Here is a 288,358-nt window from a genome sequence, read left to right as displayed (position 1 = left end):
TCAGTTACATTTTCCCATATTATGTGAAGGAACTCTGCAGCCTGCTTAAGAAAATATTTGTCTTTCAGATTCAGGATCTTATTTCATGGCTAGAAAGGTTGCTAAATTATAGTTAGAACTCCATGCCTTGGACTTGGTTAAACACACAATAGATCATAGTTCTAGGAAGTGATATTTGTAACAAAATTGGGGCTTTGATTGTTGAGAATTTGGTTACTCCTACTACTTAAGAATTCTGTTAGTTTAATATTCCTACTTTAAAATACATGTATTTTATATATATTTATAGTTTATCATATATTTATTTATTGACAAAAACAAATTATTTTTACTTTTCCAGCTGTCCATTTGTAGCCAGCCAGAAAGCAGGACGTGTTGATGACTCTTAGTTACTGTTCCTAATTTGAACCTGCCTGTTGGTGAAAGATTTGAGAGTTGATGGCAAATATGTAGTGAGCAGTTACTATGTATCTCACATGGTGATGATGATGGATATGTAAAAATAGGAGCCCATGGAGAAATCCATTGAATTCTGCTAACAATGATATTTTGAAGTTCAGCTGCTCTGAAAGACCCTGGATTCATAAACAACCAATATTAGAGTTCCCCACATTTCTGTGCTTTATTTCTTTTTTATATAAATCTTTATGTGGAAAGTAATACATATGTCCCTTTTTTCCTCCATTGCCCCCTCTAACCTCCTCCCTACCCCAAGCCTTCACCACCGTAATGTCTGTGTCTATGGGTTATGCATATAGGCATATGAGTTCATTGGTTGATCTCTTCCCACCCTTCCATCTTCCCCTGCCTTCCCTCTGAGGTTTGACAGTCTGTCCAATGTTTCTATTACTCTGGGTCTATTTTTGTTCATCACTTTATGTTATTCATTAGAGTCCACATATGAATGAGATCATATATTACTTATCTTTCTCTGACTGGCTTATTTCGTTTAGAACAGTGGTCCACAAACTGCGGCTCACAAGCCACATGCGGCTCGCAAGCAGTGGTTTGCCGCTCTGTTGACTAATGAGTTTGCCATCCACTGGCTTAGAATAATGCTCTCTAGGTCCATACGTGCTGTTGCAAATGTTAAGAGTTCTTTCTTCTTTATAACAGCATAGTATTCCATTATGTAGTTGTGCCACAGTGTTTTAATCCACTCATCTGCTGATGGGCACTTAGGCTGTTTCCAAATCTTAGCTATTGTAAATTGTGCTGCTATAAACATAGGGGTGCATATATTCTTTCTGATGGGTGCTTCCGAGTTCTTGGGATATATTCCTTGAAGTGGGATCATTGGGTCAAATGGAAGTTCCATTTTTAATTGTTTTAGGAAAGTTCATACTGTTTTCCACAGTGGCTGCACTAGTTTTTATTCCCACAAGCAGTATATGAGGGTTTCCTTTTCTCCACATCCTTGCCAACATTTGTTTGTTGATTTGTTGATGATAGCCATTCTAACAGGTGTGAGGTGGTACCTCATTGTCGTTTTGATTTGCATCTCTCAGATGATCAGTGACTTTGAGCACTTTTTCATATGCCTGTTGGCCTTCTATATGTCCATTTTGGAGAATTGACTATTTAGGGCCTTTGCCCATTTTTAATTGGATTGCTTATCTTCATTTTGTTAAGTTGTATGAGTTTCCTGTAGATTTTGTAGGTTAACCCCTTATCAGATGTATCATTGCCAAATATGGTCTCCCATGGGATGGGCACTCTTGTTATTTTATTAATGGTTTCTTTTGCTGTGCAGAAGGTTTTTATTTTGGTGTAGTCCCATTTGTTTATTTTCTCCTTAGTTTCCTTTGCCTTAGGAGATGTATCATTAAACATATTGCTATGAGAAATGTCTGAGATTTTGCTGCCAATGGTTTCTTCTAGGATTTTTAGGTTTTGTGTCTTACAATTATGTCTTTTATCCATTTTGAGTTTATTTTTGTATATAGTGTAAGTTGGTGGTTTAATATCAATGTTTTTTGCATGTATCTGTCTAATTTTCCCAACACCATTTATTGAAGAGACTGTGTTGACTCCATTGTATGCTCTTGCCTCCTTTGTCAAATATTAATTGAGCATAATGACTTGTGTTGATTTCTGGGTTCTCTGTTCTGTTCCATTGGTCCATATGCCTATTCTTGTGCCAGTACCAGACAGATTTGAAAACAGTGACTTTTTAATATAACTTGAAATCTGGTATTGTGATTCTTCCAACTTTGTTTTTCTTTCTCAAGTTTGCTGCCCCTATTTGGGGTCTTTTTTTCATTTCATATAAATTTTTTGACTTTTTGTTCTAGGTCTGTGAAATATGCTGTTGGTATTTTAATAGGGATTGCATTGAATATATAGATTGTTTTGGGTAGTATAGACATTTTAATGATGTTGATTCTACCAATCCGTGAACATGGTATATTCTTCCATTTGTTTCCTTTTCTGAGAGTTCATTATTGGTGTATAAAAATGCTATAGATTTCTGGGTATTAATTTTATACCCTGCTACATTGCCAAATTCATTAATTAAATCTAGTAGTTTTCTGATGGAGTCTTTAGGGATTTCTATGTACAATATCATGTCATCTGTGCATAGTGACAGTATTACTTCCTCCTATCCAATTTGGATACCTTTTATTTCTTCTTGTCTGATCTCAATGGCTAGCACTTCCAATACTATGTAGAACAGAAGTGGTGAAAGTGGGCATCACTGTCTTGTTCCTATGGGAAATGGTTTTAGCTTTTGTCCATTGAGCATAATGTTGTCTGTAGGTTTGTCATATAAGGCTTTTATTATGTTGAGGTATGATCCTACTATCCCAACTTTGTTGATAGCTTTTATCAAAATAGGTGTTGGATTTTGTCCAATGCTTTTTCTGTATCTATTGATATGATCATGTGGTTTTTATCTTTCAGTTTATGTGATTTATCACATATATTGATTTATGGATATTGTACAAACCTTGCATTTCTAAAATAAATCCCACTTGGCACTGGTGTATGATCTTTCTAATATATTATTGAATCATATTTGCTAGAATTTTGTAGAGAATTTTAGCATCTATCTTCATCAAGGATATTGGCTTATAATTATTTTTTTTGTAGTGTCTTTATTTGGTTTTGGGATTAGGGTAATGCTGGCCTCATAGAAAGAGCTTGAAAGTGTGCCTTCTTTCTGAATATTTTGGAATAGTTTCAGAAGGATAGTTGTTAGTTCTTCTTTGAAAGTTTGGTAAAACTCTCCCGTGAAGCCATCAGGACCAGGGCTTTTGTTTACTGGGAGTTTTTTTTATTACTGCTTTGATTTCATCAGTAGTTATTGGTATATTCAGGTTTTCTGATTCTTCCTGACTGAGTTTTGGAAGACTGTATTTTTCTAGGAACGTGTCCATTTGGTCAGGGTTGTCCAGTTTATTTCAGTAGAGTTGTTCATAGTATTGTTTAATGATCCTTTGTATCACTATGGGGTCAGTTATTACTTCACCTGTTTTGTTTCTGATTTTTTTAATTTGAGTCCTCTCTATTTTTTGGTGCATCTGGCAAGAGGTTAATCAATCTTGTTTATTCTTTCAAAGATCCAGCTCTTGGTTTTATTGTTCTTTTGTATTGGGTTGTTTTTGTTTTTTGTTTTTTGTTTTTGTCTCTATGTCATTTCTTTCTGCTCTGAGCTTTATTTTTTTTTAAATAAATCTTTATTCAGATTATTACAATTATTTCTCCTTTTTCCCCCCATAGCTCCCCTCTACCCATTTCCCACCCCACCTTCTGCCCTTACCTACCCCCCCCCACTGTCCTCATCCATAGGTGTATGAGCTTTATTATTTCCTTCCTTTTACTTACTCTGGGCTTTTCTTGTTGCTCTCTAATTCTTTAAGTTGCAGGGTTAGATAACATATTACCAGTTTTTCTTGTTTTTTGAGGTAGGCCTGTAGTGCTATGAACTTCCCTCTCAGGATTACTTTCACAGTATCCCATAGATTTTGAGTTGTTATGCTTTCATTGACATTTGTTTCCAGGATGCTTTTTATTTCTTCTTTGATCTCTTTGGTAACGCATTCACTGTTTAATAGGATGCTATTTAGCCTCCATGTGTTTGATTGTTTATGATTGTTTTCATTGTCATTGATTTCTCATTTCATGCCATTATTAACTGAGAAGATGCTTGATATGAATTCAATATTCTTGAATTTGTAGAGACTTAGCCTGTATCCTAACATGTCCCATGTGTACATGAGAATAATGTATATTCCACAGCTTTGGGATGAAATGTTCTGAAGATGTCAATTAGTTCCATCTGATTTAGTGAGTAATTTAGGATTGCTGTTTCTTTGCTGATATTTTGTCTTGAGGATTTATCCAGCAATGTTGATGGTGTATTAAAGTGTCCTACTATGATTGTGTTGCTGTCGATGTCTCCCTTGATATATTCCAGAAGTTTTTTTTATGTATTTGGGTGCTCCTGTTTGGGTGCATATGTGTTTACTGGAGTTACATACTCTAGTGGTATCGGTCCTTTTAGTATTATGAAGTGGCTTTCCTTATCTCTTCTTATGGCCTTCACTCTGAGGTCTATTTTGTCAGATATAAAAATTGCTACCCCAGCTTTTTTTTTTTTTCATTTCTATTTGCCTGAAGAATTTTTTTTCTATCCCTTCACTTTTAGTCTGTGTGAGTTCTTTTTTTTTCTGAGGTGGGTCTATTGTAGATAGTATATACACTGAGTGGCCAGATTAGAGGCCCAGTGCATGAATTCGTTCATGGGTGGGGTCCAGCCAGCCTGGGCAGGGGGAGGAGACATGGGCGGTTGGCCAGCCTGCCTGCTGGTCGAACTCCTGGTCAAGGGGACAATTTGCATATTAGCCTTTTGTTATATAGGCTATACACTGAGTGGCCAGATTATTATGTGTTCAGAGATCATAATAATCTGGCCACTCAGTGTATATGGGCCGTATTTTCTTATTTATTCAGCTACCCTATGTCTTTTGATTGAAGCATTTAGTCCATTTATGTTTAAGGTTATTATTGATAGGTACTTGTTTGTTGCCATTTTTACTATTTATGCCTGTGTTCCTTTCTCCCTTTCTATTTCTTCAGGGTTTCTTGCATTGCTGGTTTGGTGGTAATAATCTCTCTTAGCCTTTTTTTTTTTTTTTTTTTGTCTGTGCACCTCCTGATTTTGCCTTCAATTTTTAATGATAGCCTTGCTGGATAGACTATCCTTGGATTCAGTCCCTTGCTTTGCATCATTTTGTCTACTTCATTCAATTCCCTTCTAGCCTGACATATTTCTGTTGAGAAATCAGCTGATAGTCTTATGGGAGATCCCTTGTAGATAACCTTCCATCTCTCTCTTGCAGCTTTTAAGATTCTTTCTTTTTCTTTACGTTGGCCAATTTAATTCCAGTGTGTCTTGGAGTGGGTCTTTTCAGGTTAATTTTTCTTGGAACTCTCTGTGCTTCTTGGAATTGTCTGACTTTTTTCATCCCCAAGTCTGGGAAGTTTTCTGTCATTATTTCTTCAAACAGGTTTTCTATTCCTTGCTCAGTTTACTCTCCTTCTGGAACCCCTCTAATGCGGATTTTGTTTCATTTCAAGTTGTCCCAAACTCCCTTAGACTCTCCTCCTCTTTTTATTTTTATTTTTTTAATTTCTTTATTGATTAAGGTATTACATATGTATCCTTATTTCCCCATTACCCCCCACCTCCCATTCATGCCCCCACACCCCTGTTGTCTGTGTCCATTGATTACGCTTACCTGCATGCATGTAAGTCCTTTGGTTGATCTCTTCCCCTTACCCCCACCCTCCCCTACCTTCCCTGAGGTTTGACATTCTGATTGATGTTTCTCTGTCTCTGGATCTATTTTTGTTCATCAGTTTATGTTGTTCATTATATTCCACAAATGAGTGAGATCATGTGATATTTATCTTTCTCTGCCTGGCTTATTTCACTTAGCATAATGCTCTCCATCTCCATCCATGTTGTTGCAAATGGTAAGAACTCCTTTTTTATCGCAGTGTAGTATTCCATTGTGTAGATGTACCACAGTTTTTTAATCCACTCATCTGCTGATGGGCACTTAATTCTTTTTCCAGTCGCTGCTCTGGTTGAGTGTTTTCTACTTTGTCTTTTAACTCCCTGATGAGGTCCTCAGCTTCTTCTAGTCCACTGTTGAAACATTCCATTGTGTTTTTTATTGCAGCTATGTCATTCTTCATTTCCTCTTGATTCTTTTACATGTTGCTGAAATTTTCATTCAGCTCCTTATAATTCTTTTTTTTATATATATTTTATTGATATTTTACAGAGAGGAAGGGAGAGGGATAGAGAGCTAGAAACATCGATGAGAGAGAAACATCGATCAGCTGCCTCCTGCACACCACCCACTGGGGATGTGCCCGCAACCAAGGTACATGCCCTTGACCGGAATCGAACCCGGAACCCTTCAGTCCGCAGGCCGACACTCTATCCACTGAGCCAAACCGGTTTCGGCTCAGCTCCTTATAATTCTAATTGAGTTGTGTATATTTGGCCTCCAGACGTTTGAGCATTCTTATAACTATTACTCTGAATTCTTTCTCTGACAAATTGCTTGCCTCCATTTTATTTAATTCCTTTTCTGGCAATTTCTCCTTTCCTTTACTTTTGGGGTTGTCTCTTTGTCTCCCCATTTTCTGTCCCTTTGCAATTGTTTCTATGTCTTAGATCAAACTGCTACCCATGGTTTTTTTTTGTGGGGGAGGGGTGGGAGGGTTGTCCTATGTAGTCAGTTATTTGTGTGGTCCAGTGGTGCAGTCTCTCAGATATCCTGAGCTGGGTGTTCTAGTGTAGCCCCCTACTTAAGTTATTTGTGTCTCCTGATATAGTTGTGTCTTAAATGTTAGTTTTTCATTCATGAATGTGTTCTCCTCACAGGTTGTCTGATAATGTGACTCACCTTCAGTCTCATTGTGCGTGGTTTCGGTTCTTGTGGCAGGGGTTATCTGAGGTCTCACTGGTGATCGCAGGTTCGTGGAGGTCCTGGGGCCACAGTTGAGGTAGTGTGACTCTGGCCAGTGTGGAATGACTGTTGCTAGGGTGGCATCACTCTGTGAATCCCTGTGGCGATCCTGGACTCCATGGTTAGGGAGGCTAGCATCCCGGAGTCTGTGGGTGAAGCAGTGGGACTCTGACTGGGGTGGTTTCACTCTGTAAATCACAAGGGGGTCCAAAAGCCACTGGCTGGGTCTATGGGGGTACAGGTCTGCAGCTGAAGCTGCATGACCCAGGTGTTCAGGAGCCAGAAGCTGGGGAGACAGGAGTAGCAGGATCTGCAGCTGAAGCAGAGTGGCCTTGGCCAAAGAGTCACACCCTCTGTGACTTACCAAGGGTTCCAGGAGCTGATAGCCAAGAGGTTCAAGTCAGACTTTGACAGAGAGGTACACTCTGTGTCTCACCAAGGGGTCTAGTGGCTGGCAGCTGAGGAATGTGGATGAAGTGGCATGGCCTTGGCCGGAGAAGCATGACTCACCAAGTGGCCCAAGAGCCAGAGGGTGAGGAGGCAGGAGTTTGGGATCAATGGGTTGTTGGAGGCCAGTCGTGGTGATGATGAGGTTGGGCTCCTTGTTGTGACAGCCCTCCTCTTCAAATGGTGTGGTTCTTGTGCCAGATCTGGGCTGCCCAGGGAGTGCCTCCAGCAGTAGCAGGGGTTCCTCATCCAGGAGATCCTGGTCTTCCAGCCCCCGAGCCTCCTGTAGGATCTAACTGTCCCTCTCTCACACAAACACACACACAATGCACATCCACACACTCCCCTTTCACTCCCTTACTGAATCACACTCTCCCTCACTGCTGTCCTGACAGCCACCACCTTCTCATCTCCTCAGCACCATTTATTAAAGAGACCGTCTTGACTCCATTGTATGCTCTTGCTTCCTTTGTCCAATATTAATTGAGTATAGTGGCTTGTGTTGATTTCTGACTCTCTTTTCTGTTTTAATAATCAATATGCACACTCTTGTGCCAGTACCAGAAAGTGTTATTAAATTGGTTTTGTAGTATATCCTGATATCTGGTATTGTGATCTCTACAATTTGTTCCTGTTTCTCAAGATTGCTGTAGCTATTCAGGGTCTTTTTGGTTCAATGTAAATTTTTGAAGAATTTATTCCAGATCTGTGAAATATGGCATTGGTAATTTTATAAGAATTGCATTGAATCTATAAATTGATTTGGCTAATATGGACACGTTGATGATGATTATTCTACCAATCTATGACATGGTATACTCTTCCATTTGTTTGTATCTTCCTCTATCTCTTTCTTCAAAGTCATGTAACTTTCCAAATATAGGATTTTACCTCCTTAGGTAAGTTTTTTCCTAGGTATCTTAAATATTGCTGTTGCAATGGTAAATGGGATTGTTACTTTAGTTTCCTTTTCTGAGAATTTATTATTGGTATATAAAAATGCCATGGATTTCTGGGTGTAATTTTGTATCCTGATACATTGCCAAATTTATTTATTAAATCTAGTAGGTTTTGATGGAGTTTTTAGGGTTTTCTATGTACAATACTATGTTACCTGAGAAGTAGAGGACTGGTGCACAAAATTCGTTCGTACATGGGTGGGGTCCCTAGGCCTGGCCAGAGATCAGAGCCTAACGGGGCAGTCTAGCCCAGTCCCGACTGGGGCCGGGCCAGCCGGGGCATGCCAGCTGCTGGCCACTGGCTGGGGCCTGGGGGGCTGCCAGCCACCAGACAGGACCTGCCAGACAGGGCCTGCCAGATGCAGGGAGGGACTGCAGGAGGTTTTCCAGCCAGGTGAAGGGACTGGGGGAGGTTGGCTGGCCGTGGGAGGTTGGCTGTAGGAGTGCACTGACCACCAGGGGACAGCTCCTGCATTGAGCATCTGCCCCCTGGTGGCCAGTGCACATCATAGCGACTGCTCAACTGGTCATTCTGGTTGTTCCAATTGTTCCAGTTGTTTGGTCATAATGGTTACTTAGGTTTATATATATATATAGATAATGACAATTTTACTTCCTCTTTTCCAATTTGGGTGCATTTTACGTTTTCTTCTTGTCTGATCACTATGGCTAGGACTTCCAGTAGTATGATGAATAAGAGTGGTGAAAGCTGACATCCCTGCTTTGTTCCTGTTCTTAGGAGAAATGGTTTTAGTTTTTGCTCATTCAGTATAATGTTGGCTATAGACTTGTCATATATTCATGCACCAGTGGGGTCCCTCATTCTGGCCTGCATCCCCTTGCAATCTGTGACCCTTCAGGGGATGTCAAACTGCTGTTCTTGGCCTGTTCCTCACAGGCCAGGCCAAGGGACCCCAACGGTGCATGATTCCATGCACTGGGCCTCTAGTATGCATATTAGATCTTTGGTTAATCTCTTCCCACCCTCTTCCTTCCCCTCTTCCCTCTGAGATTCATCAGTCTGTTCCATGTTTTCATGCCCAAGCATTGAGCATCTGCCCCCTGGTGGTCAGTTCGCATCATAGCTACTGGTCAAAAGGTCATCTGGTCACTTAGGCTTTTATATATATGATGGGTCCTGGATTTTTTCAAATGCTTTTTCTGCACCTATTGATATGATTATGTAATTTTTGTTTTCCAATTTGTTTATGTGATACTAGAGGCCTGGTGTACAAAATTTGTGCATGGGGGGGGTGTCCCTCAGCCCAGCCTGCACCCTCTCCAATCTGGGACCCCTTGAGGGAGGTCAGACATCCCTCTCACAATCCAGGACTGCTGGCTCCCAACTGCTTGCCTTCCTGCCTTCCCGATTGCCCCTAACCACTTCTGCCTGCCAGCTGATCACCCCCTAACCCAGGGGTGGGCAAACTTTTTGACTCGAGGGCCACAATGGGTTCTTAAACTGCACCGGAAGGCCGGAACAAAAGCAGGGATGGAGTGTTTGTGTGAACTAATATAAATTCAAAGTAAAGGAGCAGAGGGGAGAGCAAGAGAACTGGATAGAACAGCCGGATCCGGCCCGTGGGCCGTAGTTTGCCCAAGGCTGCCCTAACCACTCCACTGCCAGCCTGATTGACACCTAACTGCTCCCTGGCTGGCCCGATTGCCCCTAACTGCCCTCCCCTGCTAGCCTGGTCCCCCCAACTGCCCTCCCCTGCAGGCCTGGCCCCTCCAACTGCCCTCCCCTGCTGTCCTGGTCCCACCCAACTTCCCTCCCCTGCAGTCCTGTTCCCCCCCAACTGCCCTCCCCTGCCAGCCTGGTCACCCCTAACCGCCCTCCCTGCTTGCCTGATCACCCACAACTGCCCTCCCCTGCAGTCCTGGTCCCCCCAATTGCCCTCCCCTGCAGGCCTGGGTCCCCCCCAACTGCCATCTTTTGCTGGCCTGGTCTCCCTCAACTGCCCTCCTCTGCCCGTCTGGTCACCCCCAACTGCCCACAATTGCCCTCCTCTGCCAGCCATCTTGTGGCAGCCATCTTGTGTCCACATGGGGGCAGCCATCTTTGACCACAGGGGGGAGGCCATATTGTGTCTTGGAGTGACAGTAAAATTGCATATTACTCTTTTATTAGATAGGATATCACTTTATTGATAGGTACTTATTTATTGCCACTTTTATTCTTTATGCATATGTTTCTCTCTATTCTTTATTATTACTGCAGTCCCTTTAGTACAGGGGTCCTCAAACTTTTTAAACAGGGGGCCAGTTCACTGTCCCTCAGACCGTTGGAGGGCCAGACTATAGTTTAAAAAAAAAACTATGAACAAATTCCAATGCGCACTGCGGTCCCGGGATGAGTCGGCTGCTAAGCAGGACAGGCAGCGGCACCCGTCGGGCCGTATAAATGTCCTCAGCGGGCCACATGTGGCCTGCTGGCCGTAGTTTGAGGATGCCTGCTTTAGTATTTCTTGCAGTGCTGGTTTGGTAGTGATAAACTCCTTTATCCTTTTTTTGTGTGGGAAGCTCTTTATTTCATCATCTATTTTGAATGATAGCCTTGCTGGATATAGTAATCTTAGTTTCAGATCCTTGAGTCATTACCTTAGTTACTTCATGTCATTCCCTTCTAGCCTGTAGAGTTTCTGAGGAAAAATGAGATGACAGCCTTCTGGGAGCTCCTTTATAAATAACAAAATTCTTTTCTCTTGTTGCCTTAAAGATTCTCCCTTTGTCTTTAATTTGGGGCATTTTAATCCTGATATATCTAGACATTGACCTCTTTGGGCTCTTGTTGCTTGGGATGTTCTGTGATGCCTGAATTTGTGTGACTTTTTCCTTCACCATGTTTGGCAAGTTTTCTGCCATTATCTCTTCAAGCAAGTTCTAATCCCTTGCTTACTTTTTCCACCTTCTTTCACTCTTATGATATGAATATGGTTATGCTTCATGTTGTCCCACAGCTCCCTTAAGATGTCCTCCTAGTATTTTATTTTATTCTTGACAGTATTACAAATGCTTCCCATCCCTCACCCCCTTAACCATCCTCCACCCAGCACCTACCAGATCATCAAAGGTCTTCACCACACTATTGTTTATGTACATGTGTTATGTATATAAGTCTTTGGTTTATCTCTTCTTGTCCCCATTCCCGCACATAGGGATATGTCAGTCTGTTCCATGGCTCCATGCTAAGGGTCTTATTTTGTTGGTTAATTAATTTGTTCATTAGATTCCACAAATAGGTGAGAACATGTAATATTTGCCTTTCTCAATTTGGCTTATTAAACTTAGCATAATAGTCTCAAGGTTCATCCATGCTGTCCCAATGGTAAGAGATCCCTCTTTTTTACCTATGTGAGGTGATATCTCATTGTGGTTGTAATTTGCATTCCTCTGATGATTAACGTTCCATAGTGTAAATGTCCCACAATTTTTTATCCATTCATCCACTGATTGGCACTTGGGCTGTTTTCAAATCTTAGTCATTGTAAATAACACTGCTAAGAGCTTAGGGGTGTACATTCTTTCTGATTGGCATTTCAGGGTTTTTAGGATATATTCTCAGAAGTAGTATTGTGGGGTCAGATGGCAGTTCCACTTTTAATTTTTTGAGGAAACTCTATACTGTATTCCACACTGGTTGTACCAATCTGCATTCCAACTAGCAGCGAACTAGTGTTCCCTTTTCTCCACATCATTACCAGCACTTATTGTTTGTTGATTTATTGATGATAGCCATTCTGAAAGGTGTGAGGTGATATCTCATTATGGTTTTAATTTGCATTTCTCTGATGATTAGTGACTTTGAGCATTTTTTCATATGTCTCTTAGCTATTTGTATGTCCACTTTGGAGAAGTGTCTATTTAGGTCCTCTGCCCATTTTTTATTGGGATTATTTGTCTTCCTTTTGTTAAGTTGTTTGAGTTCTTTATATATTTTGGAGATTAAACCCTTATCAGATGCATCATTGGCAAATATATTCTCCCATACAATGTATTCCCTTTTCATTTTGATTGTGGTTTCCTTTGCTGTGCAGAAGTTTATTTTTTTATGTAGTCCCCCCTTTTTTTTTCCTTAGTTTCCTTTGCCCTAAGATAGGAGATGTATCAGCAAAATTTCTGCTACATAAAATTTCTGAGATTTTACTGCCTATGTTTTCTTCTAGGATTTTTATGGTTTCATTGTTTATATTTTAGTCTTTTATCAATTTTGAGCTTATTCTTGTTTATGGTGTAAGTTGGTGATCTAGTTTTATCTTTATATGTGTCTGTCCAGTTTTTTCACACCATTTGTTGAAGAGACTATCTTACTCCCCTGTATGTTCTTGACTTCTTTGTCAAATATTAATTTCCCATAATGGTGTAGGTAAATTTCTGGGGTCTCTGTTCTGTTCCATTGGTCTATATACCTATTCTTGTGCCAGTACCAAGATGTTTTTATTACATTGGCATTGCAGTTTAGTTTGATATCCAGTATTGTGATCCCTCCTACTTCATTCTTCTTTCTCAAGATTGCTGTAGCTATTCCAGTTCTTTTATGGTTCTTTATAAATTTTTGGAGTATTTTTTCTATTTCTGGGAAATATTCCAGTTGGTAATTTAATAGGTATTGAGTTGAATCTATAGATTGCTTTGGGTAGTATGGATATTTTAATGATGTCTATTCTTCCAATTCATGAACATTGTATACTCTTCCATTTGTTTGTATCTTCTTCTGTTTCTTTTTTCAATGTTCTATAGTTTTAAAGTATAGTTATTTTACCTCCTTGGTTATGTTTATTCCTAAGTATCTTATTTTGTTACTGTTGTTGCAATGGTGAATAGGAAGTATGATCCCTCTTATTCCCCCTTTGCTAAGAGTTTTTATCATAAAAGTGTGCTGGGTTTTGTATAAAGTTTTATCTGCATCTATTGATATAATCATGTGATTTTTATCTTTCATTTTGTTTATGTGATGTATCACATTTATTGATTTGCAATATTATACCAACCTTGAATCCAGAATAAATCATATTTGATCATGATGTATGATCTTTTTAATATATTGCTGGATCTGATTTGCTAAGATTTTGTTGAGGATTTTAACATCTGTGTTCATATAGGATACTGGCCCATAATTTTCTTTCTTTGTAGTGTCTTTATTTGATTTTGGAATTAGAATAATGCTGCTTTCATGAAAAGGGCTTGGAAGTCTTCCATCCTTTTAAATTTCTTGGAATAGTTTGAAAAGGATGGGTGTTAATTATTTGAATATTTGGTAAAATTTTCCTGGAAATCCATCTAGTCCAGGACTTTCATTTGCTGGGAGTTTTTAAATCACTGTTCCAATTTAATCTGTTGTTATTGGCTTATTTAGGTTTTCTGATTCTTTTCTGATTGAGTTTTGGAAGATTGTATGTTTCTAGAATTTGTCCATTTGACCAGTTTGTACACCCTGTTGGCATATAGTTGTTAATAGATTTGCTAACAATAATTTGCATTTCTGTGGTGACCATTGCATTATTTTCTCTTTCACTTTTGATTTATTTATAGTATCCTCTCTCTTTGTTTCTTGATGAGTCTGGCTAGGGGTTCATCAATCTTGTTTATTTTTTCAAAGATCCAGCTCTTAGATTCATTGACCTTTTGTACTATTATTTTAGTTTCTATGTGACTTACTTCTGCTCTGATCTTTATTATTTCCTTCCTTCTAATTCATCTAAGCTTTTCTTGCTATTTTCTTTCCAAATTGTTTAGTTGTAAGGTTAGATAGTTTATTTGGGCTTTTTCTTGTTTCTTGAAGTAGGATTGTAATGCTATGAAATTTCCTCTCAGGATTGCTTTTATTTTGTCCCATGGATTTTGGGTGGTTGTGCATTCATTTTCATTTGTTTCCAGGAAGACTTGTTTTTAAAAAATATGTTTTTATTGATTTCAGAGAAGAAGGTAGAGGGAGAGAGATAGAAGCATCAATGATGACAGAGAATCAATGATCAGCTGTCTCCAGCATGTCCTACATTGGAGATTGAGCCTACAACCCTAACATGCACCCTAACTGGGAATCAAACTGTATCCTCCTGGTTCATAGGTTGACACTCAACCACTGAACCACACCAGCTGGGTTTTTCCAGAAAGTTTTTAATTTCTTGCTTGATCTCATTGATAATCCACTCATTGTTTAATAACATGTTATTTAGCCTCCATGTATTTGAGTCATTTGTTATTGTAGTTGGTTTCTAACTTCATGCTATTGTGATCCAAGAAGATGCTTGGTATGATATCAATCTTCTTGAATTTGTGTTCTAACATGTGGTCTATCTTTTAGAATGTTCCATGTGCACTTGAGAAGAATGCATATTCTGTTGCTTTTGGGTGAAATGTTCTGTAAATATCAGATCTGTCTGATCTAGAGTATTACTTAAGGCCACTGTTTCCTTGTTCATTTTTTGTGTGGAAGTTCTATCCAGTGATGTCAGTGGGGTGTTAAAGTCCCCTACTATGACTGTATTGCTGTCAATCTCTCCCTTAAAGTCCATCAAGATATTTTTCTTTATATTTGGGTACATATATGTTTACAGGGGTTATATTTTCTTGTGGAATTGTTTCCTTTACTGTTATGTAGTGACCTTCTTTGTCTCTTGTTACAGCCTTTGTTTTGAAGTCTATTTTGTCAAATATGAGTATTACTACCCCAGCTTTCTTATCCTTTCATTTGAATGGAATATTTTTTCTTTATTTTTATTTTCTTCTCTCTCTCTCTCTCTCTCTCTCTCTCTCTCTCTCTCTCTCTCCTTTTCTCCTTCTTAAAGCAGTCACTTTAACATTTTTCATTGCTGGTTTAGTAATGTACTCCTTTAACCTTTATTTGTTGGGAAAACTTTTACTTTACCTTTAGTTTTAAAGGAAAGCCTTGCTGAATATAGTAATCTTGGACTCGGGCCTTTGCTTTTATTTACTTGAATACTTTATGCCTGAAATATTCCTATTGAGAAGTCAGCTGACATTTTTACTGGAACTCTTTTGTAGATAATTTTCTGTCTCTTTCTGCCTTTAAGATTCTTTCTTGGTCTTTAATGTTTGCCATTTTAATCATGATGTTTCTAGGTGTGGGTCTCTTTGGGTTCATCTTGTTTGAGGCTCTCTCTGCCTCCTGAATTTGTGTGACTTTTTTCTTCACCAGGTTGGGGAACTTTTCTGTCATTATTTCCTCAAACAGGTATTTTGTTCCTTGCTCATATTCTTCCCTTTCTGGTATTCCTATGAAGTGGATGCTGTTACATTTTGTATTGTCCCAGAGCTTCCTTAAGCTATCCTCCTAGTTTTTAATTCTTTTTCTATTTGTTGCTCTAATTAGGTATTTATTTCTATCTTATCTTTCAAATCACTGATTCAATCCTCTGCTTCATCCAATCTACTTTTAATTCCTTCTAGTGTGTCCTTCTAATGTATTCTTCATTTCTGTCTGGTTCTTGTTCATGGTTTCTTTTTCCTTTCTCATGCTGTTGTAATTTGCATTAAGTTCCTTAAGCATATTTATAACCATTGCTTTGAACTCTATGTCTGATAGGTTGCTTGCCTCCATTTTATTTCGTTCTTTTTCTGGAAACTCCTATTTTTCTTTCATTTGGGGGTTGTTTCTTTGTCTCCCAATTTTGGCTGTCTCTTTGTATTTGTTTCTATGTATTAGATAGAACTGTTATATCTCTCAGTCTTTGTGGGATACTCTTATGTAGAAAGTGTGTTGAGGAGTTCAGTGATGCAATCTCTTTGATCTCCTGAGTTGGATGCTCCAGTAATGCCCCTTGTGTGCATTATTTGGTCTCTCTTGATCTAATTGGCACTTGATTATTGAAGTTCCATTCTTGAGAGGGATCTCCCCTCTGACTTACTGACAGTGAGACTCAACACCAATCTTGTCATGCCAGCTGTTGTGTAGACAGAACAGAACAAGACACACAAAACTGAACCAAAAACACCACAAAAAATCAATCTACACAAAGCAACAACAGGAAAGAACAGGAAGGAAAAAGAAGAGAAATCAAAGCAAAGAAAAAATAAAAAGAATAATAGAAGACATGAGACCAAAGACTTGGAAGAGATCTAAAGAAAAAGGGAGAAAAAAGAAGAAGAAAAATGGCAATATGGGAGCAAGAAGGAAGCTAAAAGAACTAGTAAAGAAATGAAAAAGAAAAGAAAAAAGAAAATGAATGAAATAATAATGATAAATTTTAAATGTAGTAACAATGGATATGTTACAATATATATAGGAAAGGTTAAATGGAAAAGGAAAAGAAAAAAGTAATTAAAATGAAAAGAAAATAGTAATAAAGAGAGACAAAAGAGGGTAGACTCAAAGGACAGAGAGAAATTAGAGATATGCAAGAAAAAAGAGAAGAAAGAAGAAAGGGAGAAAGACAGACAACAACAAAAAGACACACACACACACACACACACACACACATACACACTCAAAACCACATGCACTCACTCAAAAACCTTTGGGTCCACTATTTGTGGAGCTCACTGGATTTTGCTCTGATGTTGTTGAATCTGGTCCCTTGGTGTGTCTATCCTGGGCCTCCTGGGAGCTTCTTTGGTGCAGGCCAATGTCAGTCACTGTCCCTTTCTGGCCCTGGGCAACCTGATTGAGTCCCAATAGGTTGAAGCCCCTAGTAGTCCAGTGGTCAGGGCCTCCTTAGCCCAGAGGCTGGGCCTGCTTCAAGTTTCACACCTTGAGTTTCCTTGTTCTGAGCTGTTTTCCTTTCCTCCAGGGAGCTAGCCTCTGTGGAGCTATCCTAGTCTTGGCTGGGATGGTTTGATCAGACTCAGGTTGGGATTGGTGCCAGTATCTTTTTTTTCGGGGGGAGGGGAGGGGACAGGCACTTCCTCTCCTTCCAATACCTCTACCTTGCCTGGCTTGCTGGCACCTCCCTGCTGCCACCTGCGAAGGCACAGATTTCCAGCCCTGGGATTTTCCCCCTTACCTCAGGTCACTGCAGGTTGGGTCAGAGGCAGCTGTTTTGCTGATGGCAAAAAGTGTACTGCCCCTACATTCCAGGTGGGCAGGGCTGATCCTCCTTCCTGATCCTACTGTCCAGCCCCCTTTTTGCTCACCAGCACAAGTTCCTCGAAGAAATAGAGGGCCTCCCAGGCTCAATGTTGGGTGTGTCCTTCAGACCCCTCCAATGTGTCCTTCAGGCCCTGAGCTCCACTGAGTGGCCCTTCCCACTGATCAGGAGAAACCTCCCAGGCTGCACGATGGCAGGGTGCTAATACTACTCTATCCAGGGACTTCAGCCCTAGGCTTCCACTGCTGCAACCACTCCCCACTCTCCATAGCCAATTCCCTCTAGGCCATCTCTCTCAGTCCCAGGCACTCCCATCTCATCTACACACCTGCAGCCTCTTCAGTATCCTCGGGTCCTTAGTTCTAGTAGGTCCAGGTAAAGGGAGACTACATCCACCTCCCTGGCCTTCAGCACATTTCCTGCCCCCGAGCCCTGGCAGTGTAGCAGAGCAGCTGAGCTCTAGGGTGGTGGTGGCAGCACAGTAGTGGTGGCAGGAGATGAGTCCACAGCAGGGGTGAGAGTCCTGCCAGATCAGTGGCAGTCACAAGGGTCTAGGTGGTATCCTTGGTTGTAATGCTGGTCAGGAATGTGTCCTTGGTGGGCATACAGGGTCCTGGGTGTGGTGAGCTTGGGTGTGGGCCAGATGTGGCAAGTCTGTATGGTGGCCAGGCTGGGCGCCTTGCCACTGGTGCTCCCCACGGCCTCCTTCTGAGGAGGACCTTGTAAAACTTGCAATATGGTGTGGTGTCCAAGCCAGAGCCATGCCTGGAGGGAAGCCTTGGCAGTAGCAGCGTCTGCCAGGCCAGGAGATTCTGAACCACCTGCCCCCAAGACTACCACACCTGATCTAACTGACCCTCTCTCTCTCACACACACAAACACACACACACACACACACGTGCGCGCGTCCTCTTACTCACTCCCTCACTCATATTCTCACCCTCATTTTGTCCCTGCAGCCACCATGTTGTAGTCTTCTGTCTTCCTGCTTTTTAATTGTCTTTTTTTTTTTTTTGGTTCTCTGATTGATTTTATTTTTCTAATTCACTAATCTTATTCTCAATGTCCCCTAATCTGCTGTTTATTCCTTCCAATGTATTCACTATTACTGCTATGTTATTCTTCATTTCTGACTGGTATTTTTTCATAGTTTTTATATCATTTCTCATGCTGTTAAGCATCCTCATAATCATTATACTGAACTCTATATTTGATAAATTTCTTATCACCCTTTCATTTATCTCTTTTTCTGGAAAATTATATTGTTATTTCATTTGGGGCTTGTTTTTTTTTTGTATCCGTATTTTGGCTGCCTGTTTGGGTTTGTATCTATGTATTAGGTAGATCTGATCTGCTCTGACTTCCAGTCTTTTCAGAGGGTCCCTGGTGCAAGACAATGTCAGATGCTGTTTGTGACTGGCCCTGAGTACCCTGTTTAGAGCTATCAGCAATCCATAGCTTGTGGCTCCCTCTGCTGTGGCTGGGTGCCTTGGGAAAGGACCAAGTTGTGCACCAAGGTCTGCTTTTCCTAGTCCTGTGTCCATAAACAGATCAGGCAAAGACTCAAAGCATCCAGAGATCTGACCCTGCCTGCAGGCTGATTATATTCTCAGTCTCTTAATGAGCCTCAAAATCCACAGGGTGGGGTGAGAGGTTTTTCTATTGGTGGGGCAATTGCTTTCCCCCCAGGCAAAAGCTACCCTGTTGGTAAACTTCTACCTGAGAAAGATCCTTGCTTGTATGGGGGAAAGAATCAGCATATAAAACCAGGCAGCTGCCCTGCATGCTCTGTCTGCAGAACACCAAACCTGGATTCTCCTCACACAGCTCTAATCCACTCTGCCCTCTTTCTTCCAGAGCCCAAGGTGAGTGGCTACACCAGGGGTGGGCAAACTTTTTGAATCGAGGGCCACAATGGGTTCTTAAACTGGACCGGAGGGCCAGAACAAAAGCATGGATGGAGTGTTTGTGTGAACTAATATAAATTCAAAGTAAACATCATTACATAAAAGGGTACGGTCTTTTTTTTATTTCAATAGTTTTATTCATTTCAAACATTTTAACAAGAAGAATGTAAACACTAATTATTATAATTTGAAACTTCAAAAAAATGGAGGAATCATAGCACAATAACATACCTTATATTGAAGATGGCAAAGGCAAAATAAAGTCTGGAGTTAGTTTTGTTGTGGTTATTCTCAGGATAGATCTGAGGTGTTCGTCAGTTAAGCTGGATCTGTGAGGGGCTTTGTTGATGTTCATGACGCTAAATGTCTGCTCACAAACATAGGTTGACCCAAACAGCACCAGTATCTTCTGTGCCATCCTCCGGATGTTTGGAAAAGTGGCTTCATTAAGTGAAGCATAAAAGTCTCTTAGTTCAGGAGAGCTGAATTTCTCCTTTAGGACAAAGTCAGACTGAAGATCGATGAGTTCCAGTTGCACCTCTTCTGGTGCTGTTTCAGGGTTTTGTGACAAAGGACAGGCCACCAGTTGAAGTGACTGGTCAATTTTTTCAACATCAGAAAACCGACGACAGAATTCTGCATGCAGGTCATCCAGTGATTTGCTGTATTTCTTCACGTTTTGGATGGTCTCCTTCTGTGTGGCTAGTGTGGCAAAATGAGTGAAGACTTTGTCTGAAATTTGTCTGGAAAAGAAAATCAGTTTTGATTTAAAGGCTTTCACATTAGTGTACATGTCATGTACATACTGATCTTTTCCCCGTAGCTTCACATTTAGCTCATTCAAATGTGAAAATATATCTACAGCAAATGCAAAGTCACACAGCCAATTCTTGTCACTCAGCTCAGTAAATTCGCCAGACTTCCCCTTTAATTTCAAAAATGCACCAATCTCTTCTTTGAGCTCCCACACTCGTTGGAAAACTTTGCCCAAACTCAACCAGTGGACACGAGAGTGGTAAAGTAAGTCGTGGTGATCCGCATCAGTTTCCTCCAGAAACTTAATAAACTGATGGTGCTGAAGTCCCTTTGCTCCAATGAAATTAACAAGCTTTACAACTGGATTAACAACATGATTAAGTTGTAATATAGACTTGCACAATGATTCCTGGTGAATAATACAGTGAAGAAAAATAACATCTTGGTTAGGGTTCTCCTCTTTCACTTTATCCTGAATTCTTTTTAGCAGTCCAACATTTTTTCCAGTTAAATTTGGAGATCCATCTGTCGTGACATTAGCAAGTTTACTCCATGGTAGCTTCATTTTCTCGATGACAGTAGACACCCAGTCATACAAGTCCTCTGCCCATGTTTTTCCTTTCAGTGGCTCCATGGCTAAAAACTCCTCCATAATTTCAAAATTGTCACTAATCCCTCAGATAAAAATTGAGAGCTGAGCAGTGTCCTTTACGTCATTACTTTCATCCAATGCTAGTGAATAAAACTTAAAGAACTCTGCCTTACTATTTAACTTGCTGGCCAAGTCTTCATCAATCAGTTCCACTCGACGAGTCACTGTCCTGCGCGGTAAGCTGAGTTTTTCAAACTTGCCTTTGCTCTCTGGACACAAGAGACCTGCTGTCTCTATCATACATTCTTTCAAAAACTCGCCTTCAGAGAGAGGTTTGCTAGCTTTTGCTAATTTGAATGATAGCATAAAACTTGCTTTGGTAGTTGTCTCTTGAATTGCAGTTTGTCTGTGAAAGACATTTTGCTGAGCCTGTAATTTAGCCATCAACCTCTGTGCAGTAGCCTCCCATTCTTGAGGTGACTGCTTGGTAGCATAGTTGCCATGCTTTGTGGCAAAGTGACGACTGAGATTGTACTCTTTGAAGACTGCAAGTGTTTCCTGGCATATCAGACATACCGGCATTGATCGGACTTCGGTGAAAAAATATTTTGTTGTCCACTCCCTCTTAAACACTCGGCATTCACTCTCCACTTTCCTTTTCTTTGGTCCACTCATGTTTAATATTGGGCTAAAACCAACAGTACCGTTCTCTTATTAAATTCTTTACTAAAATAAGACAGTAAAGTATAAAAACAAGTGATTAAATTTGCTCTACTATAACATTTTTGGTCTTCTAAAAAATATATATATAACAAAATAATCTGAAAAAGTTCAGACATGGGACAGAGGCACACCCTGACCATAGAGAACAACCCCTTTCCTCCATAGGAAACCTGTGTATCTTTCACACAGGCCCTTTGTTTATGGTAACACACATAGCTGCACATTGCTGTGTCTTCCAGACACACTTGTATGGGTGGTGCTAGGGCAGTGCAAAACATGGGTAACCAGTAGTTACCACTAGCACTTCCGTTACTGGCAAAAAACAGCCGCAGTGCACATAGTGTGAAAGAACCCATTATCAATGTCAGATTGCATCCACTGGACTTTATAAAAACAACCAAGTGCCACTTTTAAATGCCCATTGCAACAGTTTTTCTTATTAAAAGCTGGAAATGGCAGAATATTTATATATATACCCCTACTGTGACAGCCTGGCCGAGCATTACAAAGGAGAAAACCCAGCATCTGGTGATGTCCATAAATACAAGACTTCAGGCTGTCATTACCAGGAAAGGGTTTCATCCAAGTATTAGATATGAACATTTGATTTTCAGTTTTTCATTTGTCCAATTACTTCTGAAACCCTGAAATTAAGCGATTTTGTAATAAAATCTTTAGTTCATCACATTTCTATACAATCTTTTTGTTCAACCCACTGAATTAGGGTTCGTTCACACTAGCCGTGCTGCCATTGCAGTGTGGTGCAGTACTGCAATGCAGTGCAGCTAGGGTTAATGCAGGGTACACAGGTTTCCATCATGTTTGCGCTGATGCTAATGTGCAGTGGTGCATGTTAACACAAATGCCCTGTAGCACGCATTTTTACAGGTGCAAGGGGGAGAAGCAAACACAGCGCAAAATGCATTTGTTTTGCTGCTAACACATGCGGTTAGTGGCCACGGTAGCGTTACTGATACCGCATCCGTATCAGCAAAAAAAATGCAGCCGCAGCATGGCTAGTGTGACATGTCCTCTGTGTGTCTTTTTCCCTGTTGCGCGCGTCCGCAGTGGGAAAAAAAACTGCAGTGGATACAAGCCCTAAAAGCTGAAACTCTTTGTTGTTTTATTAACAAGTCATTGTGATGTACAGAATGTGGAAACAGGAAAAAATTGTGTTTGAGTAGAGCTCTTAATCTTACCTCAGAAAGGCTCTGATACTGTGCTCTCCAGGGGTGTGTCTCCCTACATCACCACGATAACGTGTCTACGCATTCCCAGGGTGATGTCGGGAGACGCGTCTGCGGGCATTACAAGGAGCCTCTGGAAGATTGAGAGGTTGTTCCTTCTACTGAATGGGCGGATATAAATCCGCCCACTCAGAAGAAGGAGCTGCGGCCGTGTTTCCCAACGTTGCCATGTTAACACTGCTGCTGGTGAAGGAGCGGAGGGGAGAGCAAGAGAACCCTCCGCTCTTTCGGCTCTGCGGGCGGGATAGAACAGCCGAATGGGCCGGATCCAGCCCGCGGGTGGTAGTTTGCCCACAGCTGGGCTACACACAAAATTTTGTGTATTGGCCCTTTAAGAGGGTGACTGCTTTTCCAGCTGCCTCTCCAAGACAGCAGCCCTGCTGCTTTTCACAACCAGATGTTATGTGGGGACCTTTCTCAGTTCTGATGATTTGGACAGGGGAGCCCAGCTTGGGGATTAGACCCCAGAGTTCTCAGTGGGAACCCCCCACAGCTGAGATATCTCTCCAGAACTTCAGCTGCTGCCTGTGGGAGCCTGGCCAGCCCTTTACTGCCTCCACACTTCTTATCAGTCTCTATGTGGTCTCCACTTCCATCCTTGGTTAAGAAGGTTCTCTCCAGCTAGTCTTCAGTTGGTTTTTCTATATTTTAGTTTGATTCCAATTTGGTCCTGGGAGAGTGTCAGTGTAACTTTAACTTAATGCACTGCCATTTTGGAACTCTGGTAAACTTTTCTAGCACCAAGAGAATTAGGACAAGGGAGGCTACCCCTTCCTTTAGGTTGAATATACCCAAGTGAAACCAAAATGTGGGGTGTTTGAGTCCAAGTTCGTTGTCTCTCAAAGAATGAAGTCACAGACAAAAACAGTTAGCAGAACCAAAGTTTTTTGAGAGAAGCCAGTCCTGGAAAAGGTGCAGCTGGGGTTCCAGGAGCAGGCCAGTGTCCAGAGCTTCCTTTCCATGTTACAGTTGGTTGTTAAAGTCTATTAGTCCATGTGTAGAGCCGCACATGGCCATAAGCCACGTGGGTGCAGGGGGGCATATCTCTTGCTATCAAACCAAGAATCTAGCATACCAGGGGAGGGGGAGAAACCACAGGCCTTTTAATTTAGGGGGTGGATACATGTCTTGTTAGCTCTTGATTGGTCCTTTCAAAGAATTCTGCCTTAATAGCATTCTTGGGATTGGTTATCTGCAAACTGCCTGCCTTACCAACATTCATACATTTTTAAGTGTGTGCCTCCTATGGATGCCCCTTTTTCCCTGCCCAGTTGGGGTGTCTTAGTAACTCTGCCTAGTTAGGTTCACGGTTTTACTTCCTCCCCCCACCATGGTCCCTGTCCCTGTCTATCTAGTTTCCCTCTGTCTCCTCACAAGGGCCCAGTGTTGACTCTAATTATTAAGCAGTCCTCAGTAACCTGACTAGCTTGTTGAGTGCTGTTTCCATGACCCAAACATAATGATCAGCGAGGTATGGAAGTTTATAGACCCAGGGTCTGTAACAACCTCTATTTCCAGCAGTGTATGTAGCCAGCAATTTTGTTTTAATGGTGTATGAGACCAAGAGGAGCAACTTCTTCCATCAGAAGACATTATAGGGAAATGTATGGCTATTATAAGTGTCCAGAGTCTCCAGGAGGCATAAAAGGCATTGCCAAAGCTTCTACAGTGAAGAAGTTTCTGAGGGCACTGCCAGGAATGCCTGTTGATTTTAATTTGGACATAATTTAGAGCCTTTTTTTAAAAAGAAATGACACTATTTAAGGTGGGCTGATTTTTAAGTAGTAGTATCAGTAAGATTAAATAGAATTTGTAAATGAGGAATGTATTGCCACCAGAACCCAAAGAGGAATAAAAAAATGCTGGACTTGTGTGTCCATGGGTGTGTCAAATGATTCTCCTTAGAGGATATCATACCTTTATTCCTGAATAAATGTGGATACAGTTAAGATCTTGTTGACATGATTTCAATTCTAAAGCTTTTAAGACACCCCAAGGGTGGCCTTGAAAGCTTGTCTTATGTCCCTTCAGAAGTGAAGGCTAACTGCAACTGAGAGCCTGTTGCAATAGGCACTGCATAAACTGTTAGCCAAATCTATAATAGCAAAATAGTTACCATTTGTTGTTTGGGTAGAGTTAGTAATTATATAGGACTTTTATTTTTAAATTTAAAACATATTTTTCAACTACAGTTTGCATTCAACGTTATTTTATATGTGGAATCTAAAGAAGAAAATAAGCAAACAAACAAAATAGAAACAGACTCATAGATAGAGAACGAACTGGTGGTTGCCACAGGGGAGGGCTTTGGTAGACTGGGTGAAAAAGGTGAAGTACAGATTGGTAGTTACAAAATAGTCACTAAAATGTAAAGGGAATATAGACAATAATAGTATTATAATAACTATGTATGTTGCCAGGTGGGTACTTTTAATGTCAGGGGGAACATTTTGTAAAGTATATGCTTGTCTGACCACTGTGCTGTACACCTGAAGATTTTTATTCCTTAGAGCAGTCTGAGGTTCATAACAAAAATTGACAAGAAACTACAGTGATTTCCCATATATCCCCGTCCTTACACATACATAACCTCCCCCATTGTGAACATACCCAACTGAATGGTACATTTGTTACAATTAATGAATCTGCAATGACAGACTATCATTACCCAAAGTCCATAGTTTACATTATGGATTATTCTTACTATCATACATTCTATGGGTTTATACAAATGTCATACAGAAAAATTTCACTGCTCTAACAATCTTTGGTAGTCTGTTTATTCACGCTTACCCTGCTCACAACTCCTAACAACAATTGATTATTTTACTACGTCTACAGTTTTGCCTGTTGTAGACTGTCATATAGTTGGAATCATACTAAGTAATTATCATAAGTAGTCTTTTGCTTCCTTCACTTGCTAATAAGCATGTAAGTTTTTTCTATGTCTTTTCATGGCTTCATAGCTAATTTCTTTTTTAATTAATTTTATTGGGATAGCATTGGTTAATAAGATCATATAGATTTCAAGTGAACATCTCTATGATACATTATCTGTATATTGCATTGGGTGCCCACAACCCACAGTCAAACCATCTTCCATCACCATATATTTGGCCCCATTTACCATTTAACTCTCACCTCTCACCCCTTCCCTTTAATAACCACCATAATGTTGTCTGTGTCTATGAGTTTCAGTTTGATATTCCACATATGAGTGAAATCATATGGTTCTTAGCTTTTTCTGACTGAATTATTTCAGTTAGCATAATATTCTTGAGGTCCATCCAGGTTGTCAAAAATGACAGTATTTCATCTTTTCTTATGGCTGAGTAGTATACTATATACCACATCTTTATCCAATCTTCTATGGAAGGACACTTTCGTTGTATCCATATCATAACCATTGTGAATAATGCTGCAATGAACATAGGAGTGCATATATCTTTGTGAATACATGTTTTCAAGTTTTTTGGGTAAATGCCCAGAAGAGTTGCTGCTAGGTCACATGGTAACTCTATTCTGAATTCTTTGAGGAACCACCATACTGTTTTCCATAGTGTTTGTACCATTTTACATTTCTGCCATCAGTGAATGAGGGCTCTGTTTTTTCCTCAACCTCTCCAATACTTGTCATTACCTGTCTTGTTTATTATAGCCATTCTAACAACTATGAGGTGGTATCTCATTGTAGTTTTGATTTGCTAATGAGGTTAAAAAGCTTTTCATCTATCTCTTGGCCATTTGTATGTCTTTTTAGAAAAGGTGTCTGTTCAGGTCCTCTGCCCATTTTGTAATTGGATTTTTGTCTCTTTGGTGTTGAGTTGCATGAGTTCTTTATAGTTTTTTAATATTAACGTTTTTCCAGAGCTATTGTTTGTAAATACCTTCTCTCATTCAGCTGGTTGCCTTTTTGTTGTTGGCAGATTCTTTTGCTGTGCAGAAGGTTTTAATTGAATATAGTCCCATTCATTTATTTTTGTCTTTATTTCCCTGGTCTTTGGGATCAAATTCATAAAATGTTCTCTAAGAGCAAGGTCCAAAAGTTTAGTACTTATGTTTAATTCTATGTAATTTATTGTTTCAGGTCTTATATTTAGGTCTTTGATTCATTTTGAATTAATTTTTCTACATGGATACAATCTGTATTCTAGTTTCATTCTTTTGTATGTAACTTTCCAATTTCCCCAGAACCATTTATTGAAGAGGCTTTCTTTTCTCCATTGTGTGTTTTTGGATCCTTTGTCAAAAATTATTTGCCGATATGCATGTGGTTTTCTTTCTGGGCTATCAATTCTGTTCCTTTGGTTTCTGTGTTTGTTTTTCTGCCAATACCATGCTGTTTTAATTATCATAACTCTATAGTATAATTTGAAGTCAGGTAGTGTGATACCTCTGGCTTCATCCTTTTTTCTCAGGATTGCTTTGGCTATTTCGTGGTGTGTGTGTGTGTGTGTGTGTGTGTGTGTGTGTGTGTGGTTCTATATAAGTCTGATGATTTTTTTATTCTATTTTTTTTATAAAATTGCATTAGGATTTTGGTGGGGATTGCATTAAATCTGTATATTGCTTTGGGGAATGTGATCATTTTAACTATTTGATTCTTCCAAGCCATAAACACAGGAAGTCTTTCTGTCTCATTGTGTCTTTTTCAATCTCTTTTAATAATGCTTTATTGTTTCTAATATATAAGTCCTCCACATCCTTTGTTAACTTTATTCCTAGACATTTTATTATTTTTGTTACAATGGCAAAAGGAATTGTGTGTGGGGTTTTTCATTTCTTTTCCTGAATTTCATTGTTAGTATGCAGGGAACCTGAATTTTTCTGCAGTGATTTTGTATCCTGTAAATTTACTGTATTTGTTTATTGTTTCTAACAGTTTTTTGGTAGAGTATTTAGGATTATCTATATACAGAATTATGTCATCTGCAAAGAGTGACACTTAATTCTTCCTTCCCAGTTTGAATGCCTTTTTTGTTCTCTTGCATGAGTGCTCTGGCTAGCACTTCCAGTACTGTGGTGAATAAGCATGGTGAGAGTGGGCATCCTTGTCTTTTTCCTGATTTTAGAGAAAAAGCTATCAGTTTTTCACCATTGAGTGATATTGGCTGAGGGTTTGTCAAATATGGCCTTTATTATGTTGAGGTACTTTCTTTTTATACCCATTTTATTGAGTGTTTTAATCATAAATGGATATTGTAGCTTATTAAATGCTTCTTATGCATATATTGATAAAATCATATTAATTGTATTACTTGTTTTGTTAATGTGGTGTATTATATTGATCTATTTCCATGTGTTTAATCACCCTTGTGCCCCTGGAATAAACCTCCACTTGGTCATGATGTATTATTTTTTAACATTTTGTTATATTCAATGTGCTAATATTTTGTTTAGAACTTTTACATCTGTACTCATCAGAGATATTGATCTGTATTTGTGTGTGTGTGTGTGTGTGTGTGTGTGTGTGTGTGTGTGTGTGTGTTATCTTTGCCAGGTTATATCAGGGTTATGTTGGGCTCATAAAATGTGTTAGGTAGTATTGTCTTTTCAATTTTTAGGAAGCATTTGAGAAGGATGGGTATCAAATCTTTGAATGTTTGGTAAAATTCACTAGTGAAACCATCTGGTCCTCGAATTTTATTTTTTGGAAGATTTTTGGAGGTTGTTTCAATTTCCTCCCTGTTGAATGGACTATTTAGATTTTTCAATTCTTCATGATACAGTCTAGAAAAGTTATGTATTTCTAGGAACTTGTCCATTTCTTCTAAGTTATTGAATTTGGTGACATAGAGTGTTTCATAGTACTCTAGGATGATAATTTGTATACTATGTGTCCTGTCTGTGGTAACGTCTCATCTTTCATTTCTGATTGTGTTTATATGAGTATTTTCTCTTTTTTCCTTAGTGAATCTAGCCAGGGGTTTGTCAATTTTATTAATATTTTCAAAGAACCAGCTCTTTTTATATTAATTTTTGTATTGTCCTTTTGTTCTTTATTTCATTTAATTATGCTCTAACTCTTACTATTTCCTTTCTTCTACTGACTTTGCATTTTTTTTGTTCTTCTTTTTCTATTCCTTTAAGATATAATGTTAGGTGGAACAGACTGACAGCTGTCAGATAGGAGGGGGGTTGGAGGACTGGAAAGAAGGTTAAGAGTTTATGCAAGAAACTATATACAGTATATTACACATAGATACAGATAACAGTGTGGTATTAGCCAGAGGGAAGGAAGGTGGGGTTGGGAGAAGGGAGGGAAAATGGGGACAGAAAGAGACTTTGCTTGGGGTGATGGGTGCACAATGCAGTGTGCAGATGATATTTTGTTAAGTTGTACATTTGAAATCTGTATGGTTTGGAACCAGTATCACCCCAATAAATTCAATTTAAAAAGATGTAATGTTATGTTGTTTACTTTGGATTTCTTTTGTTATTTGAGATAGGCACATGATTATATAAACTTCCCTGTTATTACTGCTTTTGCTACATCCAAGAAGTTTTGACATGTTGTATTGTCATTCTCATTTGCTCCTATATATCTTTTGATCTCACCTTTTATTTCTTTTACCCAATCAATTTTTAGTAGCATGTTATTAAATATTTACATATGTGTGGGTTTCCTTACTTTCTTTTTGCAGTTAATTTCTGATTTTAAAACATTGTACTCAGTGAATATGCTTTGAATAATTTCAATTTTCTGGAATTTGTTTTGACTAGTTTTGTGACCCTATATATTGTCTATCCTTGAGAATATTCCATGTTCACTGGAGAAGATTGTATAGTCTGAAGTTCTGGGATGAAAGGCTCTGTAAATGTCAGGTATGTCCATTTGGTCTAATGTGTCATTTAAGGCTGATCTAGATTGATTTATTGATTTTCTGTTTGGATGATCTAGAGCTGTCAATATAGTGTTAAGGAAACCAACTATAATTGTGTTTTTAATCTGTTTATCCCTTTCATTCTGTTAGTAGTTGATTTATATATTTCAGTGCTCCTTGATAACCTATGTATTCTTGATATATTGTCCCCTTTATCATTATAAAACATCCAACTTTGTGTCTTGTTACATTTGGTATCTTGAAATCTATTTTGTCAGCTATAAGTATGGCTACACCTGCTTTTCTGTGGATTCAATTTGCTTGGAAAATCATTTTCCTCCCTTTCACTTTGAGTCTAACTTTGATGTGGCAGCATGTGATTGGGTTTTGTTTTGTTTTGTTTTGTTTTGTTTTGTTTTGTTTTTATCCAGTCTGCTACTCTGTGCTTCTTTATTGGTGAATTCAGGCCATTTACTTTTAGGGTAATTATTGATATATGAGGATTTCCTATAAATACTTTTTCTCATTTTCTAGTAGCTTTGTGCCTCCATTTTTTTCTTTTCCTTTGTATTTTTGTCTGTAGTATTTTATACTTATTTCCTCTGTTTCTTTTTTTTTTCTTTTTTTAACTATGTGTCTCAGTTTGTTTATTTGTTTGTGTGTGTATGTGTGGTTACCATTAGGCTTATGAAAAAGAAACTCATATATGCAGTAGTCCTTTTTTCTTTTGAATGCATCTGATCTCCATCTTCTTCCTTTGTAAATTCAGTCTTTTACTCCTTCTTTTATTTTTTTATTGTCACGAATTATCTCTCTTTATGCTGTAAGTTCTTGGTGAGATTATCCATAGTTTATAACCTTTTGTTCTTTGTTCCAGGTAAAACAACCCTGTTGAGTATTTTTTGCAATGGAGGCCTTCTGGTAATAAATTCCCTCAGCTTCTATATGTCTGGAAAAGTCTTTATTTCTCCTTCATACTTAAAGGATAATTTTGCTGGATATATTATTCTTCGCTGGTGATTTCTCTCTTTAAGTAGTTTGAATATTTGGTTCCCATCTCTTCTTGCTTATAGGATTTCTACTGAGATGTCTGATGATAACTTAATTGGCTTTATTTTATAGGTTACTTTCTTCTTTTCCATGGCTGTTTTGAGAAATCTTTTTTTGTCATTAATTTTCAACAGTTTTAATAAAATGTGCCCTGAAGAAGGCCTTTTTGGATTAAAGTATTTAAGTGTTCTGTTTGCTTCTTGGATTCAAGGATCTAGCTCTTCCCATAGGTTTGGGAACTTCTTGTCAACTATTTGTTTGAATAGACTCTGCGGGGATTAGGACAAAACAATGTGCAGTAAACCAGATTCCGGGCCGACAGTGCCCCAGCAACAACATAACCCATGGCCAAAGGTGGAATTAAGTGGCCCTGTGAGGAATCGGCCTCCCTCCTCTCTGGTTTTGGGTGTATGACCTGAGAACCGCTGCTGCCAAGTCACTGAAGCTCGCAGCTTCTGCATTGAGCTTCTGCCCCCTAGTGGTCAGTGTGCATCATAGCTACTGGACAACCGGACACTTAGCATATTAGCCTTTTATATATAGATAGATAGATAGATAGATAGATAGATAGATAGATAGATAGATTACTCTTTCTGGTGGAGCCAGATAGTTTACACAGTTTTTTGTTTTTTGGGGTTTTTTTGTAGTTGTACATTTTTTTCCTTTTTATTAAATGTATTGAGGTGATATTGGTTAACAAAATTATACAAGTTTTGGGTTCACAATTCTACTACACATCATCTGTGCACTGTATTATGTGTTCACCACCACAGGTCAAGTCTCCGTACATCACCATTTATCCCCCCTATACCCTCCTCCACCTCCTACCCCAGTCCCACCAACAATCACTGCACTGTTTTCCATTTCCATGATCTGGAAGAGTTTTTTCATTTATTATGCTCAAGTATCTCTCTTCTTCCTCTGCATCTAGAAATCATTTTTAGATTTCTATCTTCAATATTAATAATTCTTTTATCCATATCTTTGGCTCTATTTCCTATGCTTGCTAGTTCATTCTTTATCTCTTTAATTGAATGTTTCATCTCCACAATTTCTGTTTGAATCTTTTTTCAAGTTTCAGTATTTTTGGTAAAGTGATCATTTTGTTCATTGATTTGTTTTCTGAGCTCATTACATTGCCTATTTGTATTTTCTTGCATCTCATTGAGTTTTCTTCAGAACTGCAATCTTGAAATCCCTATCATTTATATCACATATTTCCATGTATTTAAATTTATTTTCTGGAGATTATTCTTTTTGTCTCTGAGCTGCCTTACTACCTTAATTAGTTATGGTATTTGATGAATGCCTTCTCTGGTAGGCATCTATGTATGAGTGGCATTATTCTAGCAGATTAATACAAAGAGTATTTCCATTATTTTCCAAGTTGTAGTGCTGAATTACAAATGTTTAACTCTCTTGCATTTATCTGGCTTTTCAGATCTCCAGGAGGTTGTCTATCCTGGATAGATAGTTTCTCTTCCTGTGCTCTGGCTGGCCCAGTCCCAGGGTATCAAGCCTGAGGGGGAATGTGGTTGATGATGAGTTTCCAAGGATTATGTTTAGTTTTATATGAAACACCCAAGCTGTCTTATAAAGTGGCTGTATCATTAGCAATGAATTAGAGTTCTTGGTTCTTCACATTCTCACCAGCATCTGGTGCTCTCAGGGTTTTGGATTTTGTCCATTGTAATAAGTGTGCAGTGATATATCATTGCTGTTTTAATTTTAATCTTTCTGATGATGTATCATGTGGAAAATATTTTCATCTTCATTTTCCACTTGCATATCTTATTCAGTAGACTATCTGTTAAGGTTAATCAGGTTGCTCATTTTCTTATTGTTGAGTTTTAAGAGTTCTTTGTATAGTTTGAATAATAATCCTTTATCAGATAAGTCTGATAAAGGAAATATTTTCTCCCAGTCTGTGGCTTATCTTCTCATTCTCTTGACATTATCTTTTACATAGTAGAAATTTTTAATTTTAATGAAGTCCCCCTTATCAGTTATATATGTCATGGATAATGCTTTTGGTGTTATATCCTAAAAGTCATCACTATATGCAACCCTAACCTTAACCCTTCCTCTCTGTAAAAAAATCAATAAAAAAATGTATTTTAAAAAAAAAGATTTCTTCCTATGATATATTCTAGGTGTTTAAAAGTTTTGTATTTTACATTTAGATGAATATTCATTTTAAATTAATTTTTGTGAAGGATATAATGTCTGTTTGTAGATTAGTATTTTTGCATGTAGATATATGTCCACTTGCTCCAAAACCATTTCTTAAAGACTATCCTTTTCCCATTGTATTGCTCTATTGTTAAAGATCAGTTGACTATATATATTTGTGTGGATCTATTTCTGAGCTCTCTATTCTGTTACAGTGACCTATTTGGATTTTGTTTTTCTTTTGCCAATACCATACTTTTGCCAATACCATATTATCCTATATAATAAAAGCCTAATATGCTAAGTGTCAGGTCGTCCAGTAGTCTGTTCAACCAATCAAAGCATAATATGCTAATGATATGCTAAGGCCCCTCAACTGCTCCCTATGACATGCACTAACCACCAGAGGGCAGACGCTCCAACTGGTAGGTTAGCTTGCTGCTGGGGTCTGGCTGACTGGGACTGAGCAAGAAGGGCTGGACATGCCCTGAAGCCCTCCTGCAGTCCCTCCCCAGCTGGCCAACCTCCTACCATTCCTCCCTGGCCCAAATCTTGCACCAGTGGGGTCCTTTGGCCTGGCCTGCATCCTCTTGCAATCTGGGACCTCTCGGAGAATGTCAGAGAGCGAGTTTCAGCCCAATCCCACAGACCAGGCCGAGGGACCCCACTGGTGCAAATGAGGTAGTGTCATTATTCTAATTTTGTTCTTCTCTTTCTATGTTGTGTTGGATATTCTGGGTCTTTTGACTCTACAAACTTCAGAATCAGTTTGTTGATACAGGCAAAACTTGCTTGGATTTGAGGGAGGAAAGCAGACTTGCGTTGAATTCTACATAACAAGTTGGGCATAAATGAAATCTTGACACTATTGAGTCCTCTTATCCATAAACATGGAATATCCCTCCATTTATTCCTCAGAGCTTTATAGTTTTCCTTATACAGATCCTGTATATATTTTGCAAGGTTCATACCTAAGTATTTCTTTTATATGGGGTACTAATATCCTATCTAATACAGAGGGAATATGCTAATTGACCATCACACCCTCACAAAGATGGCGGCACCCACAGCCACAAGATGGCAGTGCCCAGTCCCCTCAGCCCCGCTGGGGCGGCAGGCATGGAGCATGGCCAAGCCCACCCCCAGGTGGGTCTAGCTACTCCACGCACCTGCCTCCAGAGTTCCTCAGTCCCCTCATCCCCCCAGCTGCCCAGGGCTGGCCTGAGGTTCAGGCAAGCCTTGGATGGTGGCTGCCCAGCCACCCAGGGCCTCCAGAGGCTCAGGTAACCAGGGCCAGCTGAGGCTTGAGCTGCGGGCAGTAGCAGCAGCAGGAGTGTTATTGGGGCATCGCCTTCCCCTGATCGCCAGGTCACCTCCCTCCCCAGAGGCTACTGAACTCTGAGAGGGGTAAGGCTGGGCTGAGGGACTCCCCCCTCCAGTGCATGAATTTTCATGCACTGGGCCTCTAGTAAATAATATGTTTTTCATTTCAAATTCTGATTATTCATTGCTGGTTTACAGGAATGTGGTCAACATTTGTGTATTAACCTTGTGTCCTACAGCCTTATCAGAATTGCTTATTAGTTCCAAAAGGGGTGGTTTTTTTGGTCAATTCTTTTAGATTTTCTACATGGATTATCATGTCATCTGTGAACAAAGACAGTTTGATTTCTTTGTTGCCAATCTGAATACATATTATTTCTTTTCTTGTCTTAGTCCTTAGCTAGAACTTCCAGTATGATGATGAAAATGAGTGGTGAGAGGGGAAACCTTTGCATTAAACCTGATCTTAAAAACCTTTGAGTTTTGAGTTTCTCACTATTAAACAGCCTTGTACCAGATTTTGTACCTAATATTGTATTTCATCTTAAAAAGCTTCAAGCTTATCACTATTACATTTTATTTTTTTCTAGATATTCTTTTTTATTTAAATTTTATATTGTTGACACTATTGCAGATGTCTCCCATTCTCCCACCCCTTTGCCCACCTCCACCCAGCCCCCACCCCCTCACCTTGGTTCTCACCACATTATTGTCTGTGTCTACTGGGTATGCATATGTTTTCTTGAGGTAATCAATTTACCTTCCTTTCTCCAATCCCACCACCACCCTCCCATCTGACATATGGCAATCTGTTCCATGTATCCATGCATCTAGTTCTATGTTGTTTGTCAGTTTATTTTGTTTATTAGATTCCACATATTAGTGAGGGGATTATATGGTATTTGTCTTTCTCTGACTGGCTTATTTTGCTTAGCATAATAATCTCCAGATCCATACTTGCTGTCTTAAAGGCTAATATTTCCTTATTTTTTACCACCTTGTAGTATTCCATTGTGTAAATGAACCAGAGATTTTTTATCCATTCATCTATTGATGGGCATTCAGGCTATTTCTATATCAGCACTATTGTAAAAATGTTGCTATGAACATAGGGGTGCATATATTCTCTCTGAATGATTTAAGGATTCTTAGGATATATAGTGAGAATTGAGAATACTAGATGAAAAGGAAGTTCCATTTTTAATTTTTTGAGGAAAATACATGTGGTTTTCCACAGTGTCTGCATAACTACCAACAGTGCACAAGGGTTCCTTTTGCTCCACATTCTTGCCAGAACTTGTTGTTTGTTGATTTATTTATAGTAACTACAGGTTGTAAAAACCAGTGCAGATTGGAGCTCAGTGACACAGAGGCTGCTGGAGACCCAGCTATTCCTCTTAAAACGTCAGCACCACAAATTGAACATAGAAGGTCCCGCTTCCTCTGAGCTCCAGCACAAGGGCAAGGCTCTGGAGGACACATTTCTCTGGCATCAGGGCAGAAACTTGTGGGCGGGGGGGGGGGGCTTTCTCCCAAATGGAGGTGCATGCAGGGATCATTGTTCCTGTGCCAGGACCTATCAGGTTGCAGGACTAACTGGCAACCATTTTTGTTTGCTCTTCCCTGGTGATTCCTTAGGACCCTGCCTCATCCAATTTACAACCTCACCTAAGCAGCCTGCAGCAGCTTTTGCACATGAATGCCCTGTCCTTGAAAATCTCAAACAAGCTGGAGCTCGGTCAGTGAGCCCCATCAATAAAAAGCCCAAGACCTGGCACCAGCATCAGCCTGCCTTGATTCATAGCTTGGCCTAATCTGGGTACTTCCAAACCTGATACAAAGAGGAAAATCTGCAGATCTCTGTGTAGCTCCTGCTGGGTGTCCCCAGGCAGTGACTGACTTTGAACCTCCCTGGAGACCCAAGAGCCAATGTACCTAGTGTCAGTGTCAGACCATATAAGATTACAACTCTACACATCCATAAGTGACACACTCAAGAGGCAGACTGAGCTACCACCAAAGCCTCAATGAAGCAAATCCTGCTCCATAGGGCTGTCTCCTGCATAGAAGCTTTCCCACTGTAGTCACAGATGGTCCTCACAACAAATTGGCCTTGAGGTCAATTCCTCCCAGTGACACCAACAGCAATGAAGTCTCAACTACAATGACACTGTGCTCACAGCCCACAAAGGGGTGCACCTAGAGTGTCCACCTGAGGTGACTGGGGAGGCTGAGGCACTGGACCCTTTAGGACACCTACTAAACAAGGCCACTCTACCAACTCAAGGAGACATAGCAGCTCTACCCAATACATAGAAACAAACACAAGGAAGCAGCCACAATGTGGAGACAAGGACACATGTCACAAATGAAAGAAATGAAAGAAAGCAAACTACTGGATATAGAGTTCAAAACCACAGTTATAATGTTACTCAAGAATCTTCTAGAAACCTCCAACAGACTTAATGACTGTCAAGAATCGTAGTGAGAATGCCAAACACATGGAAAAAGACCAGTCAGAAATTAAGCATACACTGACTAAAATAAAGAATAATATACAGGGGATTCAACAGTAGAGTAGAGTATTCTGAAAATCAAATTAATGATTTCAAATATGAGGAAGCAAAAAACACCCAACCAGAAGAGCAAAGAGAAATAAGAATCCAAAAATATGAAGATAGTGTAAGGAACCTCTGGGACAACTTCAAGCATACCAACATTTGTATTATGGGCATGCCAGAAGAAGAGAGAAAGCAAGATGTTGAAAACCTATTTGAAGAAATAATGGCAGAAAACTTCCCCTACCTGGTGAAAGAAATAGACTGACAAGTCCAGGAAGCACAGAGAGCCCCAAACAAGAGGAACCCAAAGAAGACTACACCAAGACACATCATAATTAAAATGCCAAGGGCTAAAGACAAAGAGAGAATCTTAAAAGCAGCAGGAGAAAGGCAGTTAGTTACCTACAAGGGAATACCCATATGACTGTCAGCTGACTTCTCAACAGAAACTATGAGGCCAGAAGGGAGTGGCAAGGAACATTCAAAGTGATGAATAGCAGGGACCTACAACCAATATTTCTCTACTCAGCAAGGCTATCATTTAGAATTGAAGATCAGATAAAGAGCTTCACAGAGAAGAAAAAAACTAACATTTATGACCACCAAACCTGTATTATATGAAAAGTTGAAGGGTATTCTTTAGAAAGAGGAAGAAGAGAAAAAAACAAAAATATGAACAACAAATGACTATATATATATATATATATATATATATATATATATATATATATATCAACAACTGGATCTAAAAATAAGTGAATAAGAAATGTAATGAACAGAATAAACTGGTGAATCAAATAGAATAATAGGCATGGAAATGGAACAGACTAACCATCATCAGAGAGAAGGGGAGTGGGAGGGGCAGGAAGAGATTAAACAAAGATCTTATATCCATATATGCATTACCTAAGGACACAGACAATAAGGTGGTAAAGGACTGAGGTGGGGTGGAAACCAGGTGGAGGGAGGCAATGGGGGGGGACATTGGAAAAGGCTCAAAAATAAAGATTTTTAAAAAAGAATATTGAAAGTAGGCATCCCTGTCTTGTTCCTGATCTTAAGGGAAATGTTTTGTTTGTTTGTTTAATTCTTTGTTGGCCAGGGGTAGGGGAGGCTGAGGGGGGTAGTCAATGGAGAAAAAAAGGAGACATATGTACTACTATTTGTAATACCTTAAACAATAAGAAAAATATATATATTACCTATAGTATTACATATGACTCTTTTTCCCCCCATTGACCTCTCCCTGGGCACCCCTATTCCCCAAAACATGCCCTCACTGCTCCAGTGTCTCTGTCCATTGGTTATGCTTATATGCATGCATACAAGTTCTTTGGTTGGTCTCTTACCCCATCCGCCTTCCCTGCCTTCCCTCTAAAGTTTAATGGTCTGATCAATGCTTCCCTGTCTCTAGATCTATTTTTGTTCATCAGTTTATGCTGTTCATTGTATTGTGAGTGAGATCATGTGATATTTATCTTTCTCTGACTGGTTTATTTCACATAGCATAATGCTCCCCATGTCCATCCATGTGGTTGTGAATGGTAAGAGTTCTTTCTTTTGTACAGGAACATAGTATTCCATTGCGTAGATGTACCACCATTTTTAATCTACTCATCTTGTTACAGAAAACCAGAGAAGAACCAAGCAATACTTAGAGAGATGGAGTTACATTTATTACGCGCAGGTCCAGAGGAAAATGTCTCTCAAATTCTGGGCCCCAACATGGAGGAATTTTCCCTATTTATGTTTTTACCTTCTTTGTCTCCCAAATATGGGGTGTTTCCAGCCCCTTTTGCAAGTTCTTAAAGAGACCCTATATGCTGGGGCCTTGAGACCTCAACCAAAGGCCTGGCCTGGTGCCAGCACTGATAATTTTGTCTGGGGAAGGTTTAATGGCCTCTCTGAAGTGGGAGTAGTCTTAATTTCCTTATTATTTAAGCAAGCAAGCATTTACAGAAGCCAAATAGCAGGGTTAAAATTTCAAACAGCAGTTTTTATATAAGATGGATGCTTCATTCCCCACTGGTTTTATGTACATGAGTCAAATCATTGACTCTTGATCATTGTCAAGGAGGGAGTTATATTTACCCCTGAGGACTATAATTTTAATTTTCTGCCCAATAAATTTAGTGGGCATGCTTATAAGATAAAGGCCTGGAATGAGGGCCAGGAGTAATTGTTAAAGAGTCCGAAAAGTCCTGGACTCCCTATTTTTCCTGGGCTGTCTTAAGCCGGGTGTGATGAAGCCATGTTGGGATTATGTTGACCTTGACTGCCGTGAAGGTGGTCCTTTCCAGGTAGGAGTCAGTCCTTAGGTGGCAAATTTCTTTACCCAAACAGAGTCACCAGGGTGGAAGGGATGAACCGGATCAGAAGTTGGTACAGGCAGAGCATCTCAGATGTGCTTCTGGATTGCTTCCTGGGTAGACTGTAAAGCCTGTAAGAACTTGAATAAAGACTGGTTATGGATTTCAGCTTTTCTAGATTGGGTAGATCAGGGTCTGGAAGAGTCACTAGAATCTGTAGAGGCCCCACTGGTTTTAGGGCAGCTTCCCGGGCAGCTTCATCTGTGGCCCGGTTCCCTCTTGCTTCTGTGGAGACCCCTTACCTTGTAAATAGCACTATGTACGTGAGCCATTGTAAATGCATACCTGCTATCTGTATAAATTGTTACTGATTTTTCTTTTGTCTACCAGAGAGCCTGAAACTGGGTGACTCGAATGTTTGACATCCAGTGCTCTAGTGTGTTTTGGAGTAAAGCCTCGACCTCATGTGGGGCAGTTAGGATTAGTTACTGCCCTAGGGTTAACTTATTTGCTTTTTCGATAAGCATAGCTGTGGCTGCTCCCACCTGGAGGCAAGTATGTCACCCAAATGCAAAGGCGTCAAGTCTTTTGGACAAATAGGCTACTGGCCTTTTCTAAGGGCTGAGACTTGGGTGAATACCTCTTTGGCTATGCCCTTTGTCTCAAATACATAGAGGTGGAAAGACTTAGTTACATCTGGTAGCACTAGTTGACCCATCGTCCTTGCTCTGCTCATGACTGTCTAACTGCCTAATATATTACCTCAAGGATCCTGGCTCTGAATTCTTGTAGGGAAAATGGACGTTGAATTTTTTCTGTAGCTGCTTCGTGCTGAGGAGGGACGGAGTTTTCCCTCAGAGCCAAGAGATCCCTGCTGTCTGTCAGAGGGATGATGAGGCCTGGGCACAGAAGGAGGTGGGCTTGTGACCTGGCAGAGACAAACTGAAACAAATGGTCCTATGGAAGGGAAAGAAAACATTTCAGTTTTAATAACCTCTATTGAAATAGAATTTTTCTCCTCAAAATTACCTCTATGTTTATTAAAAGAGCCAAATCAAGACCAATTTACCTATTGTATTTAATTTGGCCTGACTGTTTGCATAAACACAACAAGAATGGTAACTAGCTACCTTTGCCAGAATTTCATGAATGAATCTTAGTGTGCCCCATAGGGCTAGGAAGCCAAGCCATCCAGCTGCCGTCTGGCCTACCTGCAGTATCTGCTGAGTTAGGTGAATCCCTCACCTGCAGCGACTCCACCTGGGCCCACGCCCTAGGTTTTAAGGCCCATCTCAGTAGCCTCCTACTTGTCGTGGCCTAGAGTGCGTGGGGGTTCCGCAGGGACGCAGAGGTGTCCTTATTGCTCCCCTTCTACTCTGACCAGCCACCAGTGATGGTAGGGCATGGGCCTGACGCTCCAGCGCCAGCCATTTCCAGGGCTCCCAAGCAGGATACCAAGCTTTTCCTTGGCACTCTTATTAGCTTCAAGTCTTCAGAGTTCAGACAGGGCTCTTTAAAACATGATACTTCAGTCAAAGTTTCTGGTTAATAAAACCACTATTAGAAATCAGTCTTATTGAATTTATGCAAGGAAATGTATTGCCATGATTTATTAAGCATTGCCAAATTTCAGAGGAATTATATAAGGAGAAAAATATACTCACCTGCTTTAAGATCTTCTGATTTTCCCTGTCAGTGCTTTCTGTGGATTCTGCAGAGTAATATAACTGTCTTCCAATGACAAGGAGAAATTCAAAATGTGTCTATATTCAAGTAGACAATTATATCTGTCCTTGTAGTAGGGTTCCCCCTACTTGAGTTGTCCTTAAAATTTCATATGGTCTCTGGGAGGGGTGACATGCCCTCTGAGAAAGGACTAAGGGAGCTTTATTGCTTTACAGGGTCTCACATGTCACAGGACCTCACAGGGTCTGTAATTCCTGTAACAAAGGTCTGGTACTCACCACTTCCCTCTGTTCCAAACAGGCCTTCCCCAGTTTCCTAAAGTTGAGGTTTGTGCCACCCCTGACATGGGCATGGTCACACAGGCCTGCAAGACAGTAACACTGGCACTGTGGCCACCTTAGGTAGCCAAATTTTCTGCTACCATATATGACACATGATAGGGCTATATAAATATCTTAGGGAGGTGACTAAAGTCTATTCTTGACCTTTCCACACAAAGCAAAATTGTCCTTGTCTTTATGGAGTCATGTCCATGAAAACGCAGGTATCATCTAAGTCTATTATTCAGTTTTCTGCAGGCCACTGTCAGGGCTGTGCATGGTGGCCAGTTCTTCTTTCTGGCCACAAACACAGCCTGTCTAATTTCCCTAAAATTTATTCCGGCATGGGAGAAAGTTGTTTTGCTGTAAACAGGCAGCTTAACCCTACATAAATGGGCTTAGACATCTGCCTAGAAAGCCATAATTTATAAGTTTAACATGTGGCCTTAGGTCCTTCCAACCCAACAGGGTCTCTGCCATCCCTCAGTCAGACTCCTCCTCTCTTGGAGAATCTCAAAGTCCTGAAGGCTCCCCGGTCCAGGGAGAATGCCTTTCCTTTGCTCTTTGACTTTAAGCTGCCAGTCCAAAACAGCCAGAGTTGCAGTTAGAAACAGCTTTGCATATTGCAAAGTGCTTCTGTGGCAGTGACTTGGGTATTAGGCCCCTTGTCTTCCTGCCAGTCCCCTTTGTGGCAGAGCAGCGACCAGGCCTCTCCCAAGGGAGTGCACTGGAAAGGGATCTCAGCCCCTCCTCTTCCAGCAGCAACAGGTACTGAACCCTTTCAGTACATTTGCAAACAGGGAGCTTTCACTAGCTCTCTCTGCTGCTTTTACAGATCCCGGGCCTGCTGCTCTATTCCTGGGGCTGCAGGAAGGCTAGTAGCAGTCACTGGCTTCTGGTTTAACTGCTGCAGCCAACAAGCCAAAGGCCTAAGTCTTGTGTTGCTTGTTGTAAAATGCTCATTACTCACTGGGCAGCAGCGGGGCAGCTAGATTAATTATGCTTACAGAAAACTTGGTACCTTGAATCTAGTGAAGTTCTGATAAGACACCTAGAACAGACCCCTATGCCAGCAGAGCAGTCTGCAGCCAGTAAAAATCAACAAAAACCTATCTCTCCCTGCTTCATAATTAACTGCCGACACCTCCCCCCCTTTTTCTGCATTAACCATTTACTCTGTCCTGAAACAAGGCAAATGGTCTGAGATCCTATATATTTAGGCTTTTTACATTTAAAGATACTTTTTTCTTTCTGTAACCGTTGTTTTCCCTCATAGATTTTTACTCTAAGCCCCTAGACTCCTAGAGGATCTTAAATCCTCCTCCTTTACCACTCTTGATTTCTCCGACCACCCCCCACCCCGTCTCGTCCCCCAGTCCAGTTGCTTGTCTCCCTTTCTTGAGTCAGAGGAAGACAATTCCTACAGAGGGGAGAAATAGAAACAGTGGAAGTTTCAGAGAAAACTACAGAGTACCACTGTAGTAGTCCTCCCTTTTAAAGGCTGAGGTCTGACCTGTGGAGAAAAATGACTCTTAGTCAGCCTGGAAAGATAGCGGGTGAGAATAAGGGTGTGTAGGGAGATTTCTTACGAACTGAAAGCCTGGATGGCCTCCTGAAAGAAAAGATCTTTAATCCAGTTACAGATGCTATTAGAATCAGGATGAGAGAGGAAGGAAAAGACCAGGTTATGTCCTCTATGAGGATCCTAATAACTGAAAACAGCAAGTCAAACAAAACACACAACCACAAAGACAACAGACCACACAAGACACACAACCAGCATTAACAGGGTCCATAGACAGTTAATAATAACTTCAGCCTTAGTTCCGCCTCAGGTGGCTCACGTTGGACTATGATGTCACAGGCAGGAACAGGGCCTGTAAATCTCTCGGCCCTGTGGAGCTGTAAGCCCTGCCCCTGGAAGTCTCCAACCACCAAAATAGATAAGAAAGCCATAAATAAAAGTTTTTTGAAATGTCACAAATTTATACCTTTAAATTAACCCTAGAACTTCAAAATTTCAATTTAATACAGCAAATTCACAAATCAGAGCAAACTGAAATCCTTACTTATACAAAATTAGAGAGAAATTTTTATTAGCTAAGTGGGCTGATTCCCTCTCTCACAGAGAGCAAAAGACTGTGAGAAAAAGAAATCTCAGCAGCTGCTAAAGACTTTCACATTCGGTCACAGCAGGTCTGCCCTATCTTTAAACAAATTAAACAATAGAAAGAGATAACAAATACTATCCTGTGTACAGCCAGAAGGCACAAAGTGGCTTTCGCTTCACACAGACCAGTTAATGAGCAGATAATTATGCCAAGACAGACAAACATCTGTACTCATCCTCTCTCAGTAGACTAGCTCAGACTGGAGCTGAGAAGATAAATGAAACAATGCCCAACTCCCAAGATGGGCTTGGGGGCACTCTTGGCACTCATGCCCAGAACACAATTCTCCACCAATGTCTTGGTGAGAACCTACCGGAGGAGTTAAGACTGTGTCCAGTCCCCCTTCTCGGTAGCAAATTGGCTAGTCCCACATAAACAAACAGCAGAGTGAACTCATAATTCCTTAATCGAATCTGAATTCACTCACCTCCAGAGTCCCACATTTATATACTAGCTAGTCTGCGTTTTTTATTTCTACCAGATATTTACCCAGAGTTTAAACAGTTCACCTGATTCCTTGTCCTCCTAACCAAACGGGGTCTTGGCTAGTCCCCGAGGAAGTCCTTGACATCCAGGGAGGTGATCAAGCTCCCCCTTCCACTCACTCGGAGTGGGCCTAACTGATGGGGCCTCTACCTTACTGATTCTGTCGACAGGTCCAGAAGTGTCCGTCCACTCTCTCCAGATGCTGGCCGGGTCCTGGGCTGAGGTCCGAGAGCGCCCAGAGTCTCCCAGTTCAATTCTGCTAAATCAGCAGAGTGGAACCTCCTGGAGGCCTATCTGGTTCCCCCGGGCCCCAAACCCGGCCCATTCACCAGAGGCCAAAAGGCCAGGCACAGTTGTTTTCCAGCTCAGGGAACCATTAATGTTACAGAAAACCAGAGAAGACCCAAGCAATACTAAGAGAGATGGAGTTACATTTATTACGCACAGGTCCAGAGGAAAATGTCTCTCAAATTCTGGGCCCCAACATGGAGGAATTTTCCCTATTTATGTTTTTACCTTCTTTGTCTCACATATATGGGGTGTTTCCAGCCCCTTTTGCAAGTTCTTAAAGAGACCCTATATGCTGGGGCCTTGAGACCTCAACCAAAGGCCTGGCCTGGTGCCAGCACTGATAATTTTGTCTGGGGAAGGTTTAATGGCCTCTCTGAAGTGGGAGTAGTCTTATTTTCCTTATTATTTAAGCAAGCAAGCATTTACAGAAGCCAAATAGCAGGGTTAAAATTTCAAACAGCAGTTTTTATATAAGATGGATGCTTCAACTGCTGATGGGAACTTAGGCAGTTTTCAAATATTAGGTATTGTAAATTGTGCTGCTATGAACATAGGGGTGCATATGTCCTTTCTGAATGGTGTTTCTAGTTTCTTGGGATATATTCCTAGAAGTGGGATCACTGGGTCAAATGGGAGTTCCATTTTTAATTTTGTGAGGAAACTCCATACTGTTCTCCACAATGGCTGCACCAATCTGCATTCCCACCAGTAGTGCAAGAGAGTTCCTTTTTCTCCACATCCTTACAAGCATGAGTTGTTTGTTGATTTGTTGATGATAGCTATTCTGACAGGTGTGAAATGCTACCTCATTGTCATTTTGATTTGCATCTCTCAAATGATTAGTGACTTAGAGCATGTTTTCATATGCCTCTTGGCTTTCTGAGTGTCCACTTTCAAAATGTGTCTATTTAACTCCTTTGCCCATTTTTTATTGAATTGTTTATCTTCCTTGCGTTAAGATGTATGAGTTCCCTATAAAGTTTGGAAATTAGGCCATTATTGGATATAACATTGGCAAATATGTTATCCCATACAGTGGGCTTTTTTGTTGTTTTGTTAATGGTTTCTTTTCCTGTGCAGAAGTTTTTATTTTAATGTAGTCCTATTTGTTTATTTTCTCCTTAGTTTCCATTGCCCTAGGATCTGTATGGGTAAAGATATTGCTACGACATAAGTCAGATATTTTGCTGCAACGGATTCTTCTAAGATTCTTATGGTTTCCCATCTTACGTTTAAGCTCTTTCTCCATTTTGATTTATTTTGATGTATGGTGTAAGTTGTTGGTCTACTTTCATGTTTTTTTTGCATGCATCTGTCCAATTTTCCCAGCACCATTTTTTAAGAGACTGTCTTGACTCCATTGTATGCTCTTGCCTCCTTTGTCAAATATTATTTGAGCATAAAGGTTTGGGTCAATTTCTGGGTTCTCTGTTCTGTTCCATTGTTCTACCAGTATATGTCTATTCTTGTGCCAGTACCATGCAGTTTTGAGAACAGTGGCTTTGTAATATAGCTTGATATCTGGTATTGTGATTGCTCCAACTTTGTTCTTCTTTCTCAAGATTGCTGCAGCTCTTCAGGGTCTTTTTTTATTTCAGATGATTTTTTGGAGAGTTTGTTCTGGATCTGTGAAAAATGCCATTGGTATTTTAATGGGAATCGCATTAAATCTTTAGATTCCTTTGGGTAGTATGGACATTTTAATGATGTTGATTCTACCAAACCATGAACATGGTATATTCTTACATTTGTTTATTTCTTCTTCTATCTCTCTTTTTTTCAATATGATGTAGATTTATGAGTACAGGTCTTTTACCTACTAAGTTAAGTATTTTCCTATGTATCTGAATTTTTTGGTGCAATGGAAAATGGAATTTTTGTTTGTTAATTTTTCTGTGAGTTAGCTATTGGTGTATAAAAAGCCAAAGATTTCTGGGTGTTAATTTGTATCATGCTACATTGCCAAATTCACTTATTAAATCTTTTAGTTTTTTTTTTTGAAGGAGTCTTTAGGGTTTTCTTTGTACAATATGTCATCTCCGAATAATGACAGTTTTAATTCTTCTTTTCCAATTTGGATGCCTTTTATTTCTTCTTGTTGTCTAATCACAATGGCTAGTACTTCCAGTACTATGTTAATCAGGAGTGAGGAGAGTGGGCATCCCTGTCTTGTTCCTGTTCTTAGGGGAAATGGTTTTAGTTTTTGCCCATTGAGTATGATGTTGGCTGTGGGTTTGTCATATAAGGCTTTTATTTTGTTGAGGTATGATCCCTCTATTCCCACTTTGCTGAGAGTTTTTATCAAGAAAGGGTGTTGGATTTTGTCAAATGCTTTTTCTGCATCAATTGATATGACTATGTGATTTTTGTCTCTCAATTTGTTTATGTGTTGTATCACATTTATGGATTTGCAGATATTGTACCATCCTTGAGTCCCTGGATTAAATCCCACTTGGTGATGATGTATGATTTTTCTTGTGTAATGCTGGATCTGATTCACTAGAATTTTGTTGAGGATTTTAGCATCTATGTTCATCAGGGATATTGGCCTGCAATTCTCTTTCTTTGTAGTGTCTTTATCTGGTTTTTGAATTAGGGTAATCCTGGCTTCACAGAAAGAGCTTGGAAGTGTGCCTTCCTCTTGAATTTTTTTTGAATGGTCTGAGGAGGATAGGTTTTAGTTATTCTTTGAATGCTTGATAAAACTCCCCTGTAAAGCTGTCAGTACCAGGGCTTTTGTTTGCTGGAGGGTTTTTGATTACTGCTTCAATTTCATCAGTAGATATGGGCCTATTCTTCCTGATTGAGTTTTGGAAGCTTGTATTTTTTTAAGAATATGTCCATTTGATCTAGATTGTCCAATTTGTTAGAGTAAAGGTGTTCGTAGTATTTTTTTTTTACAATATTTTGTATTTCTGTGGAGGACTGTTGTTACCTCACCGCTCTCATTTCTCAGTTTGTTTATTTGGGTCCTCTCTCTTTGCTTCTTGGTGAGCCTGGCTAGTGGTTCATCAATCTTGCTTATCCTTTCAAAGAACCAGCTCCTGGTTTTATTGAACTTTGTATTGTTTTTTGGTCTCTATGTCATTTATTTCTGCTCTAATTTTATTATTTCCTTCCTTCTGTTTACACTGAGTTTTCTTGTTGCTCTCTTTCTAATTCTTTAACTTGTGGGGTTAGATTCTTTATTACCATTTTTTCTTGTTTATTGATGTAGGCCTGTAGAGCTAGGAACTTCCCTCTCAGGTGTGCTTTCACAATATCCCATAGATTTTGGATTGTTGTTTTTTCATTGTCATTTGTTACCAGAATGCTCTTTATTTCTTCTTTGATCTCCTTGGTAACCCAATCATTGTTTAATAGCATGCCATTTAGCCTCCAAGTGTTGAATTTGTTCACTGTTTTTATTGTAGTAGATTTCTAATTTTATGCTATTTTCATCTGAGAAAATGCTTGATATGATTTCTATCTTCTTGAATTTGAAGAGACTTTTCCTGTCTCCCAATATGTGGTCTATCTTTGAAAATGACCCATGTGCACCTGAGAAGAATGTATTTTCTGAAACTTTGGGGTGAAATGTTCTGAAGATGTCAATTAAGTCCCTCTGATCTAGTGAGTCATTTAGGATTGGTGTTTCTTTGCTGATTTTTTGTTTAGAAGATTTCTCCATAGTTGTCAATGGAGTATTAAATGCAACTACTATAATTGTATAGCTGTCAATCTCACCTTTGATATCTTTTAGAAGTATTTTTTACATATTCAGGTGTTCCTATATTGAGTCCATACATGTTTACCCGATTTAAATCCTCTTGTTGAATTGCTCCCTTTACTAATATGAAATGGCCCTCCTTATCTCTTGTTATGGCTTTCACTTTGAGGTTTAATTTGTCAAATATATGTATTGCTACCCAAGCTTTTTTTCATTTCCATTTGCCTGAAATATTTTTTTTTCCATCCCTTCACTATCAGTCTGCATGAGTCCTTTGTTCTGAGGTGAGTCTCTTGTAGACAGCAAACATATGGGTCATGTTTTCTTATCCATTCAGCTAGGCTGTCTTTTGATTGGAGCATTTAATCCATTTATATTTAAGGTTATTATTGACTAGAGGCCTGGTGCATGAAAATCGTGCATGGGGGGTGGTTTCCCTCAGCCCAGCTTGCACCCTCTCCAATCCAGGACCCCTTGGGGGATGTCTGTCTGCCAGTTGGTAGGACATCCCTCTCACAATCGGGGCAGCCCTTCACTGCCTCTGTGTGCCTATCTGATCACCCATAACTTCCCCCCTGCCGGCCTGATCACCCCTAACTGCCTCTGCTGCCAACCAGGTCGTCCCTAACTGCCCCTCCCTGCCAGCCTGGTCACTCCTAACTGCTGGCCTGGTCACCCCTTACTACCCCCTGCTGGCTGGGTCACCCCTTACTACCTCCCTGCTGGCCTGTTCGCCCCCGACTGCCCCACCTTCTGGCCTAGTCACTCCTCACTGCCCCCCTGCCAGCCTAATCGCCCTTAACTGTACCCCTCTGCCTGCCTGGTCACCCCTACATGTCACCCTCACCAGCCTGATTGCCTCTTACAGCCTCCCCCACCACTGGCATGGTCACCCATAACTGCCTCATTCTGCCGACCTGGTCGCCCCTAACTGCCCCCCTGCTGGCCTGGTCACCCCCAACTGACCTCCCCCTCCAGGCCTGGTCAGGCCATGCAGCCTGCTGTTTAGTCGTTTGGTCATCCCTCAATGACACCCCTGCCGGCCTGGTGGCCTCACGCAGCCTGCTGTTCAGTCAGTTGGTCATACCTAACTGACCTCCCTGCCAGCCTGATCACCCCCAGCTGGACCCCCCTGCCAGCGTGGTCACCCCTACCTGCCCCCCCACCAGCCTAGTCACCTCTTACTGCCCCCCTGCTGGCCTGGTCTACCCCAGCTGACCCCCTCTGCCAGCCTGGTTGCCCCCAACTGCCCCCCCCGAGGGCCTGGTTGCCCCACGCAGCCTACTTGTTCAATTGTTTGGTAGTCCCTCACTAACCCCCCTGCCAGCCTGGTTGCCCCAGGCAGCATGCCTGTTCAGTCATTTGGTTGTCCCTCACTAAACCCCCTACCAGGCTGGTCATAGACAGCCATCTAGTGAGGTGTGATGGTCAATTTGCATATTATCTCTTTATTATATAGGATAGATACTTGTTTACGCCATTTTAATTCTCTTTTTGCATTTTAATTTTTTTATTGATTAAGATATTACATATCTGTCCTCATTCCCCCATTACCTTCCCAAACTCTCCCATTCATGCCCTCACACCCCTGTTGTCTGTGTCCACTGGTTAGGCTTATAAGCTTGCATAGAAGTCATTTGGTTGATCTCTCCCCATACCCCCACCCTCCCCTACCATCCCTCTGAGGTTTGACAGTCTGATCAATGCTTCTCTGTCTCTGGATCTGTTTTTGTTCCTCAGTTTATATTGTTCATTATTTCCCATAGATGAGTGAGATCATGTGATATTTATCTTTCTCTGACAGGCTTATCTCACTTAGCATAATGCTCTCCAGTTCCATCCATGTTGTTGCAAATGCTAAGAATTCCTTCTTTCTTAGCGCAGCATAGTATTCCATTGTGCAGATGTACCACAGTTTTTTAATCCACTCATCTGCTGATGGGCACTTGGGCTGTTTCCAAATCTTAGCTATGGTGAATTGTGCTGCTATGACCATAGGGGTGCATATATCCTTTCAGATTGATGTTTCTAGCTTCTTGGGATATATTCCTAGAAGTGGGATCACTGGGTCAAATGGGAGTTCAATTTTTAGTTTTTTTGAGGAAACTCCATACTGTTCTCCACAATGGCTGCACCAATCTGCATTCCCACCAGCAGTGCACGAGGGTTCCTTTTTCTCCGCATCCTCAGAAACACTTGTCGTTTATTGATTTGTTGATGATAACCATTCTAACAGGTATGAGTTGGTATGGCATTGTCATTTTGATTTGAATCTCTCGGATGATTAGTGACTTTGAGCATGTTTTCATATGTCTCTTGGCCTTCCTTCTGTCTTCTTTGGAAAAGTTTCTATTTAGGTCCGTTGCCCATTTTTTTATTGCATTGTTTATCTTCCTTTTGTTAAGTTGTATGAGTTCCCTGTAAAGGTTGGAGATTAAACCCTAATCGGTGATGATATTGGCAAATATGTTTTCCCATGTAGTGAGCTTTCTTGTTGTTTTGTTGACGGTTTCTTTTGCTATGCCAAAGCTTTTTATTTTGATGTAGTCCCATTTGTTTATTTTTTCTTTAGTTTCCATTGCCTAGGAGCAGTATGAGTGAAGAAGTTCCTTCAGCATATGTCTGAGATTTTGCTGCCTGTGGATTCCTCTAGTATTTTTATGGTTTCCCTTCTTATGTTTAAGTCCTTTATCCATTTTGAGTTTATTTTTGTGTATGGTTTAAGTTAGTGGTCTAGTTTCATTTTTTTGCATGTATCTGTCCAATTTTCCCAACACCATTTATTGAAGAGACTGTCTTGACTTCATTGTATGTTCATGCCTCCTTTGTCGAATATTAATTGGGCATAGTGGTTTGGGTCGATTTCTGGGTTCTCTATTCTATTACATTGATATGTTTTTATGCCAGTACCAGGCTTTTTTGAGAACAGTGACTTTGTAATACAGCTTGATATCTGGTATTGAGATTCTACCTACTTTGTTCTTCTTTCTCAGGATTGCTGCAGCTATTCGGGGTCTTTTTTTATTCCAGATGAATTTTTGGAGAGTTTGTTCTAGGTCTGTCAAATATGCCATTGGTATTTTCATGGGGATTGCATTGAATCTATAGATTGCTTTGGGTAGTATGAAAATTTTGATAATGTTGATTCTACCAATCCATGAACATGGTATGTTCTTCCATCTGTTTATGTCTTCCTCTATCTCTTTTTTCAGTGTCCTGTAGTTTCCTGCATATAGGTCTTTTACCTCCTTAGTTAAGTTTATTCTTAGGTATCTTAATTTTTTTGGTGTGATGGTAAATGGGATTGCTTTTTCAGTCTCTATTTCTGTAAGTTCACTATTGGTGTATAGAAATGCCATAGATTTCTTGGTGTTAATTTTGTATCCTGCTACCTTGCCAAATTCATTTATTAAGTCTAATAATTTTTTGATGGAGTCTTTAGGGTTTTCTATGTACAGTATCATGTCATCTGCGAATAAGTACAGTTTTACTACTTCTCTTCCAATTTGTAAGCTTTTTATTTCTTCTTCTTGTCTGGTAGCAATGGCTAGTACTTCCAGTACTATGTCGAACAGGAGTGGTGAGAGTAGCCATCCTTGTCTTGTTCCTGTTCTTAGGGGAAATGGTTTTAGTTTTTGTCCATTGAGTATAATATTAGCTGTGGGTTTATCATATATGGCTTTTATTACGTTGAGGTATGATCCTTCAATTCCCACCTTGCTAAGAGTTTTTATCAAGAAAGGGTGTTGGATTTTGTCAAATGCTTTTTCTGCGTCAATTGATATGACTATGTGATTTTTTTCTCCCTCAATATGTTTATGTGATGTATCACGTTTATTGATTTGTGGATATTGTACCATCCTTGCATCCCTGGGATAAATCCTTCTTGGTCATGGTGTATGATCTTTCTGATGTACTGATCGATCTGATTTGCCAGCATTTTGTTGAGGATTTTGGCATGTATGTTCATGAGGTATATTGGCCTGTAATTCTCTTTCATTGTGTTGTCTTTATCTGATTTTGGTATTAAGATAATTCTGGCTTCATAGAAGGAGATTGGAAGTGTTCCTTCCTCTTTAATTTTCTGGAATAGTCTGAGGAGGATAGTTTTTAGTTCTTTAATTTTCTGGAATAGTCTGAGGAGGATACTTTTTAGTTCTTCCTTGAATGTTTGGTATAACTCCCCTGTGAAGACTTCTGGCCCTGGGCTTTTGTTTGCTGGGAGCTTTATGATGACTGCTTCAATTTCTTCCATAGTTATAGGCCTATTGAGATTTTTAGAATCTTTCTGATTGAGTTTGGAAGGTTTTATTTTTCTAGAAATATGTCCATTTCCTCCAGGTTGTACAGTTTGTTGGAATAGAGTTATTCGTAGTATTTTTTAACAATCCTTTGTATTTCTGTGGGGTCTGTTGTTATTTCTGCTCTTTCTTTTCTGATTTTGTTTATTTTGGTCCTCTCACTTTTTTTCTTGGTGAGCCTGGCTAGAGGTTCATCAATCTTTTTTATCCTTTCATAGAATCAGCTCTTGGTTTCATTGATCTTTTGTATTGTTTTTTTGGTCTCTATGTCATTTATTTCTGCTCTAATTTTTATTCCTTCCTTCTGCTCAATCTGGGCTTTTCTTGTTGCTCTCTTTCTAATTCTTTGAGTTGTTTGGTTACATGATTTACTACCATTTCTTTTTTTTTTTAAATATATTTTATTGATATTTTACAGAGAGGAAGGGAGAGGGATAGAGAGCTAGAAACATCGATGAGAGAGAAACATCGATCAGCTGCCTCCTGCACACCCCCCACTGGGGATGTGCCCGCAACCACAGTACATGCCCTTGACCGGAATCGAACCTGGGACCCTTGAGTCCGCAGGCCGACGCTCTATCCACTGAGCCAAACCGGTTTCGGCTACTACCATTTCTAATTGTTTTTTGAGGTAGGCCTGTAGAGCTATAAACTTCCCTCTCAGGACTGCTTTCATTGTATCCCATAGGTTTTGGATTGTTGTGTTTTTATTGTCATTAGTTCCAGGATATTTTTAATTTCTTCTTTGATCTCATTGGTAACCCAATCAATATTTAGTAACATGCTATTCAGCTTCCAAGTGTTTGAGTGTTTTGGATTGTTTTTATTGTAGTTTATTTCTAATATTATGCCACTGTCATCTGAGAAGATGCTTGGTATGATTTCAAACTTCTTGAATTTGGGGAGACTTTGCTTGTGACCCCATATGTGGTGTATTTTTGAAAATGTCCCATGTGCACTTGAGAAGAACCTATATTCTGCGGCTTTGGGGTGAAATGTTCTGAAGATGACAATTAAGTCCATCTGATCTAGTGAGTCATTTAGGATTGCTGCTTGTTTGCTGATTTTTTGTCTAGAGGATTTATCCAGTGATGTCACTGGTGTATTAAAGTCCCCTACTATGATTGTATTGTTGTCTATCTCTCTCTTGATATCTTCCAGGAGTTTTGTTTTTTTTATGTATTTGGATGCTCCTGCATTGGGTACATATATGTTTACCAGGGTTATATCCTCTTGTTGTATAGATCCTTTTAGAATTATGAAGTGGTCTTCCTTATCTTTTGTTATGGCCTTCACTTTGAGGTCTATTTTGTCAGATATAAGTATTGCTACCCCAGCTTTTTTTTCATTTCATTTGCCTAAAAGTTATTTTTCCATCCCTTCACTTTCAGTCTGTGTGAGTCCCTTGTTCTGAGGTGGGCCTCTTATAGACAGCATATATATGGGTCATGTTTTCTTATCCATTCAGCCACTTCATGTCTTTTGATTGTAGTATTTAGTCCGTTTACGTTTGAAGTTACTATTGAAAGGTACTTCTTTGTAGCCATTTTTATTTTTTAAGCCTGTGTTCCTTCTTACCTTTTTATTTCTTCTTTTTACAACATTCCCTTTAGCATTTTTTGCATTGCTGGCTTGGTAGTGATAAACTCCCTTAGCCTTTTTTTGTCTGTGAAGCTCCTGATTTCCCCTTCAATTTGATTGATAGTCTTACTGGATAGAGTATTCTTGTATTTAGTCCCTTGCTTTGCATCACTTTGTATATTTCCTTTCATTCCCTTCTAGCTTGATGTGTTTCTGTTGAGAAATCATTTGATAATCTGATGTGGGATCCTTTGTAAATAACTCTATGTCTCTCTCTTGCAGCCTTTAAGATTCTCTCTTTGTAGTTAACATTTGCCATTGCAATTATGGCATGTTTTGGTGTGGGTCTTTTGGGATTCATCTTGCTTGCGACTCTCTCTGTACTTGTGTAACTTTTTTTCTACCCCATATCAGGGAAGTTTTCTGTCATTATTTCTTCAAATAGATTTTCTAATCCTTGCAGCTCTTCTTGTCCTTCTGGCATCCTCATTATATGTATATTATTTTGTTTTGCATTGTCCCAAAGCTCCCTTAGGTTCTCCTCCTGCTTTTTAATTTTTTTCTCTAGTTGCTGTTCAGAATGGGCTTGTTTCTTCACTTTATCTTCTAACTCACTAATTCGGTCCTCTGCTTCTTCTAGTGTACTTTTGAAACCTTCCATGGTGCTTTTGATTGTAGCTATATCATTTTTCCTTTCTTCCTGATTTTTGCATAAGTTGTTGATTTTTTTCATCCATCCGGTGTATGAACTGTATTGTTACAGAAAACAGAAGAAGAACAAAGCAATACTTAGAGAGATGGAGTTACATTTATTATGCGCAGGTCCAGAGGAGAATGTCTCTCAAATTCTGGGCCCCAACATGTAGGAATTTTCCCTATTTATATGTTTTTACCTTCTTTGTCTCCCAAATATGGGGTGTTTCCAGCCCCTTTGCAAGTTCTTAAAGAACCCGTATGTGCTGGGGCCTTGAGACCTCAACCAGAGGCCTGGCCTGGCGCCAACACTGATAACCTTGTCTGGGAAAGGTTTAATGGCCTCTCTGAAGTGGGAGTAGTCTTAGCAAGCAAGAATTTACAGAAGCCAAATAGCAGGGCTAAAATTTCAAACAGCAGTATTTATATAAGATGGATGCTTCATTCCCCACTGGTTTTATGTACATGAGTCAAATCATTAACTCTTAGTCATTGTAGTTATATTTACCCCTGAGGACTATAATCTTAATTTTCTGCCTAATAAAGTTAGTGGGCCTGCTTATAAGATAAGGGCCCAGAATTAGGGCCAGGAGTAATCTTTAGAGAGTCCGAAGAGTCCTGGACTCTCAATTTTTCCTGGGCTGTCTTAAGCCAGTGTAATGGAGCCACGTTGGGATTCCATTGACCTTGACTGCCGTGGAGGTGGTCCTTTCCAGGTAGGAGTCAGTCCTTGGGTGGCAAATTGCTTTACCCAAACAGAGTCACCAGGGTGGAAGAGACGAACCAGATCAGAAGTTGGTACAGGCAGAGCATCTCAGATGTGCTTCTGGATTGCTTCCTGGGTAGACTGTAAAGCCTGTAAGAACTTGAATAAAGACTGGTTATGGATTTTAGCTTTTCTAGATTGGGTAGATCAGGGTCTGGAAGAGTCACTAGAATCTGTAGAGGCCCCACTGGTTTTAGGGCAGCCTCCTGGGCAGCTTCATCTGTGGCCCAGTTCCCTCTTGCTTCTGTGGAGAACCTTTACCTTGTTGTAAATGCATACCTGCTATCAGTATAAATTGTTACTGATTTTTCTTTTGTCTACTAGAGAGCCTGAAACTGGGTGACTCAAGTTTTTGACATCCAGTGCTCTAGTGTGTTCTGGAGTAAAACCTCGACGCCATGTGGGGCAGTTAGGATTAGTTACTGCCCTAGGGTTAACTTATTTGCTTTTTCAATAAGCATAGCTGTGGCTGCTACCGCCCTGAGGCAAGTAGGTCACCCAAATGCAAAGGGGTCAAGTCTTTTGGACAAATAGGCTACCAGCCTTTTCTAAGGGCTGAGACTTTGGTGAGTACCTCTTTGCCTATGCCCCTTTTCTCAAATACATAGAGGTGGAAAGACTTAGTTACATCTGGTAGCACTAGTTGACCCATCGTCCTTGCTCTGCTCATGACTGTCTAACTGCCTAATATATTACCTCAAGGATCCTGGCTCTGAATTCTTGTAGGGAAAATGGACGTTGAATTTCTTCTGTAGCTGCTTCGTGCTGAAGAGGGACGGAGTTTTCTCTCAGAGCCAAGAGATCCTTGCTATCTGTCACAGGGACAATGAGGCCTGGGCCCAGAAGGAGGTGGGCTTGTGACCTGGCAGAGACAAACTGTAACAAATGGTCCAGTGGAAGAGAAAGAAAACATTTCAGTTTTAATAACCTCTATTGAAATAGAATTTTTCTCCTCAAAATTACCTCTATGTTTATCAAAAGAGCCAGATAAAGACTAATTTACCTATTGTATTTAATTTGGCCTGATTGTTTGCATAAGCACAACAAGAATGGTAACTGACTACCTTTGCCGGAATTTCATGATTGAATCATATTGTGCCCCGTAGGGCCAGGAAGCCAAGTCAATCAGCTGCCGTCAGGCTTGCCTGTAGTATCTGCTGAGTTAGGTGAATCCCTCACCTGCAGCGACTCCACCTGGGCCCACGCCCTAGGTTTTAAGGCCCATCTCAGTAGCCCTCCTACTCGTCACAGCCTAGAGTGTGTGGGGTTCCGCAGGGACGCAGAGTCATCCTTATTGCTCCCCTTCTACTCTGACCAGCCACCAGTGATGGTAGGGCCTGGGCCTGATGCTCCAGCACCAGCCATTTTCAGGGCTCCCAAGCAGGACACCAGGCTTTTCCTTGGCACTCTTATTGGCTTCAAGTCTTCAGAGTTCAGACGGGGCTCTTTAAAACATGACACTCCAGTCAAAGTTTCTGGTCAATAAAGCCACTATTAGAAACCAGTCTTATTGAATTTATGCAAAGAAATGTGTTGCCATGATTTATTAAGCATTGCCAAGTTTCAGAGGAATTATATAAAGAGAAAAATATACTCACCTGCTTTAAGATCTTCTGATTTTCCCTGTCAGTCCTTTCGATGGATTCTTCAGAGTAATATAACTGTCTTCAAATGACAAGGAGAAATTCAAAATGTGTCTATATTCAAGTAGACAATTATAACTGTCCTTGTAGTAGGGTTCCCCCTACTTAACTTGTCCTTAAAATCTCATATGGTCTCTGGGGGGGTGACATGCCCTCTGAGAAAGGACTAAGGGAGCTTTATTCCTTTATAGGGTCTCACATATCACAGGACCTCACTGGGTTTGTAATTCCTATAACAAAAGGCTGGTACTCACTACTTCCCTCTGTTCCTTACAGGCCTTCCCCAGTTTACTAAAGTTGAGATTTGTGCCACCCCTGACATGGGCATGGTCACACAGGCCTGCAAGACAGTAACACTGGCACTGTGGCCACCTTAGGTGGAAATCTTCTGCTACCATATATGACATATGGTAGGGCTATACAAATATTTTAGGGAGGTGACTAAAGTCTATTCTTGACCTTCCTACACAAAGCAAAATTGTCCTTGTCTTTCTGGAGTCATGTCCATGAAGTTGCAGGTATCATCTAAATCTATTATACAGCTTTCTGCAGGTCACTGTCAGGGCTGTGCATGGTGTCCAGTTCTTCCTTCTAGCCACAAACGCAGCCTGTCTAATTTCCCTAAATTTTATACTGGCACGGGAGAAAGTTGTTTTGCTATAAACAGACAGCTCACCCCTACATATCTGGGCTTAGACTCTGCCTAGAAAGCCGTAATTTATAAGTTTAACATGTGACCTTAAGTCCTTCTAATCCAACAGGGTCTCTGCCATCCCTCAGTCAGACTCCTCCTCTCTTGGAGAATCTCAAAGTCCTGAAGGCTCCCCGGTCCAGGGAGAATGCCTTTCCTTTGCTCTTTGACTTTAAGCTGCCAGTCCAAAACAGCCAGAGTTGCAGTTAGAAACAGCTTTGCATATTGCAAAATGCTTCTATGGCAGTGGCTTGGGTATTAGACCCCTTGTCTTCCTGCCAGTCCCCTTTGTGGCAGAGCAGCGACCAGGCCTCTCCCAAGGGAGTGCACTGGAAGGGGATCTCAGCCCCTCCTCTTCCAGCAGCAACAGGTACTGAACCCTTTCAGTACATTTGCAAACAGGGAGCTTTCACTAGCTCTATCTGCTGCTTTTACAGATCCCGGGCCTGCTGCTCTATTTCTGGGGCTGCAGGGAGACTAGTAGCAGTCACTGGCTTCTGGTTTAACTGCTGCAGCCAGCAAGCCAAAAGCCTAAGTCTTGTATTTCTTGTTGTAAAACACTCATTACTCACTGGGCAGCAGCGGGGCAGCTCTAGTGTCAGGTAAATGTCTGCTGTCCCCTGCTTTTCTCGCTGCTGCTGAGGCTTCTTCCAGGGCCACTGCAGGCAGCTCAGGCATCCAGCCCCCTTCACCCCCTTCTTTCATCTGGCTCTTGGGGGGATGAGTCTGTGTAGCACCCAATTTTAAATCACCAGGGCAACTGCGGACTTCAGCTCCGTTTCTCCTCTGCTTGGCTCCTGGGAGTTTAGTTTTTTTTAACGTATTAATTATGCTTGTAGAAAACTTGCGACCTTGAATCTAGTAAGTTCTGATAAGACACCTGGACCACACCCCTACGCCAGCAGAGCGGTCTGCAGCCAGTAAAATCAACAAAAACCTATCTCTCCCTGCTTCATAATTAACTGCTGATCCTCCCGCCCCTTTTATCTGCATTAACCATTTACTCTGTCCTGAAACAAGGCAAATGGTCTGAGATCCTGTATATTTAGGCTTTTTACACTTAAGGATACTTTTTTCTTTTTGTAACCGTTGTTTTCCCTCATAGATTTTCCCTTTTTACTCTAAGCCCCTAGAGGATCTTAAATCCTCCTCCTTTATCATTCTTGATTTCTCCGACCATCCCCTCCCCACCCCGTTGCGTCCCCAGTCCTGTTGCTTGTCTCTCTTTCCAATTGTGAGTCAGAGGAAGACAATTCCTACAGAGGGGAGAAATAGAAACAGTGGGAGTTTCAGAGAAAACTACAGACTACCACTGTAGTAGTCCTCCCTTTCGAAGGCTGAGGTCCGACCTGTGGAGAAAAATGACTCTTAGTCAGCCTGGAAAGATAGGGAGGAGGAAGATAAGGGTGTGTAGGGAGATTTCTTGCGAACTGAAAGCCTGGATGGCCTCCTGAAAGAAAAGATCTTTAATCCAGTTACAGATGCTATTAGAATCAGGATGAGAGAGGAAGGAAAAGACCAGGTTATGTCCTCTATGAGGATCCTAATAACTGAAAACAGCAAGTCAAACAAATGTTGGACTATGATGTCACAGGCAGGGACAGGGCCTGTAAATCTCTCCGCCCTGCGGAGCTGTAAGCCCTGCCCCTGGAAGTCTCCAACCACCAAAAGAGATAAGAAAGCCATAAATAAAAGTTTTGTTTTTTGAAATGTCATAAATTTATACCTTTAAATTAACACTAGGACTTTAAAATTTCAATTTAATACAGCAATTTCACAAATCAGAACAAACTGAAACCCTTACTTACACAAAATTAGAGAGAAATTTTTATCAGCTAAGTGGGCTGATTCCCTCCCACTGTGATAGAGTGCAAACATCTCTGAGAAAAATAACTCAGCAGCAGTGCTTAAGACATTTGCAGACCATCACAGCAGGTCTGCCCTATCTTTAACAAATTAAACAATAGAAAGAGATAACAAATACTCTCCTGTGTACAGCCAGAAGGCACAAAGTGGCTTTTGCTTCACACAGACCAGTTAATGAGCAGATAATTATGCCAAGACAGACAAACATCCATACTCACACTCTCTCAGTAGACTAGCCCAGACTGGAGCTGAGGAGATGAACGAAACAATGCCCAACTTCCCAGACGGGAATGGAGGCACTCCCGGCACTCATGCCCCAGAACAGAATTCTCAACCAACATCTTGGTGAGAACCTACTGGAGGAGTTAAGACTGCGTCCAGTCCCCCTTCTCAGTAGCAAATTGGCTAGTCCCACACAAACAAACAGCAGAGTGAACTCATAATTCCTTCATTCACCTCCAGAGTCCCACATTTATATACTAGCTAGTTTGAGTTTTTGACTTCTACCAGATATTTACCCAGAGTTTAAACAATCACCTGATTCCTGACTCCTGATTAATTTGCCTGAGGAAGCTGTATGGCTTCCGGGGAGGTGATCAAGCTCCCCGTTCCACTCACTTGGAATGGGCTGATGTGGGAACCCCTTTCACCTCCCGCATGGTTCAGGGTTCCGGTTCAGGGTTCGGGTTCTGGAGAAGGCCGCACACAAATGAAAAGAGACTTGGAAAAGTATTAATTTGGGAATATTGGGGGCCAGGCGGGAGCCCAACTCTAGTGGAAGGATTACCCCTTGCTCTGGCCTTGCAATCCCTTTTATTGAGACTATGGGATATGCCCATAACCTTTAGGCAGGAAATTCCAATAACAGAAATTTACATGAAACAAACAGAGGTGGAGGCTGCTTCAGCTAACAATGTTTTTACTAAACAGTGAGTGATCAAAACATTTAAGGTTGTTGACCAGCCTTCCCAGTTTCCTGGCCACATCTTTCTATTAGTGGTAGAATGATTGGTTTCCAGCATCTCCCCCGTTTCTTTCCTTAAAAAAAATCTTACATCTGCAGACCAGAAATAAACACATAAGAACAAAAAATGTTTGAGTCCCAATTTCAATGTTCAACAGTTCTGAGTTCCAGTTTCAATGTCCAACAGTTCTGAGTATCAGTTTCAGTGTCAAACAATTCTGAGTCCCTTTCAGTGTCAAACAGTTCCTTATGTGTATACGTCAGCAATGATATCTGGATGGTGGCAATGCAGGTCCGACCCTCTCTGGTTTGGTCCTGGGCAACCTGCAGCGACGCACAGCTACTGACTGCTAGCGTGGCAAGTTGTCGTCAGCATCTTCCATCTATAGACTGTTTCTCCTCTTCTCTTCATGGCTGGAGGATTACTGCCAATTCCTCTCTGTTGCAGGAATCCACATGGTCTTGGAGTTGTTTTCTGAAAATATACAAACATATTCTAGACCAAAAGTTAATAAAGGAATCTTTTCTATAAATTTTACTTGGGATCCTTTTTATTTTTTGCCCACACGATTTTCCTTTTGGCCTATTTGATACCATATGTTTTTCATTGGTGTCTTGCTGTTAGCATTACAAATGAAAATTAAATTTTTTTAAAGTAAAAATTTTCTAGATGTAATTTACTTACAGAATATTTTTCCTTACATGCCATTTTTCCACTATCCCCCCTTTTTTTGATTAATGGAGGCTTTTGGAAAAAAATTTTTATAAATTTTGGTTAATACTTTAGGAACAGCCTCTTGTACAATTAAATTTTCTGTCCAATTTAATACTTTAACAACAATTTTAGTTTACTCTGTAAAAATTAATGGAAAGGATTATATGCATCCTTGAGAAAGCCCTGAGCACTCCTAGATTTAGGTTAGATTTAGATATAGGGCAGTCACCATTAGCCACTTCTCTGTTGCTTGGGTCTCAATATGAGCTGGGCCAAGTCTCTTGTTTGTAGCTGGATCTCAATCTGAGCTGGGCTCTGTTACCTGGGTCCCGATCTGAGCTGGGCATGGGAAGCGCGAAGCAGGAGACGTCCCTCAGAAGGGGCGAGGATTCAAGCCCCTGCAAGGCTGGGGGAGTGAGGGACTGTGCCCCACCTCTGTTGATCCCCAAGTTCTCTCCTGATGGCCCCCTGCGACTGTGCCTGTCTTAGGTTGCCCCTCCCTTGAGGAGTCTTACCCATCATTGACTAACCAGCCATCCTCCGGGGCCAAGCAGGGTGATGTGAGGTTCAATTCTGTCTCCTTGGTAGCCTATGCCCCTATGGCCTCTATGCCCAACACTTGCCTTGGGATCCTCTCGCCTGCAGGCGGGGCCCTGACATAGATCACATATCTTGGGGAACCCAGGTTTCTTCTCCAGGGAAGGCCCAGCTCATGCCATTGGGACAGAGACAGATCCATGGTACCAGCCATCACGAGGCTTTTAACCTCAGCATAAACAGAAAGGTCAGGCAACAGCTGTGGGAGGGTCCCTCTTATCAAAAAGGCCAGTATAGAATGCTCAAGTGCCTTCCCAGGGAGGCCTTAATTCCTTTCTGGAAGGGATTAAATCCTTTCATGTCCTTTTTTAAATTGCTGCCTAACATGCAAAGAATTAGTTTGTAAGTTTATTTTGGATAATTGTACAATATGCTTTTGTAAAATATCAAAAATTATGACGACATTGTAGAATAATATCATGTAAGGATATTCTTTGCTCTAGGCCATGGCAATTCAATTTCAAACTGGCTGTCAATTTTTCTTTGTATAGACAAGGTCTTAGTTAAATTTTTTGCACCTCTCCCAGGAGCAAGTAGTGATAGTCCCCTACTTTAAAGGCCAAAACCTTTATAACATCTGAAAGTAAAATATAATTATTAATTTATATTTGATCAAGCTTTCCATGCGATTTCAAGTATCAATCGGTTAAATTTCAAAAATATTTCCTTTAAGAAGAGAGAACAAATTTCCTGTATTACTCCGGGCCCTTGGAGCTTTCCAAGAATCATCTCTGTTAAAGCCTTGAAATTTTAACATGGAAAAAACGATCAAATATATATATATCCATATATGATTTAAATTACCACAACTATATAATTTCTCCCAATTTAATTTGCACTTTGAACTTTTAAAGCTGGCAAGTCAAACATTTAGCAGTTCCTAGATTAATAACAACATCCTGCTTACTTCGGGGGAAGTTTCAGCAACAGATCTGGCCAAATTTCCTTTCATGCTTAAAAGATAGACAGATCTTAAATTTTTTCTTTCTTTTTCGCTTTCCGAAGTAATAACTAGCACCCAGTTTGGCTAAGATTTGCATTTCCCTGCGAGTTCTTTTATAATTTTTAAACGAAACCTTAAGTAATCTCATTGCGGGAGAGCGGATAGCCTTGCCCTCTCCTGCCACCTTTAAATTTCTCCATACCAGAGGCGGTTTCAGCAGCGGAGTTTCATTTCTTATTACAGATTTTAAATTCCAAATACCAATTAAGATTTTAATTTGCATAAGAAACCACATTATTTTATAACCTAATTCTTCCCCATTAGCCTGGCTGAAAAAGACGTTCCCACCCTACTTACAGTTTGGGACTCTGCAGTTAGTCCGTGGGCTTTGTGTGCGGTGAACCTCCCTCACCTTTTTCTAGGTGAATTTTTTCCTTTCCTTCGCTCTTAGGCGAAAAATATCATCTCCTCCAGAAGTCCCGAGTTCAGGCGCCAGATGTGGGAACCCCTTTCACGTCCCGCGTGGTTCAGGGTTCCGGTTCAGGGTTTGGGTTCTGGAGAAGGCCTCACACAAATGAAAAGAGACTTGGAAAAGTATTAATTTGGGAATATTGGCGGCCAGGCGGGAGCCCAACTCTAGTGGAAGGATTACCCCTTGCTCTGGCCTTGCAATCCCTTTTATTGAGACTATGGGATATGCCCATAACCTTTAGGCAGGAAATTCCAATAACAGAAATTTACATGAAACAAACAGAGGTGGAGGCTGCTTCAGCTAACAATGTTTTTACTAAACAGTGAGTGATCAAAACATTTAAGGTTGTTGACCAGCCTTCCCAGTTTCCTGGCCACATCTTTCTATTAGTGGTAGAATGATTGGTTTCCGGCAGGCTGAACTGACAGGGCCCCTACCTTACAGATTCTGTTGACAGGTCCAGAAGTGTCCGTCCACTCTCTCCAGATGCCGGCCAGGTCCTGGGCTGAGGTCCGGGAGCTCCCGGAGTCCCCCGGTTCAATTCTGCTAAATCAGCAGAGCGGCACCTCCCGGAGGCCTATCCGGCTCCCCTGGCCCCAAACCCGGCCCATTCACTGGAGGCCAAAAAGGCCAAGCACAGTTGTTCTCGGTCAGGGAACCAATAATGTTACAGAAAACCAAAGAAGAACAAAGCAATACTTAGAGAGATGGAGTTACATTTATTACGTGCGGGTCCAGAGAAGAATGTCTCTCAAATTCTGGGCCCCAACATGCAGGAATTTTCCCTATTTATATGTTTTGACCTTCTTTGTCTCCCAAATATGGGGTGTTTCCAGCCCCTTTTGCAAGTTCTTAAAGAACCCGTATGTGCTGGGGCCTTGAGACCTCAACCAGAGGCCTGGCCTGGCGCCAGCACTGATAACCTTGTCTGGGGAAGGTTTAATGGCCTCTCTGAAGTGGGAGTAGTCTTAGCAAGCAAGAATTTACAGAAGCCAAATAGCAGGGCTAAAATTTCAAACAGCAGTATTTATATAAGATGGATGCTTCAGTATGACCATTACTCTCAATTCTTTTTCTATCATGTTGCATGCTTCCATTTTGCTTATTTCCTTTTTTGGTGATTCCTCCTTTTCTTTCCTCCTGGGATTGTATTGTTATCTCCCCAATCTGACTATCACTAGAAGGTTCAAATGTCGATTTGCGGGTGCCTGGGCCATGTGCAGTGGGAGTGTTGCACCCCCATGTGTCACTGAAGAGCTCTGACACCAAGAAATGTGGCTGCTGTGGGTTGGTAGGATCCACGCTAGCCCCGGGTCAGAGTCACAGGCGCTTAGTGTGGCCTTTTGTGCGCACCCAGAATCAGGGACCCTGCCTGCGCCATGTTGAAGCAGAGAAGCTGCTGTCATGTGCCAAAATCAAAGTCCCCTAGTGTGTGTCAAGAGTCAAAGGCTCCCTGTGTCATGCCAAAAATCAAGTATCAGAGTCTCTCTTGCTTGGTGCTACCTCGCACTGAGAATCAGGTTCCCTGTGTGCCCGTGCACCAAGAATTAGAGTCACTGGCTCTTAGTGTGAATGTACTGGGAATCAGGAACCCCAGGCACATGCAATGAGAAACAGTCTTGTCACTGGTGCTTATTACTGCCTCTTGCATGGTGATTCAGGGTCCCTGATCTACAACCTGGTCTCCCACTGTGTTGGCAGGAGGTCCACTCCTGCCCTGCGGAAAACAGCCTTCTGTGTGTGCTTGCCCTGAATCAAAGTCAGGTGGCACTGCCACTCAGTGTGGGTGTGGGGTCTGGTCACGTAGGTGTGCACTGCAGAAAACAAATTCCCCATGTCCATGCACCCAGGCTCAAATTCAGCGCTGCCCCCCTGTGTGGTCATGGGGTCTGGTTGTGGGGAACAAACTCCCCAAGTTCGCACGTTCAGGTTCAAATTCAGTGTAGTCTCCCTGCTTGGGTGCAGGGTCTGGTCATGGGAAATAAACTCCCTGGGTTCACGCCCCCAGGCTCAAATTCAGTGCTGTCTCCCTGCATGGGCAAGGAATTTGGTCTCAGAAAACAATCTCCCCAAGGATGCGCACATAGGCTCAAATTCAGCAGAGTCTCCCTGCCTGGGCACGGAGCCTGGTCTCAGGAAACAAACTTCCCATGTCCAACACCAAGACTCAAAGCCACTGTTGTGTGTGTGCAGAGAGCCTTATTGTGCAGCCAGAGTCTGGTAGTTCCTATGCCACTGCCACAGGACGGCAGGGGAGGGGGATTGGCTTTGTGACTCAAAGAAATCTGCAGCCGGGGTGCCTGGAGTCTTGGTGTCCGTGGGTCTGCAGCTGTGGTTGCAAGTCTTTACACCAGAGTGGCTGTAGGGTCCTGGTTTGCTACTGAGACCAGACTGGGTGGTGGTGAGGCTAGGATCCTAGTCTCAGGCAGTTTTGTTCTTCAAGATGGTGTGGTCTCTGTGCCATCAGTGTCCTCCCCAGAGTGTTTACAGTGGCAGCAGGGTTTTGCCATCTAAGACTGCTCTGATTGGCAGCCCCTTGGAAGACCTGCAGGATCAAACTGTCCCTATTTCACGCACACACACACCCACACACGTCCACACACTCCTCTATAGCTCCCTCACTCTCTCACACACTCTCCTTCCCTACCTTCTTGCCGGTTGCCATCTTTTTTTATCCTAATTCTTTATGCCTATGTTCCTTCTACCCTTCTTATTTCTGCCTTTTACAGCAGTTCCTTTAGTTTTTCTTGCATTGCTGGCCTTGTGGTAATAAACTCCCTTAGATCTTTTTTGTCTGTGAAGCTCCTGATTTCATCTTCAATTTTGAATGATAGCCTTGCTAAGTATAGTATTCTTGGATTCAGTCCCTTGCTTTGCGTCACTTTGTATATTTCATTCCATTCTTCACTGGCCTGATGTGTTTTTGTTGAGAAATCAATTGACAGTCTAATGGGAGATCCCTTATAGGTAACTTTCTGTCTCTCTCTGGCAGCTTTTAAGATTCTTACTTTGTCATTGGTGTTTGCCAATTTAATTATGATGTGTCTTGGTGTTGGTCTTTTTGGGTTCATCTTGTTTGGAACTCTGTATGCTTCTCAGACTGGGTGAGTTTTTTCTTCCCAATATCAGGGAACTTTTCTGTTATTATTTCTTCAAACAAGTTTTCTTTCCTTGCTCCATTTTCTCTCTTTCTGGCCACCCCTATTATGTGGCTGTTGTTTCATTTCATGTTATTCCAAAGCTCTCTTACACCCTCCTCCTGCTTTTCAATTTTTTTCCAGTTGCTGCTCTGCTTATTTTTTTTTTCTACCTTGTCTTCTAGCTCACGGATTTGGTCCTTAGGTTCTTCTCATCTACTGTTGATGCTTTCTATTGCGTTCTTTATTGAAGCTATGTCATTCTTAAATTCTTCTTGGTTCTTCATTTCCTCTTGATTCTTACTCATGTTGTTGAATTTGTCTTTCATCTTTTTCATTGTCCTTATGACCATTGCTGTGAATTCTTTCTCTGGCAAATTGCTTGCCTCCATTTCATTTACTTGCTTTTCTGGTGATTTCTCCTTTTCTTCATTTGGGGTTTGTTTCTTTGTCTCCCCATGTTCTGTTCCTTTGTGGTTGTTTCTATGTATTAGATGAAACTTCTATGTCACTCAGATATTTTTTTATATTTTTCTTATATAGTAGATCTTTTGTGGGACCCAGTAGTGCAGTTTCTCAGGTCGTCTGGGCTGGGTATTCTAGGGATGTGCCCTACTTGGAATGTTTGTGTTCTCTTGGAGTAGTTGGGTCTTGAGTGCTATGGTCCCATTTGTGGATGGAGTTTCCTCTCAGGGTGTCTGGTTATGTGGCTTACTCCCTTCTACATTGACTAAATAGTACAAATGACAACTTGACAAAACACGAAACAAATAAGCAAAACACGAATGTACTCACGACACTGATAACCCCAATAAAATTGTCCACTGAAGAAAAGAGAATTAGGAGAGATAACAGAGAGCAAAAATGATACTGAAAAAAAGAAAAAAAGGTAAGAGAGAAAAGAAAAATAATATACATATATGGGGAGAAAACTCCACAAAAAAACAAACAAGCACCCAGAAAAAAGGGGAGGTCAGAATCTGTAGAGGCAGAGCTTATATCCATAAAGTAAAGTAAAGGAATTTAATGAATGGTTCAGTGTAGTGGAGGTAGAAAGAGGATGAGTGGATAAGAAGAAAAATAAAAAACAAAATAATAAGTTAATAAAAATAAAAATATAAAAAATTTAAATTTATCTGTCAATATGTTCATCTATTTTTGGAAAACAAAAATAGAGGAGAGAGCAGATAGGCTTGAGTTTAGTGAGTGAAACTAATTAAGTGATTAGGGGAAGAAGAAAGCAAGAGAGTAGAGGAAAACCAAAAGCATTTTAAAAATTGGCTAGTGAAGAGAGAGAAAAAGGAAGGGTGCATGAACTTGTAGCAAGGGACAGGAAATTAGATATATGAGTAAGCCAACAAAGACTACAATAATAATAATGCATCAATAAAGCAGATAAAGAAGATCAATTTTTAACAAGGGGTAAAAAGAAAGGAGAAAGAAAAACTAAAGCTGGGACAGAAGAAAAATGGGATGAAAAAGGAAGAAGTGAGGAATAAAAGGGTGGGAAAAAAGAAAAAACTAAGATAAAATAAAATAATGATGTAAAAATAAAAATAGAATTAAGAAATATAATCCTATCTAATAAAAGAGTAATATGCAAATTGACCATGACTCCAACACACAAGATGGCCACGCCCATGTGGATACAAGATGGCCACCACAAGATGGCCGGCAGGGGAGGGCAGTTGTGGGCAATCAAACCAGCAGGGGAGGGTAGTTGGGAGGGACCAGGCCTGCAAGGGAGGGCAGTTGGGGGTGATCAGGCCAGTAGGAGAGGGCAGTTAGGGGCAATCGGGCCAGCAGGGGAGTGGTTAGGTGGTGATCAGGCTGGCAGGCAAGCGTGCAGTTGGGAGCCAGCAGTCCTGGATTGTGAGAGGGATCCCAGATTGGAGAGGGTGCAGGCTGGGCTGAGGGACCACGCCCCCCCCATGCGCGAATTTTGTGCACCAGGCCTCTAGTATAAGAAATAAAAGGTAAAAAAAAGAGAGAAAGAGAAAACATTTTTTCTCCCTTAGGTAAAATATAAAAATAAAAAAGTGAAGTGTTGTTCACTTCAGCCAAGTTTTAATGTTCCGTGGGGCCTTGTTTAAGACCCCTTTCTACTGTTCTGTCTGCCACTTCTCAGTTTCCTGTTAGATAGCACCATGTTGAAAGTTTCCAGTGATCCACCACTCCTCTGTGTCTGTCTCCACAGCCTTGAATGCAGGCAGGAGGGATCAATCTGCTCACTTTGTTTGTCTGCCTGTTTTTAGGCTTATTTACACAAGTGTCTATTTCTTACACAGACTTTAGGTGGGAGTGTTTCTGGGACCAAACAGACCCTCAAACCAGTCCCCCAGGGCTCCCTGGGGCTATTCAGAATTTTTGTTTCCTCTGCGGAGCTCGAGGCTGGGTGAGGCTGTACTAGTTGCCCTGCAGGTGGAATGACACACTGTAGGGTCCCAGAACTCATGGGAAGGGTGGTGCAACACACTGCTGGGTTCCTGAAGCACATGGCCTGGGAGGCAGGAGTCCCAATGTCTGCAGCTGGCATGGTGAGACTTTGGCCAGGGTGCACGCACATGGTGACTCACTTAGGAGGGTTCCAGAGCCAGTGGCCTGAGTGGCGTGACTGGCTGGAGGGGTGTGCACTCTGCAGCTCACTGTGCTGTCCGAGGTGGTGTCCAAGGCCAGTGTGGGTGGTGATGAGGCTGCATTCCTAACCCTGGCTTCTCTCCCCTTCAATATGGTGTGTTTTCTGTGCCAGAGCCACATAGTCTGGGGAATGCCTGCAGTGGTAGCAGGGGCTCACTTTCCAGGAAAACCTGATCTGCCAGCCTCTGAGACTTCTGTGAGATCTAACCAACCCTCCCCCCGCCCACCCACACACACACACACACACCACATGTCCGCACACTCCTCTCCGCACACTCCTCTCTCACTCCCTTACTCACACTTTCTCCCTCATTCCTGTCCTGCCGGCCACCATGTTTTTTGTTTTGTGTTTTTTTTCAAGGGTGCTTATAGTTGCCTAAAACTAATTTTTAGTGTCTGTCTCTGGCAAATAACTCATAGACCTTCTAAGTGGTTACAGGAAAAGGAGGGAGAGAGAAAAGGTTCAGTATCCTGCCTCTAGGCAGTTGTTTCTTATTTCAAGGTTTCCCAGTCCACTTGCTAGTGTTGCGATTTGAACCCAGAGAGCTACAGCAGCCTCTCTTTGGGACAGTGCAGTTAGCCCCCCTTATCTGACGTATTATTAATCCTTTGTCATTACTTTTTTGAACAAAATCTTTTAGAATAGCTTTTATCTCTAGGCAGATGAAATTTCTGTATTTCTCTCTTTTTTATTTCTGTCATTTTTTCTCTATTTTTAGCTCTTTTATTTCCTTAACTAACTTCTTTTAATCCTTTAGTTGCTTACCAGATAAACTCCTGTTATTGCTGAGGACACATTTTAATTGACCAGTCTAGAGTATCCCAATTGACATCTGATGTGTCTGGATACACTTCTAGGAAAGTGATGGTGGCACTATCAGTATTTTTGAGTCTCAGGTATTGAGCATAATAATCTAGGAATGCTGGTAAGAAGCAGTACTCAGTAAAGCATTTTATATACTCCTCAAGGGTCTTAGGTGGGGCAGTAATAAAATGTCCCCTCCCTTTTTCCTTTTTGATTATGCATTGTGCCATTTATTTCAAAGAGTGACAAGTATCTTTGTACCACACTGGGTCAGACTGAAACTGGACACAATGGGTCTGAGGCCGCCTGTCACTACTTGAGCCAAATTAAGCAGAGACAAGGTTGAATCCTATATGAGTGTTTATTCCAGTAATGCTGGCAGTATAGGGAGAATAGTCAGTCATCCTGGAAATTCTGCTCTGACCCCTCTAGCTGTAACCAGACAACCAAGGGGTCTGGGCTGCCTGTCATTACTTGAACCAATTAAGCATAGATAAGGTTGAATCATAATGAGCATTTATTCAAATAATGCTGGCCGTATGGGAGAGCAGTAGGTCATCCACATAAATCTATTCGGCCTCTCCCCATAAGCCAGCTGTTTATATTGGGTAGAAGGACAAAGATTATGTGGGAAAGTTGGAATTACAGGTATGGCAAAGTGGGAACAGGATAATCATTATAGTTTACAAGTCATTCGGACTGGGGAGGGGGAGGGGAATGGTTGAAGAGGGTGAGTGCCCCTGGGTGCCCTGGGACCAGATTACAGGCAATGGGGGCTGGGGGTTGTAAAGAGCAGGTGCCTCCAAGACTAGATTGTTTCAGCCACAAGGTTGTAAATGCTTCCATAATGATAGGCAGTTCTCGGGACAGGAGGGTGGACTGCATTCCTATGTTAGCTCCCATTGTCCCAGGGCTTACAACTCCCAGCCAGGTGAAAATGTGCTTTCTCTAATCAGAAAAGAACCATCATAGTTAACAGAGCACTGTTAATATTTCCTATAATTGTAGCTGGTCCCCAATATTCTATTTCTGCTCCTAACATAGCCAGTTGGCTTATTATTTACACACGAGGGAGAAGATAGATATGTGCAGCTGTGAGCTACAAGTATAACGTGGAAAGGGAAGGGGAGTGTCTGCAGTCGGCCTTCAGGAGCTCAAAGTCTGATAACAAAGTGGCTAATCTTCTCTGATGTTACAAACAGCTCAGCACTTTCCTGAGACCGGAGAAAAGTCAGCGTTCCTGAGAAAAACACCCGGAGGGGGTCAGGGTCTGGGCACAGCAACCAAATCAAAGCATGTCCTGTCCTTGGTCTGTTCTCAAAGTGTATTTCTTTTCTGAGTAATGGACCCATCGAAGCATCTTATATTTTTTTTAGCCTTGTTTCATCCTCCAGTTTCCCAGGGTCTTAAGAAAACTTCTTATCTATAGCTATAAGGTGAATAATTATTAAACAACTGTGGCTCTATTCTCATTACGTGCCCTTCCCCACTATCAAGATAACTAATTGCAACAGCAGCAAGGCAAGCAGCAACACAAGAGTTTATATCCAAAACAACACCTTTATTTGTGGTTTTATGCTGTAGTCCCTAAGGTAGATGTTACACTGACTCTGTTTGTGCTTCACAGCATGTGGGCACCTCTGAAGAGCACTCTCCTATTCAACAGGGAAAGCAGAAATATCTAGGAAAAAGCAACCCAGTTTGTTCCACCACTTGTCAGTGTTGACTCAACTAATCAGCTCCTTCCCACAGCATTCAGAGAAAAATCACACCTGGCTACATCCAGAAGAACTTTTCACAAGCTTAGCTAGTCAATATAAAAGGGTGCCCCCAGGAATCTAGGCAATTGACCCCTCTCAGACCATAATTTGAGGAGGACCCAGCTTTTGAATTCTGTATTTAACCTGGGACCTCATGGTGACACGCAGCAAAAGGAACAGCAGTCACAGCCATAGCTATACAAGTACATGCATCCCAGCAGGCAGAGATAGTGTCCCAAGCAGTCTGGTGGAACCAGTTAGTAAGTCAAGAACAGTCTAATGGAATATCATTTCAGACTGAAGCGAAACTACCCTGATCACTGTGCCAGTTATTTTAATAAGTTTTATTATTTAGGTACGAGAATGCCAACAGATCAGGAGATGATTGCCATTGAAAAGATAGTTTATTATACTCATAGATCCTCAGGGCAGGGAGCAACCTCCCTCTGGGAGTTCACACAAGAAATCACAAGGGTTGGTCAGGAGGCAGAGGGGTGGGGGGAAATGGGAAAGAGACTTCATTGTAGTTTCCAAAGAAGGAAACAGGCTAGGCTGGGTAAGCAGGTTTAAAATTGACTACTTTGTATAATTTCAGTGGGCTCTGGGGCATACGAGCTGACTCTAGTTGTCTGGTACCTGCCCTGGGATGATTAGGGCAAGTAGATACTGGCCCAAAGTGTGAGAGCCTGATAAAGGACTTGGTTGGAATGTGGGCTCTGAATAGGTTGGTTTGCATATGAAAGGCTAGCTCTTGGGTGAGTTACTTACTATCTCTAGGAATTGGCTAACCTTGGGAGGGACAATCCTTTCAGAGTCAACAAGTCCCCAAATGTCAATGCATCAGAATACACAAAATACAATACATGGTTTATAGAGTGAATTACATATAAATAAAAAAGACTTCTCAGAGCCTTTAATAGATTCCTGTACATTGTGAAGACAGAATATATATCATTTTCCAAATTATTAGACAAGAAATCGTGTGTGTGTGTGTGTGTGTGTGTGTGTGTGTGTGTGTGTGTGTATTAGAGCCTTTCATAAGACTAAGGTTTTAGGAAATACACTTTGGAAAATACCAGATTAGAATAATCTATTCCTTGAAGGAAAAAATAACTCTTTTCAGGATTGGTTTTGGATGAATCTGAGTGTGTTTATAGTGTCTATTGTAGTATTTTACTAGCCTCACAGCTCTAGGTTAGAATGTATAAAAAATAAGACAAGGGTATTAAATGTGTTGATGTAATGCAATGAACTGTATCTATTTTTGGATAGTGAAAAAGTTTATAATCTGCTTTTCAATACTATTTAACAATTGAATGATGTGCTTTTTACTGTATTATGTAATGTTCTGAACTTGAATTTTCTTTCAGATTGTTTCTGTGAGTCAAAAATTTCTACACAGACATAGTCAAGATGTTCCTGATGAGTTCATCTATTTTCGTCCTATCCATGCAGAAGTTCAGGAAGAGGCCAAAAGACAAAAACAACAGAAACCAACCATAGTGTCCCATCAACACACTCGAGAAGGTATTTATCATGTTGTATTGTCAATCAGTGAGCTAGATACAAGGCGCCTTAACAAGCCAATTAATTAGGAGTTGTTTATTGCGCGCAGGTTCAGAACAGAATACCTCTGTCAAATTCTGAACACCCAAAGGAGGAAGCATTCTCTTTTTATATCTTACAGGTCCTTGTGTACGTTACCTATACAGACAACTTGTAATCTTGAGTACATATCATATCTAACAAACACCTGTAACCTTGAGTACATATCATATTTATACAGACACCTGGCATGGGAGTATTATCAGTATCAGTGTATCAGCCCCTTACATTAGATGCATAGCTTGCAAGGTCAGACAGTTAAGTTTATATTTTCTATTATTCAAGCTAAAAAACAAAGTTATATTTTACAGAATAAGAGACTATCTAAAAATAACAGAGTTGACCTACAGAATAACAGACTGTCTAAGAATAACAGAGAATGCCAACAGATCAGTTCAAACAGTAGTTTCAAACAGCAGTTTTCCAAAGGAGGGACCACCATACTTCAATCAAAGGGACTTGGGGATTATAAATCAAATGGTTATGGTGACCACCCCCACCCCCACTAACCAAAGAGTTAGAGAGCACTGCTCTTATAAGACCAAAATCTTGGGCTTCTTCACCTAAAGAAAATGCCAGTTCAAGTTCCAGGGTCCCAGAATCTCAACTCCTAGAAGTTACAGGAATTGCCATTCCAGAGGAAAGGGGAAAAGGCACTGCAATATTTATTGCTGGTGTGTCTGGAAATGAGGAGCTAGATGATATAGAAATTCCAACTTCGAAAATCACCGGCCTTATACACCTGCTGGCTTTAATAAATAAATATTTTCCATCCTCAGAACACAGTCGCCCACGAACCCTACTAAATCTGTGGCTGGATTCTCCAGAAAATGCAAAGTCCCTAGGAAATGATGACTTTGAAGTAGCAAGAAGCATGTACCCTTTTAGAGAAAGAGCCATCATTCGGCGTTCCTGGGAGGAACTCTTAGAGGCACCACTAAACAATGAAGGGCTCCACATTCTCCAAACTATTCCTGCAGAAGAGAGAGAGATTGGCTACCTTCAGCTGCCACCAGAGGAGGAAAATCAAGCAACCACCTCACTTAGGAGTCACCATCTCCATGTTTTGCAAGGCCCATTCCCATTGTTACCACAACGTTCTAAGCTCCGGAGGCAGCACAGTCATAGTTCATCAAGATACAGTGATATCAGAAGCCAAAAACTTATTGCACCCATGTTAAAAGTAAACCCAGAGAAGAAACACTTCTTACCAAGTGATCATACTTTGTTTACACGAGGTAAGATTTTGAACTTGCTATAACTCCTTTTATAAATTACATATAATTTTTCAAAGAGACTTTCATCAATAAATTTATTTTCAAACTCACTACCTGTAAATTTATTTATTTCTATCCCATGAAAATTAGCTTATTCTAAGAGAATTGGTTACCATCCTACAATTTCATTCCTTGTATTTGGTAATTATGGTCTGACTTTAAGTTGTATAAATTCAATCAGACACTAGTAATAATCATGTGAAAATAAAACCTTAAAATACACAGACTTGTTATAACATCAGAAGTTTTATTTTTCTTATTTTTAATTTTTTAAAATAATTCTTTATTGTTGAAAAAATTACATATGTCACCCTTTTCTCCCATTGACACCCTCCAGCCTGCCCCTGTTCCCCCCATCCCCACCCCAGGCCTTCAGCACCCTATTGTCTGTGTCCCGGGGTTATGCATATATACACTCAAGGTCTTTGGTTGATTACCTCCCACCCACCCACCCTCCCCTTTTTTCACTCTGAGATTCCTCACTCTGTCACATACTTTCATGTCTCTGGATTCACTCCCTTTATCAGTTGATTTTGTTACTTAGATTCCACATATGAGAGAGATCATGTGATACTTGTCTTTCTCTGACTGACTTATTTCACTTAGCATGATACTCTCCAGGTCTCTCCATGCTTTCTCAAAGGGTAAGAGATACTTCTTTTTTACTGCTGCATAGTATTCCATGGTATAAATGTACCACAGCTTTTTTTCCACTCATCTACTGATGGGCACTTGGGCTGTTTCCAGATCTTAGCTATTGTAAATTGTGTTGCTATGAACAGAGGGGTGCTTACATTCTTTGTGATTGGTGCTTCAGGTTTCTTAGGGTATATTCCAGAAGTGGGATTACTGGGTCAAATGGCAGATCCATATTTAATTTTTTGAGGAAACTCCATACTGTTTTCCATAATGGCTGCACCAGTCTGCATTCCCCCCAATAGTGTACTAGGGTTTTCTTTTCTCCACATCCTCTTCAGCACTTATCATTTGTTGATTTGTTGATGGTAGCCATTCTGACAGGTGTGAAATGGTACCTCATTGTCGTTTTGATTTGCATCTCTTGAATGATTAGTAACTTTGAGCATTTTTTCATATGTCTCTTGGCCATCTGTATGTCCTCTTTGGAGAAATGTCTATTTAGGTCCTTTGCCCATTTTTTAATGGAATTGTTTGTCTTCCTTTTGTTAAGTTGTATGAGTTCTTTATATATTTTTTATATAAACCCTATATCAGATGTATCATTGCCAAATATGTACTCCCATACAGTGGGCTCTCTTTTTGTTTTGTTGGTCATTTCTTTCGCTGTGCAGAAGCTTTTTTAGTCCCATTTATTTATTTTCTCCTTAGTTTCCTTTGCCCTGGGAGATGTATCTGCAAACATATTGCTATGAGAGATGTCTGAGATTTTGTTGTCTATGGTTTGTTTTAGGATTTTTATGGTTTAATGACTTACATTTAATTATTTTATCCATTTTGAGTTTATTCTTGTGTATGGTGTAAGTTGGTGGTCTAGTTTCATTTTTTTGCATGTATCTGACCAACTTTGCCAATACCATTTATTGAAGAGAGTCTCTTGTTTCCATTGTATGCTCTTGATTCCTTTGTCAAATATTAACTGAGCATAATGGCTTGGGTCAATTTCTGTGTTCTCTGTTCTGTTCCATTGATCTATATGCTTGTTCATGTGCCAATACCAGGCTGTTTTGAGAACAGTGGCTTTGTAGTATAATTTGAAATCTGGTATTGTGATTCCTCCAACTTTGTTTTTCTTTCTCAAAAGTGCTGCAGCTATTCGGGGTCTTTTTTTATTCCATATAAATTTTTGGAGTATTTGTTCTAGATCTGTGAAATATGCTGTTAGTGTTTAAATAGGGATTGAATTGAATCTGTAGATTGCCTTGGTAGTATGGACATTTTAATGATGTTGATTCTACCAATCCATGAACATGGTATATTCTTCTACTTGTTTGTATCTTCTTCTATCTCTTTTTCAATGTCCTGTAGTTTTCTGAATACAGGTCTTTTGCATCTTTGGTTAAGTTTATCCCTAAGTATTTGTCAGAGCACAGCCAGAGCCCTGCATGAGCTCTGGTGCTTTGAGTGACTTTGAGTCCATGTATTCTTCTAAATTCTCCCATTCAACTGTGTCAAGCACAGGGCATGTTCCTTCTGGAACCCTGCCTACTGTACTAACTGTTGGGAACTTAGTCCAAGTTCCTCCTTTATCCTCTGACACCAAGTGTCAGAGACACAGCAGGCCAATTCTCAGAAGTGGGGCAGATGGAGAAGCCAGGAGAAGTTGTGAGTGTATAAGATGAGTCTTTATTGCAGAAGCCAGTGGCCACATAGCCATCAGACAAACTCCTTACAGCAAAGTACATACAGGCAGGCAGCTGGACACTGACTGGTAAATACATATCTTTCCCATAAAGCAGCATCAGTCTCTGTACCCACAGTTAGTATCTGAGCAGCAGCATGCTGCCTGTCTCATTGCATTACATCATAGCAGTATCAGCTCTCAGCTCCATCTGAGCTCTCTAGCCTCTCCTGCACACATAGGAGCTACATCCTCTATGCCTGTAGCCTCTGCTTCTCTGAGTGCTCTCTAGCTCTGCTCTGCCCAGCTGCTGTCTCTAGCAGACTTTTTCACACACTCCAGCCAACTAACTGGTCAGTAACCCACTTTTACACTATTTAGACAAAGGAGGTTTTGTGCCAATAGTTATATCAATCATATTGGCTACTGAAGGGCACAGTGTACAGTGAGAGTGCTGTGGCCTTATACTGCTCATAGTATCTTGGTCTGATTAGGATTCTCAGGATCAGAGTCTTTGGACAGAGCAGCCTTTGGCCTTTCTGGTGTATTGATAGAAGGCCTGTGTGCTCCTATTGGCCTTGACTATCAGAGGACCTGGTGTGGTTCACACAGTATCTTAATTTTTTTGTTGTTGCAATGATAAATGGGATTGTTTGTTTAGCTTCTACTTCTGAGAATTCATTATTGATGTATAAAAAAGCCATTTACTTATGGGTGTTGATTTTCTATCCTGCTACATTTCCGAATTCGTTTATTAAATCTAGCAGTTTTTTGGTAGAGTCTTTCTAGGTACAAAATCATTTCATCTGCGCATAATGAGAGTTTTACTTCCTCCTTTCCAATTTGGATGCCTTTTACTTCTTCTTCTTGTCTGATTGCTATGGCTAGGATTTCCAGCACTATGTTGAATAAGAGTGGTGAAAGCGGACATCCCTGACTTGTTCCTGTTCTTAGGGGAAATGTTTTTAGATTTTGCCCATTGAGTATGATGTTGGCTGTAGGTTTGTCATACATGGCCTTTATCATGTTGAGATATGCTCCCTCTATTCCCACTTTTTAACATCAAAAATTTTAAATACATATTTTCTTATAAAATAATTTATAGCCCTAGCAGGTTTGGCTCAGTAGATAAAGCACTGGCCCATGGACTGAAGGGTCCCAGGTTTCATTCCTGTCAAGGGCATGTACCTCAGTTGCAGGCTCGATCCCCAACCCTGGTTGGTACATGTGCAAGAGGCAACCAATTGATGTGTCTCTCTCATATCGATATTTCTTTCTTTGTCTCTCCCCTTCCATTCTACTCTCTCTAAAAATATCAATGGAAAAATATCCTCGGTGAGGATTGACAACAACAATAAAATTTACAGATAGGTTGATGATCTTGAGAAAATGACAAGTCCTCACTCTAGTACAGTTTTTACCCCATAGAACAGAAAATTTTACCCTCTAGCACATCCATCACCCAGTAGCTAAATAATAGGTGCTTAGATTAGAAAGTGAAGTGGTTAATAGATCTGACTTTGCTGATTAAGAAAAAAAAAAGAATAATTTTCTCCTATATGTGAGCTCTCTAGTGGCTAGAAAGTATTAATGAACAAATGAATGATTAATATTATAGCCTATGACTGCTTAAAATTAATGTTAATAGTATTTATAATGTATTTTATAATTTGTTTATAATGTATTTTTAAATCCTACATTGATGTTTGCTATTAATTATAAGGCATTATTTGTGTTTTCATCATTACAGCTACTTAAACATATACAAAAATGCTACTATGGATATAAAATAGTATTAGGAATTTTTAATTCTAACTCATGTTAGTAGCCTGTCCCCATAACTTCCTGAGATTGGTGTCATCAATCAGAAATCTTTTTTAGAAGTACCTCCACCAAACATCTGAAGGTAGTCTGAGATAAGTATCTGGAATCTAGCCCATACTTTGTTGGAAAATCATAATCTGGCCATTATGTAGCTTGTTTCTTTTCATACACAAATTTAGTGCTTTGATAAGTTATTTGTCAATAGCTGAAATTCAAGTATAACCTAAAGCCAGCTGAGATCACTTCATTCCTTGAAATATTTATAAAATTGGCTGAACCCCAATTATATCCAATCCCTTCCTCAAGATTTCTGAAGTTTTGGGGTACTGCCATTCTTATGGTTACCCCCTCTCTGATTTCATGTAACCACTTAATTCTTAATCTTATTAATTTATCATACTGCAAAAGAAATAACATCACTCTTCAGCCATCACCACTATAATTTCTCATTGGCTAACATCCTGTTGGAGTCTCCCTCCCACTTAATGTTTCTCATCTGCTCTCTCCCTCTCCTTTCTCCCACTTCTATATTTTTCATTATTTCCAAATTTCTGGTAATTGTGTGGGACTATTTAGTCAGATTTTTGTTTTTACTGTCTATCTTTTACACCCAAAACAGCTAATCAAGATATTTTGCCAAACAAGGTTATATATTGTGGTGCTATCACCATATGATTTTAAATAGTTAAAGTGATTGGATTGAGATCAAATTTAGACAAATTTGTGTCATTCTAATTTATAGAATTTCTTCTCAAAATAGAAGTCAATCTTCAATAATTTAAAAGCAACTTTTATTTTATTTTTGTTTTAGAAAACACAAATGAAAAAGAGAGCATCAAAGAGACTTGGCAAAATGCCATTTTGTCAGCTTCTGGAGAACATTCTGTCAATCCCAGCGTTGAGAATTCTACTTCAATGAGGGGTAAACTTGGAATTCCTGGAGACAATGGTAGACATCCCAGGGACAATATTAGAGTTCCTATAGATAATGTTATCATTCCCATGGCTAATGTTGGGGTTTCCATGGGTAATGCTGCAGTTCCCTTGGGTAATTTTGGAGTTCCCAGGGGTAATCTTGAAGTTCCTAGAGGCCTTGGTGGAGTTCCCAGGTGCCATGCTGTTAGAATACCAATGCTTAACGTTGAAACTCCCAGGAATAATGTTGGAACTTCCAGACCTGTTGTATCCTCTCCACTTATTGAGCTCTCAAAGATAGGTGAACACCGATTATAAAACTGGCACCTTATAAAAGCAGTCCTGATGATTAAATAAACATACCAAGACATTAAACATAAAAACAAAGCTGTATCAAATCTTATAATCCAAAATAGTAGATGGAAACCTAAATTCAAAAAGCATAAACGAATATATAAATACATTTATTATGGATGGTCTTATCAGAATTTTTGAAACTAGATTTTAATCTATTTGCTAGTTTATTCTGAATGGCAACCTTTCATTAATCTGTAGGATACTTTATTTTGGAAGGTGGTGGGTTGTGTAATAGTAAGATGCTTAATTCATCAAGCCTAATTTCTGTTTAGTAGAGATACACCATCTTTATGATAGATCAAAATAACAACTAATCTCCAAATAATATTGGACATCTCATAGATTAAAAAACTTCAAGTTTCCCTGGATACATTGATGGACAAATGAAAGCAATCTCATAGTTATTAAGTTAACTGGGAGAGTTCAAGTAAGTGTTCAAGAAATTTATTGATTGAAAGTTAAGGGTCCAAAAGATTGTTGAATACAGTGCTTCTCTGAAGTGTCCAGATAGGACCTCTAAAAAAAGCTCACTAACAAGAGTATTTAAAAATACATATTTATTTTTTGTGACATATATCTAACAAAATTGTAAATATTTACTGGAAGCCTTAAAAATATAAGGAGACAACAACTGTAGAACTGTAAATAGTATACATGATTGTGATGTAAATAATATGGGTAGGAAAAACTAACAGCACCACAGGATGCCTAAAATATTGCATGCTAAAACAATATTTTTCTTTAAGAAATTAATTTTGTTTATTCTTCCCAACTACTAAATTAGTTTGGCATAAAAATATACAAGACAGAATGGAGAAAATATTGAAATATTTTTACTAAATTACTGAACAGGATTCCTTTCTTAGAGAAAAGAGGACCACTTTTCATTGTCCTAAATGATTGGTATAGTATTCAAATCACACAAATATATTTATTTATAAAAATTTTTATTAAAAATTATTTCACTAATCTCTTAGGATTGATAAGGTATAACTGTATGGTAATGAGACACACTCTATAAACTACATGGGTAAATAATCTCATTACTTTATATTCATACATAATATAAATTTTCAGGGCATATGGGTCACTAATCAATTTATACAATTAAATTTGCAACTTTCTTGTTAGCTGTTGTATTTACAAAAACAAGGGCAACTTAAATGATGGATGCCACCTAACCCCTTGTTGTGTGCCTTACCACATAGGGCAAGGGGTGGTAATCTGTGGTCTGAGTGAAAACTCTTGCCCACTCACACATTCCATTTGGCCTATGAGAAAGGAGGTAAAGAGGCTAGTTGGCCTCCCTCTTTCACTCTCCTCTGGTTCAGAGTGATTACTGATCTAGAGCCTTGGCCTTCGAAGAAAAGGAAATGTAGTGACATTTCTCTTTCCTACTTCTTACCAATTCAGAAGATTGGGTACTATTTCAGACTACAGTAACATGAATCTTGTATGGGCTGGCAAAACCACAGAAGTAATGGAAAAATATAGGCTGCCATACTTCAGTTACTGCCAATCCCGGACTGAGAAAAACCAAAATGACAGTTCACCTAATTTAACAGATAGCCTACACTATATGCTCTATTGAAATACTGACTTTGTGAAACAGAACCTTTACATTTCTAACCTTCAAAGGGAATCACCTTGTGAGTACAAAAAGAGTACATTAAGGTGAAAACTGAGAGATGGCTTACTAAGAACTAATATTTACTAAAAACATCAAGGAAAGAAAAGACAACAAACAAAATTATACTCAAATATAAATAACACTGATATATAATTGAAGAAGGTTACTAAAACTAAAGAAAACACCATCATTAAGAATAACCAAAAAAAAAAAAAAACTTGCTTTGTGATTGTTATTCTTCATGCTTATGATCCTTATAAATTTTGATATTGTGTTTAGTGGCTTAAAATTTAAATATACAAATTATGTGTAAAATGGCTGACCGCTTCTTCATTGTACAACTTTAAGAAATTGAGGCTAATTTTGGTAAAAAATAAAATGTGAAGATAGTCTCAGAAAATAATGATCAATTATGTAAAGAAAGTTACTTTTACCATTGATTTTACTCTGCTAAATTTTGTTAGTTCAGAACTGGGCAATGTAAAGCTTTCAGTGATACACAGTTATTTATCTGCAAAGATTGTGCTTGTCTTAGGGTTATCTATGTCAAGTAAATTATCTGAAGTCAATCAGTAGTCATCACAATTCTACAGAAAAATGAGTAAAGAGCAGAGGATGTAATATATTGAATATGAAAATTTCATCACAAATTTCACACAAAGTGAATCTAAGGTTTTCATTAAAAGTTTTTTAAATTGAAAATCTAAATGTGTAGTGTTGAAGAAAGAAAACAATGGGCCATTTCTAACTCCCTTGCTCTTACCAAATAAAAGATTAAATTAACTTTCATATATATTCTATATATCAAAATATATCCACTATAAAATAAGATCATTACTTGCTAAAATCTATGATGGCATAAAGTTAGAGAAATAACTCTAAAGTTATCCTGCATAGTGTACTATGCAAGAAAAAAGTCACAAAACAATAGTAACATATATAATTAGCTTAACAACCCTAGACATTTTTCTTTCAAGGCTCTAGAAAACTATAAAATGTGCCATACTCAGTGTGAGTAGAGATTAATTCTTCTAACTTTACCAATTATTTTTACATTAAATCTCCTGATGAGAGATTTAAACCAAATTGATTTTCATTTTTAAATTAAATTGCAGTGTATATTCAGACAAGTCCAAATGATATTTAATTCACAAATTACTTAGCAATTTTAACTTGAAAAATTTTTTAAAGATTTTTTTAATAAATAAAGTTTTATTAACCTCTGGTTAAAATTTTAAAATTAACCAAATGAAAAAATATTTTCAATGGTTAATACGATAAGGGGAAAACTATCACAAAAACACCCCTCTAAGAACTAACAAAGATATGGTATACAAATCACATAACTGACAACTTCATTTCAATCAACATAATAAAAAAATACCTCACATTATTGAATTTAATATTTTTAAAGGATTCCTAGTAGAGAATTCATTCATCCATAAGCACAAGAAGAAACTTGGACCAAAAGAACTTAAACAGTTTATGAAATATATTTTTAAAAAATATTTGAAATGATCTGTCTATAATTAAAATTTGTAATATCCATAAAAACCAATTTTATTTTTACTGAATAAGAACAATAAATTTAAAACTCATATAAAGTAGAAATGTTCATTTATATATTGATTAACCTTCTGTTATTTAAAATTGAAGTTTACCAAAAGTGAGACATAGCACATTAGAAAATTGCTGCTGTCCAACTAACAAAGCAGAGTGACCACCTTGTGTACAAAATAAGCTGGCTGAGAAAGAAAATATATTTTATATTAAGAACAACCTAAGAAAACTGAATTTTGACTAATTATGAAACTTATGTTAAATTTTAAATTCTAACCAAATTGTGTCCATAATTAAAAAATAAAATGGAGACTTGAAGAATAAGTGGAGAAATACATGTAGTGAAAATTTTATTTCAGAAAACCAAATATCAAGAGTTATGGAATTAAAACATGCAACTATAGAAAAATTATTTAACCCAAAAAATCCAGGGAAGCTAATTCTTTTTTATGATTATTCTAATAGGAGATGAATATATAATGGTATAGCTGTTTAAGAGTGAGGAAAATATATGCAATATGCATTATTTATTCCAAATTTCATTAATTGGTTAGAGGGCTTCATTAATTACATGGGATATTCATATCTAATGATTAGATTGTAAGCATGTTTTAGAAGTGAAAATTCCAAATATAACAAAGTGCTTTTAATAGGTTATAGGTTATAAAGTACATGTGCCTTGTTCATATTTCAAGAGCAGAGAGCCTCACTGATGTGAGTGACAATCTAGTGGAAAGTGAGACATAGAAAAGAGAAGCACAAACACCAGAATTAAACTGTAGCTTTTAAAGTAAATGTTAGTTTCTTAAAAATATTATTTGAAGAAAAGTTTTCCCAACTTTCTCTTTCAAAAGTTGTCATTTTTCTTTATTAATATGAACAAATAAGCCTTCAAGTTATTTACTCATTTACTGTCCTCAATCGCCTAATTAATTTTCACCCCTTATACATGTTCTTCATCACAACCTTTATTCCAATCCATTCTTCACCTTACTCCCCGCCTCCTTCCCCCCGCCACCTCTACCCCATCCTTGACCTCTTCTCCATACCTTCATACCTTATCCCTACTTAATCCTTCCCTTGCCCTTACCTCACCCTACTTTATTCTGGATATCTTCTTCATCTCTTACCCTCACCCCATTCTCCACTTTTTTCTTTTCCCATCTCATTCTAAGCTCACACCCTATCCTTGATCTCCACCTCCTTATACAACCTACCATATTCCTTATTATCATCTTTTCACTTAGCCTATTCCTAAAACTCATTCCAACCCTCACCCCACCTTTTACCTCATGCATTCTAAGCATCACCACATCTTTACCCTTCAACTACACTCCAACACTAATCTTAAACTCTCCTTCAATCTTGACCTTCAGAGCTAAGGATAGAATAAAGACTAATGTGAGGACCATGAATGAAGTAAAGATGCCTATTAAAATAAAACCCTATAGTTGCATTTTTCCAGAATGTCAAGATATCCCAAATTATAACATTTATGATATCAACACAGGTAAATCAAAATGATTTTGTCAAAATATGGGGGCCTAATTACCATTTATCCCCCAAAGAAATTCTTAATAGGGAAAATAGACTGGTTTATGCCAGCCTTTAAAAGATTATAAAAACACATATAAATGTAATTTGAAAATCTGTTCTGCTTTATTTTTTTTAAACTTTGAATGACTTTTAAAAGACTTGTATATTTTTTCTTCTTTCATATATTATAAAGATACCTCTCATCTAAAGAAATACTCATTTTATGCTCTTTGAGTACATGAATAGATATACACTACCAATTTCTTAATCTAAATTGTAAAATATGTTAATGAAAAAAGATAAAATATGCACTTTTTGGATTTATCAAAGCATATTTTTGCTATTAAAAAGTTATATTTTAACATTTTACTTTTTAAACTCTCACCTCTAGTAAATGTTATTATCTGATGTAACCAATATCTATCTAGAAACCAAAATCTCTATTATACATACATTAGAATAAAATTAAAAAGTTATCTTTAAAATAAAATTCACTTTAAAATGCAGTGACATTCAAAATTATAGTTAATATAATACAAAACAGTGTTTGGCATATCAATAGTTAATATAACTGATTTATCTCCAAAGCCCCCAAATCTTGAAGATATTGACAAATTTTAATAATTCCTTCATATCTAGTCATTCAAAAATAATTACACACAAATTTGATGATTTTAAAGTTGCAGAATTATAATGGCCAAAGTTCATTCTTTAAACCTTCCAGTACTATGTAATGAGAGTTATTGCTAGTACATGTGCAGTACATGAAGGGATTCAAAAGTCTATGAAGAAGAAAAATTAATAAAAAGTGTTGTTAATTTTGGAAATACACATTACTGTAAAAATTTGGTAATAACACCTCTACACATTATACCTTCTCAAACCTTTAAACCCATCAAGCTCAGACCAACTGTTTCAGTTTGTTGTGACTATGTCCAGCATGTTTAAGCAAGTAACTCCATATTTCTCTTTTGCCACATTTATCACCAGTGATTAGAGAACAAATCTGTCTTTAAATGGGGAAAAAAATAACAGCCCTCAAATGTTCCAAGGAAATCAGTGAGAGCTGATGCAAAGCTTATGGTTTAAGTATTCGTTATGGATTTTAAATGTCCACATTTTGAAAATGAAGCATCTGACTTGGTTTTATTTTCAAAGAAAAGGAAGACAGTAAAGCACACTGGTATTGTGAAAGTCTTTCCATTTTATACTCATGCTGTATTTACATTTTTAAAAATGTGTATATTACCATTAATTGCTGGCCATTTTTGAATTCTGTCTCATTTGTTAAGTACCTATTGTAATATGTTTAAGCATTGTACCATTCAAGGTGAAATTTTAATGTATATGTGATATGTGTATTTTGGCCTATATTGTATCTTTAAAGTGTGGTGTAGATTGATGTGATGCATTTATTTATTCAGGGGTTGAATTATCAGAGCTCTAGTCTCTAGAATTTCTGGTTATCAGTCTATGAGATTATCCTAAACTTGCAAAGCTTACAGCAGTTATTTTAATATTTTACTAAGTTAAAATTCTAATACAGAATATTACAGAGGGGTTATGATGATTTAAAATCCTAATTACTAAATAAATTTTATTTCTGTAGCAAAGTTCACCAAACATTCATTAGGGTTGTTTTAAAAAACGGATAAAACCAAACTTAACTTCTGTACCTGCTGATTGATACACCTACCTGCTGCTTCTATTCCATGCTCATTTGTCCAAGAGTAATGCCATGATGTGGACATTTTCAATTTTTGGATTTTTCTCTGTGAGTGTGTGTGTGTGTGTGTGTGTGTGTGTGTGTGTAGACACACACATGTATGAGTCACAGAGAAACAAGGTGATTTGGAAAGAAATGTAGACATTATTATTAGCACTTTCTTTAATCATTGACAGTATTGACAGCACAGTGTGTATTTTTCTTAGCACCCCAAAAGCATTATTTTATAATTTGCAAGAGAATAATTTCCCCACATTATTGAACTTTCAACATCATTTCATCTGCATTCGTAATATAAACTTGTAGTTCTTAACTTTGCTCTGCTAAGTTGGCAAGCTGGAGAAGAGATATTTTGAATGTTGACTTTTGTGTCCTAATCAACTATGAATAAAAATAGAAAGTACAACTAATCTCCAGACTTATACATTGAAAATCTTGGTTGGTTCTGTATGTTTCATGTGTTTAATTTATATACAAAATCGCATCTAAAGTTTAGTTTTTTCTTTTTTCACAAGGTGAACTCTACTCAAACATAAATATGATTAGAAACCTTATAAACTAAAACACTAGAAATGTTTGGTACTAAGAAATAGAAATTAATTTCCTCCCCTCTTATATCTTTAAACCAAATTTCAACTCCTGGATAATATTGTTCCTCTTAAATATTTTCAGTTTTGTATTTATGCCATGTTTAGACTCATACTTTCTAGGTTATATAAACTGAATTACTCTTTTTCTTCCATCTCTTCAAGTAAATTGTGATTGATGCCACTTTCTTATCATATTTCTGCCATGTTACCTTGTTAATATTTTGTGTCTGGTAAAATTCATTGATGATAGCATCACCGTGTTGTCTTCATTAGGCATATATTTCCAATACATTACAATGATGTGTAAGGTGCACTGCAAAAATGTTAATTTTTTCTAACACATTAATTTGCTTAAAATATATATTTGGCACAATAATGAAAAGAATATATTTCTTCCTGAAATGAAATTTGCCTTTTGCTTTATGAACTTCATTTGTAAGTGTAGATTTCAATAAATGGTGTCATCTGCATTCAAATATTTGGTTTTCTTTTTTGTTTCTTTTTAGAAACACTTTCCTTAGTGTTATAAGCATCTCTAATTTAGATATCTTTAATGTAAGGCAGATAACAATAGAGTTAACTACTTGAGTGTTCTAAAACTTAAAAGCAATATCCCACACAACATAGTCCAGTCATTTAAAAAATTGTCAAGCAAGTTTGATGGTACTACTTTAAATATTGAGTACTTGATTGTTCAATCTAGTTGTTTACAAACAAAGCTTATCAAACAACCTCAGGGTTTCTGAGAAACACACACTTTATTACCTCTCAGGATTCTGTCATGAATGAGTGTCCAGCTATAACTTTTTTTTACCATCTTATTTTATTTATTTACTAGAGGCCCAGTGCACGAAATTTGTGCACGGGGGTGTGGGTCCCTCAGCCCAGCCTACACCCTCTCCAATCTGGGACCCCTCGAGGGATGTCCAACTGCCCGTTTAAGCCCGATCCCACCTCGGGCCTAAACGGGCAATCAGACATCCCTCTCACAATCCAGGACTGCTGGCTCCCAACTGCTCGCCTGTCTGCCTTCCTGATTGCCCCTAACTGCTTCTTCCTGCCAGCCTGATCACCCCCTAACCACTCCCCTGCCAGCCTGATTGATGCCTAACTGCTCCCCTGCCAGCCTGTTTTCCCCCAACTGCCCTCCCCTGCAGGCCTGGTCCCCCCCAACTACCCTCCCCTGCAGGCCTGCGTCCCTCCCAACTGCCTTTCCCCGCAGGCCTGGTTTCTCCCAACTTCCCTCCTCTGCCGGCCTGGTCACCCCTAACTGCCCACCCCTGCAGGCTTGATTGCCCCCAAGTTCCCTCCCTTGCAGGCCTGGTCCCTCCCAACTGCCCTCCCCTGCTGGCCATCTTGTGGTGGCCATCTTGTGTCCACATGGGGGCAGGATCTTTGACCACATGGGGGCAGCCATCTTGTGTGTTGGAGTGATGGTCAATCTGCATATTACTCTTTTATTAGATAGGATAGAGGCCTGGTGCATGGGTGGGGGCCAGCTGGTTTGCCCTGAAGGGTGTCCTGGATCAGGGTGGGGGTTCCCTTGGGGCGTGAGGCGGCCTGGGCGAGGGGCCTGTGGTGGTTTGCAGGCCGGCCTCGCCCCCTGGCAACCCAAGCAGAGGCCCTGGTATCTGGGGTTTATTTATCTTCTACAATTGAAACTTTGTAGCCTGGAGTGGAGCCAAGCCTTCTGCTTGCTCCGAGGTGGCAGCCATTTCTATTGGGATGTATGTATCTTCTATAACTGAAACTTTGTAGCCATAAGCGGAGGCCTGGGCCTGCCAGGGTGTGCAGAAAGCTTGGCTTCCTCCATCACCGGGGGCAACCCTAGCCTCCTGCTCTTTCCAGCTCTGTGGCTGCTGCCATTTCTGTTTGGGTTTATGTATCTTCTATCATTGAAACTTTGTAGCCTTGAGTTGAGGCCTAGGCCGGCAAGGGCAGGCGGAAAGCTTGGCTTCCTCCATTGCCGGGGAAACCCAAGCCTCCCTCCTGCTCTCTGTGGCCATAGCCATCTTGGTTGGGTTTATTTGCATATTCGCTCCTGATTGGCTGGTGAGCGTGGCTTGTGAGGGTGGCTTGTGGGTGTAGCGGAGTGATGGTTAATTTGCATATCTCTTTTATTAGATAGGATTTTTAAAATTTATCTTTATTGTTGAAAGTATTACAGATGTCCCTTCACTGCAATTGACCCCTTTCTCCCCACTCCAGCCCCCTCCCCAGGCCTTCACTGAACTATTGTCTGTGTCCATGAGTTATGTATATATGCATATAAGTTCTTTGGTTAATCTTTTCCCACACTCCCCTTTCCCTCTGAGATTCGCCAGTCTGTTTCATGCTCCCATGTCTCTGGATATATTTTGTTTGTCCTATTACATGATCTCACTTATATGTGGAATCTAGCAAACAACTATGACTTTTTAAAATTTAAATATATTTGGTGTACATTATATTAGTTTTATTTGTACAATATAGTAATTTTATGTTTATACTAGAGGCCCGATGCACAAAATTCGTGCAAGGGGCTCAGCCCTCGCAGCCATGGCATCGTCCGGAAGGTAGTTCGGCTGTCCAGTCTAATTAGCATATAACACTTTTATTATTATAGATACTTTAATGTGATCACCACACTAAGTCTAATAATCACCTGTCACTACGCAAACTTATCACATTATTGACTGTATTCCCCTTGACCTGTTTCACCAATCCCCCTGCTTTTCCCCTCAGGCAACCATCAATTTAATCTGTTTCTATGAGTCTTTTTTTGTTTTGTTTTGCTTGTTTGTTTTGTTTTTAGATTCCACATATAAGTGAAACCATTCGGTATTTGTCTTTCTCTGACTTATTTCACTTAGCTTAATACCCTCTGTCTATTCATGTTGTCTCAAGTGGCAAGATTTTATTCTTTTTATTGCTGAGTAATATTACAGTGTGTGTGTGTGTGTGTGTGTGTGTGTGTGTGTGTGTGTGTGTGTGACCTCTTCTTTATCTATTCATTTATCGATGGATGCTTAGGTTGCTTCCATACCCTAGCTATTATAAATAATGCTGCAATGAACATAAGGGTTCATATATCTTTTTGATGTTTTTGTTTCCTTTGGATAAATACCCAGAACTGAAATTGCTTGATCAGATGGTAGTTCTACTTTTGTTTTTTGATGAATCTACATATTACTTTCCATACTGGTTGCATCAACTTACACTCCCATTAGCAGTGTTCAAGGGTTCCCTTTTCTCTACATCCTCATCAACACTTGGTATTTGTTGACTTTTTGATAACAGCCATTCTGACTGGTGTGAGGTAGTAACTCATTGTAGTTTTTATTTTCATATCCATGAAGATTAGTGATGTTGAGCATCTTTCATGCCTGTTGGCCATCTGTATGTCTTCTTTGGAGAAATGTCTCTTTATGTCCTCTGCCCATTTTTTTTTATCAGATTGTTTATTTTTTGTTATTGAGTTGTATTGAGTTACAACACATTTAACTGGTAAACTGTATATGTCCTTATAAAGAGCATCTACAACTAAGTGTAAAAAATGGACTACACACTTGGATGGTGTGGTTGAGTGTCAACCCATGAACCAGGAGGCCATGGTTTGATTCCAAGTTAGGGCACATGCCCAGGTTGCAGGCTCAATTCCCAGTGAGGGGCATACAGGAGGCAACAAACCAATATATCTCTCTCATCATTGGTGTTTGTATTTCTCTCTCCCTCTCCCTTCTTCCCTGAAATCAATAAAAATATATCTTTTAAAAATGGACAACACAGTGGAAAAGGTTAACAAAAAAACTTGAGCAAATACTATATCAAATATAATATCCATATGACCAAATGAAGTATGAAATGGTGAACAATTTCATTAGACATCAAGGAAATGTAAATTAAAACTTGAATGCGATAACACTACACAGAATGGCTAAAATGAAAAGACAATGACCAGTTATTGATGAAGATGTTGAGCCTTTAAACACTACTGGTACAATTACTGGAAAATGTAATCTGGTACAATCACTTTGGAAAATTGTTGGTTGTATATATTAAAGTTGAACAAAGGCATGCATTATGATCCAGTAGTTCCACTTCTGTCTTCTTTCTTTTGGTCAATTTTTATATGCCTGCTGCTGAGGCAAAAAATAGCTGTACATAAATTTGGATTGGATTTATCAGGGGCAATCTGATGGCACCTTGCCTTATGCTCATGCTATACTCCTTGCCTTGCACTCCAGGGCTCCCCCTGCTGACATACAATGCTATAGACCCACCCAACACCTATACATGCGCAACATCAGATTTGAGGACAATAACCTTCCGTGGCACATATATTTAGTGAACAGATGCTAGGAAAGAATGAATAAATAATTTCCTTTTCTTCCCACAGCCATACTGTCCTGAGATGGTCCATGTATCCTCTCAAAGATGAGGTTAATTTTGAGATTGAGCAACATAACCTATTAGTTATGTTTGCTCCAAATGGTGGTCAGCTCAGTAACACACCCTTGTGTTTTGACTTTCCCTTCCTCTGAGATTTAGTTACCTTGGGAATATGCTCCCTAACAAAGTAATAGCACATAAGCTTTTTTCTCAGGCTAAGATTTTTTTAGGAACTCAGGCTAAGGAAATACCAAAATGAATCACATACATAGGTGCATCAAAAGACATGTGCAGGAATGTTTATAGCAACATTAGTCACAATATTTAAAAACTCAAAACAATTTAAATGCCCATCAAAGTATAACAGATTAAAAATTTGACAAAAGGCCTGAGGTGGGGTGGGAGCAAGGTGGACAGGGCAAAGGGGAGAAAATGGGAACATCTGTAATACTCTCAACAATAAAAATAATATTTTAAAAATTGACAAAGGAAGTAAAATACAAAAGAGAATCTATGGTATGCTTCCACTTATATAAAGTTCAAATGTTGGCAAAACTAATATATGGTGCTGGAAGATGGAGTAGAGGTAATCGTTGGATAGGAAGGTAAGTACTGACCTCAAGCAAGCACAAGAGACTTCCGGAATGCTAACAATGTTTTATTTGTCTGTGCCGTTACATGAATTGTTGTATTCTATAATAATTCCCATTTATACACTTTTTTTACAAATAAGTTATACTTCAATTTTAAAATCTTACATGATTGATGTAGTTCCACCTGACAATTTTTGCTTATTTTGTCTGTGCTTTGGGGTCACACAACCTATAGAATGGGAGAAAATATTTGCAAATCATATATCTAATAAAAGGATAATTTCCAAAATATATAAAACAAGTGTTGGCAAGGACACAAAATAAATTGGAAGCCCTGTACACTGCTGCTACTATGGAAAAATGTAAAAGGGTTTCTCAAAAAATTAAAAATGAACTACTGAAGAAAAGATGGCTACCGGCAAGAAAGTAGGGAGGGAGAGTGTGTGGGAGAGTGAGGGAGCGATAGCAAAGTGTATGGATGTGTGTGTGTGTGTGTGTGTGTGTGCGCGCGCATGTGTGTGTGAGCTAGGGACAGTTAGATCCTGCAGGTCTTCCAGGGGGCTGCCTAACCAGGCAGTCTTAGACAGCGAAATCCCGCTGCCACCGCAAACACTCTGGGGAGGACACCGCCAGCACAGAGACCACAAAACAATCCCCAGAGGAAAGAAAAAGAGGACTTGCCAAGAAAGGAAATAAGTGAAACAGAAGCATGCAACATGACAGAAAAAGAATTCAGAGTAATGGTCATACATTTCATAATCTGGATGGACAAGAAAACCAACAACCTATGCAAAAATCAAGAAGAAATCAAAAGTGATATAGCTACAATCAAAAACACCATGGAAGGTTTCAACAGTAGACTAGAAGAAGCAGAGGACCGAACTAGTGAGTTAGAAGATAAGGTACAGAAACAAGTCCAATCTAAACAGCAACTGGAGAAAAAAAATTAAAAAGCAGGAGGAGAGCTTAAGGGGGCTTTGGAACAACATGAAACGAAGTAACATATGTATAATAGGGGTGCCAGAAGGACAAGAAGAGCAGCAAGGGTTAGAGAATCTATTTGAAGAAATAATGACAGAAAAATTCACTGATATGGGAAAGAAAAAGTTACACAAGTACAGAGAGTCCCACGCAAGATGAATCCCAAAAGACCCACACCAAAACACTTCATAATTACAATGGCAAATATTAATGATAGAGATAATCTTAAAGGCTGCAAGAGAGACAGAGAGTTACCTACAAATTGTCCCCCATTAGATTATGAAACACATCAGATAGCAAGAAGGGAATGGAATGAAGTATACAAGCTGATGCAAAGCAAAGGTCTGAATCCAAAAATACTCTATCCATCAAGACTATCAATCAAAATTGAAATGGAAATCAGGAGCTTTGCAGACAAAAAAAAAAAAAAAAAAGACTAAGGAAGTTTATCACTACCAAGCGAGCACTAAAAGAAATGTTAAAGAGAATGCTATAAAAAGAATAAATAGAAAGGGAGAAAGGAACACAGGCATAAAGTACAGAAACTGCTACAAACAAGTACCTATCAATAATAACATTAAACATAAATGGATTAAATGTTCCAATCAAAAGACATTAAGTGACTGAATGGATAAGAAAACATGACCCATATACATGCTGTCTACAGGAAACCCACCTCAGAACAAGGGACTAACACAGACTGATAGTGAAGGGATGGAAAAATATCAATCAGGCAAATGGAAATGAAAAAAAAAAAAAGCTGTGCTAGCAATACTTATATCTGACCTCAAAATAGACCTCAAAGTGAAGACCATAAATAGAGACAAGGAAGGCCACTTCATAATTCTAATGGGATCGATACAACAAGAGGATAAAACTCTGGTAAACATTTATGTCCCCAATGCAGGAGCACCCAAATACATAAAAAAAAAACCTCTGGGAAGATATCAGGGAAGAGATTGACAACAACACAATCATAGCAGAAGACTTTAATATCCCATTAACATCACAGGATAAATCCTCAAGACAAAAAAATAGCAAAGAAACTTTAATCCTAAATGACTCACTAGATCAGATGGACTTAGTTGACATTTTCAGAACATTACACCCCAAAACTACAGAATATACATTCTTCTCAAGTGTACATGGGACATTTTCAAAGATAGACCACATATTGGGACACAGGCAGTCTATCCAAATTCAAGAGGATTGAAATCATATCAAGCATATACTCAGACCACAGTGGCATAAAATTAGAAATCAACTACAGTAAAAGTAATCACAAAAATTCAAACACTTGGAGGCTGAATAGCATACGATTAAACTATGAGTGGGTTACCAAAGAGATCAAAGAAGAAATAAAAAAAAGATCCTGGAAACAAATGACAATGAAAACACAAAAATCCAAAATTGTTGGGACACAGTGAAAGCACTCCTGAGAGGGAAGTTCATAGCATTACAGGCCTCCCTCAAAAACAAACAAACAAAAAAAAAAAACAAGAAAAACTGGTAATAAAACATCTAACTCTGCAACTTGAAGAATTGGAAAGAGAGCAACAAGAAAATCCTAGTGTGAGCAGAAGGAAGGAAATAATAAAGATCAGAGTGGAGATAAATGACATAGAGATGAAAAAAAAAACACACAATACAAGTGATCAATGAAACCAAGAACTGGTGCTTAGAAAGGATAAACAAGATTGATGAACCTCTAGCTAGGCTCACCAAGAAGCAAATAGAGAGCACTCAAACAAACAAAACCAGAAATGAAAGAGGTGAAATAACAACAGATCCTGCCGAAATACAAAGGATTGTTAAAAAATACTACGAACAACTCGATTCCAACAAACTGGAAAACCTGGAGGAAATAGACATATTCCTAGAAAAATATGACCTTCCAAAACTCAACCAGGAGGAAGCAAAACATCTAAATAGGCTAATAACTATCAAGGAAATTGAAGCATTAATCAAAAAACTTCCAACAAACAAAAGCCCAGGACTAGATGGGGCTTCACAGGGGAGTTTTATCAAACATTCAAAGAAGGAGGAGAGAGGAAGATGGCTGCCAACGGGAAGGCAGACTGCAAGATAGTGTGTGAGTGAGAAAACAAAGGGAAAGTGTATGGTCGCACAGGGAGTGTTTGTTGGTGAGTTGAGGGTCAGCTATACTCCTGGAGACTGTGGGGGGACTGCTGGATAGGGCTCCCCTGACCAGGAAGCCCCCACTGCTCCTGGGTTCCCTTGCAGAGCGACCGGCTCAGACGCAGAGACCACGCCATCTTAAAGGGGAAAGTGGATGTTATCGGTAGCCTGAAAAGGCTACAACTACGGCACCCACTGAACAGCTGAAAATCTGAGAACACTGGGCCTCAAGGGTGCAAGCATGCAGATTCAGAGGAGCTCTACACTCCCTCATGGAAAGGTCAGATTTCACCTGGGATAAGGTGAGGTCTGTGGTCCTGGCAGGAGAGAGAAACGTGAGCGGGAGCTGGAGGACTGGGGGAAGTCTGCGCCTAGAAAAATCTGTGGCTATTGGGGCTGGCGTGATCTGTGAATGTGGAAGGGGGTCCGCAGAGCTGCTAACAGAAGCAAACTCTAAAAAGCAACCCATTTTGATCTGGATGAAAAAGGAGAGCATAAAAATTTTAAAAGTGTGCCAGCTGCTTAGACCCAAGGGGAAAAAAGACTGCACAGACTTGCGTGCAGCCCTGGAATTCTCACACTTACTCTGGCTCTTTTTTTATTTATTTTCCTCTTTAAATCCTTGCTTCTGATTACTAAGCCCAATACATAGGATCACCCAATTGGGGACACTCTAAGAGACTGCAGGGGAAAGTTGTTTTTCTGGAACCTGGGGATCAGAGTGAGGAATAACCATCAGAGAACCAGCTCTGGGGCAACCCACTCCCCAAAACCGGTATTAAGTGCCACAGGGAAAACAAAATCTAAACACTAGCTAGAGAGGACATATAGACCCGGAAGTCAATCCAGAATCACTGCCACCCAGGTGTTGAATCACAAATTCACTCTTGTGTAAACACAAATAAAGGAATAGAAGAAATAAAGATGTACTGCCTGCTTAAAAATCAGGACTGGCTTACAAGACTGAGGAACAGTGGTAAGCAGGGAACTTCAATACTGTCCTGACTAGGAAACAAGCATGCCAAACAGAACAGTAGAGGAAGTGAATGACCTTCACTACTGCACATTTTTATGTTTTCCACCTTTTACTTAAGAAACTAAATTTTTTCTTTTTTCCTCACTTGGTTTTACCTTTTTAATTATTACATTTTTATTTTCAATCAGTATTATTACTACTACTATTTTACCTTTTGTTTTTAAAAACGTGTCATTTTATGTTCTCTTTATTTTACTTTGGGATTAGTGTTCTACATATTATTTTCATCTTTCCTTTAGCATCATTTTACTCTTTCTCAACTTAACCTTTATGCCATCACTCTCTTCCTCACTTTTCCCCTTTTGTTGTCCTGTTTCTCTTACCATATTCCTGTTTTAGATTTTCCCTATTCCTTCTTTTTACCCCATTAAAATTTCACCCTACTTATATATCTAATTTCCAATCCCCTGCTCCAAGTCCAAACACATCTCTCTCTTCTCTTTCTTCACTGTCCAAATGTTTTTCTCTCTGTCCTTTTGTTGTTGTTTGCTTGATTGTAGATTATATCGATTTTTATGCTTGTTTGTGAGATTGTTTTTCTTTTTCTTTTTCTTGTTCTTTAGTTTTGTTTTGTTTGTTTTTTGCTTATGTTTTCACTCGCCTCATGCAATATTAGTTGTTGTTTGTAGTTTGCATTCACCTCCAGGTACTTGTTACTGGCATGTGTTGGCATTAGTGACTGTTCTATTGGAATTTTCTCCCCATATATAGTTTTTCCCCTCTTTTTCTTATTCTCTCTCTTTTCTCTCTTACTTTTTTTTCCTTTACCCAATTTCATTTTGGCACTCCTTTTTTTTGTCTCTTCTCCTTTCTCTCCTATTCTCTAATTCGCCTCTCTCTGGTGGTCACCTTTATTTAGGGTTATTAATATCGTGAATACAATTGTGTTCAGTGCTTTGTGCATTCTACTTTCTTGCATTGTATTTTGTACCTTTAAATCAACACAGGAGAGAGAGAACTACCTGACCAGAAACCTGGAGAAGAGAGATCATGGGGAGACAAAGAAACAGCCCACATATGAAAGAAAAGCAGGCATCACCAGAAGAGGAAGTGAACAAAATGGAGACAAGCAAGCTGTCAGAGAAGGAATTCAGAGAAATGGTCACAAGGTGGCTGAAAAGAATGGAAGACAAATTCGACAATATATGTAAGAAGCAAGAGGAAATGAAGAAGAACCAAGAAGAAATGAAAAATGATATCGCTGTTGTAAAGAACTCAATAGAAAGCATTAAGACTAGAAGACAGGAGAGGACCGCATCAGTGAGCTAGAAGACAAGGTAGGAAAAAATACCCAAGTAGAGAAGCTTCTAGAAAAAAAAATTGAAAGGCAGAAGGAGAGCCTAAGGGAACTTTGGGACAACACGAAACAAAACAACGTCCACATAATAGGGGTTCCAGAAGGAGAGAAAATTGAGCAAGGAATAGAAAACCTATTTGAAGAAATATTGACAGAAAACTTCCCTGATATAGGGAAGAAAAAATCCACACAAATCCAAGAAGATCACAGAGTCCCAAACAAAATGAACCCCAAAAGACCAACATTAAGGCACATTATAATTAAATTGGCAAACACAAATGACAAAGAATCTTCAAAGTGGCCAGAGAGAGACAGAAAGTTACCTACAAAGGAACCCCCATCAGACTAGCGACTGATTTCTCAACAGAAACACATAAGGCCAGAGGGGATGGAATGAAATATACAAAGTCATGCAAAGGAAGGGTCTGAATCTAAGAATACTGTACCCAGCAAGGCTATCAATCAAAATTGAAGGTGAATCAGGAGATTCACAGACAAAAAAAGGACTAAGGGAGTTTATTACCACCAAACCAGCAATGCAAGAAATGCTAAAAGGTCTGCTGTAAAAAAAAAAAAAGAAATAGGAAGTGAAGAAGGAACACAGGGGTAAAGAATAAAAATGGCGACAAACAAGTACCTGTCAATAATAACTTTAAATGTAAATGGATTAAAGGCCCCAATCAAAAGACATAGGGTTACAGATTAGATAAGAAAACATGACCCGTATATCTGCTGTCTACAAGGAACCCACTGCAGAAAAAAAGACACACACAGACTGAGGGTGAAGAGATGGAAAGAGGTTTTTCAGGTGAAAGGAAATAAAAAAAAGCTGGGTTAGCAATTCTTATATCTGACAAATTAGATCTCAAAGTGAAGTACATAACAAGAGATAAGGAAGGCCACTTCATAATACTAAAGGGAGCAATCCAACAAGAAGAAATAACTCTGGTAAACATATACGCACCCAATACAGGAGCACCCAAATACATAAAAAAAAACTCCTGGAGGATATAAAGGGAGAGATTGACAGCAATACAATCATAGTAGGAGACTTTAATACCCCACTCTCACCATTGGACAAATCCTCTAAACAAAAAATCAGCAAAAAAACATCAATCCTAAATGACTCACTAAACTAGATGCAATTAATTGACATTTTCAGAACATTTCACCCCAAAGCCACAGAATATACATTGTTCTCAAGTGCACATGGGTCATTTTCAAAGATAGACCATATATTGGGTCACAGGCAAAGTCTCTTCAAATTCAAGAAGATAGAAATCATATCAAGCATCTTCTCAGATCACAGTAGCATAAAACTGGAAATCAACTACAATAAAAACAATCCAAAGAAATGAAACACATGGAGACTAAATAGCATGCTATTAAACAATTACTTGGTTACCAGAGAGAACAAAGAAGAAATAAAAAACATCATGACAACAAATGACAATGAAAACACAACAATACAAAATCTATGGGACAGAGCGAAACCAGTCTTCAGAGGAAAATTCATAGCTCTACAAGCCTACTGCAAAAAAACAAGAAACAATGGTAATAAATTACCTAACCCCACAACTCAAAGAGTTAGAATGAGAGCAACAAGGAAAGCCCAGTGTAAGCAGAAGGAAGGAAATAATAAAGTTCAGAGCGGCGATAAACGACATAGAGACCAAAATCAATACAAAAGATCAACAAAACCAAGAGCTGGTTCTTTGAAAGGATAAACCAGATTGATGAAACTCTAGCCAGGCTCACCAAGAAGCAAAGAGAGAGGAACCAAATAAATAAAATCAGAAATGAAAGAGGAGAAATAACAACAGACCCCACAGAAATACAAAGGATTGTTAAAAAATACTATGAACAACTCTATTCCAACAAACTGGACAACCTGGAGGAAATGGACATATTACTAGAAAAATACAACCTTCCAAAACTAATCAGGAAGAATCTAAACATCTCAATAGGCCAATAACTATGGAAGAAATTGAAGCAGTCATCAAAAAGCTTCCAGCAAAAAAAAAGCCTGGAGCCAGATGGCTTCACAGGGGAGTTTTACCGAGCATTCAAGGAAGAATTAAAACCTATCTTCCTCAGACTATTTCAAAAAATTCAAGAGGAAGGAACACTTCCAAGCTCCTTCTATGAAGCCAGCATCACCCTAATAAGAAAGCCAGATAAAGACCACACAATGAAAGAGAATTACAGGCCAATATCCCTCATGAACATAGATGCCAGAATCCTCAACAAAATTCTAGCAAATCGGATCCAGCAGTACATCAGAAAGATCATACACCATGACCAAGTAAGATTTTTCCCAGGGATGCAAGGATGGTACAATATCCACAAATCAATAAACATGATACATCACATAAATAAATTGAGAAAAAAATCACATAGTCATATCAATTGATGCAGAGAAAGCATTTAACAAAATCCACCACCCTTTCTTGATAAAAACTCTCAGCAAGGTGGGAATAGAAGGATCATAACTCAACATAATAAAAGCCATATATGACAAACCTACAGCCAACATCACACTCAGTGGGCAAAAACTAAAACCATTTCCCCTAAGAACAGGAACAAGACAGAGATGCCCACTCTCACCACTCTTGTTCGACATAGTATTGGACCTGATAACCATAGCTATCAGACTAGAAGAAGAAATAAAAGGCATCCAAATTGGAATAGAAGAAGTAAAACTGTCATTATTCACAGATGACATGATACTCTACACACTAAAAGAAAACCCGGAGGAAAGCAAACTACTTGATATAGAGTTCAAAACCACAGTTATAAGGTTACCCAAGAATCTTCTAGAAACCACCGAGAAACTTAGTGAGACCTCCGAGGAACTTAGTGAGACCTTCAAGGATCTGAATGAGAATGCCAAAAAAATGGAAATGGACCAGTCAGAAATTAAGCATACACTGTCTGAAATAAAGAATAATATATAGAAATCCAACAGTAGGCTAGAGGACCCCAAGAATCAAACCAAAGATTTAAAATATGAGGAAAAAAAAAACACCCAATCAGAAAAACAAAAAGAAAAAAGAATTCAAAAATATGAAGATAGTGTAAGGAGCCTCTGGGACAACTTCAAGCGTACCAACATCAGAATTATGGGGGTGCCAGAAGATGAGAGAGAGCAAAATATTGAAAACCTATTAGAAGAAGGCCGAAACCGGTTTGGCTCAGTGGATAGAGCGTCGGCCTGCGGACTGAGGGGTCCCAGGTTCGATTTCGGTCAAGGGCATGTACCTCGGTTGCAGGCACATCCCCAGTGGGGGGTGTGCAGGAGGCAGCTGATCGATGTTTCTCTCTCATCGATGTTTCTAGCTCTCTATCCCTCTTCCTTCCTCTCTGTAAAAAATCAATAAAATATATTTAAAAAAAAAACCTATTAGAAGAAATAATGAGAGAAAACTTTCCCTACCTGGAGAAAGATATAGACTTACAAGTCCAAGAAGCACAGAGAACCCCAAACAAAAGGAACCCAAAGAGGACCACACGTAGACACATCATAATTAAAGTACCAAGGGCAAAAGACAAAGCGAGTATCTTGAAAGCAGCAAGAGAAAAACAGTTAGTTACTACAAGGGAGTACCCATACAACTGTCAGCTGATTTCTCAACAGAAACTATGCAGGCCAGAAGGGAGTGGCAATACATATTCAAAGTGATGAACAGCAAGAACCTACAACCAAGATTACTCTACCAAGCAAAGCTATCATTTAGAATTGAAGGTCAGATAAAGAGCTTCACAGATAAGAAAAAGCTAAAGGAGTTCATCACCACCAAACCAGGATTATATGAAATGCTGAAGGGTATTCTTTAAGAAGAGGAAGAAGAAGAAAAAGGTAAAGATAAAAATTATGAACAATAAAGTAACAATAAATGCATATCTATCAACAAGTGAATCTAATAATCAAGTCAATAAAAATCTGATGAACAGAATAAACTGGTGAACATAATAGAATCAGTGGCATGGAAAGGGAGTGGACTGACAATTCTTGGGAGGAAGAGGGCGTGAGGGGTGCGTGAAGAGAGTAGACAAAAATCTTACACCTATGGATGAGGACAGTGCGGGGGGGGGGGGGCTAAGGGCATGGGGTTGGGGGGAATCAGGTGGAGGGGAAGTATGGGGAGAAAAAGAGGAACATCTGTAATAATCTGAACAATAAAGATTTATTTAAAATTTAAAAAAATAAAAATTAGTAAAATAAATAATAAAAAAAGAATGCAATCAAAAAATGGGCAAAGGACCTAAATAGACACTTTTTGAAAGGGGACATTCAGAAAGCCAAGAGACATATGAAAACATGCTCAAAGTCACTAATCATCTGAGAGATGCAAATCAAAACAACAATGAGGTACTACCTCACACCTGTCAGAATGGCTGTCATCAACAAATCAACAAATGACAAGTTTTGGAGAGGATGCAGAGAAAAAGGAACCATTGTGCACTGCTGGTGGGAATGCAGACTGGTGCAGCCACTGTGGAAAACAATATGGCGTTTCCTCAAAAAATTAAAAATGGAACTCCCATTTGACCCAGTAATACCACTTCTAGGAATATATCCCAAGAAAACAGAAACACTAATCAGAAAGAATATATGTACCCCTATGTTCATAGCAGCACAATTTACAATTGCTAAAATTTGGAAACAGCCTAAGTGCCCATCAGCAGATGAGTGGATTAAAAGACTGTGGTACATTTACACAATGGAATACTACGCTGCTATAAAAAAGGAGGAATTCTTACCATTTGTAACAGCATGGATGGAACTGGAGAGCATTATGCTAAGTGAAATAACCCAGTCAGTGAAAGAAAAATACCACATGATCTCACTCATTTATGGACAATAAAAAACATTATAAACAGATGAACAAAAATAGATACAGAGGCAGAGAAGCATTGAACAGACTGTCAAACTACAGCGGGAAAGCTGAGTAGGGTTGTGGGGGGAGGTAAGAGATCAACCAAAGGACTTGTATGCATGCATATAAGCATAACCAATAGATGCAAGGCACTGAGGGTGGGTGAGGGCATGTGTCGGGGGGGGGGGGGGCGCGGTAGGGAAGGCTGAGGGATCGTAAAAAAAAGAGACATATGTACTACTATTTGTAATTCTTTAAACAATAAAAAATAATAATAAAAATGAACTACTGTATGATCCACAAATCCTACTCCTGGGTATTCCAATCCAAAAGAATTAAAATCAGGATCTTAAAAATATATCTATACTGTCATATTTATTGAAGCATTATTCACAGTGACCAAGACATTAAAACAGCCCAATTGTTCATTGACAGACAAATAGATAAAGAACATGTGGCATTGACATGCAATGGAATGACTTTCATCCTTCAAATAGAAAAATAATATATTACCATTTTCAACAACAAGCGTGGGCCTGGAAGATATGATAAGTGAAATATCAATCACAGAAGGACAAATACTCCATGGTTGCACTTATATGAGATATCTAAAACAGTCACAGTCATAGAAGCAGAGAGTAGAATGGTTTTCCTAGGGAATGAAGGGCAGGGAATATTGTTTTTCATTGGTTATAAAGTTATTGTTATACAACATAAATAATTTCCAGAGATCTGTTGTACAATATAGTACCTAGAGTTTACAGCACAGTGTTAGACACTTAAAAATTTTTAAGAGGATCGATCTTATGTTAAGTGCTCTTACCACAAATAAAAAAAGGGACCCCCTAAAATTTTTCTGAGGCAATGGATATGATATGTTTATTATTTTGATTGTGGTTGTGCATCATATGTATATGCAAATGTCCAAACTCATAAAATGTATAAATTAAATATGCATAAATATTTGTATTTTATTAAACCTAAATTAAAGTTTAAAAACTTAAATGAAAAAGTAGGTCCTAAATAGAAGACGGTAGTTTGAAAGAATAAGGATCTCCATAACAAGTCCCTGAATCTGAGAGTACTCCAGGCCCACAGCCCATAATACTGAGTGTATATAGGTAAGAAACACAGAGGGATATTTTTGGAGTTCCCAGAACTTGTGAATTATTGCTCAGGGACATTCCAGTCTTCAAGTAAGCAAGAACTACTTACTGATCATTTACAACTAGAGACTAGGTTGCCTAACTTTCCCAGTACCATCTGCTAAGGATTTTACTTCATCAGTACTCAATGACTAACCAGCAAGAATCACATGAATCAATGACCCAAGACTTCTTTTCTTGTTGTATGATATGCTCCATGTGAGCATTTTCTTTTCAAAATTTTTGAGAATTTCCCACACACTCAAGTAGAAGACTGAAGGAGCTATAGAAGCTATGTACTTAGGAGAGTGTAAAACCTTTGAGTTGATAGATTGGTTAATGATGTCCTAGTCACTTTTTCTTTAAATCCTTTATTGTTGAAAGTTTTATGTCTCTTTTTTTCCCCATTGACTTCTCCCTGCCCGCTCCAGCCCTCCAGCACATGCCTCCACCCCCCTTTTGTCTGTGTCCATTGGTCATGCTTTTATGCATGGATACAAGGTCTTTGGTTGATATCTTATCCCATCCCTCACCCTCCCCTGCCTTCCCTCTGAGGTTTGACAGTCTGTTCGGTGCTTCTATGTCTCTGGATCTATTTTTGTTCATTAGTTTAAGTTGTTCATTATATTCAACAAATGAGTGAGATCATGTGATACTTATCTTTCTCTGACTGGCTTATTTCGCTTAGCATAATGCTCTCCAGGTCCATCCATGCTGTTGCAAATGGTAAGAGTTCTTTCTTTTCACAGAAGCATAGTATTCCATTGTATAGATGTACCACAGTCTTTTAATCCACTCATCTGCTGATGGACACTTAGGCTGTTTCCAAATTTTAGCAATTGTAAATTGTGCTGCTATGAACATAGGGGTACATATATTCTTTCTGATTAGTGTTTCTGATTTCTTGGGATATATTCCTAGAAGTGGAATTACTAGTACTGGGTCAAATGGGAGTTCCATTTTTAATTTTTTGAGGAAACTCCATACTGTTTTCCACAGTGGCTGCACCAGTCTGCATTCCCACCAGCAATGCACGAGGGTTCCTTTTTCTCCACATCATCATCAGCACTTGTTATAATCCCTTTATGATTAAAATACTCAATAGAAAGTGTATAGAAAGAAAGTAACTCAAAATAATAAAGGCCTCATGAATGACCTGGGAGCAGAATCACACAGTTAAGCTACTTCTAAATTTCTGATCCACAGCAACTGTGACAATGTTGTTGTTGGTTCTTATACTTATAAATTTTGGGTAAATTGTTATGTAGCTATAATACAGACATCAAGGCCCAGAGATCTTGATGAAACAAAAAAAAAAGTGTGTGTCAAAGAGCTTTAAGGATAATAGTTGTTGTCAGGAAAGAGAATGTTTGAGTTTAAAATTTCAGAGGTGAAAGTGATAATAAAATCAAGAGTATAGCCATTATTGTGGATGGCTGAGGTGGAGTGGGAGTAAAGTTTACTACATATGAGGATATCATGTGTCCAGAAGAATACTGATGTTACCCAGAGTCGTCAAATTCTATTAGATAAAAACCCTGATAGAATTCTATAATGCCAGTGCTAGAAGTGACATAGCATTATAAATCATCTAGTCTATCTAACTGGACTTGATTAGTTTCTCAAAGTGTGGATCAAAGAAATGCCCACATTAGAAACAACTGAGGAACTCTTTTTGCAAAATTCTGTTACATTAGAACAAGTGATGTAAAGTAATATGCAGTAATGTACATTTATGAAATTGTCCAGGTGATTCTTTTGTATACTACCTTTCAGCACCTCTGACTTAGTTCAACTCTATTTTATAAGACTTCTCTTATAAAATCTCTTATAAAATCTTATTTTGATTCTAATACTTTCCATTACACAAATCTGCTTTCTGTGCCCAAAGCAAATAGTAGCAACTGGTAAATCTATAACTATAAATTAAACAACATTTAAATAATATTTTGAATTATTTTTATAAAAAGAAAATAAAAATTCTTTACATGTGATCTGGCTCCTGCCTGACCCTTCTACCCCTCTCTTCCTCCCTCTAGGTGCTCCCACCTCAGGGTTTTTGCATTTGTTGTTCCCTCTGCCCAGACTCTTATGTTACTCAAGTCTCAGCTCAACTGTCTGTTCCTTGCGGAAGTATTCTCTGTTCTCCCAAAGTAAAATAATTCCCACTTCATCCCATTCATCTTCTATAGTATTTACCACCATTCACAATGATCGTGTTCCTTTCTTTTTTTGTTCTCTTGATAAAAAAAATTACAATTAGGCTCTACCAGACCAGAGATTATGTTTGTTTTATTCATTGCTTCATATGCAGTGCATATAACAATGACAGGCTATGGTGTCTCATGGACAGGAATGACAGTAGTCATACCTGAGTGCGGGCACTTGGAGATTATCTTTAGCTAATTTAAAATTAATTTAAAACAAAATAAAATTATTCAGCTTTTTATTCTCACCACACACTGGTAATTCTAAGCAATGTCAGTGATAAAATATTCCTCCCATAGAAAACCTTTTTCTTGATCTAAGTTCTAAACAAATTTTGTGGTACCCTTGACTTTGTTCTGTACCTTGAACGAGTGCCTGGCATACATTAGGCGCTTAGTGACATAGTTTTAGAATGTATGAACTTGAAAATCTATTGCAGAGGTAACATTTTCTTTGTGACTATATAGTTATTTATTAAGGCAACCGGATTTTAGTTTTAAATTCTTATCTAGATAAATCACATATAACTGTTACAAGGAAAACAATGAAAAGTTCTGCACCCAACAAAGTAACTTTTAACTAGATTATGGAGAATATTCTGAAAAGATTTATCAGTATTACAGACAGTCTCCCATAGGGATGAATCGCTTCTCCTGAAGACGGAGGACCAATTGTGAAGCAGCTTCCCCAAGAAGCTCTAGGAGGGCGGAGAAAGGGCGGGAACAGGCAGACAAGGGGCGTAACCAGGCGGGGCTGTAGTGAGGAGGAGCTGAGTTGAAGCGTTTTGTCCTTCTTTGCTCTCCGTCTGAAAACTTGGGTGTGACAGGGTCACAGACATGGCGGCCGTAAGGGTAAGTTAAAAAAACACAGACACACACACACAAAAACTTGCTTAGTTTCTTTAGGGGCAGACAGCATTCTGGTAACTATAGAAGGGAGCCCTCTAACTTCAGAAGGGCGCCCACAGCAAGAGGCGGGGTGGAGGTGGGGTTGTGAGAGAATTGGCAAGGTCTGGGAATCTTTTAATGTTTGAAACCTGAAGACACCCGCCTCTCCCCTTCAGAGGTTCCTCAGCCTGGGAGTAACTCTTTCCTGAATGCCCTGCGTTTAACTGTTTATACAGCGGCACAATGAAAAGTGGGGAACTGCTGGGTGAAAATGCCCCGCTGGGCGACAAGCAGCAGTAGACTTTTGGCTCTTGATCTGAAACAAAGAGGAAAGAATCCTGGGCATTTGTCGGGGTGCTCAGGATCGGGCCTCCTGACCCTTTGAAGGACTTTGTTAAACGTTATTTGGGGTGAAATAGACCAGGATAGACACATCTCAAGACTCTCTGTAGTGCACAGGTTTGTATTACTGTTGTTAACTTCCGAGTTTGAATAACAAGCCTTTTTCTTTTAAGTGCTGTTTGGGAAAAGGTGCTGCTTGGAAATCTGTGTACAGGAAGTGACTTGGCTGGCTGCTAGCTTCAGTTCCCTAAGTAGGTTTCATTAACAGTAAGGTAGTTGAGAAATACCTATATTTGAAGTGGGTTATAGTTGTTAAATGAACTGCTTTTAGTAGATACAAATATGAATAATTCACTTCAGTTAGTTTTTAAATTGGTTCAGTAATTGGCTTGATTCGGTATTCTCACTCCATTTCTGCAATTCTGGCTCATAGTTAGCTGAGTTATCAGAACATCTTTTTAACTGGACTCACTGTCTCTAGCCTGGCTCTCATGAATCAGTTTTTCCTTTCACTGGCAGAGTAGTACTAACACTAAAATGCAAATATGATTATGCCCCTCCCCTACTTAAAAACTGTTATTGGCACTCTATTACTTGCCCTCCTGGGTCAGGTCAGACTCCTATGTCCAGAATACCCTGCCTTGGTTTTAGAGCTTCACCTCCTGTCTCTCAGGAACTCTCCTAACATTTGTACTCCTAACATTTGTACTCCAGGCCTTTCCCCCTTCTCTTTCTCTGGGCCTGAAGTGCTATTCCCCATTCTCATTTAGATAGTTCCTGTTTATAGTTCATTCACTCATTTAACAGATAATTGTGTACTGCCTCCATATATGCTAAGTACAAAATGCCTTTTTCCAGATAGTGTCCTGAACCTCTCCAGTCTAATTTAAATTGATTGATTGATTGATTGATTGATTTGAGAGAGAGAGAGATATCTGTTGTTCCATTTATTTATGCATTTATTGATTGATTCTTGTAGGTGCCCTGACTGGGGATCAAACTCAAAACCTTGGTATACCTGGACAATGCTCTAACCAACTGAGCCACCCTACCAGGATCTCCAGTCTAATTTAAATAAGTCCTCATTGTGCTCCAAGAAGACCCTGGGCAACTGTTACCTTATCACATTGCAAGTAATAAACTATTTACTCACCTGTTTTACCCTTCTAAACAATAAGCTACTTGAGGACAATACTTATAACATTATTTTTTGTATCCTTAGTACATAGCACTTGTATGACTTATATTAGGTACTCAATAACTTCTACATGAATAAATAAGTGCCAGACAATGAAGATAAAAGACATTAAGTGGTGAAGATGCAACATGTAACACAAATGACTGAAGTGAAATAATTGCCTTGCCTCAGGAGCAAACCAGAATAGTACATTGTCACTGAAGCTTAGAGAAGGAGAAGGTTGAACAGTCCTTTTATTTGGCCATTAATAAGTCACTGGTAGCTACCATTTTTAAAAAAATATATTTTTTATTGATTTCAGAGAGAGAAAGGGAGACGGGGGAGAGGGGAGAGAGAGAAACATCAATGATGAGAGAGAATCATGGATCGGCTGCCTCCTGCATGCCCCCTACTGGGGATTGAGCCCACAACCCGGGCATATGCCCTGACCGAGAATCCAACTGTGACCTCCTGGTTCATAGGTTGACGCTTAACCACTGAGCTATGCCTACCGGGCTGGTAGCTACCATTTATCACATGCTTACTACCAGGCCAAACACTATGCTAAATTACTTTACATATGTTATTTAACTTAATTGTCAAGACATCTTTATGTTGTGGATATTATGATCAACAGTTTACAAATGAAAGCCTTTTTAAGGCTTAAAAAGTTAAGTTGCCCCAAATTATAATGCTAATGAGAGCTGAAATGAGATAAAGAGTTGAGTGAAATGGTAGAAAACCTAAATTGTATGCAGTTAAGGAAAGGATAAGGGATGGGAAACTGGCATTCATTTAGCACCTACTTTTGTCAGCTGCTTTACATATATTATTTCAGTTTAATTCTCTTGATGACCCTAAGAAATGGGTAACATCTCCATTTTACATATGAAAAAATTTAAGATTAGAAAAAGTGCTTGTTCTAAGTCATAGAGTTGATAAGTGGAAGAGCCAGTTTCAAACACACATATATTTGTCTCCAAAATCCATATTTCCAGTAATCCTTGCTCTTTCTGAAAGGATGGTATATGTTACTCTTTAGAGGAGTGTTGTGGTGAATGGAAAGAAATCTTGGGAAGGGGTGGCAAAATTTTTAAATGTATTTTCATTTTAAAAAGTCAGGAAACTGTATGTTAATTATATTTCAATTATATTGGGGAAAAACTCAGGAGACCTGAGCAGATTTGGAGACAAGGAGAACTGTGCCAAGAACTAGTAAAAAAAAAAAAAAAAGGAAAGATAGTAATAGTAATCCCAGCTATGTTGTTGAACATTTAATGTGCTGAGCATTATGCTAAGCATTTTATGTGAATTTTCTCACTTATGTTTCATAGTGGTCCTCTGAGTAAGTACTTTTTTTGTGAGCATTTTACAGTTAAGGAAACTGAAGCTTAGAAAGGTTGAGTAACTTGTCCACAGTCACACAGTAGTATGCAATAGAGCTGGATCTGAAACTGTATGATCTGAGTCCAGATCATGGGATTTAAGCTTGAGGAAGCACCCGTGAGGCCAAAGTACCAAAAGGGTGATCTGTGTTAATTTTGAAGACTCAGAGTTTAATACAAAGAGTAAGGTAGAGAGGATTCTGGAAGGTTGGTATAACTCTGAAAAAATTTACTAGTACATACAGCTTGAAATATAAGAGCTTGTTGAACAGATGTGATAGTGGAACATTGATGTGAAATTAGCCTTGAGGAATAAGAACTGCTAATCCCTCCTGCTGACTTCTTTTTAAAAAATTGTTGTCTTACTAGATTTTAGTAGAATTTTTCTCATTAAATTTAATAGAGTATCATTGGTTAATAACATTATATAAATTAAAGGTGTACAACTTTATAATATGACATCTGTATTGTGTGCTCACCACCTAGTTTCCTTCCTTCATCATGTATTTGACTCCCTTTTCTTTCTTCATCCTCCCTACCCACATCCCCTTTAGTAACCACCATTGTGTTGTCTGTATATATGGGTTGGTTTTCTTGTTTGTATATTTGTTTTGTTTGTTCATTTATTGCTTTTTATTTCATATCCCACATATGAGTGAAATCTCATCCTTTTCTGACTTATTTTACTTAGCATAATATTCTCAAGATCCTTCCATTCATTCATGTTGACACAAATGGCAATATTTCATCTTTTTTATGACTTAGTAGTATTACATTATATATGTGTGTGTGTTTTAAAATTTTTAAAGTAGGTGAAGCGATTAAGTTATACAAATGAGCAGTTATAAAACAGTCTTGGTAATGTAAAGTACAGCATAGGGAATATATAATATTGTAATAACTATGTATGGTGCCAGATGGGTGGGTACTAGATTTGCCAGGGTAATCATCTCGTAAATTATATAAATGTCTAACCACTATGCTATACACCTGAAACTGATATAATATTGAATGTGAAGTGTAATTGAAAACTTAAAAATAAATACATATGTTAGGAAAAATATTGGGGTGGGGGGATAAGATTCCCAGAAGAGGGATCACACATCACACCTGTTACAGTAGCTTTTATCAATAAGACAAGAAATAACAAGTGTTGGAGAGGATGTGGAGAAAAGGGAACCCTTGTATGAAATGCAGACTGGTGCAGCCGCTATGAAAAACAGTATGGAGGTTCTGTCATTTTGTTGGAATAGAGTTGTTCATAGTATTTTTTCATAATCCTTTGTATTTATATGGGGTCAGTTGTTCCTTCTCCTCTTTCATTTCTGATTTTGTTTATTTGGGTCCCCTCTGCTTCTTGGTGAGCCTGGCTAGGGGTTCATCAATCATGGTTTAATAGCTTGCTATATAGCCTCCGAGTGTTTGATTTTTTTCATTGTTTTTATTGTAGTTGATTTCTAATTTTATGCCATTGTGATCTGAGAAGATGCTTGATATCATTTCTGTCTTCTTGAATTTGAAGTGACTTTGCCTGTGTCCCAATATGTGGTCTATCTTTGAAAATGACCCGTGTGCACTTGGGAAGAATGTATATTCTGTGGCTTTGGGGTGAAATGTTCTGAAGATGTCAATTAATTCCATCTGGTCTAGTGAGTCATTTAGGATTGATGTTTCTTTGATGATTTTTTGTTTAGAGTATTTATCCAGTGGTGTTAGTGGGGTATTAAAGTCCCCTACTATGACTATATTGCTGTCGATCACTCCCTAGATATCTTTCACAAGATTTTTTATGTATTCGGGTGCTCCTGTATTGGGTCCATATATGTTTACCAGAGTTATATCTTCTTGTTGAATTGCTCCTTTTAGTATTATGAGGTGGCCTTCCTTATCTTTTGTTATGGCCTTCACTTTGAGGTCTAATTTGTCAGATACAAGTATTGCTAACCCAGGTTTTTTTTCATTTCCATTTGCCTGAAAAAAATTTTTCCATCCCTTCTCTATCAGTCTGTGTGGGTCTCCTGTATACAGCAGATATATGGGTCATGTTTTGTTATCCAGTCAGCTACCCTATGTCTTTTGATTGGGGCATTTAATCCATTTACATTTAATGTTATTATTGATAGGTACTTGTTTGTTTCCATTTTTATTCTTTGTGCCTGTGTTCCTTCTTCACTTCCTATTTCTTCTTTTTACAGCAGACCCTTTAGCATTTCTTGCATTGCTGGTTTGGTGGTAATAAACTCCCTTCGTCCTTTTTTGTCTGTGAAGCTCCTGATTTCACCTTCAATTTTGAATGATAGCCTTGCTAGGTATAGTATTTTTGGATTCAGACCCTTGCTCTTTATGACTTTGTATATTTATTCCATGCCTTTCTGGCCTGATGTGTTTCTGTTGAGAAATCAGTTGATAGTCTGATGGGAGATCCCTTATAGGTAACTTTCTGTCTCTCTAGCAGCCTTTAAGATTCTTACTTTGTCATTGGCATTTGCCAATTTAATGATAATGTGTCTTGGTGTCGGTCTTTTTGGGTTCATTTTGTTTGGAACTCTTGTGAGCTTCTTGGACTTGTGTGAATTTTTTCTTCCCAATATCAGTGAAGTTTTCTGTCTTTATATCTTCAAACAGATTTTCTATTTCTTCCTCTGTTTCCTCTCCTTTTGGGACCTTTATTATGTGGATGTTGTTTTGTGTTGTCCCACAGCTCCCTCCTGTTTTTTAATTTTTTTTCCAGTTGCTGCTCTGCTTGGGTATTTTCTCCTACATTTTCTTCTAGCCCACTGATGTGGTCCTCAGCTTCTTCTGGTCTACTGTTGATGCTTTTCATTGTATTTTTTATTGCAACAGTGTCATTCTTCATTTCTTCTTGGTTCTTCTTCGTTTCTTCTTGGTTGTTACACATGTTGTTGAATTTGTCTTCCATCCTTTTTAGTGTCCTTATGACCATTGCTCTGAATTCTTTCTCTGACATTTTGTTTACTTCCTTTTCCGGTGATTCCTCCTTTTCTTTCATATGGGAGCTGTTTTTTTGTCTCCCCATTTTCGCTCCTCTCAGGGTGTCTGGTTATGTGGCTCACTCTCTACCACATTGACTTAAAGGCACAAAATACAACTCAATAAGACACAACACAGGGGGTACAAAACACGAATGTATTCACGATACCAGTGACCCCAAATAAAGGTGACCACCACAGAAAAGAGAATTAGGGGGGAGGAGAGATTGCAAAAAATGATATTGAGAAAAGGAAAAAAGGTAAGAGAGAAAAGAAAAAGAAGAAAAAATTAGGGGAAAATATATGCATATGGGGGAAAACTTCAAATAAACCCAACAACTTATCCAAAAAATGCAAATAACAGCCAAAACCGGTTTGGCTCAGTGGATAGAGCGTCAGCCTGCAGACTGAAAGGTCCCAGGTTCGATTCCGGTCAAGGGCATGTAACTTGGTTGCGGGCACATCCCCAGTGGGAGGTGTGCAGGAGGCAGCTGGTCAATGTTTCTCTCTCATCGATGTTTCTGACTATCTATCACTCTTCCTTCCTCTCTGTAAAAAATCAATAAAATATATTAAAAAATGCAAATAACAAACAGCCAGAAAAGGAGGGAAGCTGAATCTGAAGAGGCAGAGCTTATTTCCAGAAGGTAAGGTCAATGAATTGAATGAATGGGGAAATGGCTATGCTTCAGTATAGAGGAGGAAGAAAGAGAATGAGTGTGTAAGAAGAAAAGTAAAAAAAGAAAATAATAAAAAAGTAGAAAGTAATAATTGAAAAAAAAATTTAAAAATACATATACTGAGTGGCCAGATTATTATGATCTCTGAACACATAATAATCTGGCCACTCAGTGTATATGAAAAATACATATATAAAAGGAAATTTATGTATATATGTGTATATATATAAAAATTTTCCTTTCTTTATTTATTCATCTATTTTTGGAAAAGGAGAATAGAGAGGAGAGAGGCCTGAGTTGGTGATTGAAACTAATTAAGCTATTAGTAGAAGAAGAGAACAAGCGAGGAGAGGAAAAACAAAAGCATAACATAAAAAAACAAAACAAAAAAATAAACATTTAAACGAACAAGAAGAAAAAATGAAAGAAAGAAAGAAAAATTTGGCTAGTGAAGAAAGAGAAAATATAAGTGTACATGGACTTGGAGCAGGGGAGAGGAAATTAGATATATAAGTAGTCCAAGAGAGACTACTTTAATAGTAATGCATCAATAAGGCAGATAAAGAAGATCAATTTTTAACAGGGAGTAAAAAGAAAAGATAGAGAAAAACTAAAGCAGGAACAGAAGAGAAACAGGATGAAAAATGGAAAAGTGAGGAAGAAAGTGTTGGCATAAAGGGAAAAATGAGACAGAGTAAAATAATGATAAAAAATAAAAATAAAAATAGAATCTAGAACACATCTAAAAAAATTAAAAAGAAAATGGTATAATAATAATAAATAAATAAATAAAAGATAGTAATAAAAAATAAAGTGAAAAGAAAATTTTAGTTTCTTAAGTAAAAGATAAAAAATAAAAAAGTGAAGTAGTGAAGGTTGTTCGCTTCAGCAGAACTTCAATGTCCCCTGGGGCTGGTTTAAGACTCCTCTCTACTGTTCTGCCTGTCACATCTCAGTTTCCTGTCAGATAGTTAGCAGTGTTGAAGTTCCCAACGATCCACTGCTCTTGTGTGTCATACATCACAACCTTGGTTTCAACCCAGTGGGATCCATCTGTCCACTTTGTTTTCTGCCTGCTCTCAGTCTACTTTACAAAAGCATCTATTTCTGACACAGCCCCTAGGTGGCGGTGTTGCTGTATTAATTTCTGGGACCAAATGGCCCCTCAACCTAGTCCCCCAGGGCTCCCTGGGGATATTTAGAATCTTCCTTTCCCTGCCTCACTCAAGACTGGGTGTGGCTGCGCTGTTAGGAGGAGCCTGGTCTTCAGGAGAAAAATGTCTGTTCAGGGTTGGAGGGATGGACTGTCCCATAGCTGGCTTCCTGCTTGTCTCTCCTTATTCTGCTCCCCAGTTTCCACAAAAACCACCTTCCCCTGCAGTCTCAGTGAGTGTTTTTAATTGAAAGATCCTAGTCATTGGGTTTAGCAAGTAAAAGCAAGGAAGTTATAAAGACAGAGCAACCATGCCACCTTGCATATTTCTCCCCCTGGCACTGCGCGGCCAGTATAGAACTTCAGGCTACCTTTCTGGGTGCAGTCTCCCATGGCTTAGATCTAGAGTCCCCCACTGTCAGCAGCCCTGTGGACCCCTTCCACATTTGAGGGCTACACTGACCCCACGGAACGTGGATTTGGTGCAGCGCAGTCTCCCTCTGAGACTCTAGTCCTGGCTGCGTGTGTTTCTCCCTCCAGCCCAGATCCCCAATCCCACCTCTCTTCAGCCGATCTCCTCGGATTGCCTCACCAGCTGTGTTTAATTTGCCAATTCCAGGTGGATGTTATTCAATTCAGCTGTTTCTTCTATCTGCTCTGTGAGAAGGCGCAGGACCTGTCCAACTATTCGGCCTCCACCTTGTCTCACCCTGGACAAACGTTTTAGGTGCCCATGGCTGGGGAGGCTGGAGTCTTGGTGTTCGTGGGTTCGCAGCTAAGGCAGCTGGTCCCTGGGCATTGTGGCTGTAAGGGTCCTGGGTGGTATCCAAGGTCTCCCTGGGTGAAGGTAAGGCCAGGTGTCCAATCACAGCTGCTCTCCCCTTCAAGATGGCAGAGCCAGCCACTCCAGGAGAGATTTCAGCAGTAGTAGAGGCTGCCTGGCCAGGGGAGCCTGGTCCGCCAGTCTCCGACATTCACTAACTTGCTCACTGCTGTCCTGTTGGCTGCCATTTTGGATCCCTCATTTAATTCTTTCAAAAGATTTTTAAGGTACATAATTTTTATTAGCTCAAAAAATAGGATTAGAGCCCTGATCAGGTGGCTCAGTTGGTTGGAGCATCTTCCCATACACCAAAAAGATTGCGGGTTCCATCCCTGGTTGGGGCTTGTACAAGAAGCAACCAATGGATGTTTCTTTTTCACATCGATGTTTCTCTTTCACACTCACTCTCTCCCCCTTCCTTTCTCTTTAAATAAAAACATATCCTTGGGTGAAGATTAAAAACAAGAGTAGAGCCGTGAGGAAATTAAAGTTGTAACAGGAGGTTCTAATCAGAGAAAGCTTGTTGAGTTTATGGTTTGAGCTATAACATGTTCTGAGAAATGGTAAATTCAACATGTTCTCATGGATGGGTAGCATATAAAGGTCTATGTAGGGTCAAAGAACAATGAGGTAAGGCATTTGGATGGTTCGACCACATGGACATTAAAGTCACTCAGAATTATGACAGGATTTGGAGTATAGACTAAGATTTTAACTAGGATCCTTAATCTTTAATTGTGATGAAGTGACCAGGAGGTAGGCAGATGATAGTGCTAATGATGAATAGAAGGATGGTATGAGTTTCAAAGGAGCAGAATTTCTTTATGTAAACTTTTTATTGAAATATATCATGCATATAATAAAGTACACAAATCATAAGTAGATTGGTTAATTTTCACAAAATGAACATACTTGTTCAACAAGCATCCAAATTAAAAAATAAATAGAACATTACCAGCAGCCCATAAGTCCTCCTCTTTCTTCCTCCACACAATTAGCCTCCACCATAGATTAATTCTGCCTTTTTTTTTGCCTTCATATAAATGAGATTATGCATTATTTACTTTCTTATGTCTGGCTTCTTTCAACCAATAGGTATTATGCTTCTGAGATTCAGTCATTATGCATGTAATACTAGTCCAGTGGTCAGCAAACTCATTAGTCAACAGGGCGGCAAATGGCGGCTCTGTGAGCCGCATGTGGCTCGCGAGCTGCAATTTGCCAACCACTGTACTAGTCCATTCATTATTCCTGTGTGATGTTCCAGAGAAGAATATAACATGATTTATTTATCCAGTCTACTATTGATGGACATTAGAATTATTTTCAGTTTTGAACTATTACAAATAGTACTCCTATGAACATTTTTGTACATGTCTTTGTGGTACACGCAAGTGTACATTTCTTTTGAGTATATATCTAGGAGTGAGGGCACCAGGTTGTGCAGCTTTGGTATATATTGCCATATAGTTTTCAAAAGTGGTTATATCAGTTTACGTTCCTATTTATGAAGGTTCCAGTTGTTCTACTTTCTCACAAATAAGGACAGAGGTTTTTATGTAATGGTGGAGAAGTAATGGCTTAGAAGCAGCACTGGAAATCAAGAAGATAAACTCTACCTCCCATCCCTGAGACACATGAAATAGCCTCCACTTGAGGGTTACAATGGAAGCAGTGACCTCAGGAGACAGTCATGTTTCATTTTAGGCAAGGAGAAGGGAGGGTAGACACATGGAATGGCTTTTGAAGTTTTGAGAAGTAGCAGGAAATTTGGAGAGAAAATACTTTGTAGGAATTAGAATACAGGAGATGATTTATGACTCTGGGACTATATGTTTTGGGGTTTGGGCCAAGGATGGTGGGGATGGGAAGGCACATGGCCATCAAAGGTTTTTAAGGTTTCAAAATTCTTGATAATACCAGCTATATATTTCTTTGTGTCAACTTTAGTTCTTGGCTCTTTCCTCTTTTTTGTTTTTTTGTTAATCCTCACCTGAGGATATTTTTCCATTGATTTTTAGAGAGAGTGGAAGGAAAGGAGAGGGACACAGAGAAAGAAACTTCGGTGTGAGAGAGACACATCAATTGGTTGCCTCCTGCATGTACCCTGACCAGGGCCAGGGATTGATTCTGCAACCAAGGTATGTGCCCTTGACTGGAATTGAACCTGGGACTTTTCACCGATGCTCTATCCATTGAACCAAACTGGTTAGGGCAGCTCTTTCCTTTTTTTGTTTAATGTGACTGATACCAGAAAATAGTTGGAACCTAACAAAGTGAAGGGGCTTGATGTGCAATTTCTGTAGTAATTAGTGACTAGCCAACCAATTTGATCCTCTCTTTAGGAAAGTCTAGATGTGATGGATATTAGTACTCTAAGCCAAGGCATGAGTTACACAATTAATGTAGATTTGGCCTGGTTATTTTTGGATCTTTTCACTCAGTCATTCTGAAACTCACCAGGAGCTTCTCATATCACTAAGCTAATTACTACCACAACAACCCTCCTCAGCCTGGCTCCATAGTTCACTTCATCTATATATATAAAAGGCTAAGTGACCGACTGTCCATCCGTCTGACCGGCCAGCTGACCAGCCGGTACAAATGATATGCACTGAGAAATAAATGTTGACTCACGCATGTGTGATACATATAAAGCTCTATATTATTTTCATATACATGTTACTAATTTTCTTTCATCTCTGACACTTCTATTATAGAGAAAGGGCAAATAGTGAAATTAAAATATTTTGTTTAATTTTATACTATATTACATATACTATTTTGACTTGTAAATTTTTGCAGTAATGTAATTACTGCACAAATCTTTCTTCTAATTAATTTCCTTTCAATGTGCATGAATCTGTGTACCGGGCCACAGGTGCATTCATATTTCCAAATCCTTACTTGATATCTTTAGGTAAATCAAATTCAACATGTTCAAAAATTTCTTTATCAAATTTGATTTTTCTTTTGTGTTCCCTATTTCACTTAAGAACATCAGTATCTAATCTTGGGATCATCGTAAAGTATCCCCCATATCCAAACAATTAACAAGCCTTGTGCATACTTTATTCTTTCTTATATTTTTATTCTTTTACACATTGAAAAAAAATTTTAATGCCTATAACGTGCAGGAGATGGTGATAACATTGGCACAAACAGATGCTCACAATAATTACCAGATAATTGCATATTAAAACAATGAGTTAACACTTTAGTAAGTTGAAAAAGATGGAATGCTGGTGAAATCGAAATGTTGGCCAGGATAAGGGAATATAAGCACCCCCATGTATACTGGTAGGAAAGATGATTGGTACACCTATTATGGAGATCAATCATATATATTTAGTGAAATTAAGTATATACACTTAACTCTATGGCCTGGTAATTCTGTCCCTGAGGGTATATAAAAAAGATATACAAGTTCATAAGGGCACTTATACAAGGATGTTTATTGCAGTATTATTTATTGTGGTGGGGAATTGGAAGCAATATAGTTGTCCATCACTGACAGTGGGCAGGTGAAATATTAATGTATCATGTAGTCTTATATAGCAAGTAGAAAAAAATGGGATATATATATATATATATATATGAACACAGACCAATATAATGTGCAAAATAACTGTAATACACCATTTTCTTTGTGAAAAACTAAGAAAATGAGATGTAAAAAATTTAAAAATATGTGTACACATTACTACAATATGCATTTTGTAAAGACTCAAAGAGATAATTATTAAACACATTAAAATACCTACCTTTGGTGATTAAAGGAACAGAATCAATCAATATTTAAAAAATGAATCATGGGACACAGCAAAAACTGCCCTGAGACGGAAGTTCATAGCATTACAGGCCTACTTCCAGAAACAAGAAAAGGCTCTAATAAACTATCTCACACTACAACTAAAAGAATTAGAAAGAGAACAACAAGAAAGGCCCAGAGTAAGTGGAAAGAAATAATAAAGGTCAGAGAGGAAGTGAATGACATACAGACTAAAAAAAAGTATACAAGATCAGTGCATCCAAGAAAAGTTAAAGTCCTTTGAAAAGATAAAGATTGATGAACCTTTAGTCAGACTCATCAAGAAACAGAGAGGTAGAAAAATGGTGGCGGAATAGAAAGACGTGTCCCGAGCATTGTCCCGGAGCAGATAGAAAGAACAGCTGAAGGTTGCATGGGGAGTGTCTGTTGGAGAGTTAAGAGATAGCTATACTCCAGGAGAAGGTGGGGGACTGCCGGACGGGGGTACCCTGACCAGGCAGCCCCCACTGCTGCCGGGTTCCCTCCCGGAGCACTTGATCGGACGCAGAGACCGCACCATCTTGAAGGGGAAAGTGGATGTTATAGGAAACCTGAAAATCTACAACTGCGTCACCCACCGAACAGCTGCGAACCCCAGAGCACCGGTCTCCAATTGGCGCAAACACGCGGATTCAGAGGAGCTCTACATTCCACCACGGAAAGGTCAGATTTCACCTGGGATAAAGTGAGGTCTCTGGTCCCAGCAGGACAGAGAAGAACACTGTGGGAGCTGGAGGACCGGGGGATGTCTGCACCTAAAAAGATCCATGGCTGTTGGGGCTGGCGTGATCCGTGAATGTGGAAGGGGGTCCTCAGAGCTGCTAACAGAGGGGATCTCTAAAAAGCAACCCATTTTGATCTGACGCAGAAGGACAGCCTAAAAATTTTGGGAGAGTGCCAGCTGCTTGGACACAAGGGGGAAAGGGGATTGTGCAGGCTTATGCGCAGACCCGGAGTTCACACACTCGCGCTTTCTCCTCTTTGAATCCTTGCTTCGGATTACTGAGCCCAATACTAGGATCACCCAGTTGGGGACACCCTAGGAGACTTCAGGGGAAAGTTGTTTTTCTGGAACCTGGGGATCGGACTGGGAAGTGACTCTCAGAGAACCAGCTCTGGGGCAGCCCACTCCCACAAACCGGTACTGAGTGCCATAAGGGAAAGCAGGTTCTAAGCACAGGCTAGAGAGGACCTATAGACCCAGAGGTAAATCCAGAAACACTGCCACCCAGGGGTTGAATCACAAATTGACTCTTGTGCAATCACAAATAAAGGAATACAAGAGAGTAAGACACACTGCCTGCTTAAAAATCAGGACTGGCTTACAACACTGAGGAGCAGTGGAACGCAGGGAACGGCAATACTATCCAGATGGGGAAATAGGCGTGCCAAACAGAACAATAGAGGAAGTGAATGCTCTTCACTATTGTACATTTTATTTTTATTTTTTATTTTATTATTATTATCTTTTATTTTTTTCATCTTTTACTTAAGAATTATTTTTTTTCTTTTTTCCTCACTTGAATTTACCTTTTTAATTATTACATTTTTATTTTCAATCAGTATTATTACTACTTCTATTTTACCTTTTTTTTTTTTAAAAAAAAAGTGTCATTGTATTTTCTCTTTATTTGACTTTGAGATAAGTGTTCTACATTCTATTTTCATCTTTACTTTAGCATCATTCTACTCTATCTCAACTCTAACTTTATGCCATCACTCTTTTCCTAACTTTTGCCCTTTTGTTGTCCTGTTTCTCTTACCCTTTTCCTGCTTTAGATTTTCCCTATTCTTTCTTTTTAACCCCTGTTAAAATTTCAACCTACTTATATATCTAATTTCCAATCACCTGCTCCAAGTTCATACACACATCTCTCTTCTCTGTCTTCACTATCCAAAAAATTGTTATTCTCTCTGTCCTTTTGTTGTTCTTTGCTTCAATGTTGACTATATCAATTTTTATGCTTATTTGTGAGATTGTTTTGCTTATTCTTTTTTTTGTTTTGTTTTTTGTTTGCTTGTTTTTGTTTGTTTGTTGCATCTGTTTTTCCTCGCCTCACTTGTTATTAATTGTTCTTTGTAGTTTGTATTCATCTCCAGGTACTTGTTGCTGGCATTTGCTGGGATTAGTGGCGGTTCTGTTGGAGTTTTCCCCCATATATACAGTTCCCCTTTTCTTTCTTATTCTCTTTATTTTCACTCTAATATTTTCCTTTTCCCAATTTCATTTTGGCACTCCATTCTTTAATTTTTCTCTTCTTGTTTCTCTCCTATCCCCTAATTTGCCTTTCTCTGGTCGTCAAATTTATTTGGGGTTATTAATATCGTGAATACATTTCTGTTCAGTGCCTTGTGTGTGGTACCTGGTTGTGTTGTATTTTGTGCCTTTAAATTAACACAGGAGAGAGAGGACTACATAACCAGACACCCAGAGAAGAGAGACCATGGGGAGACAAAGAAACAGCCCGCACATGAAAGAAAAGCAGGCATCACCTGAAAAGGAAGTAAACAAAATGGAGGCAAGCAACCTGGCAGCGAAAGAATTCAGAGAAATGGTCATAAGGTGGCTGAAAAGAATGGAAGACGAATTTGACAATATGAGTAAGAACCAAGAGGAAATGAAGAAGAACTAAGAAGAAATGAAAAATGATATCGCTGCTGTAAAGAACTCAATAGAAAGCATCAAGAGTAGACTAGAAGAAGTAGAGGACCGCATCAGTGAGCTGGAAGAGAAGGTAGGAAAAAATACGCATATAGAGCAGCTTCTAAAAAAAAAAAAAAAGCAGGCGTAGAGCCTAAAGGAACTTTGGGATAACATGAAACAAAACAACATCCACATAATAGGGGTCCCAGAAGGAGAGGAAACTGAGCAAGGAATAGAAAACTTGTTTGAAGAAATAATGACAGAAAACTTCCCTGATATAGGGAAGAAAAACCCCACACAAATCCAAGAAGCTCACAGAGTCCCAAGCAAAATGAACCCCAAAAGAAAGACGCCAAGGCAAATTAAATTGGCAAAGACCGACAAAGTAAGAATCTTCAAAGTGGCCAGAGACAGACAGAAAGTTACCTTCAAAGGAACCCCCATCAGACTAGCAACTGATTTCTCAACAGAAACTCATCAGGCCAGAAGGGAATGGAATGAAATATACAAAGTCATGTATGCAAAGGAAGGGTCTGAATCCAAGAATACTGTACCCAGCAAGGCTATCAATCAAAATTGAAGGTGAAATCAGGAGCTTCACAGACAAAAAAGGACTAAGGGAATTTATTACCACCAAACCAGCAATGCAAGAAATGCTAAAGGGTCTGCTGTAAAAAAAAGAAATAGGAAGGGAAGAAGGAACACAGGGGTAAAGAATAAAAATGGTGACAAATAAGTACCTATCAATAATAACTTTAAATGTACATGGATTAAATGCCCCAATCAAAAGACATAGGGTAACGGATTAGATAAGAAAATGACCCATATATCAGCTGTCTAGCAGAAACCCACCTCAGAAAAAAAGATGCACACAGACTGAGTGTGAAGGGATGGAAAAAAGCTTTTCAGGCGAATGGAAATGAAAAAAAAGCTGGGGTAGCAATTCTTATATCTCACATATTAGATCTCAAAGTGAAGTACATAACAAGAGATAAGAAAGGCCACTTCATAATACTAAAGGGAGCAATCCAACAGGAAGAAATAACTCTAGTAAACATATACGCACCCAATACAGGAGCACCCAAATACATAAAAAAACTCTTGGAGGATGTCAAGGGAGAGATTGACAGCAATACAGTTATAGTAGGAGAATTTAATACCCCACTATCACCATTGGACAAATCCTCTAAACAAAAAATCAGCAAAGAAACATCAATCCTAAATGACTCACTAGACCAGATGGAATTAATTGACATCTTCAGAACATTTCACCCCAAAGCCACAGAATATACATTCTTCTCAAGTGCACATGGGTCATTTTCAAAGATAGACCATATGTTGGGTCATACCCAAAGTCTCTTCAAATTCAAGAAGATAGAAATCATATCAAGCATCTTCTCATACCACAGTGGCATAAAACTGGAAATTAACTACAATAAAAACAATCCAAAAAAGTCAAACACATGGAGACTAAACAGCATTCTATTAAACCATGACTGGGTTACCGGAGAAATCAAAGAAGAAATAAAAAACATCATGGCAACAAATGACAATGAAAACACAACAATCCAAATCTATGGGACACAGCAAAAGCAGTATTGAGATGGAAGTTCACAGTTCTTCAAGCCTACTTCAAAAAACAAGAAACAATGGTAATAAATTACCTAACCCTACAACTCAAAGAGTTAGAAAGAAAGCAAAAAGAAAAGTCCAGTGTAAGCAGAAGGAAGGAAATAATAAAGATCAGGGCGGAGATAAATGACATTGAAACCAAAAAAAAAATACAAAAGATCAACAAAACCAAGAGCTGGTTCTTTGAAAGGATAAACAAGATTGATGAACCTATAGCCAGGCTCACCAAGAAGCAAAGAGAGAGGACCCCAATAAACAAAATCAGAAATGAAAGAGGATAAATAACAACAGACCCCAAAGAAATACAAAGGATTGTTAAAAAATACTATGAACAACTCTATTCCAAAAACTGGACAACCTGGAGGAAATGGACATATTCCTAGAAAAATATAACCTTCCAAAACTCAATCAGGAAGAATCTAAACATCTCAATAGGCCAATAACTATCGAAGAGACTGAAGCAGTCATCAACAAGCTTCCAGCAAACAAAAGCCCAGCGCCAGATGGCTTCATAGGGGAGTTTTAAAAAACATTCAAGGAAGAACTAAAATCTGTCCTCCTCAGGCTATTCCAAAAAATTCAAGAGGTAGGAACAATTTCAAGCTCCTTCTATGAAGCCAGCATCACCCTAATACCAACACCAGATAAAGACAACACAGTGAAAGAGAATTACAGGACAATATCCCTCATGAGCATAGATGCCAAAATCCTCAACAAAATTCTAGCAAATCGGATCCAGCAGTACATCAGGAAGATCATACACCATGATCAAGTAGGATATATCCCAGGAATGCAAGGATGGTACAATATTCGCAAATCAGTAAATGTGATATATCACATAAACAAATTGAGAGATAAAAACCACATAGTCATATCAAGTCATACAGAAAAAGCATTTGACAAAATCCAACACCCTTTCTTGATAAAAATGCTCAGCAAGGTGGGAATAGAAGGATCATACCTCAACATAATAAAAGCTATATATGATAAACCCACAGCTAACATCATACTCAATGGGCAAAAACTAAAACCACTTCCTCTAAGAACAGGAACAAGACAGGGATGCCCAGTCTCACCACTCCTGTTTGACATAGTACTGGAAGTATTAGCCATTGCAATTAGACAAGAAGAAGAAATAAAAGGCATCCAAATTGGAAAAGAAGAAGTAAAGCTGTCCTTATTTTCAGATGACATGATATTGTACATAAAAAACCTGAAAGACTCCATGAAAAAACTAATAGAATTAATAAATGAATTCAGCCATGTAGCAGGATACAAAATTAATGCCAAGTAATCTATGGCATTTCTATACAGCAATAGTGAACTTACAGAAAGAGAGACTAAAAAAGCAATCCCATTTTCCATCGCACCAAAAAAATTAAGATACCTAGGAATAAACTTAACCAAGGAGGTAAAAGACCTATACGCGCAAAACTACAGGAAACTACGAAAAGAGGTAGAGGAAGACGTAAACAGATGGAAGAACCTACCATGTTCATGGATTGGAGGAATCAACATCATTAAAATGTCCATACTACCCAATGCAATCTATAGATTCAATGTACTCCCCATTAAAATACCAACGGCATATTTCACAGACCTAGAAAGAACTCCCCAAAAATTCATCGGGAATAAAAAAAACAAAAAAAAAAACCCTGAATAGCTACAGCAATTCTGAGAAAGAAGAACAAAGTAGGTGGGATCTCTATACCAGATTTCAAGCGGTATTACAAAGTCACTGTTCTCAAAACTGCCTAGTACTGGAACAAGAACAGACATATAGATCAAGGGAATAGAGTAGAGAACCCAGAAATCAACCCAAATCACTACGCTCAATTAATATTTGACAAAGGAGGCATGAACATACAATGGAATCAAGACAGTCTCTTCAATAAATGGTATTGGGAAAATTGGACAGATACATGCAAGAAAATGAAACTAGACCACCAACTTATACCATACAGAAAAATAAACTCAAAATGGATCAAGCACTTAAACATATGACAAGAAACCATAAAAATACTAGAGGAATCTGCAGGCAGAAAAATCTCTGACATATGCTGAAGCAATTGCTTCACTGATACCACTCCTAGGGCAATGGAAATTAAAGAGAAAATAAACAAATGGGACTACATCAAAATAAAAAGCTTTTGCACAGCCAAGGAGACCATCAATAAAACAACACGAAAGCTCACTGCATGGGAGAACATATTTGCCAATGATATCAATGATAAGGGTTCAATCTCCAACATTTACAGGTAACTCATGCAGCTTAACAAAAAGAAGATAAACAACCCAATCAAAAAATGGGCAACTGATCTAAATAGACACTTTACGAAAGAAGCAGAAGGAAGGCCAAGAGACATATGAAAACCTGCTCAAAGTCACTAATCATCAGAGAGATGCAAATCAAAACAACAATGTGGTACCATCTCACACCTGTCAGAATGGCTATTATCAACAATCCAACAAATGACAAGTGTTGGCCAGGATGCAAAGAAAAAGGAACTCTCATGCACTGCTGGTGAAATTGCAGACTGGTGCAGCCACTGTGGAGAACAGTATGGAGTTTCCTCAAAAAACTAAAAATGGATCTTCGATTTGACCCAGTGATCCCACTTCTAGGAATATATCCCAAGAAGCTAGAAACACGAATCAGAAACAATATATGCACCCCTATGTTTGTAGCAGTACATTTCACCATAGCTAAGATTTGGAAACAGCCTAAGGGCCCATCAGCAGATGAGTGGATTGAAAAACTGTGATACCTCTACACAATGGAACACTACGCTGCGGTAAAGAAAGGAGTTCTTACCATTTGCAACAACATGGATGGAGATGGAGAGCATTATGCTAAGTGAAATAAGCCAGGCAGAGAAAGATAAATATCACATGATCTCCCTCATTTGTGGAATATAATGAACAACATAAACTGATGAACAAAAATAGATCCAGAGACAGAGAAACATCAATCAGAACATCAAACCGCAGGGAAGGTAGGGGAGGGTGGGGGTAAGGGGGAGTGTTCAACCAAAGGACTTATATGCATATATGTAAGCCTAATCAATGGACACAGACAACGGGCGAGGGGGCATGAATGGGAGGTGGGGGTAATGGTAGAATAAGGACACATATGTAATACCTTAATCAATAAAGAAAAAGAAGAAAAAATAAAAACATTAAAAAAAAAGAAACAAAGAGAGACCACCCAAATAAATAAAATCAGAAATTAAAGAGATGAAGTAACAACTGACACCACATACTACACCATGGATGAATTTTGAAAACATTGTCCTAAATAAATGAAGACGAGTCTGTCTACATAAATGCAAGAGTCTGTCTACATAAAATGTCCATAATAGACAAATACATAGAGACAGAATAAAGATTGTCTAGGGCTGGTGGAGTATGTATCAGTACTTCATTTTCATTGATGAATCATATTTTATTGTGTGGATAAACCACATTTTGTTAATATATTTGCCATTTAATGGACATTAAGGTTTTTACTTTTTTAATATTATCAGTAATGGTACTGTGGACATTTTTATGGGGATATGTGTTTTTATTTCTCTTGGATCGAGATCTTGAAGTGGGATTTCTGGGACATATGGTAACTCTATTTTTTCACATTTTGAAGAGCTGCCACATTATTTTTCAAAGTGGCTGCACCATTTTGCATTCCCTCCAGCAATGTATGAGGGTTCTAATTTCTCCACATCTTACAAGTACTTCTTATTGTCTATCATTGTTATTATAGCCATGCTGTGTGTATTGGTCAATGGTATGTCAGTGTGGTTTTGATTCCCATTTCCCTAATGACAAGTGATATCAAGCATTTTTTCATGTGCTTACTGGACATTTTTATATATATTTTTGAAGAATTGTATATTCACATCTTTAGCTCATTTTATTTTTTTCATATATTTTTATTAAGGTATTATATGTGTACATATCTTACCATTGCCCCCCCCGACCCCACTTCCATAATGCCCTCACCCCACCCCCATGTTTTGCATCCGTTGGTTACTCTTATATGCATGCATATAAGTCCTTCAGTTGATCTCTTATTTCCCCCACCTCTCCCTAACCTTCCCGCTGTAATTTGACAGTCTGTTTGAAGTTTTACTCCCTCTGTATCTGTCTTTTTGTTCATCAGTTTATAATGTTTTTTATTAACCACAAATGAGTGAGATCATGTGGTATTTTTCTTTCATTGACTGGATTATTTCACTTAGCATAATGTTCACTAATTCCATCCAGGTTCCTACAAATGGTAATAATTCCTTCTTTTTTATGGCAGCATAATATTCCATTGTGAGGATGTACCATGGTTTTCTGATCCAGTCATCTGCTGACGGCACCTAGGCTGCGTCCAAATCTTAGCTATTGTAAATTGTGCTGCTATGAACATAGGGGTGCATATATCCTTTCTGATTGTTGTTTCTAGTTTCTTAGGATATATTCCTAGGAGTGGGATTACTGGGTCAATTGGGAGTTCCATTTTCAGGTTTTTTGAGGAAACTCCATACTGTTCTCCACAGTGGCTGCACCAGTCTGCATTCCCACCAGCAGTGCACCAGGGTTCCTTTTTCTCCGCATCCTCGCCAACACTGGTCATTTGTTGATTTGTTGATGATAGCCATTCTGACAGGTGTGAGATGGTATCGCATTGTTGTTTTGATTTGCATCTCTCGGATAATTAGTGACTTTGAGCATGTTTTCATGTGTCTCTTGGCCTTCCTTTTGTCTTCTTTCGAAAAGATTAGAATCTTTAGGTCCGTTGCCCATTTTTTTATTGGATCATTCATCTTCCTTTTATTAAGTTATATAAATGCCTGTAGATCTTATAGATTAAACCTTTATCAGTGATAACATTTGCAAATATGTTCTCCCATACAGTGGGCTTTCTTGTTGTTTTGTTGATGGTCTCTTTTGCTGTGAAAAGGCTTTTTATTTTGATGTTGTCCCATTTGTTTATTTTCTCTTTGGCTTCCGTTGCACTAGGGGCATTATCAGTGAAGAAGTTCTTTCGGCATATGTCTGAGATTTTGCTGCCTGTAGATTTCTCTAGTATTTTTATGGTTTCCTGTCTTATATTTAAGTCCTTTATCCATTTTGAGTTTATTTTTGTTTATGGTGTAAGTTGGTGATCTAGTTTCCTTTTTTTGCATGTATCTGTCCAATTTTCCCAACACCATTTATTAAAGAGACTGTCTTGACTCCACTGTATGTTCATGCCTCTTTTGTGAAATATTAATTGCGCATAGTGGTTTGGGTTGATATCTCGATTCTGTGTTCTATTCCGTTGATCTATATGTCTGTTCTTGTGCCAGTACCAGGCTGTTTTGAGGACAGTGGCTTTGTAATACAGCTTGAAATCTGGTATTGATATCCCTCCTACTTTATTCTTCTTTCTCAGGATTGCTGTAGCTATTCAGGGTCTTTTTTTTTTTTATTATTCCAGATGAATTTTTGGAGAGTTCTTTCTAGGACTTTGAAATATGCCGTTGGTATTTTAATGGGGAGTACATTGAATCTATAGATTGCGTTGGGTAGTATGGACATTTTAATGATGTTGATTCTACCAATCCAAGAACATGGTATGTTCTTCCATCTGTTTACGTCTTCCTCTATCTCTTTTTGCAGAGTCCTGTAGTTTTCCGCATATAGGTCTTTTACCTCCTTGGTTAAGTTTATTCCTAGGTGTCTTAATTTTTTTGGTGCAATGGTAAATGGGATTGCTTTTTTAGTCTCTCTTTCTGTAAGTTCACTATTGGTGTATTGAAATGCCATAGATTTCTTGGCGTTAATTTTGTATCCTGCTACATTGCCGAATTCATTTATTAAGTCTGTGAGTTTTTTTTATGGAGTCTTTCGGGTTTTTTATGTACAATATCATGTCATCTGCAAATAAGGACAGCTTTACTTCTTCTTTTCCAATTTGGATGCCTTTTATTTCTTCTTCTTGTCTAATTGCAATGGCTAATACTTCCAGTACTATATCAAACAGGAGTGATGAGAGTGGGCATCCCTGTCTTGTTCTTGTTCTTAGGGGAAGTGGTTTTAGTTTTTGCCCATTGAGTATGATGTTAGCTGTGGGTTTATCATATATAGCTTTTATTATGTTGAGGTATGATCCTTCTATTCCCACCTTGCTGAGCGTTTTTATCAAGAAAGTGTGTTGGATTTTGTCAAATGCATTTTCTGCATGACTTTATATGACTATGGGGTTTTTATCTCTCAATTTGTTTATGTGATGTATCACGTTTATTGATTTGTGGACATTTTATCATCCTTGCATTCCTGGGAAAAATCCTACTTGGTCATGGTGTATGATTTTTCTGATGTACTGCTGGATTCGATTTGCTAGAATTTTGTTGAGGATTTTGGCATCTATGCTCATGAGGGATATTGTCCTGTAATTCTCTTTCACTGTGTTGTCTTTATCTGGTTTTGGTATTAGGGTGATGCTGGCTTCATAGAAGGAGCTGGAAAGTGTTCCTTCCTCTTGAATTTTTTGGAATAGCCTGAGAAGGATAGATTTTAGTTCTTCCTTGAATGTTTTGTAAAATTCCCCTGTGAAGCCATCTGGCGCTGGGCTTTTGTTTGCTGGAAGCTTGTTGGTGACTGCTTCAGTCTCTTCGATAGTTATTGTCCTATTGAGATGTTTAGATTCTTCCTGATTGAGTTTTGGAAGGTTATATTTTTCTAGGAATATGTCCATTTCCTCCAGGTTGTCCAGTTTTTGGAATAGAGTTGTTCATAGTATTTTTTAACAATCCTTTGTATTTCTTTGGGGTCTGTTGTTATTTATCCTCTTTCATTTCTGATTTTGTTTATTGGGGTCCTCTCTCTTTGCTTCTTGGTGAGCCTGGCTATAGGTTCATAAATCTTGTTTATCCTTTCAAAGAATCAGCTCTTGGTTTTGTTGATCTTTTGTATTTTTTTTTGGTTTCAATGTAATTTATCTCCACTCTGATCTTTATTATTTCCTTCCTTCTGCTTACACTAGGCCTTTCTTGTTGCTCTCTTTCTAACTCTTTGAGTTCTTGGGTTAGGTAATTTATTACCATTGTTTCTTGTTTTTTTTGCAGTAGGCTTGAAGAGCTATGAACATCCATCTCAAGACTGCTTTTGCTGTGTCCCATAGATTTGGATTGTTGTGTTTTCATTGTCATTTGTTGCCATGATGTTTTTTATTTCTTCTTTGATTTCTCTGGTAACCCTGTCATTGTTTAATAGCATGCTATTTAGTCTCCATGTGTTTGATTTTTTTTATTGTTTTTATTGTAGTTGATTTCCAGTTTTATGCCACTGTGGTCTGAGAAGATGCTTGATATGATTTCTATCTTCTTGAATTTGAAGAGACTTTGCTTATGTTCCAATATATGGTCAGTCTTTGAAAATGACCAATGTGCAATTGAGAAGAATGTATATTCTGTGATTTTGGGGTGAAATGATCTGAAGATGTCAATTAATTCCATCTGGTCTAGTGAGTCATTTAGGATTGATGTTTCTTTGCTGATTTTTGGTTTAGAGGAGTTGTCCAATTGTGATAGTGGGGTATTAAAGTCTCCTACTATGATTGTATTGCTGGCAATCTCTCCCTTGATAACCTCGAGGAGATCTTTTATGTATTTGGGTGCTCCTGTATTGGGTGCATATATGTTTACCAGAGTTATTTATTCTTGTTGGATTGCTCCCTTTAGTATTATGAAGTGGTCTTCCTTATCTCTTCTTATGTCTTTCACTTTGAGATCTAATTTGTCAGATATAAGTATTGCTACCTTAGCTTTTTCTGGAAGACCTTTTTCCATCCCTTCACCCTCAGTCTGTGTGTGTCTTTTTTTCTGAGGTGGGTTTCTTGTAGACAGCAGATATATGGGTCTTGTTTTCTTATCCAATCTGTTACCCTATGTCTTTTGATTGGGGCATTTAATCCGTTTACATTTAAAGTTATTATTAATAGGTATTTATTTGTCACCATTTTTATTCTGTACCCCTGTGTTCCTTCTTCGCTTCCTATTTCTTTTTTTACAGCAGACCCTTTAGCATTTCTTGCATTGCTGGTTTGGTGGTAATAAATTCCCTTCGTCCTTTTTTGTCTGTGAAGCTCCTGATTTCACCTTTAATTTTGATTGATAGCCTTGCTGGGTACAGTATTCTTGGATTCAGACCCTTCCTTTGAATGCATGACTGTATATTTCATTCCATTCCCTTATGGCCTTATGAGTTTCTGTTTGGAAATCAGTTGCTAGTCTGATGGGGGTTCCTTTGTATGTAACTTTCTGTCTCTCTCTGGCCTCTTTGATGATTCTTACTTTGTCGTCGGTCTTTGCCAATTTAATTATAATGTGCCTTGGCGTCGTTCTTTTGGGGTTCATTTTTTTGCGACTCTGTGAGCTTCTTGGATTTGTGTGGGTTTTTCTTCCCTATATCAGGGAAGTTTTCTGTCATTATTTCTTCAAACAGGTTTTCTATTCCTTGCTCAGTTTCCTTTACTTCTGGAACCCCTATTATGCGGATGTTGTTCTGTTTCGTGTTGTCCCAAAGGTCCCTTAGGCTCTCCTCCTGCTCTTTATTTTTATTTTATTATTATTTTATTTATTAAGGTATTATATGTGAACATATCTTACCATTGCGACCCCCACCCCACTCCCATACACGCCCTCACCCCCCAATGTTTTGCATCCGTTGGTTACTCTTATATGCATGCCTACAAGTCCTTCAGTTGATCTCTTATTTCCCCCACCTCTCCCTAACCTTACCGCTGTAATTTGACAGTCTGTTTGATGCTTTACTGCCTTTGTATCTATCTTTTTGTTCATCAGTTTATACTGTTTTTAATTATCCCCAAATAAGTGAGATTATGTCGTATTTTTCTGTCATTGAGTGGCTTATTTCACTCAGCATAATGTTCACTAATTCCATCCAGGTGCCTACAAATGGTAATAATTCCTTCTTTTTTATGGCAGCATAGTATTCCATTGTGTAGATGTACCATAGTTTTCTGATCCAGTCATCTGCTGACGGCACCTAGGCTGTTACCAAATCTTAGCTATTGCAAATTGTGCTGCTATGAACATATGGGTGCATGTATCCTTTCTGATTGGTGTTTCTAGTTTCTTAGGATATATTCCTAGGAGTGGGATTACTGGGTCAAATGGGAGTTCCATTTTCAGGTTATTTGAGGAAACTCCATACTGTTCTCCACAGTGGCTGCACCAGTCTGCATTCCCACCAGCAGTGCACCAGGGTTCCTTTTCCTCCGCATCCTCACCAACACTTGTCGTTTGTTGATTTGTTGATGATATCCATTCTGACAGGTGTGAGATGGTATGGCATTGTCGTTTTGATTTGCATCTCTCGGATAATTAGTGACTTTGAGCATGTTTTCATGTGTCTCTTGGCCTTCCTTCTGTCTTCTGTCGAAAAGATTCTATTTAGGTCCGTTGCCCATTTTTTTATTGGATCATTCATCTTCCTTTTATTAAGTTGTATAAGCTGCCTGTAGATCTTGGAGATTAAACCTTTATCAGTGATAACATTTGCAAATACATTCTCCCATACAGTGGGCTTTCTTGTTGTTTTGTTGATGGTCTCTTTTGCTGTGAAAAAGCTTTTTTATTTTGATGTTGTCCCATTTGTTTATTTTCTCTTTGGCTTCCGTTGCCCTATGGGCAGTATCAGTGAAGAATTTCTTTTGGCATATGTCTGAGATTTTGCTGCCTGTGGATTTCTCTAGTATTTTTATGGTTTCCTGTTTTATATTTAAGTCCTTTATCCATTTTGAGTTTATTTTTGTGTATGGTGTAAGTTGGTGATCTAGTTTCCTTTTTTTGCATGTATCTGTCCAATTTTCCCAACACCATTTATTAAAGAGACTGTCTTGACTCCATTGTATGCTCATGCTTCCTTTGTCAAATATTAAATGCACATATTGGTTTGGGTCGATATCTGGATTCTCTATTCTGTTCCATTGATCTATATGTCTGTTCTTGTGCCAGTACCAGGCTGTTTTGAGGACAGTGGCTTTGTAATACAGCTTGAAATCTGGTATTGAGATCCCTCCTACTTTATTCTTCTTTCTCAGGATTGCTGTGGCTATTCAGGGTCTTTTTTTATTCCAGATGTATTTTTGGAGAGTTCTTTCTAGGTCTGTGAAATATGCCATTGGTATCTTAATGGGGAGTGCATTGAATCTATAGATTGCTTTGCGTAGTAAGGACTTTTTGATGATGTTGATTCTACCAATCCATGAACATGGTATGTTCTTCCATCTGTTTACATCTTCCTCTATCTCTTTTTTCAGTGTCCTGTAGTTTTCCGCGTATAGGTCTTTTACCTCCTTGGTTAAGTTTATTCCTAGGTGTCTTAATTTTTTTGTTGCGATGGTAAATGGGATTGCTTTTTTAGTCTCTCTTTCTGTAAGTTCACTATTGGTGTATTGAAATGCCATAGATTTCTTGGCGTTAATTTTGTATCCAGCTACATTGCCGAATTCATTTATTAAGTCTGTGAGTTTTTTTATGGAGTCTTCTGGTTTTTTTATGTACAATATCATGTCATCTGCAAATAAGGACAGCTTTACTTCTTCTTTTCCAATTTGGATGCCTTTTATTTCTTCTTCTTGTCTAATTGCAATGGCTAATACTTCTAGTACTATGTCAAACAGGAGTGGTGAGTGTGGGCATCCCTGTCTTGTTCCTGTTCTTAAGGGAAATGGTTTTAGTTTTTGCCCATTGAGTATGATGTTAGCTGTGGGTTTTTCATATATAGCTTTTATTATGTTGAGGTATGATCCTTTTGTTTCCACCTTGTTGAGAGTTTTTATCAAGAAAGGGTGTTGGATTTTGTGAAATGCTTTTTCTGCATCAATTGATATGACTATGTGATTTTTATCTCTCAATTTGTTTATGTGATGTATCACATTTATTGATTTGCAGATATTGTACCATCCCTGCATTCCTGGGATAAACCCTACTTGGTCATGGTGTATGATCTTTCTGATGTACTGCTGGATCCGATTTGTTAGAATTTTGTTGAGGATTTTGGCATCTACGTTCCATGAGGGATATTGGCCTGTAATTCTTCATTGTGTTGTCTTTATCTGGTTTTTGTATTAGGGTGATGCTGGCTTCATAGAAGGAGCTTGGAAGTATTCCTTCCTCTTGAATTTTTTGGAATAGTCTGAGGAGGATAGGTTTTAGTTCTTCCTTGAACGTTTAGTAAAACTCTCCTGTGAGGCCGTGTGGCCGCGGGCTTTTGTTTGCCTGAAGCTTTTTGATGAATGGTTCAATTTCTTCCATAGTTACTGGCATATTGAGCTGTTTAGATTCTTCCTGACCGAGTTTTGGAAGGTTATATTTTTCTAGGAATATGTCCATTTCCTCCAGGTTGTCAAGTTTGTTGGAATAGAGTTGTTTGTAGTATTTTTTAACAATCCTTTGTATTTCGGCGGGATCTGTTGTTATTTCACCTCTTTCATTTCTGATTTTGTTCATTTGGGTCCTCTCTCTTTGCTTCTTGGTGAGCCTGGCTAGAGGTTCATCAATCTTGTTTATCCTTTCAAAGAACCAGCTCTTGGTTTTGTTGATCTTTTGTATTGTTTCTTTGGTCTCTAGGTCGTTTATCTCCGTCTGATCTTTATTATTTCCTTCCTTCTGCTTACACTGGGCTTTCCTTGTTGCTCTTTTTCTAACTCTTTGAGTTCTTGGGTTAGGTAATTTATTACCATTGTTTCTTGTTTTTTGCAGTAGGCTTGTAGAGCTTTGAACTTCCCTCTCAAGACTGCTTTCGCTGTGTCCCATAGATTTTGGATTGTAGTGTTTTCATTGCCATTTGTTGCCATGATGTTTTTTTTATTTCTTCCTTGATCTCTCTGGTTACCCAATCATTGTTTAATAACATTCAGTTTAGTCTCCATGTGTTTGATTTCTTTGAGTTGTTTTTATTGTAGTTGATTTACAGTTTTTTGCCACTGTGGTCTGAGAAGATGCTTGATATGATTTCTATCTTCTTGAATTTGAAGAGACTTTGCCTATGTCCCAACATATGGTCTATGTTTGAAAATGACCCATGTGCACCTGAGAAGAATGTATATCCTGTGGCTTTGGGGTGAAATGTTCTGAAGATGTCAATTAATTCCATCTGGTCTAGTGAGTCATTTAGGATTGATATTTCTTTGCTGAGTTTTTGTTTAGAGGATTTGTCCAATGGTGAGAGTGGGGTATTAAAGTATCCTACTATGATTGTATTGCTGTCAATCTCTCCCTTTATATCCTCCAGGAGTTTTTTTATGTATTTGGGTGCTCCTTTATTGGGTGCATATATGTTTACCAGAGTTATTTCTTGTTGGATTGCTCCCTTTAGCATTATGAAGTGGCCTTCCTTATCTCTTGTTATGTCCTTCACTTTGGATCTAATTTGTCAGATATAAGTATTGCTACCCCAGCTTTTTTTTCAGTTGCATTTGCCTTGAAGACCTTTTTCCATCCCTTCACCCTCAGTCTGTGTGTGTCTTTTTTTCTGAGGTGGGTTTCTTGTAGACAGCAGATATATGGGTCTTGTTTTCTTATCCAATCTGTTACCCTATGTCTTTTGATTGGGGCATTTAATCCATGTACATTTAAAGTTATTATTGATAGGTATTTATTTGTCTCCTTTTCTATTCTTTACCCCTGTGTTCCTTCTTCGCTTCCTGTTTCTTTTTTTTTTTTTAACAGCAGACCCTTTAGCATTTCTTGCATTGCTGGTTCAGTGGTAATAAAATCCCTTAGTTCTTTTTTGTCTGTGAAGCTCCTGATTTCACCTTCATTTTTGATTGATAGCCTTGCTGGGTACAGTATTCTTGGATTCAGACCCTTTCTTTGCATGACTTTGTATATTTCATTTCATTCCCTTCTGGCCTGATGAGTTTCTGTTTGGAAATCAGTTGCTAGTCTGATGGGGGTTCCTTTGTATGTAACTTTCTGTCTCTCTCTTGCCGCTTTTAAAATTCTTACTTTGTCGTTGGTGTTTGCCAATTTAATTATGATGTGCCTTGGCGTCGTTCTTTTGGGGTTCATTTTGTTTGGGACTCTGTGAGCTTCTTGGATTTGTGTGGGTTGTTTCATCCCTATATCAGGGAAGTTTTCCGTCATTATTTCTTCAAACAGGTTATCTATTCCTTGCTCAGCTTCCTTTCCTTCTGGGACCCATATTATGCGGATGTTGTTTTGTTTCGTGTTGTCCCAAAGTTCCCTTAGGCTCTTCTCCTGCCTTTTAATTTTTTTTCTAGGAGTTTCTCTACTTGTGTATTTTTACCCATCTTGTTTTCTAGCTCACTGATGCGGTCCTGTGCTTCTTCTAGTCTACTCTTGATGCTTTCTATTGAGTTCTTTACAGCAGCGATGTCAGTTTTCATTTCTTCTTGGTTCTTCTTCGTTTCCTCTTTGTTCTTGCTCATATTGTCGAATTTGTCTTCCATTCTTTTCAGCCACCTTATGACCATTTCTCTGAATTCTTTCTCTGGAAGGTTGCTTTCCTCCATTTTGTTTACTTCCTTTTCTGGTGATGCCTGCTTTTCTTTCATATGCGGGTTTTTTCTTTGTCTCCCCATGGTCTCTCTTCTCTGGATGTCTGGTTATGTAGTTTTCTCCTTATCCCAGGAAAAATCTGACCTTTACATGGTGGCGTGTAGAGCTCCTCTGAATCCGCGTGTTTGCGCCAATTTGGGAGCGGTGTTCTGGGGCTCGCAGCTGTTCTGTGGGTGCCGCAGTTGTGGATTCTCAGGCTTCCGATAAGCTCCACTTTTCTGTTCAAGATGGTGCAGATTCCACATCCAAGCCCACAGCTCCGGGAGGGGACCCAGTCACAGTGGGGGCTGTCAGCTCATGGGAACCCCGTCTAGCCGTCCCCCACCTTTTCTGGAGTTTAGCTGTCCCTTAACTTGCCAACAAACACTCCTCGTGTGAACCTCAGCTGTTCTTTCTTTCTACTCCAGGACAAGGCTCAGAACACGTCTGTCTATTCTGCCGCTATTTTTCCTCTATCCTCCTGCTTTTTAATTTTTTTTTTCCTGAAGCTGCTCTACTTGGGTATTTTTTCCCATCTTGTCTTCTAGCTTACTGATGCGGTCCTATTCTTCTTCTAGTCTACTCTTCATGCTTTCTTTTGAGTTCTTTACAGCAGCGATGTCATTTTTCATTTCTTCTTGGTTCTTCTTTGTTTCCTCTTGGTTCTTACTCATATTGTCGAATTTGCCTTCCATTCTTTTCAGCCACCTCATGACCATTTCTCTGAATTCTTTCTCTGGAAGGTTACTTTCCTCCATTTCGTTTACTTCCTTTTCTGGTGATGCCTGCTTTTCTTTCACACGCGGGCTGTTTCTTTGTCTCCCCATGGTCTCTCTTCTCCGGCTGTCTGGTTATGTTGTTCTCTCTCTCCTGCGTTGAGTTAAAGGCACAAAATACAACACAACCAGGTACAACTCACAAGGCACTGAACAGAAATGTATTCACGATATTAATAACCTCCAATAAAGGTGACCACCAGAGAAATGCAAATTAGGGGATAGGAGAGAAAGAAGAAGAGGAAAAAGAAAGAAAGAAAAATAAAAAGGAGTGTCGATATGAAATTTGGAAAAGGAAAAAAAAATATGAGAGACAAGAAAGAGACTAAGAGAGAAAGGGGAACAAACTATATGTATGGGGAGAAAAGTCCAATATAACAACCACTAATCCCAGCAAATGCCAGCAACAAGTACCTGGGGATTAATGCAAACTACAACACCTACTAATATCAAGCGAGGCAAGGGAAAACAGAATCAAAAAACAAAAAGCAAACAAAAAAAACAAGCAAAGAAGAAGAATAAGCAATACAATCTCACAAAAAAGCATAAAAATTCGATATAATCAACATTTCAGCAAACAACAACAAAACGACAGAGAGAAAGACTATTTTTGGATAGTTAAGACAGCTATGAGAGAGGTGTGGATGGACTTGGAGCAGGTGATTGTTGATTAGATATATAAGTAGGGTCAAATTTTGTCAGGGGGCAAACAGAAAGAATAGGGAAAATCTAAAGCAGGAAAGGGGTAATATAAACAGGACACCAAAAGGGGAAAGGTTAGGAAGAGAGTGATGGCATAAAGGTAGAATTGAGATAGAGTAAAACGATGCTAAAGGAAAGATGAAACTAGAATGTAGAATACTAATCCCAAAGTAAAATAAAGAGAAAATAAAATACTTTTTTAGAAAAGGTAAAATAGTACTAGTAATGATACTAATTGAAAATAAAAATGTAATAATTAAAAAGGTAAAATCAAGTGAGGAAAAAAGAAAAAAATTAGTTTCTTAAGTAAAAGATGCAAAAAAAATGAAAATAAAATGATAAAAATAAAAAATAAAAAAAATAAAATGTGCAGTAGTGAAGGTCATTCACTTCCTCTATTGTTCTGTTTGGCACGCCTGCTTCTCAGTCCGGACAGTATTGCAGTTCCCTGCATTCCACTGCTCCTCAGTGTTATAAGCCAGTCCTGATTTTTAAGCAGGCGGTGTGTCTTAATTTCTCATATTCCTTTATTTTTGATTACACAAGAGTCAATTTGTGATTCAGCCCCTGGGTGGCAGTGTTTCTGGATTCACTTCGGGATCTCTTTGTCCTCTCTAGCCTGTATTTACATCCTTCTTTCCCTGTGGCACTCAATACCGGTTTTTGGAAGTGGGCTGCCTCAGAGCTGGCTCTCCGATGGTGACTCCCTGCTCTGATCCCCAGGTTCCAGAAAAACACTTTCCCCTGCAGTCTCCCAGGGTGTCCCCAACTGGGTGATCCTATCTATTGGGCTTAGTAATCAGAAGCAAGGATTTGAAGAGGAACAAGTCCAAGTGTGCGAACAATGGGTGTGCGCGCAAGTCTAAGCAGCCGGCACACCTTTGAAATTCTTAAGCTGTCCCTGCACGTCAGATCAAAATGGGTTGCTTTTTAGAGATCCCTTCTGTTAGGAGCTCTGAGGACCCCCTTCCACATTCACGTATCCTACCAGCCACAACAGCCATGGATTTTTCTAGGCACAGACTTTCCTGGTCCTCCAGCTGCCACTCACGTTTCTCCTGCCAGGACCACAGACCTCACCTTATCCCAGGCGAAATCTGACCTTTCCATGAGGGAGTGTAGAGCTCCTCTGAATCTGCATGTTTGCGCCAATTGGGGAGCAGTGTTCTGGGGATCGCAGCTGTTCGGTGGGTGCCGCAGTTGTGGATTTTCAGGCTTCCGATAAGCTCCACTTTCCCTTTCAAGATGGCGCAGACTCCACGTCTGAACCCGGAGGGGTCCCAGCTGTAGTGGGTGCTGCCCAGTCAGGGGAACCCCATCTAGCAGTCCCCCACCTTCTCCTGGAGTTTAGCTGTCCCTTAACTTGCCAACAAACACTCCTCGTGCGACCCTCAGCTCTTCTTTCTTTCTGCTCTGGGACAAGGCTCGGAACACGTCTGTCTATTCCGCCGCCATTTTTTTCCCCCTCTTTAGCTAATTTTAAAAACAGGTCATTTGTCTTTTTATTAAGTTGTAAGATTTAAAAAATATGGATACTAGACCTTCATCAGATATATGATTTGCAAATATTTTTTTCTGTTATGTGGGTTGTCATTTTTCTTTCTTGATAGTGCCCGTTGAAGTGGGAAGGTTTTAAATTTTGATGAAGTTGAATTTATCTTTGTATTCTTAGGTTGCTTGTGTTTTCAAGTGTAATATGTAAGAAACCATTGCCTAAACCAAAGTCACAAATACTTAAATCTATGTTTTCTTCTAAGTTTATGTCTTATATTTAGGTCTATAATCAATTTTGAGTTGTTTTTGTATGTGGTATTAGATAGGGAATACTTTTATCCTTTAGGCTATAAACTTTTGCTTAAATGACTATTCATACACCCATTGAATTGTCTTGACATCTTTGTAAAAAAACAGTTGACCCTAAATGTAATGGCTTACTTTGGGACTATCAGTTTTATTCTATTGAACTATATGTCTATCTTTATGCCAATATCACAGTCTTTATTATTATAGCTTTTTAGTAAGTTTGAATTGGGAAAGTATGAGTCCTCCAACTTTGCTCTTCTTTTTCAAAATTTATTTGATTTTTCTAGGTTGCATGTATTTTCATATGCATATTAGAATTAGCTTGTCAATTTTTACAAAAAAAGCATGTGGGATTTTGATAGTGGTTGCCTTGAATCTTTAGGTCAATTTGGGGATTTTTGATATCTTGACACAACTGAGTCTTAAAATTTATGAACATGGGATGTCTTTCCATGTGTATGTCTATTTTTCAACAATATTTTATAGTTTTCAGTTTAAAAGTCTTACATTTATTTTGTTAAAATTATTCCTAAGTGTTTTATTCTTTTTAATGATATTGTAAATGAAGTCATTTTTGTAATTTCATTTTCATGTTACTTATTGCAGGCATATACAAATAAAATATATTTTTGTGTATTGATCTGTATCCTGTGTATCTTGCAATCTTGCTAAGTCCTAATAATTGAGTACACACATGTACATGTATATATGTGTATATTCCTTAGGATTTTCGACATATAAGATTATGTCATATTATGCCATCTGTAAATAGAGAGTTTTACTTCTTCCTTTCTAATCTACATGCCTTTTATTTACTTTTCTTGTCTAATTACCCTGGCTAGAACCTATAGTACAATATTGATTTGAAATAGTAACAAAATGTATTTTGTTTTTGTTCTTGATCATAATGGGATAGCTTTCAACCTTTCACCATGAGGTATGTTAGCTGTGGGATTTTTTAGCTCCCCTTTATCAGGTTAAGGAAGTTCTTTTCTATCCCTACTTAATTGAGTTTTGGTGTTTTTTTAATCATGGAAGAGTGCTGGTATTTGTCACAGGATTTTTCTGTGTTTATTGAGATAGTCATGTGTTTTTGTTCATTATTTTATTAATGTGATATATTATATCAATTAATTTACATATATTGGACTAATCTTGCATTCTTGGTCAAATGCACTTTTTATACACTTATGTTAAGTTTCTATATTCACAAGAAATATTGGTGTATCGATTTCTTTTGATGTTTTTGTCTGGCTTTGGTGCCAGGAAATACTGGCCTCATAGAATGAGTGGGTATTTTTTACTCTGCTATTTTTTGGAACATTTTTGAAAGATTGGTGTTAATTCTTCAAGCTTTTGGTAGAATTTACTCTGAACCTGGGCTTTCCTTGTGGAAAGATAATCTCTATACAGGTTATACAGGTATATTCAGAATTTCCATTATTTCTTGAGTCCTTTTGGTAATTTGTGTCTTTCTAGAAATTTGTCCATTTCAGCTGAGTTATCTAATTTGTTGTACCATTGAGCAGGGACTGTCCAGCAGACCCTGAGCAATGGATGAACAGATTGCTTTGATACACGTTTCTGTGAAAGAGAGGGCTAAGGGATTGTTTTACTTGACTGGTAGAAGTAAAAAGCAGTCCTGTTTGCCTGCCTTCTTAGGCTTTTATTGTCACAACAGCTTGAACTAAAATGAACATTTTGATACAATTACTAGTAGCAGGGTAAGTATTCTTGAGAAAGTATATGCTTCTACAAGGTCAGGTCTTTAAAAACTAAACATAGAGATTCTAGCAAAATACCTGGTGGATTGGACTTGTTCGGAAAAGTCAAGGTAGGGGCTACAGCCTTCGGCAAGGTCCCTCAGAGGACCCCGACCTTTCGGAGAATCCTCCTTACAGACATTCCAACCAAGTCCCGTGCTTCCCCATACCATTGTTCACAGTATTAACTTATAATGCTTTTTATTTCTATAAAGCCAATATGTAATGTTATCTTTCATTATTGATTTAGTAATTCCATCCTTTTTTATAATGTGCCTTGGCATAGGTCTTTTGGGGTTCATTTTGCTTGGGACTCTGTGAGCTTCTTGGATTTTTGTGGGTTTTTACTTCCCTATATCAGGGAAGTTTTCTGTCATTATTTTTTCTTGGTTTACAGTATCAATGTTTTGTCAGTTTTGTTGGTAATTTTAATGAAGTGACTTTTGGGTGTGTTGATTTTCTGGATTAACTTTTATTTATTTCATTTATTTTCATTCTAATCTTTACTATTGCCTTCCTTCTGCTTGCTTTGGATTTGAGTTTGTTTTTCTAGCAAACTTTATAAACTTCCCTCTTAGAACTGTTTTATTGCATTCATAAGTTTTGATGTCTTTTTTTTCCCATTTTCATTCAATTCAAAGTATATTCTAATTTTTCTTGTGGCTTTTTTTCCTTTGACCTGTGGTTATTTAGAAATGTTTTTTTTATTACTCTTCAAATATTTGTGTATTTCCCAGACCTTTTTGTTCATCATATCTGAATTACTTCTGGTGTGGTCAGAGAACATACATTTTTTTGGCGTAATTTCAAATCTTTGGCCTAATATGTGGTCTATCCTGGAGAATGTTCCATATGCACTTGATGAGAAGGTATAATATACTATTGTTGGGTGTAGTGTGTAATGGAAGTCTTTTAGTTCAAGTCTTCTGTTTTCTTGTTGATTTTCTGCCTATTTGTATCCATTATTGAATGAGGTATTGAACTTTCTATTATTATTGAATTGTCTATTTTTTTCTCTTCAGTTCTGTCAGTTTTGTTTCAGATATTCTGTGGCTCTCTTGTTAGGTGCATGTATATTTTTCATTGTTATGTATTCCTGATAGGCTTACCCTTTTATCACTATACTAACTTCACATTTTATTATCTTTATCTCTAGTAAAAATTGTTGCATCAAAGTCAAATTACAGTGACTGTTTGCATGGTATATCTTTTTCCTTGTTTTTACTTTCAACTAAAATGTATCTTTGAATCTAAAATATGTTTTCTTTGGACAGCATATGGTTGAACTTTTTAAAAATAAAAAGTTATTTGCTTTTGGATTGAATTGTTTAACCCACTCTGATTTAGTGTAATTATTGCTGTGATTGGATTTATGTTTTCTATTTTGCTTTATTTTCTATGCCTTATGTCTTTTTTTGTTATTTTATTCCCCCTTTAATGCCTTTTCTTGTATTCAGTGGATATATTATGGTGTGCGATTTTAATCTTTTTTTTTTAATCCTCACCTGAGTATATTTTCCCATTGATTTTTTCAGAGAGAGTGAAAAGGAGGGGGAGGGGGAGAGAAACATCGATGTGAGACACATCAATTAGTTGCCTCCTGCATGCATCCTTACCAGGGCTGGGGATCAAGTCTGCAGCCAAGGTACACGCCCTTGACTGGCATCGAACCTGCAACTCTTTGGTGAGCAGGCCAACGCTCTAACCCATGAGCCATGCCGACTAGGGCCAATTTTAATCTTTCGATTGTTCATCTATACTTTTAAATTATTTTATGTGTGGTTGCTCTAGGGCAGTGGTCGGCAAACTCATTAGTCAACAGAGCCAAATATCAACAGTACAACGATTGAAATCTCTTTTGAGAGCCAAATTTTTTAAACTTAAATTTCTACTACCACCGCTTCTTCAAAATAGACTTGTCCAGGCCATGGTATTTTGTGGAAGAGCCACGCTCAAGGGGCCAAAGAGCCGCATGTGGCTCGCGAGCCACAGTTTGCCGACCATGGCTCTAGGGCATGCAACATACATTTTAATTTATCAGACTCTACTGCACATTTGTACTAACTTAATGCCTGTGAGATATAGAAATTTTACTTTTTTAGAGTTCTGCTCCTTCCCTTTCTTTTTCCACCATTTTTGTTTTATATTATCTAATGTCTTTTAAAGAAGCCAAGAGAACACAAACACTTTGTATAGAGTATGTGTATTTGAGTGTGTCTAAATACACACATATATACACAGACATGTACTCCCCACACACATATCTTCTAATGTAACTGTTTTGATTCTCATCATTTTTTCCTGTGGATTCAAGTTATCATCTGGTGTCATTTCTTTCTTTTTTTTTAATTTTTATTAAGGTATTATATGTGTACATATCTTACCATTGCCCCCCCCACCCCACTCCCATACATGCCCTCACCCCCCAATGTTTTGCTTCCGTTGGTTACTCTTATATGCATGCATACAAGTCCTTCAGTTGATCTCTTATTTCCCCCACCTCTCCCTAACCTTACCGCTGTAATTTGACAGTCTGTTTGATGCTTTACTGCCTCTGTAACTCTCTTTTGGTTCATCAGTTTATAATGTTTTTCATTATCCCCAAATGAGTGAGATCATGTGGTATTTTTCTTTCATTGACTGGCTTATTTCACTTAGCATAATGTTCTCTAATTCCATCCAGGTGCCTACAAATGGTAGTAATTCCTCTTTTTTATGGCAGCATAGTATTCCATTGTGTAGATGTACCATAGTTTTCTGATCCAGTCATCTGCTGACGGGCACCTAGGCTGTTTCCAAATCTTAGCTATTGTAAATTGTGCTGCTATGAACATAGGGGTGCATATATCCTTTCTGATTGGTGTTTCTGGTTTCTTAGGATATATTCCTAGGAGTGGGATTACTGGGTCAAATGGGAGTTCCATTTTCAGTTTTTTGAGGAAACTCCATACTGTTCTCCACAGTGGCTGCACCAGTCTGCATTCCCACCAGCAGTGCACCAGGGTTCCTTTTTCTCCGCATCCTCGCCAACACTTGACGTTTGTTGATTTGTTGATGATAGCCATTCTGATAGGTGTGAGATGGTATGGCATTGTCGTTTTGATTTGCATCTCTCGGATAATTAGTGACTTTGAGCATGTTTTCATGTGTCTCTTGGCCTTCCTTCTGTCTTCTTTCGAAAAGATTCTATTTAGGTCCGTTGCCCATTTTTTTTTTTATGTATTTTATTGATTTTTTTTATAGAGAGGAAGGGAGAGGGATAGAGAGTTAGAAACATCGATGAGAGAGAAACATCAATCAGCTGCCTCCTGCACACCTCCCACTGGGGATGTGCCCGCAACCAAGGTACATGCCCTTGATCGGAATCGAACCCGGGACCCTTCAGTCCGCAGGCCGACGCTCTATCCACTGAGCCAAACCGATCAGGGCCGTTGCCCATTTTTTTATTGGATCATTTATCTTCCTTTTATTAAGTTGTATAAGCTGCCTGTAGATGTTGGAAATTAAACCTTTATCAGTGATACCATTTGCAAATATGTTCTCCCATACAGTGGGGTTTCTTGTTGTTTTGTTGATGGTTTCTTTTGCTGTGCAGAAGCTTTTTATTTTGATGTAGTCCCATTTGTTTATTTTCTCTTTGGCTTCCATTGCCCTAGGGGCAGTATCACTGAAAAAGTTCTTTTGGCATATGTCTGAGATTTTGCTGCCTGTGGATTCCTCTAGTATTTTTATGGTTTCCTGTTTTATATTTAAGTCCTGTATCCATTTTGAGTTTATTTTTGTGTATGGTGTAAGTTGGTGATCTAGTTTCATTTTTTTGCATGTATCTGTCCAATTTTCCCAACACCATTTATTGAAGAGACTGTCTTGACTCCATTGTATGCTCATGCCTCCTTTGTCAAATATTAATTGCGCATATTGGTTTGGGTCGATATCTGGATTCTCTATTCTGTTCCATTGATTTATATGTCTGTTCTTGTGCCAGTACCAGGCTGTTTTGAGGACAGTGGCTTTGTAATACAGCTTGAAATCTGGTATTGAGATCCCTCCTACTTTATTCTTCTTTCTCAGGATTGCTGTGGCTATTCGGGGTCTTTTTTTATTCCAGATGTATTTTTGGAGAGTTCTTTCTAGGTCTGTGAAATATGCCGTTGGTATTTTAATGGGGAGTGCATTGAATCTATAGATTGCTTTGGGTAGTATGGATATTTTGATGATGTTGATTCTACCAATCCATGAACATGGTATGTTCTTCCATCTGTTTACATCTTTCTCTATCTCTTTTTTCAGTGTCCTGTAGTTTTCCGCATATAGGTTTTTTACCTCCTTGGTTAGGTTTATTCCTAAGTATCTTAATTTTTTTGGTGCGATGGAAAATGGGATTGCTTTTTTAGTTTCTCGTTCTGTAAGTTCACTGTTGGTGTATAGAAATGCCATAGATTTCTTGGCATTAATTTTGTATCCTGCTACATTGCCGAATTCATTTATTAAGTCTATTATTTTTTTGATGGAGTCTTTCGGGTTTTTTATGTACAATATAATGTCATCTGCAAATAAGGACAGCTTTACTTCTTCTTTTCCAATTTGGATGCCTTTTATTTCTTCTTCTTGTCTAATTGCAATGGCTAATACTTCCAGTACTATGTCAAACAGGAGTGGTGAGAGTGGGCATCCTTGTCCCTGTTCTTAGGGGAAGTGGTTTTAGTTTTTGCCCATTGAGTATGATGTTAGCTGTGGGTTTTTCATATATAGCTTTTATTATGTTGAGGTATGATCCTTTTGTTTCCACCTTGTTGAGAGTTTTTATCAAGAAAGGGTGTTGGATTTTGTCAAATGCTTTTTCTGCATCAATTGATATGACTATGTGATTTTGGTGTCATTTCTTTAATGTATCTTTATTCTACTCCTCCCTTGTGTTTTTATTGTCAAGTATGTTAAATTGATATATGTTGTACACCCACCAATACTATTTTCTAGATATTGTTTCTTTTAAAATTTAAGAGAAGGAAGAAATATGTAATTATATTGACTTTTATAATTACCTTTACTGTTGCTCTTTTCCTTTTCCACTGTGGCTTCAGTGTTCTGTCTGATGTCACTTGCTTTCAGTCTGAAGATCTTCCTTTAGTGTTTCTTATAAGGTAGGTACACTAACAACAAGTTATTTCAGCTTTTATTGATCTGAGTATGTCTTTATTTTGCTTTCATTTTTTTGAAAGATACTTTTCCTATATATAGGATTTCTTGGTTGAGTTTTTTTTCCTTGTTAGATAATTTTAACATCTCTGAACTCAGATTTTATGGTAAAAACAATACAGATATATTACCTTACTAGAGGCCCAGCACACAAAATTTATGCATGGGGGGTGGGGGAGGGCCCCCTCAGCCCAGCCTGCATCCTCTCCAATCTGGGACCCCTTGGGGGATGTCTGACTGCCGGTTTAGGCCCGATCCTGGGGATTGGGCCTAAACCGGCAGTCGGGAAATCCCTCTCACAATCCAGGACCACTGACTGCTAACTGCTCACCTGCCTGCCATAATTGAATCACATCTGTAAAGTTCCTTTTGCCATGTTATGGAACATATTCACAGCTTCTGGCATTCAGATTGCAAAATCTTTGGGAGGGGTGATATTATTGAGTGTACTATAATCCTTTTATCCTCTGACACAGTCATTTGAATCAGTTTTTCCTCTATAGGTAAGGTGTTATTTCTCTTGCTGTTTTCAAGATTTTTCTTTTTCTTTAGTTTTCAGAAGTTCAACTCTGATGTGTTTTGGGTGAATTTCTTTGGGTTTATTATATTTGGGAATTGCTCAGATTCTTGTATTAGTGGGTTTTATGTATTTTGCCAAATTTGGGAAATTGTCAGCCGTTATTTCTTCTGTCATCTCCACTGTGCTGTTGAGTTCATACATTGAGTTTTTAAAAATTCAGTCATTATGTTGTTCAGTTCTAAATTTTCCATTTGTTTTTTCTTTATATCTTATACTAGGGGCCCAGTGCATGAAGATTTGTGCATGGGGGGGTGGGTCCCTCAGCCCGACCTACACCCTCTCCAATCTCCACTGTCTCCTAACTGCTCACCTGCCTGCCTGATTGCCCCCTAACTGCTCCCTTCCTGGCCTGATTGACGCCTAACTGCTCCTCTGCCAGCCTGATTGCCCCCAACTACCCTACCTTGCTGGCCTGATCACCCCCAAGGCTTTTATTAGTATAGATTTCTTTGCTGAGACTTTGTGTTTCTGCACTGAGATTTTCTATGTTTTAATTTGCTTCAGGTATTTTCAGATTTGCTTGTTGAAGCATTTTTTGTGATGGATCCTTTAAAAATCTTTGTTAGATAATTTTAACATCTCTGAACTCAGTGTTGATATCTTTTGTCCTTTTTGTTCAAGTTGGTCTTTTCCTGGGTCTTGTTATGATGAGTTTCCAATTGATATTTTGGTATTGTGATATAATGCTCTGGATCATATTCAAAACTTCTGTTTTAGTTAGATTTCTCTAATACAACTTTGTCAAGGGGAAGAGCAGTGCTGCCTAGTTGTTACCAAGTGAGGGGTAGAAGTTAAGGTTCCCTGCTCAGTCTCTCTTGACACCCAAGGAGGGGAAGGCCCCCTTGTTATTTTTGATTAAGGGTGAGTGTTTAGGTCTCTACTAAGCCTTTGCTCTTATCACTCTGGCTGGGTGGGGTAGCAGTACCTTGTTAATGCTCCTTATATGTCCTCAAGTAACACCACCATTGGGGGTGACCTTGTTATTATCATCTGATGATAGTAAATATCCTGACTTCAGTAGGCCTTTTTGGATACCTCCCTGGCAGGGAAGGGGAGAGGTGTGTCCTTACCATCAGTTGATGACAGATATCAAGGTTCCCCATGTAGTCTCTACTGATATCTTGGGGGCCAGAGCTCCTTACTGCCTGGTGTGGGTAAAAGTTCCACCTTATCTAACACCATTTGGTGGGATAGAGTGTTAGAATGCCTTATTTCAGCCTAGCCAGAGTTAAAGAATAAGCTTTCCCCTGAGGCTTTGCTTGTGTGGGTGGGTAAATTGTCTTAGTTTTCTCTATCCTGTTTGGCTATATTAGAGTGATTATAGCTTAAAACTTTTATGTCTTGCTAGACTGCTCCTTTTCCTGGTCTTTTGACTGGAGAAAGCACACTTTTCCTGGGTCTTTTGTCTGCACCAGTTGCTGTTTCTGTGTTACTGGCTTCTCCAGCACCCAGTGCAAGATAATATGAAAAAAAAGAAGCCCAGGGACCTCAATACCATGTCATTCCTCAGGTTCTGAGGTACCAAACTGCTTTGCCATCTTCTCTTCATCTTTCAGAGTCTTGTACTTATTTTTATATAATATCTAGGATTTTGAGTTTTACTTAGTGGAAGGAATTAGAAAAAGTATATCTACTCCATCTTTCCAGAAGTGGAAGTCCTCCTTATCTGACTCCCCCACTAGAGATTATACATTACTTAGGTCCCTTTACTTAGTAGGGACCTAAACACTCACCCTTTGCATAGTTATATACCTCATGGGCTAAGATAGCAACTGTCTAGTGCATAGTGTTTGTTTAGGAGGTGTTTGTTGACTAAGTTAAAACTGTAATAACTGTTAGACTTTTTGCCTTCAGAAAAAAGTATCCTGGTTGGAGAAATATAAAAAAAAAAATTATAGTTGGAAATAGTACATGGTTAAATTCTAAATTATCCTGGACTTCTGTAGACTAGATAATTCATGTCCTTCGAAGGTAATTTTTTCCATCTCTTTGAAAAACCTGAAAATGAGGATATGTTTCTTATCTCTGCTTCCCCCTGGACACACCTCTGTTATACTGCTTATAACCATGTATTGCATTTATTTTTACATTTCTCTCCCTCATTAAACTGAGAGTTTCCTTAAAAATAGGGACAATGTTTTATTCACATTTGTATCTCAAGTCTCACAGGCTCTTGAAGTATAGTATTAATAGATACTTGAATGGTTGTTGAATGAATGAATGGGTGCATTCTTTGATGCCCATGTACACAAATAGATTTAAATTTTTATTTTTAAGTACATATATTTAAATATATTTAGAGGGAAATTTATCATATAGATTTAAAATATATTATTAAAAGGGTAATGTTAACATGAAATATACTTTTTTTTCAAAACTCATTTGAAAAAAATTTGCTTTTAAAAATAAGTATTCCTAGTGACTTGAAGTTTGAACCTTTATTCATAGTTATTGATAATATTTCTGCAGGACAGAAGAAATATTTGAAGAAATAAAGACTGAGAATTTTCCAAAAATGATGACACATATCAAGTCAGAGCTCTAAGAAGTGGAAAGAACCTCAAGTAGGATAAATACCATACACATAGACACATCTCATGTCCCTGTACACATCATTTCCACACTGCTGAAAAATGTAGAAAACAGCCAGAGAAGAAAGACACATTACATAAAGAGTAATAGAGGTGAGAATTGCAGCATATTTCTCAGAAACTACACAAACTAGACAATGTTTCTGTAGGAGAGTATTCTTTGTGATTGCAGCTGTGACTCAGAGTTAATTTATGCTTCTTATTTGCTTTTATTTTGAGCAATTGAGGCTTCTCATCTTTAAAAACAAAAATAATCCCAACTCTAAAATCCTCACCTTATACTGGTAAAATAAATATTTAATTGTGATCTATACTTGATTTTATATCATTTTATTCACACTACAGCTTTTTTGTGTTCAAATAGTGGCATGTAGTTACTTTTTTAAGGATTGTATCTTTAATACCTTTTCAAGATACAGTGTTTGATTTGCCCTGTGATTAAACTGTATATAGGAATTCCTTATCACAGTAAGGTCTGAAATACCTGAGGATTCTAGCTCTATAAAATGCTTCAAGTTCTGTTCAACAACTTAAAATGTATTGATTACACACCAAGTGCAGTACAGATGCTCATAAATTCGACATTATTTCTGCTCTAAAGGAATTTATATCAGCAAAGAGAACATATTCTCATGCAATGGATACTATTATAAGATAGCATATATTTAACTATTATAACATGTAATATAGATCATAAATCTTTAGCAATTCAAGAAGTGACCTGTATCTATATAATAAAAAGCCCAGGGACTGTTAGGACAGAAAGATCAGATTGACTGGTCGCTATGACATGCATTGACCACCAGGGGGCAGACGCTCAACACAGGAGCTGCCTCCTGGTGGTCAGTGCGCTCCCACAGCTGGAGCGCTGTTCAGCCAGAAGCCAGGCTTATGGCTGGCGAGTGTAGCAGTGTTGGCGGGAGCCTCTCCCACCACTGCGGTAGTGCTAAGGAGCAGCGAGCTGAGCAGTAAGGAGCAGTGAGCAGGCGGGCAGTAAGGAATGAGTGGTCCCGGACTGTAAGGGGCGCAGGCCAGGCTGAGGGACCACCCCCCTCCGTGCATGAATTTCATGCACCAGGCCTCTAGTATATTATAATAGTTTAAATCCTCTCAGACCTTGATGATAGTATTTAGATTACCAACAATGAAGAGTTAGCTTGTCAGCAATAGCTCAGACTAAACATTATGATATATTCCAGGAACTTAAGGCAATTAGGCTGGCCAAATCAGAAAGGTTATTTTGGGCTTTACTTATAGAAGGTAAAATTGGAGTAGAAACAGCAAGATGATGGAGTGTTTGAGTGCTAGGATAAATTGGAATTTTAGTTTGAAGGCAGCAGAAGCCATTGAAACAAATCCAGAAATGATTTATGATTTTTAAAATGTAATATAAAATATTACAGATGTACAAAGAGGTATTAATAAATATTGCAAATGCATTTGAAACTTCCTATGTATCCTTCTAACTCTGATTGCATTCTCTTTGCTCCTTGAACCACGTCCTATAGCCACTCTCCTGACTTTTGTATTTAACATTGTTATGCATGATTTTAGACTTTTGCTATATATGCATGTGTTCTTAAACCTCATACACTACTGTTTTGTCTGCTTTTAAGCTTTGTGTAAATTTTATTTATGCTGTATTTTTTCTTTGCTACTTGTTTTTATCAATTGGCATTTTTTGGTGATATTCATTCAGGTTTATACACGTAGCTCTAGTTAATTCATTTTTACTGTGAATATTCTTCTGTTCTATGAATATACCACATTATTTCTTTATTCTCAATGTTTCTTGTGGTCACTTCCACCACCCATGTTACTATTATAAATGATGCTGTTATGAACAATCGTATGCAAGACTTCTTGGACTCATGTGAGAGTTTCCTTGCTCTGCCATGTACTACCTGTATGACTTTGGGCAAATCACTTAACCTGTGTAATCCTCAGTTTTCTTATCTGAACAATTAGGATAAGAAGAGCACTTATTTCCTAGGGTTCTTTACCACAAAATATTAAGAAGGTAACATGATATGCACCGACCTATGCCCAAGATATATAGCAAAAGTCCAATAATTTCTAGTTGCTGTTGTTATTCTTAATATTTAAAAGAATCTTTATATTCCCAGCACCTAGTGTAATGCTGTATTTCTTCTGACTTTCAGATCCCATTTAAGTCACACTTCCTTCATGCCAGTGGACTGATAGCCTGTTTCTCACGACAGTGTACATGTGTTATCAGTTTTTATTATTAAAATTAATATTTATGTTTAGCCTTTTTCCTTGTTAGACTTATTTTTATTTCTGTCAGACCCTCAATGATTTAATGACATAAATAATCTTTAAAAGTATTAAATGTAATGTTTGATTACCATATCCATTATGTATAAAATCTTCTCCTTTCTTTCTTCCTTGTTCAAACACAGAAAGCTAGAAATTTGAATGTAGAAGTTATTGTAGAGATTGTTCACTCGAAAAAAAACCCTGTGGACTATAAAATAGTTTTCATGACTTAAGAAAAGTTTAAGAATAACCCACATTGAAAGAAGTAAAATTCTAGTGAGTGTGAATGAGAGTGCTATATTCATTGATATTCTGTGAAAGCCTAACTGATAAGAATGTGTAAGGCAGAATAGAGTACTAAAACTTTGAAGATTGAGATACTAAAGGCTTTCTATTCCTATAGCTTTTCCAGAGGTTCTTTATTTTTTATTTTAGCATTTAAATCCTTTGAAATAGACTGTTTGAAATGCTGACATGGAAGGACCAAATTATATAGGTACATTTCTGTAGTACCACTATTATTTTGTGAGACAGAATAGTCAAAGTTTTTAAATTTCCTATTTCAGCAAAGTGTCTGCTTTTCATGTACCAGCATAATAAATAGTGCCGTAGTTGGTAGACTCTACTGTTCTCAATACATCTAATGATAGCTTATTCTCTTAGAGTTGATTCACTCACTCATTATTTTCTGGAGAAAATAAGCACCATGATATATACAGATCTTCTCTTAGTAGCTCACTGGTGATTACTCTAAAAATGGGCACCATTTGTAAGACTTTTATGTTGCTGTCAATAAATAGCTCTTAGGCTATAACTACAAAACGAAGTTATTAGCACCTTTTATTGTTTCACTTTTAGTTGGGAAAAATACAGTAGTATTTCTATTAAAGCAGAGATAGAGTTAGTGGTATTTGTCATTTTCAGAAACTTTATTATAGGAGATACAGGAGTGCATTTCAGAAGTCAGTAAAGAAGAATTAAAATATTTTTTGTGGGCAAGATTGGCTGGACCTGTGCTATATGACCCAAAGAAGTAGAAGCAGGGCCAGTAAAAATTATATGGACATGTGTTTCAGTTCAGTTTATGGAAGAAGTTTTGCATAGAGTTGTAAAAAAATATGGAATGGTCTATTAGTGGAGTTTCCCATTGCTGAAGGGGATCATACATAGACTCGAGGGTCACTTGCTAATGTGTTATATAGAAGGATTCTAGTACCAGGAGTGGTTAAAAGGCCTTTAAGGTCCCTTTGCATTCTAAGGCTGAAACTCTAGTACAAAGAAGGTGATATGTCTGAAACACAGTTTTATATTTTGAAACCAGTCTCTCTTACCATTTTAAGTTAGGTTCAAAAGTCATTAGTTTATTCAGGAGCAGTGCTTATATTTTAAGTCAATTTGTGTCCCTTCTATCTCTTACCTGATATTTCAGAAAAGGCTAAACGTTATCAGATGTATATTTATGCCCCTGTGTTTGTTTCCCTCGGGAGTATTTGTACATTAGGTCTGTGGACAAAAGAAATCACCAAGAAAGAACAGTACTGATATAGTCAGTCACAGTACCTTCCCTGCTGCTAAGGAAAACTTTAGCCTTTCATATCTACCTAAGGAAAGAAAGGTAGAAAGAAGAAAAAGTAGAATGTAAAGGTAAAATAAGGATTGAAAAACAATTGACACCATACATAGTTATTAAAGTATTATTGACTATATTTCTGTCATTGGAAAACAAAATTTAATGAAAAACAATTAATTGGAACAAATGGTGCTGAAAAAAAATGAAGGGGTGGGGAAAAAGAGGCAAGGAGAAGAAAGTGGAAAAACTGAAAGCAATTGGAGATGGTTATGCTACTTTTTCCCTTTACCAAGGATGGCATATAATTTCCCTCTCTTCCCTTCCAAGTCTAATGATCTAGTCATAAACAGCCTTGTGGTGAGGAGATTTTTCTTGTGAACAGGGCTTCAGACACCAATTCCACACTGAAGGGAAACTGCTTTTCATATGTTTCCAATTCCCCTCCATTTCTGGATCTTTTGATATCCACAAATAAGGCCTATAAAATATATATTTAAACAATTGTCATTTAAAAGAATATTTAGCCTAATGGATACCTTAATCAGGGTATTATTGACCATTCTAGCTGAAAAACGCATCAATTAGATAGAAAGTATTAAATTAAAAGTATTTATTTGATACAGTATACCAGTAATAATCACATTACTTTGGCTAAGAATTTTATTCATGCACAAGTAAAGTAAAATGATATTTCTAGCAAGAGAGAATCAGGCTTTCTTTCTTTCCCCTCAGATATAGTCTTTGTTTTTAATTTATATTTTTTAAAATAATTAAATCATAAAGAAAAAAAATAATACTACAGAGGAACTGAACAACACAATCAACCAAATTTACAAAACATTTCACTTAGCAAAAGCAGTTTTCAAGTGCACATGGAACATCCACCCAAGGAAACCCTATCTTGGGTCATAAAACAAAAGCTTGACAAATTTAAAAGTATTAGAATCATACAAAGTATGCTCTCTGACCAAAATTTAATTAAGCTAGAAATCAATAAAATAAAGATTATGGAAAATCTCCAAACACTCAAAACAACACACTTCTAAATAATTGGTCAAAGAAGTCTCAGGGGAAATAAAAATTCAACATATCAGTTTGTAAAATGCAATGCACAGCATTGCTTAGAGGGAAGTTTACAGAGTTAAAAGATTATATTGGAAAAGAAGAAAGGTCTTTATAGAATTTTTTAATTTAATTTTATATATATAGTTGATGGTATTACAGATGTCTCCCATTTACCCTCCCTTTACCCCCCCACCTCCCAGCCCCTACCTACCCGCCCCAGGTCTTCACCACCCTATTGCCCATGTCCATGGGCAATGCATATAAGTATATAAGTTCTATGGTTCATCTCTTCTTGTCCCCCCATCCCCACATCGAGGTATGTCAGTCTGTTCCCTGCCTCCATGTTTCTGGTCTTATTTTGTTAGTCAGTTCATATTGTTCATTACATTCCACAAGTAAGTGAGATCATGTGATATTTGTCTTTCTCAGATTGGCTTATTTGGCTGATACATTGATCTCTATGCCTGTTCTTGTGCCAGTACCAAGCTGTTTTCATTACAGTGGCTTTGTAGTACAAATTAATATCTGGTAGTGTGATCCCTCCAACTTTGTTCTTCTTTCTCAAGATTGTTGTGGCTATTTTGTTTTGTTTTGTTTTTGTTCCATATGAAATTTTGGAGTATTTGTTCTAGGTTTGTGAAATAGGTCATTGGCAATTTAATAGGGATTGCATTGAATCTATAGATTGCTTTGGGTAGTGTGGCCATTTTAATTATGTTAATTCTACCAATCCATGAACACACCATAGTCTTCTACTTCTTTATATATTTTTCTATCTCTTTTTACAACATCTTGTAGTTTTCCAAATACAAGTATTTTACCTCCTTGGTTAAATTTATTCCTAAGTATCTAAATTTTTTTGTTGCAATGATAAATGGGATTTTTTTTTTTTAGTTTCTCTTTCTGAGAATTCATAATTGGTATATAAAAATGACTGATTTCTGGCTGTTGATTTTTTTATACTGCTATATTGCCAAATTCATTTATTAAATTAATAGCTTTTAGGTAGAGTCTTTAGGGTTTTCTATGTATACTATCATGTCATCTATAAATAGTGACAATTTCACTTCCTTCTTTCCAAATTTAGATGCCTTTTATCTTTTCATCCTTTCTGATCACTGTGGCTAGGACGTCCAGTACTATATACTATATAATAAAGAGGTAATATGTAAATTTACCATCACGCTCTCACACATGATGGCCGCCCCCATGTGGTCACAAGATGGCCGCCACAAGATGGCTGGCAGGGGAGGGCAGTTGTGGGTGATCAGGCCAGCAGGGGAGGGCAGTTAGGGGCGACCGGGCCAGCAGGGGAGGGCAGTTCGGGGAGACTGGGCCTACAGGGGAGGGAGAGCAGTTGGGGGGGGACAGGCCTGCAGGGGAGGGCAGTTAGGGGCGACCAAGCCAGCAGGGGAGGTCATTTGGGGGTGACCAGGCCAGCAGAGGAGGGCAGTTAGGGGCGACCGGGCTGGCAGGGGAGGGCAGTTGGGGGTGACCAGGCCGGCAGGGGAGGGCATTTGGGGGCAATTGGGCTGGCAGGGGAGCAGTTACACATCAATCAGGCTGGCAGGGGAGTGGTTAAGGGGCTATCAGGCTGGCAGGCAGGTGAGCGGTTGGGAGCTAGCAGTCCCAGATTGTGAGAGGGATGTCCGACTCCAGCTTGGGCCTGATAACCAGCAGTCGTACATCCCTTGAGGGGTCCCAGATTGGAGAGGGTGCAGGCTGGGCTGAGGGGAACCCCCGACCCCGTGCACAAATTTTGTGCACCAGGCCTCTAGTTGCATTATAATATTTATACATGAGTACACACACACACCACAGGGATCGTACCTAAACCGGCAGTCGGACATCCCCCGAGGAGTCCCAGATTGGAGAGGGTGCAGGCTGGGCTAAGGGACACCCCCCCCCCCAGTGCACAAATTTCATGCACCAGGCCTCTAGTATAATAATAAAAGCATAATATGCTAATTAGACTGGATGTCCTTCTGGATGATCTTCCAGACTAAGCTGGGGCTGCAAGGGAAGTCTGGGTCCTGGGTACCAGAGGGAAGCCAATGCCAGCAGCCAGGGTAAGGAAGGACTACTCTTGCACAAATTTCATGTATCAGGCCTCTAGTGTTGAATAAGAGTGGTAAAAGCAGACATCCTAGTCTTGTTCCTGTTCTTAGGGGGAATGGTTTTAATTTTTGTCCATTGAGTATGAAGTTGGCTATAGGTATGTCATATATGGCCTTTATTATGTTGAATAATGATCCCTCCATTCCCACTTTGCTGAGAGTTTTTATCAAAAATGGGTATTGGATTTTGTCAAATGCATCTATTGATATGATCATGTGGTTTTTGTCTTTCAATTTGTTTATGTGGTGAATCACATTTATTGATTTGTGAAAATTTTACCAACTTTGCATCCCTCAAATAAATCCCACTTGGTCATGATGTATAACCTTTTTAATATATTGCTGGATCCAATTTGCTAATATTTTACTGAGGATTTTAGCATCTATGTTCATCAAGGATATTGGCCTGTAATTATCTTTCTTTGTAATGTCTTTTTCTAGTTTTAGAATTAGTATAATGCTGGCCTCACAGAGCTTGGAAATTTTCCTTCCTCTTGGATATTTTAGAGTAGTTTGAAGAGGATAGGTTTTAGTTCTTCTTTGAATGTTTGGTAAAACTCCCCCGTGAAGCCATCAGGACCAGGGCTTTTGTTTGCTGGGAGGTTTTTTTTTTTTTTTAATTTTATTTTTTATTACTGCTTCAATTTCATCACTTGTTATCGGGCTATTCAGATTTTCTGATTCTTCTTGATTCAATTTACAAGATTGTGTTTTTCTAAGAATTTGTCCATTTTTCCAGGTTGTCTAGCTTGTTGGCATATAGTTGTTCATAGTATTTTCTTACAATCCTTTGTGTTTCTGTGCTGTCAGTTGTTACCTGCTAGGGCTGACCAGCATCCACTGAATGATGGATGAATGAATTACTCCAACACAATATTTGCTGTGAAAGAGTGGGCTAAGGGATGGCCTTGATGAAGGAGCCAGGCAGCCTTGATTGCCTGCCTCACTAAGTTTTTATTGTACCAGCAGTTTGAGATAAAGTTTATCTTTTAGATACAATCAGTAGGGTTAGTAATCTTGGGAGGACACATGTGTTTACATTGTCCTCTAGGCAAGGGCATCCAGGGATGAAGCATAAGGATTCAAGTAAACACTTGGGGTCTGCACGTGCACAGACTTGTTTGGAAAGGTCAAGGAATAATTAGGGGTGCTGCCTTCAACACTCCCCTATGTCTCCCCTGATTTGGAATTCCAATAAACAGGGCAGGCGGCCTTCCACACACTTCCCTTTTATCAGAATGTCCTTCTTACAAACTTTCCAACCAAGTCTCGTGTGCTCTCCAACATCTCCCCCTTTTTTGTTTTGCTGAATGTAGAAGACAGAGGGAGGTGGTGAACTTTCTGCTATAGTATATCAGGGTCCATGAAGTGTGTTTACTACTTCAGTTCCGATTTTACAGACTATAGGAAAAATGAAAAGATCAATGGTTAGTTATCTGGAATGTGGAGTGTGAGTACACTCCAATAATTGTTCAGCCTCTGCCGTCAGCTACTTCATCCCCCAGGTTATTCCAGGGGCCATCTGGGTCCAGGGAAGGTGCCTCATTCAGTGCTGCAGAGTCCCCAGGCTCAGATTCTTCATTTATGGAAGAGGATTGGTCCATGCCATGTCATGGTAGGGTTTAACCCAGCGAGCTGGAATCTACAGTGGCCATGTGGGAGTAGAAACACACACATATTCTCTCCCCCATGTTAATAATTCATTGGATCCCATCCAGTTATTAGTGTACACATTTTGCCACAAGTCTTGTGGTTTCTGAGGTGGGGTTATTGAGGATCGAAAATCATCATTCAGATTCGAAAAATTAAGGGTAAAGAATGCTTTAGCTAGTAGTTAGCAGGATCCTTGAGTCCCGTATTCCCCCTTTTTTGTTTTACTAGCATTCCCTTCAGGGTAGCATGGGCACGTTCAACGATGGCCTGCCCTTGTAGATTGTAAGGGATTCCTGTGGAATGCTGGATGGACCAAGTTCTGCAAAAGGCAGTGAAGCCATAACTGCTATAAGCAGGCACAATTTCAGTTTTTATATTGGTTAATAAAGCTACATTTGGAAACAGGTCTTATTGAATTCATGCAAAGAAATGTATTGCCACTTATTAAGAATTACCAAGTACTGGAGGGACAGGTAGGGAGAATATATAATTTACCAAATTTACATTAAAAATGCTTGCTTATGCCAAAACCGGTTTGGCTCAGTGGATAGAGCGTCGGCCTGCGGACTCAAGGGTCCCAGGTTCGATTCCGGTCAAGGGCATGTACCTTGGTTGCGGGCACATCCCCAGTGGGGGGCGTGCAGGAGGCAGCTGATCTATGTTTCTCTCTCATCGATGTTTCTAACTCTCTATCCCTCCTCTCCCTTCCGCTCTGTAAAAAATCAATAAAATATATTTAAAAAAATGCTTGCTTATATCTGAAAAACAAAAAGTTTAAGAATCAACAATACTTTCAAATGACATGGAATCTTGTCCTTTCTGCAAAACACAATATTCCAGAATAACAATTAGAGCTATAAATGAAAACATAATATGGTTATTATTTGACAAAGCTTCCCATGTACCTTAAGCAGAAAATTTTCCTTCATGAGAGAGAAAACAAATACTGTACTTGAGGCATTCCAGAGGCTATTGGAGTGATCTAGTAAAACCAATTCTAGGTCAAGAAAATGTTTCTTAAAATTCAAACCCTGGAAGGATTGTTAATCTTATTTTACCAAAAGATCATATAGCAAAGTGTATTAGGCACAAACATAGGCTAGCAAGCTTCAGTTCCCACAATTAAAAGATGGCCTTTTGTAAGAAATACCTGATTAATATGAAATATTACCAATTTAATAATTTATAGAACTTTTTCTTCCTGGGTAGAAAAACAGGAAATATCTTTTCCCTTTTAACAGACTAGAAAAGGACTAACCAAAATGAGGTTTATTCTCTAACTTCATTTGTCCTTGGGTGTGGTCAGCAAAGGACACTAAATGGATTTCTGCTGTCAGTCTCCCTGAGTACATTGATATAAGCTATTTACCATCTGGTTATATCCTCTGTTTAGGGAGGCAAAATGCAAATCATTTACTCTTAAGTGTCCTGGGTTTAGGGAAGATAGAATTTACTAGATGGCTCCAAATTGCTATTCAACCATCTCAATTTCCCTGTTCTACTTGTCTGGCTTACTGGCCTGTGTCATTTATGCAACTTCCTTTCAACATTTCTCTTAACAAAATTCAACTTTCAGCCCTGACTGGTTTGGCTCAGTGGATAGAGCATCGGCCTGCAGACTCAAGGGTCCCAGGTTCGATTCTGGTCAAGGGCATGTACCTTGGTTGCGGGCACATACCCAGTAGGGAGTGTGCAGGAGGCAGCTGATCGATGTTTCTCTCTTATCGATGTTTCTAACTCTCTATCCCTCTCCCTTCCTCTCTGTAAAAAATCAATAAAATATAATTGAAAAAAATTCAACTTTCACCAACTTTCTACACCTTTCACAAATCTTTCTGCAGAAACCTTACAACTTTCAGAAATAACCAGCTCTAGAATCCACTTTCTTTTTTCTTCAAAATGCATCTCTATGCCTCATGCTTTCCATTACATCAAAACGATAATCTCTTTCCCATTAGTTAGAATTCTTAATCCTTAGGAATCTTAAATTTTTAGGTGAATATAAGTAATGAACATTCCTCAGGTTAGCAATACATTCACTTTTTAAGAGATATTTTAAATAAAATACAAGACATTCATTAACAAATTAAAATCCATTCTTTAGATTCTCCATACAAGGGAAACTCAGATTAATTAATATTTCAGTATCCTGTTATTTCAAAATACCTAGATATTTAATAATTTTTACTATTTAATCCAGCAAACTGCAAAGTTTTAAGTTACCAAACACTTTGGAAAACTATGTTTAGGCATATATAATTACCACTGAAAATGCTTTATCATATATTCTTCATTTTAGTTATATTTATTTTGCCTGGACAACTTTGAGATTTTTAAAGCCAATTATTATTACCCAAGGCATTTTAGCAAATTTTGTAACACTGATAACTCACTGGCTTTCAGTGGCTTTAATGTTAAAGTACTATTTTTTTTTTACATAAATGGGAGTGGCCCCCACTGCTATTTCTGCAGCCTGCTGGAGGCCACTTCTATAGGTGTAATCCTCCTAGAAAAAAGACTTGGGGGATTTAAATTGTTATTTCCCATATTTTTTTCTGAGTAGACTAACAGCATGATATCTTACATATAAGAAGAGATCTTAAAAACAGAAACATGCCAAAACCGGTTTGGCTCAGTGGATAGAGCGTCAGCCTGCGGACTGAAAGGTCCCAGGTTTGATTCCGGTCAAGGGCATGTACCTTGGTTGCGGGCACATCCCCAGTAGGAGGTGTGCAGGAGGTAGCTGATCGATGTTTCTCTCTCATCGATGTTTCTGACTATCTATCCCTCTCCCTTCCTCTCTGTAAAAAATCAATAAAATATATTTATATATATAAAAAAAGAAATGGCCAAAACAGAAACAGAAAAAACCTACAGTAATTAAATGAGTATTCATAAAAGGGTGGACTGGGACATTAGCCTTAGAATCTTCAAACTAGGTCCCCCAAAGATAAGAATGCAAGCAAAGCACATCAATAACCAAGTTATATTACAGACAGACAAGAACTTTCACCAGCAATGAGTTTCCAGTGGTTGATGACTTGAGAGGGAGGATCCCCAAGATCAAGAATTCTTGGCAGTTGCTGGGAATCCCTGCCATGTGTAATCCCTGCCATGTGTAAAGCCTTCCACAAGTAGCTGGGGCCTCTAGCAAAGTGAAATATGTCCCATCACCAAACAAATTAAACCAACCAACAAAGACACATAAAACAGCAATCGACAGACACTCATATATGATATTTACAGGCACGCATAACACACAGACAGGACTTAATAAATCAGAGTTCTTTTCATGTATCTTTCAGAAGATGTTTTAAAGTGTCCGGACTTTTAGCCAGATGTGGCCCAGAGGGCTCCCAGGTGGGGTCACTGGTGAACACCCACAAACAGCCTGTTGTTCACAGATCTCTATCATATTCTACTCTCCATAGCAAATATTGACTGGTGTTCAGAGTTGTTTTAGCCAAAATCTGCCAGTCCCAAAGTGTCATATAGTAATTTTCAGACAAGGCATTAAGGAGTCCTTTTGTATAAAGACTGTTAGCCCCATTTTCTCTAGTTGATGAGCCTTCCCACACCAGAGGAAGAGAATGAGGGGCCTTAGGTATTACAGGCTTTACAGGCTCTACTTCAAGAGGAGGTAGTGGTGGTAAATCATCCTGGCATTCTGTAGGCTTTTGAGCCTCAATATGAAGTGGGCATAGTGCAGTGTGAACAAGAGCCCACACAGTTAAAGATGACAAAGGCACTCGTTTTCCCTGAGCCTGGTTTCTCTTTAAATTCCTACCTACTTGTTCCCAGAATTCAATATCTAATGTTTCAGCATCAGGGAACCAAGGTTTGCAAATTATAGGCACCATTTGCTTTTAATAACTTTTTAAGTAAAAAAAAAAAGTTTATGTATATATTTAGGTTCTCTTATATTGGGTACATAAATGTTTACCAGGGTTTTATACTCTTGTTGGATTGATCCTTTGAGTTTTATATAATGGCCTTTTTTGTCTTTTTTATGGCCTTTTCTTTGAAGTGTATTTTGTCAGATATAACAGAGATCTGTTAGTTGGTGGACAGTTGATGTCCTATTGTGAAACCTCAGCTGAAAAACAATTCCCTCGCACTTAGAAATCCCGAATGGGCTCCAGTGATTTACTGCGCAGTTACTTTCATTTCCTTCCTCTTCGTTTTCGAGGGTTCCACTGAATCTTGTTGCATTTTTTGGCCTTCACATGGGGAACCACCTTGCTGGGGCTGACCAGTAGACCCTGAGCAATGGTTGAATGGATTACTCCAACACAATGTTTGCTGTGAAAGAGAGTGCTAAGGGACATCCTGGCTGAAGGAGCCAGGCAGCCTTGATTGCCTGCTTTTGTTGTACCAGCAGTTTGAGATAAAGTTTATCTTTTAGATACAATCAGTAGGGTATCTTGAGAGGACACGTGTGTTTACATAGTCCTCTAGGCAATGGCATCCAGGGAGTAATCATAAGGATTCAGTAAACACCTGGGGGTCTGCACATGCACAGACTTGTTTGGAAAGGTCAAGGAATAATTAGGGGTGCCACCTTTGACACTCCACTAAGTCTTCTCTAAGTCAGAATTCCGATAAATAGGGCAGATGGCCTTCCACACACTTCCCTTTTATCAGATTGTTCTCCTTACAGACTTTCCAGCCAAGTCTCGTGTGCTTCCCAACAGTTAATTTACCACTTTTGTTTCTGATATTATTTATTTCATTTCTCTCTGTTCCCTGATGAGTCTGGCTAATGGTTCATCAATCATGTTTATCTTTTCAAAGAACCAGTTCTTAGATTCATTGATCTTTTCTATTGGTTGGGTTTTTTTAGTCCCTATGTCATTTTTATTCTCTGTGATCTCTATTATTTCCTTCCATCTATGTACTCTGGGCTTTTCTTGTTCTTTTAGTTGAGTGTTAGTTTATTAGAGTTTTTCTTATTTCTTGAGGTAGTCCTGTAGTGCTATGAACTTCCCTCTCAGGACTGCTTTTGCTGTGTCCCATAGATTTTGGGTTGTTGTGTGTTCATTTTTATTTGTTTTCCAGAATTTTTTAATTTCTTTTTTATTTCATTGATAACTTATTCATTGTTAAATAACATACTCTTTAGCCTCCATATGTTTAAATGTTTTTATTGTGGTTCATTTCTAGTTTCATGCCATTGTGTACTGAGAATATGCTTGATATGACTTCAATCCTCTTGAACTTGTAGACACTTTGTGTACTAACATGTGGTCTATCTTTTAGAATGTTCATGTGCACCTGAGAATACTATCTAATAAAAGAGTAATATGCAAATTAACCATCACTCTGCTACACCCACAAGCCACGCCCACCAGCCACGCCCACCAGCCAATCAGGAGCGAATATGCAAATAAACCCAACCAAGATGGCTGTGGCCACAGAGAGCAGGAGGGAGGCTTGGGTTGCCCCCGGTGATGGAGGAAGCCAAGCTTTCTGCCTGTCCTTGCCAGCCTAGGCCTCCACTCAAGGCTACAAAGTTTCAATGATAGAAGATACATAAACCCAAACAGAAATGGCAGCAGCCACGGAGCTGGAAAGAGCAGGAGGCTAGGGTTGCCTGCAGCGATGGAGGAAGCCAAGCTTCTGCAGCCCTGGCTGGCCCAGGCCTCGCTTAAGGCTACAAAGTTTCAATTATAGAAGATACATAAATCCCCCCAAAAATGGCTGCCACCACGGAGCAAGCAGAAGGCTTGGCTTCACTCCAGGCTACAAAGTTTCAATTGTAGAAGATAAATAAACCCCAGATACCAGGGCCTCCGCTTGGGTCACCAGGGGGCGTGGCCAGCCTGCAAACCACCACAGGCCCCTCGCCCAGGCCACCCCATGCCCCAAGGGAACCCCCGCCCTGATCCGGGACACCCTTAGGGCAAACCAGCTGGCCCCCACCCATGCACCAAGCCTCTATCCTATCTAATAAAAGAGGAATATGCAGATTGACCATCACTCCAACACACAAGATGGCTGCCCCCATGTGGTTAAAGATCTTGCCCCCATGTGGACACAAGATGGCCACCACAAGATGGCCAGCAGGGGAGGGCAGTTGGGAGGGACCAGGCCTGCAAGGGAGGGCAGTTGTGGGCAATCAAGCCTGCAGGGGAGGGCAGTTAGGGGTGACCAAGATGGCGGAGGAAGGAAGTTGGGGGCAACCAGGCCTGCAGGGAAAGGCAGTTGGGAGGGACCCAGGTCTGCAGGGGAGAGCAGTTGGGGGGGAACAAGGCCTGCAGGGGAGAGCAGTTGGGGGGGGGACCAGGCCTGCAGGGGAGGGCAGTTAGGGGTGACCAGGCCTGCAGGGGAGGGCAGTTAGGGGCAAACAGGCTGGCAGGGGAGCAGTTAGGCTTCAATCAGGCTGGCAGGGGAGTGGTTAGGGGGTGATCAGGCTGGCAGGCAGAAGTGGTTAGGGGCAATCAGGAAGGCAGGCAGGCGAGCAGTTGGGAGCCAGCAGTCCTGGATTGTGAGAGGGATGTCCGACTGCCCATTTGGGATCGGGCCTAAACGGGCGGTCAGGCATCCCTCAAGGGGTCCCAGATTGGAGAGGGTGCAGGCTGGGCTGAGGGACACACCCCCGTGCACGAATTTCGTGCACCGGGCCTCTAGTAGTGTATAATCTGCAGCTTTGGAGTGTAATGTTCTATAAATGTCACTTAAATCCATGTGATCTAGTGTGTCATTTTAGGTCTCTTTCCTTGTTTTGTCTGGAAAATCTATCCAGTTTTGGTGTGTGTGTGTTTTTAATTACTGCTTCACTGTGGTATTAAAATCCCCTACTATGACTGTATTGCTGTCCATATCTCCCTTAAAATCCTTCAAGAGCTTTTATGTATATATTTAGGTTCTCTTATATTGGGTACATAAATGTTTACCAGGATTTTATACTCTTGTTGGATTGATCCTTTGAGTTTTATGTAATGGCCTTTTTTGTCTTTTTTATGGCCTTTTCTTTGAAGTGTATTTTGTCAGATATAAGTATTGCTATCCCTGTTTTTTTGTTTGTTTCATTTGCATGGACATTTTTTTTCCATTCCTTCACTTTCATCCTGTGTGAGTTTTTTGTTCTGACATGTGTCTCTTGTAGACAGCATATATGTGGGTCATGTTTTCTTAGCCATTCAGCTACCTGTCTTGACTGGAGCATTTAATCACTTTACTTGTAAGGCTATTATTGATAGGTACTTGTTTATTGCCATTTTTACTCTTTATGCCTATGTTTCCTGTGTGTGTGTGTGTGTGTGTATATATATATATATATATATATATATATATTTACTATTATTGTAACAGTCCCTTTAACATTTCTTACAGTGCTAGTTTAGTGTTAATAAACTCCTTTAGTGTGAGAACCCCTTTCACGTCCCGCGTGTTTCTGGGTTCCGGTTCAGGGTTCGGGTTCTGGAGAAGGCCGCACACAAATGAAAAGAGACTTGGAAAAGTATTAATTTGGAAATATTGGGGGCCAGGCGGGAGCCCAACTCTAGTGGAAGGACTACCCTTTGCTCTGGCCTTGCAATCCCTTTTATTGAGACTATGGGATACGCCCATAACCTTTAGGCAGGAAATTCCAATAAGAAATTTACATAGGAGAAACAGGTGGAGGCTGCTTCAGCTAACAATGTTTCAACTAAACAGTGAGTGATCAAAACAATTAAGGTTGTTGACCAGCCTTCCCAGTTTCCTGGCCACATCTTTCTATTAGTGGTAGAATTATTGGTTTCCGGCATCTCCCCTGTTTCTTTCCTTAAAAAAAAATCTTGCATCTGCAGACCAGAAATAAACACATAAGAACAAAAATGTTTGAGTCCCAATTTCAATGTCCAAACAGTTGTGAGTCCCAGTTTCAGTGTCAAACAGTTCTGAGTCCCTTTCAGTGTCAAACAGTTCCTTATGTGTATACGTCAGCAATGATATCTGGATGGTGGCAATGCAGGTCCGACCCTCTCTGGTTTGGTCCTAGGCAACCTGCAGCGACACACAGCTGCTGACTGCTAGCATGGCAAGGTGTCGTCAGCGTCTTCCATCTCTAGACTGTTTCTCCTCTTGTCTTCATGGTTGGAGCAGACCTGTCAATTCCTCTCTGTTGCAGGAATCCACATGGTCTTGGAATTGTTTTCTGAAAATACACAAACATATTCTCGACCAAAAGTTAATAAAGGAATCTTTTCTATAAATTTTACTTGGGATCCTTTTTATTTTTTGCCCAGACGATTTTCCTTTTGGCCTATTTGATACCATATGTTTTTCATTGGTGTCTTGCTGTTAGCATTCCAAATGAAAATTAAATTTTTTTAAAGTAAAAATTTTCTAGATGTAATTTACTTACAGAATATTTTTCCTTACATGCTATTTTTCCACTATCCCCCCTTTTTTTGATTAATGGAGGCTTTTGGAAATTTTATAATGCAGTCTTGATAACTTTAAATTTTAATTTTTTTTTTTGCTCAAAAATATGACTGCTTTAGGTTCTTTGCATGTTAAGCAAATTTACCATGAGAGAAACTACCAATAGAAATTTTAGTTAATAGTTTAGGAACAGTTTTTTGTCCAGTACAACTAAATTTTCTTGAATATTCACTTATTTCAGTTAGCCAATTTAAATTAATCTGAAAACTTGGCTTCTATTTTACTGTCAAATTTAATACTCTTAACAATCTTAGTTTACCCTGTACATATTAGTGGAAAGGATTATTTGCATTCTTGAGTAGGCCCTGAGCATTCCAGTGGTGCTAGGCTGGATTTAGATATAGGGCAGCTGCTGTTGGCCAAATCTCTGTCTGGGTCCCGATCTGAGCTGGGCTCTGTTACCTGGGTCCCGATCTGAGCTGGGTGTGGGAAGCACGAAGCAGCCATGGGGGCAGGAGACCTCCCTCAGAAGGGGCTAGGGTTCAAGCCCCTGCAAGGCTGGGGGCGGTGAGGGTCTCTGCCTCACCTCTGTTGATCCCCAAGTTCTCTCCTGATGGCCCCTCTGCCTGTCTTAGGTTGTTCCTTCCTTGAGGAATCTTACTGGTCTCTGGCTAACCAGCCATCCTCCGGGGCCAAGCAGGGTGATGTGAGGTTCAGTTCTGTCTCCTTGGTAGACTATGCCCCCGTGGCCTCCACACCCAGCACCTGCCTTGGGATCCCCCTGCCTGCTGGCAGGGCCCCAGCACTGATCACATATCTTGGGGAACCCAGGTTTCTTCTCCAGAGAGGGCCCAGTTCATGCCATTGGGATGGAGACAGATCCATGGTACCAGCCATCACGAGGCTTTTAACCTCAGCATAAACAGAAAGGTCAGGCAACAGCTGTGCGAGGGTCCCTCTTGTCGAAAAGGCCAGTATAGAATGCTCAAGTGCCTTCCCAGGGAGGCCTTAATTCCTTTCTGGAAGGGATTAAATCCTTTCATGTCCTTTTTTAAATTGCTGCCTAACATGCAAAGAATTAGTTTGTAAGTTTGTTTGAGATAATTGTTCAATATGCTGTTGTAAAATATCAAAAATTATAATGACATTGTAGAATAATATCATGTAAGAATATTCTTTGCTTTAGGTCATGGCAATTCAATTTCAAACTGGCTGTCAATTTTTCTTTGTATAGACAAGGTTTTAGTTACATTTTTTGCACCTCTCCCAGGAGCAAGTAGTGATAGTCCCCTACTTTAAAGGCCAAAACCTTTATAACATCTAAAAGTAAAGTATAGTTATTAGTTTTTATTTGATAAAGTTTTCCATGCCATTTCAAGTATCAATCGGTTAAATTTCAAAAATATTTCCTTTAAGAAGAGAGAATAAATTTCTTGTATTACTCTGGGCCCTTGGAGCTTTCCAAGAATCATCTCTGTTAAAGCCTTGAAATTTTAACATGGAAAAAATGATCAAATATATATATATCCATTTATGATTTAAAGATTACAATACTTTTTATAATTATTTTAAGATACCAATTAGATTTTAAACTAGTTTTTGCATAGAAAAATTTTGGTTAGGATCACAGAATTAATCCTCTTTTTTAATTAGACCAATAAGCAATTTATTTTGAATTCCTAATTGTTTTCAGCGAAAACACATTTTTTTTTCAAAAATAAGTTCTTATACTTTAGACATTTAATTACCACAACTATATAATTTCTCCCAATTTAATTTCCACTTTGTACTTTTAAAGCTGGCAAGTCAAACATTTAGCAGTTCCTAGATTAATAACATCTTGCTTACTTCGGGGCAAGTTTCAGCAACAGATCTGGCCGAATTTCTTTTCATGCTTAAAAGATAGACAGATCTTAAATTTTTTTTCTTTTTCGCTTTCTGAAATAATAACTAGCACCCAGTTTGGCCAAGATTTGCATTTCCCTGCGAGTTCTTTTATAATTTTTAAATAAAACCTTAAGCAATCTCATTGCGGGAGAGCGGATAGCCTTGCCCTCTCCTGCCACCTTTAAATTTCTCCGCACCGGAGGCGGTTTCAGCAGCGGAGTTTCATTTCTTATTACAGATTTTAAATTCCAAATACCAATTAAGATTTTAATTTGCATAAGAAACCACATTATTTTATAACCTAATTCTTCCCCATTAGCCTGGCTGAAAAAGACGTTCCCACCCTACTTACAGTTTGGGACTCTGCAGTTAGTCCGTGGGCTTTGTGTGCGGTGAACCTCCCTCACATTTTTCTCGGTGAATTTTTTCCTTTCCTTTGCTCTTAGGCGAAAAATATCATCTCCTCCAGAAGTCCCGCATTCAGGCGCCAGATGTGAGAACCCCTTTCACGTCCCGCGTGGTTCAGGGTTCCGGTTCAGGGTTTGGGTTCTGGAGAAGGCCGCACACAAATGAAAAGAGACTTGGAAAAGTATTAATTTGGAAATATTGGGGGCCAGGCGGGAGCCCAACTCTAGTGGAAGGACTACCCTTTGCTCTGGCCTTGCAATCCCTTTTATTGAGACTATGGGATATGCCCATAACCTTTAGGCAGGAAATTCCAATAACAGAAATTTACATAGGAGAAACAGAGGTGGAGGCTGCTTCAGCTAACAATGTTTCAACTAAACAGTGAGTGATCAAAACAATTAAGGTTGTTGACCAGCCTTCCCAGTTTCCTGGCCACATCTTTCTATTAGTGGTAGAATGATTGGTTTCCGGCACTTTAGCCTTCTTTTTATTTTTGCCTGGCAATCTCTTTATTTCACCATCTATTTTGAATGATAAACTTGCTGGATAGAGTAGTTTTGGTTTTAGATCCTTGCTTATCATTACTTTGAATACTTGCAGTTCTCATTGAGTTCATCCATCGTTCCTCTACTAGGTATACCAGTTAATAATGCGGATTTTTTTTCAATAGATGAGGTTACACATATGTTGATATATATATATGTGATTTGATATGTATGCTATTTTGTTGTATTGACAGCAAGCTTCAAAACTTCATATGTCAAATTTGCTGAAGGTGATAACATCATAGTTATTTTTACGCTTAAAAATGTCGAATTTCATGCCAAAAAAGAGCATTTGCAGGAAGTTTTAATTCATTACTTTATGTTGGAGAAAAAATTATCGTATACTTTGAAGCTTATGGTAAACATGCTCCATCTCAAGATACTTGTGAATACTGGTTTAAACGCTTTAAAAGTGATGATTTTGATGTGGAAAGACAAAGAACATACAGGTCAATCGAAAAAGTTTGAAGACCAACAATTACAAGTATTATTGGATGAAGATGCGTGTCAAACTAAAAAAAAAAAAAACTTGCAGAAAGATTAAACGTTGTTCAGCAAACAATTTCCTATCGTTTACCAGCAATGGGAAATACACTGAGTGGCCAGATTATTATGATCTCTGAACACATAAATATCTGGCCACTCAGTGTATATCCTATATCAGTGGTTGGCAAACTGCAGCTCACGAGCCACATGCAGCTCGTGAGCCACGGTTTGCCGCTCTGTTGACTAATGAGTTTGCCGACCACTGACCTAGACTCTCAATTCCAATAATTACAGGCTGTTGTTGTTCCTTGTGATTAAGCCCCTATCCCAGTGGTCGGCAAACTCATTAGTCAACAGAGCCGCAGTTTGCCGAGCACTGTCCTATATAATAAAAGGCTAATATGCAAATTGTCCCCTTGACCAGGAGTTCGACCAGCAGGCAAGCCGGCCAACCACCCATGTCCCCTACCCCTGGCCAGGCTGGCCAGACCCCACCCATGCATGAATTCATGCACCGGGCTTCTAATATATATATATGTGTGTGTGTGTATATATATATATATATATATATATATATATATATATATATATATAAATACACACACACACACACACATACACACACACACACACATACACACACATACACACACACTGAGTGACCAGATTATTATGCGTTCAGAGATCATAATAATCTGGCCACTCAGTGTATTTTAAAGGAAGGAAAATGGGTGCCACGTCAACTGAACAAAAGACAAATGGAAAACTGAAAAGTCATCAGTAAAATGTTGCTTCAACGGCATGAAAGAAAGTCTTTTTTGCATCGAATTGTGACTGGTGATGAAATCTGGATTTATTTTGAGAATTCCAAATGCACAAAATCATGGGTTGATTCAGGTCAACCATCAACATCGACTGCAAGGCCAAATCGCTTCGGAAAGAAGACAATGCTCTGCATTTGTTGGGATCAGGAAGGTGTGGTGTATTATGAGCTGGTGAAACCATTAATACTGATTGCTACCGACAACAAATAATCAATTTGAACCATGCTTTGATCGTGCAATGACCAGAATGTGCCAGAAGACATGGCAAAGTAATTTTGCTTCATGTTAATGCACCATCACACACTTCAAAACCAGTTAAAGACACATTAAAAGATCTTGCGTGGGAAGTATTAACCCACCCGCTATATTCACCAGACCTTGCTCCTTTAGATTAATACTTGTTCCGATCGATGGCACACGCACTTTCTGAGCAGCACTTCAAAAAGTACGAAGAAGTGGAAAATTGAATCTCTGAATGGTTTGCCTCAAAACAAGAAAAGTTCTATTGGGTCGTTATCCACAAATTACCTGAAAGATGGGGGAAATGTGTATCTAGTGATGGACATTACTTTGAATAAAACACTTTTGATGTTTCTCCTGAAATTATCGTGTTTTGTTTGATTACAAAATCCGCCATTATTAACCGGTACACCTAGCATTCTTAAAACAATTTCTTTATGCTCTGTATCCAGTAGCTTTCTTCCCTCACTTTCACTTTATTCTTTTTATGGGGATTTCTCCTGCTCTTTCATTTGGGACATCTTTCTTTGTCTCCCCATTTCTGTATTATTTCTGTATATTATGTAGATCTGTGTCTCCCAGTATTGTTTTGGTAGCCTTATGTAATAGGTATTCTATGGGGCTCAGTAGCACATGCTCTAGTATCACCCAAGCAAAGTTCTCTAGGAATGTCCTTTGTGTAGTTTATATGAACCCTCCTGTGTAGTTTAGTCTTGATTGCTGTTGGCCCATTCATGCATGGGGTTGACATTCAGGCCAGCTGACTGTGAGGATCAACCCCAATCACAGTGTTCGAGTTGCTGTTTGGTTACTGACCACGCAAACTGGAATTTGCCCCAGCTGGCTCTGGTGTCTGTCGAGATCATCTTTGGATATGTCATTAGTGGAGCTTATTGATTCCTGCTCTTATGTGGTCTGAACACCCATTCCCAGGGTGTGTTTGTTCCTGAAACTTCTGTGAGGGACTCAGGTGTAGGTCAATATCATACATTGCCTGTGATTAGCCCTGGGTTGCCTGTTTGGAGCTACAAAGTAATTCATAGTTTTTGGCTGCCTTTTCTGGGCCTAGTTGTGCATGGAAGGGGCCAAGGTACACACAGTGATTGCTTTCTACCAGCACTTAGCCCAGGAGCAGGTCAGCAAAAGTCCCAAGGCACCCCAAGTTCCACCTCTGCCTCCCTTTGCCTGCCAGCTCCCTGTTAGGCTCAAGCCCTGAATGAGCCTCTGGCTCTATGGCAGTTGTATGAGGTGGTTTCTCAGTGAGTCATCAGGTAGGTGTGAGTTGTGTTCACCAGATTGACACAGGTTCAAACTTGGTGCCTGTGCTGGGCCTGAGTCCCCTCTGCAAAAGTCTCAGGGTAAACCAAGGCCAGCTGTAACTTCCAGCATCTTAGGGAGTTGTCAGGGTGTTGCCAGCAAAATTCATCAACTCCAGACAGACTAAAATTTGTCCATGTTAAGGGAAATATCTGCACAGGATCAGTGGTGATGGTTAGATATGTGAGGGGAAAATGTCCCTATCCTAAACCCACACAACTCAGTCTGTCCCCAATTCTGGCAGGACCTCCTTGAGAGCCCTTGCTAGGCAGAGCCCAGCCTTGGCATTTGAGTGGGTGGGGCTAGTGGATCCTTTGTGGTGGGTGATGCCAGTCAGGCTCTCAAAAAGTGGGGACAATGACCCCTACCTGGAGTCACACTACTCAGTCTGATACCCCCTGAGTCCTTCTGGACCTCTATACCAGGGGCCCAGGCAGCTGACTTCTCCGAGGTACATGAATTCAGCAGGGCCTGATTATTGGGAGTTGTGAGGCTGGGACTATTGCACTCTCCCAGGCTGATGCCACATGGAGGGAAGTGGTCAACCCAAGAAAGATGGCATCTGGTGGTGTGGAAGAGGGACTCAGCACAAGGACTCTGTTGGTTATCTCTTCACCTCTCTCCCCAAAGTCACGAAACTGAGTCTCTCCTCACAGGACTCTAGTCCACTCTGCCCTTTCTATCCTGGAGCCCAGGGTGAGTTGCTACAAATGAAAATTTGTGCATTGGCCTATTATGAGGGCACCTGGATTTATAGCTTCTGCACAGCAAAAGAAACCAACCAAATGAAAAGTTAACCCTCTATAATGGGAGATCATATTTGCTGATACATCCAATAATGGGTTAATTTCCAAAATACATATATAAGGACTTATACTACTCAACACCAAAAAGATAAACAATCCAATTAAAAAATTGGCAAAGGATCTGAATAGATACTTATTTCAAGGAGACATACAGATGGTCAAGAGACATATGAAAAAATGCTCAACATCACTAATCATCAGAGAGATGCAAATTAAAACCACAATGAGGTATCACCTCACACCTCTATCATCAATAAACAATGGCTATCATCAACAAATAAGTGCTGGTGAGGATGTGGAGAAAAAAGAACCCTTGTGCACTTTTGGTGAGAATGTAGACTGGTATAGCCACTGTGGAAAACAGTAGTTTCCTCAAATAATTAAAACTGGAACTGCCTTTTGACCTAGTGGATCTCATTTCTGGGAATATAACTGAAGAAATCTGCAATGCTAATTCAAAAGAATATATGTGCCTCTATGTTGATAGCAGCACAATTTACAATAGCTAAGATCTGGAAACAACCCAAGTGCCCAACAGTAAATGAATGGATAAAAAAGCTGTGGTACATTTACAAAATTGAATGTTAAAAAAAGAAAAGGAAATTTTATCTTTTGCATCTGCATGGACCTGGAGATTATTATGCTTTGTTAAATAAGCCATTCAGAGAAAGACAAATACCATATGGTATACTTATATATGGAATCTAATGAACAAAATAAACGGAGGAACAAAATAGAAACAGCGGCATGGATTAAGCAAAAATATATGTATTTATAACACATTGACACAGACAAAAATGTGGTGATAGCCCGAGGGAAAGGTGTGGGAGCTATGTGTGGGGGCAGAGGGGAGTTTGGGGACAGAAAGAGGCTTTAATAGGGGTGATGGGTGCATGATGCAGTGTGCAGATGATATTTTCTTGAGTTGTACACTTGAAACCAATGTCATCCCAATATATTCAATTTAATACATTTTTTAAAATGTACCACCCACTGAGAAGTTTTTCCTTAAAGAAAAAAATTGATTCTGATCATATAATCAACAGTATTATTTTAATATAAGGTAATTATTTATTGGTGATTTCCCTTCTGTTTTTTTTTAATATATTTTTATTGATTTCAGAGAGGAAGGGAAAGGGAGAGAGAGACAGAAATATCAATGATGAGATTGATGTTTGCAATCCGGGCATGTGCTCTTGACCAGAATCGAGCCTGGGAACCTTAAGACACTGTATCCACTGAGCCAAAAACAGCTAAGGCCCTTCTGGTTTTTAGAAAAATACAATGTTAATAGCTTATCTGTAGTAAATTATACACTTGGAAATTAGTGTATAATCACTAAACTTTAGAATCATGTATTGTCAAAATTAGAAGGAAGTTTGGACATTTTGTAGTGCAGCCTCCGTTCACAAATGGACAATCTAATTCATAGTGAAAGCGAATTCACCTGTAAAATTTAACATAGTGAGATATGAGCACAGTCCAGACTAGAACTCTACTTTTCCAATTTACAATCTGTTGTTTTTTCCACTATATCACTATTTCCTCTCAGGTCTTCACAACTGAACAGATAAAAAGATACTGCTGCATGCAAAGTTCTGTTAAGCTGCTAATGGCTGTCCTCAATTTTGATGACTAATCTCAATTTGTCACAGGTCATTAGGTGCTGGAAATACTCACAAGCCTGTTGAGGCAAGTATTTGAAAGCAATTTACATTTTCAATATGGTAAACACAATTGAATTTTTTTACAAATTTCATTTTGAAGGTCTGATTGTTTGCATGGGTTACTTGTTGCAGAGCTATCCTATCTAATAAAAGAGTAATATTCAAATTAACCATCACTCTGCTACACCCACAAGCCACATCCACCACCCAATCAGGAGTGAGTATGCAAATTAACCCAACCAAGATAGCTGCGGCCACAGAGCGAGCAGGAGCCTTGGGTTTCTCCGGCAATGGAGGAAGCCAAGCTTTCCGCACACCCTGGCCTGCCTTGGCCTCCACTCAAGGCTACAAAGTTTCAATTATAGAAGATAAATAAATCCCAACAAAAATGGCTGCAGCCACGGAGTGAGCAGGAGACTTGGCTCCGCTCCAGGCTACAAAGTTTCAATTATAGAAGATAAATAAATCCCAGATACCAGGGCCTCTGCTTGGGTCGCCGGGGGGCATGGCCGGCCTGCAAACCACCACAGGCCCCTTGCCCAGGCCATTCCACGCCCCAAGGGAACCCCCACCCTGATCCGGGACACCCTTCAGGGCAAACCAGCCGGCCCCACCTGTGCACCAGGCCTCTATCCTATCTAATAAAAGAGTAATGTGCAACTTGACCGTCACTCCAACACACAAGATGGCCCCATGTTGTCAAAGATGGCTGCCCCCATGTGGACACAAGATGGCCACCACAAGATAGCCAGCAGGGGAGGGAAGTTGGGAGGGACCAGGCCTGCAAGGGAGGGCAGTTGTGGGCAATCAGGCCAGCAGGGGAGGGTAGTTGGGAGGGACCAGGCCTACAAGGGAGGGCAGTTGGGGGTGATCAAGCCTGCAGGGGAGGGCAGTTAGGGGTGACCAGGCCAGCAGAGGAGGGAAGTTGGGGGCGACTGGGCCTGCAGGGAAGGGCAGCTGGGGAGGACCCAGGCCTGCAGGGGAGAGCAGTTGGGGGGGACCAGGCCTGCAAGGGAGGGCAGTTGGGGGTGATCAAGCCTGCAGGGGAGGGCAGTTAGGGGTGACCAGGCCTGCAGGGGAGGGCAGTTAGGGGTGACCAGGCCTGCAGGGGAGGGCAGTTAGGGGAAAACAGGCTGGCAGGGAAGCAGTTAGGCATCAACCAGGCTGGCAGGGTAGAGGTTAGGGGGTGATCAGGCTGGCAGGCAGAAGCGGTTAGGGGCAATCAGGAAGGCAGGCATGCGAGCAGTTGGGAGCCAGCAGTCCTGGATTGTGAGAGGGACCCCTCGAGGGGTCCCAGATTGGAGAGGGTGCAGGCTGGGCTGAGGGACACACACCCCTGTGCACGAATTTCGTGCACTGCTCCTCTAGTCTATATATATAAAAAGCCAGCGACCATAAGGGCCATAACGGACGGTCGCTATGACACCCACTGTGGCCAATGAACCGTCCAATCAGGGGATGGGCCTGGTCAGCCAACCTCGGTGTGGGGGCAGCCGTCTCGTAGTCTGTGGATGAGGCAGTTAGTTTCTGGTCAGGGTGATTTCACTCTGTGAATCACTAGGGGATCCAGGAGCTATTTTCTGGGAATGCGGGAACCTTGGAGTCTGTGGCTTAAACAGCATGACCTCATCCAGGGAGGCGAGCCATCAGTAGCTCACTGAGGTGTCCAGAAACTGGCAGCCCAGGAGGGGGAAGTCACAGATTCTGCTGAGGGAGCCGTGTGCCCTTGGTTGGAGAGGCGTGCACCCAGTGGCAGCTCACAGAAGGGCCCAGGAGCCTTCTGTTTGGGCAGTGGGCTTGTGGAGTCTGCTGCTGGAGTGGCGCGACTACAGTGTCCAGACGCTGGCAGCCAGGGAGGGGGAAGTGTCAGTTTCTACTGAGGGAGCCATCTGTCCTTGGTTGGAGAGGCATGCATCCAGAGGTGGCTCACAGTGTCCCAGAAGCAGCCTACCAGGGTGGTGAGCTTGTGGTGCCTGCATGCTGGAGCAGTGCGACCACTGTGTTCAGAAGCTGGCAGCTGGGAAGGGGAAAGTCATGGTTTCTTCTGAAGGAGCTGTGCACCCTTGGAGGTGGATGTACTGGGGTCTGCAGCTCTGCAGGCGAGGCAGCTTATTTTGACTGGAGTGACTGCAGGGTCCAAGGCCAGTCTGGGTGGTGGTGAGGCTGGGTTCCTAGTGGAGGTTGCTCTCCCCTTCAAGATGGTGTGGGATCCTTGCCCAAGCCCTGCAGCCTGGGCAGTGCCCACAGCAGTGGCAGGGGCTTCCCGTTCAGGAGAGCCTGGTTTGTCAGCCCTGATACTCCTGCAGCATCTCTAACTCTTCCTCACTCACATACGCACACACCACACACGTCCACACACACCCCTTTCACTCCCTCACTCACACCCTCTCCCTCACTGCTGTCCTGCCAGCCTCCATCTTGCTGTGAGTTTTTTTAATACCCCCAATCTGATACTTTTAAAATATCTGATTTGATTTTAGGGGTTGGCAATTTTTTTTCCCTTAGAGGCCAGATAGTATAAATATATTAGGCTTTGCAGAACACAAAATGTCACATATTCCTTTTTACGTGTTTATTTTTGTTTTTACAAGCAAATAAATATTTTTCAAAAGTTTTAGTTCAGAGTTCAGGCTAGTTTTAACCCAGAGCTATAGTTTACCAATCCCTATTATAACATTTTTAGTGTGGTATACAATCAGCTGCCTCACTTTAGATAGTGATGCCTTCTTCATAAATAGTAACTGGTGTTTTAAAAAGGCCTGAGTGAGCCAAAGTGCCTTCTTTCTTTCCATCAAAATCTTGGCCTTCTTTTAAGAGACACTAAGTATATATTTTACTGTTTTTATAATTCTCACTATAGGCTGATTAACATGAAATACATGTGTGAATAAAAATGGAGAGTAAATAGCGACTTAACAACTTTATCCAGCAATCAAAAGGAATGGAAGCTATCTATACTAATAAAAGCCTAGGTGGTCCTTGCGCCCTCCTGCGCAACGTCATAACAAGATGGCTGCCACAAGATGACCACCACAAAGATGGCCACCACAAGATGGCCACATGCACAGTGGAGGCAGGGCTTGGCGGCTCCATGTGGCGCAGAGGAGGCCGGTCCCGGTGTCTCCGCCACCTCTCATGGAGGAGGCGAGTCCCAGGGAAGGAGGTGGGTTGCGGCAGGGGAGGGTAGTTGTGGGCAATCAGGTCAGCAGGGGAGGGCATTGGGGGCGATCAGGGCGGTAGGGGAGGGCAGTTGTGGGTGATCAGGCCAGCAGGGGAGGGCAGTTGGGGGCGATCAGGCCGGCAGGGGAGGGCAGTTGGGGGAGATCAGGCTGGCAGGCAGAAGTGTTTAGGGGCAATCAGGCAGTCAGGCAGGTGAGTGGTTAGGAGCCAGTGGTCCCGGATTGTGAGAGGGATCCCAGATTGGAGAGGGTGCAGGCCAGGCTGAGGGACACCCCCCTCCATGTATGAATTTCATGCACCAGACCTCTAGTTTTAACATATTTAACCCCCATGATAATATTTAAAAAGGAAGGCATTTCCCCTTTTTTCAGATATCTTACTTGAGACTCTAAGATAGCACTGTCCAGTAGAAATTTCTTTAGTAGTTGTATTATTGTATATCTATACTCTACAGTATGCTGTAGAGTACTTGAAATGGGGCTAGTGTGACTGACTAAAGAACTAAGTTTTAAAACTTTATTCATTTTCATTAGTTTGAATTTAAATAACCGCATGTACATAGTATTTACCATATTGAGCAGTATAACTCTAAGAGATTAAGTAAATCGCCCAGATTTAGACAATATATTTCACAACTGCAAATGAAAACCAGGTCTTCACAACTTCTAAACTCATGTTTTTTCCATTATGCCACACTGCCTCATCAGTAAAAGGTGTCTTGGCCACTGTGAATAATTCTGCAGTGACTATATATATATCTTTATGAATATATATTTTAAAATTTTCAGGTAGATACCCAGAAGAGGGATTGTTGGGGCATACAGTATCTCTTTTCTTAATTTGTTAAGGAACCTCTATATTGTTTTTCATAGTGGCTGTACCAGTTTATATTCCTACCAGCAGTGAATGAGGGTTCCTTTTTCTCCACAATCTCTCCACACTTGATATTACTTGTCTTGTTGATAATGACCACTCTAAGAGGTGTGAGGTGGTATATCATTGTAGTTTTGATTTGCATTTCCCTAATAGCTAGTGAAGTTGAACCTCTTTTCATGTATCTGTAAGCCATTTGTATGTCTTTTTGGGAGAGGTGTCTCTTCAGGTCCTCTGCCCATTTTTAAATTGGATTGTTTGTGTGGTGCTGAGTTGTATGAGTTTTTTATATATTTTGGATATTAACCCTTAGTCAGAGCTATAGTTTGCAAATACCTTCTCCCATTTGGTCGGTTGCCTTTTTGTTTTGTTGGTTTCTTTTGCTGTGCAGACTTTTTTAGTTTGATATACTCCCATTCATTTATTTTTGCCTTTACTTCCTTTGCCTTTGGGGTCAACTTATAAAATCCTCTTTAAGATCAAAGTCCACAAGTTTAGGACCTATGTTTTCCTCTATGTAATTTGTACTTTCAGGTCTTATATTTAGGTCTTTGATCCTTTTTGAGTTAATTTTTATACATGGGGACAAATTGTAATCTACTTTCATTCTTTTGCATATGGCTTTCCAATTTCCCTAGCACCATTTATTTATTTTTTAAGTAGCTTTTTATTGATTTTGATTTTAGAGAGGGAGGCAGGAGGGAGGGAGGGAGGGAGAAAGGGAGGGAGGGAGGGAGGGAAAGGGGGAGGGAGAGAGAGAGAGAGAGAGATGCGAGAGAAATATCAATCAGTTCCCTCCTGCATGCAACCCTGGCTGGGGACTGAACCCGCAACCTGGGCATGTGCCCTGACCAGGAATCGAATTGGCAAACTTTTGGTGCATGTGATGGCCCGCAACCAACTGAGCCACACTGGCCAGGGCCCCAACACCATTTTTTAAAAATTGTCTTAATTGTTGAAAGTATTACAGATGTCCCGTTTTTCCCCCATTGACCCTTTCCTCCCCCCTCCCCCAGGCCTTCATAGCACTATTGGTCTGTGTCCATGGGTATGCATATATGCATACAAATTCTTTGGTTAATCTCTTCCCACCCATCCCCTTCCCTCTGAGATTCATCACTCTGTTTTATGCTTCCATGTCTCTGAATCTATTTTGTTCGTCAGTTTATTTTGTTCATTAGATTCTACATATAAGTGAGATCATGTGATACTTATCTTTCTCTGATTGGCTTATTACACTTAGCATCATAATCTCCAGGTCACTCTGTGCTATCTCAAAGGCTAAAGATCATTATTTTTTATAGCTGCATAGTATTCCATTGTGTAATTATACCATGCTCTTTTGATTACTGTTGCCTGTAGTATATTTTGAAGTCATGTAGTGTGATTCCTCCAGCTTATTTCTTTTTACTCAGCATTGCTTTGGCCACTCGGGGTCTTTTGAGGTTCCACACAAATCTGATGTTTTCTTGTTTTGTTCTATTTATTGAAAAAAATATCATTGGGATTTTAATGGAGATTGCTTTAAATGGTAATTTGGCCATTTTAACTATGTTGATTCTTCTAGTCCATGAACATGGAATATCTTTCCACTTTATTGTGTCATTTTCAATCTTTTTTAATAATGCCTTTTAGTTTTCAGTATGTGGGTCCTTTACATTCTTTGCTAAGTTTATTCCTAGGTATTTTATTGTTTTTGTTGCAATTGTAAAAGGAATTTTTTTTCATTTCTTTTTATGATATTTTATTTTTAGTATATCGGAATGTAGTGGATTTTTGTACATTGATTTTCTATACTGCTATTTTACTGTATTTGTTTATTGGTTCTGATATTTTTTGGTGGAGTGTTTAGGGTTTTCTATATAAAGAATTATGTCATCTGCAAAAAGTGACAATTTTACTTCGTCCTTTCCTATTTGGATACCTGTTATTTCTTTCTCTTGCTTGATTGCTCTTGCTAGGATTTCTAGCACTATGTTGAATAAGAGTGGTAGGAGTGGGCATCCTTTTCTTGTTCCTGATCTTAGACTAAAAGCTTTTAGTTTTCACTATTGAGTATGATGTTAGCTGAGGGTTTGTCACATATGGTCTTTATTATGTTGAGGTACTTTTTTCCTGTACACTTTTGGTTGTGTGTTTTAATCATAAATGGATGGTGTATCTTATCACATGCTTTTTCTGCATCTGTTGATAACATCATATGATTTTTATCTTTTGTTTTGTTCATGTGGTGTAATCCATTGATAGATTTGCATATGTTGAACCATCCTTGTGCCCTTGGAATGAACCCCACTTGAAAGTGATGTATTTTTTTAATGTATTGTTTTATTCAATTTGTTACTTTGTTGTTTAGGATTTTTGCATCTGTATTCATCAGAGATATGACTCTGTAGTGTTTTTTTGTTTGTTTGTTTTTTTAGTGTGTTTGTTATCCTTGCCAGGTTTTGGTATTAGGGATATGTTGGCCTCATATAATGTGGTAGGATATATAGCTTCTTTAATTTTTTGAAAGAGTTAGAGAAAGGTATAAAATCTTCTTTGAATGGTTGGTAGATTTCACTAGTGAAGCCATATGGTTGTGGACTTTTACTTTTGGGGAAGCTTTTGATGGTTCTTTCAATTTCCTCACCGATGATCTTTCTATTTAGATTTTCCAGTTCTTCCTATTTCAGGATAAGAATGTAATGTAAATAACCAATGTGTCCTTCCATAGATGATTGGATAAAGAAGTAGAACATACACTGAGTGGCCAGATTATTATGATCTCTGAACACATAATAATCTGGCCACTCAGTATGTATGTGTGTGTATATATATATATATATATATATAAATATATATATATACACACACACACACACACACACACACGTGTGTGTGTGTGTGTGTGTATGTGTATGTGTGTGTGTATATATATATATATATATTTTAGAGGCCCGGTGCATGAATTTGTGCATGGGTGGGGTCCAGGCAACCTGGCCAGGGGGAGGGGACATGGGCGGTTGGCCGACAGCCTGCTGGTCAAACTCCTGGTTGAGGGGACAATTTGCATATTAGCCTTTTATTATACAGTATATACACTGAGTGGCCAGATTATTATGTGTTCAGAGATCATCATAATCTGGCCACTCAGTGTATATACAGTGGGATACTACTCAGCCATAAGAAAAGATGATATACTACCATTTACAACAACAAAGATGGATCTTAAGAATATCATGCTTAGTGAAATAAGTCAGACAGAAAAAGTCAAGAATGACATTATTATAGTCATATGGGATAATTGAAAGCAACAAATAAACAAGCAAACAAAAACTCATAGACACAGATAACAGTATGCTGTTACCCGTGGGAAGTGGCTTTGAGGGATAAAAAAGGGTAAAAGAGTTCAAATATATGATGACTGAAGATTTGACTTTGGAAGTAGGGCAAACAATCCTATATAATAAAGAGGTAATATGCAAATTAGCCCTCATGCCGTCACAAGATGGCTGCGCCCACAGCAGAGGTGGGGTTCCTGTAACACAAGATGGCTGCACCCACAGTGGAGACGGGGTTCCCATAACACAAGATGGCTGTGCCCACAGCGGAGGCGGGGTTCCTATAATGAGTGATCAGCAAGGACCTGAGGCTGCGTGGCACCGGGCTGGGGTGGGAGACCTGAGTCTGCACCCCCACCTGGCGGGGCTTGATGGGGGACCTCAGGCCACAGCCCCCACCCTGGTGCTGGGCCAGGGGGCTTTAAGCTGTGACCCCTGCCCTGGCGCCAGGCTGGGGGACCTCAGGCCATGCCTCCTGCCTGGTGGGGCTTGATGGGGGACTTCAAGGTGTGCCCCTTACCCCGGCCCAGGCCAGGGGACCTCAGGCCATGCCCCCTGCCCCGGCACCAGGCTGGGGGACCTCAGGCCATGCCCCCTGCCCTGGCATTGGTTCAGAGGACCTCAGGCCATGGCCCCCGCCCTGATGCCAGGGCAGGGGACCTGAGGCTGCACCCCCTGCCTCGCACCGGTCCGGGGGACCTGAAGCTGTGCCCCCTGCCCGGCAGGGCTTGACAGGCGTGGGGCTGGCCGGGTCTGGATCTCACCCAATGGGGGTGGGGCCAGCCGGGTCTGGGTCTCGCGTGATTTCGAGGCGCACGTGGGTGGGCGGGGGGGCACCCCCGGGCACTTGACTCTGGGTCCTGCGGCGTGCCCCAGACTCTGACAGGAGGAAGAGTTTCATATACATTTTACTAATTTTCTTTCATCTCTTACACTGTTATTATAGAAAAAGGGCAAATAGCAATATTAAAATATTTCCTCTAATTAATTCCCTTTTAATGTGCATGAATTTTGTGCACTGGGTTGCTAGTATAATATACAGATGATGTATCATAGAATTGTACATTTGAAACCTATATAATTTTTGGAACCAATGTCACTCCCGTAGTTTTTATTTTAAATAATAAATAAAAATATATATGAAAAAAGCAGTCAAGGTGAATGAACCCTGTCCATCTGAGTAGAAAATGTAACAAAGATACTTAAGGCATTTTTTAAACTATATTATCTTTTTAGCCTACAGTTCAGATAATCCAGACTCTAGAGCACTAAATCATAATTACCAAGTAGTACCTATGAGTTTTTTATAGTCTACAATTATTATTATTACATTATGCAAAGTAAGATGATTGTACTCTGAGTGTTGAAAAATTTTCAGGTATTAGTATATGTCAAAGTGTTTTTATTATATCTAGGGAGTAAGGTCTAATTTGGTGTTTTAGAAATAGTTTGTAAATGTTATAAGAATTGGCATTGTCCAAATAATCATTTCAGGGCTTTATTACCAAAGTTTCCCAAGTACATGGGAGAGCATTGTTGCTGGCATCAGTTTTAATATGCTTTTTATTGACACCTGGCATAGCTATGGAGTAGAAATCTTGTTATTTGATTAGTCAATACCTACTGGATATAAGAAATAAAAAATTATGTCTTGGGAAGGCAGGCCTAGCTAAATCATTATGTGATACTATATGTATTAGTGGGAGGCTTAAAGAGGGAAAAAGTGAACAAATTTTCTCTGATTAGTATTGAGTCTTCATTTTACCCTATATTTCTGGAATCTCAATCTAAAACAGAGCCCTGCCTAGTTTAAATAGGAAATTACTTAATTAGTTCCTGTGGCTTTCCTTATTCCACTTAGAAAATATTGAAAATGTTTCAGAAATGAAATAAAGGCACTATTAGAGAACATTTAGAAATTTTTGCCCAGGATTTCTTCCAATTCTGCACAATTACACGTGCATGAATGCCAAAGAGACCTCTTCTCTCTGGATGTTCTTTATTGATTTCAGCAAGACTCCATTCCCTTCTAAAGAATCAAAATCTTAAAATATTTGTTTCCTGGAAAGCTTTTTATTTGGCCTGTTGAATATGTAGTTTTTGGGAATTACTTTGGTACTTGAATAAACACTGGAACACTTCGTTCTTAGATCCAGTAATTTTCCTGCAATTTAAATTCTAATCAAGTTATTTAAAAAACACAGGTCGTGTTGGCTTTACACTCTGTGAAACCAGGGGAAAAAAGAATGCATTGGGAATGTTAGGGGAAAGGTATTTGTAATTGAAGGAAACGTTTTAAATTAGTAATGTAAATTTGTATTTCAAGATGTAACCTGATTCACTCAGTGCTTCAAATAACCTTTTCCTTTATTTTTTCATAATATTTATCAATTTGTTATATTCCACATAATATAGTTATTGTGTTTATTATCTGACTCTGCTCTATGAGAATGTCAGCTGCATGAGAGCAAGGATCTTTGTTTTGTTCACTGATGTATCCTAAGCACTGAGACCAGGGTCTGGCATACAGTAGTTACTCAGTTAATATTTGTGGACTGAATGAATACCATGATCTATCCCACTTCATCCCTCAAATTTTATATTCATTTCTTCCTGGTAATTATTGTATGTTGCTATATTCCATATGAAGTAGGTAGTTAACTTATTGGTAAAAATAATACTCTACCATCTAGTATGAGAAGATAATTTTAGGAATTATATCCTAAAAATGTTTGAAGAAGTAATTTGTAATGCTTCAGTTTTCAATAAGTTTTAATGAAACCCATAGTGTTCCACAGATGCCCACAAAATTTATTAGGGAATTGAGGATGGGAAACTTTTCAAGCACCCCTATGTTCATAGCAGCATTATGTACAATAGCTAAGATCTGGAAACTGCCTAAGTGCCCATCAGTAGATGAGTGTATAAAAAAGTTATAGTATATTTACACAAAAGAGTACTATGCAGCTATAAAAAAAGGATCTCTTACCCATTGTGACAGCATGGATGGATCTGGAGGTTATTATGCTAAGTGAAGTAAGCCAGTCAGAGAAAGACAAATATCACATGATCTCACTTATATGTGGAATCTAATGAACAAAATAGGTCCAGAGACATGGAAGCATGCAACAGACTGACGAATCTTAGAGGGAAGGGGAGAGGGGGTGTGGGAAGAAATTTAAGCAAAGAACTTATATGTGTAACCCATGGGCACAGACAATAGTGCAGTGAATGCCTGGAGGGTTGCAGGACCCCAGTGGAGAGGGGCAAAGGGCGGAAAATGGGGGACATCTGTAATACTCTCAACAATAAAAATAAATGTTATACATATATATATATATATATATATATATATATATATATATATATTCTTTATTGTGTATATCTTTCTCAGATGCGAAAGCTGACAATCATGCCTGCAGGGCTGATATTTGCATCTATAAGTGTGCATGCAGCCAAAGAAGAGGAATCCAAAAAGCAGCTAATGAAACCAGAGCAGGTAACTTGTGTATAAATGTTTGTGAATTTTTTATAATATAAATATGATAAAATGAATTTTTATTATGTTGTTGTTACCCCTACTCATAACAATGTCTTTGAAATATTTGTTAAACACATTTTATAAGTTGAGAGAAAGTTATAAGGTGTCTTAAAATAAACACTGTATTATATTTAACTCAAAACTCTTAATATCCTAATTCCAAGGAAAAACAATTGGTGATTTTTCTCAATGAATAATCAATGAGTAGTACAGGGTCTTAGTACTTTTAAGCTGTCTGTTTTTTTCTTTCTTGAAAATGTATACAGGTATTTGGAAGCTTTAGTTTAAGAAACTCATTAAGATTTCATTTTTGAAAGTGACTTTATATGTTTTCTAGTTTAGCCTTCTGTATGTTACTAAGATATAATAGGTATACTAAGTGACCATTTATCTTCTACATGAATATAACTCTGGATTAAGGAACCTAAGGCAATCCATTCAATTTGCTGGCAGCTCTCATTCAATTTGAGGTCCTTCCTTAGGTCAGACAAACCTTTGTCATAATAAGTTCTGCCCATTTGCCCTGTATCTCTTACATTGGTACCATACAGAAAAATTCTCATCTCTCTTCCACCAAACAACTCTTCAGATGTTAATTACCTTTGCTTCCTGGATAAGTATATTAGTAGCTTTAACCTTTCTTCGTATGTCCATAGCCTTTAGTTCCTTCGTTTTTTAAAAAAATATATATTTTTATTGATTTCAGAGAGGAAGAGAGAATGAAAGAGAGATAGAAAAATTAATTATGAGAGAGAATCATTGATTGGCTTCCTCCTGCATGCCCCATACTGGGGATCGAACCCACAACGCACACATGTGCCCTGACCGGGAATCGAACCATGACCTGCTGGTTCATAGGTCAATGAGCCATAGCCGGGCAGTTCCTTCACTCTCTTGATTATTCTCTGCCATACATATTTGGGATGGTTAGCATTTTCCTCAGGTGTAAATATTTTGACCACTGCTCGATTAAGTCAGACTCTGATTTCTGTTCTAGATAATATATTTATATTGAAGCTGCCTAAGATCACATTCACTTTTACATATATTTTTGTTTTTGTCCTCACAATCAATCTCATGTATAAAATTTAACAAAATTACTTTTGACCATGACATAGTGAATTTGTAGTTCTTAAAATTTATTAAAAATTTTTATATGGGCTACTGGTAAGGTATGTCTTTTCCCAAACTATACTTATATGCATATAGACTTTTGGGATTCAGTTGCAGGTATATATACACTGAGTGGCCAGATTATTATGATCTCTGAACACATAATAATCTGGCCACTAAGTGTATTTGTATCTCAAATGAGTACCAAAAGTATTCCAGTCTTTTGCTGGAGATCAACTATCTATTTGCCCTGAGCTTTCTATCAGCCAGTGCAAAGGGGAAAACTGGTCAGGTGCACAAATAAATGAGGTATTCAAGAGAAGTACACTGAGTGGCCAGATTATTATGCGTTCAGAGATCGTAATAATCTGGCCACTCAGTGTATATGCCTGTTTAACTTTCATCTTGTTGATCTAGTCTATCATATAGGCCTGTTGATACCTAATTGTGGTTACTGATTTGGTGTCCACTTTACTTTTTCCTTTTCCAGCCTTAAGTCACCATAAGGTGTCTGTACATACTTAGAAATGTATATTGAATCAGACGGGTCGGAACCTGAATATTGACTCCACCACTGACTATTTGGATAACATTGGACAGAATTCTTATTGGTGTCTCAGATAGTCTCTTGTATGAATGTACCATTATCAAATGTACAAATTTCATAGTTTTTAAAAATTTAGCTTATTTCTAATAATTTGTTTACTATAATAGTACTTTGTCAAAACATTCTATACATAAAGCTGTATGTACATCTATAACTATTTCCTTATAATAAGTTTATAGAAATGGAATTGTAGGTCAGAATGCATGAAAATTTCAGTACATTGTCAAACTGACATCTATAAAATTTAACAAAAATTACTTTCTGAGCTCCTCTTGCATATGTGTGAGGCACTAGTCTAAGCATCCTATATAATAAAATCCTAACATGCTAAGTGTCCGGTGTCTGGTTGGCTGTTCAACCAATCAAAGTGTAACATGCTAATGATATGCTAAGGCTGCTCAACCACTCGCTATGACATGTACTGACCACCAGGGGGCAGACAGTCAACCAGTTGACCAGTCGCTATGATGTGCACTGACTACCATGGGGCATACACTCCAACCAGTAAGTTAGCTTGCTGCTGGGGTCCGGCTGATCGGGACTGAGTAAGATGGGCCAAACGTGCCCTGGAGCCCTCCCACAGTCCCTCCCCGGCTGGCCAACCTCCCATGTCCCTCCCCTCCCCAGCCCAGATTGTGCACCAGTGGGGTCCCTCTGCCTGGCCTGTGCCCTCTCGCAATCCGGGACCCCATGGGAGATGTCGGGGAGCCAGTTTCGGCCCAACAGCAAGAACAACCAATCGCTATGATGCGCAATGACCACCAGGGGGCAGACACTCAACGCAGGAGCTGTCCCCTGGTGGTCAGTGTGCTCCTACAGGGGGAACGTCGCTCAGCCGGAAGCCAGGCTCACGGCTGGCGAGTGTAGCGGCTGTGGCAGGAGCTTCGCCTGCCTCCGGCAGCGCTAAGGATGTCTGACTGATGGCTTAGGCCCTCACCCCATGGAGGACATCAGTTGGACATCCCCTGAGGGCTCCCGGAATGTGAGAGGGTGCAGGCCGGGATGAAAGACCCCCCCAAGAACACGAATTTTGTGTACCGGTCCTCTAGTTGCCCTATATAATAAAGAGGTAATATGTAAATTTACCGCCACACCTTTGCAAAGGTTGGCTGCCCCTATGTGGACAAGATGGCCACCACAAGATGGCCAGCAGGGGAGGGCAGTTGTGGGTGATCAGGCCAGCAGGGGAGGGCAGTTAGGGGCAACCAGGCCTGCAGGGGATGGCAGTTGGGGGCGACCAGGCCTGCAAGGGAGGGCAGTTAGGGGTGACCAGGCTGGCAGGGGAGGGCAGTTAGGGGCAACCGGGATGGCAGGGGAGGGCAGTTGGGGGTGATCGGGCCGTCAGGGGAGCAGTTAGGCATCAATCAGGCTGGCAGTGGAGTGGTTAGGGGGTGATCAGGCTGGCAGGCAGAAGTGGTTAGGGGCAATCATGCAGGCAGGCTGGCGAGCGGTTGGGAGCCAGCAGTCCCGGATTGTGAGAGGGATGTCCGACTGCCGGTTTAGGCACAATCCCACAGGATCCCGAGGGGTCCCAGATTGGAGAGGGTGCAGGCTGGGCTGAGGGACAACCCCCCCCCCCAGTACACGAATTTTGTGCACCAGGCCTCTAGTATTTTAATAATAAATCTGTAAACTTTTATTAATTTTTATTAGCAGTCTAGGATAGATTCACTTCCCTACTAGCTTGCTATCTCTCAGTATTCTTTTTTCTTTTTTAGTCTTACAGAGATGATGTTTTTAAGCCTACCTTGACACTCCAAAATCTAGGTAGGAAGATCAGTAACTAGCATTTGACCCTAGTATCTGCATTTGCGTATTTCAGAATTTAAAAATAAATTTGTGCTCTTTACTATAATATGGAATATACAGAATTCCTTGATATTTAGTGTTTTCCCTAATACATTTTAAATAGAATTTAATGGAATTACTTGTTAAAGTTCATGATGCTAAGTGCTAAGGACTATCATTCACAAAGTCAGAGCCCCTTTCTTGAGGAACTTACAATTTATAAAGGAATGAAAATATGATTTACATGCAACTTTTCCATGTATTTTTATTGTGTAAAGTGAGTTATGGATCTACTTACATCTAGTTATAATAAAGTCTCTACTAACCAAAACACTGTATGAATGAGGTGTTCTGGTTAATTGATTTTTCTGGTAAACTTGTGGCTAATTGAATGTCCTTTTTTAAGTTCAATTCTTCTTGTTAAGCATGACTCGAAGAAGCAGAAATATATCCCTGCCTTATTAAGTACTATCTAGTGAATATAATTGAATACCTCTTTACTAGAAAACTCTGGAGAGCTATGGAGTGACCATTCATTTTAAATCATGAAATTTGCAGTATTCAGATCTGTAAAATGACTGGCAATTGGGCTGTGTGTAGATATGGTCAGCCATCACTGGATATTTCTTTTAAAAAAATTTCTATAATATATGAGTTTGACTCATTTTCTTCTTACGTGCTTATTTTCACCAAAAAAATTACAGAGGAGAATATTGATTTTGGAGTTCTGGTTACTTTTGTTAAATTTAATTTAAATGTGGTTTTATAGCTAACTGAATCTAATTATAATTTCTAATTGAGTATAAGCAAGTTATATTTATAGAATACATGAGATTGTTCTTCCCTCAGTGGAAACATAATTCTCATAGTAGGATTGAATCTTTTTTTCAGCTTTATAGAGATATATTTGACAAATAAGAATTGTATATATTTAAAGTGTACAATTTGATATTCTCCCCCCCCCCTCTCTCTCTCTCTCTCTCTCTCACACACACACACACACACACACACACACACATATGCATTGTAAAATGATCACCACAATCAAGCTAATTAACATATTTGTCACCTCATATAGTTACCATTGTGTGTGTGTGTGTTTGTGTGTATTAATACTCAGAGCTACCCTGTTAGCAAATTTCAAGTGTTCAATACAGTATTGTTAACTATAGTCACCATGCTGCACATCATTAGATATCTGAAACTTATTCTTCTTACATAAAATGCACTCTTTCATCTCCTCATTTTTCTCTCACTCCACCTATGGTAACTAGAGAAGTAAAGAAGAAAGTGCATTGAGACTGGTAGGGTTGGAGGTGCGGAGAAGGCTGATCCAACACCCATGTGTGACATTCTTTAAATTGAGAGGGATATCTCGTCTGCAGAGGACTCCCCTGAGGAGCAAGGGGTCTCAGCCCCATACCAGGCTCTCAGCCCAGGGTTCCAGAGCTGGGAAGAGAAATTCCTGTAACTTCAAGCTGTAAAAACCAGCAAGGATTGTCACTGAGTGACACAGCGGCTGCTGGAGACCCCGGCAATTACTCTTAAAGGGCTGGTGCATGAATTTACTTGGACTCCCTCCCTCTGAGCTCCTGTGCTGGGACAATGACTTTGGGGAATCCAGGGACATCTGGGGTAGAACTGGATTGTTTGGCATCAGGGAAAGACCTATGCCGAGACCACCTCTGTTGCAGAGCTTACTGGCAGCCATATCTGAGTTTCCATCAGCCTGGCTCACACTGTTCCCTCCATCCTAGGGATTCCTCCCATCCAATTTTCAGCCCCACCCAAGTTGTTTGCAGCAACTTTTCCATATGAATGTCTCAGGTTTCAGATTTTTCTAAAATCTCTCAAACAAGCAGCAACTGGTGTCACTGTGCTGCATACCTATCAATAAGAGGCCCAAGACCTTCACAGCTTGGCCTCGCTGGGGCACTTCCAAACACAACACAAGTAGCAGCCATATACAGATTGATGTGTAGCTCCTGCCAGTTGGCTCCAGAAAGTGGCTGACTTTGCACCTCCTGGGAGGCCCCAGAGCCAATGCAGCTGGTGGACAGCTTTAGACCACACCAAATTACAACTCTACACATCTACAAGTGACACACTCAAGGGGCAGTCTCAGTGAGCTCAAAAGCCCCACTGAAGCAAGTCCTGCTCCATAGGGGTGTCTCCTGCACAGCAGCTCTTCCATTGTAGTTGCAGCCGGTCTTCACAGCCAATTGGCCTGGAGGTTAATCCCTCCCAGTGATGCCAATAGCAATCAAGGCTCAACTATAACAAGACTGTACATACGGCCCACACAGGGGTGCACATAGAGTGCCCAGCTCAGGTGACTTGGGGGGCTGAGCCACTGGGCCCTACAGGACACCTAGTATACAAGACCACTCTGCCAATTCCAGGAGATATAGCAGCTCTACTTAATATAGAGAAACAAACACAGAGAAGCAGCCAAAATGCAGAGACAAAGAAACATGTCACAAATGAAAGAATAGAAGAAATCTCCAGAAAAAGAACTAAATGAAATGGAAGCAAGCAAACTACTAGATACAGAGTTCAAAACAATAGTTATAAGGTTGCTCAAGGATCTTAATGAGACCTTCAAGGGACTTAGTGAGATTCTCAAGGATCTTAATTAGAATTTCAAGAACCTTAGTAAGAACATCAAAGACATGAAAAAGGACCAGTCAGAAATTAAGCATACACTAGCTGAGAAAAAGAACAATTTACAGAGATTCAACAGTAGAGTAGAGGAGTCTGAGAATCAAATCAACAATTTGGAATATGAGGAAACAAAAAATATCCAATCAGAAGAGCAAAAAAAAAAAAAAAAAAAAGAATCCAAAAATATGAAGATAGTGTAAGGAGGCTCTGGGGCAACTTCAAGCATTGTGGGGTGCATTCGCATTATGGAACTGTCAGAAGGAGAAGACAGAGAACAAGATATTGAAAACCTATTTGATGAACTAATGACATAAAATTTCCCCTACCTTGTGAAGGAAATAGACATAAAAGTCCAGGAAGTGCAGAGAGTCCCAAACAATATGAACCCAAAGAGGCCCACACTAAGATAATTCATAATTAAAGTGCCAAGGGTTAAAGGCAGTGAGAGAATCCTAAAAGCAGCAAAAGAAAAGCAGTTAGTTAATTACAAGGGAGTGGCAAGAAATATTCAGTGATATATAATAAGGACTTACAAACAAGATTACCCACAATGCTATCATTTAAAATTGAAGGTCAGAGAAAGAGCTTCACAGACTAGAAAAGGCTAAAGAGTTCATCACCACCAAACCAGTATTACATGAAATGTTGAAGGGTATTCTTTTTTAAAAGTATATTTTTATTGATTTCAGAGAAGAAGGGAGAGGAAGAGGGAGATAGAAGCATCAGTGATGAGAGAGAATCTCCGATTGGCTGCCTCCTGCACACCTCCTACTGGGGATTGAGCCCCCAACCTGTGCATGTGCCCTTGACCAGAATCGAACCCAGGACCTTTCAGTCCTCAGGCCAGCACTCCATCCACTAAGCCAGTGGTCGGCAAACTGCGGCTCGTGAGCCACATGTGGCTTGCAAGCCGCGGTTTGCCACTCTGTTGACTAATGAGTTTGCCGACCACTGACTTAGACCCTCGATTCCAATAATTACAGGCTGTTGTTGTTTCTTGTGATTAAGCCCCTATCCCAGTGGTTGGCAAACTCATTAGTCAACAGAGCGGCAAACCGCGGCTCGTGAGTCGCATGTGGCTCACGAGCCACAATTTGCTGACCACTGCACTAAGCCAAACTAGCTAGGGTGAAGGGTATTCTTTAAGGAGGAGGAGGAGAGTGTGGAGAAAAGATTAAAAATATAAACAATTAAATGGCAATAAATACATATCTACCAACTCAATCTGAAAGTAAAAATAAATAAGAAATATAATGAACAAAATAAACTGATGAATAAAATAGAACCAGAGGCATGGAAACATGAACAGACTGATGAATCTCAGAGGGAAGGTGGTAGGGTGGTGGGAAAAGTTTAACCAAAGAATTGACATCCATATATGCATTATTTAGGGTGGTGAAGGCCTATTGCGGGGCAAGAACCAGGTGGAGGGGGCAATGCGGAGAAAAAAGAGGGGGCATCGGTAATATTCTGAATAATAAAGACTTTTTAAAAAAGGCATAAGGTAGCTGAATGGATAAGAAAGCAAGACTTACACATATGATGTCTACTAGAAACCCACCTCAGAACAAAAGTTACACACAGTCTACAAATAAAGGGATGTAAAAAGGTATTTTGCGTAAATGGAAAGGAAAATAAAGCTGGGGCAGCAATACTTATACCAGACAAAATTGACTTTACATTAAAGGCTATAGTAACAGACAACACAAAATAATGATAAAAAGGAACAGTCCAACAAGAAGATATAACACTTGTAAAGATTTGTGCACCCACATAGGAACACCTAAATATGTAAAGCAAATGTTGATGGACATAAGGGGAGAGATTGACAGTAATGGAGTCATAGTAGGCGATTTTTATACCCCATTGACATTAATAGGTCTTCCAAACAGAAAATCAACAAGAAAACAGTGGCCTTAAATGACACACTAGATCCAATGGTTTTAATTGATACCTTCTTATATTTCACCCCAAAGCTACAGAATATACATTCTTTTCAAGGGCATATGTAACATTTTCTAGGATAGACCACATGTTAGGACACAAAACAAGTCTCAATACATTTAAGAAGAGTGAAATCATATCAAGCATTTTCTCTGATTATAATGGTAGAAATCAATACAAGAAAAAAAAAAAACACCTGAAAAAACAACCAGAAACATGGAGGCTAAATAACATGTTACTAAACAGTGAATGGGTTAACAATGAGATCAAGGAAGAAATCAAAAGATAACTTGAAACAAATAAAAATGAGAACACAACAACTGAAAATCTGTGGGACACAGTGAAAGCAGCTCTAAGAGGGAAATTCATAGCATTACTGGGCTATCTCAAGGAATAAGAAAAATCTCAAGGAAAAAATCTAGCTGTACACTTAAAGGAACTTCAAAAAGAACCACAAACAAAGCCCAAATTGAGTAGAAGGAAAGAAATTACAATGATCAGAGGGGAAAGAAACAAAAAAAGAGTCTAAAAAATCAGTACAAAAGATTAATGAAACCACGAGCTGCTACTTGGAAAAGATAAACAAGATTGATAAACCTTTAAACAGACTCATCAAGAAAAATGGGATAGGACCCAAATAAATAAAATCAGAAACAAAACCAAAGAAATACAAAGGATTGTTAAGAAAATATAATGAACAACAATATTCCCAAAATATTGGACAATCTAGACGAAATAGATAAATTCCTAGAAACATACAATCTTCCAAAACTGAATCAGGAAAAATCAGAGAATCTGAATAGACAGATTACAACTAATAAAATTAAAGCAGTAATAAAAAAATAAAAAAACCAACTCCCAACAGACAAAAGTATTGGACTGGATGGCCTCACAAGTGAACTTTACCAAACATTCAAAGAAGAACTAACACCTATCCTCCTCAAACTATTCCAAAAAATTCAAAATCAAGGAACACTCCCAAGCTTATTTTATGAGACCAGTCTTATCCTAATCTAAAAACAGATAAAGATACTACAAAGAAAGAAAATTAGAGGCCATTATCTTTAATATAGATGCTAAGATCCTCAACAAAATAGTAGCAAACCAGATCCAGAAATGCATTTAAAAATCATATACCATGATCAAGTGGGATTTATTCAGAGGATGCAAGGCTGGTACAATATATGCAAATCAATAAATGTGATAACCACCACATAAACAAAATGAAGGATAAAAACCACATGATCATATCAATAGATGCAGAAAAAGCATTTTATAAAATTCAGCACCCTTTTATGATAAAAACTCTCAGCAAAGTGGGAATAGAGGAACCTCAACATAATAAAGGCCATATATGACAAATCCACAACAAACATTATATTCAACTAGAGGCCCAGTGCACAAAATTCGTGCATGGGTGGGGTCTCTAGGCCTGGCTGGAGATCAGAGCTGATCAGGGCCCAAAGGACCCGGTGGGGTTGGGAGAGGAGGTGACGGTGGCTGGGATGGGTGTGGAAGGAACAGATGCCAGATGCCGATGCTGCCTTCGGTGCCCCGTCACTCCACGGTTCGCCACCTCCCCCCCACCCCCTTCCCTCAGTGCTGGCTGGGGAGCTGATGGGGGAGGGACCAGGGAAGGTTTTGATCCCCAGTTTGGAACGGGCAGGAGGCAGGCAATCAATGATTCTCTATCATCATTGATGTTTCTATCTCTATTTCCCTCTCCGAAATCAATCAAATATATACTTTTAAAATGCAGGGTTTTTAGAGGAAGAAAGGTAGGGCAAGGGAGCTATTGACAGGGGCATTTGATATCTTGCTCACATTTCAGATAGGATAACATAAGGTGGTCCTCAGGGGGTGACAGATGAGGAGTGGCAGTGGGTGGAGCAGGGCACTGCAGGCTGAGGAATGGGCTATAATGACTGGGAATGTCTGTGACAGTGACACTGAGTGTGTGTTGGGGCCATCGCTGGGATCATTCATCCCCAAAGGTTTTGATTCTGGATGGGAGGAGAAACACAGAGATCAGCAGGCCTTTCTTAGCCTAGAAGGTGACATGAGTGGCAGGAGCGGGCTGCCCTGCTTCCCTACAGATGTACACATGCAGTGTAACTGCACATGGACGTCAGTCACACAGCCAAATCAATGCCCAGCCAGCACTGGTGGCTGTGTCCTGCCACTCTCTGGCTGTGCTGCGGTGCTATTGGCTGGGGAGTGGGTTGCGAAGCCTCGCCCCCAAGCGCATGTAGTATAGGAAGGGGCAGGCAGGAAGCTAGAAGCTGGAAGTTGGAGCTGAGGTGGCCCAGCAGCGCTGCATCTGCCATGGAGCTGGATGGGGAGTAGCTGTCAGTGCAACCAGCTTTGGAGTTGGAGGGGCTGCGCTTCCTGAATGTCACCGGTGAGTCCCTGCAAGTCCATGACGTGCCAGCTGGGCCAGGTGGGGCCTGGGGAGGCCTTTCCCTCCTAGAGCTGTTCTTCCCGTGGTGGCAGTGTTGGTCGCTTTTTTTTTTCAATTTAGTTTTTTTACTGGAAAGCAAGCTCTGGGCTTGTGGTTCCTGGGATCCCTGGGTCATAGCATGTGCCTCCAGGCCTTACTGCACCCCCTCCCCCTTCTCCTGCATTGAGCGTCTGGGCCCTGGTGGTCAGTGTGCATCATAGTGACTGGTCCACTGATCATTCTGGTCATTAGGCCATTATAGTCACTGGGCTTTTATTATATAGGATGGGCAAAAACTACAAGTGTTTCCCTTAAAATTGGGAAGAAGGCAGGAATGTTCACTTTCACCACTCTTATTCAACATAGTATTGGAAGTCCTAGCCACAGCAATCAGACAAGAGGAAAAAATGAAAGGTATTTAAATGGGAAACGAAGAAGTAAAACTGTCATTATCTGCTAATGACATGATATTATATACAGAGAATCCTAAAGATTACTCCAATAAGCCACTATAACTGATAAATGAATTCATTAAAGTAGTGGGATACAAAATAAATATACAAATATCAGTTTCCTTTTCATACACCAATAATGTACTATCAGAAAGGGAAACTAAAAACAATCCCACTCAAAATTGCATTAAAAAATACCTAGGAATAAATTTCACCAAGACCTGCTCTTGGAAATTTATAAGATGTCAGAGAAAGAAATAGAAGAAATTACAAACAAGTGGAAGCATATACAGTTTTCATTGATAGGAAACATTTGTACACAATTAAAATGTCCATAGTAACCAAAGCAACATTCAATGCAACTCCTATCATGATAACAATAGCATATTTCATGGAAGTAGAACAAATATTCCAAAGATTTATGTGGAACAACAAAAGACCCCAAATAGCTATAGCAATCTTGAGAAAGAAGAACAAAGATGGAGGAATCACCCTCCCTAATACCTACATAGCCATTGTAATCAAAACAACATGGTACTGGCATAAAAAGAGACATAAATCAATGGAACAGATTAGAGAGCCCAGAAATGAACCCATGCCTTTATGTCAATTAATATTGGACATAGGAAGCAAAAACATACAATGGGTTAAAAATAGTCTCTTCAATAAATGGTGTTGGGAAAATTGTACAGATACATTTAAAAAAGTGAAACTAGACCACCTTATTACACCATATACAAGATAAACTCAAAAGGGATTAAAGACTTAAATGTTAAACTCAAAACCATAAAAATATGAGAAGAAAACATAGGCAGCAAAATCTTGGAAATTTCCAGTAGCAATATTTTTGTGGTATGTCGTCTTGGGCAAGGGAAACAAAAGAAAAAATAAATGTGACTACATCAAATTAAAGCTTTTGCACAGCAAAGAAAATTATCAACAAAATGAAAAGACAACCCACTGAATGGGAGAACATATTCACCAGTGATATATCTGATCGAAAGTTAATATCCAACATTCATAAAAAATACTTATACAACTAAACACCCCCAAAAAATTCCAACTAAAAAATGGGCAAAGCTTGCCCTGGCCTGTGTAGTTAAATGGTTAGAGTGTTGGCCTATGCACCAAGTGGTCTTGGATTTGATTTCCGGTCAATGGCACATGTGCCACATCCAGCACGGGCAGGTTTGGTGAGCCTGAGGAGGGGCATTGAAGGACTAAAGAAGACAGACAAGAGAATACAGCTGAGGCTCGGTAGGACGTTGCTTCTCTGATGGAGAGACAGTGCTACAGCCTGCAAGCCGAAGCTTTATTTTATAGTCAGAGCACACAAAGCAAAACAAGGGTAGTGCTCAACATGTTTACAATGTTCTTGTGAGTTTCACCTTGTTTTGGCAGCACTTGCTGCACCTCCCACAGCCCATTAGCTACCTAGGAAGGAGCAAAGGAGGACTATAAGGTCAAGCTTAATTATGCTAAGAGGGCTCTGCCCTCCAAGCTGGGACTTGTTTGTGGCCCTGCCACAGGTCAGTCCTAGGCTTAACCCTATAGCCACTCCCTACAGGCACGTACCTGGGTTACAGGTTAAATCCCAGCCCTGGTTGGCCATCTGCAGGAGTCAACTAATTAATCATTGTCTCTTTCACATTGATGTTCTCTCTCTCTCTCTCTCTCCCTCTCTCCCTCCCTCCCTCCCTCTCTTCTCTCCCTTGTACTCTCTCTAAAAAGCAATGGAAAAAATATCCTCAGGTGAGGATTAACAGACAAAAAGAAATGGGCAAAGCATCTGAATATACACTTCTCCAAAGAGGACATACAGATTGCCAATAGTCATAAGAAAAGATGCTCACTGTCTCTAATCATCAGAGAATTACAAATTAAAACCATGATAGTATATCACCTCACACCTGTCAGAATGGCTTTCATCAATAAATCAACAAACAACAGAGTGCTGTAGTGTTGGTGGGAATGTAGATTGTTGCAACCACTGTGGAAAGCAGTATGGCATACCTCAAAAAATAAAAATGGAAAAACCTTATAACCCAGCAATTCTACTTCTGGGAATATACTGGTATACAAAGGAACCTAATACAACAATCAGAAAGAATATATGCACCCCTATGCTTGTAGTGGAGTTACTTACAATAACTAAGATCCATAAACAGCCCAAATGTTCATCAGTAGATGAATGGATAAAAAGGGTCTGGTACATTTCCACAATGGAATACTACTTGGCTATAAAAAAGGAATATCTTACCCTTTATGATAGCATGGATGGACCTGGAAATCTTTATGCTAAGTGAAATAAGCTAGTCAGAGAAAGACACATACCATATGAATTCACTCATGTGGAATCTAATGAACAAAATAAAATAACAAACTAAATAGAAACAGACTCATAGATAAGAGAACAGACTGACAGTTGTCAGAAAGGAGGGGTATTGGGGGCTACATGAAAAAAATTGAAAGGATTAAGGAAGAAAAACACAGACAACAGTATGGTGATTACCAGAGAAAAAGGAGTCTGGTGGGGGAGGTAGAAGGGAGTTTAGGGGGGATAAATGATGATAGAAAGAGACTTGACTTGGTGTAGGGAACACACAATCACGTATACAGATCATGTATTGCAGAATTGTACACCTGAAACTATATAGTTTTATTAACCAACTAGTAGCCCTGCACATGAATCCTTGCGCCAGTAGCTCACCAGTAGCTCACTGCCACCCTCCAGTAGCTCTCCGCCTGCTGCCCCACCCTCCTGTAGCTCCCTCCGGCCCTCTCCCCCCACCCCCCTCATAGCTTGCTGCCCTGCCCCCTCCTATAGCTCTCTGCAGCCTGCTTGTAGCCAGTAGCTCACTGCTGCTCTCCTGTAGCTCTCCGCCCGCTGCCCTGCCCTCCTGTAGCTCCCTCCCCAGCCCCCTGCCTTCCCCCCTCATAGCTTGCTGCCCTGCCCCCTCCTGGAGCTCTCTGCCTTCTGCTTGTAGCTCCCTGCCCTACCCTCCTGCTGATCCGTGATCCCGTGATCCTGTCGTTACTCAGTCGGTTGTTACGCTTCATGGTGTAACAACCGTTTGCATATTACATCTTTTACATCTTTATTATATAGGATGTCACTCTAATAAATTAAATTAAAAATATATAATCAGTATTTTTAGTTGAATTTAGCAGGAATGTTGGTAAAGATTCTTATTCTGCCATACTGTTGGAAAAGTAATTTCAGCTCTTTTATATTTTTGACATGAAGTTTTTTTTTGTTTTTTTGTTTATTTATTTTTCCTCTAGCTCCCCATATATACTTCACCACCTCTTCAATCTAAATATGTTGAAGAGCAGCCTGGTAATTTACAAATGGGCTTTGCCTCCATCCGCACTACAACTGGTCGTTATATTGGCTGGTGCAAGGTAAGTCTATTCTACTAGTTGTTCAGTATCGGAGGATTTCTTATTTGTATTATATACCAGTTGTTCCAGTTACCCACTGATGTGTAACAAACTACCCCCAAACCTAGAGGTTTAAAACAACAACCGTTCTATTATATTTCATTATTTTGTAAATCAGGAATTGGATTGGAGTTCATACAAGTGATTCTTCTGGTGTTCCCAGAGGTCACTCAGTGGTATTCATCAGGTGAATGGCCTGATCTATAGGTCCAAAACAACTTCATTCTCATGTTGGGCAACTTGTCACAGATGCTAGAGCACTGGGCTCAGCTGGGAATGTTGACTAAAGCACCTACACATGGCCTCTCAGGTAAGGTGGCCAGATAACTTACATGGGCAATTCAGGGCTCCTACAGAAAATGTTACAAGAGGCCCTAGGTTGAATTTGCCAAAGTTCTTACTTATCCTCAGATGTCTAAGAAAATCACTTCTACAGCATTCTAGTGTTAAGTCAAGTCACTAAGGCTAATCCAGTTTTTTGAAGGAAAAGAAAAAATGCCACCCCTCAATACAAGTAGCAGCAAATAATTTGTGGCCATATTTTATTCTACCATACCACTACTTCATAGATTAAAGTAGTTCAACAGACATTTATGTCACCTACCATGTACAAAACCTTGGTTAGCCTGTTACATGAAGTTCTGAGATTACTTTTTAATTGCTTCTTATTTGACTAAGCAAGATTTTCACTTGTTTTGTTTAGCTCATAAGACCAATTTGACTACAATGAGCTATGGGGCAAAATATAATTCACCTTATTTTGATACTTAGCCTACAATCAGCAGTACTCAGCAGAAGTGGAGTAAGCTGTACAGTACTGATGTTGCTCTATCATTGTGTCAACATAAGTGTATTAGCACCAATGTCTTAATTGTCAGTGTCATAATTATAATTCTGGTACCATTATTTTCATTATTCTGACCTAATAGCTACACTAATTTGTTTCAAATCTAGCCAATTGTGAACTTCGTGCTTTTTTGTTCCTAATCCATGTTTTAAAAAAGAAAAATCTAATGATCTGATTGAAATTCCAAATCTGTGAACTCTAGGTATTCTAGATATTTAAAACATCCAATGAATATATGGTGTTATTTTTTTAAAAATTTCCTGCCAAATAATTCTAATGGTACTGCTGTACTGCACACTCTTAATAGTTTAATCTCAGAGTGAAATATCTTAACTAATGGATCTGAATCATGCCAGCAACTAGATGATTCATATTTTAGCCTCCTGAGACCTAATTTTCCATAGTGTCTCAAAGTTGTTTTTTCAGTGAGGTAAATTGTTCAGTGTGATACTTAAATTGCTATTTAACTATCATCCAATCTAAGACTGAAAGAACTTTATATTCTGTTAATATGCTGAAACAGTTAGGTTGAAGAAGGTCACTTTTGAATATATTTCATCTTCAATGTAAATAATGTTTCCTAATTTTCCTCTAAAAATGTAATATGTTCTTTAAAAATTAATTCTGACTCAAATTACATTCTGCATTAAACTTTGAATCATGTAGGGCAAATTCAATTTCTACTCCTACTCCTTGATGATATTTTGAAATGTAGATAACAGTGATCCCCAGTGGTAAAACTGAATTTCTAAACCTAGCTAAGGAAAATTTTCCAGAAGAAGTTACTAGTTTGTTTCTTCAACAGTTACATGATTTCCCAGTCACCTGGTCAATAAGTATAATATAAAGGTGAAATTTTCTCAAGAGGCAGCCCCTAAAAAAGTTTGGTGGCGATTAGGGTCTATGTTGGTTTGTACAGCTTGAAACCATAGTGAACAGAATGAACCTGTGCATCTCTGAGCACCATGAAAATATCTGAAGCAAAGTTATTAAAATAAAGATATCTCAATAGCAATAACTTATTCGTTTTCCATCTAATATACTCCTTTCCATTTTATTTGCTTTGAAAATCTCTCTTGTTGTTTTTATTCCATGGACAGCAGCTATTTTAGAGAAGGAGAACATATATTTAGATTGTGTTTTTTGGTTTCTTCAATGGAGTACAGCATGTCTTTGTGGAATTACTTTGAAAAAATCATTTCATGCCTTATTTTTCTTCTGCTGTAATTGAGATAGTACTTATCACTTAATAAATGTGTATAACAATATTTCTTGCATCAAAATAAATTAGTTGGAAATAGGTAAAACGAAAAATTTGGTTTAAAGCTTTAATCCTTCCATGGGTTAATTAATCTTGATTTGTAGAAATTTATGTTGCTATTGCTATTTAAAAACAAGATGGAGGCTAGCCTGTGTAGGATGATTTCTATCCTGAGATAAATGTCTTAATTAGTTTTTTCTCATTCTAATGCACACTTTTAATAAAGGAGATAAAGTACTTTTCTTTAGGTTTTATGTTGTTGCTGCTGCATCTTTATTAATCAGACTAGACGCCCGGTGCACAAAATTCATGCACTGGAGGAGGGGTGTCCCTCAGCCCAGCCTGCACCCTCTCCAATCTGGGACCCCTCGGAGGATGTCCAACTGCCAGCAGTCACACATCCCTCTCACAATCCGGGACTGCTGGCTCCTAACCGCTTGCCTGCCTGATCGCCCCTAACTGCCTCTGCCTGCCATCCTGATCTTGCCCCCAATTGCCATCTCCTGCAGGTCTGATCTTGCCCCCAACTGTCCTACTCTGCCGGCCAATTTGGTTCTGATTGGTCAGTTTCTATGCCAGTCAGCATCAAAAGCTCCGCCTCCTAGGCAGCCATTGGCTCCTCACAGTTGACCCAGATTTGGTTCTGATTGGTCGGTTTCTATGCCAGTCAGCGTCTCTGGGCCTATCAATGGGGCCTGATCAGAAAGACGGGGCTGATCAGCAGCCCTGGTGGAGGCCTGGAGAGAAATGGAGGCACGACTGCTGACCAGACCTGGAAAGAAAGAGAGAGGCAAGTGCTGATCAACAGCTGCCACAGAGGCTATGGTTCAGACCCTGCTTCTCTCTTCAGGCCTCTCTCCGGGCCTGATTTGCAGTTCCTTCAGCAGTCAGTACTGGGTCGCCACGGCAACCCAGTGCTAACTACAGGACTGACTTCCAGTTGGTTGAGCCTCCTGGTCATTGTGGATGTGACAGACACAGGGTTTTTATATATTAGGATATTTCTTCTAAGCTTAAATATACCTCTCTTTATGCTTTATTTAAATTCCATTCAATTTCCTAGGCTATTATAAAATCAGATGACAAATATTTGTATTTCTGCAATAAGTTTTGTCTGAGCTGTTCTGATTATTTTATAGGCAATACTTATTTAATATGAGGAAAATAGTAAACAAGTATTATCCATGTTAAATAGATTGAAAAGAAAGAAATCAAGAGAAACTAAGTTCAACAAATATCCTCATAGTGAATAAATAGGACAGTTTGATTTAGATTTGGGTGCAATGCTGTCAACATTTTAATGAAATATCTGTGATGTCAACTGTTTGATCTAATTGTAAACATTTTCAAAAATGCTGATATCTTTTTTTCCCCTTTTTGCTTAGGGTGTTTATGTCTTTGTGAAAAATGGGATAATGGATACAGTTCAATTTGGAAAAGGTAGGTGAATAAATCACTTGTAATTAGGAATGTTCTATTGTCTTTTTAACTTGCAACATTAAAATGTGAAAAATAAACATAGTATGTTATCCATTATCAAGTTTTAACAACTGTAAAGATACTCTGCATAGCAATTTATAATAATAATACCAAAACAATACTATCTACAATTTATTTGGCCATTATTATATGCTAGGTCACTATTATAAGCATTTTACATAATTTATCTAATTTACTTTTTGTAGCAACTTTGTGACTTGGTATTTTAAATATTCTCCTTTTGCAGATGGGGATACTGGGGTTTAGAAAGAATAAGTAGGTTACCAAGACCACACAATTAGTAAGTGGCAGCATCTGAACTCAAACTGTCAAACTGTATGTTTTATATTATATACTCATAAAACATAAATTAGAAACATGTCTCCATCGTTATCAGTTACTTTTAATAAGTGCTACTTGCTGTTAAAATACATAGTATTTTGCTATTGATTATTAGGAAACACTATACCAATCAGTCACACCCTATAATATTTGGGCTAATGTGTTTGAGCCTTTAGTTTGATAATGGTATTTGGCATCAGATATAGGTTCTTAATATTTTTTACCTAAGCCAGTTGTCAAAATAAATGTATAGAGGACACAAAGATCAGGGTAAAATCTTAAAAGTCTCTATGATATTGATATTGATGACTAGTATATGTATTATCATTATTTTATATATGTTGTGGGAATTAATTCCAAATTATGTTCTCATCAATCTTGAGGAATATCATTAAATAACTGATTGCCATTAAATATTTAACAATGATAGAAGAGTGTGGACTGCATAGAACCAATACAATTCAAATGTATAAAAAGCCAAGAAATCCAGTCTTCTGCACACTCTCCATCTATTTTTTGTCTAGGCTCACTTCTCATCCTGATCATTTTTTTTTTTTTTAATCCTCACCCGAGGATGTTTTTTCCATTGATTTCCAGAGAGAGTGGAAGGGAGGGAGGAGGGGAAGGAGAGAGAGAGAGAGAGAAAGAGAGAGAGAAAGCATTGATGTGAGAGACACATCAATTGGTTGCCTCCCTTGACCAGAAATTGAACCTGTGACCCTTCAATCCACAGGCCAAAGCTCTAACCACTGAGATAATCGGCCAGGGCCTGATCATCTTGATTTTAACCAAGATCAACATCGGCTCTGAGGTTACTGGGAGTAGTGGCATGCAGGATTTAATGGCTGCATGTATCCCTAGACTATTATTTAAAGTTCTCTAATAAAGTATCTATTTCAGTGCTTACTGGATCCTACCAATGTTTAAGTAGATAAGGTCAGAATAATTTCTATTATATGTATATAGTACTTAAACAATCAAGAATTTACTTTATAATAATCCATATTAAGGTATTGACTGCAGCATCATATTTCATTGAAGAGTAATAACCTGTATTGTTCAGAAAGCAAATATGAAATCAGCTATGGAAGGAAGATTTAATTTTGAAACAAGTAACTGTTATAACTAGCTTTTAAGTCGCTGCTTAAATCATTATTTTGTATAGTTATTTTGAAGAGTGTTTAAACCCTTTGCTATTATCTCTAACTTTTCTGCATTATATCTATGTAGAATGCCCAGTTGTAGTAAGTCATTTATATTAATTTTTCACTGATTTCTTGAGATGCATATGTTTATCTGAAGAATCCACCAGGAGATTTTCTTCCGAAAATTGGAGTGATTACAGTTTCAGGATTAGCAGGCTTGGTTTCAGCAAGAAAAGGTAGGGCTTAAAAATATATATATATATATATTCTCTTTTTCAATTACAGTATATTAATTTCTGAATTTTATTGTTACAGGAAAACCTCATATCTTTTATTGAATATTATTAGGATAGGCTACCTTAAAACATTTAGATTCTACAGTACAACATGATTACTTTTATTAAAACCTTTTTGTGTTTTTAAGAATATACCTATTTCCAAAGATGTTCAACATCACTAGTTATTAGAAATGCAAATGAAAACTACAATGAGATACCACTACACACCTATTAGAATGTCTAAAATTAAAAAAGCTCTCCCTCTCGGGAGCACACCCCTGCCTTCTGCCTTTCCTTTTCTCCTCTCCCTGCCCCCACACTCCTCCAGCCCTCCACATCCCACACAAAAAATATAATAAAATTAAATTAAAAAGACTAACCATACCAAGTATATTTGAGAATGTAGAGCCACTGAAACTCTCAGACACTACTGGTGGGAATACAAAATGGTGCAGTCATTCTGAAAATAATTTGTCAAAAGTTTGTCATAAAGTTAAAGATATGCTCACCAAGAGACCCAGTAATCCCACTCTTGGGGATTTACCCTGGAGAAATGAAAAACATGAGCACAAATGTTAATAGCAACTCTATTCATAATCACCAAAAATTGGAAGTAGTCTAAATGTATTTCAGCAATTAACTAAACTGTGGAACATCATACAAAGGAATACTACTTGGGCAACAAAGCATGAACCATTGATACACACAACAATCTTGACGAATCTGAGTTAAAGAAGCCATTCCCAAAAAGTTTAATATTGTATGATTTCATTGTATGACTTTCTCAAAAAGACAAAACTATTGTGACAAAAAACATGTCTGTGGTTCCCAGGGGTTAGGAATAGGGAGAAGGTGTCAATACAAAGGGATAGCATGAGATATTTTTAGGAGCAATAGAGCTATTCCATATCGTGATTGTAGTGGTGGTTACACAACTCTCTCTATATATTAAAATGGATAGAACTGTACATCAAAAAAGTTGAATTTCTGGTAAGATCATTTAAAAATAATATTTTAAAAAATACAGCTATTCCTATTAATATTATAATGTATTATTGTTTCCCATCTTCTAGAGAACTATTTTTTTTTTTAGAGAACTATTTTTAAAAGGTCTTAAGAATCTCTAGCTATCAAAAAGAAAAAGATCTTGAGAGTTTTACAGTAATGTAAAACTAACCACTCAAACTACTTTTCCTTGCTTAGTCATGACAACCAATTTTCTGGAGGCTATATTAAGGATTTGAGGCAGAGATACTGACATATGAGAAAAAAATGTATTCCATCCTGGTCCTGAGATTGCTGGAACTGTCATCAGCCAACTCAAAATGGAGTTTGAAAAGTAGGCAACTGACTCACCACTTTCCTTTAGCACATGAGACTTGATATATTTTCTTTCTTTTCCTCCTCCTTGCACTCTGTATCTCTACCAAATTTGTCCTTCCTTCCCACTGTACTACCTGTGTAGTGAGTCCCTAAGACCACCCCCAGGTTTTCCCATTAGCTAGGAAGACTGAGAGGACTCAGCCTGCAGTCATATTCATGGCTAAGATTTATTACAGTGAAAGGATGCAAAGTAAATCAGCAAAGGGAAAAGGCACATGAGGCACAGCTTAGAGGAAACCAGGTATAAGCTTCCAAGAGTCCTCTCACAGTAGAGCCATATAAGGTACTTAAATACTCCACTAATGACTTGTGACATTATGTCAGAGATATCAAGCTCTTTAGAGACTGAGTGACAAAGGTTATTATTGGGGCTGGTCATGTACATATTGTCTGTCTAGCATCTATGCAAATTCTAGACTCCCAGAAGGAAAGTAGGTGTTCATCATAAACCACATTACTTATACAAAAAATTTAGGCACAGTGTAACATCTTATCAATCAGGGAATGTTTACTGTATTGTAAGGAACTGCTTACCAAACAAGTACCCAGATGCCAGCCAAGAGCCAGCCTGGCAAACAGGCCTTCCTAACAACCATGGTCTTAGACATACTCTGTTGACTCTTTTTTTCCATATCTTTAAATAACTTTCTTCATAAGCATGTGGTGAATTTTGTATTTTCCACCTCTGGTTATAGAAACCTCTCAGCAGGCATTACTGCTTCCTCTCCTTAAACAAGTCCTTACTAAGCATCAGTAGTCATTTTGGTCACCTTTCATTCATCCTCTGTCCACAACTAAGTTGCCAATCATTGTCCCCAAAGTAAATTACATGGAGTTGGAAGTCACAGCTTTGAACCAGTCTGGAATCTGTTATCAGATAACTTTATGTTTTGTTTTCCTAGTCCTTAAACTTGTTTTCACTTTCCCTAAACTGTAAAGTTGCCTGCAAACACTGCCATATATTTTTCACCTTAGTCTTTCCTGATATATCAGATAGGCTGTTTCATTTTAAATTAAGGGATGTAAGAGTTGTTCCAGAGAATAAACGTACTTATCCCCAATTGCAAATCCCATCATCTAACTACTGAGATCATATTTAAAGATTCTAAGGTACCCAGACAAGCATTTAAAGATACATATTGTTTTGCAACAACGGTCTGTTGGAATTAAGCTATGGCTTAGAGTGATGGGTTCCAAACTGTTTTACAGAACCCGGGGTTTGATGGAAGTTTAGGGGTAGTATGAGGAATAGGGTAGGGAAAAGCTATGCAGGTGGTGCTCAACACTGTGCTTCCCTCCTGCGGGCTAATCAGAGTGGTTTCAAGTTTATAGGTTTTATATATGAAGTTGCTAGTGACAGTCTGTCTCTAAGATTTGTTTTTAAAAGGATTTTGCTGTACAAAATGGTTTGAAAATGACCCTTAGGCGCTTAGATAAGACACTTTTAGAAATGAATTGATTATCTCATTACTTGCAATTATTAAATTGTTACTTCACTATCCTAAGTTAATGACACGAAGGAGTTATATACTTTTTAAAGTCCTTAGCTGATTAGTTAATTGGATCTTTCACCTTCTTAAACACTTAATCATAAAAGGATATGTAAAGAAAGTCCTTTTCAGTTTAACATGGCTTAGGATGTGAAAAAATACCTAGTTTAAAAAAGAATAAATCATCAATCCCCTTTATATAGGTAATTACCATGTTAGATTGAGAATACTTTCTTAAATTGGATGTGAAAACTAAAGTATATTAATTGAATTGTGATCCTTAAGAACATCTTGATTGGTATTATTAACTAATGTGTAATTTAACATAGGGTGATGGCTTAATGGGAACAAAGATAATATTAAAATTACAAAAGCATCAAGTTTTTGGTAGCATCCATTAGGAGTTTAATAGTTTGTTTAAATTTCTTAGGTTCTAGATTTAAGAAAATTGCTTATCCATTGGGATTGGCCACTTTAGGAGCAACTGTTTGTTACCCAGTTCAGTCCGTAATAATTGCAAAGGTAAGTTGTTTTTAAGTGAAAGCTGCATTTCAGTATTTGTTTAAACTCTTGGTATGATAATATTTAAATGTCATACAGTATCTAGAACATTTAATTTTCAGAGAAATGTATTTAGTATCATCTCTTACATTGGCAAAATCACATTAGCATCTCAGCATGGCAATGCCATTCCTAACTATATGATCATCACAAATAAATAGGATGAATTTGTTTCAACATAATTCATCATTATAAATGCTATGTGATGATTAAGTTCAGAGACACTGAATTAGAATTTATGGGGATAGCCCAACCGGTTGTAGCTCAGTGGTTGAGCATTGACCTGTTAACCAGGAGGTCACAGTTTGATTCCTGGTCAGGGCACATGCTGGGGTTGTGGGCTTGATCTCCAGTAGGGAGCGTGTAGGAGGCAACCGATCGATGATTCTCTCTCATCATTGATGTTTCTATCTCTTTCTCCCTCTCCCTTCCTCTCTGATGTCAATAAAAATATTTTTAAAAAGAATTTACGGGAATAAATACCATTCATTCTATTGTAGAGTTATGTAAAATTCAAATAACAGAAAATGATACCTTCTGGCAGCTGTCATTTGGACAGATTAACATAATGTAAGAAACAGCCATTTGGTAGGTACCCAGACAAGATAACAGAGGCTTCTGAAAGTAAAAAAAAAAAAATACAGACGCATATACAAACTAAATTTTGAAACCATCTGGAACTAAGTAACATTTCCCATGAAAAACCCATATTATGGTTGTTTTGTCATTTTTTTGTTAGTTTATCTGCAAATCCAAATATTTTCCTAGTAATTTTAAGAACATGTGTCAGTATTTTATTTTGTTTTTAACACAGATTCTGAGTGAGGAGAGCTTTGTAATATGCAGTATTTTCTTCCTTTCTTTCCTTCTTCCCTTAATTACCAATATTTAAAATTTCCCCCTCACACTTGATGCAGTGTATAGTGATACCAAAAGGACTTTCTGTACTTATCATTATGGCATCGCTTAAATTATTGATGTAAATAAAAATGTGTAATCAGTACTTTAAAATGTCAAGGATATAGAACTCTCTGTAGTTTGTAATATAATTAAATTATAGAAGCATATAGCAAATAAACAGAACATTATTCATTAAATCTTGTTATACTTGAGATAATTGATGAATAAAATGATACATTTATTTTTTTAAATCTTTCCTAAAATTGATGAAGGAATTAGCTACTTAAATTCATGTAATATTAGTACAGAAAGCAAACTTTGAGCTCATTACATTCAACTTTCTCAGTTAACAGTAAGGAAACTGTGGCCCAGAGAAATTTCGCGGTATCTAATTTGCCTAGGGCTCTCTTCAGCTTCAGGTTTTGTACTTTCATGTCCATTTCTCTTCCCAGTGCATGATACTGCCACTGATTCTTTTTGTTTGTTTACAGTAATGATAACATGGGTTTTTAAAATAAAATTGATACCTACTCATCCTTAAATAATTTAAGCATTACAAAAAAAGTGTAGGAGAAAACAAACCCCCTGAAATTCTTCCATTCAGAAAAATATCAGTGTTAAAATTTAGAATATTATTCTAGTAATTTATTCATGCCTGCGTAGAGATAGAAAAATAGGTGGGTGTATAAGAACAGGATCATAGTATATATAGTATGCATTTTATTTTTAATTAAAAAAATAAAGTATTAAAGTCATTTACTTTCACAGAAGGAAATAAAAAGAAAAGAATTGCTTATCTTTAAATAAAAATTTATATGTTAAGAGTTACTAATATGAGTTCCTAAAAGTTCTTTTGTGGTTAAATAATTGTTACTTAAATTTCTAGAGTTTGGACTCTTGCTTTCTTTTAACTGTCATATAACAATGTCATATGAAACATTTGGTGAATTCTAATATAACATATATATATATATATATATATATATATATATATATATATTATATATACTAGATATATATTAGATATTAGATATAAATATATATTTGTATACACTAGACATAAATATTATATCTATAATATGGGTCCTTTTAAAAACTTATTTATTTATTATTTTTTTCTTTATTGATTAAGGTATTATATATGTGTCCTTATCCCCCCATTGTACCCCCCCACTCCTGCCCTCATCCCCCTGGTATCTGTGTCCATTGGTTAGGCTTATATGCATGCATACAAGTCCTTTGGTTGATCTCTCCCCCTTACCCCCATCCTCCCCTAACTTCCATCTGAGGTTTGAAGGTCTGATCAATGCTTCTCTGTCTCTGGATCTGTTTTTGTTCAGCAGTTTATGTTGCTCGTTGTATTCCACAAATGAGTGAGATCATGTGATATTTATCTTTCTCTGACTGGCTTATTTCGCTTAGCATAATGCTCTCCAGTTCCATCCATGCTGTTGCAAATGGTAAGAATTCCTTCATTTTTACAGCAGCGAGGTATTCCATTGTGTAGATGTACCACAGTTTTTTAATCCACTCATCTGCTGATGGGCACTTAGGTTGTTTGCAAATCTTAGCTATGGAGAATTGTGCTGCTATGAACATAGGGGTTCATATATCCTTTCTGATTGGTGTTTCTAGTTTCTTGGGATATATTCCTAGAAGTGGGATTAGTGGGTCAAATGGTAGTTCCATTTTTAGTTTTTTTGAGGAAACTCCATATTGTTCTCCGCAGTGGCTGCCACCAGTCTACATTCCCACTAGCAGTGCACGAGGGTTCCTTTTTCTCCGAATCCTCGCCAGCACTTGTCATTTGTTGATTTATGTGTTTTTTTCTTTATTGATTAAGGTGTTACAAATGTGTCCTTATTCCCCCGTTACCCTCCCCATCCCCCCACTCATGCCCTCACCCCCCTGTTGTCTGTGTCCATTGGTTAGGCTTATATGCATGCATACAAGTCCTTTGGTTGATCTCTTCCCCTTACCCTCACCTTCCCTTACCTTCCTTCTGATTTGTTGATGATAGCCATTCTGATAGGTGTGAGATGATACCGAATTTTCATTTTTATTTGCATCTGTCAGAAGATTAGTGACTTTGAGCATGTTTTCATATGTCTCTTGGCCATCCTTATGTCCTCTTTTGAAAAGTATCTATTTAGGACCATTGCTCATTTTTTTATTGGGTTGCTTATCATCCTCTTGTTAAGTTTTATGAGTTCCCTGTAAATGTTGGAGATTAAACCCTTATTGGAGATAACATTGGCAAATATATTGTCCCAAGCAGTGGGCTTTCTTGTTATTTTGTTGATGGGTTCTTATGCTGTACAGAAGCTTTTTACTTTGATGTAGTCCCATTTGTTTATTTTCTCTTCAGTTTCTTGCCCCAGGAGCTGTATCAATGAAGATATTGCTTCAACATATGTCTGAGATTTTGCTGCCTGTGGATTCCTCTAATATTTTTATGGTTTCCCATCTTAAACTTAAGTCCTTTGTTCGTTTTGAGTTTATTTTTGTGTATGGTGTAAGTTGGTGGTCTGGTTTCATTTTTTGGCATATATCTGTCCAATTTTCCCAACACCATTTATTGAAGAGACTGTCTTGACTCCATTGTATGTTCTTGCCTCCTTTGTCAAATATTAATTGAGCATAGTGGTTTGGGTCGATTTCTGGGTTCTCTATTCTATTCCATTGGTCTATATGTCTGTTCTTGTGCCAGTACCAGGCAGTTCTGAGGAGAGTGGCTTTGTAATACAGCTTGATATCTGGTATTGAGATCCCACCTACTTTATTCTTCTTTCTCAGTATTGCTGCAGCTATTCGGGGTCTTTTTTTTTTACTCCAGATGAATTTTTGGAGAGTTCATTCTAGGTCTTTGAATATGCCGTTGGCATTTTAATGGGGAGTACACTGAATCTAGCTTGCTTTGGGTAGTATGGACATTTTAATGATGTTTATTCTACCAATCCATGAACATGGTATGTTCTTCCATCTGTTTACATCTTCCTCTATCTCTTTTTGCAGTGTCCTGTAGTTTTCCGCCTACAGGTCTTTTACCTCCTTAGTTAAGTTTATTTCTGGGTATCTTAATTTTTTTGGTGCAATGGAAAATGGGATTTTTTAAAAATCTCTCTTTCTGTAAGTTCACTATTGGTGTACAGAAATGCCATAGATTTCTTTAGTGTTGTCCCAAAGTTCCCTTAGGCTCTCCTCCTGCTTTTTAATTTTTTTTTCTAGAAGCTGCTCTACTTGGGTATTTTTTCCTACCTTGTCTTCTAGCTCACTGATGCAGTCCTCTGCTTCTTCTAGTCTACTCTTGATGCTTTCTATTGAGTTCTTTACAGCAGTGATGTGATTTTTCATTTCTTCTTGGTTCTTGTTCATGTCCTCTTGGTTCTTACTCCTATTGTAGAATTTTTCTTCCATTCTTTTCAGCCACCTTATGACCATTTCTCTGAATTCTTTCTCTGACAGGTTGCTTGCCTCCATTTCATTTACTTCCTTTTCTGGTGATGCCTGCTTTTCTTTCATATGAGGGCTGTTTCTTTGTCTCCCCATGGTCTCTCTTCTCCAGGTGTCTGGTTATGTAGTTCTCTCTCTCCTACATTGATAAAGGCACAAAATACAACACAACCAAGTACCAAACACAAGGCACTGAACAGAAATGTATTCACGATATTAATAACCCCAAATAAAGGTGACCACCAGAGAAAGGCAAATTAAGGGATAGGAGAGAAAGAAGAGAAGAAGAAAAAAGAAAGAAAGGAGTGTCAAAATGAAATTGGAAAAAGGGGGAAAAAAGTAAGAGAGAAAAGAAAGAGAATAAGAAAGAAAAGGGGGAAGAAAAAAAGAAAGAAAAGGGGAACAAACTATATATATGGGGAGAAAACTCCAATAGAACGGCCACTAATCTCAGCAAATGCCAGCAACAAGTTCCTGGAGATGAATACAAACTACAAGCAACAACTAATATCATCCGAGGTGAGGGAAAACAGAAGCAAAAAACAAACAAAAACAAAGCAAACAAAAAAACACAACAAAAAAAGAATAAGCAAAACAATCTCACAAACAAGCATAAAAAATCGACATAATCAACATTCAAGCAAACAACAACAAAAGGACAGAGAGAAAAACAATTTTTTGGATAGTGAAGACAGAGAAGAGAGAGGTGTGTATGAACTCGGAGCAGGGGATTGGAAATTAGATATATAAGTAGGGTGAAATTTTAACAGGGTAAAAAGAAACAATAGGGAGAATCTAAAGCAGGAGAAGGGTAAGAGAAACAGGACAACAAAAGGAGAAAAGTTAGGAAGAGAGTGATGGCATAAAGGTAGAGTTAAGATTGAGTAGAATGATGCTAAAGGAAAGCTGAAAATAGAATGTAGAACACTAATATCAAAGTCAAATAAAGAGAAAATAAAATGACACTTTTTTTTAAAAAAAAAGGTAAAATAGAAGTAGTAATAATACTGATTGAAAATAAAAATGTAATAATAAAAAGGTAAAATCAAGTGAGGAAAAAAGAAAAAAAATTAATTTCTTAAGTAAAAGATGAAAAAAAATAATAAAAAAATAAAAAATAAAAATAAATAAAAATAAAATGTGCAATAGTGAAGGTCATTCACTTCCTCTATTGTTCTGTTTGGCATGCCTATTTCCCAGTCTGGACAGTATTGCAGTTCCCTGCGTTCCACTGCTCCTCAGTGATGTAAGCCTGTCCTGATTTTTAAGCAGGCAGTGTGTCTTACTCTCTTGTATTCCTGTATTTGTGATTGCACAAGAGTCAATTTGTGATCCAACCCCTGGGTGGCAGTGTTTCTGGATTGACCTCTGGGTCTATAGGTCCTCTCTAGCCTGTGCTTAGATCTTGCTTTCCCTGTGGCACTCAATACCGGTTTGTGGGAGTGGGCTGCCCCAGAGCTGGTTCTCTGATGGTCACTCCCCGCTCCGATCCCCAGGTTCCAGAAAAACAGCTTTCCCCTGCAGTCTCCTAGGGTGTTCCCAACTGGGTGATCCCATGCACTGGGCTCAGCAATCAGAAGAAAGGATTTAAAGAGGAGAAAGCGCAAGTGTGTGAACTCCTGGGATGCGCGTAAGTCTGCGCAGTCCTTCCTGCCCTTCCTGCCCTTCCTCCCCCCCCGCCCCCCCCGGTCCAAGCAGCTGGCACACTTCCAAAATTTTTAGGCTGTCCTGCGTCAGATCAAAATGGGTTGCTTTTTAGAGATCCCCTCTGTTAGCAGTTCTGAGGACCCCCTTCCACATTCACGGATCACGCCAGCCCAACAGCCACGGATTTTTCTAGGCACAGACTTCTCCTGGTCCTCCAGCTCCCGCAGTGCGCATGTTTCTCTGTCCTGCCGTTACCAGGGACCTCACCTTATCCCAGGCTAAATCTGACCTTTCCGTGGTGGAGTGTAGAGCTCCTCTGAATCCGCGTGTTTATGCCAATTGGGGACCAGTGCTCTGGGGTTCGCAGCTGTTCGGTGGGTGCCGCAGTTGTAGATTTTCAGGCTTCCCATAACATTCACTTTCCCCTTCAAGATGGCATGGTCTCCGCGTCTGATCTGGTGGCTCCGGGAGGGAACCCAGCAGCAGTGGGGGCTGCCCAGTCAGGGGAGCCCCATCCAGCAGTCCCCCACCTTCTCCTGGAGTATAGCTGTCCCTTAACTCACCAACAGACACGCCCCGTGCGATCCTCAGCTGTTCTTTCTATCTACTCCAGGACAAGGCTCGGGACACGTCTGTCTATTCTGCCACCATTTTTCCCCCCCTGCCTGTCGCCATAGATTTCTTGGCATTGATTTTGTATCCTGCTACTTTGCCGAATTCATTTATAAAGTCTAATAATTTTTTGATGGAGTCTTTAGGGTTTTCTGTGTACAGTAGCATGTCATCTGCGAATAAGGACAGTTTTACGTTTTCTTTTCCAATTTTTATGCCTTTTATTTTTTCTTGTCAATCACAATGGATAGTACTTCCAGTACTATGTTGAACAGGAATGGTGAAAGTGGGCATCCCTGTCTTGTTCCTGTTATTAGGAGAAATGGTTTTAATTTTTTCCCATTCATTATGATGTTAGCTGTGGTTTTGTCATATATGGCTTTTATTATGTTGAGGTATGATCCCTCTATTCCCATTTTGCTGAGAGTTTTTATCAAGAAAGGGTGTTGGATTTATTCAAATGTTTTTCTGCATTAATTGATATGACTATGTGATTTTTATCTTTCAATTTGTTTATGTGATGAGATTTTAGTAAATGATAATGGTGACATTTCCAATCCATGACAGGAAAGATAGACTATTTAAAAAACAGTTTTGGGCCCGCCCGGTGTCGCTTAGTGGTTAAGCATCAACCTATGATCCAGAAGGTCAGGGTTTGATTCCCGGTCAGGGCACATGCCCAAATTGCGGCTCAATCCCAATCCCCAGTGTGAGTGTACAGGAGGCAGTCAATCAATGATTCTCTCTCATTATTGATATTTCTGTCTCTCTCTCCTCTGTCCCTCTCTGAAATCAATAAAAAAATATTTTAAAAAAATGAAAAAAAAATTTTTTATGTGATATATCACGTTTATTGATTTGCGGATATTGTACCATCCTTGCATCCCCAGGATAAATTCTACTTGGTCATTTTGTATGATCTTTCTGATGTCCTGCTGGATCTGATTTTTGTTGAAGATTTTGGCATTTATGTTCATGAGGGATATTGGCCTGTAATTCTCTTTCATTGTGTGGTCTTTATTTGGTTTTGGTATTAGGGTGATGCCGGCTTCATAGAATGAGCTTGAAAGTGTTCCTTCCTCTTGAATTTTTCAGAATAAACTGAGGAGGATAGGTTTTAGTTCTTCCTTGAATGTTTGGTAAAACTCCACTGTGAAGCCATCTGGCCCTAGGCTTTTGTTTGCTGGAAGCTTTTTTGATGACTGCTTCAATTTCTTCCATAGTTATTGGCCTATTGAGATTTTTAGATTCTTCCTGATTGAGTTTTTGGAAGGTTGTATTTTTCTAGGAATATGTCCATTTCCTCCAGGTTGTCTAGTTTGTTGGAATAGAGTTGTTCATAGTGTTTTTTAACAATCCTTTGTAGTTCTGTGGGGTCTGTTGTTATTTCGCCTCTTTCATTTCTGATTTTGTTTATTTGGGTCCTCTCTCCTTGCTTCTCGTTGAGTCTGGCTAGAAGTTCATCAATCTTGTTTATCCTTTCAAAGAACCAGCTCTTAGTTTCATTGATCTTTTGTATAGTTTTTTTTCTCTATGTCATTAATTTCTGCTCTGATCTTTATTATCTCCTTCCATCTACTCACTCTGGGCTTTTCTTATTGCTCTCTTTCTAATTCTTTAAGTTGTAGAGTTAGATGATTTATTCCTTTTTTTTCTTGTTTTTTTTTTGAGATAGCCCTGTAGGGGTATAAACTTCCCTGTCAGGACTGCTTTCACTGTGTCCCATAGGTTTTGAATTGTTGTTTTTTTATTGTCATTAGTTTCCAGGATGTTTTTATTTTCTTCTTTGATCTCTTTGGTAATCCAATCATTGTTTAATAGAATGCTATTCAACTTCCATGTATTTCAATTTTTTTATTGTTTTAATTGTAGTTTATTTCTAATATTATGCCACTGTGGTCTGAGAAGATGCTTGGTATGATCTCAAACTTCTTGAATTTGGGGAGATTTTGCTTGTGACCCCATATGTGGTCTATTTTTTAAAATGTCCCATGTGCACTTGAGAAGAACGTATATTTTGTCCATTGAATATGATGTTGACCATGTGGCTTTGGGGTGAAATGTTCTGAAGATGTCAATTAAGTCCATCTGATCTAGTGAGTCATTTAGGATTGCTGTTTCTTTGCTGATTTTTTGTCTAGAGGATTTATCTAGTGATGTCAGTGGTGTATTAAAGTTCCCTACTATAATTGTATTGTTGTCAATCTCTCCTTTGATATCCTCAGTTTTTAATTTTTTCAGGAAACTCCATACTGTTTTCCATAGTGTCTGCTCTAGTCTGCATCCCCACTAGCAGTGTACTAGGGTTCTCTTTTCTCCACATCCTGGCCCACAATTGTTCGTTGATTTGTTGATGGTAGCCTTTCTGACAGGTATGAGATTAAAACATCATTGTCATTTTACTTTCCATCTCTCTGATGATTACTGACTTTGAACATTTTTCTCATATGTCTCTTGGCCATGGAGTAGTGTATATATAGGTTCTTTGCCCTTTTTAGAAATATATTTTTATTGATTTTAGAGAGGAAGGGAGATGGGGGGAGAGATAGAAATATCAATGATGAGAGAGAATCATTGATTGGCTGCCTCCTGTATGCCCCTTACTGGGGTTCAAGTCTGCGACCTGGGCATGTGCCCTTGATTGGAATCGAACCGGGGAACCTTCAGTCCACAGGCTGACACTTTATCCACTGAGCCAAATCAGCTAGGGCTTTTGCCCATTTTTTAATTGGATTGTTTGTCTTCCTTTTAAGTTGTATGAGTTCCTTACATATTTTGGAAGTTAACCCTTTATCAGATGTATCATTAGCCAGTATGTTCTCCCATACAGTGGGATCCCTTTTCATTTTGTTGATGGTTTATTTTGCTGTGCAGAATCTTTTTAGTTTGATGTAATCCCATTTGTTTATTTTTTCCTTTTGTTTTCTTTGCCCTAGGAGATGTATTGGCAAACATATTCCTACAAGAGATGTCTGATATTTTGCTGCCTGCATTTTTTCTAGGATATTTATGGTTTCACAACTTTTATCTGTTTTGAGGGTATTCTTGTCTATAGTGTAAGTTGGTGGTCTCACTGTATTTTTTTTTTTTTGCATGCTCCTTTGCAATTTTCCCAACACATTTATTGAAGAGACTGTTTTTACTCCACAATATGCTCTTGCCTCCTTTGTCAAATATTAATTGACCATAAAGGCTTTCATTGACTTCTGGGCTCTCTGTCTGTTCCATTCATTGATCTATATGCTTATTCTGGTGCCAGTACCAGGCTGTTTTGATTACAGTGGCTTTGTATTATAGTTTGATATCCAGTATTATGATCCCTCCAAATTTGTTCTTCTTACTCAAGATTGCTGAGGCTATTCAGGGTCTTTTTGGTTTTATATAAATTTTTGGCAAGTTTGTTCTATGTCTGTGAAATATGCCATTGATATTTTAATAGGGATTGAATTGAATCTATAGATTTATTTGGGTAGTATGGCCATTTTACTGATGTTATTCTACCAATCTATGAACATGGTGTATTCTACTGTTTGTTTGTGTCTTCCTCTATTTTCTCAATGTCCTGTAGTTTTCCAATTACAGGTCTTTTACTTCCTTGGTTAAGTTTATTCCACGGTATCTTAATTCTTTTTTGTTACAATGGTAAATGGCATAGTGGTTTGTTTTTTTTTACTTTCTCTTTCAGATAGTTTATTATTGGTGTATAAAAATAGCATTGATCTTCAGAAAGACATTGAAGCATGCAACAGACTGACATATTTCAGAAGGAAGGAGGAGTGCAGGAATGGTTAACAAATGAGCTTATATGCATATATTCATAGCCCATGAACAGACAGTAATGTGGAGATAGTCTGGAGAAGGGATGGGAGCAGAGTGGAGGGGGACAATGGTTGGAAAAAAGGAAACATCTGTAATACTTTCAACAATAAAGATAAATTTTAAAAAAATGACATTGATTTATGGGTGATAATTTTGTATCCTGCTACTTTGCCAAATTCATTTATTAAATCTAGTAGTTTTTTGGTTGAGTCCACAGGATTTTCTATGTACTATATCATGTCATCTACAAATAATGACAGTTTCATTTCTTCCTTTCCTATTTGGAAACTTTTCATTTCTTCTTCTTGTCTGATCACTGGGGCTAAGACTTCCAATACTATGGTGAATAAGAGTGTTGAAAGCAGACATCCCGGTTATGTTCCTGTTCTTAAGGGAAACACTTTTAGTTTTTGTCCATTGAATATGAAGTTGAGTGTAGGTTTGTCACATATGCCCTTTATTATGTTATGATCTCAGTAGTCCCACGTTCCTGTGATTTTGAAAAAAATGCTCAGTCACTAATCATCCAAGAGATGCAAATCAAAATGACAATGAAGTATCACCTCACACCTGTCAGAACAGCTATCATCAACAAATCAACAAACAACAAGTGCGTGGCCTGGATGTGGAGAAAAGGGAACCCTCATACACTGCTGGAGGCAATGCAGACTAGTGCAGCCACTATGAAAAACAGTATGGAGTTTTCTCAAGAACTTAAAAATGGAATTCCAATTTGACTCAGTGATCCCACTTCTAAGAATATAGCCTAAGAAACCTGAAACACCATTCACAAAGAATGTATGTACCCCTGTGTTCATAGCAGCACAATTTAAATAGCTAAAATTTGAAAAAAAAAAAGTGCCCATCAGCATATGAGTGGGTAAAAAAGCTGTGGTGCATTTACACAATGGAATACCAAGCAGCTGTAAAAAAAAAAAAAAACCTCAACATTTGCACAGCATGGATGGACCTGGAGAGTATGATGCTAAATGCAATAAGCCCTTCAGAGAAAGATAAGAATCACATGATTTCACTCATATGTGGAGGAATCTAATGAAAAAATGAACTGATGAACAAAATAGATCCAAAGAATAGAAGCATGGAAAAGAAGGAAGGTAGAAGAGGGTGGGTAGGTGGGAAGAGATCAACCAAAGAACTTGTATGCATATATGCATAACCCATGGACACAGACAATAGGGTGGTGAAGGCCTGGAGTAGGGGCTGGGGTTGGCTTAGAAGAGGTCAATGGGGCACAAAGGGGACATATGTAATACTTTCAACAATAAAGAATTTTTTTTAATTGGGATTTCATTTTGTCAAGTGCTTTTTCTGCATCTATTTATATAATCATGATTTTTATCTTTCATTTTCTTTAGGTAATGTATCATAGTTATTGATTTGCAAATATTATACCAGCCTGAATCCCTAGGATAAATCCCACTTGGTCATGGTGAATAATCTTTTTAATATGTTACTGTATCCAGTTTGCTAATATTTTATTGAGGAGATTGGCATCTATGTTCAACAGGGATATTGGCCTATAATTTTCTTCCATTGTAGCGTCTTTATCTAGTTTTGGATTTAGGATAATACTGGCCTCATAAAAAGAGCTTGAAAGTCTTCCTTCCTCTTGAAATTTTTGGAATAGTTTGAGGAGGATAGGTGTTAGTTCTTTGAATGTTTGATAAAAGTGCCCTGTGAAGACATCCGGTCCATGACTTTTATATACTGGTAGTTTTTGTTATTATTATTATTGCTTCAATTTCATTAATTGCTATTGGCCTATTCAGGTTTTCTGATTCTTCCTGATTCAGTTTGGGAAGAGTGTATGTTACTAGGAATTTGGCATTTCAACCAGGTTTTCCAATTTGTTGACTATAGTTGTTTATAATATTTCTTACAATCCTTTGTACTTCTATGGTGTCAGTTGTTACTTTACTGCTTTCATTTCTGATTTTATTTATTGTGTCCTCTCTTTGTTTCTTGATGATCCTGGCTAGCAGTTAATCAATCTTGTTTATCTTTTTAAAGAACCAGCTCTTGGTTTCATTGATCTTTTATATTGTGTTTTTTTTTATCCTTTAGTGATTTATTTCTGCTCTTATCTTTATTTTTTCTTTCCTCTACTGTCTTTGGGCTTTCCTTGTTGTTCATCTTCTAATTCTTTTAGTTGTAGAATTAGATATTTTATTAGAGGTTTTTCTTGTTTTTTGAGGTAGGCCTGTAGTGCTATGAACTTCACTCTCAGGACTGCTTTCCCTGTGTCCCATAGATTTTGGGTTATTGCATGTTCATTTCATTTTTTTCCAGGAAATTTTAAATTTCTTCCTTCATCTCATTGGTGACCCTTTCATTGTTTAATAACATGCTATTTACCCTCCATGTGTTTGAATGTTTTTTACTGTTTTTATTGTAGTTGATTTCTAGTTTCATGTCATTGTGATCTGAGAAGATGTTTGATATGGTTTAAATCTTCTTGAACTTTTAGAGACTTATTTTGTGTCCTCATCTGTGGTCTATATTTGAGAATGTCTCTGTGCACTTGAGAGGAATGCATGTCCTGTAGCTTTAGGGGGAAATGTTCTGTAGTTATCAATTAAATTCATCTGACCTGGTGTGTCATTTAGGGCAGGGGTTCTCAAACTACGGCCCGCGGGCCACATGCGGCCCGCCGAGGACATTTATCCGGCCCACCGGGTTCCACTGCCTGTCCTGCTTAGCAGCCGACTCGTCCCGGGCCCACAGTGCGCATAGGAATTTGTTCATAGTTTTTTTTTTTTAAACTATATTCCGGCCCTCCAACGGTCTGAGGGACAGTGAACTGGCCCCCTGTTTAAAAAGTTTGAGGACCCCTGATTTAGGGTCACTGTTTTCTTTTTTTATTTCTTTTGTGTCGAAGATCAATCCAATGAAGTCAGTGGGATGTTAAAGTCTCCTACTATGAATATTGTTGTCAGTCTGTCCCTTAAAGTCCTCCAAGATATATATATATATATACACACTCATATTTTGGGTGCATATATGTTTACCAGTATCATATCCTCTTGTTGAATTTATCCCTTTAATATTATGAAGTGACCTTTATTGTCTCTTGTGTCGGCCTTCATCATGAAGTCTATTTGTCAGTTATAATATTCCTACCCCAGCTTTTTTTGTTTGTTTCCATTTTCATGGAAAAATTTTTTCCATTCCTTCACTTTCACCTGTGTGACTTTTGTCTTGAAGTGGGTCTCTTGTGAACAGCATATATATGAGCCATGTTTTCTTATTGATTCAGCTACCCTATATCTTTCTATTGGAGCATTTAATCCATTTATATGCAAGGTTATTATTGATAGCTACTTATTTATTGCCATTTTTATTCTTTACACCTGTGTTTCTCTCTATATATTTCTTATTATTACATCAGTCCCTTTAACATTTCTTGCAATGCTGGTTTGTTGGTAATAAACTACCCTTTTATTGTCTGGAAAGTTCTTTATTTCATTATCTATGTTGAATGATAGACTTGCTGGATATAGTAATATTGGTTTAAGATTCTTGCTTTTCATTACCTTGAATACTTCATGTCATTCGCTTCTGAGCTGTAAAGTTTATTTTATGTTTGGAAATCAGCTGACGGCCTTCTGGGAGCTCCTTTATAGGTAACCAATTACTTTCCTCTTGCTGCCTTTAAGATTCTCTCTTTGTCTTTAATTTTTGGCATTTTAATTATGATGTTTCTGACCATGGGCTTCTTTGGGTTCTTCTGGTTTGGGAGTCTGTGCTTCCTGAACTTGTGTGACTTTTTCCTTTACCAGGTTAGAGAAGTTTTTTGCCATTATTTATTTAAACATGTTCTCTATCCCTTGCTCATTTTATTTTATTTTATTTTATTTTTTAATAATTATTTTTTTTATTGTTTAAAGTTTTGCATATGTCTCCTTTTTCCCCAATTGACCCCCTCCCCCATCCCTTCCCAGCCTGGGCAAGCCCCCACCGCCCCAGTGTCTGTTTCCATTGGTTATGCTAATATGCATGCATATAAGTCCTTTGGTTGCTCTCTAACCTCCCCCACCATTTGTCTCTAGATCGATCTATTCTTGTTCATCAACTTATGTTGATCATTATATCCCACATATGAGTGAGATCATGTGATATTTATCTTTCTCTGACTAGCTTATTTCACTTTGCATAATGCTCTCCAGTTCCATCCATGCTGTTGCAAATGGTAAGAGTTCCTTCTTTTTAATAGCACCATAGTATTCCATTGTATAGATGTAGCACAGTTTTTTAATCCAGTCATCTGCTGATGGGCACATAGGCTGTTTCAAAATCTTAGCTATTGTAAATTGTGCTGCTATGAACATAGGGGTGCATATATCCTTTCTGATTGGTGTTTCTGTTTTCTTGGGATATAGTCCTAGAAGTGGGATTAGTGGGTCAAATGGGAGTTCCATTTTTAACTTTTTCAGGAAACTCCATACTGTTCTCCACTGTGGCTGCACCAGTCTGCATTCCTACCAGCAGTGCAGGAGGGTTCCTTTTTCTCCACATCCTTGCCAGCACTTGTCATTTGTTGATTTGTTGATGACAGCCATTCTGACAGGTGTGAGATGGTATCTCATTGTTGTTTTGATTTGCATCTCTCAGATGAATAGTGACTTTGAGCATGTTTTCATATGTCTCTGGGCCTTCTGTATGTCCTCTTTAGAAAAGTGTCTATTTGGATCCTTTGACCATTTTTTCTTGATCTTTTTAAAAATTCTTTATTGTTTAAAGTATTACATATAGTATTACATATGTCTCCTTTTTCCCCCATTGACCTCTCCTCAGCCTCCCCTACCCCCCATCACCTGCCCTCACCCACCTAGTGTCTGTGCCCATGGGTTATGCTTTTATGCATGCATACAAGTCCTTTGGTTGATCTCTTACCCCCATTCTACCCCCCCCCCCCCCCGCCGCCTTCCCTCTGCAGTTTGATGGTCTGTTCGATGCTTCTCTGTCTCTGGATTATTTTTGTTCATCAGTTTATATTGTTCATTATATTCCACAAATGAGTGATATCATGTGATATTTATCTTTCTCAACTGGCTTATTTCGCTTAGCATAATGCTCTCCAGGTCCATCCATGCTGTTGCAAATGGTAAGAGTTTTTTTCTTTTTTACAGCAGCATAGTATTCCATTATGTGGATGTACCACAGTTTTTTAATTTTTTTTAATTTAATAAATCTTTATTGTTCAGATTATTACAATTGTTCCTCTTTTTTCCTCCCATAGCTTCACTCCACCCAGTTCCCACCCCACCATCTGCCCTTACCTCCTTGCCACTGTCCTCATCCATAGGTGTACGGTCTTAGTCCAGTCTCTTCCCGCACCCCCCAAACCCCTTTCCCCCTGAGAATTGTCAGTCCACTCCCTTTCTGTGCCCCTGATTCTATTATATTCTCCAGTTTATTCTGTTCATCAGATTTTTTATTCACTTGATTTTTACATTCACTTGTTGATAGATATGTATTTGTTGTTCATAATTTTTATCTTTACCTTTTTCTTCTTCTTCCTCTTCTTAAAGAGTATCTTTCAGCATTTAATATAATCCTGGTTTGGTGGTGATGAACACCTTTAGCTATTTCTTATCTGTGAAGCTCTTTATCTGCCCTTCAATTCTGAATGATAGCTTTGCTGGGTAGAGTAATCTTGGTTGTAGGTTCTTACTATTCATCACTTTGAATATTTCTTGCCACTCCTGTCTGGCCTGCATAGTTTCTGTTGAGAAATCAGCTGACAATCATATGGGTGCTCCCTTGTAAGGTAATTAACTGTTTTTCCCTTGCTGCTTTTAATATTCTCTCTTTGTCTTTTGCTTTTGGCATTTTAATTATGATGTGTCTTGGTGTGGTCCTCTTAGGATTTCTTTTGTTTGGGGTTCTGTGCGCTTCCTGGACTTGTAAGTCTATTTCTTTCACCAGGTGGGGGAAGTTTTCAGTCATTATTTCTTGAAATAGGTTTTCAGTATCTTGCTCTCTCTCTTCTTCTGGCACCCCCATAATTCTGATGTTGGTACACTTGAAGTTGTCCCAGAGGCTCCTTACACTATCTTCAAATCTTTGGATTCTTTTTTCTTTTTGCTTTTCTGGTTGAGTGTTTTTTGCTTCTTTGTATTTCAAATCTTTGACTTGATTCTTGCGATCCTCTAGTCTGCTGTTAGGTCTCTGTATAATATTTTTTATTTCAGTCAGTGTATGTTTAATCTCTAGTTGGTCCTTTTTCATATCCTCGAGGGTCTCACTAAATTTATCGGCCTTTTCTAGAAAATTCTTGAAAAACCTTGTAACTGTGGTTTTGAACTCTATATCCAGTCATTTGCTTTCCTCCATTTCTTTCGTTTGTGATCTGTTTCTTTGTCTCTGCATTTTGGCTGCTTCCCTGAGTTGGTAGAGTAGCTTGTGTGCTAGGTGTCCTATATGACCCAGTGGCTCAGCCTCCCCAGTTACCTGAGGTGGACACTCTTGGTGCACCCCTTTGTGGACTGTGTGTACAGCCTTGTTGTAATTAAGTCTTGATTATTGTTGGTATCACTGGGAGGAATTGACCTCCAGGCCAATTGGCTGTGAGGATCAGCTGTGTCTACGCTGGGAGAACTTCTGTGCTGGAGACAGCCTTATGAGACAAGACTTGCAAAATTACAAAAGCCTCTGTGCTCAGCTTGGATGGGGCGGAGTCTCAGGGCTGAACAGACAGCCTTGGGTTCTTATCAGCCCTGCCCTATGAGGCCCCTGGGTCTCAGTGTCCCTCAGAAATCACTGCAAGAACCTCTGAGAAAAAGCTGCCCTCGAGTTTCACCCAATGCCAGACAGTCCATTTTCTCCCCCGATGAGTCTGGATTCCCAGATTCTCTCCCGGAACTGGAGTTCAGCGCAGTCAGGAGCTTCCGCCTTTCTCCCACTAGAGAAAGCCAGCGGCACACTCAGCAGTCAGTCCTCTCTGCAAGCACTTGCGTGCGCCCCTCCAGAGCTCTGCCTTTCGCAGCTCCCCTGAGTTTCTGTGTGCTCCTCTCTTTTCCTGACATTCCAGACTCCCCCCGTATGAGTCTGGGACCCCAGGGTCTCGCCCGGAACTGGGGTTCCATGCAGTCGGAACTGGGGTTCAGTGCAGTCAGGAGCTTCCGTCTCTCTCCTGCTAGAGAAAGCTAGCCAGGCACTCAGTCGCCCGTCCTCTCTGCGCGCATGTCTCCATACCTTAGCCTTTTGCAGCTCCTCTGAGTCTCCGTGTGCCCCTCTCTTTCCTTCTAGTTGTAGAATTTCCACTCAGCCAGCTTTCCTGCGGTTCTGGATGATGTCCATTCTGTCTTTTAGCTGTAGTTTTGAAATTGTTGTGCGAGGCAGCAGTTTAGGTGTTCACCTATGCCGCCATCTTGGTTTCTCCTCCCTTTGACCATTTTTTGATTGGATCATTTATCTTCCTTTTGTTTAGTTGTATGAGTTCTCTAAATTTTGGAGATTAAACCCTTATCGGAAATATCATTGGCAAATATGTTCTCACATGCAGTGGGCTTTCTTGTTGTTTTGTTGATGGTTTCTTTTGCTGCGCAGAAACTTTTTATTTTGATGTAGTCCCATTTGTTTATTTTCTCCTTAGTCTCTATTGCCTTAGAGGCTGTGTCTGTAAAGATATTGCTATGACATATGTCTGCTATTTTGCTGCCTATGGAGTCTTGTAGGATTTTTATGGTTTCCCGTCTTACATTCAAGTCCTTTAGCAATTTTGAGTTTGTTTTTGTGTATGGTGTAAGTTGGTGGTCTAGTTGCATTTTTTTGCATCTATCTGTCCAGATTTCCCAGCACCATTTATTAAAGAGATTGTTTTGACTCCATTGTATGCTCTTGCCTCCTTTGTCAATTAATTGAGCATAATGGCTCCTTGCTCATTTTCTTATCCTTCTGTTTCTATATGATGCAGATATTGTTACATTTTATTGTTGTCCCTTAGCTCCCTTAAACTATCCTCATGTTTCTTAATTGTTATTGTTTTGGATCTGTGATTGAGTAATTCTTTTCTACCCTGTCTTCTAATTTGCTGATCTGATCTTCAGCTTCTTCAAATGTGCTGTTTATTCTTTCCACTGTATTTTTTATTCTGCTATGTCATTCTTCATTTCTGACTGGTTATTTTTCATAATTTCTATGTTGTTTTCCATGCTGTTGAGCATCCTATAATCATTACTCGATACTCTTATAAATTGCTTATCTCCATTTTATTGAGCTCCTCTTCTGGAGATTCTCTGGTTCTTTCATTTGGGGCTTGTTTTTCTGTTTCCCTATTCTGGTTGCCTTTTTGGGTTTGTTTCTATGTATTAGGTAGTTCTGCTATGGCTCCCAGTCTTTGTATGTTGGACTTATATAGTTGGTGATCAGTCTTCCTGATCACTTAACCTAGGTTCTCTAAGTGTGTCCCTTGTGCGCTTTGTGTGTCACTCCTGTTGTAATTGAGTTTTGATTGCTATTGGCTCGTGCTTGTGCTCCACTCTCAGGCTAGCTGTCAGTGAGGCTCAAACCCTAACACAGTGTGCACACTGATGTTCAGGTGCCTATCACAGGATGTGGAATTCACCTCTGCAGGGTTTGGATCCTGCCAGTATCTTCCTGTGGACATACTGCATGTGAAGCTTTTTAGATCCTGCTCTGTAGTTGTCTAAAGCTAGCCACTGGCTTTGTTGGTCTGGGGCCTCTTCAAAGGTCTGGCGCAGGCCAGTGTCAGCCACTGTTTGTTACTGGACCTGAGTATTATTGATCCACAACTTGTAGCTCCCTCTGCTGGGACTGGGTGTGTAAAGAAAGGACCAAGCTGAGCACCAAAGTGTGATTTCCTAGCCCCGGGTCCTGAAGTAGGGCAGGCAACTACTCAAATCATCCAGAGATCCACCTCTGCTTGTAGGCTGATTGTTAGTCTCCCTCACTAAATGAGCCTCAGGCTGTAGTCCTTAGCAGAGCATAAACTCCACAGGATTGGTAGAAGGGGTTTCTAATGGGTGGAGCAATTTCTTCCACTAGGCTAAAGCTGCATTGATGGGAAAGCTTTGCCTGAGAAATATGGCTTCTGCAGCATGAGGGAATGACTCATCACAAGGATACTGGTAGCTGTCCTCTCAGCTCTCTTTCCAGAGCCACCAACCTGAGACTCTCCTCATACTGTTCTAGTCCACTCTGCCCTCTCTCTGCCAGAGCCCAAGGTGTCTGCACACACAATTTAGTGTGTGTGGCCCTTTAAGAGAGTGCCTGTGATTCTTGCAATCTCTTCCTGCTGGACAGAATCCTCAGTGCTTTTCACAGCCAGATGTTATGTGGGCACGTTTCATGGTTCTGTTATTCTTAGCAGGGGAGCCCACCTTGGGATTTAGTCCCCAGAGTTCTCAGTGGGAACCCCCCACAGCTGAGATATCTCTCCAGAACTTCAGCTGCTGCCTGTGAGCACAGCCAACCCTCTTGTGTCTCCTTACTTCCTACCAGTCCCCATGTGGCCTCCACTTTATGTCCTTGTTTGTAAGGGTTCTCTACAGCCAGCCTTCAATTGATTATTCAGGATAATTTATCTGTATTTTAGCTGTAATTCCAAATTGGTCCTGGGAGAATGTCAGTGTAGCTTTCACTTACTCTGCCACCATTTTGGAATCCCCCCCTAGGAATACTTTTTCTAGAAGCTGAAGCCATTTCGGGTTCCAAATCAATGTTAGAGTGTAGATAGGGGCAGGTGCCATATCATACTACGGTCCTCTCCTTTTTCTTTTTTTTATTTTTAGAATAATATTTATTTATTTATTTATTTATTTATTTATTTTTATTTTTTTTTAAATAAATCTTTATTCAGATTATTACAATTATTTCTCCTTTTCCCCCCATAGCTCCCCTCCACCCAGGTCCCACCCCACCTTCTGCCCTTACCTCCCCCCCACTGTCCTCATCCATAGGTGTATGATTTTTGTCCAGTCACTTCATGAACACCCCATACCCCTTTCCCCCTGAGAATTATCAGTCCACTCCCTTTCTATGCTCCTGATTCTATTATATTCACCAGATTATTCTGTTCCTCAGGTTTTTAATTCACTTGATTTTTAGGTTCACTTGTTGATAGATATGTATTTGTTGTTCATAATTTTTCTCTTTACTTTTTTCTTCTTCCTCTTCTTTAAGAATACCTTTCAGCATTTCATATAATACTGGTTTGGTGGTGATGAACTCCTTCAGCTTTTTCTTATCTGTGAAGCTCTTTATCTGCCCTTCAATTCTGAATGATAGCTTTGCTGGGTAGAGTAATCTTGGTTGTAGGTTCTTGCTATTCATCACATTGAAAATTTCTTGCCACTCCCGTCTGGCCTGCATAGTTTCTGTTGAGAAGTCAGCTGACAGTCGTATGGGTGCTCCCTTGTAGGTAATTAACTGTTTTTCTCTTGCTGCTTTTAATATTCTCTCTTTGTCTTTTGCTCTTGGCATTTTAATTATGATGTGTCTTGGTGTGGTCCTCTTTGGATTCCTTTTGTTTGGAGTTCTGTGTGCTTCCTGGACTTGTAAGTCTATTTCTTTCACCAGGTGGGGGAAGTTTTCAGTCATTATTTCTTCAAATAGGTTTTCAGTATCTTGCTCTCTCTCTCTTCTTCTGGCACCCCCATAATTCTGATGTTGGTACACTTGAAGTTGTCCCAGAGTCTTCTTACACTATCTTCAACTTTTTGGATTTTTTTTTTTGCTTTTTGCTTTTTCGGTTGAGTGTTTTTTGCTTCTTTGTATTTCAATTCTTTGACTTGATTTTTGTGTTCCTCTTGTCTGTTTTTGGGTCTCTGTATACTATTTTTTATTTCAGTCAGTGTATGTTTAATTTCTAGTTGGTCCTTTTTCATATCTTCGATGGTCTCGTTATATTTATCGGCCTTTTCTAGGATATTCTTAAAAAGCCTTATAACCGTGGTTTTGAATTCTATATCCAGTCGTTTGTTTTCCTCCATTTCTTTCGTTTGTGATCGGATTCTTTGATGCCGCATTTTCACTGCTTCCCTGAGTTGGTAAGGTAGATTTGTGAGCTAGGTTTCCAATATGGCCCAGTGGGTCTGCCTCCCCAGTTAACCTGAGGTGGACACTCTTGGTACACCCCTTTGTGGACTGTGTGTACAGCCTTGTTGTAATTAAGTCTTGATTGTTGTTGGTATCACTGGGAAGAATTGACCTCCAGGCCAGTTGGCTGTAAGGATCAGTTGTGTCTATGTTGGGAGAAGTTCGGTGCTGGAGACAGCCTTAAAGGATTAGACTTGCCAAATTGCAATAGCCTCTGTGCTCACCTTGGATGGGGTGGAGTCTCAGTCTTGGCTTCCCGTCAGCCTTACCCTTGCGCGCACGCGCGCACTTTCAGTCCTCTGCCTTCCCCGGCTCCCGAGTCTCCACCCGAGAGTCCAGACTCCCCCCACAAGAGCGTGGGTCCCCAGGGGCTCGCCTGGAACCGGGGTTCAGTGCAGTCAGAACTGGGGCCCAGTGCAGTCAGGAACCTCCGACTCCCTTCCACTAGGGAAAGCCTGTGGCAACCTCCGCAGCCTTTGTGCGCACTGGCACGCTTGCGCTTTCAGTCCTCCGCCTTCCCCGGCTCCTGAGTCTCCGCCCGAGAGCCCAGACTCCCCCCGTAAGAGCGTGGGTCCCCAGGGGCTCGCCCGGAACTGGGGTTCAGTGCAGTCAGAACTGGGGTTCAGTGCGGTCGGGGGCTTCCTTCCCCCTTCCGCCAGAGAAAGTCAGCCAGGCTCTCAGCCGCCCTTCCTCTCTGCGCGCACAAAGACCCTTTGCCGTACCTCCAATTCTCTGTGAGCTTTTCTCTTTCCTTCTAGTTGTAGAATTTTCACTCAGCCAGCTTTCCTGTGGTTCTGGATGGTGTCCGTTCTGTCTTTTAGTTGTAGTTTTGAAATTGTTGTGCGAGGCAGCAGTTTAGGTGCTTACCTATGCCGCCATCTTGGTTTCTCCCTCCTCTCCTTTTTCTTGCATTCCCAGTTATCTCTGCCATTTCTTTTATTTTTCCTGCTCATATTTGGTGTTTTCTGCCACCTTGTCTTCCAAATCACTGATTTGATCCTCTGTTTCATCCAACGTTCTGTGAATTTTTCATTTCAGAAACTGTATTCTTCATTTCTGACTGGTTGTTCTTTATGGTTCTTATGTCCTTTTTCACATTGTTGAAGTTTTCACTAGGTTCCTTGAACATTCTAATAACCATTTTATTTTTAACTCTACCTGGTAATTGCTTGCCTCCATTTCATTTTGCTGTTTTTGGAGATTTCTCCTATTCTTTCATTTGGGACATGTGTCTTTGTGTTCCCATTTTAGCTGCCTCTTTGTGTATGTTTCTATATATTAGGTAGATCTTCTGTGTTTCCAAGTCTTGGCAAGGTGGCTTTATGTAGTAAGTTTCATTTGGGACCCAGTAGCACAGTCTCCTTGATCACCTGAGCTGGGTGCTTCAGAAATATCCCTTTGTGGGTTTTGTGAGTGCTCCCTTTTTTAATTGAATCTTGATTGCTTTTGGCTCATTCATGCATGGGTTTGACCTTCAGGATGGCTGAGTGTTAGGGTTATCCCCGACCACAGTGTACAAGCTGCTATGCAGGTGCTGACCACACCAAGTGGAATTCATCTCAGTAGGAGCTGGTGCCTGCTGAAATATCTTTTCAATATGCCATTTATGAAGCTAATTGGACCCTGCCCTGATGTTGTCTGAAGTTGGTCATTGTCTTAGTGTTTCTGGGGTCTCTTGGGAGGGACTCTGGTGCACAGCAATATCAGACACTGCTTGTGACTGGCTCTGAGTACTCTGTTTGATGCTACAAAGCAGTCCACAGTTTGTGGGTGCCTCTACTGGGCCTGTGTGTGCATTGGAAGGACGAAGCTGAGTCACCAGGTAGGGGCGAGTTGTGTTCACCAGATTGATAGTTCAAATTCAGTGCCAGTGCTTGGTTTGAGGCCACTCAGAAAAGTCACAAGGTATACCAAGTCTAGCTGCCACCCCCAGGTGCCAGCAGACCTTTGTGGTGGGATAGGGTCTCAGAGTCTTCAGGGTGAATCCTACAGAGTTTATCAGATCCAAGGAGACCAAGATTTGGCTGTATAAAGGGAGGGCTCTGCACTGATCGGATATGTAAGAGAAAAATGTTTCCCATCCTAAAGCCACAAAACTCAGTCTGCCCCAGATTCTGTCGATAGCCCAAGCTTACCAGGGCAGGGCTGCTGGGAATGATGAGGGTGGAACTAGTAGACCTCCCATGAAGGAGTGGTGCTGGTCAGTCTTGTGGGAAGGTTGGGGTAGTGGCTCCCACCCCAGAGCCACACTATTCAGTTTGTCTTGGATTATTCCTAGAGCTCCTGGGGAGCCCATGCTCATCAGGGCAGTGGCCACAGGATTAAGGAGGGTAGGGCCACCCAGAGCCTAAAGTGTGGGGCTAGAGTATCTCCTGTGAGGGGTAGGCACCTGTCAGGTTCACCAGAAAGCGTGCATAATGGGTTCCACCTCAAAGCCACAAAACTCACTCACTGACAGCCTGAGTCTGTCCAGATCTCTACACCCAACCTTGGCAGTTGACACTTCCACAAGGTGATGCTCTACAGGGTGGGGCAACAGAGAGTCTAGAGGCTGGGGCTATGCATTCCCCTAGGCTGATGTCCTAAGGAAGGAAGTGTTCCACCCAAGAAATATGTTATCCGTGGTGTGGGAGATGGACTCAGCACAGGGATTCTAGAGGCTGGCCCTTCAGGTCTCTCCCCAGAGCCACAAAACCCAGTATCTCCTCACTGGAATCTAGTCTGCTATGCCCTCCCTCAGCTGGAGCCCAGGGTGAGTGGCTGTGAGTGAGATTTTGTGCATTGGCCCTTTAAGAGGACACCTGTGTCCCTAGCAGACTCCGAATCTCCCTGGTGGGCATAATCCCCACCGAATTTCACAGCTAGATATACGTGGTTGCTTCTTCCTGGCTCTGGTGCTCTGGGATGGGAAGCCTGGCTTGTGGTTCAGACACCACATTCCTCAGCATACCTTTGCAGGTGAGATATCTCTCCAGAATCTCAGCCCATGCCCATAGGAGGGGGGAGAAGCAGCCCTTTACACATATCTGCCCTTTCTACCTGTTTTGATATGGCTTCTTCTGTAAATTCTTGGGTATAATACATCTGTTTAGATAGTCTTCAGTTGGTTAGTCGGGTTGATTGTTCTATAATTTAGTTTTAATTCCAGTTTGATCCTAGGAAGTGGTATGTGTGACTCCCATCTACTCTGCCTCCATCTTGGATTTAAAACATTCCATTTGTTTTAAAATGCTATGTGTGAATGTATATAATTCTATATAATAAAAGCCTAATATGCTAACTGCCTGGTCATTCAGTCATCCGTTCAACCAATCAAAGCATAATATGCTAGTGATATGCTAAGGCCGCTCAACTGCTTGCTATGATATGCACTGACCACCAGGGGGCAGATGCTCCAACTGGTAGGTTAGCTTGCTACTGGGGTCCAGCCCGATCAGGACTGAGCGAAACTGGCTGGACACGCCCTGGAGCCCTCCCGCGGTCCCTCCCTGGCTGGCCAAACTCCTGTGTCCCTCCCCAGCCCTGATCATGCACCATTGGAGTCCCTCAGCCTGGCCTGCGCCCTCTCACAATCTGGGACCCCTTGGGGGATGTCGGAGAGCTGGTTTTGGCCCGATCCCACAGGCTAGGCTGAGGGACCCCACTGGTACACGAATTTGTGCACTGGACCTGTAGTGTACATCCTATCATATAAAAGAGAAACATGCAAATTGACCGTACCTCTGCTACGCCCACAAGCCACACCCACCAGACAATCAGGAGTGAGTATGCAAATTAACCCAACAAATATGGCAGCGGCCATGGAGCTAGAGAAAGCAGGAGGCTTGGGTTGCCCTCAGCGATGGAGGAAGCCAAGCTTTCCACCCGCCCTGGTCGGCCCTGGCCTCCGCTCAAGGCTACAAAGTTTCAATTATAGAAGATAAATAAATACCAGATACCAAGGTCTCCGCTTGGGTCACCTGGGGTGTGGCCAGCCTGCAAACCACCACAGGCCCCTCGCCCAGGCCACCCCACGCCCCAAGGGAACCCCCACCCTCATCTGGGACACCCTTCAGGGCAAACTAGCTGGCCCCCTCCCGTGCACCAGGCCTCTATCCTATCTAATAAAAGAATAATATGCAAATTGATCATCACTCCAACACAAGATGGCTGCCCCCATGTGGTCAAAGATGGCTGGCCCCAAGTGGACACAAGATGAGCACCACAAGATGGCCAGCAGGGGAGGGCAGTTGGGAGGGACCAGGCCTGCAAGGGAGGGCAGTTGGGGGCGATCAGGCCAGCAGGGGAAGGCAGTAAGGGGTGACCAGGCTGGCAGAGGAGAAAAGTTGGGGGCGACCAGGCCTGCAGGGAAGGGCAGTTAGGGAGGACCCAGGCCTGCAGGGGAGAGTAGTTGGGGGGGTCCAGGCCTGCAGGGGAAGGCAGTTGGGGAGGGTACCAGGCCTGCAGGGGAGGGCAGTTAGGGGCAATCAGGCTGTCAGGGGAGCAGTTAGGCATCAATCAGGCTGACAGGGGAGTGGTTAGGGGGTGATCAGGCTGGCAGGCAGAAGCGGTTAGGGGCAATCAGGAAGGCAGGCAGGTGAGTAGTTGGGAGCCAGAAGTCCTGGATTGTGAGAGGGATGTCCCAGATTAGAGAGGGTGCAGGCTGGACTGAGGGACACACACCCCCGTGCATGAATTTCGTGCACCGGGCCTCTAGTATAAGAGTAAAAATTCAGGAAGAATATACACACAACAATTAACAAAGCTTATGCTGGGGGGAGGAAGAGTACTTTCTTTATACCAGTGGATTGATTTATTTTTCTTAAATATAGCATGTACTTAGCAAAAATAATAAAAATATTTCTACTTAATGGAAGAAAACATAGTTTTAAAAAGTTTGTTTATAGAAATTGTAATTCTGGAAAGCTCCTCAAAACGTCTTTAAAACTTGAATAATCAATATCTGTTGAAGTTACCTTAACCATAAGGAACATAAGGATGGGAGAACAGAAAGAAGGAGTCAGATTTTCAAACAGGAAGAGATGTAAATGAAAGTGTAACAGCAGCTTCAAGAATTCAGTCAGCAACCTAGCCTCTGCTTTAGTATTTGTAGTTCATTTTTTATTTCATGTTTCTGCAAAAAAAAAGAGTATTGTTCTCCATAGAAATACATTGATGCTTTTTCTTTATGCCTTGAGAAAGCAACAAAAATTTAAACAGAAACATTAACCTTGTAGCATGTTAAAATCTTCTTTTCTCAGTCAGCTGTTTATTATCTCAAACTATCCTTCCCATACTCCTCTTAAATTGGCTTTGTTTTAAATTCACAGTGTGAATGCTAACTGTACAGTTTTTAAGACTTTATTTTTTAGAGCAGTTTTAGGTTCATAACAAAATAAAAAAATGGCTTAATTTTAAATTCACAGTGTGAGTGCTAACTATACAGTTTTTAAGACTTTATTTTTAGAGTAGTTTTAGGTTTATAATAAAATGAAGGTGAAGGTACAGAGATTTCCAGTACGACTCCTGCTCCCACACATGCATAGCTTCCTCTGATCCCTTGCTAAACTGGTACATTTGTTACAGATGATGAACCTACATTGACACATCATTATCACCCAAAGTTCATAGTTTACATTAGGATCCACTCTTGGTGTTGTACTAACTATACATTTTTTTAGCCTTTTACATGAGGCAAATAACTTTTCATATAAGATTTAGAAAATGGGGCTTGGCTTTGTGTTATATCATCTAGAAATTCATTCATATATTTTCTGTTGTTTCTAACTTGGGTGTTAATATAAAATACCTGACATATATTTTTAATACTTCTTATTTTAACTCTTAAAAATAGGTCATTTGTCTCACTTTTTGTTTTAATTAGGTCACTGGGAAAAAGGTATATGCTACAAGTCAGAACATTTATGAAGCAGTTAAATCACAGTGGACAAAAAACAACAAAAAGGAGTCACTTCCTGAACCTAAAGAAAAAATTAAGGTGGAGTTTAAAGGGACCAAAAAGTTTTATTTGGGTGGGTGTTGGCTTGCATTGGGAGTTCGGGACAGAGGTCAACAACAGAATTAGAAAAAGATGAAGGAACATAATACCTTTGCATGCTATACTTTTATAAGATATTTTATTCTTTTAGTAAAATGATTTACTCATGAGGAAAATCTTTTTGCTAAACAGCTAGAAAGCTCTGCTGAAATAGAAATACCTGCAAAAACAGCTCACAACCTGAAACACTCAGTGGGTTTGCCAGCAGAACTCAGATCTGAAATGAAGACAAAATCAGAATTCACCTCAGGTTTGTTTGTATAATTCAATTTTGTTTTTATTATTTCTTTTAAAATTTTATGATGTTATAATTATTAGTTTGAACTTATTTATGTTTTTCCATATTTTTCTTTCTCATATCTGTAGTCTGTATGTATTTTTAGGGTATGAGGTACTTAGGTACCTGGGACTTTTCTTTTGCGACTGATAGCTCATAATACAGATCTTTTCACTGGGGGCATAGAGTAGCACTGGCAGGTTGGATGAGTGAAGCATTTATTATCACTTTATAAATGTAAGCTTTTTAATCAGGTGGAGTAATATGTGCCTTTCTTCACTCTGTCTCATTTATTTTTTTTTAATATATTTCATTGATTTTTTTTTTTTTTTTTTTTTTTTTACAGAGAGCAAGGGAGAGGGAGAGAGAGTCATAAACATCAATGAGAGAGAAACATTGATCAGCTGCCTCCTGCACACCCCCTACTGGGGATGTTCACTCTGTCTCTTTACAGGCTATAAATATGAGCCACATCTACATAGAAGAATATCAGCTTTCCATTTCTTGTGTTATTTATCCCATCAGCAGTCTTGGCTTCCCCCATCAGTTTTATTTAGTTCACATACTGGGAGAACTTTCAACATCAAATTGTAAAAATAGCACCAATTATAATACTAATAACTTTGCTAATATTAGATAATGACAAGTAGTACTTTGTGGTACCAGTTAGTGACAATTATACTTTCTACACAAATATTGTAATAGTTTTACTGTGATCAATAAGAAGGTAACAGAGTGTTTAAAGCATTTCAATATGTATTCACATAAATTCACCAGTCACTGGCTTACATAGGTTTGTCTATCTGTACAGTGTCAATGGTACTACCCATTAAGTTGTCTTACTGCAAAGGAAATAGGACTAACTCAAAGGTAAAGAATTAGGAAATAATGATAATATTTCATTATTCAGGTGCCTTTATTTAGCACCTCCTTTGTGGTGCAAAGAGCTGTAAATATATTGTGATATTCAATCCTCACCCCAAAACAAAACAAAACAAAAACCTCTGATGTACATGTAATTGTAATCAGTTTACGATGAAGAGACTGAGACTCGGGGGAACTTAAAAGTACCTTTCCCAAAATCGTACAGCTTATGAGGAGCAGAGTTGTGTTTACAGATTAGATCTACCTGACACAAAAGTTCAAAATCTTTGCATTGTGTACAAAGTAGCTAATTTAAAACCAGAGTTTAGTTTCTGATTTCAGTCTCTTCCTTTCTCATTTAATCTTTATAAAAGCTATTACTGAGTAACAAACCTGATTTGTTTTATACTTTTCCTCTGTCACCTCTCCTTTATAACCAAAATGACATACAGTTTTTGCACTCTCTCTGAGTAATCTACAGTCCACCATATTCCCACAAGTATATAATACATCTAGTCATTTTTCTAAATGCCTGTCAATTCCAGAGTATCTTTGTGAAGTTGAAACATGTTACAGTTTAACAATGGGACCAATCCATCCCTAACCAATATCATTATATATATATATATGTGTGTGTGTGTGTGTGTGTGTGTGTGTGTGTGTGTGTATATATATATATGGATTCTGGAACCCTTTACCCCCCTCCCATGGGTAACTTGGTATATGAAAAGCATTCTAAGGAGACATGTAGAGGAAAGAGATATGCCAGTACCATTCATCCTTATCACATATCATTCAGAGTTGATTATGCAGTAGACCCTTGTGATTCACCATTTCCATCCTTCTACTTTTCACATGCAGTTCCAAAGGTCTAAGACCTGAGAAACAGTAGTGATTATAAGCACAAATTTTAGAATAAGACATGGGTCTGAAATCCTCAAGCCTCAGTCTCTTCATCCATAAATTGGGGACCATAATAGTGTTTTTCTCACATAGTTGTGAGAATTAAATGCAATAGTGCATGTAAAGCACAAAGTACAATATAAAGCATATACTAATCTCTCCATGAGTGTTAGAAGGTATCATTATCATTTGACTACTGTAATTAGCCATTTGCCAATAAATAAATTTATTTTCATTGAGCACACTTTGGGAGCATGTTAATTAGCTGGGGAAACTAGTCATGGCCATCATGTATCAACTTACAGAATAGATTGGGTGAACTCTCCAACTATATATATAGGGTATGTGTGTATATATATATATATATATATATATATATATATATATATATATATATAAAATCATGGCTCTGGATATGAGTTTGAGGTTTTTTTCCTATCATCCATATATATATATTTATGGTGAAAATTATGTTATTTTGGAAATCACAAATTTGGAAATTTGGTGACATTGACCTCTTCAAAATCTGTTGAAAGCAGGGTAAAGTCTCTCATTGTCTACAGCAGTGGTTCTCAACCTTTCTAATGCCACGACCCTTTAATACAGTTCCTCATGTTGTGGTGACCCCCAACCATAAAATTATTTTCGTTGCTACTTCATAACTGTAATTTTGCTACTGTTAATGAATCGTAATGTAAATATCTGTGTTTTCTGATGGTCTTAGGCTCTACAGCAGCGGTTGTGACCCACAGGTTGAGAACCGCTAGCAGGGTCGCCTAAGACCATCGGAAAACACAGATATTTACATTACAATTCATAACAGTAGCAAAATTACACTTATGAAGTAGCAACGAAAATAATTTTATGGTTGGGGGTCACCACAACATGAGGAACTGTATTAAAGGGTCGTGGCATTAGAAAGGTTGAGAACCACTGGTCCACAGGATTAATGTCACTCTAAAGCACATATTCCTTACCACCTATTTTTGTACATTCCATAAGCCATAAATGGTTTTTACATTATTTAAATGGTTGAAAAAACTCAAAAGAAAACTATTTCTTGACAAGTTAAAATTCGAATCTCAGTTTCCATAAATAAATTTTTATTGGAACACAGCCACATTTGTTCATTTATGTATTATCTGACTGCTTTCACACTGCAATGGCAAAGTTGAGTGATTGCATTGGAGACCTTAGGGTTTACAAAATCGAAAATAGTTACTCTCTGGCCTTTGCAGAAAATGTTTGCTGATTCTAATTAAGAGGGATGAAGTGTTCCATACATACATGATGCATCTCCCTCCTTATGATATTTGCCAGGTATTTTTATGGATCAGGAGACTAAGTAGCCAATATCAAAACCTCTGAAGGTCAAAACTGAATTTGCTACATATTTTTAGTGCAAGGGAGACAGAAAGTCCCCAGGCTTCCCATACAGCTTGGGAGTGCCATACCTGAGGAACAGAGAGGAATCAGAAGTTGACTGGGTTACTAAAACTACTGCTCAGTTCAATGCATTGATTGGATTGAGATGATAAGCCCATTCACCCTTCCTAAGAGAGGAAAAGGGTTCCATAGCAGGTAGAAGATATCATGTGGAGCTTCTACAATTCTTTGATACAGTAGCCACCATACAAACAAAATACTAGACATATAAAGAGGCATGAAGATAAGCCTGACAATCAAAAGAGGAAAAAAATATTAACAACAGACCCACAGGTGATCTAAATATTGAAGTTAGCAGAAAAGGACTTTAAAGTAAAGGTGATTAGTATCTTAAATAGAAAACACAATGAACAAAATGGATGAAAGGATTGAGAATTTCACAGAAAAAATTGGAATCTATTAAAAAATCAAGTATATATATTCCTGAAGTGAAAAATTTAGTGCCTGAAATTAACTCATTGGATGGTTCTCACAGCTGACTAAATACTGGGGTGGACAAAAATAGTTTTACAGTTGTGAGTATGCAAAACACAGAGTTTATTCTTGTATTATTACTTGCTAATTATTATATTATTTTTTTCACTAGAGGCCCAGTACACAAAATTCATGCACTGGGTAGGGGAGTGTCCCTCAGCCCAGCCTGCACCCTCTCCATTCTGGGACCCCCTGTGGGAACGGGCCTAAACCAGCAGTTGTACATCCCTTTCACAATCCAGGACTGCTGGCTTCCAACTGCTTGCCTGCCTGCCAGCCTGATCACCCCCTAACCACTCCCCTGCCAGCCTGATCGAAGCCTAACTGCTCCCCTGCCAGCCCGATCGTCCCCAACTGCCCTCCCCTGCCGGCCTGGTCACCCCCAACTGCCCTCCCCAGAAGGCCTGGTCAACCCCAACTGTTCTCCCCTGCTGGCCTGGTCATCCCTAACTGCCCTCCCCTGCCGGCCTGGTCATCCCAACTGCCCTCCCCTGCAGGCCTGATCACCCCTAACTGCCCTCCCCAGGCAAGCAAGCAGTTAGGCTTCGATCAGGCTGGCAGGGGAGTGGTTAGGGGTGATCAGGCTGGCAGACAGGCAAGCAGATCGCCCACAACTGCCCTCCCCTGCTGGCCATCTTGTGGCAGCCATCTTATGACCACATGGGGCAGCCATCTTGTGACCACATGGGGGTGGCCATCTTGTGCAAGGGTGTGATGGTCAATTTGCACTTTGCCTCTTTATTATATTGAATACTAGCAACTGTAAACCTACTTTTGCCCACCCCTGTACAAGGGAGGGCTGAGGTAATGAACTCAAACAGAGGTCAATAGAAAAGAGCCCAACCCAAGCAGAGAGAGCAAAAAGAATGGGAAGACTAGAACAAAGTATGAGAAAGTATTTTGTAGGGACTAGATAACTATTAACTATTCCAATTACTGAGGACCTAAATGCTGGATATCATCCCAATTTTATACAAAAGAAACAAAAATAGAATTTCTAACATTTTTAACTTCACTCAACAATTTATTACTGATCTGTCCCATTTTTTGTAATATAAATGAGATGATATGTAAACTAAATTATTAGTCAACAGATGTCACTAATGGCTAATTGTAACAATAACTCATCACTGTTTTATAACTTTAAACATCTTTATTCCTTTCCTATTTTAACACTAGCTTTTTTTAAATTTAATAAATCTTTATTGTTCAGATTATTACAATTGTTCCTCTTTTTTCCCCCATAGCTCCCCTCCACCCGGTTCCCACCCCACCCTCTGCCCTTACCCCACCTCCACTGTCCTCATCCATAGGTGTACGATTTTTGTCCAGTCTCTTCCCGCACCCCCCACACCTCTTTACCCCTGAGAATTGTCAGTTCACTTCCTTTCTATGCCCCTGATTCTATTATATTCACCAGTTTATTCTGTTAATCAGATTTATTTATTCACTTGATTTTTAGATTCACTTGATAGATATGTATTTGTTGTTCATAATTTTTATCTTTACCTTTTTCTTCTTCTTCCTCTTCTTTAAGAATACCTTTCAGCATTTCATATAATCCTGGTTTGGTGGTGATAACTCCTTTAGCTTTTTCTTTTCTGTGAAGCTCTTTATCGGACCTTCAATTCTGAATGATAGCTTTGCTGGGCAGAGTAATCTTGGTTGTAGGTTCTTACTATTCATCACTTTGAATATTTCTTGCCACTCACGTCTGGCCTGCATAGTTTCTGTTGAGAAATCAGCTGACAGTCGTATGGGTGCTCCCTGTAGGTAACCAACTATTTTTATCTTGCTGCTTTTAATATTCTCTCTGTCTTTTGCTCTTGGCATTTTAATTATGATGTGTCTTGGTGTGTCCTCTTTGGATTCCTTTTGTTTGGGGTTCTGTGCACTTCCTGGACTTGTAAGTTTATTTCTTTCACCAGGTGGGGGAAGTTTTCAGTCATTATTTCTTGAAATAGGTTTTCAGTATCTTGCTCTCTCTCTTCTTCTGGCACCCCCATAATTCTGATGTTGGTACACTTGAAGTTGTCCCAGAGGCTCCTTACACTATCTTCAAATCTTTGGATTCTTTTTTCTTTTTGCTTTTCTGGTTGAGTGTTTTTGTCTTCTTTGTATTTCAAATCTTTGACTTGATTCTTGCGATCCTCTAGTCTGCTGTTAGATCTCTGTATAATATTCTTTATTTCAGTCAGTGTATGTTTAATTTCTAGTTGGTCCTTTTTCATATTCTCGAGGGTCTCGCTAAATTTATCGGCCTTTTCTAGAAAATTCTTGAAAAACCTTATAACTGTGGTTTTGAACTCTATATCCAGTCGTTTGCTTTCCTCCATTTCTTTCGTTTGTGATCTGTTTCTTTGTCTCCGCATTTTGGCTGCTTCCCTGAGTTGATAGAGTGGCTTTGTGTGCTAGGTGTCCTATAGGGCCCAGTGGCTCAGCCTCCCCAGTTACCTGAGGTGGACACCGTTGGTGCACCCCTTTGTGGGCTGTGTGCACAGTCTTGTTGTAGTTAAGCCTTGATTGTTGTTGGTATCACTGGGAGGAATTGACCTCCAGGCCAATTGGCTGTGAGGATCAGCTGTGTCTATGCTGGGAGAACTTCTGTGCTGGAGACAGCCTTATGAGACAAGACTTGCAAAATTGCAAAAGCCTCTGTGCTCAGCTTGGATGGGGTGGAGTCTCAGGCAGAGCAGACAGCATTGGTTTCTCGTCAGCCCTGCCCTAAAGGCCCCTGTGTCTCAGTGTCCTGTGGTAATCGCTGCAAGCACCTCTGGGAGAAAGCCACCCTCGAGTTCCGCCCGCTGCCAGACAGTCCAGTTTCTCCCCGAATGAGTCTGGGTCCCCAGAGTCTCACCCGGAACTGGAGTTCAGTGCAGTTGGGAGCTTTTGTCTCCCTTCTGCTTGAGAAAGCCAGCTGCGCGCTCAGTTGCCAGTCCTCTCCGCGTGTACGTATCAGTACCTCTGCCTCCTGCAGCTCCTCTGAGTCTCAGTGTGCTTTTCTCTTTCCTTCTAGTTGTAGAATTTCCACTCAGCCAGCCTTCCTGTGGTTCTGGATGATGTCCATTTTGTCTTTTAGTTGTGGTTTGAAATTGTTGTGCGAGGCAGCAGTTTGGGTGTTTACTTAAGCCGCCATCTTGGTTTCCAACACTAGCTTTTTTTAAAAGCCTGCTAAAAACTTTATGCAAGTGTTTTTATTAGAGATAAAAAAATAAGGAAGTACAAAGAAACACATTATAATGATGGAGATTAAGATTCAAGATGGAGATTTTATGATGGCTAATCCTTTGGGAGGATAGAGAACCTTTGATCAGTTCAAGGGATGCAGGAATTTATAAGAGAGGTGATATTATCCTTAATTACTCAGAATATCATGAGAATGAATCTTTTAAAAAGGCAGGAATAAAATTACATAGGCTAACTTGTTCTAAACCAGGGGGATCCACATCACAATTATTTGAGTTATTTGTTTTCTGTTTTCTAAAATTCACTCAAACTAAGAAATATAAGTCAAAATCTCCAGTGGTGAGGCCTCTAAGCAGGTGATTATAGGAAAAGCTCCATAGGGAATTCTCAATGCATATTCCTTTATTTAATAATGTCTGACATAAGCTATAGGTAAGTTAAAAATTTGAAGCCTTTCAGCAATTTTTGAGAAGTGGCAACCTAAAGGTAAAGGGACCTTTCACATTTGTGTGAGCTGAATCTTTGACTAGACTTTGGACAAGAACATAAATTGAGAAAATAAATAGAAGTGTTAGAGAACTTAGTCAGTTTATGGCATTTTTAAGCAAATTAGACACATTCCGACTTATATAAAATATTTGTTACATGCTTATTGTAGTATGCCCGATTATTTCCTAGTACACTTTTTACTAGCACCGAGCAAAGGCTGCCACAAGATGGCAGTAAAGATACATTTGGGAAGGGAGCAGGGAGAACCACTTAATGTTTTTTTGTATGCTATGGACCCCTTCTCAGAATAATGTTTTTTAATGCATTAAATAAAATACATAGTAATATATGACCTCCTTAAATGTATTAACCAACAATATATAACAAAATATCTAATAAAGGCCATAGTTTTGAAGTAGTTGTAAGTGTAAATATTTTAAGATAACTACCACTGCAGCGTAATACGAAAATATCTGTGATTTCTATTAGTGACAGAATCTGAGATACTGTTAATACTATTTTGGTTTGTTTCCTACATTCATTATTGAAGTAAATTTCAATTTTTAATTAGAGGTTAATGAAAGTAAAGATAAATTCCCCCCATCCAAGTTCATAGATCACACGAATTCTATCCACAGACCCCCCTAAACTTAAGCACTACATTCTATGGAAAACTGTATCAGTTCCATGGGTAGTGATTACTAATGATCTGGTTGTTTGTAATATTTTTGCTGGTGAAGTTACATATAGATATATCATTTTTCTAAAATGACAGGTGTAAAATAAATCATTGTATATACATTTATTTCTTATCTTGGTTTTTCACCATAAAACTGGAAATTTAATGTCTGTGGGGAAAAAAGGTGTGTTTCCAAAATGTAGTAAAATCATTTAAAAACCAATCAGATTTTTAAAAACATACTTAATAAAAACTTCCTAAAAATACTTTTTCTGATGTCACAAAATATAAAAGTAGTTCTCTCTTGCTTACTTAGCACACACAGAGTATTATACACAGAATTTTGTGCACATTATTATATTGAATACTAAAAATAATTATATGACATTGTTGCTCCTCTAATCTCCATTTTACTGAAGAGCTAAGGTTGTTGTGTTGGGGATCAGGTAAACCTGGGTTCATTCATTACTCGACCACTTATCAGCTGAGTGACATTGTTCAAGTTTCTTAACATCTCTAAATTAAAATTTCCCTATCTGTAAAACAAAGATAATATAAATGTATCATCTATCTCTTGGTGATAGCATCCTGCCTGGCACACATTCAGCTGATCAAAATCACCAGTGATATACACATTGCCAAATTCAGGAATCAATTCTCAATCCACGTCATGCAATCCATCAGTAGCTTTTAACACAGATTATTACTCCCACCTCCTAGAAACAGTCTCTTCACTTGGCCTTTGGGATACCACTTGCTTTTGGTTCTCTTACTTCACTGAGTGGCTGTTCCTTTTCAGTCTTTTCTGCTATATTCTCCTAATCTTCTTAACTTCAAATAATTGGAGTATCCAAATGGCTCAATGCTTAGACCTCTTCTCTGAGGCTCTAGATGATCTCATGTATGTAGTCCCATAGTTTTAAATACTGCATATACGCTAGGACTGTGAAATTTATAAACCAGCCCAGACCTCTCCTGCAGTCTATAGATTCACATTGCTAGCTGCTTAGTCAACATCTGTACATCTTTAGATGACTATTTAGGAGTTCAAATTTAACATATCCAAAGCTTAACACTTCATTTGCCTCCCCCCAAATATGCTTCTCCCGCATTTTTCCCTATCTCAATAAATGTCAACTCCATTCTTGCAGTTTTTTTAAGTTACAGTGTCTCTCACACAACATATTCAATCCATTTGGGAAATCCTGTCCATTATACCATAGGACCAGCCGTGGGCAAACTACGGCCCGTGGGCCGGATCCGGCCCGTTCAGCTGTTCTATCCGGCCCGCGGAGCCGAAAGAGCGGAGGGTTCTCTTGCTCTCCCCTCCACTCCTTTACTTTGAATTTATATTAGTTCACACAAACACTCCATCCATGCTTTTGTTCCGGCCCTCCGGTCCAGTTTAAGAACCCATTGTGGCCCTCGAGTCAAAAAGTTTGCCCACCCCTGCCATAGGACATTCTCCATAACCCAGTCCTTTTTCACCACCTTCACTGCTACTGCCCTAATTAAAGCCAATAGCATCTTTCTCCTGGTGTACTGAAATAGCTTCCTAAATAGTCTCCCTTCTTTCCCCCTTTTCCCCCTATAGTGTCTTCTCCCCATACCTAAGAGTGATCTTTAAAAAAATCATATGCCACTCATCTGCTCAAAACCGCCTAGTAGCTTCTCTTCTCAAAATAAAAAATAAAAACCTTATTATCTCTTTGTGTCTTAGCATTCCATTGTTTTCTGAATATGTCTCTTATTACTCTCACTGCTCCCATCATCACCACATCTTGCCAACTCTGTTTCAGCCCTACTGGCCATTTTGTGGTTACTCAAACATGCCTCAGGTATATTATACTTGCTCTGTTCTGCTCCTATAAGGCATTCCCCTAAGATATCTATGGACTCACATCCTTATCTCCTTCAGTTACACTTTTCTAGAAAGCTTTCTCTGGCCACCCTATTTAAGATTGCAAATTACCCAGGTACTCCATATGCCCCTTCCTGTTTTATTTTTTCTGCATAGTGCTTACCTCTATCTGACATATTGTTTATTTTACTTAATTAATTGTCTGTTTTACCCAACTTGAATGTTATGTCCATATTGGGAGAGATTTTTAACTTTTTTCCCCACTGATGTATTCCTAGTACCAACAATAAATTTGTTGAATGAATGACTAATTTTTTTTTCATTTTAATACTTTACCAGGTGCTACACAGTTTATGCCTGACCCCAAGCTCATGGATCATGGACAGTCCCATCCAGAAGATGTAGATATGTACAGCACTAGAAGCTGAAATAGTCTACGTAGAGAATTACAAGATGTGTGAAGTTCCAAATGATAATGAAAGAAATCATGTAATGGGTAATTGTGATGCATAGAACATAATTTAAAGCAAATTCATCCCATACATCTTCTAATGTATAGTTTGACCAATCAAGTAAGTGATTAAAACACAAACAGAAAATACAATCGAAACAATATTAAATGATTGGTGAAGGGGCAGAGGTAGTAGTATTAAGATGCATTTGATGACTTAAGGGTGTTTATAAACAAAAAAGAGAGTAAATATGTGAACAGTTATGAGACTAAGATCTGAAAAAATATGTATGTACTTATACACACATATATTTGCTTTAGCTTTTTCTCACTATCAATTCCCAAATTGTGACATTAATGTCAGCTAAATTAGAATGGTTTGTGGAAGGATTTATTCTCTATCCTTCTCTTTTTTCATTTCCCAGAGCAGGAATAAAATATCCATATTTTATGACACTTGGGCTTGGCTTTGTCTCTTTGTTTTATTAATGTTGACTTCTCTTAAATGTCCAAAAACACCTGTAACTATTTAGGAGGACCATATGCTCCATGGGACCTCCAATGCTGCTTAGCAGACCTTCTACTGGTTCCTAGGTGGTTTCCTATTCTGTTCCTCAGGAGAGGTTATTACAGACCTTTTATTCTCAAGTCTCCTATACCTGCCAAAGATGACTGTGTTTACTATTACATAGAGGGGAAAAAAACCCATGAGTTATTAGTCATGACCATTCACAGCTTTTTCCCATCTTACCTCTTTTCAGCCATGCCATCCCCCCTTTTCTAAGGCTAATGCTTCTATTCGGGTTCCAAATCTCATTCCTTCCATTTTTTTTCCCAATACCATATTATATCTTCAGTCTTTCGTTTCTCTTTTCACTTAATTATTCCCCCTCAACCTCTAAATAGCTTCTGATCTTCTTTATCTAAAAAAACAAACAAACAAACAAACAAAAAAACAGTAACAAAAACCTTTCCCTAACCTTGCGTTTATTCTTGAGCTACATTTTCTTTCTATAATTGTTATATTTCATTAAAAAGTAATTAATGTCACTTTCTTACTTCCTCACTCTCAATTCCTAACTTATGACATCCTGACCTTTATACTTACTTGAATTTTCTGTAATTATTCACTATTCACCGACCACTCCCTCTTTGAAACACACTCCTTCCCTTTGCTCTCTGTCATTCCTGCTTCTCTTGTTATTCTTCATTCTTCTCTTGCTCTGAATCCCTTAAATGCCTAGGTTTCTCAGGTTATATTCCTAGTCTTCTTTTTCTCATTCAATATGCATTCTAATTTTCTTTTTTATTAGTCCTCACCCGAGGATATTTTTTCTAGTGACTTTTAGACAGAGGGGAGGCTAGGAGAGGGAGAGGGAGACTGGGATGGAGGAAGAAGGGAGAGGGGGGAGGAGAAAAACATCGTTGTGGATGTGAGAGAGACACATTGATTGGCTGCCTTCCACATGTACCCTGATCAGCAACCCTGGTAATTGCCCTTGACTGGGAATCCAACCCGAGACCCTTTGGTGCATTGGCGGACTTTGTAACCACTGAGCAAAACTGGCCCAGAGCTATGCACTCTCATTTTCATTCAATATACTTCACTGGTTTCAGGCACCATTTATATGTCCTTATTACTTATATGTTCAGCTCCAATATGTCTCCAGAGCTGTAGACCTATCTTTCTAATTATTTATTAGTTGTATCCATCTTACATTCCATAGGTATCCCCAATGTCAAAATGCCTTAGACTAAATTGTCTCTGCCTCTCTCTCCTTATTTCTGTTTCTCAGATCTATTCTACATTCTCTCCTTGCTCTCATTGCAGTCTTCATCATCACTTTCCTAAATTATTACAGTAGCCTTCTGGTTAATCTGCCTGCTGTCTGTCTTGCTCTCTGTCACTTCAGAATGTGTTCTGCTTGGAAGCAATAATAAACCAATTAATAGCAGCTTAGCCCTAACCGGTTTGGCTCAGTGGATAGAGCATCGGCCTGTGGACTCAAAGGTCCCAGGTTCAATTCCGGTCAAGGGCATGTACCTTGGTTGCGGGCACATACCCAGTAGGGAGTGTTCAGGAGGCAGCTGATCAATGTTTCTCTCTCATCGATATTTCTAACTCTCTATCCCTCTCCCTTCCTCTCTGTAAAAAAATCAATAAAATATATTTAAAAATAAAATAGTAGCTTAAATAAATAATAGTCTATTTAAAGTCTGGAATTAGGCAGTACAGAGTTGGTACAGGAACTCATTGGTGCCATCAAGGATCTGGACATTTTTCTTTCCACTCTGGTCTTTAGCATGTTGATTTGTAACCTCATGTTCACAAAATGGCTACTGTACCTCTGGGAAACACATACACATTCAAAGTAGGAAGAAGGATTAGGACAAACTGTGCACCAGATGCTTCTGACCCCCATTTATCAGAAAAGTAAATGCTTTATTAGAAACCCTCTCAGAAGCCTTTTCTCTATATCTTGACTAGAGCTTGTCATATAGCCACAACAAAGGTGACTCAAAGGAGATTGGCAAATCATTTGTTTTCTATGATAAGGCAAGGGAGAAGGGATTTGGAATAGGTGTTGAGTTTGAAATAACATACAGTGTCTGCTACCCTATTCTTCTAATCTGTCATATTATTATGACATAGTTGTCTTTCTTACTATTATAGATTGTCTTTTGGAAATCTTCAGTCATTTTATCATTGCCTACAGGATCAAACCAATACTCCTTAGCATGCATACAAGGTCCTTCATATATGATACCAGCTCAACTTCAATCCTATCTTCCCTTTCCCCACCACACTACTGCCAATGTATATTTTTTGTATAGCATACCACTTGCTTCTTGAACATGCTCTGCTCTTTTATTCTTCTCTCTCTCTGCATATGTTGGTGCCTCCTCTTAGAATATTTTTCTGTCTCGTCCTGTTCCATATTCCATCTTCCTCATCTTTCAAGTCCAGTTCCGGTGTCATTGTTCTGCAAGGTAGGATTTAGATGCTCTCTCTTGTACATTCTCATACACTTTGTACTTATAGCTGCAATAGTCTATACAGCTTAATATAAAACTAAAACTAGTATTTTTTTTCACAGATAAGGATCCACTTGGTACCTACTTGTAGGTATCAGACAATCATCTTTGTGTAGTTTTTTATGCCCATGACACACCCTAGTACATAGTAGGAACTCACATTTTGTACCATCCTGGTTGTAATACAGGATGCAAAAATAATTATAATTCTATCAAAGGACATATATTCTACTTGAAAGGATGAAAACATAGAAATACAGTGATATGAGTAGTATCTTCCCTTAGTATATCCAAAGAGCTACAGATGATCAAAGATGGAATGCAGTTCTGAGATCATGTCAAGGTGGGGAAGCAGTTCATTTACTAGTTTTTTATGAGTCATATATTCAACATTAGCTACAGTATTTTAAATGCTTTTTTTGTACTTCAGATCTGTTTATAATCAAACATATCTATATTTCATGAAATCTAAGACACATTAGAAAAGCCTGGAGAAGTGGAATGTCGCCGGCGCCGCTCCCTGTGTGGGACTCGCAGAGTGGCACTGGGCATGCTCAGTCACCGGAGCCCGTCCTGATCTCAAGTAGGAAGCTCGCGTGCTGCACCCCCTGCTGAGTGCTGCACCCCCTGCTGATCCGGGCGCTTCGCGGAGGGCGAGACTGGAGAAGAGCTATTGGGCACTGTAGCCTAGGTGAGAACCGCGCGCACCACCGGTTGGAGCTGTTGTGGGTGAGCGGCTGCGGTCCATAGCCAAGCATGCTGTGGTTGGATCTGCCCAGCTGTGGAACAGAAACATTTGCTGGATGGAAAATCCATAAAAGAAAGCTGCTCTGAGAGCCTGAGACAGACCATAACTTAAGCGAGATCAGATACATCTGGGCTGCCTGACCTCACTGAGTGATTGCTGTTAATTAACAAGACTTTCTGGGAGAAGGGAACTTGCCTTTTGAGCTTTGTACCAAAGATCTGGGAAAAATTCTTATAGTGAAATCTAAAAATCTGCTACTTCTGGGAAGACAAAATGGCAGCAGAATAGATGGACGTGTCCTGAGCCTTGTCCCAGAGCAAATAGAGTGAGCGGCGAAACGAGTGGAATTCAGCCTGAATTGGCGAAAGAGACGCAGCTGGTGAGACAGTTTGCAGCCGAGAAGACCAGAGGTCCCCTAGATAAAGGTGAAATCAAGGATCTAGGCAAGAAAGTCTGCCGGACCTCTGTGCCCAGAGGGTCAGGGAGAAACTACAGGGTGCCAAGCCTCGTCCCTGAGGAAAGGCAAAGCATCTGACTGTGAAAAAAGGGTCCACAGGACTGCGGGAAGTAAGGGATTTTGGACCTTGGAGTCTGGATTTTGGATCTGAGCTCAGAGGCAGCCCTGAAAGGCTGGCCGAACCGCGCAGGGCCGGCAAGAGAGGAGCTTGCAGGGACGCAGTCCATCCTAGCACTGGGGCCTGTGCCTTTCTCCACTGAACCTAGTTCGTAGGACCTTTCGAATACAGACACTTACCCATGGCTGAGGTGTGGGAGAAGGTGTGGAGTTGTGGAATCTGGGGAGAGTAGGCGGTGGTCCAGGAGAGGTGGTAGCGAGTCTGGTGCTGAGTCATACCTGAGTCGCCATTTTCTCCTGAGAGATAGCCCCTCCCTCCAGTCTCCAGGCAACCAATATAGCCACACCAAGATCCCACCCTGAATAATACAAAATAATCTGAATACTCCCTGAGGTCATAGGAACTGGCCTAAAGAGAAAACTTTAGCCCCAGCAACGGGAAACTGAGAAACAGTACAGTACAGACGACTGGAATCATAAGCCAGCCTAAGGAACGACACTTCACTTTTTTCACTTTTATTTTTTTTTATTATCCCTTTTTTTTTCTTTTTTTTCTTCTATGTTTTCCTGTTTTTGTTTGTTGCTTTATTTTCTATTTCTTTTTGCATTATTTTTCCATCACTATTTTTATTTGCTATTTTTAATTTTTTATACCATTTTTGAAATCAATTTTTTTATATTTATTTTTTTGTAAATTCATTTTTTTTCTTCTCATTCTCATTCTTCTCATCCACTTATTCCCTTTCTACTTCCTCAATACTAAATTGAGGTCCTCCCCATATTCATCCAATTCTTAATCTTATTTTCACTATATAAGCTCAGCCTCTACAGATACTGCCCCAATCCTCTTTGCTGGGTTAGTGGTGTTTCTATTTTTTTTTTTTTAATTTATCTATTGGTTCTGTGGTGTCTTACCCCCACATACATATATATATATTCTCCTTTTTATTCCTTTTCGTTTTATCCCTTATCTTTTTCTCTCTCTTCGATAGCATTTGTGCTCTCTTTTCTCTGCCCTAACTCTCTTTGTTCAGGTGGTCACTTATATTGGAGTTATTGGTGTCGTGTGTACATTTGTACTTAGTTCCCTCTGTGTTGTGTCTTGTTGAGGTTAATTTTATTCTGTCTGGCCAAGGGGCTTAGAGCAAGCCACATAACCAGACACCTGGAGAGGAAACTCCATCCACGAACGGGTCAATAACACCCCAGACCCAACTATAGAGGCAGGAAGAATGCGGCAGTGAGGGAAAGAGCATGAGTAAGTGAGGAAGTAAAAGAGGAGTGTGTGGTCAGGTGGTGTGTGTGTGTGTGTGTGTGTGTGTGTGTGAGAGAGTGAGGCACAGTTAGATCCCACAGGACCTTCAGGGGAAGGCTAATCAGGCTCGCCTAACTAGGCAGCTTCTGCCACCATTGCAAACAGTACCGGGAGGCCAGCTTGTCTTCAGAGGCCTAGCCTTTTTGAAGGGGAAAGCTGCTGTAACTGGGTTCCCAGCCTCAACTCCACCCAGAGTGCCCTCAGATAACACCTGCGACTCTACAGCCACCCCTGCCAGAGACATGCTACTTAGGCTGTGATCCCATGGTCAACGAGGCTCCAGCCACCCCAGGCGCAGTCTCCTGTGAGTTTGGAAGCAGGCTCCCCTCTGACTGGCCCAATGCTTTAGCCCATGGCACTGCAACCACATGAACAGCAGACACGTGAGCAGCCCGCTCCTGTCCAAGGAGCAGCAGCCCTGCGAGCAACCCGCCATAGGCCTAAGAGCAGCAGCTTCACGTGGCCTGCCCCTGTCCAAGGAGCAGCAGCTGTGTGAGCGGCCAGTTCCCCCATCTGAGGAGCAGGAACCACGCGAGCAGCTCGCCCCATCCGAGGAGCAGCAGCCGCTTGAGCAGCCCACCCACTACTGAGGAGCAGCAGCCCCACACAGTTGGCCCCCCTCTGAGGAGCAGCAGCTGTGCACAGCCCGCACCCTGCACCTATCCGAAGAGCAGCAGCTGTGCCGCATGAGCAGCCAGCCGCCTTCCAAGGAGTAGCAGCTGTGTGAGTAGACCATCCCTTTCCGAGGAGCCGCAGCCACATGAACTGCCTGCCCCCATCCGAGGAGCAGCAGCTGTGTGAGCAGCCTGCACACATCCGAGGAGCAGCAGCTGTGTGAGCAGCCTGCACACATCCGAGGAGCAGCAGCTGTGTGAGCAGCCCACCCCCTTCTGAGGAGCAGCAGCCACATGAGTAGCCTCCCCCGATCTGAGGAGCAGCAGCCACATAAGCAGACGGCCCACGTCCAAGGAGCAGCAGCCCTGTGCAGTCCACACTGGACCGAAGAGCAGCACCCACACGCAGCCTGCACCTGCCTGACGAGAAGGAGCTGGGTGAGTGGCCCATCCCTGTCCAAGGAGCATCAAGAGCATGAGCAGCTTACTCCCACACGAGGAGCAGCAGCCGCACGAGCAAACCGCCCCCCGTCCAAGGAGAAGCAGCAGCACAAGCAACCCATACCCATACGAGGAGTAGCAGCCCTGAAAGAAACCTGCCCCTGTCCAAGGAGCAGCGGCATCACGAGCAGCCCGTCCCATCTGAGGAACAGAGCAGCATACAGCTAGCTCCCATCTAAAGAACAGCAGCCACGTGAGCAGTCTGCCCCTGTCTGAGGAGCAGCAACCACGTGAGCAGCTGGCCCCTGTCCAAGGAGCAGCAGACACAAGCAACCCATCCCCATCCGAGGAGCAGCAACCTCATAATCAGCCCACCCCATCCAAGGAACAGCAGCTATACGAGCAGACTCCCCCACCAGCCAGAGGAAACACCACTGCTGCAAACAGCACCCACCAGAGGAGCCGCTGCCAAATGAGAAGCAGCTGCTACTGTGACTGACCGAGGAGCAACCACAGCCAGAGAAGCCACTGCCACCCAAGGAGCAGCCCCTGCACAGCTCGACTTCTAGATCAGACGGTGAGATCAAAAATGGGTAGACAAAGATACCCCCAAAAGAAAGAAAAGGAGGAATCACCAGAAAAGCAGCTAAATGAAACAGAGGCATTCAATATGTCAGAAAAATAATTCAGAATAAGGGTCATAGAGTTCATACCTCTACAAGCCTACCTCAAAAAACAAGAAAAAATGGTAATAAATGATCTAACTCAACAACTCAAAGAATTAGAAAGAGAGCAACAGGAAAAGCCCACAGTGAGCAGAAGCAAGGAAATAATAAAGATCAGAGCAGAAATTAATGACAGAGAGAAAAAAAAAACTATACAAAAGATCAATGAAACCAATAGCTGGTTCTTTGAAAGGATAAACAAGATTTATGAACCTATAGCCAAGCTGACCAAGAAGCAAGGAGAGAGGACCCAAATAAACAAAATCAGAAATGAAAGAGGAGAAATAACAACAGACCCCACAGAAATACAAAGGATTATTAAAAAATACTATGAACAACACTATTCTAACAAACTACACAACCTGGAGGAAATGGACACATTTCTAGAAAAATACAACCTTCCAAAACTTAGGAAGATTCTAAAAATCTCAGAAGGCTGATAACTATGGAAGAAATTGAAGCAGTCATCAAAAAGCTTCCAGCAAACAAAAGCCCAGGGCCAGATGGCTTCACAGGGGAGTTTTACCAAACATTGAAGGAAGAACTTAAACCTATCCTCCTCAGACTATTTCAAAAAATTCAAGAGGAAGGAACACTTCCAAGCTCATTCTATGAAGCCAGCATCACCCTAATACCAAAACCAGATAAAGATAACATAATGAAAGAGAATTACAGGCCAATATCCCTCATGAACATAGATGCCAAAATCCTCAACAAAATTCAAGCAAATCAGATCCAGCAGTACATCAGAAAGATCATACACCATGACCAAGTAGGATTTATTCTGGGGATGCAAGGATGGTACAATACTTGCAAATCGATAAATGTGATACACCACATAAACAAATTGAGAGATAAAAATCACATAATCATATCAATTGATGCAGAAAAACATTTGACAAAAACCAACACCCTTTCTTGACAAAAACTCTCAGCAATGTGGGAATAGAAGGATCATACCTCAACATAATAAAAGCCATATATGACAAACCCACAGCTAACATCATACTCAATGGGCAAAAACTAAAACCATTTCCCCTAAGAATAGGAACAAGACAGGGATGCCCACTCTCACCCCTCCTGTTCATCATAGTGCTGGAAGTACTAGCCATTATGATCAGACAAGAAGAAGAAATAAAAGACATCCAAATTGGAAAAGAAGAATTAAAACTGTCCTTATTTGCAGATGACATGATACTGTACATAGAAACCCTAAAAACTCCATCAAAACATTATTCGACTTAATAAATGAATTTGGCAAGGTAGCAGGATACAAAATTAACGCCAAGAAATCTATGGCATTTCTATACACCAAAAGTGATATTACAGAAAGAGAGACTAAAAAAGCAATGCCATTTACCATCATACCAAAAAAATTAAGATACCTAGGAATAAACTTAACTAAGGAGGTAAAAGATCTATATGCGGAAAACTACATGACACTGAAAAAAGAGATAGAGGAAGACATAAACATATGGAAAAACATAACATGTTCATGGATTGGTAGAATCAACATCATCAAAATGCCCATACTACCCTAAGCAATCTATAAATTCAATGCACTCCCCCATTAAAATACCAACGGCATCTTTCACCGACCTAGAAAGAACTTTCCAAAAATTCATCTTGAATAAAAAAAGTCCCTGAATTTCTACAGCAATCCTGAGAAAAAGATCAAAGTAGGTGGGATCTCAATACCAGATATCAAGCTGCATTACAAGGCCACTGTTCTCAAAACAGCCTGGTACTGGCACAAGAACAGACATATAGACCAATGGAATAGAATAGAGAACCCAGAAATCGACCCAAACCACTATGCTCAATTAATATTTGACAAAGGAGGCCTGAATATGCAATGGAGTCAAGACAGTCTCTTCAACAAATGGTGTTGGGAAAACTGGATAAATACATGCAAAACAATGAAACTAGATCACCAACTCACACCATACACAAAAATAAACTCAAAATGGATACAGGACTTAAACATAAGACGGGAAACCATAAAAATACTAGATAAATCTGCAGGCGCAAAAATCTCTTGACATATGCCGAAGCAATTTCTTCACTGATACTGCCCCTAGGGCAATGGAAACTGAAGAGAAAATAAACAAATGGGACTACATCAAAATAAAAAGCTTTTGAACAGCAAAGGAGACCATCAATAAAACAACAAGAAAGCCCACTGCATGGGAGAACATATTTGCCAATGATATCAACAATAAGGGTTTAATCTCCAACATTTATTGGGAACTCATGCAGCTTAACAAAAAGAAGATAAACAACCCAATCAAAAAATGGGCAACTGATCTAAATAGACACTTTTCGAAAGAAGGCAGAAGGAAAGCCAAGAGACATATGAAAACCTTCTCAAGGTCACTAATCATCAGAGAGATGCAAATCAAAACAACAATGTGGTACCATCTCACACCTGTTAGAATGGCTATCATCAACAAATCAACAAACAACAAGTGCTGGCGAGGATGCGGAGAAAAAGGAACCCTCGTGCACTGCTGGTGGGAATGCAGACTGGTGCAGCCACTGTGGAGAACAGTATGGAGTTTCCTCAAAAAACTAAAAATGGAACTCCCATTTGACCCAGTGATCCCACTTCTAGGAATATATCCCAAGAAACTAGAAACACGAATCAGAAAGGATATATGCACCCCTATGTTCATAGCAGCACAATTCACCATAGCTAAGATTTGGAAACAGCCTAAGTGCCCATCAGCAGATGAGTGTATTAAAAAACCGTGGTACATCTACACAATGGAATACTATGCTGCTGTAAAAAAGAAGGAGTTCTTACCATTTGCAACAACATGGATGGAGCTGGAGAGCATTATGGTAAGTGAAATAAGCCAGGCAGAGAAGGATAAATATCACATGATCTCACTCATTTGTGGAATATAATGAACAACATAAACTGATGAACAAAAATAGACCCAGAGACACAGAAACATTGATCAGAACATCAAACCTCAGGGTAGTTAGGGGATGGTGGGGGTAAGGGGGAGAGATCAACCAAAGGACTTGTATGCATGCATATAAGCCTAATCAATGGACACAGTCAACAGGGGGGTGGGGCATGAATGGGAAGTGGGGGATAATGGGGGAATAAGGACACATATGTAATACCGTAATCAATAAATTTAAAAAAAGTCTGACACATTATTTATCTCTAATAAAAAATGCTACCAGTTATTATACTTATTCCAATTTCAGATATTTTAAGATGTAAAAAATAGAAGCATCTTAAATTTAGTGAGATATGGTAAGTAAAAAATAAATATCCTAAAGCCAAATATAAGTGATTTTTGAATTATGTGCTTTTTTGGATCATCAACTCTGCCACTAGTTTTAGTTTGGTAATAGAGAGGTGACTGAATCGCAACATCTGTTTCAGGCCTGAATCGCAACATCTGCAATAGTATGTGGTAAAATTCAATAAACTGCAGCTTAATCACTTGTTCTATTGTACAACACTCAGAGGCAAACTGCTGTTGGACTCAGTTGAAATTGAAATGTTGGAGCCTATGTTGGGACAAGTTGTGATGAGTCCTCTTTCACTCTTCCCTTGCTGTGTACAGCAGTTTTTCTTTGTTATTCCTGAAAAGATACCAACATTCCCTGAAGACAGCACTCCATAGACTCAGACAACAGCGTGGTGATAACCAGGAGTGATAAATGGTGATGGAGACATGACTTTGGGTGGTGAAAATACAATACAATATACAGATATTATAGGATTGTACACCTGAAACCAATGTAATTTTATTAACCAATGTCACCCCATAAATTCTATAAAAAGGAAAAAAGATATAATGTAAAATTTTAAAATGGAAGCTAAAGAATTCCATTTAACATGTTACTTGCTTCAGTTAAAAGAAATGAAATGTGAAACTGTATATCTAGTTGTTATATATTAACAGCTTGTGTTGAAACTCAACTCATGAATGTATTTCATATATCTTTTTCCTAATTGGAAATGTAGTTCCAAAGGTAATGGAAAAGATCTTGAATTTATCTTAATGATCAGTGGAGAGGAAATCAGTCCTATCACTATCATCATATCACAGTGTATATTTTTATTAATTTCTAGACAAACCAACTCAAAATGTAAAAGTATTTTGTCAAAATAAAAGTATAGCTATAATAATGTGGCTTATTCAAACCTTGATGGGAACTAATAAAGTATTATTCTAATCTGATTGAGTCTTCACCTTATACAAGGATAACTAGGCAATGATCAAGCTCATAAAACAGATATGAGTTACATTAACTTAAATATTATACTAAAGCCTTATCTCTACTCCTTAAATTAAAATATACCATTTTAATTTATAAAGTACTAGAGGCCCAGTGCACGAAATTTGTGCATTGGGGTGGGGGGGTGTCCCTCAGCCCAGCCTGCACCCTCTCCAATCTGGGACCCCTCAAGGGATGTACGACTGCCCAGTGGGATTGGGCCTAAATGGGCAGTCGGACATCCCTCTCACAATCCAGGACTGCTGGCTCCCAACCACTTGCCTGCCTGCCTGCCTGATTGCCCCTAACCACTTCTGCCTGCCAGCCTTTTCACCCTCTAACCACTCCCCTGCCAGCCTGATCGATGCCTAACTGCTCCCCTGCCAGCTTGATTGCCCCTAACTGCCCTCCTCTGCAGGCCTGGTCCCCCCCAACTGCCCTCTCCTGCAGGCCTGAGTCCCTCCCAACTTCCCTCCCTTGCAGGCCTGGTCCCCCCCAACTGCCTTCCCCTGCAGGCCTGGTCCCCCCCCAACTGTCCTCCCCTGCAGGACTGGTCCCTCCCAATTGCCCTCCCCTGCTTGTCTGATCGCCCACAACTGCCCTCCCCTGCTGGCCATCTTGTGGTGGCCATCTTGTGTCCACATGGGAACGGCCATCTTTGACCACATGGGGCAGCCATTTGTGTGTTGAGTGATGGTCAATTTGCATATTACTCTTTTATTAGATAGGATAAGAAATAATGTAAGTGTAGTTTGACTTCAGTAAAGTTGTATGACATAAACGTCCTCTATGTAAAGTAACTGGCCAATCCAGATGTTGTATGTAAAATAGTATGTGGTAAATCTATAGGTCACTTTGACTAGGGAGAGGGAAGAGTCGGTATAAAGAAGATAATGCTTTGAATTTAGAATGTTTTTTCTCCCAAAAAAGAATATCTTTGTGTTTTTTAAACTATTAAAGTAATAAAATCTCACTGGACAAAATTTCAAACAATACAGAAATGTATAATGAAGAAGGTTTAGTTCTGTATAATACAAACTTTAAGAGATAAGCCATCTTTTAACAGTGTGCAATATATTCCAATTTTTTCTATACATACACAAACATGAGTACATACCACATATTAAAAAAAGAAATCAACTAATGACTAGTGCTGGTGAGGATGTGGAGAAAAGGGAACCCTAGCACACTGCTGGTGGGAGTGCAGACTGGTGCAGCCATTATGGAAACCATTATGGAGTTTTTTCAAAAAATTAAATATGGAACTGCCATTTGACCCTGTGATCCCACTTCTAGGAATATATCCTAAGAAACCTGAAACACCAATCAGAAAGAATGTATGTACCCCTATGTTCATAGCAGCACAATATACAATATCTAAGATCTGGAAACAGCCAAAGTGTTCATCAGTAGATGAGTGGATAAAAAAGCTGTGGCACATTTATACCGTGGAATACTATGCAGCAGTAAAAAAAAGAAGGATCTCTTATTTTTTGAGAGAGCATGGAGGGATCAGGAGAGTATCTTGCTAAGTGAAATAAGTCAATCAGAGAAAAATAAGTATCACATGATCTCACTCATATGTGGAATCTAATTAACAAAATAAACATGAACGAAGTGTATCCAGAGACATAGAAGCATGGAACAGATTGCGGAATCTCAGAGGGAAGGTGGGGGAGGGTGGGTGGCTGGGAGGTAACCAACCAAAGACCTTGTATGCATATATGCATAACCCCTGGATGCAGATAGTGGGGTGGTGAAGGCCTGGGACAAGGGGTGAGGATGGGCTAGAGGGGGTCAATGGTGGAAAAAGAGGGACATTTGTAATACTTTCAACAATAAAGATTTAAATTTTTTTAAAAAAAAAACACCTTAGTTTATTTACACCCTTCTCCTCTGCTTAATAGTAATTATATGCTATCAAACTGTTTTTGTTTCCACAGTGGAGAAAATGTACTCCAGATTAAATTGCAAGAGGAATATTTTTTTACTTAAGGGTTGTTGTTTTTTAAAATTTATATTTATTGTTGAAAGTATTACAGATTTCCCATTTTTTCTCCATTGACCCATTCTAGCCAGCACCCTCTGCCGGCCCAAGGCATTCACCACCCTATTTTCTGTGTCCATGGGTTATGCATACAAGTTCTTGGTTGATCTCTTCCCCTTCACCCACCCTCCCCCACCTCTTTGAGGTTCAGCAGTGTGTTCCATGCTTTTATGTCTCTGGGTCTATTTTGTTCATCAGTTTAATTTGTTCCTTAGATTCCACATATGAGATCCTGCAATACTTGTCTTCACTGATGGGCTTATTTCACTTAGCATAATACTCTCCAGGTCCCTGCATGCTGTCTCAAAGAGTAAGCGATCCTTCTTTTTTACTGCTGCAAAATATTCCATTATGTACCATAGATTTTTTTATCGACTCATCTACTGATCGGCAATTGGGCTATTTCCAGATCTTAGCTATTGTGAATTGCAGTACTATGAGCATAGGAGTGCATATATTCTTTCTGATTGGTGTTTTAGGTTTCATAGGCTATATTCCTAGAAGTGGGATCACTGGGTCAAATGGCAGTTCCACTTTTAATTTTTTGAGGAAACTCAATACTGTTTTTCATAGTGGCTGCACCAGTCTGCATTCCCACCAGCAGTGTACTAGGGTTCCCCCTTTTCCACATCTTCACCAGCACATGCCATTTGTTGATTTGTTTATATTAGACATTCTGACAGATGTGAGGAGATACCTCTTTCTCATTTTAATTTACATCTCTCTGATGGTTAGTGACTTTGAGAATTTTCTTATATCTCTTGACCATCTGTATGTCCACTTTAGAGAAGTGTCAATTTATGCCCTTTGACCATTTTAAATTGGATTGTTTGGCTTCCTTTTGTTGAGGAGTATGAGTTCCTTATATAGTTTGGATATTAACCCTTTATCAGATGTATCATTGACAAATATGTTCTCCCATACAGTGGGCTCCCTTTTCATTTTGTTGATGGTTTCTTTTGCTGTTGAGAAGCTTTCTATTTTGGTGTTCCTATTTATTTATTTTGTCATTTGTTTCACTTACACTAGGAGATGTATTGGCAAACATATTGCTAAGAGATATGTCTGAGATTTTGCTGCCTAAGTCTTTTATCCATTTTGAGTTTATCATTGTATATGGTGTAAGTTGATTTCTAGTTCCATTTTTTGCATGTACCTGTCCAATTTTCCCAGCATCGTTTATTGAAGAGACTGTCATTACTCCATTATATGCTCTTGCCTCCTTTGTCAAATATTAGTTGAGCATAATGGCTTAGGTTGATATCTGGGGTCTCTGTGCTGTTCCATTGATCTATATGCCTGTTCTTGTGATAGAACAGGCTATTTTGTAATATAACTTGATATCTGGTATTGTGATTTCTCCAACATTGTAGTTCTTTCTAAAGATGGCTGTGGCTATTTAGGGTCTTTTTTGGTTCCTTATGAAATTTTGGAGTATTTGTTCTAGATCTATGAAATATGTTGTTGGTATTTTAATAGGGATTGCATTGAATGTGTAGATTGATTTGGGTAGTATGGACATTTTAATTATGTTAATTCTACCAATCCATGAACATGGTGTATTCTTTCACTTGTTTGTATCTTCCTCTATCTCTTTCTTCAATGTCCTGTAGTTTTCCAAGTACAAGTATTTTACCTCCTTGGTTAAGTTTATTCCTAAATATTAGGTTTTTTTGTTGTTGTTATTGTTGCAATGGTAAATGGATTTGGATTTTTAATTTCTCTTTCTGAGAATTCATTATCGGTGTATAAAAATGCCATAGATTTCTGCTTGTTAATTTTATAACATGCTGTGTTGCCAAATTAATTTATTAAATTGAGTAGTTTTTTGGTGGAGACTTTTTGGTTCTCTATGTACAATATCATGTCATCTGTGAATAATGAGAGTTTTACTTCCTCCTTTCCAATTTGGATGCCTTTTTATTTCTTCTTATCTGATCACTATGTTTAGCACTTCCAGTACTATGTCAAACAGGAGTGTTGAAAGTGGACATCCCTGTCTTTTTCCTGTTCTTAGGGGAAATGGTTTTAGTTTTTGCCCATTGAGTATGATGTTAGCTGTAGGTTTATCATATAAGGCTTTTATTAGGTTGAGGTATGATCCCTCTATTTCCTCTTTGCTGAGAGTTTTTATCAAAAATGGATGTTGGATTTTGTGGATTGCTTTTTTTGTGTCTATTGATATGATCATGTGATTTTTGTCCTATAATTTATTTATATGATGCATCACATTTATTGATTTACAAATATTGTACCAGCCTTGCATCCCTGGAATAAATCTTACTTGGTCATGGTGTATGACCTTTCTAATATATTGCTGGATCTGATTTGCTAATATTTTGTTGAGGATTTTAGCATGTAAGTTCATCAGGGATATTGTCCTGTAATTCTCTTTCTTTGCAGTAACTTTATCTGTTTTTGGAGTTATGATAATGCTGCCTCACAGAAAGAGCTTGGAAGTGTTCCTTCCTCTTGGACTTTGTGAAACATTTTGATGAAGGTAGATGATAGTTCTTCCTTGAGTATTTGGTAAAACTCACCTATAAAGCCATCTGGACAAGGAATTTTGTTTGCTGGGAGTTTTTTTTTTATTACTACTTCAATTTTATCAGTTGTTATTGGCTTATTCAGGCTTTCTAATTCTTCCTGATTCACATTTAGAATAGTGTCTTTTTCTAAGAGTTTGTCCATTTCATTCACATTGTCCAGCTTGCTGGAATATGGTTGTTCATAATATTTTCTTACAATCTGATGTATTTCTGTGGTGTCAGTTGTTACTTCACTGCTTTCTTTTCTGATTTTATTTATTTGGTTCCTCTCTCTTTGTTTCTTGATGAGTCTGGCTAAAGGTTCATCAATCTTGTTTGTCCTTTCAAAGAACCAGCTCTTGATTTCATTGATCTTTTGCATTTTTTTTAGTCTCTATGATATTTATTTCTGCTCTGATCTTTGTTATTTCCTTTTACTTACTCTAAGCTTTTCTTGTTCTTTTTCTAATTCTTTAAGTTGTAGTGTTATATTGTTCATTAATAATTTTTTTCATGGGTTTTTTGTTTTGTTTTTGAGGTAGGCCCATAGTGCTATGAACTTCCCTGCAGGACTGCTCTCCCTGTATCCCATAGATTTTGGGTTGTTTTCTGTTCATTCTCATTTGTTTCCAGTAAGTTTTTTTTTTAATTTCTTTCTTGATATCATTGGTAACTCATTCATTATTTAAAACATGCTGTTTAGCTTCCATGTGTTTGAATGTTTTTGAATATTGAGTGTTTTTACTGTATTTTGTTTCTAATTTCATGTCCTTATGGTCAAAGAAGATACTTAATATGATTTCAATGTTCTTGAACTTGCAGAGACTTGTTTTGTGTCCTAACATGTGTGTCCTATCTTTGGGAATGTCCCTGTGCACTTGAGAAGAATATCTATTCTGCTGTTTTGGGGTGAAATTTTCTGTAACTCTCAATTAACTCCATCTGATCCATTGTGTCTTTTATAGTCACTGTTTCCTTGTTGATTTTTTGGTCTGGAAAATCTATCCAGTGAAGTCAGTGGGGCCCCCAGCTTATGGTGGAGGATGGGAAACAGAAATTCTAGGCCTGGGAAATACATTCTCCCAAAATAGTCCATTGGGGAGAATTCTGAGATTCTGGGGAGGGGCAGTTCCTGAACCAAGGACAGAAGACATTGCTCTGTGGTGTAAACTTTTAGTGTGTTGTGCATGCCTGTATAAGAGTGTTTGTTGATGTTTTGTGTCTCTTTGTGTTTGTTTAGTTTGTTTAAAGATAGGGCAAGTCCCGCTTTGGGGAAACCCAGTTATGTGTGGTGGGGCTGAACATGTGACAGAGACTACAGGAAAGTCCCAGCAGCTGCCAAGAATTTTTTTTATCTTGGGGGCCCTTCCTCTCTCCCTCTCAGAATGTTGGCCACCAGAAATTCTTAGCTAGTGAGATTTCTGTCTGTATATTTATAATGTAGTTTTGGCTTTCTATCTTTTAGGGACTTTAGTTTGCTCTTCCCTGGTTTATGAATATGGGAAAGTAAGCTGAAGAGGCTGGTTTGAGCAACAAGGTTAATGCTTCCATGATAATGGTCAGTTCTTGTATGAGGATAGACCCCATTACAAGGGTGACTCCCAGGTCCTGGGGGCATGTGACTCCCAGCCAGATTAGTATGTCCTTTCTTTGAACAGAAAGGGCATTCATGGTTAACAGCATAATTAATATTTCCCATAGCTATAACTAGTCCCCAATGTTCTGTTTTTCCCCATAACACTGGGAAGAACAGATCTGTAGAAATACCCTCTAGCTGTGAAGCAGGGGCACTCCCGTTTTTATAAAGAAAAAAAAATAATACTTTCACATTGAGTTATCCCTGTTACAAAATTGGTCAAGAAAATTCTTTAGGTAAATAATTGGCTTTAAAAATCTCAAAGTTGTTAAGATATAATAAATAAGATGTAACTAAAATGAAGGATTTATGATAAAGCTTTTCAGTAATAATTATAAATATGTTAATAATAAAAGTCCAATCACTCAAGAGGAGATTGACTATGCTCTCTGTTGGAGGAAAGGGCAAGTCGTCCTTCTCCCTGTAAAAGTAGAGAAGCCTAAAAGAGAACAAGGGCAGACAGAGAAATTAGATCCTTTGTCCTGCCTTTCTCTCCTATTTGACCAGAAGACAATCTGAGAGAACAGCCAAGATGGCAATTTAAAATCCCAGCCTCCCCTCATCCGATAGCCCTGAGGCCTCTTCACCACCAGAAACCAGCTTTTCTAGGTTGTGAAAGGAGTTGGAGCAAAAACAAAAAAACAAACAAACAAACAAACAAACAAACAAAACAAACAAAAAACAAAGTTAAAACCTCTGCTGGAAGACCCACATGGCTTAGCTGACCAGCTAGACCCATTTTTGGGCCCATAAATGTATACATAGACCTGAGTTAATGTCTATCATGGGAATACTATTCTCAGGAAAAGAAGGGGGGATGATTTGAAGGTTGGTTATGGCTATCTGGGAAAGGGAGCACCTGGCTGGCCCTGCTGTGCTTCCAGCAGATGTAAAATTTCCAAACCCGGGAGCCCCAGTGGGACCTTAACAACAAGGCCCACAGGGGACACATAAGAGATCTCTCAGGGAAATAACAATTAAAGGGATTAGGAAAGCAGTTCTCCGGTCTCAGAACCTAAATAAAGCCTTCAAGGCAAAGAAGAAGGGCCTTCCGAATTTTACCAAGACTAAAAGATCAAATGAGAAAGTACTCTGGGCCAGACCCCAAGGACATGTTGGGCCAAAAAATATTAAAAATTTCATTTTGTCACCAATAGTTGGCCTGACATCTTAAGAAAACTGCGAAGTTAGAGAACTGGAAGGGTAGAAGTGCAGAAGAGCTGTTAAAAAGGCTCAGAAGGTCTATGTACATAAAGATAAGAAAGGCGGAAACAGAAAGCTAACATAATGTTCACAACTGTAGAACAAGTGGCCCAAGGAAGGGCTGGCCCAGAGGGCCAGAAACAGAAGCCACAGCAGTATCACCCAAACCTTAGCATGTTATCTCTAAGGAAAAATGTGTCAGTTTTGAATCCAAGCAGCTAGAGGTCTGGGAACAGGCTGTAGGGCCTGCTCCCTTCTCCTCCCGCCTTTTTCTCCAGCCTCCTAGGCCTATAAATAATTTTCCAAAGTCTTTGATAGGCTTTAGAGCATTGCTGGGTTAAATGATAAACATCTAAACATTTTGAAATAACTGAAACATTAATTAATCTGAGTTTGCCTCCTCTAGAGAATCTAGAGGATGAAGATGAATCTGTAATGAATAAGTCTTGTATTTTATTTGAAATCTCTCTTAAAATATGAATGCATTGCTAATCTGAGGAATGTTAATTTCTTACATGTCACCTAAAAATTAAGGTTAAGAATTCTAACTAATTGGAAGGAAAGTATGGCTTTGGTGCAATAGAGAAAGCATAAGGCATGGAAATGCATTTTGAAGGAGAAAGAAGGTGGTTTCTAAAGCTGGTTATTTCTGAAAGTTGTAAAAATGTTTCTGAAAGTTGTAAGAATGTCCGTGAAAGTTATAGAAAGATTGTAGAAAGAAATGTTAAAAGGAAATTGATTAAATGACACAGGCCAGTAAGACAGGACAAGCAGAACAGGGAATCTGAGATAGTAAAACAGCAGTTTGCAACCATCTAGAAAAATTCAGATGCCAAGCAGTTTACAGCCATCTAGAAAATCCTACCTTCCCTAAACCAAGGACACTTCAGAGTAAATGATTTGCATTTTGCCTCCCTAAACAGAGGGTAAATAGCTTATGTCAATGTACTCAAGGATACTGATAGCAGAAATCCAATTATTGTCATTTGCTGTCCACACCCAAGGACAAATGAGGTTAGAAAATAAGCCTTATTTTGGTTAGTTCTTTTCTAGTAAAATGATTATGTTATATTAATCAGATATTTAATAAAAAAGACTATCTGCCCTAGCCGATTTGGCTCAGTGGATAGAGTGTCAGTCTGCTGACTGAAGGGTCCCAGGTTTGATTCCGGCCAAGGGCACATGCCTGGGTTGCAGGCTCAATCCCCAGTGGGGGGCGTGCAGGAGGCAGCCGATCAATGATTCTCTCTCATCATTGATGTTTCTATCTCTCTCCTTCTCCCTTCCTCTCTTAAATCAATAAAGAAATAGATTTTTTAAAAAATACTATCTTTTAATCATGGGAACTAAGTTTGCTAGCCTATGTTTATGTCTAACAAACTTTGATATATACTCTTTTGGTAAAATCAAGTTTGACAATCTTTTATGGGTTTGAATTTCAGAAACTTTCTTTTGATCTAGAATTGGCTTTAGATCATCCCAATAGGCTCTGGAATGCCTCAAATGTTTGTTTTCTCTCTCATGAAGGAAAATTTTATACTGAAGGTACATAAGAAACTTTGTCAAATACAGTTATAACTAATAGTTATTAGTTATAATATTATAGAATATTGGGTTTTACAGAAAGGACAACATTCCATGTCATCTGCATTATAATGAAATCCATAACCATGTCATTTTAAATTTCTTCTTGTCATTTGGAGACAGTTACTGTTTTGTTATAATGCATTTGGAAAAATATTATATCTTCTGAAGAGTCCATGAAAAGGACTGGCAAGGAAAATCAGAAGATCTTAAAGCAAGTTAGTGTATTTTTCTCCCTATATTATCCCTCCGAAATTTGGCAATTCTTAATGACTGAATCATGGCAATGCATTTCTTTGCATAAATTCAATAAGACCGGTTCTAATGGTGGTTTTATTGACTGAAAACTTGGAATGGAGTGTCATGTTTAAAAGAGTCATGCCTGGACTATGAAGACTTGAAGCCAATAAGAGTACCATGGAGAAAGCCTGGTATCTTGCTTGGTAGTCCTGAAAATGGATGGCGCTGAAGCATCAGGTTCATACCCTGCCATTGCTGGCAGTTGGTCAGAGTGGAAAGGGAGCAGCGAGGGCGCCTCTGCATCCCTGACGAACCCCCCATGCACTCTAGGCCGCAACAAGTAGGAGGGCTGCTGAGGTGGGCCTTTAAGCCTAGGGCATGGGCCTGGATGGAGCTGCTGCAGGTACAGATCTTGGTGAGGAATTCACCTAACCCAGCAGATATTGCACACAGGCCTGACAACAGCTGGATGGCTTGGCTTCTCTGCCCTACGGGGCACATTGAGACTCAATCATGAAATTCCAGCAAAGGCATTCAGTTACCATTCTTGTGTTTATTCAAATTAGACCAAATTGAAACTAGACTTAATGCAATAGATAAATTGGTCTTAATTTGGCTCTTTAATAAAAATAAGGGTGATTTTAAGGAGAAAAATTCTATTTCAATAGCAAATTATTAGAACTGAAATGTTTCTTTTCCTTTCCACCAGACCATTTGTTATAATTCTTGCTATTCTAATTGCTCAATAATACTAAGTTTTATAATACAGTTTGTCTCCGCCAGGTCTCAAGCCCACCTCCTTCTGTGCCCAGGCCTCATCATCCCTCTGACAGAGAGCAAGGATCTCTTGGCTCTGAAAGAAAACTTCATCCCTCTTCAGCATTGAAGCAGTTAGAGGAGCCCACCAATGCCCATTTTCCCTGAAAGAATTCAGTCAGGATCCTTGAGGGGATGTGTTAGACAGTTAGACAGACATGAGCAGAGCAAAGACAATGGACCAATTGGAGGAGAAATGGATGGGACCCTGAGACGTGCTTCTCACCACTCCAACTGCTCTGAAGCCAGAAATGAAGAAACCTGTATAGACTCCCTCTCCCTTCCTCTAAGAAAGCCAACAGGTTTTATAACAGCTGATATAGAATCAGTAAGCCCTGAAGCCCCAGATGTTACTCCAGACCAGATCTCTGGACTGCCATTACAATCACTTGGGTGATGAAAATGTAAATTAAAAACATTCACCAGCTCCTAGGGTTCACTGTTATAATAACTGCTAACTATGAGTTTCATAACAGTCTTTTTAATGGAAATTGTAGGTGATTTTTCAGGAACCAATAAGGCATGTTCATAACACAGCAAACTGATAAATCTGGTTACTGCCTGAGAAGGGTATTGCAAGGGAGGGTAAAAGATTTTCCTTTTCACTTTATATAATTTGGTATTTCCCCCCCCCCAAAAAAAATAGGAGTATATGTTACCTTTGAATTTTAAAAAAAATTCCTCCTGCCGAAACCGGTTTGGCTCAGTGGATAGAGCGTTGGCCTGCGGACTGAAATGTCCTGGGTTCGATTCCGGTCAAGGGCATGTACCTTGGTTGCGGGCACAACCCAAGTGGGAGGTGTGCAGGAGGCAGCTGATCAATGTTTCTCTCTCATTGATGTTTCTAGCTCTCTATCCCTCTCCCTTCCTCTCTGTGAAATATCAATAAAATATTTTTTTTAAAAAATTCCTCCAAATTAAATAATTGTTTTAAAAAGTCAAGGGTTGTGCTATTGATTTTTAATATGCTACACTACAAAAATGCATTTGGTTAGTTGTTTATAATACAACTTTCTATCTGACATTCAGATTTTGGGGATTGAAGTGGATATATTTAGCTTCAAATATTTGCCTTATTCTTTTATTCTGAGCCTTTTAAATATGGCCCAGGTACAACCCTTCCATTACTGATTTACTGGAGAAGTCATACTAAACAGATATTGAAGCAATGTGGAAAGGGGGTGAGATAGGGGAATTGGGAAGATGTTGCTTAATAGTAAAAACTTACAGCTAGTAGATAAATAACTTCTGGAGATCTAATGCACAGCATAGTGATTATAGTTAAAAATATTGTATTACAAATTTCAAAGTTGCTAAGATACTAGATCTTAATTGTTCTCAACACAAAAAAGAAATGATTATTATGTGATGGAGATGTTAGCTAACTATAGTGATCATATTGCAATATATAACTTACAAAATGCTATACATTAATTATATCTCAATAGACAAAAAAGAAGCAATGAAATAGAGTGAAGAGCACTGGCTTTGAAGTAAAACAGTCCAGTCTGAATCTGTGCACTGCCATTTAATAATTTTGTGACATAACAAGAGTTAGTCTCTCTGAACTTCAGTTTACTCCTCTTTAAAGTGTGCTACTTAATACCTTCTTCACAAAACTGTGGTAAAGAACAAATGTGAGTTTATGTTTACAGTGTCTAGCATTGGGATAGGTAGCAATAAATGCCAGCTTTCCTCTCCATTTTGTTCATAAAACAAATGTACAGAGCAACCATGTGCCAGACATTACTTTATACACTGGGAATACACTGGTGTGCAGCCAGCATGGTCCTTTCCCTTACGGAGGTAGAGTGTAGTGGGCAAGACAGACATTATATGATCTGTCTAGAGAAAAAGGTGTGAAAAGTACCTTGAAGAAGAACCACAGGGAGCTATGAGAAAGTATCATAGGGGTATCTAATTTGTTGGTGTTGCTTTTAATGTGGAGAGGTGGGTACTTTCCTTGGGAAGTGACAATTAAATTCAGTAGGGCCCAGCCACTGTGGCTCAGTGGTTGAGTGTCAACCTATGAACCAGGAGGTCACGGTTCAATTCCCCATCAGGGCACATGCCCGGGTTGCGGGCTCAATCCCTATTGTGGGGGTATGCAGGAGGTGGCCAATTGATGATTCTCTCTCATCGTTGATGTTTCTATCTCTCACTCCCTCTCCCTTCCTCTCTGAAATCAATAAAAATCTTTTTTAAAAAATTGAGTAGGTTTGGGCCAGGCAAAAAGTAAAGGCAAAAGCAAAAAGAGCCCTGTATTTTTTTTTTAACCTGAAGCATTTTTTTTTCTTCTACCTGAAGGTAGAAAAGCATAGGGAAATGTGTGTGTGTGTGTGTGTGCGCGTGTGTGTACGTGTGTGTGTGTGTGTGTGTGTGTGTGTGTGTGTAGGGAGATAAAAAAGAAAGGAGAACTGTCCACTGGCTTATGTAAATAGCAGATATCACTTTTAAACTCTGCACAAATGAGAACTTATCTCTAAGATTAAGAACTTACCTATAATGGACCCATAGGAATTTGCTTACTCAAAATTCTGTAGTATCACAACACATACTATCAAGATTTCAAATAAAAATATATACAATTAAAATATTTATATTATAAATATATAAATATAAAATATCTAATATTTTATAGACAAAAACTTTCAAATACTTTCAAAGTCTATTAGCAAACTTTAACTTTACTTTTTTCTTAACTTTTCAATGCCATAAAACTTGCAGTAATAAAACTGTCCTTATACAATCAAGTCATTCATTCTTGAATCATTCCATTGAAGACCTCACCCAATATGTGATTCATTGCTAAACAATGCTTTAAATTTCAATGTCTATTTTTGGTTATTGTGAACTGCCTGCTCAAGGTATTTAGTGAACTCCAAAGGAAAAGATTAGCCTGACCGGTTATGTAACTCACTAATAATCAGCATTACTGCTGGTCCAGAAGATCTCTCCAAGGCCAAAAACAGTTTTGTGCCTGTTTCAGTACAGTACAGACCCAGTAAACCCTAAATGATCTCAAAGGTCCCTAAATTGACCTAGCTTCTCAAGAGTTACTTTGAGGATTGATCCATATGTACAATAGATTTCAGGTTCTCTCTCCCCTTCATTATTAACCAGTCCATCACTAAAGGAGCCCATAATTTCTTTGAATTTTATATCTATCCCACCCACCCCATCTGGATTAATGCACCAGCTTCTCATTTGGTCTCCCTAGCTTCAGGCCTTACCCATATACTCTACCTGTCCCATGTATCCAAAATATACATTATTTTATCTTTTATTCACATATACAGTATTAAGTAGCTAGAATTTTCCTGAACATTATCAACATATAAATTCATTTAATATTCCCAATAATCCTATGATATGGATGATATTATAATCCTCATTTCACAGGTGAGGACCCTGAGGCTCAGGAGATATTAAGTAACTTGTCCAAAGTTGCACAGTAAGTGGTAGAACTGGGATTTAAATTCAGACATCCTAGCTCCAGAGTCTAATCTTTTAACACTATTCTATACTGCTGTTCTCAGTATAATGAGTCACAATCCTGCTACTCTGGCCTTACTGATTTTCTTTTTTTGTGAATTCCTTCAGCACATATGAGCTATACCACTTTTGTAATTGCTTTTATGTAATTGTTTTATTCTTATTGATTTGGAAAATCCAACCTGGATGTAAAATCCTCAAGGAACAATGACCAGGTTTATCCGAGTTCTATAGCCCTCAAAATGCTTACCACAGGGCTAGGTAGATAATAAATCACTGAGATTTGAACAAACCTCCAGGGATGGAAATACCCAATGATGACCTTTATCACTTTCATTACAAATATCACCCTGCTGTTTTGGTTAAGACACTATATGCTATTATAGGAAATGTATTCACCATAGTTAAATAACTCATAGTTAATGGGTCATTAATCAAAGTCCAGTTATTTTGAAGCATTGGAAAACTGACTCGGAATATTTTAATTTAGCAACTCAACTTCCTCAAAGTCTGCCATTTTATAATTCCTTAGTTAGGTATTTTACAAAAAAGGAGAAGATAAAAGGAAAATAAAAAAACAATTTATTTTTGTTACTAACTTGCTGATCCCAATTCCAATATAGTTTATTGTGATTTAATATGTGATTTAGAGCCAAAACACTTGAATCCTAGTCCTAGCTCTAAATCTTTACAAGTTATAATATTTCAAGTTATTTAACTTCTCTGATCCCTGTCCCCCACACCTCACCTCACCTCACTTCACCCCTGCTTTCTCACCTATAAATTGGGGATAAAATTTGCCTTACCTCAAAGATGGTTTTGTGGATCAAAGAAGTTAGTGTCTGAAAGTACTTTTCAAACTGGAAAGCACTATGGAAATGTAGGTTTTATTATTATTCATAACATCACACCTGAGAACAAAGAAATGCTAGTTTAGATTAGCCCCTAAATTGTATGATCTGGGGGAAGGTATTTATTTCTCTGAACTTCATTCTCTCCTTTTGTAAAAAAGTTTTACCATTTTGTGGTTTAATTATCTAAATTTCCTCCATATTCTGTTGGCAAATAACTGAAATCTGATACTAGGAAAAAAATCTGAAGTGCTACTGGATTTTTTTCAACCCAAATGATTACATTGCCATGAAGTAAGTTATTTTATATCATTGCTTTGTGTTGCTACTTAGTAGCTTATAACTCCTTTGCATGAATAAATAATTTTAATTACCCCTATGTTCTGTACTTATAAATGATGATACATCAAATGCTATACTTATGTTACCTTATATAGGAAAAAAAAATTACTTTCTTTGCATTATCCAAAAAAACAGTGAAAGAAACATGTTTTAGGGAACTCTTGAACTAAATAAAATAAAATAATTTTGCACTAGGAGCAGGATATTTCTTCTGTGCTCAGAACTAAATCTCCCAAAGTATATAAACTCCAATTAATGAGTGCTCTATTCCACTAATAATAACATAACACTTCTTACAAATTATATGTAAGTGTACATGCACACATTCTTTTAAGTTTTCTGCCAATGGAAAGCTTCAAGACAGAAGTCTTTAAGGCTCATTAAACCAAAAAAGAGAAATATTTGACTCATAAAAAAAGGTAAGGAATAAATGAAGGAGAATTTAGAAATTTGGAGATTAGATTGAAGAAGGAGAAAAAGCATTCATTCAGTTAAGCATCCATTCATAAAACATTTATTGATCCTCTACTATGTGCCAGGCAGCTATGTCAGGCTCTGAGGAGACAAAGATGAATAAAATAAATCTCTGCTCTCAAAGATTTCAGTAATGTTGGAGAGACAAACATAAATAATTAGACATATACACACATACATACATACATGATAGATAGATAGATAGATAGATAGATAGATAGATAGATAGATGATAGATAAGTCAATATAAGTGCTATGCTAGAGATATGCAGAGGGGTGCCATAGGAGCAGGGCAAAATATTATCTGTTTTAAACTGAAGAGTAAAGTAAAGCACAGGAGAAGGTGACAGTCTGACCTGAGCTATAGGTGAGAATTGTGAGTTATTTTATTAAGGGAGAGTGGGATATATTCCAGGTAGTGGAAGAAGCTTTTATGAAAGTCTGGAGATAACAAAAAGCAAGGAAAATTCCAGAGATATGCATCTTGTTTAATGCTTAGAGTATGAAGGAAGGCGTAGCAATCAATGAAAGTGAAGAGGTAGGCAGGTGCCAGGTTTTGAGAGAACTTAATACAGCTTTGCTAAGGAGTTTGGCTTTATCCTAAGTGACTGAGAGCCATCAAAGGAATTTAATCAGAACATATTAAGATTTATGTTTTTTGTGTGAAAAAGATTTATAGTGTTTATTTTTTCTTAATTATCAGTTCATGTTTTTAAAGTTGCTGTATTATTCTTGTATACTACAAGAGCAATTTTGGGAAATGAAAACATATGAAACCCCATTAAAACATTTTTGGGGACTGCCACCATTCTTTGCTAACAGTAACAATGTATTTGCCTCTACATGCTTCATGTAGGTTCAAAGTGCATGAGTCAGTGAATTTCTTGACATTGTGTGCAAGATGGAATGTGCACATGTGTAATGTTTTGGGGAAAATGTTCATAGTTTTATGTTTTATAGATAATTATAATAAAAAGGGGAAAGAGACAAAACCAGTTGAGAGGTTGTTACTTTAATCTAGATTTTAAAGGTGAAGCTCTGAAATCTAGCTGTGGAGATAGGGAAGAAAAAAGGAACACATTCAAAAATTATTTAGGAGGTAGAAGTGACTTGGTGACTGACTATATGTGAGGATGGGTGAGATAGTATGAATGAATGTATGAGAGTGCAGCTTAATGAGACATTATATATAGGGAGGAAAAGGAACAGATAGGGAGGAAAACTTGAGTTCACCCATATCAAATTTGAGGTATATTTGAAATTTCCATGCAGAAATATTTAGTTAGCAGTTGGACATCTGGGCTGCACATTGATTTACTTATTTAAAGAGAGATGGTAATTGATGATAAAAATCACAGTGAGGTTACTAAATGTAGAACAAAAAGTGAGAGTATCAGAACCCAAATGACAGAATACTAAAAAGTACCAATGTATATAAACTAAATTTAAGAAGAAAAACACCTGAAGAAGACTGAAAAAAGCTGTCTATAGAGCTATGGGGAAAGTCAAGAAGATAGTTATGTCACATAGGCCAAGGGAGCAGAGTTTCTAGAAGGGAGTGGCCACCAGTCAAAGGCTTCAAAGGTTCACAGTAGATAAAGATCGGAAAGAACCCATGGGATTTAGCAACAAATAGGTTATATATAACCTTATTGAGTACAGTTTCAATTTCAGTGGAATGAAGGGAATGGAATTATACTGACTGCGGTAGACTGAGGAGTGGATAAGAAGTGGACTAGAAGCCGTGATTAAATATTAACTCTTCCAACTAGCTGTACTATGAAGAAGAGGAGAGGAATAGTGATGACTAAGGGACAATGAGCTGATGGAGGTCTCTCTCCCTCCCTGCCTACCTCCTTCTGTCCCTCCCTGTCTCTTTCTCTCCTTCCCTCTCTGAAAAGGCTTGACTATGTTTAAATGCTGATAAGGAAGGAAGCAACAGAAGAGTTTGCAGATTCAGGAGAGAGAGAACAATGAAGGAAGAGGGATCATAAAGAAGTAGAAGAGGATGGATCTGTAACATAAATGGAATAATGGGATTTTTTAAGATATGGGAAATACCTCATCCACTGAGATAGGAATGAAGGAGTTAAGGATGGAAGTCAATGCAGAGAACTTTATATATGAAGGCTCAATGGCAAGGGCCAAGAAGTTGAAGATGTATTACATAACTAGAGGCCCGGTACAAGGATTCATGCACTGATGTGGTCCCTTGGCCTGGCCTGTGCCCTCTCGCAATCCAGGACCCTTTGGGGGATGTTGGAGGCCCAGTGCATGGATTCAGCCCGATGCCCTCAGGCCAGGCCGAGGGACCCCACCAGAGCATGAATCCATGTACCGGCCTCTAGTATGCATATAAGATCTTTGGTTAATCTCTTCTCACCCGCCCCCCTCCCCCTTTCCCTCTGAGATTCATCAGTCTGTTCCATGTTTACATGCCTGTGCATTGAGCGGCTGCCCCCTGGTGGTCAGTGCGCATCATAGCTACTGGTCAAACGGGGGGATATATATATATATATATATATATATATATATATATATATATATAACTTCAATTTCACCTTGTGAAAATTATTACTGTGTTAAAGGTCTGTAATAATATTTGGAAGTAATTGAGATGACTAAATTTAAGAATTCCTGTTTTGTCCCATGCTAGATGCCATAAATATGTCTTGCTCCTCACCTCTACTATTCATGAGTCCTATTTCCAATCCATCAGGAAATTATGTCAGCTTTATCTTCAAAATATAACCCAAATCCAACCACTTTTCTCTAACTCCACTGACACCACTCTAGTCTGAGTCATCAAAATCTCTGTAATACATTTCTTCTCCCACCCCACAAGCTTCTTTCAATGGGTTCTCTTTATCTTTAGTTTTCTGCAATTTGAATATGATATACCTAGAGGTAGAGCTTTTGATATTTATCCTCCTTAATGCTCTCTGAGGTTCCTGACTAATGGTTTGGTGTTGTTACAAAACAGAGTTTGTCCACCCAGTGCTAGTAGAGCCAAACGCTAGACACCAAAAATTGCAGTGGAGAAATATAAGCTATTTTATTGATGAATTGTATCATCCAGGAGAATAAGAAGCTAATGCTCAAAAGCAGAACTCCCCCAATGGCATGTAAATTATAGATTGTATAGGCCAAAGTCACAAAAAACACCATGGGTTAGGGCAGTGGTCGGCAAACTCATTAACCAACAGAGCCAAATATCAACAGTACAACGATTGAAATTTCTTTTGAGAGCCAAATTTTTAAAACAAACTTCTTCTAATGCCACTTCTTCAAAATACACTCTCCCCAGGCCGTGGTATTTTGTGGAAGAGCCACACTCAAGGGGCCAAAGAGCTGCATGTGGCTTGCGAGCCGCAGTTTGCCGACCACAGGGTTAGGGGTTCAGGGGTGCATATATCCTTTCTGATTGGTGTTTCTAGTTTCTTAGGATATATTCCTAGGAGTGGGATTACTGGGTCAAATGGGAGTTCCATTTTCAGTTTTTTGAGGAAACTCCATACTGTTCTCCACAGTGGCTGCACCAGTCTGCATTCCCACCAGTAGTGCACGAGGGTTCCTTTTCCTCCGCATCCTCACCAACACTTGTCGTTTGTTGATTTGTTGATGATAGACATTCTGACAGGTGTGAGATGGTATCACATTGTCGTTTTCATTTGCATCTCTCGGATAATTAGTGACTTTGAGTATGTTTTCATGTGTCTCTTGGCCTTCCTTCTGTCTTCTTTCGAAAAGATTCTATTTAGGTCCGATGCCCATTTTTTAATTGGATCATTTATCTTCCTTTTATTAAGTTGTATAAGCTGCCTGTAGATGTTGGAGATTAAAACTTTATCAGTGATAACATTTGCAAATATGTTCTCCCATACAGTGGGGTTTCTTGTTGTTTTGTTGATGGTTTCTTTTGCTGTGCAAAAGCATTTTATTTTGATGTAGTCCATTTGTTTATTTTCTCTTTGGCTTCCATTGCCCTAGGGGCAGTATCAGTGAAGAAGTTCTTTTGGCATATGTCTGAGATTTTGCTGCCTGTGGATTTCTTTAGTATTTTTATGGTTTCCCGTCTTATATTTAAGTCCAGTATCCATTTTGAGTTTATTTTTGTGTATGGTGTAAGTTGGTGATCTAGTTTCATTTTTTTGCATGTATCTCTCCAATTTTCCCAACACCATTTATTGAAGAGACTGTCTTGACTCCATTGTATGTTCATGCCTCCTTTGTCAAATATTAATTGCGTATAGTGGTTTGGGTCGATATCTAGATTCTCTATTCTATTCCATTGGTCTATATGTCTGTTCCTGTGCCAGTACCAGGCTGTTTTGAGAACAGTGGCTTTGTAATACAGCTTGAAATATGGTATTGAGATCCCTCCTACTTTATTCTTCTTTCTCAGGATTGCTGTGGCTATTTGGGGTCTTTTTTTATTCCAGATGAATTTTCGGAGAGTTCTTTCTAGGTCTGTGAAATATGCCGTTGGTATTTTAATGGGAAGTGCATTGAATCTATAGACTGCTTTGGGTAGTATGGACATTGTAATGATGTTGATTCTACCAATCCATGAGCATGGTATGTTCTTCCATGTGTTTACGTATTCCTGTATCTCTTTTTTCAGTGTCCTATAGTTTTCCGCATATAGGTCTTTTACCTCCTTGGTTAAGTTTATTCCTAGGTATCTTAATTTTTTTGGTGCAATGGTAAATGGGATTGCTTTTTTAGTCTCTCTTTCTGTAAGTTCACTGTTGGTGTATAGAAATGCTATAGATTTCTTGGCATTAATTTTGTATCCTGCTACATTGCCGAGTTCATTTATTAAGTCTGTTAGTTTTTTGATGGAGTCTTTCGGATTTTTTATGTACAATATCATGTCATCTGCAAATAAGGACAGTTTTAATTCTTCTTTTCCAATTTGGATGCCTTTTATTTCTTCTTCTTGTCTAATTGCAATGGCTAATACTTCCAGTACTATGTCAAACAGGAGTGGTGAGAGTGGGCATCGCTGTCTTGTTCCTGTTCTTGGGGGAAATGGTTTTAGTTTTTGCCCATTGAGTATGATGTTAGCTGTGGGTTTATCATATATAGCTTTTATTATGTTGAGGTATGATCCTTCTATTCCTACCTTGTTGAGAGTTTTTATCAAGAAAGGGTTTTGTATTTTGTCATATGCTTTTTCTGCATCAATTGATATGACTATGTGATTTTTATCTCTCAGTTTGTTTATGTGATGTATCACGTTAATTGATTTGCAGATATTGTACCATGCTTGCATTCCTGGGATAAATTCTACTTGGTCATGGTGTATGATTTTTCTGATGTACTGCTGGATCCGATTTGCTAAAATTTTGTTGAGGATTTTGGCATCTATGTTCATGAGGGATATGGGCCTGTAATTCTCTTTCATTGTGTTATCTTTATCTGGTTTTGGTATTAGGGTGATGCTGGCTTCATAGAAGGAGCTTGGAAGTGTTCCTTCCTTTTGAATGTTTTGGAATAGTCTGAAGAGGATAGGTTTTAGTTCTTCCTTGAATGTTTGGTAAAACTCTCCTGTGAAGCCGCCTGGCCCTGGGCTTTTGTTTGCCGGAAGCTTTTTGATGACTGCTTCAATTTCTTCCATAGTTACTGGCATATTGAGCTGTTTAGATTCTTCTTGATTGAGTTTTGGAAGGTTTTATTTTTCTAGGAATATGTCCATTTCCTCCAGGTTGTCCAGTTTGTTGGAACTGAGTTGTTCATAGTGTTTTTTAACAATCCTTTGTATTTCGGCAGGATCTGTTGTTATTTCACCTCATTCATTTCTTATCTTGTTTATTTGAATCCTCTCTCTTTGCTTCTTGGTGAGCCCAGCTAGATGTTAATCAATCTTGTTTATCTTTTCAAAGAACCAGCTCTTGGTTTTGTTGTTCTTTTGTATTGTTTCTTTGGTCTCTATGTCGTTTATCTCCACTCTGATCTTTATTATTTCCTTCCTTCTGCTTACACTGGGCTTTTCTTGTTGCTCTTTTTCTAACTCTTTGAGTTGTTGGGTTAGCTAATTTATTACCATTGTTTCTTGTTTTTTGCAGTATGCTTGTAGAGCTATGAACTTCCATCTCAAGACTGCTTTCGCTGTGTCCCATAGATTTTGGATTGTTGTATTTTCATTGTCATTTGTTGCCATGATGTTTTTTATTTTTTCCTTGATCTCTCTGGTAACCCAGTCATTGTTTAATAGCATGCTGTTTAGTCTCCATGTGTTTGATTTCTTTGAGTTGTTTTTATTGTAGTTGATTTCCAGTTTTATGCCACTGTGGTCTGAGAAGATGCTTGATATGATTTCTATCTTCTTGAATTTGAAGAGACTTTGCCTATGTCCCAACATATGGTCTATCTTTGAAAATGACCCATGTGCCCTGGAGAAGAATGTATATTCTGTGGCTGTGGGGTGAAATGTTCTGAAGATGTCAATTAATTCCATCTGGTCTAGTGAGTTATTTAGGATTGATGTTTCTTTGCTGATTTTTTGTTTAGAGGATTTGTCCAATGGTGATAGTGGGGTATTGAAGTCTCCTACTATGATTGTATTGCTGTCAATCTCTCCCTTGATAACCTCCAGGAGATTTTTTATGTATTTGGGTGTTCCTTTATTGGGTGCGTATATGTTTACCAGAGTTATTTCTTCTTGTTGGATTGCTCCCTTTAGTATTATGAAGTGGCCTTCCTTATCTCTTGTTATGTCCTTCACTTTGAGATCTAATTTGTCAGATATATGTATTGCTACCCCAGCTTATTTTTCATTTCCATTCGCCTGGAAGACCTTTTTCCATCCCTTCACCCTGAGTCTGTGTGGGTCTTTTTTTCTGGGGTGGGTTTCTTGTAGACAGCAGATATATGGGTCTTGTTTTCTTATCCAATCCGTTACCCTATGTCTTTTGATTAGGGCATTTAATCAGTTTACATTTAAAGTTATTATTGATAGGTACTTATTTGTTGCCATTTTTATTCTTTACCCCTGTGTTCCTTCTTCGCTTCCTATTTCTTTTTTTTTTACAGCAGACCCTTTAGTATTTCTTGCATTGCTGGTTTGGTGGTAATAAATTCCCTTAGTCCTTTTTTGTCCTTTTTTGTCTGTGAAGCTCCTGATTTCACCTTCAATTTTGATTGATAGCCTTGCTGGGTACAGTATTCTTGGATTCAGACCCTTCCTTTGCATGACTTTGTATATTTCATTCCATTCCCTTCTGGCCTGATAAGTTTCTGTTGAGAAATCAGTTGCTAGTCTGATGGAGGTTCCTTTGTATGTAACTTTCTGCCTCTCTCTTGCAGCTTTTAAGATTCTTATTTTGTCATTGGTGTTTGCCAGTTTAATTATAATGTGCCGTGGCGTCGGTCTTTGGGGTTCATTTTGCCAGGACCAGAGACTTCACCTTATCCCAGGTGAAATCTGAACTTTCCGTGGTGGAGTGTAGAACTCCTCTGAATCCGCGTGTTTGCGTCAATTGGGGACCAGTGTTCTGGGGATCGCAGCTGTTTGTTTGGTGCCGCAGTTGTGGATTTTCAGGCTTCCATTAAGCTCCACTTTCCCTTTCAATATGGCGCAGTCTCCGAGTCCGATCCCATAGCTCCGGGAGGGGACCCAGCTGCAGTGGGGGCTGCCCGGTCAGGGGAACCCCGTCTAACAGTCCCCCACCTTCTCTGGAGTTTAGCTGTCCCTTAACTTGCCAATAAACACTCCTCGTGCGATCCTCAGCTGTTCTTTCTTTCTGCTCCGGGACAAGGCTCGGAACCCGTCTGTCTATTCCACCACCATTTTTTTCCCTCTCCTTAATAATGAATTTTAAAAATTCCCATTTAATAATTCCAAAATCTCTGCTTTATCTTAATCTGGTTCAGATACATTGTTTGTCTTTCAGAATTTTTTTTTTGCTTGCTTTCTAGTATGCCTTATCATTTTTTCTTAAAAATGGATATGGTATTATATTTATCTGGACTTAGGTTATATTTGCTCTTCACTGTGGTTTTGGTGTCAGCAGCTAAAATGTACTCATATGTCCTTGTTTTAACCTTTCCTATCATCTTTGGATTTTCCTAGAGGCTTCTAAAACAGAGTTTGTAAGATTGAATCTACTGTTATTATACCACAGGCCTGTTGCTGTGGCAGGAAGATATTGAAGAAGGGTAGTATTCTATAATCTTATTATTAGATATCATTTTGTTAGTGATCATGAGTCCGTAGGCTGTGACATTCAGAAGCATTTCTTAGCTTGTTTTCACTACTTATATCTGAAAAAAAGAAGACTAGAGGGACCTAAAATTGTCTAATTGCCTTTCCCCAAGTCAGATAAGACTGTGGTAAAATAAATAGTTTCCCTTGAGGGCAGGTCTTTGTTACTGAGAACAGAACACTCTGGGCATTTCAAACTGATTATTTTCCTCTGGTCACATTTCAATATGGTTACTTTTTCAATCCCCTGTCCAAAGCATGAGGGATTTTCCACTAGTCTTCACTATGAAAATCTAGTGGGACACCTGTGGGTAAAATTAAAGTGTACTGCCCCTGCAATACTGCAACCCAGAGTTTATAAAATTCTAAATCTGGTCCATGTTCAGCCTACAGTAATTATACAATCACCATTTAAGTGTTCCTACCAATTGCTGACTCCAGCAGCTTCTGTCCAGGTAAACTGAGCTGGAATGTTATTCTCCAAGTTCAATTGTCTCTCCACTTTGGGGGAGGGGGACAGTGGCTTGCCCTATGACCTCAGTTCTCTGATTGGTCTAGGAATATTCACTTATCTCCATTTTTCTCAGCTCCATTCCTTGCTCTAAAGATGGCAGTGACAATGACTAAGCTCTTCACATGTTGGAATTGAAATCAGAAGGCTGTAACAGCTTTCAATTGTCCCCCTGCTTCTACCCTTTCCCATTGCAATATTTTCTCCACATTGTGGCCAATGTGACCCTTTTAAAACATGTCACATAGTGTCACCTTGTTCCCCTTGCCCAGAATGCCCTCCAGATAGAAACTCTCATGACTCCCTTCCTCATGTCCTTCAATTCTCTACTCATTTAGTATCTGGCCTTCATGAAGCTTACTATCTAATTGATGGATACAGAAATAATCAACAAATAAAAAATTTTAAAGTGCATAGAATATCAGATGTGTTACACAGAAAAATAAAGCAGGGAAGGAGATTAGGGAAAGTTGGGGTTGTGGAAGTGATGTAAATTGAAATAAAATAAGGTGGCTAGGGAAAGTCTCACTTAAAAGTTGACATTTGAGCAGAAATCAGAAACAGTGAGAGAATGATACATTTGGATATCTGAAGTTGGAGCATTCCACACTGAGGAAACATGACCATAGCCCTTGAGAATTAAAATACTTAACATTTTGGGCTGGCTCACATGGCTCAGTGGTTGTGTATCAACCTATAAATAAGGAAGACATGGTTCAATTCCAGGTCAGGCCATATGCCTGGGTTGCAGGCTCGATTCCCAGCGTGGGGCTTGCAGGAGGCAGCCAATCAATGATTCTCTCTCATCATTAATGTTTCTATCTCTCGCTCCCTCTCCCTTTCTCTCTAAAATCAATAAAATTCTACACTAATAAAAGAATAAGATGCAAATTGACCATACCTTTGCGACGCCCACCAGCCAATCAGGAGTGAATATGCAAATTAACCCAACAAAGATTGTGGGTTAATTTGCATACACAGGCACCGAGCGGCTGGGGGCAGGGTGGGACGCTGGGCACCGTGGGAAGGTGGAAAGGCAGCTCCAGCCAGAGCGAAGGCAGTGCCTGCAGCCAGGGGAAAGAAGGCCCATTCTTGCATGAATCTTCGTGCATCGGGCCTCTAGTATTTAAAAATAAATACTTAATATTTTGGATTAACAATAAGGAGGCAAGTGTAATGGTTTTAAACCCAGTGAGCAAGGAGGCAATTGCAAGGAGATATAGTTAGATTATGTAGGACCTTAGGTTATAGTAAGACTGAGATTAGTTGATTTAAGGGGAAAGATCATAAAGTGGCTTTGGGGAGAGTCAAGATGGTGGCCGGCAGGACGACAGTGTGGGAGAGAGTGTGAGTGAGTGAGTGGGTGAAAGGGAGTGTGTGGATGTGTGTGGTATGTGTGTGAGTGAAGGATAGTTAGATCCTGCAGGATTTTGGGGGGCTGGTGAACTAGACTCTCTTAGATGGGGAGTACTGGCTACCACTGTAAGCACTTGTGGGTGGCTGGCGCTGACACAGAAACCATGCTATCTTGAAGGGGAAAGCTACTGTGACTAGAATCCCAGCCTCACCACCATCCAGACTGGCCACAGACACCACCCAGTACCTGAAAGCCACTTCAGCCAAAGATCTGCTACCACAATTGCAGACCCATGTATACTGGGACTTCAGTCTCCCCAGCTGCAAGCTCTTGTGAGTCCTGGAGTGCATGACCCTCCCCCTGATTTGCTGCCATGGCACAGGCCCCACGCATCTTGGCACCTGGGCTTTACGGTAATTCTCCAGGAATGCAACCCTCCTGCAGACCTGCTTCTTCAGCCACGGGCACTGCTCATCCCAGTGCCTGGGCCCTCCAGTGACTCTCAGGGTGCATGACCCTCTTGCCAAGCCCTCTGCTTCAGCCACAGTCCCCACGCAACTTGGTGCCTGGAACCTTCAGTGATAGCAATAATGGGGAGACGAAGAAACAACCCACAACAGAAAGAAAAGGAGGAATAGCCTGAAAAGAAACTAAAGGAAACGAGGCATGCAATATGTCAGAAAAAGAATTCAGAATAAGGGTCATACAGTTCATAAACTGGATGGATGAGAAAATCAACAACTTATGTAAGAATCAAGAGGAAATAAAAAATAATATAGCTACAGTAAAAAACACAATGGAATGTTTCAACAGTAGACTAGAACAAGCGGAGGACTGAATTAGTGAGTTAAAAGACAGGGCAGAGAAACACACCCATTCTGAAGAACACACCCATTCTGAAGAGCAATTGAAGAAAAAAATTACAAAGCAGGAGGAGAGCCTAAGGGAACTTTGGGACAACATGAAACGAAGTAACATATGTATAATAGGGGTTACAGAAGGATAAGAAGAGGAGCAAGTATTAGAAAACCTATTTGAAGAAATAATGACAGAAAACTTCCTTTATTTGGGGAAGAAAAAAGTCACACAAGTACAAAGAGTCCCAAACAAGATGAACCCAAAAGACCCACACCAAGATACATCGTAAATACAATGGCAAAGAGAGAATCTTAAAGGCTGAAATAGAGGCACAGAATAACCTACAAGGGATCTCCCATTAGATTATCAAATGATTTCTCAACACAAACACATCAAGCTAGAAGGGAATGGAATGAAGTATACAAAGTGATGCAAAGCAAGGGACAGAATCCAAGAATACTCTATCCAGCAAGGTTAACATTCCAAATTGAAGGGGAAATCAGGAGCTTCATAGACTAAAAATGGCTTTGAGAGTTTACCACTACCAAGCCAGCAATGCAAGAATTGCTAAAGAGACTGTTGTAAAAAGAATAAATAGAAAGGGAAGAAGAAACACAGGCACAAAAAATAAAAATGGCTACAAACAAGTACCTATCAATAATAACCTTAAACATAAGTGGATACAATGCTCCTATCAAAAGACATTGGGTGGCTGGACAGATAAGAAAACATGACCTATATATATGTGGTGTACAAGAGACCCACCTCAAAACAAATGGCTCACACTGAGTGAAAGTGAAAGGATGGAAAAAATATCTTTCAGGCAAATGGAAATGAAAAAAGAAAAAGCTGCGGTAGCAATACTTATATCTTACAAAATAAACCTCATAGTGAAGACCATAACAAGAGACAAGGATGTCCACTGCATAATATTAAAGAGATTGATACAGAAAGAAGCTATAACTCTGGTAAACATATAGGAAGCCAATGCAGGAGCACCTAAATACATAAAAAAAACTTCTGAAAAAATATCAGTGGAGAGGTCAACAGCAACACAATCATAGTAGGGAACTTTAATACCCACTGACATCACTGGATAAATCCTCTAGACAAAAAAAATCAGCAAAGAAACAGCAATCCTAAACAACTCACTAGATCAGATAGACTTAATTGACATCTTCAGAACAATTCACCCCAAAGCTACAGAATATATATTCTTTTCAAGTGTACATGGGACATTTTCAAAGATAGATCACATATTGGGTCACAGGAGAAGTCTCTTAAAATTCAAGAAGATTGAAATAATATCAAGTGTCTTCTCAGATCACAATGGCATAATATTAGAAACCAACTACAATAAAAAGAATAAAAAATTCAAACACATGGAGGATAAATAGCATGCTATTGAACAATTATTGGGTTACCAAAGAGATCAAAGAAGAAATAAAAAACATCCTGGAAACAAATGACAATGAAAACACAACAATCCAAAATTTATGGAACACAGTGAATACAGTCCTGAGAGTGAAGTTCATAGTATTACAGGCCTACCTCAAAAATCAAGAAAAACTGGTAATAAATTATCTAACTCTACAACTTAAAGAATTAGAAAGAGACCAATAAGAGAAGCCCAGAGTGAGCAGTAGGAAGGAAATAATAAAGATCAAAGCAGAAATAAATGACGTAAAGACGAAAAAAAAAACACCAAAAAAAACAAAAACAAAAAACAAAACCAGAAACCAATACAAAAAATCAATGAAATCAAGAACTGGTTCTTTCAAAGGATAAACAACTCTATTCCAACAAACTAGACAACCTAGAAGAAATGGACATATTCCTAGAAAAATATGACTTTCCAAAACTCAATCAGGAAGAATAAAAAAATCTGAATAGGGTGATAACTGTGGAGGAAATTGAAGTGGTCATCAAAAAACTTCCTGCAAACAAAAGCCCTGGACCAAATGGCTTTACAGGGGTATTTTCCCAAACATTCAAAGAACAACTAAAAGTTATACTCCTCAGACTATTCTAAACATTCCAGAGGAAGGCACACTTCCAAACTCTTTGTATGAAGCCAGCATTGCCCTAATCACAAAATCAGATAAAGACACTACAAAGAAAGAGAATTACAGGTAAATATCCCTAATAAACATGGATGCTAAAATCCTAAATAATATTCTAGCAAATCAGATCCAGCATTACATTAGAAGGATCATACACCATGACTAAATTAGATTTGTTATAGGAATGAAGGATGGTACAATATCCACAAATCAATAAATGTGATACATCACATAAACAAATTGAAAGACAAAACTCATATAATCATATCAATTGATGCAGAAAAAAACATTGGACAAAATCCAACACCCTTTCTTGATAAAAACCCTCAACAACATGGGAATAGAGGGAACATACCTCAACAAAATAAAAACTTTATATGACAAAGCTACAGCCAACATCATACTCAATGGGCAAAAACTAAAACCATTTCCACTAAGAACAGGCACAAGACAGGGATGCCCACTCTCACCACTCCTGTTCAACACAGTACTGGAAGTGTTAGCCATAGCAATTAGACAAGAAGAAGAAATAAAAGGCATCCAACTCGGAAAAGAAGAAGTAAAAGAGTCATTACTAGCAGATGACATGATATTGTACATAGGAAACCCTAAAGACTCCATCAAAAAACTATGAGACTTAATAAGTGAATTTGGCAATGTAGCAGGACACGATATTAAGACTCAAAAATCTATGCTTTTTTTATACACCAATAATGAACTCACGGAAAGAGAAATTAAAAAACAATCCCATTTACCATTGCAATGAAAAAATTAAGATACCTAGGAATAAACTTACTAAGGATGTAAAAGACCTGTACTCGGAAAACTACAGGACCTTGGAAAAAGAGTTAGAGCAAGACATAAACAAATGAAAATATATACTGTGTTCACGAATTGGTAGAATCAACATCATTAAAATGTCCATACTACCCAAAATAATCTATAGATTCAATGCAATTCCAATTAAAATATCAACAGCATATTTCACAGTCCTAGAACAAACTCTCCAAAAATTCATCTGGAATTAAAAAAAAAAAGACCCCAAATAGCTGCAGCAATCTTGAGAAAGAAGAACAAAGTAGGAGGGATTTTAATACCAGATATCAAGCTATACTACCAAGCCACTGTTCTCAAAACTGCCTGGTATTGGCACAAGAACAGACATATAGACCAATGGAACAGAACAGAGAACCCAGAAAGTGACCGAAGCCACTATGCTCAATTAATATTTGACAAAGGAAGCAAGAACATACAATGG

General features: G+C 39.2%; 1 protein-coding gene across 5 annotated transcripts; it reads left to right on the top strand.

Annotated features, from left to right (window-relative positions):
- Window positions 1–105,882: 105,882 nt before the first annotated feature.
- On the top strand, window positions 105,883–248,113 carry APOOL (apolipoprotein O like). Of its 5 annotated transcripts, none has more exons than XM_080653665.1 (10): window positions 105,931–105,978; window positions 149,500–149,594; window positions 185,624–185,728; window positions 200,064–200,183; window positions 203,716–203,770; window positions 205,434–205,532; window positions 208,878–208,969; window positions 236,385–236,498; window positions 236,691–236,808; window positions 247,077–248,113. In XM_080653665.1, the coding sequence occupies exons 3-10, from the start codon at window positions 185,624–185,626 to the stop codon at window positions 247,163–247,165; spliced, it is 792 nt and encodes a 263-aa protein (XP_080509791.1). In that variant the 5' UTR covers window positions 105,931–105,978; window positions 149,500–149,594; the 3' UTR covers window positions 247,166–248,113. The 5 variants fall into 5 exon arrangements, with proteins under 5 accessions (XP_080509789.1, XP_080509791.1, XP_080509790.1 ...); XM_080653664.1 differs by having other exon boundaries at window positions 105,943–105,978; window positions 149,500–149,714; XM_080653663.1 differs by lacking the exon at window positions 149,500–149,594 and having other exon boundaries at window positions 105,883–105,978.
- Window positions 248,114–288,358: the final 40,245 nt, after the last annotated feature.

Source organism: Plecotus auritus (genome assembly GCF_963455305.1).
Source record: "Plecotus auritus genome assembly, chromosome: X".
Taxonomy (NCBI): domain Eukaryota; kingdom Metazoa; phylum Chordata; class Mammalia; order Chiroptera; family Vespertilionidae; genus Plecotus; species Plecotus auritus.
The sequence above is the reverse complement of the archived record's forward strand: the minus strand, read 5'-3'. Positions and strand labels throughout refer to the sequence as shown.

Excerpts from the sequence above, each read along its gene's own strand:
- APOOL (XM_080653662.1), top strand. The coding sequence starts at position 177,798 with ATGGAAGCTATCTATACTAATAAAAGCCTAGGTGGTCCTTGCGCCCTC. Across the intron at positions 208,970-236,384 it reads AGTCCGTAATAATTGCAAAG|GTCACTGGGAAAAAGGTATA; the intron begins GTAAGTTGTTTT and ends TGTTTTAATTAG. Across the intron at positions 236,809-247,076 it reads AAAATCAGAATTCACCTCAG|GTGCTACACAGTTTATGCCT; the intron begins GTTTGTTTGTAT and ends ATACTTTACCAG.